The 288358-nt window shown below is 46.6% G+C and overlaps 2 protein-coding genes across 2 annotated transcripts; both read right to left on the reverse strand.

The window, feature by feature from the left end:
* Positions 1-33678: 33678 nt before the first annotated feature.
* LOC137558477 (uncharacterized) lies at positions 33679-34350 on the reverse strand (the record flags this gene model as incomplete). The annotated part of the gene is given in 1 exon segment (XM_068271745.1): positions 33679-34350. A coding segment is annotated over 1 exon segment (672 nt), but the record flags the coding sequence as incomplete, so codon positions are not given.
* Positions 34351-43372: 9022 nt separating this feature from the next.
* On the reverse strand, positions 43373-188297 carry LOC137541261 (mast cell protease 1A-like). Its single transcript, XM_068262517.1, has 6 exons — positions 188213-188297; positions 184642-184798; positions 150650-150791; positions 106489-106752; positions 50689-50875; positions 43373-43566 (listed from the first exon to the last, which is right to left on the reverse strand). The coding sequence occupies exons 1-6, from the start codon at positions 188265-188267 to the stop codon at positions 43373-43375; spliced, it is 999 nt and encodes a 332-aa protein (XP_068118618.1). The 5' UTR covers positions 188268-188297.
* Positions 188298-288358: the final 100061 nt, after the last annotated feature.

Consider the following 288358-nt stretch of genomic DNA (forward strand, 5'->3'; position numbering starts at 1 on the left):
GCAGCAGCAGCAGCACACGTGATGGAACAGGAGGAGGCGCAGGAGGAGAAGGCCACGCTTTTTGAGACACAACAACCCAGGCCTTGCATGAGGACAAGAAGCGTGCGGATATAGCAGCAATGCTTTTTGCCACCATGCAGTCATAAATGTAATAAAGAGAAGAGGTTCCATAAACGGACCGGTAACGCTAACCCAGCAGCAGCAGCAGCACAGAGCACACGTGACGGAACAGGAGGAGGCGCAGGAGGAGAAGGCCACGCTTTGAGACACAACAACCCAGGCCTTGCATGAGGACAAGAAGCGTGCGGATAGCATGCTTTTTACCGCCATGCAGTCATAAATGTAATACAGATGAGAGGTTCAATAAACAGAGACTGGAAATGCTAACCCAGCAGCAGCACACATAATGGAACAGGAGGAGGCGCAGGAGGAGAAGGCCACGCTTTTTGAGACGCAACCCAGGCCTTGCATGAGGACAAAAAGCGTGCGGATATAGCAATGCTTTTTGCCGCCATGCAGTCATAAATGTAATACAGATGAGAGGTTCCATAAACAGGGACCGGAAACGCTAACCCAGCAGCAGCAGCACACGTGATGGAACAGGAGCAGGCGCAGGAGGAGAAGGCCATGCTTTTTGAGACACAACAACCCAGGCCTTGCATGAGGACAAAAAGCGTGCGGATATAGCAGCAATGCTTTTTGCCGCCATGCAGTCATAAATGTAATACAGATGAGAGGTTAAATAAACAGGGACCGGAAACGCTAAACCATCCCAGATGTTCATTGGTCATGTTACTTGGTTGGGGTCCTGGAGTGTTGCGTAGTCGTTTCCAATCCAGGATTGATTCATTTTAATTTGAGTCAGACGGTCTGCATTTTCTGTGGAGAGGCGGATACGCCGATCTGTGACGATGCCTCCGGCAGCACTGAAACAGCGATCCGACATAACGCTGGCTGCCGGGCAAGCCAGCACCTCTATTGCGTACATTGCCAGTTCGTGCCAGGTGTCTAGCTTCGATACCCAATAGTTGAAGGGTGCAGATGGATTGTTAGACACAGCTACGCCATCTGACATGTAGTCCTTGACCATCTTCTCCAGGCGATCGGTGTTGGAGGTGGATCTGCACGCTTGCTGTTCTGTGGGCTGCTGCTGCATGGGTGTCAGAAAATTTTCCCACTCCAAGGACACTGCCGATACCATTCCCTTTTGGGCACTAGCTGCGGCTTGTGTTGTTTGCTGCCCTCCTGGTCGTCCTGGGTTTGCGGAAGTCAGTCTGTCGGCGTACAACTGGCTAGAGGAGGGGGAGGATGTCAATCTCCTCTCTAAAGTCTCCACAAGGGCCTGCTGGTATTCTTCCATTTTGACCTGTCTGACTCTTCAAGCAGTTTTGGAACATTGTGTTTGTACCGTGGATCCAGAAGGGTATATAAACCCAGTAATTGGTGTTGTCCCGAATGCGCACAATGCGTGGGTCGCGTTCAATGCAGTTTAGCATGAATTGAGCCATGTGTGCCAGAGTCCTACCAGAATCCTCATCATCCTCTTGTGAGCGTTGTGATAGTTGTTGTGATGCATCATAGTCGTCACCTTCTTCCTGGTCTGCTTCTGCTGACCATTCGCGCTGAATTGTGGAAGTCCAACGTGCACCGCTCTGGCCCTCGTCAGTGGTGGCAGGAAATTCCTGCTCCAACTCCAGCTGTTCCTCCTCCTTTTCTTCATCATGTGTCAGCTTAGCCAACCTTAAAGCGCGAATGAGATTACTCCCATTATCACACACAACCATGGCCGGTTTCAGGTCCAGCGGTGCCAGCCACAAATCCATCTGTTCCTTTATTCCCCTCCAAATTTCCTCCCCTGTGTGCTGCTTATCCCCAAGGCAGATCAGCTTCAGCAACGCTTGCTGACGCATGCCAACAGCTGTGCTGCACTGCTTCCACGATCCTACTGCTGCTGGTGCTGGGTTAGCGTTTCCGGATGAGGTACAGCTTTGAGATGCGTTGGAGGAGAAGGAGTCAGAGAGGTAGGTGCTGCTGTTATCCAGTGGGAGGGACGGCGGTGCAGGTGTTTGCGGCGTGGGCACTGGGCAACACCCGCGCCGTAGCAGGTGAGGATTCGCTGCCAAGCTCCACAAGGTTCACCCAGTGCGCGGTAAGGGAGATGTATCGACCCTGGCCGAACGCACTCGTCCAGGTGTCAGTGGTGAGGTGAACCTTGCAGGCAACGGCATTCTTCAAGCTTCGGGTTATTTTGCTGACCACGTGCTTATGCAACTCAGGCACTGCAGAGCGCGCAAAGTGGTAGCGGCTGGGAACCACGTAACGTGGGATGGCCACTGACATCATGCCCTTGAAGCTGTTTGTCTCCACCACTCGATATGGCAGCATTTCGCAGGCCAGAAGCTTGGCTATGCTGGCTCTTACTGCCACGGCCCGGGGGTCATTTGCTGGCAATTTCCTCTTGCGCTCAAACATCTCCGAGACAGACAACTGAACCGTAGGGCTGCACAACGAAGGGCTGTTGGTTGTTGTGTTTGATGAACACTGGGAGACCTCAAGAGCACTACTCCGGAAAGTGACAGTGTCAGCGTCATCTGATTTTTTGGAATGTTTTGAACCACGCAATAGCTGGGCTACTGCTGCTGCTGAGGCGGGTCTGGTGGTGAGTCTGGTGAACCCAAGGGAGGCAGTGTTGCTGGTGGTACCCTGTCCTGACGCGTTTGCCCACAGAGTGGGATGTTTGGATAGCATGTGGCGGCTCATGCTGGTGGTGGAGAGGTTGTTAATACTTTTCCCCCTGCTCAGGCGGGTCTTGCACACCTTGCAAATCGCCATGGTAACATCCTCAGTGCAGTCTTCAAAGAAAGCCCAGACTTTGGAGCACCTGCCTTGCTGGCGATTTCTGTTTGCGCCTCTTTTGCCTCTCACTTGAACTTCCACGCTTGTGGTGCCTGAAATTGCGCGCCGCCTACCTTGTGGCACAAGGCGAACTCGTGCAGCAGTGGGTTCTTCAACAGACTCATCTGTGCTGCTGCTACGACGACGATGTTCTCGTTCACAAACAAAATCTGGGTCTATGTCCACATTGTCCATACCCTCCTCTTCCATCTCCTTAAACTCGTCATATGTCATCGTGGGGGGCCGCCGCCGTGGAGTACAGCTCACCGTCAGGGGAAACACCTCTTCCCTTGCCCCTCCCTCTTTCACCGGATTTCTTCCTCATTTCACTTATCCTTACAGTACACGCTGACTGGCAGCAGTACAGTGGCAGTACAGAAATGCTATACAGTGGTGGGTGAGCGGTGTACCACTATTGCCAGCAGCGACACAGAGCACAATGCTATACAGTGGCGGGTGAGCGGTGTACTACTGTTCCCAGCAGACAAAGAGTGGCAGTAAACACAATGCTATATAGTGTGGCTGAGCCGTGTACACAGAGTGGCAGTAAACACAATGCTATATAGTCTGCTATATAGTCACCCCGAACGGGGTGATGTTCTGCAGCACCCGAACAGTGGCGAACACTGTTCGCCCAACACTACTGGGAACGCAGATTTTAGTACCTAAACACACGATACAACATGTTTTCCGGGGTCGGACTCTGAGGCACATACAGATGGTCCCGATCATCATCCTCATCATACAACTCTTCTCCTGAGTCTGACCCACCCACCACCTCTGCCACCCCAACATCCCCAGACACAGTCACAGACCCCTCATCGTCCTCAACATTAACTTGGGATGCTGGCCTGAGCCCGACCTCCTCCTCCACATCAGGCCCCATCATCTCCTCAATGGCAGCCCTCATTAATCGCTCTGGCGCCGGACCGATGGACACAACGTTCTCCTCCGGGGAGGGCTGCTGCTGACCACTGGCTGCTGGGGTGGATGTTATAGCTTGCGTGGGGCGTTGGCTGTTGCTGTTGTTGGGAGTGCTGCTCACAGCGGAGGTCTCTGAGGAACTCATGGTGAGCTCATATAGTGGTTGACGGTGAGTGGAGTATTACTGATCCCAGCAATATACACACTGACTGGCAGAGTACGCAATGCTATATAGTCTGGCTGAGCCGTGTACACAGAGTGGCAGTGAACAATGCTATATAGTCTGGCTGAGCGGTGTACACAGAGTGGCAGTACACACAATGCTATATAGTCTGGCTGAGCCATGTACACAGAGTGGCAGTAAACAATGCTATATAGTCTGGCTGAGCGGTGTACACAGAGTGTCAGTAAACAATGGTATATAGTCTGGCTGAGCGGTGTACACAGAGTGGCAGTAAACACAATGCTATATATAGCGTGGCTGAGCGAGGTGCACAGTGGCAGTACACACAATGCTATATAGTCAGGCTAAGCCGTGTACACAGAGTGTCAGAAAACACAATGCTATATATAGCGTGGCTGAGCGAGGTGCACAGTGGCAGTACACACAATGCTATATAGTCAGGCTGAGCCGTGTACACAGAGTGTCAGTAAACAATGGTATATAGTCTGGCTGAGCGGTGTACACAGAGTGTCAGTAAACAATGGTATATAGTCTGGCTGAGCGGTGTACACAGAGTGTCAGTAAACAATGGTATATAGTCTGGCTGAGCGGTGTACACAGAGTGGCAGTTAACACAATGCTATATATAGCGTGGCTGAGCGAGGTGCACAGTGGCAGTACACACAATGCTATATAGTCAGGCTAAGCCGTGTACACAGAGTGTCAGAAAACACAATGCTATATATAGCGTGGCTGAGCGAGGTGCACAGTGGCAGTACACACAATGCTATATAGCCAGGCTAAGCCGTGTACACAGAGTGTCAGAAAACACAATGCTATATATAGCGTGGCTGAGCGAGGTACACAGTGGCAGTAAACAATGCTATATATATAGTGTGGCTGAGCGAGCAGTGCACTACTGTTCCCAGCAGCGACACACAATGACTGGGGGGGACCCTGGCTAGCGTGGCTGGAGAGCGAACTACCCTGCCTGCCTACCCAAAGCTAAACCCACAGAGAAATGGCGGAGATATGACGTGGTTCGGGTATTTATTTACCCGAACCACGTGACCGTTCGGCCAATCAGAGCGCGTTCGGGCCCGAACCACATGACCCGTTCGGCCAATCACAGCGCTAGCCGAACGTTCGGGGAACGTTCGGCCATGCGCTCTTAGTTCGGCCATGTGGCCGAACGGTTTGGCCGAGCACCGTCAGGTGTTCGGCCGAACTCGAACATCACCCGAACAGGGTGATGTTCTGCAGAACCCGAACAGTGGCGAACACTGTTCGCCCAACACTACTTGTAACGATCGGTGTCAGCACGCAGAGAGAATCTGATTATTGGTGATCTGCAGTATCACCAAGAATACAGATTTATACCTGATTATTGATGATCTGCAGAATTACCGATAATACAGATATATTGCTAACCTCTGGACACCTGAAGCGTGTAAGTGTTTGGTGTAACGGTAGAAATTGGACCACCGGGGTAGCAGGTGGTCCAATAAGTAGAGAGAGACTCTACTGTGGTCAAGGACTGCAGGAGGGGGAGTCCCTGACTGTATTGCAGCAGCGCCCCCTCTGAGGAGCAGGGGACCCCTGCAGGAAGGCTGAGCACCCCAGGAGAGGGTGACAGCCAGACAGGTCGGGCAGGCCGGGTCGGCCACACACAAGCAGATAAAGTACAGAGACAGGAGACTGATTTGGTAACCAGGGACAGGCAGGGTATACTCATAAACAGAATAACCAATAATGCCTGGTCTAGGGTGTGAGATCCGAGGTCCCACACCCAGGAACTGGTCTAAGGAGTAACACAGATGATATACAGAATTCCTAGTCTGGGGTGTGAGGTCCGTGGTCTCTACACCCTGGAACTGGTCTAAGGAATAACACAGATGATATACAGTATTCCTAGTCTGGGGTGTGAGGTCCGTGGTCTCTACACCCTGGAACTGGTCTAAGGAATAACACAGATGATACACAGTATTCCTAGTCTGGGGTGTGAGGTCCGCGGTCTCTACACCCTGGAACTATGCTAGAGAATAACACAGATGATACACAGTAAACTGGCTAAGTGTGGATTCCCAGGTCCACCTGGTTCCACCACACTGAAGGATCTGACTAAGGTCTGAGTGCTAACACATAGGTATTCACAACGCCAGACAACCAGCAACTGAACAGCAAGAGATATATATATCAAAGCACTCCACAGCGCCGCCCAGCTCCCATCAACCAATCACCTGCTGAGCTGGGATCAGCTGACTGCCTCGATCAGCTGACCCTTCTCCTATTGGCATAAAGAGCCTGTCTTGCGGGGCGTGCGCGCGTAGCTCTCCATCTGTGTGCACTACTAGGTCCAGATGAGTCAGACGCATGTTGCTTCAGGGAAACCGCCGCTCTGTGCGCGGATACTGCCTCCTCACTGTCAGAACGTGCGGCGGCTTCTCCGCAATCCATCACAATACTCAGCTGAGTGTCTAGTGGGCAGAAGTGGTCATGGATAGATTTTATTTTTCTCCTTGCAATAAAAAGCCACACATGAGCGCTTCTGCCTGCTAGGCTCGAGCAGCTTGTAGCCTCATGCAGCTTCACTCATCCATTGCTATAGTCATGAAGTTCATATAAACCCTAATAGGTCTCTCAAAAGTGTTGTTGTAGATATATTCTAAAGCCTGGTACACATCATGCAATTTTCACTTCATATCCTACATACAATCAATACAGTGGGATGCGAAAGTTTGGGAAATGTTAATAGTCGTGATTTTCTTGTATAAATCGTTGGTTGTTACGGAAAAAAATGTCAGTTAAATATATCATATAGGAGACACACACAGTGATGTTTGAGAAGTGAAATGAAGTTTATTGCATTTACAGAAAGTGCACAACAATTGTTTAAATAAAATTAGGCAGGTGCATACATTTGGGCACTGTTGTCATTTTATTGATTCCAAAACCTTTAGAACTAATTATTGGAACTCAAATTGGCTTGGTAAGCTCAGTGACCCCTGACCTACATACACAGGTGAATACAATTATAAGAAAGAGTATTTAAGTGGGTCAATTGTAAGTTTCCCTCTTCTTTTAAATTTCTCTGAAGAGTAGCAACATGGGGGTCTCAAAACAACTCTCAAATGACCTGAAGACAAAGATTGTTCACCATCATGGTTTAGGGGAAGGATACAGAAAGCTGTCTCAGAGATTTCAGCTGTCTGTTTCCACAGTTAGGAACATATTGAGGAAATGAAAGACAACAGGTTCAGTTCAAGTTAAGGCTCAAAGTGGCAAACCAAGAAAAATCTTGGATAGACAGAAGTGACGAATGGTGAGAACAGTCAGACTCAACCCACAGACCAGCACCAAAGACCTACAACATCATCTTGCTGCAGATGGAGTCACTGTGCATTGTTCAACCATTCGGCGCACTTTACACAAGGAGATGCTGTATGCAGAGGAAGACTTTTCTCAGCCCATAGAACAAACAGAGCCGCTTGAGGTATGCTAAAGCACATTTGGACAAGCCAGCTTCATTTTGGAATAAGGTGCTGTGGCCTGCTTAAACTAAAAAGGAATTATTTGGGCATAACAGGGAGAGTTATGCATGGAGGAAAAACAACACAGCATTTCAAGAAAAACACCTGCTACCTACAGTAAAGTATGGTGGTGGTTCCATCATGCTGTGGGGATGTGTGGCCAGTGCAGGGACTGGGAACCTTGTCAAAGTCGAGGGAGGCATGGATTCCACTCAGTATCAGCAGATTCTGGAGACCAATGTCCAGGAATCAGTGACAAAGCAGAAGCTGTGCCAAGGCTGGATCTTTCAACAAGACAACAACTGTAAATACTGTTCAGAATACACTAAGGCATTCATGCAGAGGAACAAGTACAAAGTTCTGGAATGGCCATCTCATTCCCCAGACCTGAATATAATTGAAAGTCTGTGGTGTGAGTTAAAGAGAGCTGTCCATGCTCGGAACCCATCAAACCTGAATGAACTAGAGATGTTTTGTAAAGAGGAATGGTCCAAAATACCTTCAACCAGAATACAGACTCTCATTGGAACCTACAGTAAGGGTTTAGAGGCTGTAATTTCTGCAAAAGGAGGATATACTAAATATTGATTTCATTTCTTTTTTGTGGTGCTCAAAGTTATGCACCTGCCTAATTTTATTTAAATAATTATTGCACGCTTTCTGTAAATCCAATAAACTTCATTTCTATTTTCAAATACCACTGTGTGTGTCTCCTATATGATATATTTAACTGACATTTTTTATCATAACAACCAACGATTTATACAGGAAAATCATGACGATTAACAACGTTGCCCAAACTTTCGCATCCCACTGTAAATGAATCAGTACAATTAATAATCTATATAAAATCTGATGTTGTGTGTGTATGTATGTGCTGCCATAACTCGACAACGCCTTGACAGATTTCAATAAAACATGGTATACATATCCCTTACTACCTGGAATGATATCTTCTGGGGGTCTCCCATCCCCCCTGCACACCTGGGAGAAACCACAAGCAACCAATCAGATTTATTTATTGTTATTATTTTTATTATTATTATTATTTTGATGTATAAAGCGCCAACATATTCTGTGGTGCTGTACAAAGTAACAAACAAACGTGGGGTACATAATAATACAGACAATGGAATACAACGATATACAAAATACAGAATTGGTAGGAAATACAGAATTGATAATCACAGTGACAAAGTAACACGATGAAGAAAATGTATAACAATTGTAAGACACAAAAGGGTAATAGAGCCGTGCCTTTGCAAGCTTACAATCTAAAGGAATGGGAGAACAAGAGGTGGTGTAGTATACAATAATCATACCTAAAGGCAGTGTGTTTTTACTTTTTTGGGTATCTAGTAGGAGTGCAACTTGGCCTTAGGTCAAAGGGGAATGGCCTAAAGTAGAACGTATGCTTGACCAAAAAAATGAGTTTTGAGGGAGCGTTTAAAGATATCAAAGTTTGGAGAGTGACAGATGTGTTGTAGAGTGGCATTCCAAAAGAGCTGTGAAGCATGTGTGAAATCTTGTTTAAATGAAGGCGAAAAGATAATTCGAGAGGAGGACAAAATAAGATCATGTGAAGATCTGAGATTGCAGTTGGGTTGGTATCTGGAAACTAGTGAGGAGATGTAGAGGGGAAAGAAAGCTTTATAGGTTAGGTGTGAGGAAACGCGGAAAAGCCGCCGCGTGTGCTAAGGGCAGGACGGCTGAGTCCACATCCGGCACGGCGGCTGGCATGCGGAGACTTGCGCCTGGCACCACGAGGGAATGCGGAAAAGCCGCCGCGGGTACTGACAGCAAGGCGGCTGTTTTCGCGTCCAACGCGGCGGTTTGTACGCGTCGGCGTGCGGTTGGTGTGGCTGGGTCTGTTAGTTCACATGGATGGATGGAGACCTACGCACGTGCGGCCCAGATGTCAGGACCTTTATACCAGCAGGGGAAGTGTTAGCTGATCAGGAGGATCAGCTGATTCCTGCTGGACTCATGATTGGCTGAGTGGCTTGGGCGGGGCGGCAGACTCCAGCAGCTATATAATGAGCTTGCTTGTCAGTTGCTGGTTGTCTGCCATTGCAAACACTTACGTGGAAGCATTCAGACCATAGTCAGATCCTACAGTGTGTTAGAACCGGGAGGACCTGGGAATTCACACTGAGCTAGATTACTCTCGTATGTTATGTTGTAGACTAGTTCCAGGGTGTTGTGACTACGGACCTCACACCCAAGACTAGGGAACTGTGTCAATGCTATGTTATGTTCTACACTAGTTCCGGGGTGTTGTGACTACGGACCTCACACCCAAGACTAGGGAACTGTGTTATCATTTGTGTTATACTCCAGACTAGTTCCAGGGCGTAGAGACCAAGGACCTCACGCCCAAGACTAGGGAACTGTATTATCATTTGTGTTATACTCTAGACTAGTTCCAGGGCGTAGAGACCAAGGACCTCACGCCCAAGACTAGGAGCCTATATCAGTATTGTGTATGCTAGTTCCAGGGTGCTGTTCCTACAAACGTCACACTCAGGACTAGCACAGTGTACCTGTACTACCTTTGCCCGCCACTAGGGTGTAGAGAGCCAGGATCTCTCATCCTTTAGGGCAAGTTGTTCTATTAGCAGCAGGGCTTCCTGCAACCCAAGCCAAGGCCCCTCTCCTAGGGAGCCATTGGCTTACAGGGATTCACCCTCAGCTTGGGGTGAATCCTCTCTGCATTCTGATCTCCAGTTCCACTGGAGAATCTTACTCAAAGTATTACTGTTACACCAAACACTCACATACCATAGGTGTCCAGAGGTTAGACATACCTGGATTATTAGTGATTCTGCAGATCATTCATAATCCGGTGTATATCTGCATTATTGGTGAGTCTGCAGCCCACCAATAATCAGATTCTCTCTGCGTGCAGACACCAATCGTTACAGAATGGCAGACCAAACCCAAATGGACGCACTATGTAGACATGTTGAAGTCCTGACTACCGCGGTAAACCAGCTTTCCGGGATAGCTCTGAACCAGCAGAATCAGATCAGTCAGATATTTGGGGCTATTCAGGAACTTCAAACTGCTATAAACATAGTGCAATCCCCTCTTGTTACAGACTTACGTATTCCTGTGCCCGAGAAGTTTTCTGGTCTCAGATCTGACTTTCGAAACTTTAAAAACCGAGTGTTGTCTTACTTTGAGTTAAGACCTAATTCTTCAGGTACTGTCGCACAAAGAATTACCTTCATTAAGACACTGTTGACAGGGGATTCTCAGACCTGGGCATATGGCCTTCAACCTGGGGATGGGGCCCTGACTTCAGTTGAGGAATTTTTTAAAGCGATGGCCATAATTTATGACGATCCAGACATCGCTTCCACCGCTGAGCGGAAGCTCAAATTGCTCAGACAGGGTCGTAAATCAGTAGAGGTTTACGCCGCTGAGTTTAGGATGTGGTCTGCCTCAGCGAGATGGGGGGATTATGCCTTGTTAGATTGTTTTATAGCAGGATTGTCAAATGAAATTCACGATGTGATGTTTGGATATCCTGAGCCTGAATCTGTGCACCAGGCAATTTCTTTGGCCATATTGATAGATCGCCGTTTGCGATACCAGAGACAGATTCAAGGTAGAGATACTGGAAGGACTATCTTACACGACTCTTCTCGGTCTCCCTCACCCCCAGCCAAACCCATGCAAATTGGGTATACAGGGCTGAGTTTAGGGAGGAAGAGTCACAGGAGGCCAAAGAGAAACGCTTTATCTAGTTCTACGAGGCCAGACAAATGCTATCGCCTGGGATTAGTCAATACCATTGGTGAGCATCTTTCCTCTCTGAACGATGGTCAGTTGTTCATTCCCTGTTCGGTTACGTGGGAGGGTTGCATAGGGTCCGCAAAGGCCATGGTGGACTCGGGTTCAGCAGCAAACCTCATGGATTATGATTTTGCTAAAAGTTTGGGAATACCTTTGTCTGCATCCGACCGGCAGATTTCGGTCACTGCAGTGGATGACTCTCCATTGCAGAGTGCTCAGTCCCTTTCCCAAACTCCCCTACTGTCTTGCCGTTTAGGGGCATTGCATGAAGAAAGGTTACGGTTCCTGGTCCTGCCAATGAAAAGCTCCCCTGTCGTTCTCGGTATGCCCTGGTTACAGCTTCACTCTCCGCTGATCGACTGGGCTTCAGGACAGCTACTGGACTGGTCAGCCCGTTGTCATGAGCGCTGTTTGAGGAGAGTTGATGTGGGTAATACCAAGGTACAGGTCGGAGGAAAGGCAGGACAGTGTACAGAGTCTTCTATCGGATCCGTTTCCTCCCGCTTACCTCGCCGGTATAAATTAGATAGCAAAAGCTCCAAAGCACACGCTTCAGATAGGGGTTTTGGGCCCAAAGTCATTTTACCACTGAAAGAACAGGCTGACAAGACTTCATTCTCTGTGTCCTTGCCTACGCTGGCGGTGCACGGGGGTTCCACTCCCTCCCTCCCCATGGTGGTTAGTCATTGGAGGATACAAAAAGCTATTGATTCTCGGCTTGAGTGTCCGAAGTTCACTCCTTGAGGGGGGTACTGTGAGGAAACGCGGGAAAGCCGCCGCGTGTGCTAACAGCAGGACGGCTGAGTCCGCGTCCAACGCGGCGGTTTGTACGCGCGGCATGCGGTTGGTGTGGCTGGGTCTGTTAGTTCACATGGATGGATGGAGACCTACACGCGCGCAGCCCAGATGTCAGGACCTTTATACCAGCAGGGGAAGTGTCAGCTGATCAGGAGGATCAGCTGATTCCTGCTGGACTCATGATTGGCTGAGTGGCTTGGGCGGGGCGGCAGACTCCAGCCGCTATATAATGAGCTTGCTTGTCAGTTGCTGGTTGTCTGCCATTGCAAACACTTACGTGGAAGCATTCAGACCATAGTCAGATCCTACAGTGTGTTAGAACCGGGAGGACCTGGGAATTCACACTGAGCTAGATTACTCTCGTATGTTATGTTGTAGACTAGTTCCAGGGTGTTGTGACTACGGACCTCACACCCAAGACTAGGGAACTGTGTCAATGCTATGTTATGTTCTACACTAGTTCCGGGGTGTTGTGACTACGGACCTCACACCCAAGACTAGGGAACTGTGTTATCATTTGTGTTATACTCCAGACTAGTTCCAGGGCGTAGAGACCAAGGACCTCACGCCCAAGACTAGGGAACTGTATTATCATTTGTGTTATACTCTAGACTAGTTCCAAGGCGTAGAGACCAAGGACCTCACGCCCAAGACTAGGAGCCTATATCAGTATTGTGTATGCTAGTTCCAGGATGCTGTTCCTACAAACGTCACACTCAGGACTAGCACAGTGTACCTGTACTACCTTTGCCCGCCACTAGGGTGTAGAGAGCCAGGATCTCTCATCCTTTAGGGCAAGTTGTTCTATTAGCAGCAGGGCTTCCTGCAACCCGAGCCAAGGCCCCTCTCCTAGGGAGCCATTGGCTTACAGGGATTCACCCTCAGCTTGGGGTGAATCCGCTCTGCATTCTGATCTCCAGTTCCACTGGAGAATCTTACTCAAAGTATTACTGTTACACCAAACACTCACATACCATGGGTGTCCAGAGGTTAGACATACCTGGATTATTAGTGATTCTGCAGATCATTCATAATCCGGTGTATATCTGCATTATTGGTGAGTCTGCAGCCCACCAATAATCAGATTCTCTCTGCGTGCAGACACCAATCGTTACATTAGGGTAAGGAGTTTGAACTGGATCCTCTGGTTAATTGGTAGCCAATGAAGAGCTTGACAGAGAGGAGCAGCAGATGAAGAGTAAGAAGAAAGGTAAATGAGATTAACTGCCATATATAGTAATAAGCATACATGTGTAAACTAACTTTCCTAAACATGATTGATGTCAGATCTGAGATTAGACTTCAATGAGATTAGACAATTCAGAGGAAAAACCAAATGAATATATGAACATTTTTATTCAAACTGAAAACCATTCATTAAACGATAAAGTGGCAAATCTGGAAAACATAAAGACTTGAAAAAAACAAAACAGTAATTGTATGTTAAAGTATGGTTATGCTCAAACATTTCACTGGAAATCTACTTCTTTTCCCCACAACAACAGGTGGTGCAACACAAGCATGAACTGACTTTCTTCAATAGAAGAAAAAAATAACTGAACATAAACTTTTCAAGCTGTTCAAACCAGTGCACTCACTCTGTATACTGCATTAGAGAATACATTTACATGCTTTTGAGATTAGGGTTAAGAGTTTAAACTGGATCCTCTGGTTAAGTGGTACCCAATGAAGAAGAAAGGTGAATGAGGGAAGCAGACAGATATAATATTTATTTATTGTATTTGTAAATCGCCAATATATTACGCAGCGCTGTATAAATGTGTAAGCTAACTTTCTCCTAAACATGATCAATGTCAGATTTGAGATTAGACTCCAATGAGATTAGAAAAGTATATTAGTATATTATATAAAAAATGTTTATTCAAAATAAAAACCATTCATACAATGATAAAGTGGGCTCTCTGGAAAACTTGAAGACTTGAAAAAAAAAATGTATGTTAAAGAGAAACTCTGACCAAGAATTGAACTTTATCCCAATCAGTAGCATATACCCCCTTTTACATGAGAAATCTATTCCTTATCACAAACGGACCATCAGGGGGTGCTGTATAACTGATATTGTGGTGAAACCCCTCACACAAGAAACAAGAAAAGTACGTACTCTTGGCAGTTTCCTGTCTGTGAACCTTGCTGCTGTGGGAAATAGCTGTTTACAGCTGTTTACATCTGCCAAAAAAACATGCAGCAGCTACATCACCTGCCAACAGTAAAAATGTTCACTGGAGTTCCTCTTTAAAGTGTGGTTAGGCTCAAACATTTCACGGGAATTCTACTTATTATCACCACAACAGGTGGTGCAACACAAGCATGAACTGACTTTCTTCAATGGAAAATAGAAATAACTGAACATAATTTTTTCAAACTGTTCAAACCAGTATACTCACTCTGAATGCTACATTAGAAAACAGATTTACAATTCAATTCTCCAAAAGAGGAAGCACTACACACAATTGTAGAAACAAAAAGTCCACACTCCTATCTGTGCAATACTATATTAGATAAAAGTCATGTAATTATTATTATTGATTTATTAAGCACCAACATATTCTGTGGCGCTGTACAAAGTAAGAAACAAAAATGTGGTACAAAATAATACTGACAATGGTGTACACCAATATACAAAATACTGATTTGGTACAAAATACAGAAACGGTACAAAATTCAGAATTGACAATTACAGTAACAAAATTAATATGAATATGAATAATAATATGAAGGTGTAACTAATTCCAAAACAAAAAAGGCTGAAAAATTCCTGCCCTTGTGAGCTTACAATCTAAAGGAATAGCTGGGACAAGAGGTGGGGTAGCAAACAATAAACATACCTAGAGGCATTGAGGTTTAGGTTATCTAGTAGGAGTACAAATTGGAGGACAAAAGGGGAACTAGCCTAAAGTAAAGTGTATGCTTGATAGAAAAGGTGAGTTTTGAGGTCATGTTTAACCATTTCAGCCACACGAACGTAAGCCTCACTTCCGCGGCTGGTGCTGCTGTAGCCGCAGGGATGTGAGGCTCATGTCCGCGCAGTCTGCGGGGCTGTGCGATTGCGATGGTCCCGGCGACAGGGGGTATTGGTGGCAGGGGAATGAAGTCCCCTGAGCCAATCCATACTTGTCCGGCGAAAATGATCACTGTTTTTGTGCAAAAACAGTGATCATTCTCTAATGGTGGTGCCGCCGCGCTCCCTCTCGCTCGCTCGTTTCCGCCGCTTCTGTTGCCGATCGTTAGATGACTGAATAGGAACAAAGTTCCCATTCATTAATCTCCTCTCTAGGTTCACGTGATCGTTATCAATGAGATACCTGCATCACTTCCGAATTAACACAGGCACGCTTTACTTCCCATTTAGCTTACTTATTATATGCTAGTAGGAACTAATGCTTCGGACATCTTATGACCGTAGAGTAAAATTACACCTACAGACTTTAGGGACTAAAAATGTTTTCATAAGTATGTCAAGAAGGTATATTATTATTAAATTATGAGCTTGTAATTAGTAATGGATGAAAAAATGAAAAAAATGCACCTTTATTTCCAAATAAAATATTATCACTATACATTGTATTAGGGATTTAAATGTTGCAATAACTGGGACAAATGGGCAAATAAAATGTTTGGCTTTTATCTACAGTTTTACATTTTATTTTAAAACTATAATGGCTAAAAACTGAAATAATATTTGTTTTCCATTTTTTTTCTTATTATTCCCATTAAAATGCATTTAGAATATAATAATATTTAGCCCAATGTATCACCCAAAGAAAGCCTAATTGGTGGAGAAAAAAACAAGGTATATATAATTTTGATGGGATAAGTAGTGATAAAGATATTGGGGAATGAAAGGGAGAAGCGCTGAAATGTGAAAATTCCTCTCATCCATTAGGTAAAAAACAACCCGTGGGCTGAAATGATTAAAGATATCAAAGGTTGGAGAGTGATGGATGTGATCTGGCAGGGGATTCCAAAGGAGGGGTGAAACACGCGTGAAATCTTGTTTACTGTATCTGAATGTGAGTCTATGTGCCAATCAGAGCCAGCTTGCATCAGGACTTTAAATGACAAGTTCAGGAAGATATTCAAGACAGGGAGAGCCTCCACCACACCCATTGTTTAACACTCACCGTGCCCGGATTGGTACATAAGCCATGTCTTTTATCTATATATATAATAGAGTAAGTGCCTCAACCTTCAAGCAAGAAGAAGAAGTAGCGCCCTGCCCCCAGGGCCAGTCCAAGCAAGAAGAAGGGGCTCGTCCAAGCAAGAAGAAGGAGTAGTGTCATATCAAACCAAGGGCAAAGAGGGATAATTTGCATATTCAGTAGCAGTGCAGTGTGGGTAACCACAAATGTTCACTTATAGCTGAATTATTGCAGATTTGCTTCTGTATTAAGAAGGAAAATTACACCAAGCTTTGCTTTTTTTAGTAGGAGGGATTTTTGGTCTCTTTTTTTTTTATCCTCCTATACATTCTTAGTAGTTTGAGTCACCCTGAGCTGCTTGGTTAGTCTGTTGTACTGGTCCAAGCCCTATCTCATACAGCCTTATCAATCCCTGCTATGTATTGATGAGGACCAAATGCCTGAAATAGGCTGGCGTATGTGGGTTTGATATGACTGTGTAAAACTTAAAGCTAAGCATATGCATGCTTGACTTACCATGGGTGAACAGGAATAATTTGCATATTTAGTAGCGGGGCATTGTGGTAACCACAAATGTTCACTTATAGCTGAATTATTGCAGATTTTCTTCTGTTTTAAGAAGGCAAATTACACCAAGCTTTGATTATTTTAGTAGTAGCAGTAGGGTATTGTACCGTGTTAGCCATCAGTAAAAGCAAGAAGTTTTAAATCAGGATGATACCATTTATTGGCTAACTAAAAATGAATAAAATAAGCAAGCTTTCAGCCTTGCAGCCTTCGTCTGGCTTATATCCTGTTAGTTTGCAAACTGGTGGTACAGACAGCTTATATACATGCAACATCAAAAAGGAAAACAGATATTTTTTTCAAGCATAAATACATGTCATTAAGATGCCTTAATTCACACAGACCATCGACCTGGGGTTAGAGGTTGTAAGCCAAGATAAGAATCCTTGTTTACTCCCTGCTCACATACCTGGGAGTTGGACTGACACAGAGGTATCGTAAATTCTTAGTTCACAAGTTCAGCTATAATGGCTGAGAAAAGTTCAAATGTCATCAGTCTCATACCAATATAGAAAGTTGTTGTCCTTATTCAAACCGTTCTGCACAGCCTTGAACCAATTTATAAATTTTGTTTCTGCTATTAATCGATCATTTGACGTTTTGAAGCCACCCTTCAGGGCAGTGACACGAAGATCATCCATGCTGTGTCCGTTGGATTGATTATTTTAGTAGAAGGTCTTTTTGGTCCCTTTTATCCCCCTATACATTCGAGTGGACCCTGAGCTGCTTGGTTACTCTGTTGTACTGGTCCAAGCCCTATCTCATACAGCCATATCAATCCTTACCATATACAGATGAGGACCAAAAGTCTGAAACAGGCTGTCACATGTGGGTTTGATATCGCTGTGTAAAATTTAAAGCTATAGGCTTGCTATACACCAGTGGTTCTGGATGCTTGCTTGACTTACTAAGGGTGAAAAGGAATTATTTGCATATTTAGTAGCAGTGCATTGTGGGTAGTCACAAATGTTCACTTATAGCTGAATTATTGCATATTTCCTTCTGTTTTAGGAAGGCAAATTACACCAAGCTTTGCTTTTTTTAATAGGAGGTCTTTTTGGTCCCTTTTATCCCCCTATACATTCCGAATGGTTTGGGTCACCCTGAGCTGCTTGGTTACTCTGTTGTACTGGTCCAAGCCCTATCTCATACAGCCATATCAATCCTTGCCAAAGTACAGATGAGAACCAAAAGTCTGAATCAGGCTGTGTACATGTGGGTTTGATAAATGTGTAACATTTAAAGCTATATGCTTGCTATACACCAGCGGCTCTGGATGCTCGCTTGACTTACCAAGGGGGGAAAGGGGTAATTTGCATATTTAGTAGCAGTGCATTGTGGGTAACCACAAATATTCACTTATAGCTGAATTATTGCAGATTTCCTTCTGTTTTAAAAAGGCAAATTACACCAATACAGTGCGTGGCATTGCAGGAAGTGACGACAGGAGGGGGAGCGCACATGAGGGACCCAGGTGAGGGGGGAGGGGTTCCTGCTGAGCTTAAGCTGGAGGTAGAGCACACATGGGGGACACAGTTGAGGGGGGTTCCAACCCCCCTCCCCGCCGCTGTGCCCAATACCCCCTTCCTGCCCTCTACCCTCTTATGCGGCGTATGCTACGCCGCGGGTCGGCTAGTCTAATATAGTGCACAGATAGCAGTGTAGACCCTATGGTTTTTACAATGGTGTGTAATGCTTCCTCTTTTGGAGAATTGAAATTGGTGATAGAGGCAGCAAACCACTTATCAACTGTTAGCTGTGTGTTTTTGTCTAAAAAATTTACAATTCAGACAACATTTAAAATTTGGTCAGAATATCTACGTCACAAAAGGTTCGCTCCCAACGATTCTCCCAATAAAATTCCCCTGTACAGGTTCATATTTAAGATTTAGATCTTTTATCTTGGATGTAGGGAGACCTGAGGTACATAAATTATTTAATATTGCATGGTCAGTTGGTCAATTACAATCATTTCAGATATTACAAGATAAATTCACTTTGCTCCTCACTTTCTACATATCTAAAGATTCAAGATTTCATATCTCATAACATAACATATCTCATAACAAGATAGCAATTCCCTCTGATGTTCAATGGTACAATTGTCCTCCCCTATAAACTCTGAAAGGGAGGTGGGGGGGGTCTCTTAATGGTATGAATATCTAACTAATCCTTTAGGAGAATATCTACTTGAATATTTAGGTAGGTTCTTTTTAAGTAGGATTTTATTGAGTTTTTAAACAGACATAACCATCACATCAACAAATCCACCCACAACCCACCCCGTCCCTTCCCTCCTACCCACCCCACGGTTCAGTGCACCTCCAACACATCAAGAGGAACCGTCTGCTTGCAGCAAACCACTGCCGCTAGAGTTCCCTCATAGCCCACCTACAAGTCGAGTGTGACCGACCATCACAACCATCTAATCAGAACTCAAGCTGTGGAGCTGTCCAGCACGTCAGGCAAATCACTGTAATCAATCCAACTATACCATATCTTGTCAAATTTAATGGGGCATTTGCAGTTAAGATACGTAAGCTTATACCGCATCATATCTCTATTCAGTCTCTTCGAGGGGAGGTATCTACACCCTACCTATGAAAGATCTCTCTTCTCTTGTAGAAGCTCATAATTTTAACCAGAGTTTTACTGCACTGCAGACTCGCTATACCCACCTTAACCTTGTCAGAGGTAACCTTGTCTAGTGCTGTTATTTGCTCCACTGCCAGCTGTAGGAGGAGGACCCCATACTGATACCCCATCAACTAAGATATATTGTAATTCACTCGAGAGGAGTAGAGAAGTTGGTGATATTCCATGAAGACCTTATTGATAACCATAGGATCAGAACTCTCCACTCCATTACAGTCTTGGATACAAGGTATGCTAGTTTTAGCCTGCTGTTTCCTAGCCAACCATACTAGGAGACTGCCACAGTGCTCACCGTATTCAAAGATTCGGTGTCTTTGTTTGAGAAGATACTTTTTAGTCAGTTCAAAGTAAGCTTCAGAGGAACATGGTCTGAGACGGCCCAAGGAAGGCAATCAACAACGAATGAGACACATGGAGGACCCCCAGGGAGCAGAAAAAGTAATCAATCCTCGACATGGTCCGATACGTGGAAGACTTACACGTGAACCCAGGAGTCTCTGCATGCTTCCACCTTCACACATCTGTCATGTAATCGCGTCCGTCCACTGCTTGTCTATCTTCTGCATACATAGTAAGATTCAGATCCCCAGCTAGAATCACTTTAGTAACCGGGAATTGACCAATGATACCAATAAATAAGCTCCTGTAATAAGGCTGAATCAGCCAGAGGAGGATGCTATACATTCACAATAACATATTCCACTAGTTGGAGTTTAGAATGTAAAACAATGTACCTGCCGCCAGTGGTGCTCAGCAGAGCTCGAATATTCGAGTAGCTCGAATATTCGAGCTCTTTTTCAGCTATTCGAGCTCGGTATTCGAGCTCCGAATAGCTGGAGCTATTCGAATGGGCTATTCGAGTGAACTCGAATAGCCCATTCACTATTCGCGCTATTTGAGCTAACAGCGCTATTCGAGCTCGAATACCGAGCTCGAATAGCGTCATAGCCCAGATTGATGTCCTTAGAGCCAATCAGAGGGCTCCCAGGCCCTCTGACAGCAGCCAATCACTGAGGGGGACCCTGGCCAGCCCCTACCCTATAAATAGCGGCCGCCATGTTCCGTTTCTCTGTCCTTGCCCGACTTTGCACAGAGAGAGATCTGCTCCTTTGTGCGTTGGCTTAGCAAGAGCTTTATTGTGGTCATTTACCTAGCGTTTTTGCTCACATACACCTCCTATATACACCTATATTGTTGTTAGTTAGATAGACATTGTATTTTAGTTAGTAGCTTTTGTGTTACATAGAGAGAGACTCAGACAGCTGCTGCAGGCTTACAGCTTTAGGCCTCAGGGCCTTGCTTGTGTGGGCAGCTGTTCTCTCCTGTCCTCTGTTTATTTCTCATCTATACCAGTATTTCTGCTGTCCTTTAGTACTGATTGATTGTATTTTGTATTGTAGTTATATACTGTAACTGTACTAGGACACTCACTCAGTCACTGTTCATAGGCTACTAGCTCCTGCGTGTGCGTGCACTCACTGTCTGTGTACTGTACACACACTCTATTTCCTTCTGAATAGTTATATACTGTAACTGTACTAGGACACTCACTGACTGTCACTGTTCATAGGCTAGCTCCTGCGTGTGCGTGCACTCACTGTCTGTGTACTGTACACACACTCTATTTCCTTCTGAATAGTTATATACTGTAACTGTACTAGGACACTCACTCACTGACACTGTTCATAGGCTACTAGCTCCTGCGTGTGCGTGCACTCACTGTCTGTGTACTGTAGTGTACACACACTCTATTTCCTTCTGAATAGTTATATACTGTAACTGTACTAGGACACTCACTGTCACTGTTCATAGGCTACTAGCTCCTGCGTGTGCGTGCACTCACTGTCTGTGTACTGTAGTGTACACACACTCTATTTCCTTCTGAATAGTTATATACTGTAACTGTACTAGGACACTCACTGTCACTGTTCATAGGCTACTAGCTCCTGCGTGTGCGTGCACTCACTGTCTGTGTAGTGTACACACACTCTATTTCCTTCTGAATAGTTATATACTGTAACTGTACTAGGACACTCACTCACTGACACTGTTCATAGGCTACTAGCTCCTGCGTGTGCGTGCACTCACTGTCTGTGAACTGTAGTGTACACACACTCTATTTCCTTCTGAATAGTTATATACTGTAACTGTACTAGGACACTCACTGTCACTGTTCATAGGCTACTAGCTCCTGCGTGTGCGTGCACTCACTGTCTGTGTACTGTACACACACTCTATTTCCTTCTGAATAGTTATATACTGTAACTGTACTAGGACACTCACTGTCACTGTTCATAGGCTACTAGCTCCTGCGTGTGCGTGCACTCACTGTCTGTGTAGTGTACACACACTCTATTTCCTTCTGAATAGTTATATACTGTAACTGTACTAGGACACTCACTCACTGACACTGTTCATAGGCTACTAGCTCCTGCGTGTGCGTGCACTCACTGTCTGTGAACTGTAGTGTACACACACTCTATTTCCTTCTGAATAGTTACAGTATATACTGTAACTGTACTAGGACACTCACTGTCACTGTTCATAGGCTACTAGCTCCTGCGTGTGCGTGCACTCACTGTCTGTGTACTGTACACACACTCGATTTCCTTCTGAATAGTTATATACTGTAACTGTACTAGGACACTCACTGTCACTGTTCATAGGCTACTAGCTCCTGCGTGTGCGTGCACTCACTGTCTGTGTACTGTACACACACTCTATTTCCTTCTGAATAGTTATATACTGTAACTGTACTAGGACACTCACTGTCACTGTTCATAGGCTACTAGCTCCTGCATGTGCGTGCACTCACTGTCTGTGTACTGTACACACACTCTATTTCCTTCTGAATAGTTATATACTGTAACTGTACTAGGACACTCACTGTCACTGTTCATAGGCTACTAGCTCCTGCGTGTGCGTGCACTCACTGTCTGTGTAGTGTACACACACTCTATTTCCTTCTGAATAGTTATATACTGTAACTGTACTAGGACACTCACTGTCACTGTTCATAGGCTACTAGCTCCTGCGTGTGCGTGCACTCACTGTCTGTGTACTGTACACACACTCTATTTCCTTCTGAATAGTTATATACTGTAACTGTACTAGGACACTCACTGTCACTGTTCATAGGCTACTAGCTCCTGCGTGTGCGTGCACTCACTGTCTGTGTAGTGTACACACACTCTATTTCCTTCTGAATAGTTATATACTGTAACTGTACTAGGACACTCACTGTCACTGTTCATAGGCTACTAGCTCCTGCGTGTGCGTGCACTCACTGTCTGTGTAGTGTACACACACTCTATTTCCTTCTGAATAGTTATATACTGTAACTGTACTGGTACACTCACTCACTGACACTGTTCATAGGCTACTAGCTCCTGCGTGTGCGTGCACTCACTGTCTGTGAACTGTAGTGTACACACACTCTATTTCCTTCTGAATAGTTATATACTGTAACTGTACTAGGACACTCACTGTCACTGTTCATAGGCTACTAGCTCCTGCGTGTGCGTGCACTCACTGTCTGTGTAGTGTACACACACTCTATTTCCTTCTGAATAGTTATATACTGTAACTGTACTAGGACACTCACTGTCACTGTTCATAGGCTACTAGCTCCTGCGTGTGCGTGCACTCACTGTCTGTGTACTGTACACACACTCTATTTCCTTCTGAATAGTTATATACTGTAACTGTACTAGGACACTCACTGTCACTGTTCATAGGCTACTAGCTCCTGCGTGTGCGTACACTCACTGTCTGTGTAGTGTACACACACTCTATTTCCTTCTGAATAGTTATATACTGTAACTGTACTAGGACACTCACTCACTGACACTGTTCATAGGCTACTAGCTCCTGCGTGTGCGTGCACTCACTGTCTGTGAACTGTAGTGTACACACACTCTATTTCCTTCTGAATAGTTATATACTGTAACTGTACTAGGACACTCACTGTCACTGTTCATAGGCTACTAGCTCCTGCGTGTGCGTGCACTCACTGTCTGTGTACTGTACACACACTCTATTTCCTTCTGAATAGTTATATACTGTAACTGTACTAGGACACTCACTGTCACTGTTCATAGGCTACTAGCTCCTGCGTGTGCGTGCACTCACTGTCTGTGTAGTGTACACACACTCTATTTCCTTCTGAATAGTTATATACTGTAACTGTACTAGGACACTCACTCACTGACACTGTTCATAGGCTACTAGCTCCTGCGTGTGCGTGCACTCACTGTCTGTGAACTGTAGTGTACACACACTCTATTTCCTTCTGAATAGTTACAGTATATACTGTAACTGTACTAGGACACTCACTGTCACTGTTCATAGGCTACTAGCTCCTGCGTGTGCGTGCACTCACTGTCTGTGTACTGTACACACACTCGATTTCCTTCTGAATAGTTATATACTGTAACTGTACTAGGACACTCACTGTCACTGTTCATAGGCTACTAGCTCCTGCGTGTGCGTGCACTCACTGTCTGTGTACTGTACACACACTCTATTTCCTTCTGAATAGTTATATACTGTAACTGTACTAGGACACTCACTGTCACTGTTCATAGGCTACTAGCTCCTGCATGTGCGTGCACTCACTGTCTGTGTACTGTACACACACTCTATTTCCTTCTGAATAGTTATATACTGTAACTGTAATAGGACACTCACTGTCACTGTTCATAGGCTACTAGCTCCTGCATGTGCGTGCACTCACTGTCTGTGTAGTGTACACACACTCTATTTCCTTCTGAATAGTTATATACTGTAACTGTACTAGGACACTCACTGTCACTGTTCATAGGCTACTAGCTCCTGCGTGTGCGTGCACTCACTGTCTGTGTAGTGTACACACACTCTATTTCCTTCTGAATAGTTATATACTGTAACTGTACTAGGACACTCACTGTCACTGTTCATAGGCTACTAGCTCCTGCGTGTGCGTGCACTCACTGTCTGTGTAGTGTACACACACTCTATTTCCTTCTGAATAGTTATATACTGTAACTGTACTAGTACACTCACTCACTGACACTGTTCATAGGCTACTAGCTCCTGCGTGTGCGTGCACTCACTGTCTGTGAACTGTAGTGTACACACACTCTATTTCCTTCTGAATAGTTATATACTGTAACTGTACTAGGACACTCACTGTCACTGTTCATAGGCTACTAGCTCCTGCGTGTGCGTGCACTCACTGTCTGTGTAGTGTACACACACTCTATTTCCTTCTGAATAGTTATATACTGTAACTGTACTAGGACACTCACTGTCACTGTTCATAGGCTACTAGCTCCTGCGTGTGCGTGCACTCACTGTCTGTGTACTGTACACACACTCTATTTCCTTCTGAATAGTTATATACTGTAACTGTACTAGGACACTCACTGTCACTGTTCATAGGCTACTAGCTCCTGCGTGTGCGTGCACTCACTGTCTGTGTAGTGTACACACACTCTATTTCCTTCTGAATAGTTATATACTGTAACTGTACTAGGACACTCACTCACTGACACTGTTCATAGGCTACTAGCTCCTGCGTGTGCGTGCACTCACTGTCTGTGAACTGTAGTGTACACACACTCTATTTCCTTCTGAATAGTTATATACTGTAACTGTACTAGGACACTCACTGTCACTGTTCATAGGCTACTAGCTCCTGCGTGTGCGTGCACTCACTGTCTGTGTAGTGTACACACACTCTATTTCCTTCTGAATAGTTATATACTGTAACTGTACTAGGACACTCACTCACTGACACTGTTCATAGGCTACTAGCTCCTGCGTGTGCGTGCACTCACTGTCTGTGAACTGTAGTGTACACACACTCTATTTCCTTCTGAATAGTTACAGTATATACTGTAACTGTACTAGGACACTCACTGTCACTGTTCATAGGCTACTAGCTCCTGCGTGTGCGTGCACTCACTGTCTGTGTACTGTACACACACTCGATTTCCTTCTGAATAGTTATATACTGTAACTGTACTAGGACACTCACTGTCACTGTTCATAGGCTACTAGCTCCTGCGTGTGCGTGCACTCACTGTCTGTGTACTGTACACACACTCTATTTCCTTCTGAATAGTTATATACTGTAACTGTACTAGGACACTCACTGTCACTGTTCATAGGCTACTAGCTCCTGCATGTGCGTGCACTCACTGTCTGTGTACTGTACACACACTCTATTTCCTTCTGAATAGTTATATACTGTAACTGTACTAGGACACTCACTGTCACTGTTCATAGGCTACTAGCTCCTGCGTGTGCGTGCACTCACTGTCTGTGTAGTGTACACACACTCTATTTCCTTCTGAATAGTTATATACTGTAACTGTACTAGGACACTCACTGTCACTGTTCATAGGCTACTAGCTCCTGCGTGTGCGTGCACTCACTGTCTGTGTAGTGTACACACACTCTATTTCCTTCTGAATAGTTATATACTGTAACTGTACTAGGACACTCACTGTCACTGTTCATAGGCTACTAGCTCCTGCGTGTGCGTGCACTCACTGTCTGTGTACTGTACACACACTCTATTTCCTTCTGAATAGTTATATACTGTAACTGTACTAGGACACTCACTGTCACTGTTCATAGGCTACTAGCTCCTGCGTGTGCGTGCACTCACTGTCTGTGTAGTGTACACACACTCTATTTCCTTCTGAATAGTTATATACTGTAACTGTACTAGGACACTCACTCACTGACACTGTTCATAGGCTACTAGCTCCTGCGTGTGCGTGCACTCACTGTCTGTGAACTGTAGTGTACACACACTCTATTTCCTTCTGAATAGTTATATACTGTAACTGTACTAGGACACTCACTGTCACTGTTCATAGGCTACTAGCTCCTGCGTGTGCGTGCACTCACTGTCTGTGTAGTGTACACACACTCTATTTCCTTCTGAATAGTTATATACTGTAACTGTACTAGGACACTCACTCACTGACACTGTTCATAGGCTACTAGCTCCTGCGTGTGCGTGCACTCACTGTCTGTGAACTGTAGTGTACACACACTCTATTTCCTTCTGAATAGTTACAGTATATACTGTAACTGTACTAGGACACTCACTGTCACTGTTCATAGGCTACTAGCTCCTGCGTGTGCGTGCACTCACTGTCTGTGTACTGTACACACACTCGATTTCCTTCTGAATAGTTATATACTGTAACTGTACTAGGACACTCACTGTCACTGTTCATAGGCTACTAGCTCCTGCGTGTGCGTGCACTCACTGTCTGTGTACTGTACACACACTCTATTTCCTTCTGAATAGTTATATACTGTAACTGTACTAGGACACTCACTGTCACTGTTCATAGGCTACTAGCTCCTGCATGTGCGTGCACTCACTGTCTGTGTACTGTACACACACTCTATTTCCTTCTGAATAGTTATATACTGTAACTGTACTAGGACACTCACTGTCACTGTTCATAGGCTACTAGCTCCTGCGTGTGCGTGCACTCACTGTCTGTGTAGTGTACACACACTCTATTTCCTTCTGAATAGTTATATACTGTAACTGTACTAGGACACTCACTGTCACTGTTCATAGGCTACTAGCTCCTGCGTGTGCGTGCACTCACTGTCTGTGTAGTGTACACACACTCTATTTCCTTCTGAATAGTTATATACTGTAACTGTACTAGGACACTCACTGTCACTGTTCATAGGCTACTAGCTCCTGCGTGTGCGTGCACTCACTGTCTGTGTAGTGTACACACACTCTATTTCCTTCTGAATAGTTATATACTGTAACTGTACTAGTACACTCACTCACTGACACTGTTCATAGGCTACTAGCTCCTGCGTGTGCGTGCACTCACTGTCTGTGAACTGTAGTGTACACACACTCTATTTCCTTCTGAATAGTTATATACTGTAACTGTACTAGGACACTCACTGTCACTGTTCATAGGCTACTAGCTCCTGCGTGTGCGTGCACTCACTGTCTGTGTACTGTACACACACTCTATTTCCTTCTGATTACTGATTGATTATTGTAACTTCTAGTTGTACTTACTGACTCTGTTACTACTTACTTACTGTACTAGACACTCACTCAGTCACCTCGCCCACCAACCCACTCCATTAAAGTACCCCACTTTTCACCCGCCCTTTTAAAAAACTTTTGTGTTTACGCCCAAAACATCGAAGATGTCTGGAAGTGGCAGCCAGCGCGGTCTGGGCAAGGGGAAGGGCAGCAAGGGAATCAGGAGGAGAGGGAGCAGCATTGTGGCAAGCCGCGGGCGCGGCCGCGCCACCATGCACAGTTCCGCAGCAGCAGCAGCAGCGTCAGTGGCTAACATTCCTCCTATAGCCACTGGCCGTGGACGCCTTGGGCGCCGCCCAGCAGGAGCATCTGCAACTCACGCTGCAGAGACACAGCAGCAGCAGCGTGTAGCACCTGCTCCGATTTTCCTCCAGCCGGGTCGGAAACGTCCCATTGAGGAAAAGGATGCAGACACTGTGGTGCAACTGATGACGGAGGATGAGCAGCCCGCCATCAGCTCTGCATCCGAGGCCTCCACCCTCACCACCACCACCACCACCCCTGTTCGCAGCAGCCGCCCAGCAGGGCCTGGGGAGGAGGCCAGTTCACTGTCAGTCGCCGACCTGTCACTCAGCATTCTTTTGACCCCAGGCATGATGAGTCAATTGTCTGCTGTTGTTGGCGATTTGGAGGAGGAGATGCTGATGGGCACTTTGGGGGATGAGGGATTGGACAGCAAGACTGTGGCGACAGTCAAGCAGCCCATCCATGCATCAGGAGAGGAGTTTGGGGGGTCCTCATCCCAGCAGGACATGTTTCAGGAGGGGGAGGATGATGATGACACGGTGACAGACAGAGACTGGGTGCCACCAGCTCCAGGGGATGTCGTCATCAGCAGCTCTGAGGAGGAGGAGGAGGATGCGCTTGTGGGCCTTGCAAGGAGGCGCATCATTGCAAGCATTGGCAGCAGTAGGCAGGTCCCCCAGCCTGCTGGTGTCTCAGGCTCAGCAGCAGCAGCAGCAGCATCTGCCAGTACCACCACCAGCCGCACCCAAGCCCCCCCCCAACCACCACAGGGAGACAGGCAGCAGCGGTTCCATGCCGTAGGGGGTTGTTTTTGTCACCAATCTGGCGCTTTTTCACCATGCCCACAGTGTACAGCAAGTACGCCACTTGCAACCACTGTCAGCGGAAGTTGAGCAGAGGTGCAGACCCCTTAAAGTTCAGCACCAGCTCGCTCATCAACCACCTTGCTGCGAAACATTTCCACCAGCATGAGGAGTTCCAGAGGCTGAAGGCATCTGGTGCTGGCAGTGGCACCACACCCATCACTGCACAGCCTTCAGCAGCAGCAGCAGCAGCAGCAGCAACAGCAGCCACCCGCCCTCCTGCTCCTCCAGCAGCACCAGCAGGAGTGCAGAAACGCACTGCTCCTCCCCCCTCTGCAACTCCTGCCGCCGACACTGAGGCCTGTTCTGGCAGCCAGTCCTCAGTGGCCTCCTCTGCTGTGTCTGCTGATTCCCGTGCCAGCAAAAGGCCACGCCAGAGCCTTTTGAGCGAGTCCTTCCAGGGGGTGGTTAGGGCTCTGCCTCCCAGCAGCCGTCGCGTGCGGCAGCTGAACGGCTTGCTGGCACGGGCCATGTGCTCCCAACTCCTGCCGTACACGCTCGTGCAGGAGGGGAGCGACATTCGTGCGCTGCTTGCTTGCGCAGCCCCAGACTGGCAGCTCCCCAGCAGACACTTCTTCGCCCGCAAGGCCATTCCTGCACTGCACCACTTTGTGATGGCCAATGTGGAGCGAGGGCTGGAGCACGCGGTTGGTGAAAGGGTCCACGTCACCATGGACTCCTGGAGCAGCCGCTTCGGGACAGGCCGCTACCTGTCCTTCACTGTCCACTGGGTCAGCTTGGTGGAAGGGGGTGAGGATGGGAGAGCAGCAGCGGGCACAGCAGCAGCAGCAACACAGTGGGTGGTGCCACCCCGCAGGGTCGGGGGAACTGCAGCAGGTTCCTCCGATCCTCTGCCATCCTCCGGCACACCTGGCCAAACCCCCCGCCTCAGCAGCAGCGTGAAGGCCCGCCACTGCCAAGCGCTGCTGCACTTGGTCAGCCTTGGGAAGACCAAGCTGACGGCAACCCATGTGTTGGCCAAACTCCAGGAGCAGGAGAGGATTTGGCTGACCCCCATAGGCCTCAGAGTCGGAGAGGTGGTGGCCGACAATGGGGCCAATCTGGTTGCCGCAATAGACAGGGGAAACCTGACCCACATCCCCTGTCTTGCCCACGTGCTGAACCTGGTGGTGCAGAAGTTCTTGCGCACCTACCAGGGGATGGGCGAACTGCTGGAAACGGCAAGGAACGTTGTGCGTCACTTCCGGCGCTCGGCTGCAGCCTGTGCGAGCCTGGAAGACGTGCAAAAGGAGCTGGAGCTGCCACGCCATCGGCTGATCCTTGACGTTCCGACTCGCTGGAACTCCACCCTGGCGATGTTGGAGCGTCTGGTTGAACAGAAGCACGCTGTCAACCAGTACCTTGCCCAGGCCACTGTTTCCGCCGCTCAGAGAAGGGACAAGACCAGCAACATCCCGTCCATCGTCCCCGATGATGACTGGAGGCACATGCAGCAGGTGTGCTTAGTGCTGGCTCCCTTTCTGCAGGCCACTAACATGGTGAGCAGGGACCATGCTATGGTCTGCGAGTGGGTGCCCCTGGTTTGTCTGCTGAACAGGGCCCTCGATGCTTTGCTGGAACAGGGAGCGGCAGCCTTGGACCAGCAGGAGCGGCAAGCAGCTGCACAGTCCACCTCTGAGGGGGAGGAGGACTTGGTGGAGGTCCCTGACCTTGCTGCTGATGAGGGGGATCAGCACAGCGCAGTTGAGTTGGTGCGGGGGTGGAGAGAGGATGAGGCGGCAGAGGAGGAGGATGAGGAGGACAGCACTGCCGTCGATGTGCCAGCAGACGTGGCCCGCCTCTTCCCAATGGCAGCGCACATGCTGACGTGCCTGCGCAGGGACCCCAGGGTGATCCAGATGAAGCAGAGGGAGGACATCTGGATCAGCATGATGTTGGACCCGCGCCTCAAGGGGAAGTTGAGCCAGTTCCTGCCGCCTGCAGGAGGAGACCCAGCGCAACAAATAAGGAGCTTGCAGCAGGCCCTTGTTGAGCGCTTGGAGGAAGCCTTCCCCCAGCCTTCCACCCCCACTGTCCAGCCAGCACAGAGGCAGCAGCAGGTGCCTGCATCCAGCAGCAAGCGCCCCACAGACCTGCTGTCTCTCAGCCACGAGCTCTACAGGACTGTAGAGGCTCCGGCAGCAGTGACTAGAGAGGAGGTGCATGCAGCAGCATCCTCCTCCGGTCACAGCCAGCGCCTGACCCGCATGGTGGCTGACTACATGGGGTCCTACAGCGGGCTTGACAGCGATGCCCCTGTTGATCCCATGGAGTATTGGGTCAAGCGCCTGGAGATCTGGAGCGAGCTGGCGCAGTACGCCCTGGAAGTGCTGTCCTGCCCCCCTTCCAGCGTGCTGTCCGAGCGTTGCTTCAGTGCAGCTGGTGGCGTGGTCACCGAGAAACGCTCACGTCTGTCTCACAAGTCTGTGGACAGACTGACGTTTCTCAAGATAAACCAGGCGTGGGTGGAAGGCGAGTTCCTGGCCCCTGTTGTCGGCTAAAGGGGGACATGAACTGGCTGCCGGAACTTAGAACCATCGTTAATGTGCCTTACCACCCTTTACCACCTCCTGGCTCCTGCTCACTAAGCCAGCCTGGTTCACTTTGACTATTACGTCGCCTGCAGCCACACATTTTACAACTACAGTGGGCTGCTGTGTACTGCCCTTCTGCTGTCTGTCTGTGTTTCCCACTGCCAGGGTACACAGATTTACATTCTGCTGCCACTCTGCCACCAGCTATTACATCAAAAAATAGCTATATATCTGTGTAATTGGTTTTCCAAACAAAACCAAAAAACCATAAAAAAAAAAAAGGTTTAATTTTTCTGAGGTGCCCGGGTTGAAAACTGTGTTGTCCCAGTTGTGTATTGGACACGATGTGGGCTGCATGACCGCTGTCTGGGACCTCCTGTTGTGTTTATTTACAGCCCTGGTATCACCCGCTAGGTACCAGGGCTATTATGTCACGCTGCCTGCCTGCTGCCACACTCACACTACTCCTCCATTCCTCCTGCTGCTGCTGCTGTCTGTCTGTGTTTCCCACTGCCAGGGTACACAGAATTACATTCTGCTGCCACTCTGCCACCAGCTATTACGTCAAAAAATAGCTATATCTGTGTAATTGGTTGTAAAACCAAAACTACAAAACCATAAAAAAAAAAAAAGGTTTAATTTTTCAGAGGTGCCCGGGTTGAAAACTGTGTTGTCCCAGTTGTGTATTGGACACGATGTGGGCTGCACGACCGCTGTCTGGGACCTCCTGTTGTGTTTATTTACAGCCCTGGTATCACCCGCTAGGTACCAGGGCTATTATGTCACGCTGCCTGCCTGCTGCCACACTCACACTACTCCTCCATTCCTCCTGCTGCTGCTGCTGTCTGTCTGTGTTTCCCACTGCCAGGGTACACAGAATTACATTCTGCTGCCACTCTGCCACCAGCTATTACGTCAAACAATAGCTGCTCACATTACTCCTCCATTCCTCCTGCTGCTGCTGCTGTCGGTCTGTGTTTCCCACTGCCAGGGTACACAGAATTACATTCTGCTGCCACTCTGCCACCAGCTATTACGTCAAAAAATAGCTATATATCTGTGTAATTTGTTTTACAAACAAAACCAAAAAACCATAAAAAAAATAAAAAGGTTTAATTTTTCAGAGGTGCCCGGGTTGAGAACTGTGTTGTCCCAGTTGTGTATTGGACACGATGTGGGCTGCACGACCGCTGTCTGGCACCTCCTGTTGTGTTTATTTACAGCCCTGGTATCAGCCGCTAGGTACCAGGGCTATTATGTCACGCTGCCTGCCTGCTGCCACACTCACACTACTCCTCCATTCCTCCTGCTGTTGCTGCTGTCTGTCTGTGTTTCCCATTGCCAGGGTACACAGAATTACATTCTGCTGCCACTCTGCCACCAGCTATTACGTCAAACAATAGCTGCTCACATTACTCCTTCATTCCTCCTGCTGCTGCTGCTGTCGGTCTGTGTTTCCCACTGCCAGGGTACACAGAATTACATTCTGCTGCCACTCTGCCACCAGCTATTACGTCATAAAAAGAGCTATATATCTGTGTAATTTGTTTTACAAACAAAACCAAAAAACCATAAAAAAAAAAAAAGGTTTAATTTTTCAGAGGTGCCCGGGTTGAAAACTGTTGTCCCAGTTGTGTATTGGACACGATGTGGGCTGCACGACCGCTGTCTGGGACCTCCTGTTGTGTTTATTTACAGCCCTGGTATCACCCGCTAGGTACCAGGGCTATTATGTCACGCTGCCTGCCTGCTGCCACACTCACACTACTCCTCCATTCCTCCTGCTGCTGCTGCTGTCTGTCTGTGTTTCCCACTGCCAGGGTACACAGAATTACATTCTGCTGCCACTCTGCCACCAGCTATTACGTCAAACAATAGCTGCTCACATTACTCCTCCATTCCTCCTGCTGCTGCTGCTGTCGGTCTGTGTTTCCCACTGCCAGGGTACACAGAATTACATTCTGCTGCCACTCTGCCACCAGCTATTACGTCAAAAAATAGCTATATATCTGTGTAATTTGTTTTACAAACAAAACCAAAAAACCATTAAAAATTTTTTTTTTAATTTTTCTGAGGTGCCCGGGTTGAAAACTGTGTTGTCCCAGTTGTGTATTGGACACGATGTGGGCTGCACGAACGCTGTCTGGGACCTCCTGCCTGCTGTGTTTATTTACAGCCCTGGTATCACCGCTAGGTACCAGGGCTATTATGTCACGCTGCCTGCCTCATTGACTGCCTGCTGCCACACACTCATCCTCCTCCTCCTGCTGCTGAATTTACCTCCTGCTGTCTGTGTGTTTCCACTGCCAGGGAGCACATACAATGGCGCTTCCAACATGCGTGCGCCACCAGCTATTTGTTACGCTCAAAAATAGCTGCATTTCTTTAAAAAAAATTTTTAAAAGAGAAATAAGTGAAGAAGAAGAAGACGATATAGAAAAAGAAGGAGAAGAAGAAGAAGGAGAAGAAGAAGATGAAGAAGAAGGAGAAGAAGAAGATGAAGAAGAAGAAGAAGAAGAAGAAGAAGAAGAAGAAGAAGAAGATAAAGAAGATCAAGAAGATCAAGAAGAAGAAGATGAAGAAGAAGAAGATGGAGAAGATGAAGAAGATGAAGAAGAAGAAGAAGAAGAAGATGAAGAAGATGAAGAAGATGATGAAGAAGAAGAAGAAGATGAAGAAGAAGAAGATGAAGAAGATGAAGAAGAAGAAGAAGATGAAGAAGATGAAGAAGAAGAAGATGAAGAAGATGAAGAAGAAGAAGAAGATGGAGAAGATGAAGAAGAAGAAGAAGATGAAGAAGATGAAGAAGATGAAGAAGAAGAAGATGAAGAAGATGAAGAAGAAGAAGAAGAAGAAGAAGAAGAAGAAGAAGAAGATGAAGAAGAAGAAGATGAAGAAGAAGATGAAGAAGATGAAGAAGAAGAAGATGAAGAAGAAGAAGATGAAGAAGAAGAAGAAGAAGATGATGATGAAGAAGATGAAGAAGATGAAGAAGAAGAAGAAGAAGAAGAAGAAGACAATATAGAAGAAGAAGAAGAAGATATAGAAGAAGATATAGAAGAAGAAGATATAGAAGAAGATATAGAAGAAGAAGAAGAAGATATAGAAGATAAAGAAGAAGAAGAAGAAGAAGAAGAAGAAGTATATACAGTACTGAACAAAATTCTGGACACAACTTCTCTTTCCACCTTTTTTTTTTTAAAGGAACATCCCCACATAATCACTTGCTGTTGTTACTTGGAAAAAAAGATGTTTCTTGCATCATTCACCCTCAAAACAAGTGTTGGAAGCTATTTAAGGCCAATTCGAATAGTCAGCTCGAATAATGAGCTCGAATACCGACTCGAATAGTGAGCTCGAAGTCCGAGGTCGAATCGAATAGTAAAAATTATTCGACTCGAATATTTGACTGACCTCGAATAATTTACTATTCGAATTCGACCAAACTCGAATTTTAAAAAGGGGTATTTGAGCACCACTGCCTGCCGCCAGGGGTCCAGCTTTACAGCCAGCAGCTCAAACGTCAGAGATTTGTTTATGAAAATTCAAACCCCTCAGGAGTATGATGAGGAAGTAGAGTGATAATGTGCGAATACCCTGGTTTTTTTCACCGCAAGCATAGGGCTGCCCTGCAGGTGCGTTTCCTGCAACAGACACATGTGAGGGCGACGCTGCTTAAGGTAGTTAAAAAACCAAGGAGCGTTTGTTCTTATTATTTATTCCCCTTACATTCCAAAAAATAATTGACATAGTTTAGTCATCAGGTGCCATGGCTACAGCACAGAGAAGATATTAGCCAAGTGGGCACTATGACTCGAGGAGCTGACAACCTGTGGACACCCATGGCAGGGCCACAGAAATAGCAAGGCGCACTGAATCAAGAAATCCCGCTCCATTTTTTCTCACTACCACTCCCTGTTACTTCCCCAACCTGAAGCAACTTACAGCTCAGATAAATCAGGAGCCAATCGTTCACGTAACTTGGTGGGCTATATCCAAGATATGTCTCTCAACCGCCTATGCACCAAACCCAGGAGAAATAGAGTGGTGTTAGTTTGTTCCTTGGCAACAAACTGCCCTGAGCCAGCATGCTGTCCAGCAAGGGTGCCTTGGGGGTGGATAATGAACTCCTAAAGAAAAAGAGACCCACTGTAGTAGTTTGTGCCTCATACACAAAATCAGGTGAGAGTCATAGCCCGGGCACAGGCAACAAGTTAGGATAGGCCAGAACCACAGAGTATATCAGGAAACAATAGAGGTAAATGGTAAAAGTCTTACGAAAAAGGCAAGTGGAAACATAAAGCCCAGTGTAGAAATACATTACTATACGGCCACAAAAATCAAATCAGCGTCAAGCCAGGCAGACGCCTCCACAGGATTAATAAAGAAGCTGACAGTTTCCCTATCCTAGACTCGCAGCTTAGCAGGAAAGATGGTGGAATATTTGATATTCTTGCTACAAAGCTGGGCTCTCACTCCATCAAACGATTTCATGAAAGAAAACCTGTACTGAAAAAAAGTTCCCCTGGGAGGTACTCAACTCAGTAGAGGGAAGCCTCTGGACCCTATCGAGGCTTCCCCGTCCTCCTGTGTGCCACGGCGGTCTTGCTGCAGCCCCCGGAACGCACAGGCGACAAATCCGACAGCCTGTGCAATATTTACCTTTTCTGGCTCCAGCAGGGGCGCTGTTGCGGCTGACGGAGATAGGCAAAAATAGCCGATCTCCGTCGGGTACGCACTGCTTAGCAGGTGCAGGAGACTTGCGCCTGCGCAGTAGAGCAGCCCGACGGAGATCGGCTATTTTCGAGTATCTTCGTCAGAAGAGCGGATACTGCGCCTGCGCTGGAGCCCGGGAGGTAAATATTTACATTGCTGCCGCTCCGGGAGGATTTTCACCGCCGCTGTGGGACCGAGGAGGACGGGGGAAGCCTCATTAGGATCCGGAGGCTTCCCTCACCCGAGGTGAGTACCTTCCAGGGTAGTTTTTTTCATTACAGATTTTCTTTAAGCGTTGCGTCTCTGCAGTGTAATCTGGGAAAAAGAGGAGCTTGGAGCCACCGTGATTTATAGGCCCAACCTTCCTTGCCTCCGCTAAGATGGCGTCTGGGATGCAGAAATGTAAAAGTTTTAATATAAATGGACGCAGAGGGGGAAAGGGATATGGTGAGCCCGCTCCACAGTGAAGAAGGTTGACAGGATGGTCTGCAGGAGTACCTGTTTGATGAGGCCCTCAGTGAACTCAGAGGGTGATCTCCCCTCCTCGTCCTCCAGTAAACGGATGATGCAGATATTGCACCCCCTGCTGCAAGTCCTGCACATTCCCAGTCGCGAGGCCACATCTTCCACTGCCGAAATCCACAGCTCATTGTCCACAAGCTGCTTGCGGATGCGGTCTAAGTCCTGCCGGATAAGGCCCACCCGTCCTGGAGATTTTTGCTGTAAGGTGATCTCGGCAGCTCAAAGCCCGAGTGTTCATAGCCCGAGGCTTTCTCCTCCTCATCAGTGGCTGGCATGGTTTGAGCTCCCTTGTGCTTGACTGGAATAGGCCGCGCCACGTGCGAGCAGTGGTGCTATCACGAATGGTCGTGATCACGGGTATGCGTGATTCACGGCCGTTTTTACGCATCACGAAGGCCGTGATCCGCATGCCGTGATCCGCATGGATCACGGCATCGCGTCAAATCCGGATCACGGCATGCGTACAAAAATACAGGTCACGACCCGTAATCACGGCCGTGATGCGGCCGTGATGCGGATTTTTCCCAAAACATGTCACTGGGCCAATCAGAGGCCCCTGACACAGGCTAGAGCAACCAATCACAGGAGGGGAGGCTATGCCCTCCCCTCCTGTATATAACCAGCGGCCATTTTCAGAAACTCAGTCCTTGCATAGAGACTGTGATCTGAGAGTATCTCCAGGCCATTCTGTCACAAAGCAAGGGCATTTTGGTGTAAAAACCCAGCGTTTTTGCTCATTACAGTGATCTCATATTGCTGATATTACTTGTATTTAGTTAGCTAGTGATTACACTGTCAGTTAGTGAGTGTAGTTCAGAGTGTACTGTGCTGCTAGTGTCTGCTGTTGTGCTACTGTGCAGGCAGGCACTGCACACAGGTTTCTGTACTGTACTGCATTAGCTAGCCAGTGATTATACTGTGTCAGTTAGTGAGTGTAGTTTAGAGTGTACTGTGCTGCTGCTAGTGTCACTGTCTGCTGTTGTGCTACTGTGCAGGCGTCAGGCAGGCACTGCACGCAGGTTTCTGTGCTGCTGTATATATTATATATGCTACTGTACTGTATTAGCTAGCCAGTGAATACGGACTGTCAGTTAGTCAGTGTAGTTCAGAGTGTACTGTCTGTGCTGCTAGTGTCTGCTGTTGTGCTACTGTGCAGGCAGGCACTGCACGCAGGTTTCTGTGCTGCTGTAATATACTACTGTACTGTATTAACTAGCCGGGAGCCACTGGCCAGTGATTACTTACTGACTGTCAGTTATATCAAAGAATGTCTGGAAGGGCACAAGGACGATCCAAGAAGAGAGGGAGTGGCAGTTCCACCGCTTCTGGGACTGTTCCATGGGCAGGAAGAGTGCGCTCAGCTGTAGGAGCACAAGGGGATGGATCCAGGCGTCAAACAGCATCATCACAGCATATGCCATTGCCAATGAGAATGGCATCCATTTTCAGCAACCGTGGTGCCAATGTGGAGAGGCACTCAGAGGCAGTGGTGGAGATGATGACGGAGGTTGATGTGCATGAAGAGCCCATTAGTTCACAGACGTCTGTGACCGCCAGCAGCAGCAGCAGCCAATGCCCCCCGCTTTCTGTTGTGTCCACCCCAGCAGTCATTGAAAATCCCTCTGAGGACGACACCATTCCGCCGTTGAGTCCAGCGAGTGAAAATGTCTTGATGGGTGTGTTAGTCGATGATGCCATGATGGTTCCTGTTGTGCACGATGATGCACTACAAGCAGAACATTCTTATGAGGAGGCGGAGGGGAATGTGATTATGTGTGTGGAGGAAGAGGTGTTTGGGTCAGGAGGAGAGGATTTGTCTATTGATGAGGAGGAACATTCACCTTATTTGCCTGATGACGAGTTCTCTGAAGGCAGCTCAGAGGAGGACGAGTCACAGCAGCGTGGGCATCGCCACATGTCAGGCACGGGCAGGTCCAGAAGTGGGCGTGGAAGGCAGGAGCCACAGCCTTCAGCTTCAGCCAGCACCACCATCACAAGCAGCAGCACCACCACGCAACTCTCAGGCAGAGCTGCCGCACCCGCTTCAAGCCAGAAGGGGAATCTTACATCCCCCATCTGGAATTTTTTTGAGGTGTCTCCAAAAGACAAGACGTTTGCAGTGTGCAACACCTGCAATAAAGTACTGAGCCGTGGGAAAAAGAGTACCACCTCATCCCTGCAGACCCACCTGAAGACGAAGCACAGAAATGATTATGTCATTTTTAAGAGGCTGCAGGAACAGAAAGCGGGTGGTGAGAGCACAAGAACCATCGTGCAGCATTTAGGAGGAGCAGCAGCATCATCCCTCCCTCATGGTCATCGGCAAGGGCAATTCATACAAAGAACATCCTCTCTCTCCAGTGCGGCCTCGGCAGCTCATGCCACAGACATTGAGGCTGGTGAGGCCAGCCAGCCCTCATTGTTCTCCTCTCCTCCTTCCTCTGCTCACTCCTCGGCAAGGCTTCGCCAGACCTTAGTAAGTGACAATTTTGGGCGTAACATCAAGCCTCTGCCTCCTAGAAACTTGCGCATCCGGAAGCTGAATGGCCTGCTGGCCCAAGCCATGTGCTCCCAACTCCTGCCATATTCCCTGGTCAATAAAGGGAGTGCTATGCGGGCCTTGCTCCAGTTTGGAATCCCAGAATGGGAAATCCCCAGCCGGCATTATTTTGCCCGAACAGCAATCCCGGCACTGCATGCTTTTGTGGTAAAAAATGTGGCCCGTTCACTCGAACACACTGTGGGTGAGCGGGTTCACATTACTATGGATTCCTGGAGCAGCAGATTTGGAACAGGCCGCTACCTGTCAATTACTGCCCACTGGGTGACATTGATGGAAGTGGGTGAGAACTCTGCAGCAGCAGGCCAGTTAGTGGTGCCACCACGTGCGTTGAAGGGGGATGCAGCAGGCTCCTTGGATCACATTCCTTCTACACCCTGCAAGCAAGCCTGCCTCAGCAGCAGCATGAAGCCTCAGCAGTGCCAAGCACTCCTAAAATTGGTCAGCCTGGGGAAGGAGAAGCTGACAGGGAAATATATTCTGGAAGTCCTCAAGGAGCAGGAGGAGAGTTGGCTGACCCCCAGAGGACTGAAAGTGGGGAACGTGGCGTCGGACAACGGCTCCAACCTACTGGCAGCTGTCCACCTTGGAGACCTGGAGCACATCCCCTGCTTGGCCCACGTCCTCAATTTGGTGGTGCAGCGTTTCCTGCGCACCTACCCGGGGATGGAACAGCTGCTGGAAACGGCACGCAAGGTGGTGAGGCATGTCCGAAAATCTGCAACTGCCACTGCAACCCTGGCCGACCTGCAGCACGACAAGGGCCTGCCATCACACCGCCTCATCATTGATGTACCCACTAGATGGAACTCAACCCTGGCGATGCTGCAGCGGCTGTTTCAGCATAGGGAGGCAGTCGACAAGTACATCTATGATGTAAATTATAAAAGGATCCCCCGGACGCAGACCTCCGCCTCCAACAGGTTGCCTGTGATTTCTGCTGATCAGTGGTCACAAATTCAGCAAGTGTGCCTGGTCTTGGGTCCCTTCCTGCAGGGAACTAAGATGGTGAGCCGAGATCGGGCATCGCTTTGCGAATGGGTGCCCCTGGTCTGCATGCTGGACAGGGCGTTGTGTAATCTGATGGAAGCAGGAGAGGAAGCCGTGAGCCAGCTAGAAGTGGAGCAGCTACAGCAGGAGGAGGAGGAGGACTGTGACCTTCAGGCAGTGGGGGAGGAGTTGGAGGTCCCAAACATAGAGAATGAGGGGGAGCTGCAGAGTGCCGCTTCCATTGTGCGGGGTTGGCGTCTTCAGGAGGACACTGCGCAGGAAGAAGAGGTGACTTCCAATATTATCTTGGAGGGCGACGAGCCACATTTTGCAGACACAGCCCGCCTCTTCCCCATGGCTGCCCACATGTTGCGGTGTCTTCGCAGAGATCCCCGGGTGAGACAGATGCGGGAAAGGGAGGACATTTGGATTTCCTTGATCCTGGACCCACGTCTGAAGGGGAAGCTAGGACAGTTTATGGAGCCATCCGCCACCGCAAGACGCACAAAGGAGTTGCAGGAAGCACTTGTGCGAAGACTGCAAGAAGCGTTCCCGCTGCCTTCCACCACCCCCACTGTTGCTGTTCCGCCATCCCAGCAACAGGCACCTGCATCCACCACCACCAGCAGCAGCATCCACCGCCTTGGAGACCTGCTAAGCCTTACAAAAAGCTTATATGCAGTGGAGCTGCCCAGAGAAGAGGTGCCAGACACAGAATCCTCCTCCAACCAGCAGCAGCAACTTTCCCGCATGGTCTCTGAATACATGGGGTCATTTAGCGGGCTTGACACTGACAGCCCTGTGGAGCCCATGGAGTACTGGGTCAGGAGACTGACGCTCTGGCGAGAGCTTGCCCAGTATGCCCTCGAAGTCCTGGCCTGCCCCCCTTCGAGTGTCCTCTCCGAGAGATGCTTTAGCGCGGCTGGTGGCGTGGTCACGGAGAAGCGCTCTCGGCTGTCCACCGACTCTGTGGACAAACTTACCTTCCTCAAAATGAACCAGACTTGGGTGGAAGGTGAGTTCCTGGCCCCTCCTGTAAGCGACAGGGGGAAATGAAGTGGCTGCCTGCCTGGGAATTTAAATTGTGTCAGACTTATAGTTACCATTACCAACTCTTAATATTGTCTTGGTTCTTTTGAAATTTTTTATACTAATAATGGGATATATGTAGCAAACAACTGAAGAAACTTTAGGAGTTTATATGGAAAAATACAAAATATTTTTATTGAAGACAACAGTTGTGCAAAAATATTTCTAAAAAGTATCTGTCAGGAAACCTTTTCCATAGCAGAGCCAGAGAATGCCAAAAAAGCATCAGTTGTTGTTAACATCAAGATTAGTGCAGTTGTGCAAAATGAGGCGACAACGTCAACTTGCTTCGGGATAGACCCTTCATCAGGCTTCCACAAATAGAGACAAATCTGTATAGTTAACACATGTTCTTAATAAACATCTGGACGAAATGAAGCCAGGTATAACCACTCAACCACTCATCCAATTTTCAAACCCGGGAACCGCACAAGGCAGGAGCTGGAGAGGAATTCCTCTCCAGCTCCTGCCTTGTGCGGTTCCCGGGTTTGAAAATTGGATGAGTGGTTATACCTGGCTTCATTTCGTCCAGATGTTTATTAAGAACATGTGTTAACTATACAGATTTGTCTCTATTTGTGGAAGCCTGATGAAGGGTCTATCCCGAAGCAAGTTGACGTTGTCGCCTCATTTTGCACAACTGCACTAATCTTGATGTTAACAACAACTGATGCTTTTTTGACATTCTCTGCTATGGAAAAGGTTTCCTGACAGATACTTTTTAGAAATATTTTTGCACAACTGTTGTCTTCAATAAAAATATTTTGTATTTTTCTATATAAACTCCTCAAGTTTCTGCAGTTGTTTGCTACATATATCCTATTGTTATCAGTATAAAGTCTATGCAGGTGTTGTGGCACACCTGAAAGGATATTATTACTTTTTTGTTTCCCTGTATACGGAAAATATTCAGATTTTTTGCCCGTGGTTCCTCCTGTCAGGTCCAATGGCCTCACATATGCTGCTAATGAATGCTGAACATTTTCTATTACTCAATTTTTTTGGGCAGAATTACAACCATGCTGTGGTCCCGTCAAAGGTGCCACAGTTCTCCCTTCTTCTGCATTTTCTCCTACTCAATTCTATGTTAGTGCTGGACACCGCCAGGGTCCACCCCACACACAGATTCCTCCTCAATTTTTTTGGGCAGAATTACAACCATGCTGTGGTCCCGTCAAAGGTGCCACAGTTCTCCCTTCTGCCGCATTTTCTCCTACTCAATTCTATGTTAGTGCTGGACACCGCCAGGGTCCACCCCACACACAGATTCCTCCTCAATTTTTTTGGGCAGAATTACAACCATGCTGTGGTCCCGTCAAAGGTGCCACAGTTCTCCCTTCTGCCGCATTTTCTCCTACTCAATTCTATGTTAGTGCTGGACACCGCCAGGGTCCACCCCACACACAGATTCCTCCTCAATTTTTTTGGGCAGAATTACAACCATGCTGTGGTACCGTCAAAGGTGCCACAATTTTCCCTTCTGCCGCATTTTCTCCTAATCAATTCTGTGTTTGTGCTGGACACCGCCAGGGTCCACCCCACACACAGATTCCTCCTCAATTTTTTTGGGCAGAATTACAACCATGCTGTGGTACCGTCAAAGGTGCCACAGTTCTCCCTTCTGCCGCATTTTCTCCTACTCAATTCTATGTTAGTGCTGGACACCGCCAGGGTCCACCCCACACACAGATTCCTACTCAATTTTTTTGGGCAGAATTACAACCATGCTGTGGTCCCTTCAAAGGTGCCACAGTTCTCCCTTCTGCCGCATTTTCACTTACTCAATTCTGCCTAGTGGCATTGGCTACTGGCTGGGTAAGTATTTTTATGCCTACAAACCAGCCTAAATCCCCCCACAAATGTCCCCTTTTGCTGGGAATATATTGATAATTTTTTCTGCAGATTTACTGGTCGACTAATTTTCCAATCATTTTTTCAATCATTTTAATTGATCAGAAAAATGATCGAAATCAGATTGAATCTGCCAAAATTTATCTATCGAATCGATACCTAAATTTTGACAGATCCAATCTGATTTTGATCATTTTTCTGATCAATTTCCTGATAGAAGTTACTCGAAATTGATTGGAAAAATGATTGAAAAAATGATTGGTAAATCAATTAGCCAGTAAATCTGCAAAAAAAGGAGAAACATTGACAGAAATAACCACTCGGTACAACAAAAGTATACTGCAAAGCATTTATGATGCCACAAAAACAGAAATAAAATATAACTATTTACATAAAAAATAACAAAAACAAAAAAAAAATTAGTCACGCCTGCCGCCGGTGCCCCTTAGCTGGGCAATCTCCTCCCGCTGGCTCGCAGTCAGCTCCCGCAGCTCCATCACCTGCTGCTGGAGGATCGTGAAGTCCCTCGCTGGCACCGCCCGTTCATGCCTCCTCTGCCTTCGCCTCAGCCTCCGGACTTCGCGTCTCAATTGGAGGTAAGCGGATAGAGAAACTGTGGAAAGAATGGGGAAAATAGGTTAACCTGATTGATACAATGATTATACATTTTACATGTAAAAAAAATAAATAAATAAATAAATAAAAAAAAACTGTCATGTGTAAAGCTTATACAATAACATTTTGGGCCCTGTTCCACTATAGAAGTGATGCGATATAGACGATTATTTGATCAGTCTACACCGCTCCGCATAACCTGCACGCAATTGAAACTATTCCACTGAAGTGCAATGGATTCCGACACCGGCGGTGTGCCACATCGTACCGCATGTAATGGAAATGGAACTGGACTTCAGTTAACCTAATATATATGAGATATATTAATTATACAGTGCAAGATTTTTACCATATTGCAGGGTTGCGGCGCGCCGCCGCTCACTGTGGTGAGACGGCCCTGGAGAGGAGGAGCGGGAGCTGGGTCTGGCAGCGCGGCGTGGCTGTGGGCCCTGTGCTGGTGGAGGAGCATTTCCAGCTGTAATATAAAAAAATAAATAATGTAATCGGAAGTAAATATGTCATAAAATGGGTGTGTCATAAAATAATTGTACTCAAACTACTATTATTTTGATTTTTTTTTAAAATAAGGTTCCAAAAAACCCTACTTAAAGTGAACCTTAACCACTTCGGGACCACAGTCTTTTCGCCCCTTAAGGACCAGAGCCTTTTTCTCCATTCAGACCACTGCAGCTTTCACGGTTTATTGCTCGGTCATACAACCTACCACCTAAATGAATTTTACCTCCTTTTCTTGTCACTAATACAGCTTTCTTTTGATGCTATTTGATTGCTGCTGCGAGTTTTACTTTTTATTATATTCATCAAAAAAGACATGAATTTTGTCAAAAAAATGACTTTTTTAACTTTCTGTGCTGACATTTTTCAAATAAAGTAAAATTTCCTATACATTTGAGCGCGAAAGTTATTCTGCTACATGTCTTTGATAAAAAAAAAAAACATTCAGTGTATATTTATTGGATTGGGTAAAAGTTATAGCGTTTACAAACTATGGTGCCAAAAGTGAATTTTCCCATTTTCAAGCATCTCTGACTTTTCTGCGCACCTGTCATGTTTCATGAGGGGCTAAAATTCCAGGATAGTACAAATACCCCCCAAATGACCCCATTTTGGAAAGAAGACATCCCAAAGTATTCAGTGAGAGGCATGGTGAGTTCATAGAAGATTTTATTTTTTGTCACAAGTTAGCGGAAAATGACAGTTTGTGACAAAAAAAAAAAAAAAAAAAAAGTTTCCATTTCTTCTAACTTGCGACAAAAAAAAATGAAATCTGCCACGGACTCACTATGCTCCTCTCTGAATACCTTGAAGTGTCTACTTTCCAGAATGGGGTCATTTGTGGGGTGTGTTTACTGTCCTGGCATTTGGGGGGTGCCTAATTGTAAGCACCCCTGTAAAGCCTAAAGATGCTCATTGGACTTTGGGCCCCTTAGCGCAGTTAGGCCGCAAAAAAGTGCCACACATGTGGTATTGCCGTACTCAGGAAAAGTAGTATAATGTGTTTTGGGGTGTATTTTTACACATACACATGCTGGGTGGGAGAAATATCTCCGTAAATGACAATTTTTTTATTTTTTTTACACACAATTGTCTATTTATAGAGATATTTCTCCCACTCAGCATGGGTATGTGGAAAAATACACCCCAAAACACATTATACTACTTCTCCTGAGTACGGCGATACCACATGTGTGGCACTTTTTTGCACCCTAACTGCGCTAAGGGGCCCAAAGTCCAATGAGTACCTTTAGGATTTCACAGGTCATTTTGAGAAATTTCGTTTCAAGACTACTCCTCACGGTTTAGGGCCCCTAAAATGCCAGGACAGTATAGGAACCCCACAAATTACCCCATTTTAGAAAGAAGACACCCCAAGGTATTCCGTTAGATGTATGGTGAGTTCATAGAAGATTTTTTTTTTTTGTCACAAGTTAGCGGAAATTGATTTTAATTGTTTTTTTTCACAAAGTGTCATTTTCCGCTAACTTGTGACAAAAAATAAAATCTTCTATGAACTCGCCATTCTCCTAACGGAATACCTTGGGGTGTCTTCTTTCTAAAATGGAGTCATTTGTGGGGTTCCTATACTGCCCTGGCATTTTAGGGGCCCTAAACCGTGAGGAGTAGTCTTGAAACCAAATGTGGCAAAATGACCTGTGAAATCCTAAAGGTACTCATTGGACTTTGGGCCCCTTAGCGCACTTAGGGTGCAAAAAAGTGCCACACATGTGGTACCGCCGTACTCAGGAGAAGTAGTATAATGTGTTTTGGGGTGTATTTTTACACATACCCATGCTGGGTGGGAGAAATATCTCTGTAAATGACAATTATTTGATTTTTTTTACACACAATTGTCCATTTACAGAGAGATTTCTCCCACCCAGCATGGGTATGTATAAAAATACACCCCAAAACACATTATACTACTTCTTCTGAGTACGGCGATACCACATGTGTGACACTTTTTTGCAACCTAGGTGCGCTAAGGGGCCTAACGTCCTATTCACAGGTCATTTTGAGGCATTTGGATTCTAGACTACTCCTCACGGTTTAGGGCCCCTAAAATGCCAGGGCAGTATAGGAACCCCACAAGTGACCCCATTTTAGAAAGAAGACACCCCAAGGTATTCTGTTAGGAGTATGGTGAGTTCATAGAAGATTTTTTTTTTGTCACAAGTTAGCGGAAAATGACACTTTGTGAAAAAAAAAACAATACATATCAATTTCCGCTAACTTGTGACAAAAAATAAAATCTTCTATGAACTCATCATACACCTAAAAGAATACCTTGGGGTGTCTTCTTTCTAAAATGGGGTCACTTGTGGGGTTCCTATACTGCCCTGGCATTTTAGGGGCCCTAAACCGTGAGGAGTAGTCTTGAACCCAAATGTCTCAAAATGACCTGTGAAATCCTAAAGGTACTCATTGGACTTTGGGCCCCTTAGCACAGTTAGGCTGCAAAAAAGTGTCACACATGTGGTATCGCCGTACTCAGAAGAAGTAGTATAATGTGTTTTGTGGTGTATTTTTACATATAACCATGCTGGGTGGGAGAAATATCTCTGTAAATGACACATTTTTTTATTTGTTTTACACACAATTGTCCATTTACAGAGAGATTTCTCCCACCCAGCATGGGTATGTGTAAAAATACACCACAAAACACATTATACTACTTCTCCTGAGTATGGCGATACCACATGTGTGACACTTTTTTGCAGCCTAGGTGCGCTAAGGGGCCCAACGTCCTATTCACAGGTCATTTTGAGGCATTTGTTTTCTAGACTACTCCTCACGGTTTAGGGCCCCTAAAATGCCAGGGCAGTATAGGAACCCCACAAGTGACCCCATTTTAGAAAGAAGACACCCCAAGGTATTCCGTTAGGGGTATGGTGAGTTCATAGAAGATTTTATTTTTTCTCACAAGTTAGTGAAAAATGACACTTTGTGAAAAAAACAATAACAATCCAATTTCCGCTAACTTTTGACAAAAAATAAAATATTCTATGAACTCATCATACACCTAACAGAATACCTTGGGGTGTCTTCTTTCTAAAATGGGGTCACTTGTGGGGTTCCTATACTGCCCTGGCATTTTACGGGCCCAAAACTGTGAGTAGTCTGGAAACCAAATTTCTCAAAATGACTGTTCAGGGGTATAAGCATCTGCAAATTTTGATGACAGGTGGTCTATGAGGGGGCAAATTTTGTGGAATCGGTCATAAGCAGGGTGGCCTCTTAGATGACAGGATGTATTGGGCCTGATCTGATGGATAGGAGTGCTAGGGGGGTGACAGGAGGTGATTGATGGGTGTCTCAGGGGGCGGTTAGAGGGGAAAATAGATGCAATCAATGCACTGGGGAGGTGATCGGAAGGGGGTCTGAGGGGGATCTGAGGGTTTGGCCGAGTGATCAGGAGCCCACACGGGGCAAATTAGGGCCTGATCTGATGGGTAGGTGTGCTAGGGGGTGACAGGAGGTGATTGATGGGTGTCTCAAGGTGTGATTAGAGGGGGGAAATAGATGCAAGCAATGCACTGGCGAGGTGATCAGGGCTGGGGTCTGAGGGCGTTCTGAGGTGTGGGCGGGTGATTGGGTGCCCGCAAGGGGCAGATTAGGGTCTAATCTGATGGGTAACAGTGACAGGTGGTGATAGGGGGTGATTGATGGGTAATTAGTGGGTGTTTAGAGGAGAGAATAGATGTAAACAATGGATTTGGGAGGTGATCTGATGTCGGATCTGCGGGCGATCTATTGGTGTGGGTGGGTGATCAGATTGCCCGCAAGGGGCAGGTTAGGGGCTGATTGATGGGTGGCAGTGACAGGGGGTGATTGATGGGTGGCAGTGACAGGGGGTGATTGATGGGTGATTGACAGGTAATCAGTGGGTTATTACAGGGGAGAACAGATGTAAATATTGCACGGGCGAATTGATAAGGGGGGGGGGGTCTGAGGGCAATCTGAGCGTGTGGGCAGGTGATTGGGTGCCCGCAAGGGGCAGATTAGGGTCTAATCTGATGGGTAACAGTGACAGGTGGTGATAGGGGGTGATTGATGGGTAATTAGTGGGTGTTTAGAGGAGAGAATAGATGTAAACAATGGATTTGGGAGGTGATCTGATGTCGGATCTGCGGGCGATCTATTGGTGTGGGTGGGTGATCAGATTGCCCGCAAGGGGCAGGTTAGGGGCTGATTGATGGGTGGCAGTGACAGGGGGTGATTGATGGGTGGCAGTGACAGGGGGTGATTGATGGGTGATTGACAGGTAATCAGTGGGTTATTACAGGGGAGAACAGATGTAAATATTGCACGGGCGAATTGATAAGGGGGGGGGGGTCTGAGGGCAATCTGAGCGTGTGGGCAGGTGATTGGGTGCCCGCAAGGGGCAGATTAGGGTCTAATCTGATGGGTAACAGTGACAGGTGGTGATAGGGGGTGATTGATGGGTAATTAGTGGGTGTTTAGAGGAGAGAATAGATGTAAACAATGGATTTGGGAGGTGATCTGATGTCGGATCTGCGGGCGATCTATTGGTGTGGGGGGGTGATCAGATTGCCCGCAAGGGGCAGGTTAGGGGCTGATTGATGGGTGGCAGTGACAGGGGGTGATTGATGGGTGGCAGTGACAGGGGGTGATTGATGGGTGATTGACAGGTAATCAGTGGGTTATTACAGGGGAGAACAGATGTAAATATTGCACGGGCGAATTGATAAGGGGGGGGGGTCTGAGGGCAATCTGAGCGTGTGGGCAGGTGATTGGGTGCCCGCAAGGGGCAGATTAGGGTCTAATCTGATGGGTAACAGTGACAGGTGGTGATAGGGGGTGATTGATGGGTAATTAGTGGGTGTTTAGAGGAGAGAATAGATGTAAACAATGGATTTGGGAGGTGATCTGATGTCGGATCTGCGGGCGATCTATTGGTGTGGGGGGGTGATCAGATTGCCCGCAAGGGGCAGATCAGGGGCTGATTGATGGGTGGCAGTGACAGGGGGTGATTGACGGGTGATTGACAGGTGATTGACAGGTGATTGACAGGTGATTGACAGGTGATCAGGGGGGATAGATGCATACAGTACACGGGGGGGGGGGGGTCTGGGGGGGGGTCTGGGGAGAATCTGAGGGGTGGGGGGGTGATCAGGAGGGAGTAGGGGGCAGATTAGGGACTTAAAAAAAAAATAGCGTGGACAGATAGTGACAGGGAGTGATTGATGGGTGATTAGGGGGGTGACTGGGTGCAAACAGTGGTCTGGGGGGTGGGCAGGGGGGGGTCTGAGGGGTGCTGTGGGCGATCAGGGGGCAGGGGGGGGGAAATCAGTGTGCTTGGGTGCAGACTAGGGTGGCTGCAGCCTGCCCTGGTGGTCCCTCGGACACTGGGACCACCAGGGCAGGAGGCAGCCAGTATAATAGGCTTTGTATACATTACAAAGCCTATTATACACTGTTGCAGCGGCGATCCGGATGCCAGTAACCCGCCGGCGCTTCCGAACGGCCGGCGGGTTACGGCGAACGGGGGGCGGAGCCAGTCCCCGGCGGCTGATCGCGTCACGAATGACGCGATCGCCGCATAGCCACTCCCGCAGCCGCCCCCTCCGATGGGCGTATTGCGGTCGTTTGGGACCGGTCTTTGCCGCCGCCCATCGGCTGGGGGCGGTCGTTAAGTGGTTAAATGTGGCCAAAAAAAAAAAAAAAAAAAAAAAATGAATATTTTTGTAATGGCGTCACAGTAAAAATTCACTTTAAAGGGAAACCAGAGATTAAATAAACTAAAAGATTTACACACACATGGGACTTCCTCCATCGCTTCCACGCCACGCCATCCTCAGTCTCCTGCACCTGGTCCAGTTACTTGGGCACGTCACGGAAAGTCTGACGTAGGACAAGTGCACTCTTGGCGTATCTCTTTGGGAGATACGTAGTGGGCAAATTTGACTTGCACAGACTTACTACGACTGTCCGAAGTAACGGGACCCGGTACAGAAGATGGAGAAGACTGAGGATGGTGGCGTGAGAGCAATCCGTGCCCATGGGGCTGTAGGAAGCCACAGGTGTGTCTCAAATCAATCCACACAGCAAAGATATCAAATGAGTGGCTTTGAGACAACTCTGTGTATGCCCTTGAGTGGCCCAGCAAGAGCATAAGCATCAATAAAACTGAATAACTGGCGAGATCTTAAAATGGCTGTGCACCAGAACCAAATCATCCACAAGGCAAACCTAGGCAGTTGCATAGGGCCTGGAGAAGATCTAGGGTCCTGATGGATGATAGCACCTATCAAATCTTTCTAAAAAAGCCTGGTGATCGATCATCAGTGGTTATCAAAAACTAACAATTAGCAAATACTGCACAAATATCATCACTATGCCCATGCCCACACAGGAGCACAAAAAATAATTTAGGTAACCCATTTTGGGATAAGTCCATAACAATAAAAAAATGTGGGAAAAGTGATGCGCTTTGATAATGAATACCTTACTGATCCTTTTACTGTATATACTACACAACTCTACTATTCACACAGCCCATGACATTTTTATAGGATAAATAGATGCAGCATATTAAGCCCTAGATACACGTACATCAACTAATAGTCAGCTGACTTACATCTTATTTCTTCCGTGACCCGGCGGATGAGGTCCTGGTCCCTCCTTTTCATATCCGACCACAGCATCTGGACCTGCCGGGTGGACATGACCCTGCGGTGTTCGGTCCGCAGGATCTCCCGGACCCTGCGGACTATGTCCCGCTTGGCAGGCCCAGTGCTGAGGTCATAATTTCCAATCCCAAAGTTCTGGAAAAGAAATATTAAAGTATTAAAGGGATTCCGAATTCAACTTAAAATAAAAAATTTCACTTACCTGGGGCTTCTTACAGCCCACCGTAGGCCATGAGGTCCCCCGGCGTCCTCATGGCTTCTCTTTGGGTCCTGATGTCGACTCGTGAAACCGACGACACTCGGGACTACTGTCGTCGGGACGGTTCATTCCTGGTCTGAGGCGTGCGCGGTTTTTATAACTGTAAACCGTGCAGAGTGTCAGGCCGCCAACCACTATGACGTGTCGTGTACTAGTGGCCAGCGTCCTCAGAACAGGAAGTAACCATCCCAACACTAGGCCCGAGTGTCGCCGGTTACCGCAGCCGCCTGCGGGACACGAAGAGGAGCCAGGAGGACGTCGGGGGACCTCCAGGCCTACGGTGGGCTGTACAAAGCCCCAGGTATGACACACATGATACATTACACCAAGTTCAAAATGACAGTTATCGATCATTACCAGTGAACTCCCCGCTGAAACTTGAGTGAATATGCATTGGTTGGTACTGATATCACCCGACTTTCTCTGGTCCCCCATCCTTTGGCCAAATGTCATTTCCACACACTGTCATCATCCCAGTCGCAGCGGCCAGAGTGAGAGGAGAGGCGAGCCGCGAGAAGGACCGGAGTTAAAGGGGCACTATGGCGAAAAATTGTGAAATGTCAAATATGTCCAAACATATACAAATAAGAAGTACAGTTTTTCCAGAGTAAAATGAGACATAAATTACGTTTCTCCTATGTCGCTGTCACTTACAGTAGGTCGTAGAAATCTGACAGAAGCGACAGGTTTTGGACTAGTCCATCTCTTCATGGGGGATTCTCGGGGATTTATTTATTTTCTAAAACACTTAGTGAATGTCAGTTGCTCTGTCCAACTGCCAAAAAAACTGTGTAGCGAACAGGGAAGCTGGCCATCATCATTGTTTAAATCCTTGCTGAGAATCCCCTATGAAGAAGAGATGGACTAGCCCAAAACCTGTCGCTTCTGTCAGATTTCTACTACTTACCGGCTACCGCAAGTGACAGTGACATAGGAGAAAAGTAATTTATGGCTCATTTTACTGTGGAAAAAATGTACTTCCTATTTGTTTATGTTTGCACATATTTTAAATTTCACAATTTTTTGCCCTAGTGCCCTTTAATGACGGTGGTCCGCTGGGCCTGTCCGACGCTGGTACCATTACAATATACAGTGGTGTGAAAAACTATTTGCCCCCTTCCTGATTTCTTATTCTTTTGCATGTTTGTCACACTTAAATGTTTCTGCTCATCAAAAACCGTTAACTATTAGTCAAAGATAACATAATTGAACACAAAATGCAGTTTTAAATGATGGTTTTTATTATTTAGTGAAACAAAAACTCCAAATCTACATGGCCCTGTGTGAAAAAGTTATTGCCCCCCTTGTTAAAAAATAACTTAACTGTGGTTTATCACACCGTTCACAGTTCAATTTCTGTAGTCACCCCCAGGCCTGATTACTGCCACACCTGTTTCACTCAAGAAATCACTTAAATAGGAGCTATCTGACACAGAGAAGTAGACCAAAAGCACCTCAAAAGCTAGACATCATGCCAAGATCCAAAGAAATTCAGGAACAAATGAGAACAAAAGTACTGTAATTGAGATCTATCAGTCTGGTAAAGGTTATAAAGCCATTTCTAAAGCTTTGGGACTCCAGCGAACCACAGTGAAGAGCCATTATCCACAAATGGCAAAAACATGGAACAGTGATGAACCTTCCCAGGAGTGGCCGGCCGACCAATATTACTCCAAGAGTGCAGAGAAAACTCATCCAAGAGGCCACAAAAGACCCCAGGACAACATCTAAAGAACTGCAGGCCTCACTTGCCTCAATTAAGGTCAGTGTTCACGACTCTACCATAAGAAAGAGACTGGGCAAAAACGGCCTGCATGGCAGATATCCAAGGCGCAAACCACTTTTCAGCAAAAAGAACATTAAGGCTCGTCTCAATTTTGCTAAAAAACATCTCAATGATTGCCAAGACTTTTGGGAAAATACCTTATGGACCGATGAGACAAAAGTTGAACTTTTTGGAAGGTGCGTGTCCCGTTACATCTGGCGTAGAAGTAACACAGCATTTCAGCAAAAGAACATCATACCAACAGTAAAATATGGTGGTGGTAGATAGTGTGATGGTCTGGGGTTGTTTTGCTGCTTCAGGACCTGATAGGCTTGCTGTGATAGATGGAGCCATGAATTCTACTGTCTACCAAAAAATCCTGAAGGAGAATGTCCGGCCATCTGTTTGTCAACTCAAGCTGAAGCGATCTTGGGTGCTGCAGCAGGACAATGACCCAAAACACACCAGCAAATCCACCTCTGAATGGCTGAAAAAAAACAAAATGAAGACTTTGGAGTGGCCTAGTCAAAGTCCTGACCTGAATCCTATTGAGATGTTGTGGCATGACCTTAAAAAGGCGGTTCATGCTAGAAAACCCTCAAATAAAGCTGAATTACAACAATTCTGCAAAGATGAGTGGGCCAAAATTCCTCCAGAGCGCTGTAAAAGACTCGTTGCAAGTTATCACAAACGCTTGATTGCAGTTATTGCTGCTAAGGGTGGCCCAACCAGTTATTAGGTTCAGGGGGCAATTTCTTTTTCACACAGCTCCATGTAGATTTGGAGTTTTTTTTCTCACTAAATAATAAAAACCATCATTTAAAACTGCATTTTGTGTTCAATTATGTTATCTTTGACTAATAGTTAACAGTTTTTGATTAAAAGAAACATTTAAGTGTGACAAACATGCAAAAGAATAAGAAATCAGGAAGGGGGCAAATAGTTTTTCACACCACTGTAACTGCATCATATATAACATCATCACTACCACTCTGCAATAATCACCTATTGTTACGGCCCTGCCACTCCCACAGTTAACACTCCAATGAGTTCTGGGTCACCAATGAGCTTGCTGGTTAGTCTGTACCCCACAGTTAACATTAACAGTACCATTACAATAAAAGTGCATCATATATCACTATCATTCAGCAATAAGCACCTATTGCTACGCCCCTGCCACTCCCAAAGTTATCAGTACCATTACAATATAAGTACACCATATATCACTTTCAATAACACTCTGCAATATGCATTGTGTTAATCTTGATTACTTACAATAATCATGAGTCTCTTGATCTCTGGGGGGATCTTGGGAGCCATCCTGTCTGTCTGGGGGTCTCTGGAAGTCCTGGATCACCACCTTGCTGCCTTGGTCAAAGTTCCAGACACTTCTACACCTGCCCACTGCGTATCACGTACGGGAACACGTACGTTTTTACGTGTACGAGCCGAACATATGCATGCGCATGCGCAGTTAGCGAGTGCGGATGCATTGTACGTTCCGTACATACATGCGGATTTTCAGCACAGATACGATTGACACGTACATTTCTACGCATGGCGGCATGGCGATACGCATGAATCAGTATGGGTCACGACTCAACACGACATTACGGATTTTATGCCATACGTAACACGGCGAAAGACGGGTTGATCCGGTTGCGGCAAAAAATACGGGATGCGATCACGGGTTGATCCGGATGCGGCTCCAATAATAACGGCCGCATGCGGATCCGTGATTGAGGGGTATTCGAGCAACACTACGTGCGAGGGATCCTCCGCCAGGCAAGTTGTATTTAGGCTGCTTTCCTGGGTACGCTTAGTCTTGGGGGCATACCAGGAACCTTGGTGTAAACCAAAGTGTTTCTGGATAGGTATGACCCACACCCACACAGCAGCATGGCTACATCAGGATCAGGCATGGAGGAGCTCAGAACTGCACGTCCTTTCACTCTGCCATCTTGCCACGCACCCAAATATTTAGAATTTTGGAGCACAGAATAAACATGTTCTCTTGATATTAAAGATATACAGTTAGCTTCCTCATGTATAGTAAAATATTCTAAATGCATTACACATTAGGAAACCTTTCAAAAAGTACCTTTGCAATGATATTATACACTGGTAAATCGTGTATTACATTTCTCAAACACCCTTCTAATTGTTGTTGTAGGGGATGTTCTCAAATAGGTTCCTTATACCACACTGTATAGTTCTGTCCATTAATTACTTCATACTGGCATGATATTAGTTTTATTATTCAAACTATATTTGGACCAAGTTTTATCCATTCTCCAGTTGGTTTTGTTACACACAGGCTTTAATTGCATTCTTTATCCAAAAAGGTTTCAGATTATGCAAATTCGGTGTGTTGCAGTGTTGCAAGACCGCAGATTATCTCAAATTGGGAACTTCTGATATCCCATCCTTGAAGAAGGCAGCGGGCGGTTCAGCGGTAGTACCCTTGTGGCACTTCCGCCCTTTCTCTGACCTCACGTCCTCTGCATACGAGGGTATGCGTCACGCGTACCCTCGTACGCGTCATCACGTAGAGGACGTGAGGTCAGAGAAAGGGCGGAAGTACCACAAGGGTACTACCGCTGAATCGCCCGCTGCCCGTCCTCAACGCGTCACTCTGCTACTCGGACTCCTCCTCCTCCTCACTCCACTGCCAGTGCCAGGCCAGCCACCAAGTACTATTTAACTTGCCTTAAACTTTTTTTTATGGGGAAGCGGGCAGAGGGGGGAGCGCTAGCGGAGGGGGTGGGGGGAATTTCCGCCCCCCCCCCCCCCCCCCGCGATCGGGGCATGCTCCCCCCTTATGCCTGCGACCCCATAGGGGGGCCGTATTGCGGCATGTTCGGGCGAACAGGGCCCTGTTCGGCCGAACAGGGGCCCTGTTCGGCCCTGTTCGGCGGCCATTCAGTAGTTCGGGGCGAACCCGAACTTAAAAGGCCGAACACCATCAGGTGTTCGGCCGAACTCGAACATCACCCAAACAGGGTGATGTTCTGCAGAACCCGAACAGTGGCGAACACTGTTCGCCCAACACTACTTGGCATTAAGTATGATTATTTAACTTGTTGTCGAAGAGTACTCCTAAGTCTTCCTCCAAGTTTGATGTCGACAACTGTATCCCATTTATTTTGTATGGTGCTGGACCATTGGTACGACCAAAATGCATGACTTTACATTTTTCAACATTGAATTTCATCTGTCATTTATGTGCCCATATAGCCATCCTATCCAGATCCTGTTGCAATATGTCCCTATCTTCCTGAGAGTTGACGATTCTGCACAATATTGGATCATCTGCAAAAATAGCAACATTGCTTACTACTGCATCTACTAGGTCATTAATAAATAAATTGAAGAGCACTGGACCCAGTACAGACCCACTGCTAACAGTCTCCCATTTTGAGTATGATCCATTGACCACAACTCTTTTCTGTCTATTAGCCAGTTCCCTATCCATGTACATAGACTTTGCCACAGGAGGAGGTGAGGCGACGAAGCCCTTGTGGTGCTCATGGTGGCATCTGTGTGTCTCCTTTAAGAAGGGGACCCCCAGATGCCCACCATCCCATAGGAGAAATTAGTATAGGGGTACAGAGTACCCCTTACCAATGTCCACGAAGAGTTAAATAAAATAAAAATGCAACAACAAAAAAAGTCCTTATTAATCTTTATTAACCAGAAATATTTACCTGTACTTATAAAAAAAGTTACAATACCAATATCGTCGGAAATGATCCCACACCAATTTCCTCTAACTTGCGAGCTTCATTAAAGATCTCTGACGCGCAACCACGTCTACACACCGCCACTCCCACCGGCTCTAGCTATAGTTAGTCAAAAGCATGTTTAAATTTTGGCTCCAAGGGTGAGAGTGAGCCAGAATGGTGTCTGATGTCCAGAAGTGGCTCACGCTTACCTCCGTTTGGCTCACTATGACCCCACTCTGCCCCAACTGTGAACATCTACTTAGCATCCTGAATCTGTGTTCGCAGTGGGGTCACAGTAAACCTGAGTGTGGTCAGAGTGAGCCACAGTTATGGGACATAACCAGAGGGGAGCAGCCCCTGCAGTCAAAAGGAGGCCCACAGCTGAATCAACTAATAACCTTCCCTTCCTCTGATACAGGAGACTATTGTAAGAAGCTTTTAGGTTCTTGCAATGCAAATCCCTTATTTACTATAGAGAACCATTGTTTCGGCAAGAACACTATATTCAGATTTTTCCCTTAAAGGAACACTATCAATTAAAACACATTACCACTAGTGCTAAGGACACTTTATTTATTCACCCAGTTCTCTCTCCCTCTCTCCCTGCCTAGAAATCATACTTCATTCCTCACACAGCTCACAAATATACTTCACTGTGTCACAGCATGCAGGAGACATGATGAGGAGGCTGATCTGAGGAGGTAACTAGATGAGCTGTAATATTGCTGTAATATAACTAGCATAGAGATGTGTATACACTATTCCTGACTGACTGACTAAGGGCTCTTTCACACCAGAGCTGATCTCTAGCTTTTTGACGCAAAGTCAATACTTTGAGTTAGCCAAGGTAAAATGAAAATCTACAGACTTTCATTTTACCTTTCACATCCAATGCTACATTTTGATGCATTGCGGTTTGATGCACCCGGGAGCTTTTAATCGTCCAACACAGGCATTTTCCCATCGAGAGAATTATAACTACTGCCGCTAATCAGTGTCGCACCGCAACATCCCGGTGTCCACGCCGCAGATCATAATGCTTGCAGGAAATCGGCTCTTGCAAGCGTTATGTAATGTGAAAGAAGCCTGACTGACTAGCTTGCTTGTGATGTTAAATTCCAGGCTGCATTTACTTCATACCCTGCTATGAGAGGAAGAGACCCTGTTTACAAAGGCATTATCAGGCTTTTTATCGGTCAGAGAACAGAAGAAAAGGAAAACACATTGCTGGAATCTTAAACCCCTTACCACCATCTGAATAAGATTCTTTCAGCTAGGTGATTATTAAACTATACACTGAGGAGTTGATAGAAACTCCCCTGTGCAGGAACATGGTCTAGCCCTTTAAGAGCCAGACACTTTTGTATCTAAAACTGATGGAGGATTTTACAGAAGAGAGGCAGAGCTGTGTAAAGGTGGCCATAAACTTACAGATTTGCAGCAGATTCGACCATCAGATAGATCAGATGCCTGTCAAGTCGGAATCTGACAGGAATCTATCTGAAGTGTGCCACACACTAGGAACAGATTTCCAACAGATTTCAGAATGAAATCTATTGGAAATCGATTTAAATGCATTATTGGACCATTAGATCCAATGCAACTCTATGGGCCACCGATCTGCTGGCAGCAGCAGATCGACCTAGATTTTCCATCCTGTCGATCGGCCAATGGATCGGCAATCAATTTCCAATCGATCGATTGATTTGATTGAATTGATCGGTCGATCGACGGCTGAAATCAACCAGTGTATGGGCCCCTTAAAGAGACACTGAAGCGGAAAAAAAACCTTATGATATTATGATTTGTATGTGTTGTACAGCTAAGAAATAAAACATTAAGATCAGATACATCAGTCTAATTGTTTCCAGTACAGGAAGAGTTAAGAAACTCCAGTTGTTATCTCTATGCAAAAAAGCCATTAAGCTCTACGATTTTCAAAGTAACTTTTATTATCTCAACTGTTAGTGAACAAATTTATTTTTCTATGCCAGAGGAGAGGTCATTAGTTCAAAGACTGCTCTGAAAGAATCATTTTGAATGCGGAGTGTTGTGTAATCTGCACATATTAGAGAATGATGCAATGTTAGAAAAAAACACTATATACCTGAAAATAAAAATATGAGAATATTTTCTTTGCTGCTAATCTTCTAGTAATTATTCATACTACACAACCAATTCATTATATCATATATTTTTTTTCGCTTCAGTGTCTCTTTAAGGAAGGAAATTGCTCCTAGTACTTGTGGTAATGTGTGCCTAACATACAGCATTTAAAAAAATGCTTTAATCGATAGCATTCCTTTAAGACATTCTAGAGAAACATAATTCTGATCATTTTAGTGGTACATCCTGCTTTGGGGAAGGCGATTGAGCTTTATCTGCTCAAATGTACAGACAACCACTGGCAAGTAGTGGTGCTCGGATTCGACCTATTCGGCCGTGGTTGAAAAAAAATCCGAAAATGGCGTGATTAATTTCCGGATTTGAAATGGACTCATGAATTCGATCCAGATTTTTCCCGTGAATGAGGCAATCATGGAAATTCACGGCCGTGATCACGGAAAAGCGTTTTAGCTAATAGCAAAGCCCCCATACAGGCTACCATAACCAAAATTGCATGGATTATAAAGGTGAGATGTGGCTACAACTTAAAAAAAAAATTCAAAAATAACTTTTAGTTTTTGAGAAAATCGATTTTAAAATTTCAAACAAAAAAGTATTCGTGATTAAAAAGCCACCAAAACCCGCCGACTTTAGCAGTTAATAGCAAAGGCCCCCTTACATGGTAGGAACACCAAATTTGCCAGATATGTTAAGAAGAACAGTGGGAACAAGAGGACATTTTTTTTTTCAAAAAGACCTTATAGTTTTTGAGAAAATAGATTTAAAAATTTCATAGGAAAAAAGTATACATTTAAATATGTTAAATGACAGTTCTTAGTGAAACAATTCCCGATGACTTTAGCAGTTAATAGCAAAGGCCCCTTGCATCCTAGCAACACCAAATTTGCAGTATATGTTAAAAAGATAGTGGGAAACAATATTAAAAAAAAAAAAAAAAATTGTGGGGTCCCCCCTCCCGAGCCTCTTTAACCCCTTGTCCCCATGCAGGCTGGGATAGCCAGAATGTGGAGCCCCGGCTGACTGGGGCTTTGCACCCTGGGCTATACCAGCCCACATGGTCCATGCTATGAGGGGCTCCGAGAGAGAGGGGCGGCCTAGCCTTCCCCTCTCCCCCGAAGCCCTTATCCTCAAAAAAAAGTCCCACACCAATATCCTCTATCTTGGGATCTTCACCTTGATTAAAGATCTCCGCCAACCCGCCACCACACACGCCGCAGCTCTCAGCTAAGTATAGCTGAGAGGGCATCCGCCTATGTGGATCCATTGCCGCCGGCTCCCGCTGTCCTCCCTGCCCCCCCACCTGTCACCCTCACCCATGCTAGCACCCAGTGAGGGTGACAGGTGTGGGCAGGTGGAGAGGACAGCAGGAGCCAGTGGCAATGCGTCCGCATTGGAAGCTCTCTCAGCTATACTAAGTATAACTGAGAAAGATCAAGATGGCGCCGGACTCGGACGCCTCGGCCACAGGGCTCTGGCCTTTTTTGCTTTCTTAATGGGCTATCCCTCCTCCACTCACCTCTGGCTTCACCTCTCGCTGAGGTAGGAGGCGGAGGACATGAGCACTGCCGGTCTGGCTCTCTATCAGCCACTGATCATGGCAGAGGACGGTCGGCTAGAGGATCAGCTGCTGGGGGACCCACGCAGGCAGGGAGAGGCAGCACGGAGCAGCATGGAGCTCTGACGATCTGCCGCCACTGCCCCCGGACCATCAGCAACACCACCTGCGCTGACACCACCACGGAACTGAGGGCTCACAGGCCACCGGCTACCCTGCTGGTCGGGTGCGCCCCGCTTCACTCAGCGGACCAGCTGTTCGGGCAGATCAGCGCTCCTGCACTGCACCTGTTCAAGGCCCACGTGCTGGGTGCAGGCATGGAGAGGCAGCTCGGAGCTCCGCTGATCTGCCGCCGCTGCCTCCAGACCACCAGCGCAAGCGTCATCCAGGATGGCTCCCAGTGGGGAAAACCAGCGTCGCATCGGAGGAGTCCACAGCCGTCCCCCTGCCACCGCACACAGAGGCCTGAAGCCGCCGCCATGGAGACCAGCAAGCGTCATCCAGGACGGCCCCCCGAGTTGAGGGTCAGTGTCACATGGAGGAGTCCACAGCCATCCCCCTGCCGCCATGGAGACCAGGACGCTGCAGGCATCATCCAGGATGGCTCCCCGTGTTGAAGGCCAGGGTTGCTCAGATGGGTCCGCAGCCGTCCCCCTGCCACCGCTCACAGCAGCCTGAAAGCCGCCGCCATGGAGGCCAGGGTGCAAGGAAGGAGCGCACAGCTGTTCCCCCACCCCTCACAGCCAGCAGGCGCAGCCGGAGGATCCAGGTCGCTGTACAGAGGAGGGTCACAGCTGGTCCTCCGCTGCTGCTACTAGCCTCTTCCACAAAGGCCGGAGGATCCTTCTGTCCATATGGCAGCCCTGGATCCCCACGGGCCCTGGAGAGCTTGGTTTTCTCTCCACCAGTCCTGGCTCTGTGTGCTTCGGCTGCTGGGGGCACGGGGGTCTTGCGGCCGCCATCCAGGCAGACTTCTGACCCATTTCTCCATCAAGGGGTCCCTTTCCCTGCCACGGCCTCGGGGAGATCCTCGCACATCAGTTGGACTGATTGTTGGACCCAGGGGTGTTTTATTTAATCTTCAGCCCCAAAGGACCCTGCCTCTGTCCCTCTCTTCTTGCCTTGGTTCTTCTCTTTGTCTCTCCTAGCTATCCTTTCTCTCTCTCTTTCTCTATCCACTCTCTTCCTGGACACACTGTGGGGCATCTGGAACTGCTGTGGAGCGAGCGAGCGACATCGGTAGTTGGCAGGCTGCTCCACTCACATAGCACTCCAGATTCTTCACGCGTCCTTTACTACAGTTATAGGGATATGTATATATAGGTATATGCTTACTTGTACTACTGTACCTGATTGTATGTGTTGTTTTGCATGCATGTGTTTGTACCATCTCCGACCCTGTACGAGCCAAAAATAATTCCGGGTACAACCCCCATTGTACTTGGCGAAATAAATATGATTCTGATTCTGAGAAAAGCATCAGGGCCAGCACTTCAATAAAGGCAAAGGGGGCAACTGCCCTCAAGCCCCAGAGGCCAGAGGGGCCCCCAAGCATCTCACCTTTAAAAATTAAATGAGGCTGCAATGGCAGCGGGCCGCTGTGTACAGTGGCGTGGGCTGCAGGGCGCTGAAACTTGGTGCAGCTGGTGGGTGCTTGTAAGCGGCATTCAGGAAGGGCTGCAGGCACATACATTACCTGTTTCCGCTGTGTCACAGCCCGGTTTTCTTCCGCCTTCCTTGTGGTGGGATGCAGCGCGGCTAGCCGCAGCGACGTTCTCCCCGACGTGACGCAGGCATGTGACATCACGACAGTACACCCATGCCTGCAAGGAGGAAGAGGCGCCCTGCTGTTACTGGTTCCCGCAAGTGTACTGTACACACAGGATGAACAGGGATCATGACTGCATGCATCTGGTAAGGCAGATGTCATGTCATGTCAGATCCGATTAAAAAAATGGTTAAAAGGGGAGTCTGTCTGGGGATGGAGTCTGGGCAAACTAGACTTTGTTGAAAGGTGGGGGCTTGCACTGTGTGAGGTTGTTTTGTGTGTGGACCTGCCACAATTGAACCTATTATTGTTTTTATTGATGACAGTACTGTCTTTTTATGGATATCGCCCACGATTGGAAGGAATGGGAATCAAGGGCGATATCAATAAAATGACATGACAGTACTGTCATCAAATAAAGAAATAATAGATAGTGGCAGGTCCACACACCAAAACAACCTCACACATTGCAAACCCCTACCTTTCAACAAAGTCTAATTTGTCCAGACTCCTGTAATGCCAGGGGATACTGCCCAGTACCTGAACAAAGCAGATCAAATGGCAATGGAAAGGGGGGGGGGGGTGGCATGCTTGTGTGAGGTTGTTTTGGTGTGTGGGCCTGCCACAACCTTTTATTGCTTTTATGGATATCCTACGAATGGTGGGCGATATCAATGAAAAGACAGTATTGTTATCAATAAAAGCAATAATAGGTTCAGTTGTGGCAGGCCCACTACTGAAAAACAACCTCACACATGCAAGCTCTACACCTCCACAAATGACTTTTTTTTTTCTGCGGCGGGGGCTGTACCACCTGACAGGGATTCACTGAAGGGGGGCTGAATTTGCTGGGGAGTATGGGTCCCCCAGGCTACCTTTGCCCCAGGGCCCACATGCCGCTTAAAACAGCCCTGTTTAAATTTTGGTTCACAGGCTCCCCATTGGTTCCTTAACAGACCAATGGGGATCAGGAGGATCCCCCATTGGTCGATAAGGAACCAATGGGGAGTCTTGGAGCCAAAGTTTAAAGATGTTTTTCTCTCAGCTATACTTAGTATAGCTGAGAGAGCGTCCAATGCAGACGCATTGCCGCTGGCTCCCAACTGTCCTCACCACCTGCCCACACTTGTCACCCTCACCCATGCTGGCACCCAGTGCACCCATTCAGGCACGTGCACAGGGGGGTGCTCTGGGTGCCCAGGCACCCCCCTTTTTAAAACCTTCAAAAAAATCCCCTCTCGCTGCGCAAAATAAGCCCCGCCCCCAACCGCGATAAGCCCCTGCATTTTCTTTATTTAATTATTGCTGCAATATAACTGTTTTCCTCCTCCTCTTCCTAGAAAGCTGACTATTGTATTATTGGTAGCAAATAAATGCCCAAGCAAGCACTAAAAGCAAACAAATGGCAGTATTCAGAATTTGCGGACGTGTTTAGTCCCAAGTCAACAGATAAACTTCCTCCTCACCGTCCTTTTGATTGTCCCATTGATCTCAGGTCTGGTTGTATGCCCCCTAGAGGTCATCTCTATAATTTATCTGGGCCAGAGAAGAATACATCCGAGAAAACTTAGCTAAAGGCTTTATTCGTCCCTCTCGGTCATCAGCAGGGGCAGGATTCTTTTTTGTGAAAAAGAAGGATGGAGGTCTCCGTCCATGCATTGATTATCGGGGCTTAAATAAGATTACGGTAAAAAATCGTTTCCCTTTGCCTTCAATTGACGATTTGTTTACCCAGGTCACCAATGCTAAGATTTTCTCGAAGCTGGATTTTAGGGGTGCATACAACCTTGTGCGTATCAGGGACGGTGATGAATGGAAGACGGCCTTTAACACACCCGACGGGCATTACGAGTACCTAGTGATGCCCTTCGGATTGTGTAACGCCGCCGTCTTCCAAGAGCTGATTAACGAGGTGTTCAGAGAGGTGTTGGGCAAATTCGTCTTGGTGTACTTAGACGATATACTGATTTTCTCATCCAACCTCTCAGAACACAGGAAACATGTTGGGTTTGTGTTACGGAAGTTGAGACAGAAGACACAAGACCACGGACCTCACACCCAAGATTAGGGACTTTGTGTTATCATTCTGTTATACTTCAGACTAGTTCCAGGGTGTCGAGACCACGGACCTCACACCCAAGACTAGGGATACTGTGTACCATCATATTATACTCCAGACTAGTTCCAGGGTGTAGAGACCACGGACCTCACACCCAAGACTAGGCATTGTTTGATATCTGTTATGACCTACTGCTTTTCTGACTATCCCTCTGCTTTCTGATTCGGTACCTACCCATATCTGATTATCTGTTGCCAACCCAGCTGCCTTTGGATACCGAATCAGCCTTCTGTCTCTGTACCTTGTCTGTCCATGTGTTCCCGACCTGGCTTGCCCGACCTTGAGAGCTATCTCTCTCCTTTAAGAGATAGTCTCCAGACCTGCTAGTGACATTCACCTTTCAGGTGTCACTCACTCACTGGTCCTTCCTACCTTCAGCCTTAGACTCCACCCCTTGGAGGTCTCAGGCTGCTGGAAGGTTTTTGCACTTCTCAGAAGGCAGTATCGCCCATACTGCCAAAGACCACCTGCTCCTCGGGTGGTCTTACTCAAAGTCATTACTGTTGCACCAAACACTCACACTATATAGGTGTCCAGAGGTTAGTTATACTTGGGTTATCGGTGATTCTGCAGATCATCAATAATCGGGTATATATTTGTATTCTTGGTGATACTGCAGATCACCGATAATCAGATTCTCTCTGTGTGCTGACACCAATCATGACAATACTGAAATTGTAATAATCTCCTCTGTGAGGTCTGTTTTGTCTTCAGACACTACTGCAGCCAGACTATGCTGGCTGCTGTCTGCAGAGATTTTCTGACATTCACAATGAATGAATTGTCCATTTGCATTTCATTCGCATTCCATTGTGGTGTGGCTTGTTATTCTGAATCCAAGTGCTATGCTGTTTGCAGGGATATGCATGAACTTATGAGACTCAGGCTAAGTGAATGCAGATTGCTGCCTTGTCCTTTTGCAGGTCTGTCTCTGATTGGTGCGTTCATCCATAAATGTTACTTCCTGAGTCTGCTTCCCCACCCGACATTTTGTTAGTCTTTGGACTGCAAATCCTGGGTCAGACTTTAGTTAGATCCTAGTGCATTGAACCCGGCAGGACCCCGGCTTATTTGCACATAGCTAGAGTTAATGTATTTGACCTTTGATAGCTGTAATCAGTAGTAAACAACATGTCAATTGTATTTATCTGTGTATGACTTCTTGCCTGTTTCTGACTGCTCCTGCTGCCTCGCGATTCTGTACCTCTGCTTATCTGACCTTGTTGCCGACTTCTTGCCCGAAACTTTACTCTGAGCCTGTCTTACGATTCTGTACCTTTATCTGCTCGGTTGTTGCCTACCTGATCTGTCTGACTATCCTCACTCACCAGTGGGCCCTCGCCACTGGAGAGGTTACCGCTGAGCCTCTATCAGCAAGATACTGTTTGCACCAATCACTACACATATTGGTGCCTCTTTGTTATTTTCATTATTGTATTAGTGTGTTCAACTCCTGTTTGTTTGAATACTCTGCCACCAGTGGGCTCCCCCCCACTGGGGCTACCGTCTTGGTGGCGTTCGCCACTTTACTGTGCACTAAACATGTGTATTTAAAGTATACTGACTTGTTATGTCCTGTTAAGATATTGCTCATTGCTAGAGTTGAGCTGAAATTTTCGTAATTTCGCATTACTATAATTACGCATGCGAAATTTGCGATTACGATGCGAAATTAGCGTAGCGAAATTGCCATTAAAATCGTAATTGAAAATACCGTAAGCGTAATTTTCAACGCGAAATTTCGCGTTTCGTATCATGCCGTAATTTCGCATTAAACGCTACCGTAATTTCGCGTTAAACCGTAACGCTCCGTATAATATAAAAAAGCCGCCGACTTTAAGGGTTAATAGCAAAGCCCCCTTAAGTGCTAAGAGCCTCAAATTTGGAGAATATATTAAGGAGATCAGGAGGAATAAGAGGAAAAAATTTTTTTTCAAAAAGACCTTATAGTTTTTGAGAAAATCGATGTTAAAGTTTCAAAGGAAAAATGTAAACATTTAAAAACCCGCCGACTTTAACGGTTAATAGCAAAGCCTGCTTAAAGTTTAGGAACACCAAATTCCCAGGGTATATTAAGGGGATCAGTAGGAATAAGAGGAAAAATTTTTTTTTCAAAAAGACCTTATAGTTTTTGAGAAAATCGATTTTTAAGTTTCAAGGGCGAAAATGTCTTTTAAATGTGGAAAATGTCAGTTTTTTTTGCACAGGTAACAATAGTGTATTATTTTCATAGATTCCCCCAAGTGGGAAGAGTTTTACTTACTTCGTTCTGAGTGTGGGAAATATAAAAAAAAAACGACGTGGGGTCCCCCCTCCCAGACCTCTTTAACCCCTTGTCCCCCATGCAGGCTGGGATAGCCAGAATGCGGAGCACCGGCCGCGTGGGGCTCCGCACCCTGACTATACCAGCCCGCATGGTCCATGGATTGGGGGGTCTCGGAAGGGGAGGGGCAGCCAAGCTTTCCCCTCCCCCTCCGAGCCCTTGTCCAATCCAAGGACAAGGGGCTCTTCTCCACCTCCGATGGGCGGTGGAGGTGGAGGCCGCGATTTCCTGGGGGGGAGGTTCATGGTGGAATCTGGGAGTCCCCTTTAAAAAGGGGTCCCCCAGATGCCCACCCCCCCTCCCAGGAGAAATGAGTATAGAGGTACTTGTACCCCATACCCATTTCCTTTAAGAGTTAAAGTAAATAAACACACAGACACTTAGAAAAAGTATTTTAATTGAACAAAAAACATAACCACGAAAAAAGTCCTTTAATATTCTTAATTAACCATTAATACTTACCTGTCCCTTTAAATAAATGATCCCTCGCAATATCCTCGGAAATGTTCTATCAGTTACAATGTAACAAAGTTATTACAATGTATCAACTTTGTTACATTGTAACTACGCCGCACCCGACGCCACTCGCCGCTCAGCCGCCGCATACGCCTCCGTGCAGGACGCTAAGTCCCCGCAGCTCCCGCTGTCCACCCCGCCCACATCTGTCACCCACATGTCACCCACATGTGGGTGACATGTGGGTGACATGTGGGAGAGGCGGGGAGGGCAGCGGAGCCGGCGGGGACTTAGCGTCCTGCACGGACCCGACAGAGCTCTGAGCTATAGCTCAGAGCTCTCTAAAGCATCTTTGTATTTGGGCTCCAAGGAGACCCATTGGTCCTTAGCAGACCAATGGGGTTCCTTCAAATCAGAAGGAACCCCATTGGTCTGTTAAGGACCAATGGGGCTCCTTGGAGCCCAAATACAAAGATGCTTAGAGAGCTCTGAGCTATAGCTCAGAGCTAGCTCAGAGCTCTGTCGGGTCCTGCAGCGCAGACGCGGTGGCGGCGGCGGCGGTGAGTGACGTCGGGTGCGGCGTAGTTACAATGTAACAAAGTTGATACATTGTAATAACTTTGTTACATTGTAACTGATAGAACATTTCCGAGGATATTGCGAGGGATCATTTATTTAAAGGGACAGGTAAGTATTAATGGTTAATTAAGAATATTAAAGGACTTTTTTCGTGGTTATGTTTTTTGTTCAATTAAAATACTTTTTCTAAGTGTCTGTGTGTTTATTTACTTTAACTCTTAAAGGAAATGGGTATGGGGTACAAGTACCTCTATACTCATTTCTCCTGGGAGGGGGGGGTGGGCATCTGGGGGACCCCTTTTTAAAGGGGACTCCCAGATTCCACCATGAACCTCCCCCCCAGGAAATCGCGGCCTCCACCTCCACCGCCCATCGGAGGTGGAGAAGAGCCCCTTGTCCTTGGATTGGACAAGGGCTCGGAGGGGGAGGGGAAAGCTTGGCTGCCCCTCCCCTTCCGAGACCCCCCAATCCATGGACCATGCGGGCTGGTATAGTCAGGGTGCGGAGCCCCACGCGGCCGGTGCTCCGCATTCTGGCTATCCCAGCCTGCATGGGGGACAAGGGGTTAAAGAGGTCTGGGAGGGGGGACCCCACGTCGTTTTTTTTTTATATTTCCCACACTCAGAACGAAGTAAGTAAAACTCTTCCCACTTGGGGGAATCTATGAAAATAATACACTATTGTTACCTGTGCAAAAAAAACTGACATTTTCCACATTTAAAAGACATTTTCGCCCTTGAAACTTAAAAATCGATTTTCTCAAAAACTATAAGGTCTTTTTGAAAAAAAATGTTTTCCTCTTATTCCCACTGATCCCCTTAATATACCCTGGGAATTTGGTGTTCCTAAACTTTAAGCAGGCTTTGCTATTAACCGTTAAAGTCGGTGGGTTTTTAAATGTTTACATTTTTCCTTTGAAACTTTAACATCGATTTTCTCAAAAACTATAAGGTCTTTTTGAAAAAAAATTTTTTCCTCTTATTCCTCCTGATCTCCTTAATATATTCTCCAAATTTGAGGCTCTTAACATTTAAGGGGGCTTTGCTATTAACCCTTAAAGTCGGCGGCTTTTTTATATTATACGGAGCGTTACGGTTTAACGCGAAATTACGGTAGCGTTTAATGCGAAATTACGGCATGATACGACTGTAATGCGAAAATTACGCGAAAATTACGCTTACGCGAAATTTCGCGAAATCCTTCTTCATTACGATTATGTACTTACGGCCATAATCGTAATTACACTAATTACGCGAAATTTCGCAAAATCGTAATTAGGTCATTACGCTCATCTCTACTCATTGCTGCATTTGCATTGAGCAATTTCTGTCTGGCATTTGTGGATGCTCTGTGAATGAATGTCTGTTCCCTCAAAGTCTGCTACTAGTTTGACAGACATTCATCTGATCTATTGCAGATCTGTTCCTGTTCCTGTCTTGTTAATGTATTGCTCATTGCTGCATTCGCATTGAGCAATTTTTGTCTGTCATCTGTGGACTGTTCAGAGGATTTGTCTCTCTGTGCTCCACAGCTCCACCTGCTGGATGTGTTTGTTCCTCCACAGGTGTGTTCCACCATTACTGGGCTCCTCTGTCTGAACGCTTGTGAAGATCTCCTCAGAGTCAGCGTACATGCTGTGCGCTGACCGGGGAGATCGTTCCCGCAATCGTTACAGAAATCAATTACATTTTTCTGATAGAATTTTCTGGCTTTGTCCCTATTAATAAGATATCGTCCGCATATGCCACAATCTTCATATGTGTTCCTCCTATCTTTACCCTATGAATATCTGTGTCATCTTGGATTTTTTAAAATAAAGATTTCTATGCAGATATTAAAAAGGAGGGGTGAGAGAGAGCACCCCTGCCTAATCCCATTATTCAAGGAGAAATTCCTTGATATATTTTAACACTTTAATTCAGCCCTCAAGCTAATGAGGAATAGTGTGTCATAGAGCCCGGGTTAAACAATACTTACACTAATTAATTATGGGCCTGTAACTCAAGTCACATAAACTCTTCACATTACAAGTACAAAAAGTTAGCTCAGGCCTCACATTCAAAAAAATCAATAACTTTATTGTGAACAGAAATCAAAGGTGAATAGCAAACCATAGATAATTTAAATGCACTAAAAACACAGCGATACCTCAGAGATGACAAGGCCCACCCCCCACACACTAACATGCCATATAACCAACTGCCATTCTCACCACCTGGATGTAAACAGGACCTAATGATTTCTGTATACAGTTGTTGTACATATACTCTAGCATGCTGCAGGCTAATTGTATAGCTGTGCTTTCCCAATGCTCAATAAAGGATGAATTTCACCTCAGATCTGTTAGGTTTGGCAGTTCGCAACAATGACAGAGCACAGGCTCTAATGATATTTTTAACTCCCAATATCTCATGTCAAATAAGCCACTGCAGCGTCCAAGTAGATAAGTATATCCGTGAAGTGGATTTTTGCATGCATATCAGTTGGTGTAATCCAGTGCCCATGCACTCAGCCTTGTTGATAGGGCAAGCTTGCATTAAACCCTTGATATATGGATCCATCTAAAAATGGCGCAGGGAGAAAAATGGCGCACTGTTCCGCCGACAAATGTATCATAAAACGCTATTTACCGTTTTAATGTAAATACATTAAACCGGTAAATAGCAATTTATGAAACATTTATTGTGGAACGGTGCGCCATTAAAAAATGCAGGGGCCAGTTATAGGCAACGGGGTCGGGGGGAGAGAGGCAGCGGGACACTGAGGGGAATAGGTGTAGGATGTGTGCAATATGCATACATTACCTTGTCCCGGCCGGCGATCGCTCCTTCTCTCCACTCCTTGACTTCTTCCGTTAGTTTGTTGTAGTCCTTCAGCCGGCCAATCACCATGCGGGGACTGAAACCACATGGTGATTGGAATGCGCCATTTTTTAACACTTAAGTTATAACGCTAAATAGCGTTATATAATTGAAGTCAATGCGGCACCATTTTTATTCCTCTGTCGATGTGCGCCATTTTTATCTGTCATGTTACATATGGCCATTGATTTTGACATTTGCGGCACATCCTCCCCCACGACTTCCTTGAAAATCTGCTTTGACAATGTTCCTATTACAATTCTCTTGATTGTTTAATTTTGATGTCATTTCCCATAGCTTCTCCTCATTGAGGGTTAATGTCTGAGTTTACCGCCCTTAATGTTAAGTTACCAGACTCCTAGGTTTGGTGTGATGATAGGGTGTGTGTGGTTGATTTAAATAAACGGAGTGTGTTTTCTGGGAAAACAGCTGCATTGATACAGAGGGTGCAGTATTGTGTCCTATACACTGGAGGGTTTTCAGTGCCTCTGCCTGGATGGCCTGTGCCCTGAAATGGCCCTGCTCTTGTCCACCTTCTAATCCACTGCCATACTACATGCAATCTGGAAATATTTTAATCTTTTTGACCATCACTGCACAGTACATAGGTTCAAAGTTCATACAGCATCTATGTAACTTCAACTTGAAGGCCAGGCATAGCGGGTCCAGGGAGAAGCACTAAGAAAACATTAATGTTATGAGCTGTCCACCTCTAATAAGCTACTGTGAAGAAAGCCTTCATATAGAAATTACAAGACGCACTGTCACAGGCCTGTATTAGGGCTGCACCAAGGAGTCTCATGGCTGAGTTCTTCAACAAGCAATTTCTTCTCTTTTTAATTACCGGTAGTACAGAATGGCAATGTGTGAAGTTATCAGGAAATGAATGTTTGGTACAAGAAAGTAAATATATACATTACGTGTTACTGTACTTCTCAGTTTCCTCCCTTAACAGAATGTGGCTGATATGCAAAGATAAAATTTACTTCCTGTCTCTGTGTTACAGAAAACGTTGAGGTCAATGTGAGAAAAAGACATCAGCACAGCAAATAGACATGATAACAAAAGTATGTAAGCTCAGCTTTCAGTACCAATGATGAGTACATTAAGGCTTCTTTCCCACTAAGACGTTGCGTTAGATGCTACGTTAAGGTCGCATAACGTGCACCTAACGCAACGCATAGTGGGGTAGAAGCTGGACGTCAGATCGAGCCGCGTTAAGCGTCTCTTCATGCGTCCTGTGATGCCGTGATGCGTACTCTTGGACACATGCGGCATCACGTGGTCTCGCCGGCCAATCTCCGCACACAGCGGCGCTCCAGGAAGTAAACACTGCACGTCACACCGTGCAGTAAATATTAATTAGCCATGTGCCTGGCCGAGGAGGAGGAGGGGGAAACCTCCTCCTCCAATACTACTGAGCATGTGCAAACAGTTTAACGCGGCTTAGCCGCGTAGAACGCACAGCATTTTGAAATAACGCAGCACTTTGAAATAACGTGAAGCGTTACAACGTAACGCAACGTGGGCTCTGTGAACAGCCCATTGATTTTCATTGCTATGCGGTATGCTGCGTACTGTACTGCTTACTGTGAAAGCAGCCTAAAGTGGAGTGAAACCCAGCATTTCTTCTTTGCTGTAAAAGATAATTTACAGCATACTATATACTACCACCATTTTTTTTTTTTTACTGGAACAGCATTCAAAGGGTTAAACACAGGACTTTAAAGCTCCCAGCCGGGAAAGCTGGTCGCCTCCGAACTGGAGATAATGTTATCTTGTGTTTACATTCCTCACTTGATACAATAAAATAAACACTTCTCTGACACTGCGGACTCTCCTGAACACAGTCAGACACTCAATACAATATGAATACACCAGTTAAGAATAAAATGCAATGTCAGCTCTCAGAGCAAAAAAAATTCTACATTGGGAACTTGCAATGAATAATTATACTTATGCACAAAAGCAAAAATGATAACCGTATGGCATATAAAAAGTAGGAAAACATGTTTTTATTGAATATTATGTCAGTGTTTTATACTGCTTTAGTGTGTGCAAGTTAGCTTTTGGCTCTACCAGATCAGATAAGCTGGAGTAATGCAGTGTTTCTTTCCTATGAGAAATAAGTGTTTTGTAAAGTACCCAGTGATGTCACAACAAATCAGAATCATTAAGAACTTATAAAGGGCTTAAAGGGTGTACATTCAAAGGTGCTGCAAGCTAATTTGGGTACGTGGATAACCAAAAAAATGTAGAATATTGGTAATTTAAACAGTATTTTACAATACGAACCTTAACCCCCTCTGGTGGGCAACTAACCTTAACCCCCTGTGGGCACCTCACCTTAACCCCACAGGTGGGCAACTAACCTTAACCCTGTGGCAACCTAACTTTAACAACCCCCCCCCCCCACCCACACCTGAACTTAACCCCCAGAGAAAAAATTTAACTGTGGCTACTAATAGTGGTGGCTTTGCCCAAATTTGTCTTAGCTGTTCTTCTTAAAGGAATCTAAACCCCACTACTAAAAAAAGTATGCTAAAAAAAGTTGCACTAAATATATTTGCCATTTTGAAACAGAAAATATTTACAATTATTCATTCATTTATTACATGAGGATGTATGCAACAGGCAAATAAGAATTTGGATTCCTGCCAGTGAGTAATTGTGCAAATCATGTGAGCAGGCACGTGCACAGGGGGGTGCTCTGGGTGCCCAGGCACCCCCCTTTTTAAAACCTTCAAAAAAATCCCCTCTCGCTGCGCAAAATAAGCCCCGCCCCAACCGCGATAAGCCACGCCCATCCGCGAGAAGCTCCGCCCCCGCCTGGGACACTTTCAAGTGAAGAGGCCCAGACAGAAATCCTACTGTGGCATACTGACCTCTCCCTCCACCTAGGACCCATACTGACCTCTCCCTCCCCCAGCACCCATAGTGACCTCTCCCTCCACCTAGTACTCAGTGACCTCTCCCTCCACCTAGGACCCATATTGACCTCTCTCTCCCTAGTACCCACAGTGACCTCTCCCTCCACCTAGTACCCAGTGACCACTCCCTCCCCTAGCACCCACAGTGACCTCTCCCTCCACCTAGGACCCAGTGACCTCTCCCTCCACCTAGGACCCAGTGACCTCTCCCTCCACCTAGGACCCATATTTACCTCTCCCTCCCCAGTACCCATAGTGACCTCTCCCTCCACCTAGTACCCAGTGACCTCTCCCTCCACCTAGGACCCATACTGACCTCTCCCTCCCCAGTACCCACAGTGACATATCCCTTCACCTAGCAATCACAGTGACCTCTCCCTCCACCTAGGACCCATACTGACTTCTCCCTTCCCAGTACCCACAGTGACCTCTCCCTTCACCTTTCACCCACAGTGACCTCTCCCTCCACCTAGGACCCACAGTGACCTCTCCCTTACCCAGCACCCACAGTGACCTTTCCCTCCATCTAGCACCCACAGTGACCTCTCCCTTCCCAGCACCCACAGTGACTTATTCCTCCACCTAGCACCCACAGTGACCTGTCCCTCCCCCAGCACCCACAGTGACCTCTCCCTCCACCTAGCACCCACAGTGACCTCTCCCTCCCCCAGCACCCACAGTGACCTCTCCCTCCCCCTAGCACCCACAGTGACCTCTTCCTCCCCAGCACCCACAGTGACCTCTCCCTCCACCTAGCACCCACAGTGACCTCTCCCTCCCCCAGCACCCACAGTGACCTCTCCCTCAACCTAGCACCCACAGTGACCTCTCCCTCCCCCAGCACCCACAGTGACCTCTCCCTCCACCTAGCACCCACAGTGACCTCTTCCTCCCCAGCACCCACAGTGACCTCTCCCTCCACCTAGCACCCACAGTGACCTCTCCCTCCCCCAGCACCCACAGTGACCTCTCCCTCAACCTAGCACCCACAGTGACCTCTCCCTCCCCAGCTCTAGCAGTGATCCTGCCTACCCCAGCACCCGCACTGACCTATCCCTCCCCCAGCTCCCACAGTGATTTTTCCCTCCCCCAGTGGCTACCCTCCTGTCCCCTGCAGCACCCACAGGGATGTCCCATCCCAAAAGCAGCACCTACAGTGACCTCTCCCATTGCCAGCGCCTACAGTGGCCTCTCCCAACATCCAGCATCCACTCCCTCCTCCAGTAACTACACTGACTTCTCCCAGCACCCACAGTGACCTACCCTTCCTCCAGCACCCATACTGATCTCTTCCTTCCACAGCACCCACAGTAGCCTACCCTTCCCCCAGAACCCACACTTACCTCTATCTCCCTTAGCAGCAACTATGCCATTCATAGCAGCACCCATAGTGACCTCACACCCCCTGCACCCACAATGACCTCTACCTCCCGAAACCCACAGTGACCTCCCCCAAAGGACCCACAGTGACCTCCCTTTCCTCCAGCACCCATACTGACCTCTACCTTCCACAGCACCCACAGTTACTTCTCCCCCCAGCATCCACAGTGACCAACCCTTCCCCCAGCAACCACACTGACCTCTACCTCCCCTAGTAGCAACTATGCCATTCATATCAGTACCCACAGTGATCTCCCACCCCTTGCACCCACAACAATCCCACCAATATTCAGCACCCACATTAAACTCAACCAGTAACTCCCACTATAGCAAGCACCCAGTACTTGCACCGAGCACCCAATACTCACATCCGGCCTCAATATGGCACTTAGTACTTGCATCAAACAGCCACATGGCATCCAGTACCTGCACCCCTTCACCCTATAGCTGGCACCCAGTACTCACACCTACATGGCACAGTACTGTCACCCAGCCCTAACATGGCACCCACTACTCACACCTGTACACAGCCTCCACATGGCACCCACTATCTGCACCCACATAACTAGTACTAGCACCCAAAGTACCTGCACTCAGAACCCACATGACACAATGCCCAACCATAGCTAGCACCCAGGCATGGCACCAAGTATTTGCACCTATGTGATACCCAGTACCTGCACCCAACACCCACATGTTTCATCTGCAGTCGTTCCAGTTGCACTAAGCCTCCACTTAGTGCCCAGTACAAACACTAAGCACTCACATATGACATCCAGTACTTGCACCCAGAACTCACAAGGGACTGAGTACCTGCAATCAACACCTACATGATGATTGATACACACCCATACAGCCAGAATCCACATGACACCCTGTGCCAGCACCCAGAACCCACATGGCACCCAGCATCTGCCTTTAGCACCCACATGACAACAAATACCCCACTAGCCAGCACCCATCACCCATATGTCACCATGTACTCACTCCCAGTACCCACTTGGCACTCAGTATTTGCACCTAAGACCCACATACCCCCATAATCAACATGCACATGACACAGTACTCAAACGTCACCAAGGTCCAAAGCCATTATATGCACCTAGTACCCATCCATGGCCAGCACCCAAATAGCACCCAGTACCCATCCTTAGTCTGAACCCATATGAGACTCAGTACTCTCCCATGACACACATCCAGACCATACATGGCACTCCCTACTCACTCATGTCCAACACTCACATGGCTCCCTGTACCAATTAGCACTCACATGGCACCCACTATTGTTTATCACATCTGCTACTCATTCAGCACTCAATACTGCATAGCACCCACTGCAAATAAACACCCAATACAAACTAGACCTTGGTACCCAAAGCAGCTTGATACAGAATTTACTGCTAACTTGCTAACACTTAACACGGTTAGTGAATCAAGCCCCAAATATCTGCACCCAGGCCTAAAATTGCACCCAGTACTCACACCTGCACACAGCTTCCCCGCTATCTGCACCAAGCACCTACTTAACCCGTACCCAAAGTACCTGCATTCAAAACCCATGTGATGCCCAAAGCCAGCACCCAGTATAAGCATGGCGCCAAGTATTCACACCCATGTCACACCCAGTACCTGCACCCAGCACCCACATGACATCCAGTACATGCACCCAGATCTTACATGGCACTAAGTTCTTGCAATCAACACCCTCATGAAACTCGATACCCAACCATAGCCAGGACCCACATGATACTCAGCACTTACACCCAGAATTCACATGGCACTAAGTACTTTCAATCAACACCCGCATGGCACTCGATACCCAACCATAGCCACAACCAACATGATACTCAGTGCTTACACCCAGAACCCATATGGCACCCAGCATCTGCATTCAGCAGCATGACAATCAATACCCCCCTAGCCAGAAACGAGGAGGGGGGGGGGGCATGCAGGGGAAGGCATTGCCAGGCCCCTTTTTTAAATTTGAGCACTCCCTACTTAAGGACCCTCTGCACGGCCCTGCACCCATTGGTGACAGGTGGGGGGGCAGGGAGGACACCAGGAGCCAGCAGCAATGCATCCACATAGGCGGATGCACTCTCAGCTATACTTAGTATAGCTGAGAGCTGTGGCGTGTGTGGCAGCGGGTCAGCGGAGATCTTTAATCAAGGTGAAGATCGCAAGATAGAGGATATTGGTGTGGGACCTTTTCCGAGGATATAGGAGTGGGAAAATTTTTTTAAAGGTACAGAGGTAAGTATTTCTGGTTACTTAAGAATAATAAAATACTTTTTCGTTGTTGCATTTTTATTTCACTTAACCCTTTATGGAAATGAGTAAGGGGTACTTTGTACCCCTATACTCATTTCTCCTGGGAGGGGGGCGGGCATCTGGAGTCCCCTTCTTAAATGAGACTCCCAGATGCCACCATGAACCCCCCCCCCCAGGGAGTCGTTTCCCCCACCTGCTCTTGGTGGGGAAGAGCCCCTTGTCAATGGATTGGACAAGGGCTCCGGGGGAGAGGGGAAGGCTTGGCCACCGCTCTCCCCCGGAGCCCCCCCATACCATGGACCATGCGGGCTGGTATAGCTCAGGGTGCGGATCCCCAGTGGGCCGGGGCTCCGCATTCTGGCTATCCCAGCCTGCATGGGGGACAATGGGTTAAAGAGGCTCGAGAGGGGGGACCCTCTCTTCTTAACATATTTGGCAAATTTGGTGTTCCTACCATGTAAAGGGCCTTTGCTATTTGCTGCTAAAGACGGCGGGTTTTGGCAGCTTTTTAATTATGAATACTTTTTTGTTTGAAATTTTAAAATCGATTTTCTCAAAAACTGAAAGTTCTTTTTTAATTTTTTTTAGTTGTAGCCACATCTCACCTTTATAATCCATGCAATTTTACTGATTGTAGCATGTATGGGGGCTTTGCTCTTAGCTAAAACACTTTTCTGTGATCATGGCCGTGAATTTCCATGATTTCCTCATGCATGGGAAAAATCTGAGTCCATTTTAAATCCGGAAATTAATCACGCCATTTTCTGATTTTTTTTTCAACCACAGCCGAATAGGTCGAATCCGTAATTGGGGGTATCTGAGCACCCCTGAGTATAGGTAGGTAGCTAGTATAATTGCCCCAGTATAGGTAGTTTAGTTGCCCAAGTATAGGGAGCTAGTATAGTTGCCCACAGTGTAGGTAGTATAGTTGCCCAACTATAGGTAGCTAGTATAGTTGCACCAGTATAGATAGTATAGTTGCCCTGGTATAGGTAGTATAATTGCCCCCAGTATAGGTTGTATAGTTGCCCTCAATATAGGTAGTATAGTTGCCCCCAGTATATGTACTATAGTTGACCCTGTATAGGTAGTTAGTATAAACAATAAATGTCAGCGCCAAGGCAAAAGGTGACCACAGCCGAGAAGGACAATGTCCAAAAGTCCACACAAGCAATGAATATATAAAGTCAGCGCAGGTCTATAGTAATACAGCTTTCGTCATTTTCTGGTATACAGGATCTTCAAACAAAAAGGTAAAGAAACAAGGCTTACCAGATTCCAACAACCCACATTATAAGGTTGTAAACGAGTTTGATATATGGTCCGCAGAACTTTCAAATGGTGTTGTTTCACCAGCGATGTTGCACACCACAGATTCCTCCGGAATATAGTAGATATCCTGAGGTCGCAGAGACTCGCCAAAGGGGAGTCCAGTAGGATAGTGACATGAAAGAGATGTATGGCACATCCAAGTGTAAACCGTCTTTACAGTATTACATAACAAGTAAAACAATTTAAAAACAAGGATAAAAGAAAAACTCACATACTGGGCCCGTGCACTGGGAACCCCGAAAAAGTAGCGCGCATAAAATGGTCAATAAAAGACCTCAAATAAAATGGTACCGCCTGGGAAGGCGACAGGCGGCACCATTTTATTTGAGGTCTTCTATTGACCATTTTATGCGCCCATTTTATGCGCAGGCCGCGTATGTGAGTTTTTCTTTTATCCTTGTTTTTAAATAGTTTTACTTGGTATCATGTAATAAAGACGGTTTACACTTAGATGTGCCTTACATCTCTTTCATGTCACTATCCTACTGGACTCCCCTTTGGCGAGTCTCTGCGACCTCAGGATATCTACTATATTCCGGAGGAATCTGTGGTGTGCAACGTCGCCGGTGAAACGACACCATTTGAAAATTTTGTGAACCATCTATCAAACTCGTTTACAACCTTATAATGTGGGTTGTTGGAATCTGGTAAGCCTTGTTTCTTTACCTTTTTGTTCGAAGATCCTGTATACCAGAAAATGACGAAAGCTGTATTACTATAGACCTGCGCTGACTTTATATATTCATTGCTTGTGTGGACTTTTGGACATTGTCCTTCTCGGCTGCGGTCGCCTTTTGCCTTGGCGCTGACACTTGTCAGGGGAAAATCCACTCATTTATATGCTTAACTGTGCTAGAGGTGGGCGTGGTTATGCAGGCTCACATGGGAAAATTATAAATAAATACCAGAGGGGTGAGCAGCAGAATTCTAATTTGTATGCAATTCTATGCAAAGCATGCACGCAGCACTGGAGGTCCCCAGACTCCATAAGAAATATACACATTCAGAGGGGCTGCGGCACAAATGCATAGAATTGCATAAAAATTAGGTTTGTGCTGCTCATCCCTCTGGTATTTATTTATAATTTTCCCCTGTGAGCCTGCATAACCACGCCCACCTCTAGCACAGTTAAGCATATAAATGAGTGGATTGCTCAGAGAGTTCATTTGGTAGCTAGTGAAAGGTAAGGTGTATTTAATTTCCTTTTTTCCCATTTAGTTGACTCTTGGGTTTTTGGATTAGTTCCCACTAGACTGCTTATAAAAACTGGCATTTTGCATGGTAGAGTAGGACTCACCAGATTGGGGACACTTTGGCGCACTTGGTGAGCTTAAAGGATTTCTATCGAAGAATGTATTTTTTGTGGCAGCATTGGTAAGGGATGTAAAAGCATTATAAATAAAGGACTCTACATATACTTTTGTCATGTAATGCTTTTTTAGTCAATAAACCTGTTTTACAGTTTCCTATAGATAGCAGTGGACAGAGGAATAGTCCACTTTTGTAGGTGCCGACGCTGAGGGTAAAAATGTGTTAAAGCTTCCCCCCACTCCGCACACACACACACTCACAAGTAACTCATGTGGCTGCTGTAGAATGTACTCATATGCCTGCCAATGTAACAAGAGCTGAGAGCTTCTCTTCCCTTCTCACCCTCCTGTCATGTGTATGTCTGCTAATATGCCCGTCAATAGGCCTGTAACAGGAGCCGAGAGCGTCTCCCTCTTATCTCGCTCCTGTCATAAATTTCTCTGAACACAGTGTGTCTGCCGCGTCATCTGAGGTATGCGGTTGCTATGCAATGGCAAACTAGGAAAAGGGGGGCAGAAACATTCCATTCTGCAGAGCAATTTGAACATGTTTTAGTACTGATGATGCACTGCAGAATGGGACACTTCTGCCCTCCTTTGCATTAGTTTGCTTTTGCATAACCACAGCACACAATGACGGGGCAGACTCAGTGCGCGCACAGAAAGTACAGGGCAGGAGCGAGAGAAGGGAGAGAGCCTCTCCCTCCTCTTACATACTATTGCTGGGCACAATAGCAATTTCTGCAGCTGCCACCTCAATTAGAACTTGCATTGAGGAGGGGTGGGCTGCATAATAGGAGCGAGAGAGGTTGTCTCTCCTTCCTCAAACCTAACTGCGTGTTGGGAGAGGGGGCGGAGCCAGGAAATACACTGTGCCGCCTAGATTACAGAGATACATCAGCGGCATCCCCTAGGAATGTGGACAGTTCCTCTGCCCCGACGCCGTCAGTTAATCCAGAGTACCCTGACGTGCAGGTACCTGGTATGTAAAAAGCATTATATAACAAAAATATATGCTGAGTCCTTTATTAAAAATGCTTTTACATCCATTACTAATGTTAGCACAAAAATGATTTCTTTAATACTATTCCTTTAAGCGCGTTAACGCGTAACCAAGAGCCCCTGTCACTGTTTTCCTGTTGTGTGCTGCAGCCCCTCTGTATGTATATATATATATATATATATATATATTCTTTTTTTTAAGTCCAAGCTTATAACTCGATAGGGAGATAACGATTGATGTAAGTTCCTTAAAGGACCTCTGTAGCTAAAATCTTAAAATTTAAAATATATGTAAACATATACAATTAAGAAGTACGTTTCTTGCAGAGTAAAATGAGCCATAAATTACTTTTGTCTTATGTTTCTGTCACTTACAGTAGGTAGTAGAAATCTGACAGAACCAAGAGGTTATGGACTAGTCCATCTCCTCATGGGAGGTTCACATGGATTTCTTTATTTTCAAAATGCACTTAGTGAATGGCAGTTGCTCCATCCAACTGCCCAAAAAATTGTAAGGTGAGCAGGGAGGTTGGTCAACATCTTTGTACAAATCTTTTTCAGGGAGTGTCTTTATAAAGAATAAAGGCCATGCTGAGAATCCCCTATGGAGAGATGGACTAGTCCAAAACCTGTCGGTAATGTCAGATTTCTGTTACTTACTGTAAGTGACAGCAACATGGATGAGAAGTAAATTATGGCTCATTTTACTCAGGAAGAAACGTACTTCTTATTTGTATGTGTTTTAAATTTTAAAGAGTTCCTCTTTTAAAAAAAATCAGGAAAATGTCATATTACTACGTTTTTAAACTAAAGTTTGCTTTATACATGAGAGTTTACAGTCTGCAAAACTTAAGCCTGCTTTTATATATTGGAGTTTTTAGATAAGCTAGATCGCCTCAATATTTTTTCCTTTGTCTTCAAGATAGATTGTGCATTATAATCAAGCTTTGCAGTAGGGTAAAATGTATGATGCCTTGTGGTTACATTGTGTAACGATCGGTGGGCGCAGAGAGTATCTGATTACCGGTGATCTGCAGTATCACCGGAAATACAGATATATACCAGATTATAAGTGATCTGCAGTCTCACCGATAATCCGATATACAAACTAACCTCTGTTCACCTGAGTAGAGTGTAGTGTTTGGTGTAACAGTAACACTTAGAGGACAAGGCCTCAATGCAGCAAGGAGTACTGCACAGATTGTCAGACTGACAGTAGGAAGGTATATCTGAAAGTGACCCTCAGGAGGAAGGATCGCTAACAGAGCGAGGAACCGCCTCTAACGGTAAGGTCGGTTCTCGAGGTCGGACAAGCCAGGTCGTACACACACGGACAGATAAAGTACAAGATCAGGAGGCAAAGGCGGAGTCAAAGTACAGGCAGGGTTCAGCAACGAGGTATCAGATATATCGGGGTACAAAATCAGGAGGCAGAAACAGAGTCAAGGAACGAGCCGGGGTTCGGCAACAGAGTATCAGAAATATCGAGGTACAAGATCAGAGTTCAGGAGGATAGTCAAAGCAGGCAAAAGTCATAACATATAATCACAATCAAACTAGTACTTTAGCTATGAACAGAATCTAACTAAGTGTAGGATTACAGCTCCAGCTGGTCCCGGCACACTTAAGGATCTGACTACAGGTCTGAGTGCTCCCACATATGTGATCGCACGCCAGACAAAGAGCAAGTGAACAACCAGCAGTATATATACTCTAGGACCTTTCCAGGACCTCCCTAATTGCTGGTCCAATGAGAGCAGTGGAATTTGTCAGCTGACCCAGCTGGTCAGCCGACACCCTTCTAACTGCTATTTAAACTCTGCCTCTGTGCTCGCGCGCGTGTAAGTCTGAATCCTGGTGGACTATCAGTCCCAGCCACACCAGTACTGTCATGCAATGTATCTAGTGCGGGGGCCGCCTCTGATGCGGATTCCGCCGTTACCAATGCGGATTCCGCCGCACTGCCCATGCGGCATGTGGCGTTTTTTCCGCGTTGTGACGCCATGCTGGACGCGGAAACAGCCGCCTCACCTCGAGAGACGGCGGCTTTTCCGCGTTTCCTCACAGTACCCCCCTCCCGAGGAGTGGACTCCGGACAACTCCTACCAGGTTTCTCGGGATGTAAGGCGTGAAATTCCCTCCTTAATTCGTCCGCATGCATGCGACTCCCCGGTACCCATTGTCTCTCCTCAATGCCGTACCCTTTCCAATGTACGAGATATTGTACCGAGTTTTGTACAACGCGTGAATCTAAAATCTTTTCTACCTCGTACTCAGGTTGGTCATCCACCAACACAGGAGGAGGAGGAGTGGGACCCACATGGACTGCTGGTTTAAGCAGGGATACGTGGAAGGACCTTACCCCACGCATGCTAGCGGGAGGATCAACAGCGTAAGTGACGTTGTTGATCCTTCTGGCTATCGGGAAAGGCCCGACAAACCTGGGACCCAACTTGTCTGAGGGCTGTTTCAGGGCCAAGTGACGTGTGGATACCCAAACCAAGTCTCCTGGTTGGAATCTCCACTCCAAAGACCGTTTCTTGTCAGCTTGACCCTTCTGACTCAGAAACGCCTTTTCCAAACTGTCTCTCACCGTCCGCCAAATGTCTTTAAAAGACCTTTGCCAAGCCTCCAGAGCTGGAAACGGAGTGGAGGCCACTGGTAACGGTGAAAATTTGGGCAATCTTCCAGACACAACCTGGAACGGAGAAAATCCAGTGGAAGAACTTTTCAAATTGTTTTGTGCAAATTCTGCAAAGGGCAGAAATTTGACCCAGTCATTCTGCGCCTCTGCAACGTAGCATCTCAAAAACTGCTCTAACGACTGGTTGACCCTCTGCGTCTGACCGTTGGTCTGTGGGTGGTAGCCCGATGAAAACGACAGCTTCATGCCCATTTGATGACAGAATGCCCTCCAGAATTTAGATACGAATTGGACTCCCCGATCGGACACTATGTTTTCCGGAATGCCGTGTAACCGGAACACGTGTTTGATAAACAAGTCGGCCAATTCCTGGGCCGAGGGGAGTCCTTTCAAGGGCACAAAATGGGCCATCTTGCTGAAGCGGTCGACTACCACCCAAATGACCGACATGCCCTCTGATCTGGGAAGCTCACCCACAAAATCCATGGACAAGTGGGTCCATGGTTCATTCGGGGTGGGTAAAGGCTGCAACCTCCCTACAGGTGCCAGCCGGGAGGGTTTGCTTTTGGCACATACCGCACAATCCTTAACAAATTCTTTGCAGTCGGCTGCCAGAGACGGCCACCAAGCGCACCTGGCCACAAGATCCTGCGTTCTAGATGCCCCAGGATGTCCCGCATTCTTGTGTGAATGGAATATCTGTAGCACCCGGAGACGGAATGGCAGAGGCACAAATAAAACCCCCTCAGGCTTCCCCTCAGGGACATCCTGCTGAAAAGGACTCAAGGTCTCTGTCCAGTCTTCCCAAGTCTCTGTTACGGCCAGCACCAAATTTTGTGGGACAATGGTCTCTGGGGCAGAAGGCTGTGCTGTCTCCAACTCAAAGCATCTGGACAGGGCATCTACCTTAATGTTCTTGCTACCCGGGGTATACGTAATTATGAACCTGAACCTCGAAAAAAACAAAGACCATCGAGCCTGACGGGGACTTAATCTCTTAGCCCCCTCGATGTATTCTAGATGCTTGTGATCCGTGTATACAGTAATTGTATGTTCTGCTCCTTCCAGCCAGTGACGCCACTCCTCAAAGGCAAGTTTAATGGCTAAGAGCTCTCTGTTGCCTATATCGTAGTTTCTCTCTGCCGGAGAGAACCTACGAGAGAAATACGCACAAGGGTGTAGCCTTCCCTGCAAGCCTGACCGCTGAGACAGCACAGCCCCTACCCCAACCTCCGAGGCGTCTACCTCAACAATAAAAGGATAAGAGGTGTCTACATGTCTCAGGATGGGTGCGGAACAAAACAAATCTTTTAAAGTGGAGAAAGCACTTAATGCATCAGGAGACCAGTGGGTGGTATCTGCCCCTTTTTTCGTAAGACAGGTGAGGGGTGCGATAACCGTGGAATACCCCTTTATGAACCTTCTATAATAATTCGCAAAGCCTAAAAACCGCTGTAAAGACTTCAACCCAACCGGCTGAGGCCATTCCAAAACAGCGGAGACTTTGGCGGGGTCCATAGACAGGCCCGTGGTGGAAATTATGTACCCCAGAAAGGCGACAGATGTGACTTCAAAAATACACTTCTCAATCTTAGCATAAAGTGAGTTTTGTCTTAATTTGTTGAGTACAAATTTCACATGTATTCTGTGCTCAGAGAGGTTGTTGGAGAAAACAAGTATATCGTCTAGATAGACCAGCACAAATCTCCCCAACACCTCTCTGAAGACCTCGTTGATGAGTTCCTGGAAAACGGCCGGGGCATTACATAACCCAAAGGGCATCACCAGATACTCGTAATGCCCGTCTGGCGTGTTAAAGGCCGTTTTCCACTCATCGCTCTTTCTAATGCGCACCAGGTTGTACGCGCCCCGTAAATCCAGCTTTGAGAAGATCTTAGCATCGGTGACCTGCGTAAATAAATCGTCTATCAGGGGTAACGGATAGCGATTCTTTACCGTGATCTTATTTAGTCCCCGGTAATCAATACAGGGCCGCAGGCCCCCGTCTTTCTTTTTAACGAAAAAGAAACCTGCTCCAGCAGGCGATCGGGACGGCCGGATGAAGCCTTTGGCTAAATTGTCACGGATATATTCCTTCATAGCCAATTTCTCTGGCCCAGATAAATTGTACAAATGACCCCGAGGGGGCATACAACCTGAACGTATATCAATGGGGCAATCGAAAGAGCGATGTGGGGGTAACTTGTCTGCAGCCTTGGGACAGAATACATCAGAATATTCCACATATTGCTCAGGTACCCCCTGAACATGAACCCTGGTTTGGCCCAATGTCACCTTCCCTAAACATCGCTGAAAGCAGTGTGCTGACCAAGAAATTAGTTGGCCGGTGGCCCAATCAATGTGTGGAGAATGAAGGTGCAACCATGGCATGCCGAGTATAATGGTGGAGGTTGTCATATGCAACACAAAGAACTGTAACTTTTCCCAGTGCAGTACCCCTATGGTGACCCCCACCTCTGGTGTCTGAGACAGTGGGTGATTCCCTTGCAGAGGAGAGTCATCCACTGCCGTAACCTGGATGGGTGGTTGTACTGGTGTGAGCGGAATACACAATCTCTTAGCAAACTCCGAATCCATAAAATTTGCCGCGGAGCCTGAATCGATAAAGGCTTCCGTGAACTCAGTCTTATCTTCCCATGTAACGGTACAGGGAAGAAGCAATCGTTTTTCTTCTAGGGGTAAAAGTCGGACGCCCAGGGTGTTACCCCCCACCACTCCTAAGCGGCAGCGTTTTCCCGGCTTATTGGGGCAGTTCTGTACTATATGCCCCCCTTCACCGCAGTACAAACACAGCTGTTCGGTCATTCTCCGTCTTCGCTCTACCTGGGTTAATTTTGACCGAGCAATCTGCATCGGCTCGGAAGGAGGCACGACAGGAGAAGGTGAAATAGTAGTAGGTGGAGTCACTGGGACTGTGGTGTAAGATACCCCTCTGAGACGGGAACTACCCCTGGTCTGTTTTTGGTAGCGCAGCCTGCGGTCGATTCGGATGGCCGCTGAGATGGCCTCATCGACTGTTCTGGGCTCGGGCTGGCTTAACATCAAATCAGAGACCTCATCGGACAGCCCTGACAAGAAATGATCTAATAGGGCATAGGTGTCCCACCTGGCCGTAACTGACCACCTCCTAAACTCGGCCGCGTAATCTTCGACCGGACCTTCGCCTTGACGCAAAAGCTTGAGCTTCCGCTCAGAAGTCGAGGCAAGGTCCGGATCGTCGTAAATTACCGCCATAGCTTTAAAAAATTCCTCTACAGAGGTAAGAGCTTTGTCTCCAGCGGGCAGGCTATACGCCCAAGACTGGGAGTCGCCGGACAACAAAGTTTTAATAAACGTGACCCTCTGGGTCTCAGTACCCGAAGATTGGGGTCTCAACTCAAAATAGGACAACACCCTACTCCTAAAATTCCGGAAGTCAGATCTGTGGCCGGAAAAGCTTTCAGGTACAGGCATACGTATGTCAGAGCTAGGAGAGGATCGCACATGATCCACTGATGTCTGGAGGGTTTGTACAGACCCTGATAGGGCATCAATAAGAGTTATGTGAGTGCCCAGTACTTGATTGATGTTGTCCACCGAAGCGGCAAGTACACCCAGACAATCAGTGTTTGCGTCCATTTTGTATTTTGGTCTGGCGTTCTGTAACGATCGGTGGGCGCAGAGAGTATCTGATTACCGGTGATCTGCAGTATCACCGGAAATACAGATATATACCAGATTATAAGTGATCTGCAGTCTCACCGATAATCCGATATACAAACTAACCTCTGTTCACCTGAGTAGAGTGTAGTGTTTGGTGTAACAGTAACACTTAGAGGACAAGGCCTCAATGCAGCAAGGAGTACTGCACAGATTCCTTCCGCAGACCTGAGCTCTCCAAGACGGGAGGAGTCAGACTGACAGTAGGAAGGTATATCTGAAAGTGACCCTCAGGAGGAAGGATCGCTAACAGAGCGAGGAACCGCCTCTAACGGTAAGGTCGGTTCTCGAGGTCGGACAAGCCAGGTCGTACACACACGGACAGATAAAGTACAAGATCAGGAGGCAAAGGCGGAGTCAAAGTACAGGCAGGGTTCAGCAACGAGGTATCAGATATATCGGGGTACAAAATCAGGAGGCAGAAACAGAGTCAAGGAACGAGCCGGGGTTCGGCAACAGAGTATCAGAAATATCGAGGTACAAGATCAGAGTTCAGGAGGATAGTCAAAGCAGGCAAAAGTCATAACATATAATCACAATCAAACTAGTACTTTAGCTATCAACAGAATCTAGCTAAGTGTAGGATTACAGCTCCAGCTGGTCCCGGCACACTTAAGGATCTGACTACAGGTCTGAGTGCTCCCACATATGTGATCGCACGCCAGACAAAGAGCAAGTGAACAACCAGCAGTATATATACTCTAGGACCTTTCCAGGACCTCCCTAATTGCTGGTCCAATGAGAGCAGTGGAATTTGTCAGCTGACCCAGCTGGTCAGCCGACACCCTTCTAACTGCTATTTAAACTCTGCCTCTGTGCTCGCGCGCGTGTAAGTCTGAATCCTGGTGGACTATCAGTCCCAGCCACACCAGTACTGTCATGCAATGTATCTAGTGCGGGGGCCGCCTCTGATGCGGATTCCGCCGTTACCAATGCGGATTCCGCCGCACTGCCCATGCGGCATGCGGCGTTTTTTCCGCGTTGTGACGCCATGCTGGACGCGGAAACAGCCGCCTCACCTCGAGAGACGGCGGCTTTTCCGCGTTTCCTCACACATTGCCTGTGTTTTACTGGTCTTAATCATTAACATCTGTGGTTCATTTTGCTCTGAAGTTGTATAGTCAGCTTACACTGAGAAGTATCTTGTGGTTTTTATATGCTTCAGCAAATCGATTTGTTATTGTTTTTGATAAATTTGTATATTTTATAAATTAATTATTTTAAAATAGCTGTCCTGATTTTTCACTCCTTGTACCAATGTATTGAGAAATATCGCTATTGAACTTGGGCATATGATATAGCAAGACTCCTCCCCTTTATTTTTTTGTAGGAGGTCTTAGCTTTTGTTTCTTATACTTCTGGTTACAGTTTATGTGACTTTATCAAAAATATGTATAATTAGCCCGAAAGAGGGGAGAGGTTTCTGTTGTGTTAACAAGTCAGCTGAGAGCTAAGTGCAGCTCACAGGGCTCAGAAGTCCAGGCAGAGACACACAGGAGACTGCAGTATGGCCAGCAGTATGTGTGCCTCTGCCTGTTACTGTGCACAGCAACTGAACAGAGAGCTGCAGAGTTCCCCTGCACAGAGCAGTGATTGAGACAAGCACCAGGTACTCACTCTCTGTTGCACAGTATGCAGCCTTTGTGCATTCCTAGCATTGGTTCGCCCATGGTGCACCAGCACCAGCTTTTTTCTCTGCACAACCCCCCTGAGTAATATGATACTGAGCAGATTTGAGATCCCAGCTGCTCTTGTGCACACAGAGAGGAAAAAGAGAGATCATGGACACAGCAGCACTGCACACCCTAGTGGTTTGAAGGAGGAGTCCCCCATGGCGCATGCCGTGCATACACCCCTGAGATATGCATTTGCAAGTGCCACTATTATGTTCCCCTTTATAACACACTCCACCATTATATTTCCATGTATAAATGCCGCCATGGCACCCCCTTTCATGTGTAACAAGTGCAGGCATCCTGCTATACACTATCCTCACTGTAAATGTTCCCATCCTGCACCATGTAGGCCCACATGCCCAGTGCTTTGCTATTGACTGGACCTACTGGAGTGGGTTCTATTTTTAGATACGACCACCTAAATAGTAAATTTGAATGTGGTAGAGGCCTGGAATGAACTGCAATCCCCCTGTTATCTTCTGTACCCATATCTAGTTGTGTTATACTGTGACCAGGTGAGAGGGAGATGGGGGCCCATTGCTTGCTGTGCATTACTGGCCTCATAAATCCTTCACTTACTGAATGATTACTTTATTGTCATGTAAAAGTAATACAAAAACAAACAAACAAACAAAAAATCACAGGCACAAGGTGGTGAAATGAATGAACTACTTTATTCCTCTGCACAATATGCTAGAAAAAGCAAGACACAACATTGCAGCTGTATTAAAATATAGATGGTCTATAAAATAGACTTATTTTCACCTAATAGGAGCCCTTCATTATTTTTTTATGCATTTTCTTTATTTAATTATTGCTGCAATATAACTGTTTTCCTCCTCCTCTTCCTAGAAAGCTGACTATTGTATTATTGGTAGCAAATAAATGCCCAAGCAAGCACTACAAGCAAACAAATGGCAAATGCTGCTCATTTTCATTTCTTTTTTATTCCTCTTTTAATCCAGTCAAGGTTTTTGATTTCTCTTTTAATCCAGTTGTCGTTTTCCATTTGTCTTTTAATCCAGTCGACAATATCTTTATTGAGGAAAGCGTATACTGGTGGAAACGTCAGAGTTCCGCAACATGGAAGGCCATAAGAAACAACTCCTCTGAGCTGCTCCTGGCAAATCAGAGGTCCTCCAGAATCACCCTTAGGAAAAAAAAAAGAATAATGAAATCGATATTTTTGATTGTACTGATTGTTGGCCATATGTTTGTCTGCAGTAATATGTTTTCTGTTTAAACTGTAATTATTACAGTATAAAGTAAAAGCCTTCCAAAAAGACAATGGCCAAGGCCAACATACACGATTCTTAAACTAAACCAACAGAAATTATTTAATCCAAAAAGCACTGGCCCATTCAAGTGCAAGCACGGGTAATATCAGACAAACAACAAAACAAAGCACACAAACCAGTATAGGCTGCAAACAGATACAGCTATAAAAATGAAGGACCAAGGCAAAAAAACTTCACTAGAAAAATACTTTAATTAGACCTATAGTCAAGCAATTATTATACAAAGGTTAATTACCAAAACCAATTTGGTGTAATGGGTCAAAAATTCACCCCACCCCCAATATGAACAGATAGTACAACCCCACAATAAATACCTACATATGGTGGTAATATGAATACCTCTAAGTAATCTTAGGGGGTTTTTAGGCGAAAAATCCACAAAAGCCTGGGACAAATTTCCCTTGACATTGAAGCACAACTGAAAAAATAAGGGCTATTCAAAAACTATATGTATATATATATATATAAATATATATATATATATATATATATATATATATATATATATATATATATATATATACACACAGTGGGATGCGAAAGTTTGGGCAACCTTGTTAATCGTCATGATTTTCCTGTATAAATTGTTGGTTATTACGATAAAGAATATCAGTTAAATATATCATATAGGAGACACACAGAGTGATATTTGAGAAGTGAAATGAAGTTTATTGGATTTACAGAAAGTGTGCAATAATTATTTGAACAAAATTAGGCAGGTGCATACATTTGGGCACCATAAAAAAGAAATGAAATCAGTAATTAGTAGATCCTCCTTTGGCAGAAATGGCAGCCTCTAAACGCTTCCTGTAGGTTCCGGTAAGAGTCTGGATACTGGTTGAAGATATTTTGGACCATTTCTCTTTACAAAAAATCTAGACAGCTCAGATTTTAACAGATGTTCAATTATATTTAGGTCTGGGGACTGAGATGGCCATTCCAGAACGTTGTACTTGTTCCTCTGAATGATTAGTTCCTCATGAATGATTAGTGGATTTTGAGCAGTGTTTAGGGTCATTGTCTTGTTGAGAGATCCAGCCATGGGGCAGCTTTAGCTTTGCCACTGATTCCTGGACATTGGTCTCCAGAATCTGCTGATGCTGAGTAGAATCCATGCGTCCCTCAACGTTGACAAGATTCCCAGTCCCTACACTGGCCACACAGCCCCACAGCATGATGGAACCACCACTATATTTTACTGTAGGTAGCAGGTGTTTTTCTTGGAATGCTGTGTTGTTTTTCCTCCATGCATAACGCCCCTTGTTATGCCCAAATAACTCAATCTTAGTTTCATCAGTCGACAGCACCTTATTTCAAAATGAAGCTGGCTTGTCCAAGTGTGTTTTAGCATACCTCAAGTGGCTCTGTTTGTGCTGTGGGCGGAGAAAAGGTTTCCTCTGCATCACTCTCGCATACAGCATCTCCTTGTGTAAAGTGCGCGGAATGGCTGAATGATGCGCAGTGACTCCATCTGCAGCAAGATGATGTTGTAGGTCTTTGGTGCTGGTCTGTGGGTTGACTCTGACTGTTCTCACCATTTGTTGCTTCTGTTTATCTGAGATTTTTCTTGGTCTGCCACGTCAAGCCTTAATTTGAACTGAGCCTGTGGTCTTCCATTACCTTAATATGTTGGAAATAGACAGCTGAAATCTCTGAGACAGCTTTCTGTATCCTTGCCCTTAACCATGATGGTGAACAATCTTTGTCTTCAGGTCATTTGAGTGTTGTTTTGAGACCCCCATGTTGCTACTCTTCAGAGAAAATTAAAAGAGGAGGGAAACTTACAATTGACCCCTTTAAATACTCTTTCTCATAATTGGATTAACCTGTGTATGTAGGTCAGCGGTCACTGAGCCTACCAAGCTAATTTGAGTTCCAATAATTAGTTCTAAAGGTTTTGAAATCAATAAAATGACAACAGTGCCCAAATTTATGCCCCTGCCTAATTTTTTTTTAAACAATTATTGCACACTTTCTGTAAATCCAATAAACGTCATTATTCACTTAATCCAGATCATATTAGTCTATGTACACCCCTAACAATATACACGTGAGGTAGTCGAGTGTAAATTACACTGATTATTGGACCCTACTTGTGCAAACATATGGGCACTTAGACCAAAAACACTCACAGAGGTTGTACAACAAAAAATTATATACCGACCAATATGTTCCAAGAAATAATAATAGATGGATACCAGCCACATACATGAACCAATCTGATGTTCAAGCTCCTAGCACTTATGTATCAGAAATATAACACGAGAGAGATGGCCAGAGAGAGATTCCTCTATGCATATAATATATAGTTATAGATTGCAATCCACGATACTCAACAAGTGAACTGAGCTAATGATGACCACAGTTTTTTTTCATATCACAAGGGTACAACATCACAGCGTCCGTTGCCTCCAGTATGCTTATGGGGCGTAGCCTGGGTACACGCTGATTGTGAATGCAATTTCCACGTTATTTTTCATATCACCATTACGCTCAACTCAAATTGATTGTGAAGTGTCCGCTCAAAGCACAGCAGCTTTCACTAATAATCCTCAACTGAATATGTCTGCCAACAGCCACAGTTCTTATTTAAAGCAGCCGCCCATTAGGATAATGCGTGTATAGCCGCAAAAACACCACGCCTCTCCAATATAGTACATGTCCGCCTAATCAACCAAGCATGGGCAATTAGCAGTTGGAAGCAGTCATAAGTGCATGACAAGGCATTACAAACTTTCACAGAAGCACTTATCAGCCTTTGAAGCGTGTTTGCATTACTTGTTACTGCGGATGTTCAATCATCAGATCCTTAGAACTAGTACACTTGGGCCAAACCAAAGACGTTCATCGGCGTGATTGTACAGCGGGCCATCGGCATGTCATCCATCCATCAAAGGTCACATGACTTGCGATAAACGCATTTTGCTCCACCCCCAGAGCTGCATCAGAACTTCATTACATCCTTACGTGAGTTGTGACATCACTTAAATAGCAATGGATGCCAGTCCCATTGTTCTGATCTTTCATCACTTACCCAATATTTATAAACCGGGCTCTCCCCCAGAGGGCACACCCATTGTGGGTGGCATTGGATCTCTGGGGGAGCGCCTTGGTTGTTGGGTGTATTGACGTGTAGCAGCCAGTGTGATGATGCTGTGCAACCAGATCCAGAAAGTGTTGGCCCGACACCCGACCCGGTTGTCGCCAGTAATGGAGCCACCACTGAGACCCGCAGAAGAGTCAGGTGGACCTCACAGCCTACAGTGAGCTGGAGGGAGCCCCAGGTAAGTGAAATTTTTGATTCAAAGTACTGCTCAGGGTCCCTTTAAAGAGGAACTCCAGTGAAAATAATGTAATATAAAAAGTGCTTTTTTACAATAATTATGTATAAATGATTTAGTCAGTGTTTGCCCATTGTAAAATCTTTCCTCTCCCTGATTTACATTCTGAGATGTATCACATAATGACATTTTTACTGCTGGCATCACACTGTGGGAGGGCTTTCACCACAATATTAGCCATACTGAGACCCCTGATGATCTGTTTGAGAAAAGGAAAAGATTTCTCATGGGAAAGGGGGTACCAGCTACTGATTGGGATGAAGTTCAATTCTTGGTTACGGTTGTTCATTAAAGAGGAGCTGTTAGGTATAAGGTCTCAGAGAAAAAAACACATATGTCAGTAGATAAATACTGGCTGTACTTACATAATATATGCATTGCACTGTCCACGTTTTGATTTCTGATTTTTATATAGTATATAACAAGATTTATGTTCCTGACAGTTTCCATCTTTGACTGTCTGTGTCTGAAGCCAATCGTGATGTAATTTCCTCCCTTACCCTGCTTCCTCTCTTCCTCCTAATTTAGTATGCATTAGCCCTCCCAACTCCCAGCCCTCAGACACTCCCACCAAGACTGTGTCAGCGTATCAGTATGAGAGACGGGGAATGATAATCAGGCAGTGCGTTCCTTCACCCTTCTGGCTGAAGATCAATCAGGTGGCTGTTGACAGACTCCACAGCAGATTCAGCAGCCGCTGGCAACCCTCCCTCTCACAGGCTCTGATCCCTGAAATCCACTAACCCCAAGGCACTAGGCAAGTGCCGCTGCCCCACTCCCTTTACCTGCGCTGCTGAGCACAATAGACCGGAGGGGTGTAGAGCTGGGAGATATGATCACGGGTAGGGAGCGCAGCAGCTGTATCTTCCCATCGGGAGGGAGAAGGTGGGGGTCTCTTCCCCTTGGTAAATCCACCCTATTGCACCCTCCTAAATAGTATGCAGAGTTGCACAGCGGTGGTAATTATAATAAAAAAAAATACATTACCACGCGTCCCTCTTCTCCCTCGCCGGTTCTTGCTCCACAATCTCCGCCTGAGGTCTTCTGTCTTCTCTCCACGGAAAACAGCCACCGCAAGCGTCCTCTTCTCCACTCTTCCAGCATCAAGTGACGTCAGTGACAGCAGACATTATGGCCAATGAGAGGGGAACAGAGGCGTGGGTGGGAAACCAGGAGGGACAGAGGAAGCAGCCAATCTTGCTGCAGTAGGGAATTAGGGAGGAATAAGTAATGAAGGGGAGAGAAAACAAACCCTCCTAGCATGCACTGCAACTTCTCTTTTGCGGCCTGTGTATGCTTTAGAAGCTGGGGGACAAGAGGATTACAATTTAGCTGACATAAAAAGTAATATTGATTTTTAACTTTAGCACTGCCTTTTCAGCAGCCTTTCAAACTAGTAAACAGAGGCAAATAGAGATTTCATTTTGGATTTCTTGCCTAAGTTACTCTTTAAGAGTGAGCTGAGGAAACATAAAGAGACAGGAGAGTGAGATACAATTTTATCTCACTGAGACTTCAGTCTGCTGCACCAATCCCATTTGACATGGACATGAGAGAGACACACACACAGATAGGAAAGCACAGGAGAGGTGGGAGGGGGAGAGAGGAGAGATGGCAACTTGGTAAATAAACGTATCTTAAATACACGGAGCTACTTCTCTGTGCTCCGTTATCTACAGGCATCTGCAATCACCGTGTAATGCTGGGAATACACCATACAATTTTCTGTTAGATTATTTTATGTAGAGACTGGTCATTATCTCTGGTAGAGTGGTGCCGAACCTCCGATTTTCGGTTCGCGAACCGGGTTCGCGAACTTTCGCGAAAGGTTCGGTTCGCGTTAAAGTTCGCGAACCGCAATAGACTTCAATGGGGATGCGAACTTTGAAAAAAAAAATTAATTATGCTGGCCACAAAAGTGATGGAAAAGATGTTTCAAGGGGTCTAACACCTGGAGGGGGGGATGGCGGAGTGGGATACATGCCAAAAGTCCCCGGGAAAAATCTGGATTTGACGCAAAGCAGCGTTTTAAGGGCAGAAATCACATTGAATGTTAAATGACAGGCCTAAAGTGCTTTCAAACATCTTGCATGTGTATACATCAATCAGGTAGTGTAATTAAGGTACTGCTTCACACTGACGCACCAAACTCATCGTGTAACGCACCGCAAACAGCTGTTTGTGTAGTGACGGCCGTGCTGGACTGGTGCGCACCATGGCGAGAGTGCAGGTTTTGGTGGCTTTACAGCCCATATGGTCAGTCACCTGGCTGATGTAGCTGAATGACAGAACAGTGACTGTCCAGCTGATCAAATTTGGTCTGACCACAATGAGGCAACGACCTTATTATCGTGGGTGTGCCCCCCGAGACACTCATCTAGGCGCCGGTCATTGCTCCATTGTGATACGCAAGCCCCTTCACCACGGCAAGGTAATGATCACGAAGGGGAATGGGCGCATGTTCATGCCTTTTCTTTTGTTGTTGCAGCTGCCCGCAGTGCAGCCAGAAAAATTAGGCAGTCATGTACACGCACCCGAAAAATTATTACAGCGGCCGCTGCTAGCAGCGGCCTAAAAAATTCAGCAATCCGCCTGGAGTCCCGGACCCTGTTGGTGGTGGCGGAGAAGGTAGTGAAGCGGCCTGCAGGCAGACATGCTGTGTGGAGGGACTGGGAGCGACTTAGTCTTCTTGGGGCAGGCCAGGCAGCCAGTCACACGGCGTGCAGGCAGAGATGCTGTATGTGCGGGGACTGACTTAGTCTTGGGGCGGGCAGCAGCCCTCCGGGATCCATGCCTCATTCATTTTTATAAAGGTGAGGTACTTAACACTTTTGTGACTTAGGCGACTTCTCTTCTCTGTGACAATGCCTCCAGCTGCGCTGAAGGTCCTTTCTGAGAGGACGCTTGCGGCAGGGCAGGAGAGAAGTTGGATGGCAAATTGGGACAGCTCTGGCCACAGGTCAAGCCTGCGCACCCAGTAGTTCAAGGGTTCCTCATCGCTGTTCACAGCAGTGTCTACATCCACACTTAAGGCCAGGTAGTCGGCTACCTGCCGTTCCAGGCGTTGGTGGAGGGTGGATCCGGAAGGGCTACGGCGAGGCGTTGGACTAAAGAACGTCCGCATGTCCGACATCACCATGAGATCGCTGGAGCGTCCTGTCTTTGACTGCGTGGACACGGGAGGAGGATTAGTGGCAGTGGTACCTTGCTGGCGTTGTGCCGTCACATCACCCTTAAAGGCATTGTAAAGCATAGTTGACAGCTGGTTCTGCATGTGCTGCATCCTTTCCACCTTCCGGTGAGTTGGTAACAGGTCCGCCACTTTGTGCCTGTACCGAGGGTCTAGTAGTGTGGCCACCCAGTACAGCTCATTCCCCTTGAGGTTTTTTATACGGGGGTCCCTCAACAGGCAGGACAGCATAAAAGACGACATCTGCACAAAGTCGGATCCAGTACCCTCCATCTCCTCTTGCTCTTCCTCAGTGACGTCAGGTAAGTCAACCTCCTCCCCCCAGCCGCGAACAATACCACGGGAAGGTTGCGCAGCACAAGCCCCCTGCGACGCCTGCTGCGGTTGTTCTCCTGCCGCTGTCCCCTCCTCCTCCTCCTCCTCCCCCAAAGAAACACCTTGCTCATCATCCTCTGAGTCTGACTCATCTTCTGCACATGACCTCTCTTCTTCCTCCTCCTCCCCCCTCTGTGCTGCCGCAGGTGTTGAGGAAACAGCTGGGTCTGATGAAAATTGGTCCCATGCCTGTTCCTGCCGTAACGGTTCCTGGTCACGCTCATTCGCAGCTTCATCCGCCACTCTACGCACAGCACGCTCCAAGAAGTACGCGTAGGGAATTAAGTCGCTGATGGTGCCCTCACTGCGGCTCACCAGGTTGGTCACCTCCTCAAACGGCCGCATGAGCCTGCATGCATTTTTCATCATTGTCCAGTTGTCGGGCCAGAACATCCCCATCTTCCCAGACTGTTTCGTTCTACTCCAGTTGTAGAGGTACTGGGTGACGGCTTTCTTCTGTTCTAGCAGGCGGGAGAACATGAGGAGGGTCGAGTTCCAGCGAGTGGGGCTATCGCAAATGAGGCGTCTCACCGGCATGTTGTTTTTACGCTGAATTTCTGCAAATCGTGCCATGGCTGTGTAAGAGCGCCTCAAATGCCCACAGAACTTCCTGGCCTGCTTCAGGACATCCGCTAAGCCAGGGTACTTTGCCACAAATCTTTGAACCACCAGATTCATGACATGTGCCATGCAGGGTATGTGTGTCAGCTTCCCCATATGCAAAGCGGCAAGCAGATTGCTGCCGTTGTCGCACACCACGTTGCCTATCTCCAGGTGGTGCGGGGTCAGCCACTCATCCACCTGTTTCTTAAGAGCAGCCAGGAGAGCTGCTCCAGTGTGACTCTCCGCTTTGAGACAAGCCATGTCTAAGATGGCGTGACACCGTCGTACCTGGCATGCAGCATAGGCCCTGCGGAGCTGGGGCTGTGTAGCTGGAGAGGAGAACTGCCACTCAGCCAAGGAGGAGGAGGAGGACAGCGAAGAGCATGTAGCAGGAGGAGAGGAGGTGGCAGGAGGCCTGCCTGCAAGCCGTGGAGGTGTCACAATTTGGTCCGCCGCTTTCTGCTTGCCATCGTTCACCACCAGGTTCACCCAATGGGCTGTGTAGGTAATGTAGCGGCCCTGCCCGTGCTTGGCAGACCAGGCATCCGTGGTCAGGTGTACCCTTGACCCAACGCTCTTCGCAAGAGATGACACCACTTGCCTCTCAACTTCACGGTGCAGTTGGGGTATGGCCTTTCTGGAAAAATAAGTGCGGCCTGGCATCTTCCACTGCGGTGTTCCGATGGCCACAAATTTACGGAAGGCCTCAGAGTCCACCAGCCGGTATGGTAACAGCTGGCGAGCTAACAGTTCCGCCACGCCAGCTGTCAGACGCCGGGCAAGGGGGTGACTGGCCAAAAGTGGCTTCTTCCGCTCAAACATTTCCTTCACGGACACCTGACTGCTGCTGTGGGCAGAGGAGCAGGAACCGCTCAAGGGCAGAGGCGGAGTGGAGGAGGGTGCCTGTGAAGGTGCAAGGGAGAGAGCGGCATAAGCAGATGATGCACCTGAAGGAGGAAGAGGAGAAGGAGGGTGACTTTGCTTTTGTGTGCTGCTGCTGCTTTTGCTCAGGTGGCCATCCCATTGCTGTTTGTGCCTTTTCTGCAGGTGCCTTCGTAAGGCACTTGTCCCTACGTGAGTGTTGGCCTTTCCACGGCTCAATTTTTGTTGGCAGAGCGAACAGATGGCTTTGGTCCGATCTGAGGCACACACATTAAAAAATTTCCACACCGCTGAGCCACCCTGGGATGTGGGCACCTCAGCAGCTGATGCTGAAGGGCAAGTTGGCTGGCTGTACATAGGTGGCGAATCTGGCGATACATGGTGCCGGACTCTGCCACCAGCTGTTTCTGACGAAGAGCTGCCCCAGCTTCTTTCAGCAACTTCTATCCTCCTACTACTCTCTGACTCCCCCTCTGAACTGTCCCCCTCTTCATCTCCTCTATTGGGAACATACAGAGGATCCCTATCATCGTCATCATCGTAATCATCCTGCCCAGCTTCGCTTGCCTCAGAAAAATCCAAATGTGTAGGTCCTTCATCCTCCTTACACGTTACATCCATAGTGTTGTCGCGTAACGCAGACATATGAGCTGGTGAAAATTCATCTGGCTGTAACAATGGCTGTGCATCAGTGATTTCACCACCACTAAATAATTCTTGCGAAGTGTCAAATGCAGCGGAAGTGGTGCTAGTAGTAGCGCTGGTGGCTGAGCAAGATGAGGTGTTCTGTGTCGCTAAATACTCAACCACGTCCTGACAATCTTGGGAGGTGATGGGACGTGCCTTCTTCCGAGCACTGTACTGTGGGCCAGGTCCACACGAAATTACATTTACACGACCTCGCGCAGACCTGCCGGGTGGCCTTCCTCTGCCTCTGCCACTACCTCTTCCTCTTCCTCTACCTGTTTTGTCCATATCGGGTATGCACGGAGTGGTATATCACACTGCGTGCACTCACGTAGGTAGGTGGGTTCACTTAACTGCACAGGTATGCGCACTGATGCGGTGGGTTCACTGAACAGTACAGGTATACAGTGGCGGGTTCACTGAACACAACAGGTATGCAGTGGCGTGTTCACTAAACAGGTATACAGTGGCAGGTCCACTGAACAGAACAGGTATACAGTGGCAGGTCCACTGAACAGAACAGGTATACAGTGGCGGGTCCACTGAACAGAACAGGTATACAGTGGCGGGTTCACAGAACAGGTATGCAGTGGCAGGTTCACTGAACACAACAGGTATGCAGTGGCGTGTTCACTAAACAGGTATACAGTGGCAGGTCCACTGAACAGAACAGGTATACAGTGGCGGGTTCACAGAACAGGTATACAGTGGCGGGTCCACTGAACAGAACAGGTATACAGTGGCGGGTTCACAGAACAGGTATGCAGTGGCAGGTTCACTGAACACAACAGGTATGCAGTGGCGTGTTCACTAAACAGGTATACAGTGGCAGGTCCACTGAACAGAACAGGTATACAGTGGCGGGTTCACAGAACAGGTATACAGTGGCGGGTCCACTGAACAGAACAGGTATACAGTGGCGGGTTCACAGAACAGGTATACAGTGGCGGGTCCACTGAACAGAACAGGTATACAGTGGCGGGTTCACAGAACAGGTATACAGTGGCGGGTCCACTGAACAGAACAGGTATACAGTGGCGGGTTCACAGAACAGGTATACAGTGGCAGGATCACTGAACAGGTATGCAGTGGCAGGATCACAGTACAGGTATGCAGTGGGCTGAGGGCTCACTGAACAGAACAGGTATGCTGTGGCAGGATCACTGAACAGCTATGCAGTGGCAGGATCACAGTACAGGTATGCAGTGGGCTGAGGGCTCACTGAACAGAACAGGTATGCTGTGGCAGGATCACTGAACAGGTATGCAGTGGCAGGATCACAGTACAGGTATGCAGTGGGCTGGGGGCTCACTGAACAGAACAGGTATGCTGTGGCAGGATCACTGAACAGGTATGCAGTGGCAGGATCACAGTACAGGTATGCAGTGGGCTGAGGGCTCACTGAACAGAACAGGTATGCTGTGGCAGGATCACTGAACAGGTATGCAGTGGCAGGATCACAGTACAGGTATGCAGTGGGCTGAGGGCTCACTGAACAGAACAGGTATGCTGTGGCAGGATCACTGAACAGCTATGCAGTGGCAGGATCACAGTACAGGTATGCAGTGGGCTGAGGGCTCACTGAACAGAACAGGTATGCTGTGGCAGGATCACTGAACAGGTATGCAGTGGCAGGATCACAGTACAGGTATGCAGTGGGCTGAGGGCTCACTGAACAGAACAGGTATGCTGTGGCAGGATCACTGAACAGGTATGCAGTGGCAGGATCACAGTACAGGTATGCAGTGGGCTGGGGGCTCACTGAACAGAACAGGTATGCTGTGGCAGGATCACTGAACAGCTATGCAGTGGCAGGATCACAGTACAGGTATGCAGTGGGCTGAGGGCTCACTGAACAGAACAGGTATGCTGTGGCAGGATCACTGAACAGCTATGCAGTGGCAGGATCACAGTACAGGTATGCAGTGGGCTGAGGGCTCACTGAACAGAACAGGTATGCTGTGGCAGGATCACTGAACAGGTATGCAGTGGCAGGATCACAGTACAGGTATGCAGTGGGCTGAGGGCTCACTGAACAGAACAGGTATGCTGTGGCAGGATCACTGAACAGGTATGCAGTGGCAGTATCACAGTACAGGTATGCAGTGGGCTGAGGGCTCACTGAACAGAACAGGTATGCTGTGGCAGGATCACTGAACAGCTATGCAGTGGCAGGATCACAGTACAGGTATGCAGTGGGCTGAGGGCTCACTGAACAGAACAGGTATGCTGTGGCAGGATCACTGAACAGGTATGCAGTGGCAGGATCACAGTACAGGTATGCAGTGGGCTGAGGGCTCACTGAACAGAACAGGTATGCTGTGGCAGGATCACTGAACAGGTATGCAGTGGCAGGATCACAGTACAGGTATGCAGTGGGCTGGGGGCTCACTGAACAGAACAGGTATGCTGTGGCAGGATCACTGAACAGCTATGCAGTGGCAGGATCACAGTACAGGTATGCAGTGGGCTGAGGGCTCACTGAACAGAACAGGTATGCTGTGGCAGGATCACTGAACAGCTATGCAGTGGCAGGATCACAGTACAGGTATGCAGTGGGCTGAGGGCTCACTGAACAGAACAGGTATGCTGTGGCAGGATCACTGAACAGGTATGCAGTGGCAGGATCACAGTACAGGTATGCAGTGGGCTGAGGGCTCACTGAACAGAACAGGTATGCTGTGGCAGGATCACTGAACAGGTATGCAGTGGCAGTATCACAGTACAGGTATGCAGTGGGCTGAGGGCTCACTGAACAGAACAGGTATGCTGTGGCAGGATCACTGAACAGGTATGCAGTGGCAGGATCACAGTACAGGTATGCAGTGGGCTGAGGGCTCACTGAACAGAACAGGTATGCTGTGGCAGGATCACTGAACAGCTATGCAGTGGCAGGATCACAGTACAGGTATGCAGTGGGCTGAGGGCTCACTGAACAGAACAGGTATGCTGTGGCAGGATCACTGAACAGGTATGCAGTGGCAGGATCACAGTACAGGTATGCAGTGGGCTGAGGGCTCACTGAACAGAACAGGTATGCTGTGGCAGGATCACTGAACAGGTATGCAGTGGCAGGATCACAGTACAGGTATGCAGTGGGCTGAGGGCTCACTGAACAGAACAGGTATGCTGTGGCAGGATCACTGAACAGCTATGCAGTGGCAGGATCACAGTACAGGTATGCAGTGGGCTGAGGGCTCACTGAACAGAACAGGTATGCTGTGGCAGGATCACTGAACAGGTATGCAGTGGCAGGATCACAGTACAGGTATGCAGTGGGCTGAGGGCTCACTGAACAGAACAGGTATGCTGTGGCAGGATCACTGAACAGCTATGCAGTGGCAGGATCACAGTACAGGTATGCAGTGGGCTGAGGGCTCACTGAACAGAACAGGTATGCTGTGGCAGGATCACTGAACAGCTATGCAGTGGCAGGATCACAGTACAGGTATGCAGTGGGCTGAGGGCTCACTGAACAGAACAGGTATGCTGTGGCAGGATCACTGAACAGGTATGCAGTGGCAGGATCACAGTACAGGTATGCAGTGGGCTGAGGGCTCACTGAACAGAACAGGTATGCTGTGGCAGGATCACTGAACAGCTATGCAGTGGCAGGATCACAGTACAGGTATGCAGTGGGCTGAGGGCTCACTGAACAGAACAGGTATGCTGTGGCAGGATCACTGAACAGCTATGCAGTGGCAGGATCACAGTACAGGTATGCAGTGGGCTGAGGGCTCACTGAACAGAACAGGTATGCAGCCAGGAAGAAGTTAAGCCTAACTAATCTTTCCCTATATGAGAGACTGCAGCAGCTCGCCCTACTCTCACTAATGCAGGCACACGAGTGGCCGTAATGGCCGCCGCTGCCTGCCTTATATAAGGGGGGGTGGGGCTCCAGGGGCTAGTGTAGCCTAATTGGCTACACTGGGCCTGCTGACTGTGATGTAGAGGGTCAAAGTTGACCCTCAGGTGCATTATGGGGCGAACCGAACTTCTTCCGCAAAAGGTTCGCGTGCGGTACCCGCACGCGAACCACCTAAGTTCGCGCGAACCCCGTTCGCCGGCGAACCGTTCGGCCCAACTCTAATCTCTGGTGCATTGTCTTCTGGTTCTCTCCTGCTGAGTAGCACAATGCCTAATTGCTAGGCAGATAGATGGTTATATAGATAATTTCCAACATGTTGGAAATTATCTATCTGGCAGGTAAATCTAACATAAAATCTTATACTGGGAATACACAATCAGATTTTTGTCGGAAATTCTCTATCGAACCATCTATCTGCCAAAAAATCTCATGGTGTATACCCAGCATAACAAAAAATATATGGTGTATTCCCAGCATAACACTGAGCTCTGCAACATTGGACTGCCTGCACTGTTAATTAATAATTCTGATCAGTATATATGTTACGGCCAGAACCCGAAGTTTGGCCACTTCTAGTTCTGGCCGGCCACTTCGGGTTCTGGCCGGCCAATGTGCGAAGTGGCTGCTGCGCTGCGGCCAATGTTAGAAATGGAATGATTCCTCTGACATTAATGTATCTTCTGGCCGCAGCGCAGCGGCCAAACGTATAACAACTTAGTTCATTTAATGCAATTCAGCCGGCGGCAATGTAACAATTCAAGCCGCCGGCTTTTTCTCTGCCTCTCTCTCCTCCTCTGCCTCTCTCTCTCCTTCTCCCCCCCCCCCCCCCCCGCCTCTCTCGCTCTCTCCTATGGACAGCCGGGCGGAGTCGTTCGTCGCGGCAGGGGAATCCTGCCATTTTTGCAGAGCGGGTGCTGGCAGAAGCAATGTCTGCAGCCTCCCCGCTCTGCTTTCCTGGTGCGACGAACGACTCCCGGGGAGACGCGTGTCCCCGCCTGCTGCCCATAAGAGGAGGAGAGAGAGGCAGAGAAAAAGCCGGCGGCTTGAATTGTTACATTGCCGCCGGCTGAATTGCATTAAATGAACTAAGTTGTTATACGTTTGGCCGCTGCGCTGCGGCCAGAAGATACATTAATGTCAGAGGAATCATTCCATTTCTAACATTGGCCGCAGCGCAGCGGCCACTTCGCGCATTGGCCGGCCAGAACCCGAAGTGGCCGGCCAGAACTAGAAGTGGCCAAACTTCGGGTTCTGGCCGTAACATATACGCTGATCAGAATAATTTAATAAAGTGACCCTCCAGACTAAAAATTTACTCAGCAGCAATGAAAAGGCTTGGTGTTTCTTTAACAGGTTCACAGCACCAGAACTTTGTTTTTCATACCGAAGCCTAATTTTTAGCTGCTTAGAAGCTAAGCTCCGCCCCATCAAAGAAAACTTCCTGGGCATTTTTCCCCTAATGCTGTGCAAAGCATGATGGGATTTCTGATGTTCTCATTGCCTAGCAACTGGAGGGGTGATCAGGACACAGGACAGTTGGAACTGTGTCTCATGCTCCCTTTCACCTCCTTTCAACCAAAAAGATGGCTGTCCTCATGAAATCACAATCCTTTGCCTGTTCTTTTAAAACAGGTTGGGTAAGAGATTATATTACCTATCTATTTTTATTAACATAACTAATTTAACTTAATGACAGCATGTTTGTTTAGGCTGAAGTTCCTCTTAATAATGCAGGCAGTGAGTGTCACAGCACGCAGTGTATTCACACCGTTAGCCAACAACTGTAGTGCAGTGAGAGCAGCTCTGCTGACTCACATGTGCTCTGCTCTCTTTTGCATCCATCCCGGGACTCTGATTAGTGAGGAGAGGGGCCTGAAGGAGGGTGGGGGGGGATGAGTGGTGCAGACCTGCAAAGATGGAAGTCAAGCAGCTCTGCTTTCCTTACATGCCAGGCAGTCTGAATCAGGGTGAATGGTGGGCAAAGTTTTGTGGCCATGGTTCCCCAGCTGATGCTGCTTGAGAGCCAGCCGTCCAGCCTCTTTTTTTCTGCTTTGGGCACTGTATTACCGAAAAATGCATTAAAGTCTATGGCGACCAAATCGTCCATTAGCTGCCAGCACCTGCTACCTTTTTCCATGCACGTGTCTAGATTGCCCACTGAGGCTTATCATGATACAGCTTTCAAAATTAATGGTGAGCAGGGGTGCCTCTAGGCATTTTGTCACTCCAGGTGAGAAAACCTGTGGCACCTCCCATGAAAATAATCGTAATGCGGCAGGGTTTCACAAGGAAATAACCGTAATGCGTCAATGTTTCACCAGAAAATAATTGTAATGCGTCAGCATTTCACCAGAAATTACACTTATTGTGGCAGTGTTTCACCAGAAAATACATGTTAGAAAGAAAATACATATAAGAAAGAAGGAACACAGGGGACATAGGGAGGCACAGGGGGAAAGAAGGAGGAACGAGGGTCAGAAAAAGTCAAGTGAGGACAGAAGGAGGCACACAGGTGAAGAGAATGAGACATAAAGGAGGACAGAAGGAGGTACACAGAGGGGCAGTAGGAGGTACAGGAGAACAGAAGAAGGCATGAGGGCCAGAAGGAGGCACAAAAGAGGACTGAAGGAGGCACACAGGGGGACAGAAGGAGGCACAAAGTGGGGCAGAAGGAGGCACAGGGGGGCTCAAGGAGGCACACAGGGGACAGAAGGAGGCACACAGGAGACAGAAGGAGTCACAAAAGGAGGCAGAAAAAAACACAAAGGGGGCAGAGGGAAGCACCGGGAGACAGTAGGAGACACAAAAGGGGAACAGAAGTATGCACAAAGGGGGGCCGAAGGAGGCACAAAAGGAGGACAGAAGATGGCAGAGGAGGATGTAAGGAGGCACAGGGAGACAGAAGGAGGCAGAGGGGACATAAAGAGTCACAGGGAAACAGAAGAAGGCAAAAAGTGGCACAGAAGGAAGCACAGGGGGACAGAGGAGGGCGCAGGGGACAGAGGTGGCACATGGGGACTGAAGAGGCACATGGAGACAGAAGGAGGCACAGGAGGACAGAAGGAGGCAGGGTGGGACTGAAGGCGTAACAGGGGGGCAGAGGTAGCACAAGGGGACAAATGAAGGCAAAGGGACATGAGGAGGCACAGGGGGACAGAAGGAGGCACAAAGGGGCACAGAAAGAGGCAGAAGTGGCACAGGGGGAGAGAAAGAGGCACATGGAGACAGAAGGAGGCACAAAGGAAGACAGAAAGACAAACAGGGGGTCAGACATGGCACCAGGGACTGAAGGAGGCACAAGGAGACAAAAGGAGGCACAAAAGGGACAGAAAGAGGCACAAAGGGGGGGAAGAAGGATGCACAAGGCACAGAGGTGGCAGCTGCCTGCAACTTACGCTAAGTAGATGCAGCAGAAGCAAGTAACAGAACAAACATGGGTCGGGCTTAGTCCCGGGGGTGGGCCTTAGTCCTGGGGGCTGGGCTTAATCCAGCAATATGGCGCCCCCCAAGACTAATGGCACGCCAGGCAATGGCCTGTACTGCCTATGCCTAGAGGCTGCACTGATGGTGAGTTATTATTCTGCTTTGAGGAAATATTTTTGCCTTAATATGCAGCCAAACCAAATAAAACAGACCACTATAATACTGTGCAAATCTAATTTTAGTAATATTCCTAGATAAACAGAAGTATTATATACTTACATTGCAAGAACCTTTTCCTGTTTTGGGATCCAGAGTGCACATCATATTTTTGGTGATCTTGTTAGGATACCACATTTCAGCACATTTGTCTCTACTTATAGCAGGCAGACTGACTTCCATTAGCTTGTCTGAATTGCTCTTTGGGTCATTACTGGTCCGGCCCCACCCTGCTAATTTACAAATGGTCCCAGCTTTCACCTCACTAAATGCTGATGGCAGTTTCTGAGGACTCACACCATTGCTTGACGTTGCTGTGCCATTGAGCTGAAAAAAGACGTTTTGGAGTGTTAAAGAGCTGGCTCAGGCAACAAGTCAAATCAAGAGGGGAGGGAAGGGGGGGGGGGGGAGGAAGGGGGAGGGGAGAGAAGGAAGAGGGGAGATTGTGCATTAACTTTAAAAATAATAAAATCACGCTAGAATTAACCACTTGCCAACTGCCCACTGTATATTGGCGGAGGCAAAGTGACAGCCCCAGGACCACGTAACGCCAATTGGCGTCGGGTCCTGGGAGTCTTCCTGGCCGGGCATCCGCCGGCAATAGGCTCCGCCCACCCGTGACGTCAACCCGCCGGCCGATCGGAAGCGCCGGCGGGTTGTTAACCCCTGGATCGCCGCATCCAAAGCGTATAATACGCTTTGTAATGTATACAAAGCGTATTATACAGGCTGCCTCCTGCCCTGGTGGTCCCAGTGATCGAGGGACCACCAGGGCAGGCTGCAGCCACCCTAGTCTGCACCCAAACACACTGATCTGCCCCCCCTGCCCTCTGATCGCCCACAGCACCCCTCAACCCCCCCCCCCCCTTGCCCACCCCCTCAGACCCCTGTTTGCACCCAATCACTCCCCTAATCACCCATCAATCACTCCCGGTCACTATCTGTCAACGCTATTTTTTAGATTAACCCCTTAACTGCCCCCTGGGGGCTCCTGATCACCCCCCCACACCCTCAGATCCTCTTCAGATCCCCCGCCCTGTGTACTGTATACATCTATCCTCCTCTATAATCACCTGTCAATCACCTGTCATTCACAAATCAATCACCCCCTGTCACCACCTGTCACTGCTACCCATCAGAACAGACCCTAACCTGCCCCTTGCGGGCGTCTGATCACCCACCCACACCCTCAGATCGCCCGCAGACCCGCCATCACATCACCTCCCAAGTGCATTGTTTACATCTGTTCTCTCCTCTAAACACCCACTAATCACCCATCAATCACCCCCTGTCACCACCTGTCACTGCTACCCATTAGATCAGACCCTAATCTGCCCCTTGCAGGCACCCAATCACCCGCCACACCCTCAAATAGCCCCCCAGACCCCCTCTGATCAACTCGCCAGTGCACTGCTTGCATATATTCTCGCTTGTAATCACCTACTGATCATCTATCAATCACCCCGTCACCCCCTGTCACCACCTGTCACTGCTACCCATCAGATTAGATCCTAATCTGCCCCTTGCGGGCACCGACTCACCCTCCACAGCCTCAAATAGCCCCCCAGACCCCCTCTGATCAACTCGCTAGTGCACTGCTTGCATATATTCTCGCTTGTAATCACCAACTGATCACCTATCAATCACCCTGTAACCCCCTGTCACCACCTGTCACTGCTACCCATCAGATTAGACCCTAATCTGCCCCTTGTGGGCACCCAATCACCTGCCCACACCCTCAGATAGCCCCCCAGACCCGCTCTGATCAACTCGCCAGTGCACTGCTTGCATATATTCTCGCTTGTAATCACCAACTGATCACCTATCAATCACCCCGTCACCCCCTGTCACTGCTACCCATCAGATCAGACCCTAATCTGCCCCTTGCGGGCAACCAAACACCCGCCCACACCCTCAGATAGCCCCCCCAGACCCGCTCTGATCAACTCGCCAGTGCATTGCTTGCATATATTCTCCTCTGTAATCACCTACTGATCACCTATCAATCACTCCGTCACCCCCTGTCACCACCTGTCACTGCTACCCATCAGATCTGAGCCTAATCTGCCCCTTGCGGGCACCCAATCACCCGCCCACACCCTGAGATAGCCCCCCAGACCCCCCTGATCTTCTCCCCAGTGCATTATTTACATCTGTTCTCCCCTCTAATCACCCATCAATCACCCCCTGTCACCACCTGTCACTGCTACCCATCATACCCATCAGATCAGACCCTCGTCTGCCCCTTGCGGGCACCCAATGACTGGCCCACACCCTCAGATCGCCCTCAGATACCCCCGATCACCTCCCCAGTGCATTGCTTGCATCTATTTCCCCCTCTATTTACACCCTGAGACACCCATCAATCACCTCCTGTCACCCCCTAGCACACCTACCCATCAAATCAGGTCCTAATTTGTGTGGGCTCCTGATCACTCAGCCAAACCCTCAGATCCCCCTCAGACCCCCTTCTGATCACCTCCCCAGTGCATTGATTGCATCTATTCTCCCCTCTAATCACCCACTGAGACACCCATCAATCACCTCCTGTCACCACCTGTCACCCCCTAGCACTCCTATCCATCAGATCAGGCCCTAATCTGCCCCCCCTGCGGGCTTCTGATCACCCGGCCAAACCCTCACCCGCCCCACCGCAGTGACAGAATTTTATTTTTCTGATCACTGCTGGTACGACTTAATTGTGGCGAGACCAACCGTTATGCCACACAATACGCAACCGCCAATCCAAGACGCTACTATGCCCAGCCTTTATAGTGGAAGCCGCTCCAAGATTCCGAACGTAACATTTTTTGGGGCATTCTCCTTAACATGGGTCTAGTCAAAAATAATGTATTGTGGTCTTATTGGCCTATGCACCCAATACATCACATGCCCATGTTCTCTGCTGCCATGTCCAGGTCACGATTTGAGAACATCCTGTGCTTCCTGCACTTCAGTGCCAATGCAACCTGCCATGTAAGAGGCCACCCTGCTTATGACTGGTTCCACAAAATTCGGCCCCTCATAGACCACCTGTCATCAAATTCTGCAGATGCTTATACCCCTGAACAGTCATTTTGAGGCTTTTGGTTTCCAGACTACTCCTCACAGTTTTGGGCCCCTAAAATGCCAGGGCCGTCTAGGAACCACACAAGTGACCCCATTTTAGAAAGAAGACTCCCCAAGGTATTCCGTTAGGTGTATGATTAGTTCATAGAAGATTTTATTTTTCGTAAAAAGTTATCAGAAATTGATTTTTATTGTTTTTTTTTCACAAAGTGTCATTTTCCGCTAACTTGTGACAAAAAAATAAAATCTTCTATGAACTCACCATACTCCTAACTGAATACCTTGGGGTGTCTTATTTCTAAAATGGCATCATTTGTGGGGTTCCTATACTGTCCGGGCATTTTAGGGGCCCTAAACCGTGAGGAGTAGTCTTCTCTTCAAACCAAATTTCTCAAAATGACCTGTGAAATCATAAAGGTACTCATTGGACTTTGGGCCCCTTAGCGCCGTTAGGGTGCAAAAAAGTGCCACACATGTGGTATCGCCGTACTCAGGAGAAGTAGTATAATGTGTTTTGCGGTGTATTTTTACACATACCTATGCTGGGTGGGAGAAATATCTCTGTAAATGGACAACTGTGTGTAAAAAAAAATAAATTGTAATTTACAGAGATATTTCTCCCACCCAGCATGGGTATATGTAAAAATACACCACAAAACACATTATGCTACTTCTCATGAGTATGGCGATACTACATGTGTGGCACTTTTTTGCACCTTAACTGCGCTAAGGGGCCCAAAGTCCAATGAGTACCTTTAGGATTTCACAGATTATTTTGAGACATTTGGTTTTAACCACTTCCCGACCGCCGTATATACAAATGGCGGCCGGGAAGTGCACCCCGCAAGGACCGCCGTATAGACAAATGGCGGCGGTCCTTGTAGGGGCATGGGCGGAGCGATCGCGTCATCAGTGACGCGATCCTCCGCCGGGAGTCGGAAGCCTGGCATTTTGCCTCTGCTCGCCGGCCACTTAGCAGAGCCGGCGAGCGGAGGAATCCGGAAAAGCAGCCAATCAGGATGTATAAGGCACTTTGTTAGGTAAACAAAGTGCCTTATACGTGCTTCCTCCTCGCCTCGTGGTCTCATTGTTGCAGAGACCACCAGCGAGGAGGAACCACTTGTAAGTTATGCAGATCACTGCATTTTTTTACCCACAGCCCCCCTGATCTCCCACCCCAGGCCTCATACCCCCCCTGATCACCCCAGCAGACCCCTGCCTAGCACCCTTGCACCCCTACAAACCCCCCCCCCCACCTGCCACTAACTAGCGACGCTGCCCCTTAGTTTAGGTCCCTAACTGCCTCCTAGTCACCCCTGATCCCCCCCCTACCTTTAGATCACCCCCAGACCCCATCCCAGACTACCCCCCTGTATACTGTATACATCTGTATACAGCTACCTTACCCCCTGATCCCCCTCTGATCCCCCTCTGATCACCTGTCTATCACCTGTCCATCACCCCTCAGCACCCCCACCCATCAGAGCAGACCCTAACTGCCCCGCGGAGGTAACTGATCACCTGCCCAGGCCCTCGATTGCCCTCATACCCCCCTTCTGATTACATCCCCTGCTCTTTGTTTACATCTGTCCTCCCCAGCAATCACTAACTGATCTTTGATCAGTAACCCCCTGTGTCTGCCTCTCATCAGATCAGGACTCAGTCTGCCCCGTGCAGGCTCCTGATCAACCCCCCACCCCCTCAAATCGCCCTCAGACCCCCCCCCTAATCACCGTCCAAGTGCATTGTATTTGACTGTGCTGCGCTTGTATTCGATTGTGCTGCGCTTGTATTTGATTGTGCTGCGATTGTATTTGATTGTCCCGTGATCTGCTTCGATTGTCCCGTGATTGTTTGATTGCCTGAGACCCCACTTCCCACCACACCCAACCCCCCCCCCACCACACCCAACCCCACCAAACCCCCCCCACCCCCCCCCCCCCCCCACCACCTTCAACCACCACCTTCCGAGTGCATCAGATTTGCTTGTGCTGTGACTGGAGTCGATTGTGCTGTAATTGTATTTGATTGTCCCGTGATCTGCTTCGATTGCCCCGTGATTGTTTGATTGCCTGAGACCCCACTTCCCGCCACACCCAATCCCACCCTCCCCCCATCACCTTCCGAGTGCATCAGATTTGATTGGGCTGTGATTGGATTCGATTGTGCTGTAATTGTATTTGATTGTCACGTGATCGGCTTCGATTGCCCCGTGATTGTTTGATTGCCTGAGACCCCACTTCCCGCCACACCCAATCCCACCCTCCCCCCATCACCTTCCGAGTGCATCAGATTTGATTGTGCTGTGATTGGAATCGATTGTGCTGTAATTGTATTTGATTGTCCCGTGATCGGCTTCGATTGCCCCGTGATTGTTTGATTGCCTGAGACCCCACTTCCTGCCACACCCAATCCCACCCTCCCCCCATCACCTTCCGAGTGCATCAGATTTGATTGTGCTGTGATTGGAGTCGATTGTGCTGTAATTGTATTTGATTGTCCCGTGATCGGCTTCGATTGCCCCGTGATTGTTTGATTGCCTGAGACCCCACTTCCCGCCACACCCAATCCCACCCTCCCCCCATCACCTTCTGAGTGCATCAGATTTGATTGTGCTGTGATTGGAGTCGATTGTGCTGTAATTGTATTTGATTGTCCCGTGATTGTTTGATTGCCTCTGAGACCCCACTTCCCACCAACCCCAATACCTCTCAAATACTCCCTTTTTGCTAGGTAGGTGCTCTTTTTTTCTGGGTAGTCTCGGAGGAAAACCCCATAAATTTAGCAATCCAAAATGGCAAGAAGGGGGCTTTCCGATGACGAGGTATACAGGTACATGGACCAGTCGGATGAGTTCTTTTGGGAAGAATCATCCGTCGAATCTTCCGGGTCCGAATTTGAACCTGTAGAAAGCAGTGGTTCCCTGACCGATAGTGATGACGAGGCTATGGTCCCGGCTAGAGCCAGGCGTACCAGACCCCAAGTCGTTAGACCGCAGGTGGCGCAGGATCCGCCTCAAGGGCAGCAGGGTGGTGCTAGCGCTGTTGATAGTTTTCTTGGTGAGGCAGGCACCAGCAGCGCAGCATCTCCTGGACTTAGTGCCAGTGCTTCCGTAGACCCTGGCGAAGTGGTGAGCGTCAGCATGGAAGTTGAAACTGGTACGGTGGCAAGTGCAGTAGTACCCCCGTCGCAGCCACCAAGAAGAAGACGGGCCCGTAGTACCCATAGACTCCCAGAGGTGCTGGCACAACCAGATTGGCAATCCCCTGATTCCGCCGCACCCGTAGTGCCCCCTTTCACCGCCCAGTCTGGAGTCCAGGTGGCGACAGCTCATCTAGGAACGGCCCTAGAATTTTTGCAGCTGTTCATCACCCAGGTTCTCTTGGACTTAATTGTGGTTGAGACCAACCGTAAAGCCACACAATTCATCACCGAGCACCCGGAGAGCATGTATGCCCAGCCTTTCGGGTGGAAACCAGTCCAAGTTTCCGACATTAAAATCTTTTTGGCCCTTATCCTTCACTTGGGACTAATGAAACAGAATGTATTGCGGTCGTATTGGTCTACGAACCCAGTACATCATGTTCCCTTGTACCCTGCTGCCATGTCCAGGACACGATTTGAGTCCATCCTGCGCTTCCTGCACTTCAACGACGACGAAACCTGTCATGAAAGGGGAGACCCTGCTTATGACCGGCTCCACAAAATTCGGCCCCTCATAGACCACCTGTCCTCAACATTTGCAGATGCTTATATCCCTGAACAGAACATCTGCGTAGACGAGTCCCTCTTACGTTTTACCGGGCGCCTTGGCATCAAACAGTACATCCCAAGCAAGCGCGCCCGGTATGGGGTGAAACTGTATAAGCTCTGTGAAAGGGCCACAGGCTATACATGTCGTTTTAGGGTCTATGAGGGAAAAGACTCAAAATTGGAGCCGGTCGGATGCCCTGACTACCTGGGGAGCAGTGGAAAGGTTGTGTGGGACTTGGTGTCACCCTTGTTCCAGAAGGGGTACCATCTTTTTGTGGACAATTATTACACAAGTGTGGCCCTCTTTCAGCACTTAAAGTTAGAAGGAATCCGATGCTGTGGCACTGCGCGGCCTAGTCGCCAGGGCTTCCCCCAACGGCTCATTACCACCAGACTTGAACGGGGGCAGAGGGCCGCCTTGCGTACTGAAGACCTGCTCGCGGTGAAATGGAGGGACAAGAGGGACGTTTACTTTCTGTCCACCATTCACACAGACACGACAGTCCAAATTCAACGGGCAACTAAGGTCATTGAAAAGCCCCTTGTCGTCCACGAATATAGTGTCAACATGGGAGGGGTGGACTTCAATGACCAGAGGTTAGCGCCCTATTTAATGACCCGGAAAACAAGACGCTGGTATAAGAAAGTGTCTTTTTATCTGATTCAATTGGCAGTTTACAACAGCTTTGTTCTCTACAGTAAGGCTGGGAGAACTGGATCTTTCCTCCAATTTCAGGAACAGATCATTCTGGACATCCTGTATCCAGGAGGTGCCAGGCCCCCCCCCCCAGATGCAACTAGCCGACTGCATGGTAGGCATTACGCCTATCAGATTCCGTGTGCCCCAGGTCAACGCATCCGAAGAAAACGTTGTCGTGTTTGCAGCAGGACTGGAAGAAGGAATGACACCAGTTTTTATTGTCCCCGCTGTCCTGACCAGCCTGGCCTATGCGTAGGGCCGTGTTTTGAGAGGTACCACGAGCAGGTACACTATTAGAACCTAGGAAACTCCAGACACAGGAGTAGGCACACACTCAGTGGTCTTTTGCACATTGTCGCAGGGAGAGGAGAGGTAAGCTTGAAGACCAAACTGGTAAGCATAAAAGTGGGAAGAAGGATCGGTTTCCATGCTTGATATTGCTGATCTGTCCTGGGTTGGCGATATAAGACGGCATGTTTGAATTTCCCTTGAGTGTGGACACCCCCGGTTTATATGTGATTTGGGCCTATGATGATGCTTTAATGCCACACAGAGTCATCTCTATTGGCAGGCATATTGCTGTATCCTACAGGCATAATGCTGTATACTAAAGTTCTGAGGCCCAGTCACATAAGTTGGTGGCTCACCCTGAGTGCAGGGTGGCACGGGGTGTCTCTCTCCTGAGGTTATCACTGCCATTGATGTGGAGGAAGATCTGCCATTGATGTGGAGCAAGGTATGTTTGCCGTTCATTTTTCCTTTCAGCCCAGAGTGCATTACTTGTATACCCAATATAAGGAGTATAGCAGAAACTCCTAATACTGGCCATACATGTAATGATTGCAGAGACCCTAAAATGCCAGGACAGACTCCACAAATGACCCCATTTTGGAAAGAGGACACCCTAAAGTATTATGTGAGGTGCACGGTGAGTTCATAAAAGATTTTAGTTTTTGTCACAAGTTAGCAGAATTTTTTATTTTCAATGACCTCACCATTACCCTCATGGAATACCTTGTTGTGTATTCTTTCCAAAATGGGTTCATTTGTGGGGTTTGTTAACTGTCCTGGCAAGTGGGCGGGGTGCTAAATTGTGAGCACCCCTGTAAAGCCTAAAAGTACTCATTGGACTCTGGGCCCCTTAGAGCAGTTAGGGTGCAAAAAAGTGCCACACATGTGGTATCGCCATACTCGGGAGAAGTAGTACAATGTGTTTTGGGGTGTATTTTTACACATACCCATGCTGGGTGGGAGAAATACCTCTGTAAATGACAATCTTTTGATTTTTTTACACACAATTGTCCATTTACAGAGTTATTTCTCCCACCCAGCATGGGTATGTGTACAAATACACCCCAAAACACATTGTACTACTTCTCCCGAGTACGGCGATACCACATGTGTGGCACTTTTTTGCACCCTAACTGCGCTAAAGGGCCCAAAGTCCAATGAGCACCTTTAGGATTTCACAGGTCATTTTGCGGAATTTGATTTCCAGACTCCTCCTCACGGCTTAGGGCCCCTAAAATGCCAGGGCAGTATAGGAACCCCACAAATGACCCCATTTTAGAAAGAAGACACCCCAAGGTATTCCGTTAGGAGTATGGTGAGTTCATAGAAGATTTTATTTTTTGTCAAAAGTTAGCGGAAAATTGATTTTTATTGTTTTTTTCACAAAGTGTCATTTTCCACTAACTTTTGACAAAAAATAAAATCTTCTATGAACTCACCATACTCCTAACGGAATACCTTGGGGTGTCTTCTTTCTAAAATGGGGTCATTTGTGGGGTTCCTATACTGCCCTGGCATTTTAGGGGCCCTAAACCGTGAGGAGTAGTCTGGAAATCAAATTCCGCAAAATGACCTGTGAAAGCCTAAAGGTGCTCATTGGACTTTGGGCCCTTTAGCGCAGTTAGGGTGCAAAAAAGTGCCACACATGTGGTATCACCGTACTCGGGAGAAGTAGTACAATGTGTTTTGGGGTGAATTTTTACACATACCCATGCTGGGTGGGAGAAATATCTCTGTAAATGGACAATTGTGTGTAAAAAAATCAAAAGATTGTCATTTACAGAGGTATTTCTCCCACCCAGCATGGGTATGTGTAAAAATACACCCCAAAAAACATTGTACTACTTCTCCCGAGTACGGCGATACCACATGTGTGGCACTTTTTTGCACCCTAACTGCGCTAAAGGGCCCAAAGTCCAATGAGCACCTTTAGGCTTTCACAGGTCATTTTGCGGAATTTGATTTCCAGACTACTCCTCACGGTTTAGGGCCCCTAAAATGCCAGGGCAGTATAGGAACCCCACAAATGACCCCATTTTAGAAAGAAGACACCCCAAGGTATTCCGTTAGGAGTATGGTGAGTTCATAGAAGATTTTATTTTTTGTCACAAGTTAGTGGAAAATGACACTTTGTGAAAAAAACAATAAAAATCAATTTTCCGCTAACTTTTGACAAAAAATAAAATCTTCTATGAACTTGCTATGCTACTAACGGAATACCTTGGGGTGTCTTCTTTCTAAAATGGGGTCATTTGTGGGGTTCCTATACTGCCCTGGCATTTTAGGGACCCTAAACCGTGAGGAGTAGTCTGGAAATCAAATTCCGCAAAATGACCTGTGAAATCCTAAAGGTACTCATTGGACTTTGGGCCCCTTAGCGTACTTGGGGTGTAAAAAAGTGCCACACATGTGGTACCGCCGTACTCGGGAGAAGTAGTATAATGTGTTTTGGGGTGTATTTTTACACATACCCATGCTGGGTGGGAGAAACAACTCTGTAAATGGACAATTGCGTGTAAAAAAAATTAAAAAATTGTCATTTACAGAGATATTTCTCCCACCCAGCATGGGTATGTGTAAAAATACACCCAAAAACACATTATACTACTTCTCCTGAGTACGGCAATACCACATGTGTGGCACTTTTTTGCAGCCTAACTGCGCTAAGGGGTCCAAAGTCCAATGAGCACCTTTAGGCTTTACAGGGGTGCTTACAATTTAGCACCCCCCAAAATGTCAGGACAGTAAACACACCCCACAAATGACCCCATTTTGGAAAGTAGACCCTTCAAGGTATTCAGAGAGGGGCATGGTGAGTCCGTGGCAGATTTCATTTTTTTTTTTTGTCGCAAGTTAGAAGAAATGGAAACTTTTTTTTTTTTTTTTTTGGTCACAAAGTGTCATTTTCCGCCTACTTGTGACAAAAATTAATATCTTCTATGAACTCACTATGCCTCTCAGTGAATACTTTGGGATGTCTTCTTTCCAAAATGGGGTCATTTGGGGGGTATTTATACTATCCTGGAATTCTAGCCCCTCATGAAACATGACAGGGGGTCAGAAAAGTCATAGATGCTTGAAAATGGGAAAATTCACTTTTTGCACCATAGTTTGTAAACGCTATAACTTTTACCCAAACCAATAAATATACACTGAATGGGTTTTTTTTCATCAAAAACATGTTTGTCCACATTTTTCGCGCTGCATGTATACAGAAATTTTACTTTATTTGAAAACTGTCAGCACAGAAAGTAAAAAAAAACATTTTTTTGCCAAAATTCATGTCTTTTTTGCTGAATATAATAAAAAGTAAAAATCGCAGGAGCAATAAAATAGCACCAAAAGAAAGCTGTATTAGTGACAAGAAAAGGAGCCAAAATTCATTTAGGTGGTAGGTTGTATGAGCGAGCAATAAACCGTGAAAGCTGCAGTGGTCTGAATGGAAAAAAAGTGGCCGGTCCTTAAGGGGTAGAAAGCCCTAGGTCCTTAAGTGGTTAAGACTACTCCTCACGGTTTAGGACGCCTAAAATGTCAGGGTAGTATAGGAACCCCACAAATGACCACATTATAGAAAGAAGATCCTCTGGATCAACAGGGGTATGTGGGGGACGGGCTGGAGTTGTACTTTGTACTGGTTGAACTCGATGGACGTATGTCTTTTTTCAACCAAAATAACTATGTAACTATGTAACTATGTAACTATGAAGACATCCCAAGGTATTTCGTTAGGAGTATGGTGAGTTCATAGAAGATTTTATTTTTTGTCACGAGTTAGCGGAAATTGATTTTTTTTTTCACAAAGTGTCATTTTCCGCTAACTTGTGACAAAAAATAAAATCTTCTATGAACTCACCATACTCCTAACGGAATACTTTGGGGTGTCTTCTTTCTAAAATGGGGTCGTTTGTGGGGTTCCTATACTGTCCTGGCATTTTAGGGGCCCTAAACCGTGAGGCGTAGTCTTGAAACCAAATGTCTCAAAATGACCTGTGAAATCCTAAAGGTACTCATTGAACTTTTGGCCCCTTAGCGCAGTTAGGGTGCAAAAAAGTGCTACATATGTGATATCGCTGTACTCGGGAGAAGTAGTATAATGTGTTTTGGGGTGTATTTTTTACACATACCTATGCTGGGTGGGAGAAATATCTCTGTAAATGGAGAATTGTGTGTAAAAAAAATCAAAAAAATCTCATTTACAGAGATATTTCTCCCACCCAGCATGGGTATGTGTAAAAATACACCCCAAAACACATTATACTATTTCTCCTGAGTACGGCGATACCACATGTGTGACACTTTTTTGCAGCCTAGGTGCGCTAAGGGGCCCAAAGTCCTATGAGCACCTTTAGGCTTTACAGGGGTGCTTATAATTTAGCACCCCCCAAAATGCCAGGACAGTAAATACAGCCCACAAATGACCCCATTTTGGAAAGTAGACATCCCAAGGTATTCAGAGAGGGGCATGGTGAGTCCGTGACAGATTTCATTTTTTTTTTGTCACAAGTTAGCAGAAATGGAAACTTTTTTTTATTTATTTTTTGTCATTTTCCGCTAACTTGTGACAAAAAATAAAATCTTCTATGAACTCACCATGCCGCTCAGTAAATACTTTTGGGATGTCTTCTTTCCTAAATGGGGTCATTTGGGGGGTATTTATACTATCCTGGAATTCTAGCACCTCATGAAACCTGACAGGTGCTCAGAAAAGTCAGAGATGTTTCAAAATGGGAAAATTCACTTTTTGCACCATAGTTTGTAAATGCTATAACTTTTACCCAAACCAATAAATATAGGCTGAATGGGGTTTTTTTTTATCAAAGACATGTAGCACAATAAATTTGGACAAAAATGTATATAGAAATTTTACTTTATTTGAAAATTGTCAGCACAGAAAGTTAAAAAAAAATCATTTTTTTGACAAAATTCATGTCTTTTTTGATGAATATAATAAAAACTAAAAATCACAGCAGCAATCAAATAGCACCAAAGGAAAGCTGTGTTAGGGACAAGAAAAGGAGGTAAAATTCATTTAGATGGTAGGTTGTATGACCGAGCAATAATTCGTTAAAGCTGCAGTGGTCTGAATGGAAAAAAAGTGTCTAGTCCTTAAGGGGTTTTATGACTGCAGACCTTAAGTGGTTAAACACTTACAAAATAGTGATGTTAGCGCCGCTCATCTGCCATTAGCAAGTCTCCTCTCGATCCTGCAGCCTGGCAAGGGCTGACAGAGTAGATGGAACAACTTGGGAGACATCCAGCCAGCTCAGAGCAGAGCGCGATATGCTGTCTGATGTCATTGTGCGTTTCCCCGCATAACCACGCCTTCTTCTAAGGTGTGGTTATGCGCTGAAACGTGCAGTGATGTCAGTGCTCTGAAAGGGCATCTGTTAAAGGGCCATTGGTGAGTTTGTTGAGCGCAAGTAATTGTCTATTCCCAACAAGTCAAATCACTCTGATTACTCCATTAAAACATCACAATTATGAAAAAAATCACAGAACTTGCTCAGGTCCAAAAGTATACATGTTATTTTGGAACTATAGTGCCTGTGCTGCACTAGCCTGGAACAAGTTTTAATGAAAATATATTTTAGGTATATTCAAACATTGCTGTAATTTTGGAGGTCGATGCAATGTAAAGTATTAGTGTGCTAAAGCCCATCTCCATGTTTGTGCAAATTTGCCTTCTCCTCCTACCCTCCAACAAATGCAAAGCTTATCCCTAGAATCTGCCTTTTATTGTGCAGTGGCGCAGGTTTATATGAGTGTCACATTCTTTCCTTTTGACTCTGATTGGAACAGAGACATGGCTGGAACTAAGGATTTACCAGTATACATAGCCGGCCTTTGATATGAGTAGAGGTGTAGCGAACGGTTCGCCAGCGAACGGTTCCAGGCGAACTTAGGGGGTTCGCGTTAGCCTGCACCAGGCGAACTTTTGCGGAAGTTCGATTTGCCCCATAATGCACTATGAGGGTCAACTTTGACCCTCTGCATCACAGTCAGCAGGCACATTGTAGCCATTCAGGCTACACTAAGCCCTGGAGCCCCACCCCCCCTTATATAAGGCAGCCTCCGGGGGCCATTACACTCACTTGTGTGCCTGCTAGTGAGAGGAAAGGGACAGCTGCTGCAGACTTTTTCTCCTAGGGACAGATTAGTTAGGTTCTAGGCTGCTTTGCTTGCTCCTGACTGATTATTATTGCTTTTAAAGCACCCAGCAACAGCTCTTTTCAGAGCTCAACCTGTACAATTTTTTTTTTTCTGTGTGTCAAACTGACACTTTTGTTGCATGCACAGCCTTGCTAATTGATAGTGTGTGTGCCACTGCCAGCAGCCCAGCACATTCAGTGACTACCTGTGTGTGTGACAGGGAGCTGCACATTGTACTACCCAGTACTGCATATACCCCAGTACCTGTTGTGTATACTTAACCCACCTCATCACTGCATATACCTAGCTTTGTGTTGAGTGAACCCAGAGCCGGATTAAGGCTAAATGGGGTCCCAAGCAATGTAGCATATTTGGGCCCCCTCCATTCTTAACCCCCTCTGCTCCCTCCGCCCACATAATGTCATAAAAGAACTGAGGGTACCTTTGGCACACATAAGGGGAGTGGGGAGTGTGAGGTCAGTGTGGGCGCTGCTGGGGAGGGAGAGGTCAGTGCGGGTTGCGGGGGGAGGGGAGAGGTCAATGTGAGATGCAGGAGGGGAGAGGTCAGTGTGGGTTGCAGGGGGGTAAGGGAGAGGTCAGCGTGGAATGCAGGGGTGGAGAGGTCAGTGTGGGTTGCAGGGGGGTGAGGGAGAGGTCAGTGTGGGTTGCAGGGGGGGGGGGGGGGGTGAGGGAGAGGTCAGTGTGGGTTGCAGGGGGGGGGGGTGAGGGAGAGGTCAGTGTGGGTTGCAGGGGGGTGAGGGAGAGGTCAGTGTGGGTTGCAGGGGGGTGAGGGAGAGGTTAGTGTGGGATGCAGGGGGGGAGAGGTCAGTGTGGGTTACAGGGGGTGAGGGAGAGGTCAGTGTGGGTTGCAGGGGGGGGGTGAGGGAGAGGTTAGTGTGGGATGCAGGGGGGGAGAGGTCAGTGTGGGTTGCAGGGGGGTGAGGGAGAGGTCAGTGTGGGTTGCAGGGGGGAGAGGGAGAGGTCAGCGTGGGCTGCAGGGGGGTGAGGGAGAGGTCAGTGTGGGATGCAGGGGGGGAGAGTTCAGTGTGGGTTGCAGGGGGGTGAGGGAGAGGTCAGTGTGGGTTGCAGGGGGGTGAGGGAGAGGTCAGTGTGGGTTGCAGGGTGGTGAGGGAGAGGTTAGTGTGGGATGCAGGGGGGGAGAGGTCAGTGTGGGTTACAGGGGGGTGAGGGAGAGGTCAGTGTGGGTTGCAGGGGGGGGGGGGTGAGGGAGAGGTTAGTGTGGGATGCAGGGGGGGAGAGGTCAGTGTGGGTTGCAGGGGGGTGAGGGAGAGGTCAGTGTGGGTTGCAGGGGGGAGAGGGAGAGGTCAGCGTGGGCTGCAGGGGGGTGAGGGAGAGGTCAGTGTGGGATGCAGGGGGGGAGAGTTCAGTGTGGGTTGCAGGGGGGTGAGGGAGAGGTCAGTGTGGGTTGCAGGGGGGTGAGGGAGAGGTCAGTGTGGGTTGCAGGGGGGTGAGGGAGAGGTCAGTGTGGGAAGCAGGAAGGGAGAGGTCAGTGTGGGTTGCAGGGGGGGTGAGGGAGAGGTCAGTGTGGGTTGCTGGGGGGGGTGAGTGAGAGGTCAGTGTGGGTTGCAGGGGGGTGAGGGAGAGGTCAGCGTCGGTTGCAGGAGGCAGAGGTCAGTGTGGGTTGCAGGGGGGTGAGGGAGAGGTCAGCGTGGGTTGCAGGGGGGAGAGGTCAGTGTGGGTTGCATGGGGGAGAGGGAGAGGTCAGTGTGTGTTGCAGGGGGAGGGGAGAGGTCAGTGTGGGATGCAGGGGGAAGAGGTCAGTGTAGGTTGCAGGGGGGGTGAGGGAGAGGTCAGTGTGGGTTGCAGGGGGGTGAGGGAGGGGTCAGTGTGGGATGCAGGGGGGGGGGGAGAGGTCAGTGTGGGTTGCAGGGGGGTGAGGGAGAGGTCAGTGTGGGTTGCAGGGCGGTGAGGGAGAGGTCAGTGTGGGTTGCAGGCAGGGGCGAGCCTGGGGTGCCTGGCACCTGGGTGCAAGATTTTCTCTGGCGCCTATGGGAGTGGTTAAATTTACCGCGCCCAACCACATAACCACACCAGTGTCCTGCCTAATCACACCCACACCTTCCACCTCTTTCCGCATGCATGTGATACCCCATTCCTACCCCTCTTCCATGGGCTTGCTCCTGGCTGGCTTTGGCTTCCTGCGAGTCTGCTAGTCTCTGTAGTAACTCAGGCTGAGAGGCTCTGCAAGTGCAACGCAGTCACACACTGCGTATTTATGGCTGCCTGCGGCCACCCTACTCTCGCTGTCGTAGGCTCCTCCCCCCGCCAAGCCCAAGCGTGAGGTGGGCTGCCTGTATCTTTCCCGTTGCGCCGCGCAGCCTGCCAGTGTTGCCAACCTTTCACGTTATTTTTTTACTGACAAATACCTAAAAATTTACTGACAAAAGATTATTTTTACTGACAAAATTTCCCCACTAAATGCACATAAGAGACAGCTTTTCCCCATGTAAATGCACATAACAAGAGACAGCTTTTCCCCATGTAAATGCACATAAGAGACCGCTTTTCACCAGCAAATGCACATAACAAGAAACCGCTTTTCACCAGCAAATGCACATAACAAGAGACCGCTTTTAACCAGCAAATGCACATAACAAGAGACCGCTTTTCACCAGCAAATGCACATAACAAGAGACCGCTTTTCACCAGCAAATGCACATAACAAGAAAACGCTTTTCACCAGCAAATGCACATAAGAAGACAGCTTTTCACCAGCAAATGCACATAAGAAGACAGCTTTTCACCAGCAAATGCACATAAGAAGACAGCTTTTCACCAGCAAATGCACATAAGAGAGATTTTCACCAGTAAATGCACATAATGACAAACAGACAGTGTCCCCAGAATATATAGCCAGGGGGTATATGCGCCCAGGATAGGTAGCCAGGCGGTATATGCGCCCAGGATAGGTAGCCAGGGGGTATATGCGCCCAGGATAGGTAGCCAGGGGGTATATGCGCCCAGGATAGGTAGCCAGGGGGTATATGCGCCCAGGATAGGTAGCCAGGGGGTATATGCGCCCAGGATAGGTAGCCAGGGGGTATATGCGCCCAGGATAGGTAGCCAGGGGGTATATGCGCCCAGGATAGGTAGCCAGGGGGTATATGCGCCCAGGATAGGTAGCCAGGGGGTATATGCGCCCAGGATAGGTAGCCAGGGGGTATATGCGCCCAGGATAGGTAGCCAGGGGGTATATGCGCCCAGGATAGGGAGCAAGGGGGTATGTGCGCCCAGGATAGGTAGCCAGGGGGTATGTGCGCCCAGGATAGGTAGCCAGGGGGTATGTGCGCCCAGGATAGGTAGCCAGGGGGTATGTGCGCCCAGAATAGGTAGCCAGGGGGTATGTGCGCCCAGGATTGGTAGCCAGGGGGTATGTGCGCCCAGGATAGGTAGCCAGGGGGTATGTGCGCCCAGGATAGGTAGCCAGGGGGTATGTGCGCCCAGGATAGGTAGCCAGGGGGTATGTGCGCCCAGGATAGGTAGCCAGGGGGTAGGTGCGCCCAGGATAGGTAGCCAGGGGGTATGTGCGCCCAGGATAGGTAGCCAGGGGGTATGTGCGCCCAGGATAGGTAGCCAGGGGGTATGTGCGCCCAGGATAGGTAGCCAGGGGGTATCTGTGCCCAGGATAGGTAGCCAGGTGGTATCTGTGCCCAGGATAGGTAGCCAGGGGGTATGTGCACCCAGGATAGGTAGCCAGGGGGTATCTGTGCCCAGGATAGGTAGCCAGGTGGTATCTGTGCCCAGGATAGGTAGCCAGGGGGTATGTGCGCCCAGGATAGGTAGCCAGGGGGTATGTGCGCCCAGGATAGGTAGCCAGGGGGTATGTGCGCCCAGGATAGGTAGCCAGGTGGTATCTGTGCCCAGGATAGGTAGCCAGGTGGTATCTGTGCCCAGGATAGGTAGCCAGGGGGTATGTGCGCCCAGGATAGGTAGCCAGGGGGTATCTGTGCCCAGGATAGGTAGCCAGGTGGTATCTGTGCCCAGGATAGGTAGCCAGGGGGTATGTGCGCCCAGGATAGGTAGCCAGGGGGTATGTGTGCCCAGGATAGGTAGCCAGGGGGTATGTGCGCCCAGGATAGGTAGCCAGGGGGTATGTGCGCCCAGGATAGGTAGCCAGGGGGTATGTGCGCCCAGGATAGGTAGCCAGGGGGTATCTGTGCCAGGATAGGGAGCCAGGGGGTATCTGTGCCCAGGATAGGTAGCCAGGGGGTATGTGCGCCCAGGATAGGTAGCCAGGGGGTATCTGTGCCCAGGATAGGTAGCCAGGGGGTCTCTGTGCCCAGGATAGGTAGCCAGGGGGTATGTGCGCCCAGGATAGGTAGCCAGGGGGTATGTGCGCCCAGGATAGGTAGCCAGGGGGTATGTGCGCCCAGGATAGGTAGCCAGGTGGTATCTGTGCCCAGGATAGGTAGCCAGGGGGTATGTGCGCCCAGGATAGGTAGCCAGGGGGTATCTGTGCCCAGGATAGGTAGCCAGGGGGTATATGTGCCCAGGATAGGTAGCCAGGGGGTATGTGCGCCCAGGATAGGTAGCCAGGGGGTATGTGCGCCCAGGATAGGTAGCCAGGGGGTATGTGCGCCCAGGATAGGTAGCCAGGTGGTATCTGTGCCCAGGATAGGTAGCCAGGTGTTATCTGTGCCCAGGATAGGTAGCCAGGGGGTATGTGCGCCCAGGATAGGTCGCCAGGGGGTATCTGTGCCCAGGATAGGTAGCCAGGGGGTATCTATGCCCAGGATAGGTAGCCAGGGGATATGTGCACCCAGGATAGGTAGCCAGGGGGTATCTGTGCCCAGGATAGGTAGCCAGGGGGTATCTGTGCCCAGGATAGGTAGCCAGGGGGTATGTGCGCCCAGGATAGGTAGCCAGGGGGTATGTGCGCCCAGGATAGGTAGCCAGGGGGTATGTGCGCCCAGGATAGGTAGCCAGGTGGTATCTGTGCCCAGGATAGGTAGCCAGGGGGTATGTGCGCCCAGGATAGGTAGCCAGGGGGTATCTGTGCCCAGGATAGGTAGCCAGGGGGTATCTGTGCCCAGGATAGGTAGCCAGGGGGTATGTGCGCCCAGGATAGGTAGCCAGGGGGTATGTGCGCCCAGGATAGGTAGCCAGGGGGTATGTGCGCCCAGGATAGGTAGCCAGGGGGTATGTGCGCCCAGGATAGGTAGCCAGGGGGTATCTGTGCCCAGGATAGGTAGCCAGGTGGTATCTGTGCCCAGGATAGGTAGCCAGGGGGTATGTGCGCCCAGGATAGGTAGCCAGGGGGTATCTTTGCCCAGGATAGGTAGCCAGGGGGTATGTGCGCCCAGGATAGGTAGCCAGGGGGTATGTGCGCCCAGGATAGGTAGCCAGGGGGTATGTGCGCCCAGGATAGGTAGCCAGGGGGTATGTGCGCCCAGGATAGGTAGCCAGGTGGTATCTGTGCCCAGGATAGGTAGCCAGGGGGTATGTGCGCCCAGGATAGGTAGCCAGGGGGTATCTGTGCCCAGGATAGGTAGCCAGGGGGTATCTGTGCCCAGGATAGGTAGCCAGGGGGTATGTGCGCCCAGGATAGGTAGCCAGGGGGTATGTGCGCCCAGGATAGGTAGCCAGGGGGTATGTGCGCCCAGGATAGGTAGCCAGGTGGTATCTGTGCCCAGGATAGGTAGCCAGGGGGTATGTGCGCCCAGGATAGGTAGCCAGGGGGTATCTGTGCCCAGGATAGGTAGCCAGGGGGTATCTGTGCCCAGGATAGGTAGCCAGGGGGTATCTGTGCCCAGGATAGGTAGCCAGGGGATATGTGCGCCCAGGATAGGTAGCCAGGGGGTATCTGTGCCCAGGATAGGTAGCCAGGGGGTATGTGCGCCCAGGATAGGTAGCCAGGGGGTATGTGCGCCCAGGATAGGTAGCCAGGGGGTATGTGCGCCCAGGATAGGTAGCCAGGTGGTATCTGTGCCCAGGATAGGTAGCCAGGGGGTATGTGCGCCCAGGATAGGTAGCCAGGGGGTATCTGTGCCCAGGATAGGTAGCCAGGGGGTATCTGTGCCCAGGATAGGTAGCTAGGGGGTATGTGCGCCCAGGATAGGTAGCCAGGGGGTATGTGCGCCCAGGATAGGTAGCCAGGGGGTATGTGCGCCCAGGATAGGTAACCAGGTGGTATCTGTGCCCAGGATAGGTAGCCAGGTGGTATCTGTGCCCAGGATAGGTAGCCAGGGGGTATGTGCGCCCAGGATAGGTAGCCAGGGGGTATCTGTGCCCAGGATAGGTAGCCAGGGGGTATGTGCGCCCAGGATAGGTAGCCAGGGGGTATGTGCGCCCAGGATAGGTAGCCAGGGGGTATGTGCGCCCAGGATAGGTAGCCAGGGGGTATGTGCGCCCAGGATAGGTAGCCAGGGGGTATGTGCGCCCAGGATAGGTAGCCAGGTGGTATCTGTGCCCAGGATAGGTAGCCAGGGGGTATGTGCGCCCAGGATAGGTAGCCAGGGGGTATGTGCGCCAAGGATAGGTAGCCAGGGGGTATCTGTGCCCAGGATAGGTAGCCAGGGGGTATGTGCGCCCAGGATAGGTAGCCAGGGGGTATGTGCGCCCAGGATAGGTAGCCATGGGGTATGTGCGCCCAGGATAGGTAGCCAGGTGGTATCTGTGCCCAGGATAGGTAGCCAGGGGGTATGTGCGCCCAGGATAGGTAGCCAGGTGGTATCTGTGCCCAGGATAGCTAGTGAGTGACAGGAGCGCGCCCCGCCGCCGCCGCTCCCTCCTCCGCTCCCCCCTCACCTTTCAGCAGCTTCAGTCAGACCTCAATCAGCGGGCGACCCGACCAGGAAAAGGGCGCCGGACGCACCCGCTCTATATGCGGAAGTGATGTCACTTCCGCATATCAGTGCGGCGAGCTAGGTCCTAGCGCCCGCCCGCTTGATCGAGGTCTGACGCGGCGGCTAGAGGGAGGGAGCTTGAAGCGGCGGCGGCCACAAGGGGAGAGCGGGGCCGGGCGAGCGGGGCCGGGCGGCGCCTCTCAGAGGCAGGCGCCTGCGTGCCTTGCACCCGCAGCACCCGCCCAGGCTCGGCCCTGGTTGCAGGGCAGTGAGGGAGAAGTCAGTGTGGATTGCAGGGGGGTGAGGGAGAAGCCAGTGTGAGTTGCAGGAGGGGAAGAGAGGTCAGTGTGGGTTGCAGGGGGGTGAGGGAGAGGTCAGTGTGGGTTGCAGGGGGGAGAAGCCAGTGTGAGTTGCAGGAGGGGAAGAGAGGTCAGTGTTGGTGCTCATGGAGGGAGTTGGAAAGTGTCCTGGGGGCGGAGCTTCCCGCGTGTGGTGGGCGGAGCTTCCGAGGGTTGTGGGCGTGGCTTCCCGCGGCTATGGTGGGGGCTTTATTTCACCAAAACCTCTACTATGGCAGTAGCAGCAGACCTCCCCCATCCCCTTATACTTACTGAAGTCTGAGCAGCAGCAGCAGCAGCATTCCTGTCTTCTCCGTCTTCCTCACATCACGTGGGACTCGTCTCTGTGCTCAGCAGCGCCACCTCCGGCAGCTCTTCCTCCCTGGCCGGAACTAAAGATTAATTGTCGGGCCAGCCAGGGGTGTTCTTCCGCCAGCAGCAGACTGGTGAGAAAATAGTCCCCCCTCACCTGCCTGCTGCTACTTGGCAATGGTCATTGTGTGAGTTTGTGGAGTGGGGGGGAGGAACTGTACTGAAACTTTATAGTTTCAATAAAGTTAAGACTTTACCTGCTGCCAGGATGGGGCCCCAAGCTGGTGCTTGAGGTGCCTGGTTGATGATCCGGTCTGAGTGAACCCAGCTCACTGCATCTAACTACCCAGTACCTGTTGTGTTTACTTAACCCACCTCATCACTGCATATACCTAGCGTTGTGTTGAGTGAACCCAGCTCACTGCATCTAACTACCTGTTGTGTTGAGTGAGAACCCACCTGGCCACCTCGCTGCATCTAACTACCTGTTGTGTTGAGTGAGAACCCACCTCAGTCACTGCATCTTAAGTACCTTTACTGTTGAGTGAACCCAGCTCACTGCATCTAACTACCTGTTGTGTTGAGTGAGAACCCACCTGGCCACCTCACTGCATCTAACTACCTGTTGTGTTGAGTGAGAACCCACCTCACTGCATCTTAAGTACCTTTACTGTTGAGTGAACCCTGCTCACTGCATCTAACTACCCAGTACCTGTTGTGTTTACTTAACCCACCTCATCACTGCATATATCTAGCGTTGTGTTGAGTGAACCCAGCTCACTGCATCTAACTACCTGTTGTGTTGAGTGAGAACTCACCTGGCCACCTCACTGCATCTAACTACCTGTTGTGTTGAGTGAGAACCCACCTCACTGCATCTTAAGTACCTTTACTGTTGAGTGAACCCAGCTCACTGCATCTAACTACCCAGTACCTGTTGTGTATACTTAACCCACCTCATCACTGCATATACCTAGCGTTGTGTTGAGTGAACCCAGCTCACTGCATCTAACTACCTGTTGTGTTGAGTGAGAACCCACCTGGCCACCTCACTGCATCTAACTACCTGTTGTGTTGAGTGAGAACCCACCTCACTGCATCTTAAGTACCTTTACTGTTGAGTGAACCCAGCTCACTGCATCTAACTACCCAGTGCCTGTTGTGTTTACTTAACCCACCTCATCACTGCATATACCTAGCGTTGTGTTGAGTGAACCCAGCTCACTGCATCTAACTACCTGTTGTGTTGAGTGAGAACCCACCTGGCCACCTCACTGCATCTAACTCCCTGTTGTGTTGAGTGAGAACCCACCTCACTGCATCTTAAGTACCTTTACTGTTGAGTGAACCCAGCTCACTGCATCTAACTACCCAGTACCTGTTGTGTTTACTGAACCCACCTCATCACTGCATATACCTAGCGTTGTGTTGAGTGAACCCAGCTCACTGCATCTAACTACCTGTTGTGTTGAGTGAGAACCCACCTGGCCACCTCACTGCATCTAACTACCTGCTGTGTTGAGTGAGAACCCACCTCACTGCATCTTAAGTACCTTTACTGTTGAGTGAACCCAGCTTACTGCATCTAACTACCCAGTACCTGTTGTGTTTACTTAACCCACCTCATCACTGCATATACCTAGCGTTGTGTTGAGTGAACCCAGCTCACTGCATCTAACTACCAGTTGTGTTGAGTGAGAACCCACCTGGCCACCTCACTGCATCTAACTACCTGTTGTGTTGAGTGAGAACCCACCTCACTGCATCTTAAGTACCTTTACTGTTGAGTGAACCCAGCTCACTGCATCTAACTACCCAGTACCTGTTGTGTTTACTTAACCCACCTCATCACTGCATATACCTAGCGTTGTGTTGAGTGAACCCAGCTCACTGCATCTAACTACCTGTTGTGTTGAGTGAGAACCCACCTGGCCACCTCACTGCATCTAACTACTACCTGTTGTGTTGAGTGAGAACCCACCTCAGTCACTGCATCTTAAGTACCTTTACTGTTGAGTGAACCCAGCTCACTGCATCTAACTACCTGTTGTGTTGAGTGAGAACCCACCTGGCCACCTCACTGCATCTAACTACCTGTTGTGTTGAGTGAGAACCCACCTCACTGCATCTTAAGTACCTTTACTGTTGAGTGAACCCAGCTCACTGCATCTAACTACCCAGTACCTGTTGTGTTTACTTAACCCACCTCATCACTGCATATACCTAGCGTTGTGTTGAGTGAACCCAGCTCACTGCATCTAACTACCTGTTATGTTGAGTGAGAACCCACCTGGCCACCTCACTGCATCTAACTACCTGTTGTGTTGAGTGAGAACCCACCTCAGTCACTGCATCTTAAGTACCTTTACTGTTGAGTGAACCCAGCTCACTGCATCTAACTACCTGTTGTGTTGAGTGAGAACCCACCTGGCCACCTCACTGCATCTAACTCCCTGTTGTGTTGAGTGAGAACCCACCTCACTGCATCTTAAGTACCTTTACTGTTGAGTGAACCCAGCTCACTGCATCTAACTACCCAGTACCTGTTGTGTTTACTGAACCCACCTCATCACTGCATATACCTAGCGTTGTGTTGAGTGAACCCAGCTCACTGCATCTAACTACCTGTTGTGTTGAGTGAGAACCCACCTGGCCACCTCACTGCATCTAACTACCTGCTGTGTTGAGTGAGAACCCACCTCACTGCATCTTAAGTACCTTTACTGTTGAGTGAACCCAGCTTACTGCATCTAACTACCCAGTACCTGTTGTGTTTACTTAACCCACCTCATCACTGCATATACCTAGCGTTGTGTTGAGTGAACCCAGTTCACTGCATCTAACTACCAGTTGTGTTGAGTGAGAACCCACCTGGCCACCTCACTGCATCTAACTACCTGTTGTGTTGAGTGAGAACCCACCTCACTGCATCTTAAGTACCTTTACTGTTGAGTGAACCCAGCTCACTGCATTTAACTACCCAGTACCTGTTGTGTTTACTTAACCCACCTCATCACTGCATATACCTAGCGTTGTGTTGAGTGAACCCAGCTCACTGCATCTAACTACCTGTTGTGTTGAGTGAGAACCCACCTGGCCACCTCACTGCATCTAACTACCTGTTGTGTTGAGTGAGAACCCACCTCAGTCACTGCATCTTAAGTACCTTTACTGTTGAGTGAACCCAGCTCACTGCATCTAACTACCTGTTGTGTTGAGTGAGAACCCACCTGGCCACCTCACTGCATCTAACTACCTGTTGTGTTGAGTGAGAACCCACCTCACTGCATCTTAAGTACCTTTACTGTTGAGTGAACCCTGCTCACTGCATCTAACTACCCAGTACCTGTTGTGTTTACTTAACCCACCTCATCACTGCATATACCTAGCATTGTGTTGAGTGAACCCAGCTCACTGCATCTAACTACCTGTTGTGTTGAGTGTGAACCCACCTGGCCACCTCGCTGCATCTAACTACCTGTTGTGTTGAGTGAGAACCCACCTCACTGCATCTTAAGTACCTTTACTGTTGAGTGAACCCAGCTCACTGCATCTAACTACCCAGTACCTGTTGTGTTTACTTAACCCACCTCATCACTGCATATACCTAGCGTTGTGTTGAGTGAACCCAGCTCACTGCATCTAACTACCTGTTGTGTTGAGTGTGAACCCACCTGGCCACCTCGCTGCATCTAACTACCTGTTGTGTTGAGTGAGAACCCACCTCACTGCATCTTAAGTACCTTTACTGTTGAGTGAACCCAGCTCACTGCATCTAACTACCTGTTGTGTTGAGTGAGAACCCACCTGGCCACCTCACTGCATCTAACTACCTGTTGTGTGGAGTGAGAACCCACCTCACTGCATCTTAAGTACCTTTACTGTTGAGTGAACCCAGCTCACTGCATCTAACTACCCAGTACCTGTTGTGTTTACATAACCCACCTCATCACTGCATATACCTAGCGTTGTGTTGAGTGAACCCAGCTCACTGCATCTAACTACCTGTTGTGTTGAGTGTGAACCCACCTGGCCACCTCGCTGCATCTAACTACCTGTTTAGAGATGTAGCGAACGGTTCGCCGGCGAACGGTTCCAGGCGAACTTTGGGGGTTCGCGTTCGCCTGCATCAGGCGAACTTTTGCGGAAGTTCGATTCGCCCCATAGACTTTAATGGCCGCCGACTTTAACGGTTAATAGCAAAGTCCCCTTACATAGTAGAAACACCAAAATTGTTGGGAATGTTAAGTGGAATAGTGGGAACAAGAGGAAAAAAGACCTTATACTTTTTGAGAAAATCAATTTTAAAGTTTCAAAGTAAAATGAGCCGATTCATAAAAAAAAGAACCGAGTCATTAAAAAGAACCGGATGATTCAAGAACTGTTACTATAGCAGAGAATGCGTCCTGAGCAGGACGTGAAGCTGCCGGCTTGCTGCTGTCTCTCCCCACCTGCCTGCACCTGTCACCCTCACCTAGCCTGGCACCCAGCGCACCCATGGGTGCCAGGCTAGGTGAGAGTGACAGGTGAGGAGATGAAGAGAGACAGCAGGAGCCGGCAGCTATGCGTCCAAAAGGACGCATTCTCTGCTATGTGGGGGACGTCGGAGATCTTCAATCAACTTAATTGAAGATTGCAACATAACAGGATACAGTTCGTTGGATCGTTTACCATGGATATTGGCGTGGGAAAACTTTTTTAAAGGTACAGGTAAGTATTTATGGTTAATTTAGAATAATAAAATACTTTTCTCGTGGTTGTGTTTTTATTTTATTTAACCCTTTGTGGAAATGGGTAAAGGGTACTGTACCCCTATACTCATTTCTCCTGGGAGGGGGGTGGGCATCTGGGGTCCCCTTCTTAAAGGGGACTCCCAGATGCCACCATGAACCCCCCCCCCAGGGAGTCATCGCCCCCACCTCCTCCTGGGGCACCGGAGGTGGGGAAGAGCCCCTTGTCCATGGATTGGACAAGGGCTCCGGGGGGGGGGGGGGAGGGGAAGGCTTGGCTGCCCCTCCCCCCCCCGGAGCCCCCCAATACCATGGACCATGCGGGCTGGTATAGCTCAGGGTGCGAAGCCCCAGTCGGCCGGGGCTCCGCATTCTGGCTATTCCAGCCTGCATGGGGGACATTGGGTTACAGAGGCTCGGGAGGGGGGACCCCACGTCATTTTTTTTTTCATTTATTTCCCACACTCAGCACATAAAAAAAAAAAATAATATATATATATATATATATATATATATATATATATACACATACATATATATATACATATATATATATATATATACATATATATACATATATATATATACATATATACATATATATATATATATATATATATATATATATATACACACACATATATATATATATATTTTTTTTAAAGGACTTACGAGGCCACAGGTATGAAAAAAGTTAAATACCATTTCATAATCCAGATCCATTGAGGACGCCATCTGCGCCCCCGTTCATTCCGCCATGGCACCCGCAGTAATAACGTCCTCGGCCGGGTCCCGACCCCTCCAAACGGGTCGGGTTCTCATTCCCCCCTCAATATGGCCGCCACAGATTGCCGCGGCTGCGCAGTCCGCAAAGATGCGATTGCGGCTGCGCAGCTCTAGGTCCTCCTCCCCAAAGCATCCGATGTATGCACGCATATTGATGACGCGGCAGGAGGAGGCCCTAGAGCTGCGCAGGTGCAATCGCGTCTGTGCGGACTGCGCAGCCCCGGCAATCTGTGGCGGCCATATTGATTGGGGAATAAGAACCCGACCTGTTCGGAGGGGTCAGACTCGGGAGTCGGGACCCGACCGGGGCCGGTATTGCTGCGGGAGCCATAGGGGAATGAACGGGAGGGCGCAGATGGCATCCTCCATGGATCTGGATTATGAAAAGGTATTTAACTTTTTTCACATTTGTGGCATCGGAAGTCCTTTAAATATTGTTTCCTGCTATCTTTTTAACATATCCTGCAAATTTGGTGTTGCTAGGATGTAAGGGGCCTTTGCTATTAACTGCTAAAGTCGGCGGGTGATGATAACCAACCAGAATTATAGGGTTGCGAAAGTGCTGAATTCTGCCATCGGCTTCTATTAGGCTCCCTATTTCACTTTCAAAAATCTCAAATCTTTTCAAAGGGCAATTGCTCATCAGCGGCAAATTTTTTAGCATTGTAGGAACTGTTAGGGGGATCATAACTAGTGAGTTTCGGGCCCCTAGGCCAAAGAGGTCATTGCCTAGGGTCACAAAAACCTGTTTATTTGGGCAATTTCAATGGTGGCGAGTCTGACGTACATAAATTGCAGCTATGGCCGTTAGCAACGTCTGAATCTCACGAAATGTCTCATGCAGGGAGAAGACATATTGTTAGACTTGGACTCAAAAGATGGGTTCCATACATCTCTGCAAACCAGAGTTACAGGGGGCCAAAATTGGTAAAATCCCCCATAGGCTTTCATTGGCTCCCTATTTCACTTTCCAAAATCTCACATCTTTTCAAAGGGCAATTGCTCAGCAGTGGCAAATTTTCTAGCATTGTAGGGACCCTTAGGGGGAACATGACTGGTGAGTTTCGGGCCCCTAGGCCGAAGAGGTCATAGCCTAGGGTCACAAAAACCTGTTTATTTGGGCAATTTCAATGGTGGCGAGTCTGACGTACATAAATCGCAGCAATGGCCGTTAGCAACGTCTGAATCTCACGAAATGTCTCATGCAGGTAGAAGACATATTGTTAGACTTGGGCTCCAAAGATGGGTTCCCTACATCTCTGCAAACCAGAGTTACAGGGCTCCAAATTTGGTAAAATCCCCCATAGGCTTTCATTGGGCCTCCTATTTATAGTTCCAAAATCTCACATCTTTTCAAAGGTCAATTGCTCAGCAGTGGCAAATTTACTAGCATTGTAGGAACTGTTAGGGGGATCATAACTGGTGAGTTTCGGGCCCCTAGGCCGAAGAGGTCATAGCCTAGGGTCACAAAAACCTATTTATTTGGGCAATTTCAATGATAGTGATGCTGACGTACATAAATTGCAGCCATGGCCGTTAGCAACGTCTGAATTTCACGAAATGTCTCATGCAGGTAGAAGACATATTGTTAGACTTGGATTCCAAAGATGGGGTCCCTACATCTCTGCAAACCAGAGTTACAGGGGTCCAAAATTGGTAAAATCCCCCATAGGCTTTCATTGCCTCCCTATTTCACTTTCCAAAATCTCACATCTTTTCAAAGGGCAATTGCTCAGCAGTGGCAAATTTTCTAGCATTGTAGGGACCCTTAGGGGGAACATGACTGGTGAATTTCGGGCCCCTAGGCCAAAGAGGTCATAGCCTAGGGTCACAAAAACCTGTTTATTTGGGCAATTTCAATAGTAGTGATGCTGACGTACATAAATCATAGCCATGGCCATTAGCAACGTCTGAATTTCACGAAATGTCTCATGCAGGTAGAAGACATATTGTTAGACTTGGATTCCAAAGATGGGGTCCCTACATCTCTGCAAACCAGAGTTACAGGGGTCCAAAATTGGTAAAATCCCCCATAGGCTTTCATTGCCTCCCTATTTCACTTTCCAAAATCTCACATCTTTTCAAAGGGCAATTGCTCAGCAGTGGCAAATTTTCTAGCATTGTAGGGACCCTTAGGGGGAACATGACTGGTGAGTTTCGGGCCCCTAGGCCAAAGAGGTCATAGCCTAGGGTCACAAAAACCTGTTTATTTGGACAATTTCAATGGTGGCCAGTCTGACGTACATAAATCGCAGCAATGGCCGTTAGCATCGTCTGAATTTCACGAAATGACTCATGCAGGTAGAAGACATATTGTTAGACTTGGATTCCAAAGATGGGGTCCCTACATCTCTGCAAACCAGAGTTACAGGGGCTTAAAATTGGTAAAATCATAACTGGTGAGTTTCGGGCCCCAAGTCTAACAATATGTCTTCTACCTGCATGAGACATTTCGTGAAATTCAGACGTTGCTAACGGCCATGGCTGCAATTTATGTACCTCAGCATCACTACCATTGAAATAGCCCAAATAAACAGGTTTTTGTGACCCTAGGCTATGACCTCTTTGGCCTAGGGGCCCGAAACTCACCAGTCATGTTCCCCCTAAGGGTCCCTACAATGCTAGAAAATTTGCCACTGCTGAGCAATTGCCCTTTGAAAAGATGTGAGATTTTGGAAAGTGAAATAGGGAGGCAATGAAAGCCTATGGGGGATTTTACCAATTTTGGACCCCTGTAACTCTGGTTTGCAGAGATGTAGGGACCCCATCTTTGGAGCCCAAGTCTAACAATATGTCTTCTACCTGCATGAGACATTTCGTGAGATTCAGACGTTGCTAACGGCCATTGCTGCGATTTATGTACGTCAGACTCGCCACCATTGAAATTGCCCAAATAAACAGGTTTTTGTGACCCTAGGCTATGACCTCTTCGGCCTAGGGGCCCGAAACTCACCAGTTATGACCCCCATAACAGTTCCTACAATGCTAGAAAATTTGCCACTGCTGAGCAATTGCCCTTTGAAAAGATTTGAGATTTTTGAAAGGGAAATAGGGAGCCTAATGGAAGCCTTAGCAGAATTCAGCACTTTTGCACCCCTATAATTCTGGTTGGTTATCATCACCCGCCGACTTTAGCAGTTAATAGCAAAGGCCCCTTACATGCTAGCAACACCAAATTTGCAGGATATGTTAAAAAGATAGCAGGAAACAATATTTAACGGACTTCCTAGGCCACAAATGTGAAAAAAGTTTAATACCTTTTCATAATCCAGATCCATGGAGGACGCCATCCGCGCCCTCCCGTTTATTCCCCCATGGCTCCCGCAGTAATACCGGCCCCGGTCGGGTCCCGACTCCCGACCCCTCCGAACAGGTCGGGTTCTCATTCCCTCCTCAATATGGCCGCCATAGATTGCCGCGGCTGCGCAGTCCGCACAGACACGATTACACCTGCGCAGCTCTAGGGCCTCCTCCTGCCGCATCATCAATATGCGTGCATACATCGGACGCATCGGGAGGAGGCCCTAGAGCTGTGCAGCTGCAATCGCATCTATGCGGACTGCGCAGCAGCGGCAATCTGTGGCGGCCATATTGAGGGGGGAATGAGAACCCGACCCGTTTGGAGGGGTCGGGACCCGACCGGGGCCGGTATTACTGCGGGTGCCATGGCGGAATGAACGGGGGGGGCGCAGATGGCGTCCTCCATGGATCTGGATTATGAAATGGTATTTAACTTTTTTCATACTTGTGGCCTCGTATGTCCTAAAAAAAAAAATATATATATATATATATATATATATATACTAGCCGACCCGCGGCGTAGCATACGCCGCATAAGAGGGTAGAGGGCAGGAAGGGGGTATTGGGCACAGCTGCGGGAAGGGGGGTTGGACCCCCCCTCAACTGTGTCCCCCATGCGTGCTCTACCTCCAGCTTAAGCTCAGCAGGACCTCCTTCCCCCCCCCCCCGCTTACCCAGGTCCCTCATGTGTGCTCCCCCTCCTGCTTAAGCACAGTAGCAGCCGCTACTATTAGTAAGGGGCAGCGGGCGGGGATGACTCACCTCTTCCGTGTTCCATCGTGCGTTCCACTGTCGTCACTTCCTGCAATGCCGCACACTGTATTGGTGTAATTTGCCTTTTTAAAACAGAAGGAAATCTGCAATAATTCAGCTATAAGTGAATATTTGTGGTTACCCACAATGCACTGCTACTAAATATGCAAATTACCCCTTTTCCCCCTTGGTAAGTCAAGTAAGCATCCAGACCCGCTGGAGTATAGCAAGCATATAGCTTTAAATGTTACACAGTCATATCAAACCCACATGTAGACAGCCTGTTTCAGACTTTTAGTCCTTATCAGTACATGGCAGGGATTGATATGGCTGTTTGAGATAGGGCTTGGACCAGTACAACAGAGTAACCAAGCAGCTCAGGGTGACCCAAACCACTCGGAATGTATAGGGCAGCCTTTCTCAACCTTTCTACCATGGAGGAACCCTGCAAATAACTTTTGGATCTCAAGGAACCCCTGCAAACAATTTTTTGGTCTCGAGGAACCCCTGCATTTATTTTGCAGGAGGCATGGTCTTTAAAAGTATGTGTGGCTGTTTATTTCCCTCCCCCCATTACATTGCCACTCATTATACCATCTCCTGATGCCCCAATTTAGTGCTTCTTGTTACAGTACTACCTATTATAGTGTGCTCTATCATACTTCCCCAACGATGGGGGGAAATGCCAAGGAACCCCTGCAGAGTCCTCAAGGAACTCTGGGGTTCCAGGGAACCCTGGTTGAGAAAGCCTGGTATAGGGGGATAAAAGGGACCAAAAAGACCTCCTACTAAAAAAAGCAAAGCTTGGTGTAATTTGCCTTCCTAAAACAGAAGGAAATATGCAATAATTCAGCTATAAGTGAACATTTGTGGTTACCCACAATGCACTGCTACTAAATATGCAAATAATTCCTTTTCACCCTTAGTAAGTCAAGCAAGCATCCAGAACCACTGGTGTATAGCAAGCCTATAGCTTTAAATTTTACACAGTCATATCAAACCCACATGTGACAGCTTGTTTCAGACTTTTGGTCCTCATCTGTACATGGCAGGGATTGATATGGCTGTATGAGATAGGGCTTGGACCAGTACAACAGAGTAACCAAGCAGCTCAGGGTGACCCAAACCACTCAAATGTATAGGGGGATAAAAGGGACCAAAAAGACCTTCTACTAAAATAATCAAAGCTTGGTGTAATTTGCTTTCTTAAAACAGAAGAAAATCTGCAATAATTCAACTATAAGTGAACATTTGTGGTTACCACAATGCACCACTACTAAATATGCAAATTATTCCTTTTCACCCATGGTAAATCAAGCATGCCTATAGTTTTACATTTTACACAGTCATATCAAACCCACATGTGCCAGCCTATTTCAGACATTTGGTCCTCATCAGTACATAGCAGGGATTGATAAGGCTGTATGAGATAGGGCTTGGACCAGTACAACAGACTAACCAAGCAGCTCAGGGTGACCCAAACTACTAAGAATGTATAGGAGGATAAAAAAAAGAGACCAAAAAGCCCTCCTACTAAAAAAAGCAAAGCTTGGTGTAATTTTCCTTCTTAAAACAGAAGCAAAATCTGCAATAATTCAGCTGTAAGTGAACATTTGTGGTTACCCACAATGCACTGCTACTGAATATGCAAATTATCCCTCTTTGCCCTTGGTTTGATATGACACTACTTCTTCTTCTTGCTTGGACCAGCCCCTTCTTCTTGTTTGGATCGGCCCTGGGGGCAGGGCACTACTTCTTCTTCTTGCTTGAAGGTTGAGGCACTTATTCTATTATATATGTAACCCCTTGTCCCCCATGCAGGCTGGGATAGCCAGAATGCGGAGCCCCGGCCGACTGGGGCTTTGCACCCTAAGCTATACCAGCCCGCATGGTCCATGGTATGGGGGGCTCCAGGGGGGGAGGGACAGCCAAGCCTTCCCCTTCCCCCCCCCCCCCAGAGCCCTTGTCCAATCCATGGACAAGGGGCTCTTCCCCACCTCCGGTGCCCCAGGAGGAGGTGGGGGCGACGACTCCCTGGGGGGGGGTCATGGTGGCATCTGGGAGTCCCCTTTAAGAAGGGGACCCCAGATGCCCACCCCCTTCCAGGAGAAATGAGTATAGGGGTACTCTATAAAGTACCCCTACCCATTTCCACAAAGGGTTAAATGAAATAAAAACACAACCACGAAAAAAGTCCTTTAATTTTCTTAATTAACCAGAAATACTTACCTGTACCTTTAAAAAAAAATTCCCACGGCAATATCCTCTGTAAATGATCCAACGAACTGTATCCTCTTATGTTGCGATCTTCTATTAAGTTGATTGAAGATCTCCGAAGCCCCCCACCCACATAGCAGAGAATGCGTCCAAAAGTCCTTTTGGACGCATAGCTGCTAGCTCCTGCTGTCTCTCCCCACCTGCCTGCCTGCACCTGTGAACCCCCACCTAGGCTGGCACCCAGTGTGCTGGGTGCCAGCCTAGGTGGGGGTTGACAGGTGCAGGCAGGTGGGGAGAGACAGCAGCGGGAGCCAGCAGCTTCACGTCCTTCTGAGGACGCATTCTCTGCTATACTAACGGCTCATGAATGAGCTGGATCTTTTTAATGAATCGGTTCTTTTTTATGAATCGACTCTTTTTTAACTTTAAAATCGATTTTCTCAAAAACTATAAGGTCTTTTTGAAAAAATGTTTTCCTCTTGTTCCCACTGTTCTTCTTAACATTCCCAGTAATTTTGGTGTTGCTAGCTTTTAAAGGGGCTTTGCAATTAACCATTAAAGTCGGCGGGGGTATATTTTCCCACGGTCAGAAGGAGTTACTTTAAAATTGATTTTCTCAAAAACTATAAGGTATTTTTGAAATTTCCCCCCCCCCTCTTGTAGTCACTGAAAGATCTCAGGTGTTAGACACCTTGAAACATCTTTTCCATCACTTTTCTGGCCAGCAGAAATGTTTCTAGTTTTCAAAGTTCGCCTCCCCATTGAAGTCTATTGCGGTTCGCGAACTTTTATGCGAACCGAACCTTCCGTGAAGGTTCGCGAACGGAGTTCGGGAACCGAAAATCGGAGGTTCGCGACATCTCTATACCTGTTGTATTGAGTGAGAACCCACCTCACTACATCTTAAGTACCTTTACTGTTGAGTGAACCCAGCTCACTGCATCTAACTACCCAGTACCTGTTGTGTTTACTTAACCCACCTCATCACTGCATATACCTAGGGTTGTGTTGAGTGAACCCAGCTCACTGCAGCTAACTACCTGTTGTGTTGAGTGAGAACCCACCTCACTGCATATAGCTAGCATACCCCCGAGATGGACAAAATGGACAAACCAGGTAGAGGAAGAGGTAGAGGCAGACCCAGAGGAAGGCCACCAGGCACCGGCAGGTCTGTGGCTGTGCGAGGTGGTGTTGCTGTGATTTCGTGCGGACCTGCCCCAAAATACAGTGCTCAGAAGAAGGCACGTGCCATCACTTCCCAAAATCGTGAGGAGGTGATTGAGTATTTAACACAGAACATCTCATCTCCCGCAGCCACCAGCACTACAACAAGCACCACATCTGCTGCATTTGACACTTCGCAGGAGTTATTTGGTGGTGGTGGTGAAATCACTGATTCCCAGCCACTACTGCAACAACAACAAGAAGGCGCAGGTACACCACCTCCTACGTCTGAGTTAGGTGGCGATAGTATGGACGTAACGTGTGTGGATGGGGATGATGGTGGACCACCTGAAGTTGGTGCACTTGAGGAGGTGTCTGAGGAAAGCGCAGCTGGCCAGGAGGATTATGATGACGATTATACGGATACCACATATGTTCCCGATAGAGGAGATGACCAGGTGGACAGTTCAGAGGAGGAGTCAGAGAGGAGTAGGAGGAGACGACTCCATGATAGAAGCAGAGGGAGCTCATCCTCAGAAACAGCTGGGGGCAGTGTCCGGCGCCATGTATCACCAGCTATGGCCAGCCAGCCAGCCAACATGCCCTTCAACGTCAGCTGCTGATGCCACCCTAGCGCCATCACCCCAGGGGGGTTCAGCGGTTTGGAAATTTTTTAACGTGTGTGTCTCAGATCGGAGCAAAGCCATCTGTTGTCTCTGCCAGCAAAAATTGAGCCGTGGAAAGGCCAACTCTCACGTAGGGACAAGTGCCTTACGAAGGCACCTGGAGAGAAGGCACAAACAGCTATGGCAAGAACAACTGAGGAAAAGCAGCACCCCTCAAAAGACAAGCCACCCTCCTTCTCCTCTTCCTCCTTCAGGTGCATCGTCTTCATCCATTTTCTCCCTTGCACCTTCACAGCCACCCTCCTCCACACCGCCTCTTCCCTTGAGCGGTTCCTTCTTCTCTGCCCACAGCAGTACCCAGCTGTCCGTGAAGGAAGTATTTGAGCGGAAGAAGCAAATGTCTGCCAGTCACCCTCTTGCCCGGCGTCTGACAGCTGGCGTGGCGGAACTATTAGCTCGCCAGCTATTACCATACAAGCTGGTGGAGTCGGAGGCTTTCCGTAAGTTTGTGGCCATTGGTACACCGCAGTGGAAGATACCAGGCCGCAATTATTTTTCACAAAAAGCCATACTCAAACTGTACCGTGCAGTTGAGAGGCAAGTGGTGTCATCTCTGGCACACAGCGTTGGGTCAAGGGTCCACCTGACCACGGATGCCTGGTCTGCCAAGCACGGGCAGGGCCACTACATTACATACACAGCCCAACCTGGTAAACGATGGCAGCAAGCAGGGAGTACGTGGCTGCACAGAGGACCGACTTGTCACACCTCCACAGCTTGCAGGCAGGCCTCCAGCCACCTCCTCTCCACCTGCTATCACCGCTTCGCTGTCGTCATCCTCCTCCACCTCCTCCTTGGCTGGTGCCGCCATCTCCTCTCCAGCTACACAGCCCCAGCACCCCAGGGGCTATGCTGCATGCCAGGTGCGACGGTGTCATGCAGTGTTAGACATGTCTTGCCTGAAAGCGGAGAGTCACACTGGAGCAGCTCTCCTGGCTGCTCTTAACAAACAGGTGGAGCAATGGCTGACCCCGCACAAGCTTGAGATCGGCAACGTGGTGTGTGACAACGGCAGCAATCTCATTGCTGCATTAAATTTGGGAAAGCTGACACACATACCCTGCATGGCACATGTGCTTAATCTGGTCGTGCAAAGATTTGTGTCCAAGTACCCAGGCTTAGAGGACGTCCTGAAGCAGGCCAGGAAGTTGTGTGGGCATTTCAGGCGCTCTTACAAGGCCATGGCACGCTTTGCGGACATTCAGCGTAGAAACAACTTGCCGGTGAGACGCCTGATTTGCGATAGCCCGACTCGCTGGAATTCCACCCTGCTGATGTTCTCTCGCCTGCTAGACCAGGAGAAAGCCGTCACCCAGTACCTGTATCATTACAGTACAAGGACACAATCTGGGAGGATGGGGATGTTGTGGCCCAACAACTGGACACTGATGCGAAATGCATGCAGGGTCATGGAGCCATTTGATGAGGTGACCAAACTGGTGAGTCGCGATGAGGGCACCATCAGCGACTTGATCCCCTACGTCTACTTCCTGGAGCGTGCCGTGCGTAGAGTGGTGGATACAGCTGTGGAGGAGCGTGAACAAGAAGAGTTAGGGCAGCAGGAGTCGTGGGAGCCATTTACACACGAACCCGATGTTTCCACAACACCGGCGGCAGCACAGAGGGGGGAGGAAGAGAAAGAAAAGGAGTCGTGTGGGGAAGGAGAAGAGTCAGACTCTGATGATGGTGATGATGAGGAAGGTGTTTCTGTGGAGGAGGAAGAGGTGGCGGAAGGAGAACAACCGCGGCAGCCATCACAGGGGGCTTCTGCTGCTCCACGTTCCCGTGGTATTGTTCGTGGCTGGGGGGAGGAAGAGGAGTTGCGTCCCGTCACTGAGGAAGAGCAAGAGGAGATGGAGAGTACGTCTGCATCCAGCTTTGTGCAGATGTCCTCTTTCATGTTGTCCAGCCTGTTGAGGGACCCCCGTATCAAAAAACTCAAGACGAATGACCTGTACTGGGTGGCCACGCTACTAAACCCTCGGTACAGGCACAAAGTGGTGGACCTCTTAGCAACTCAACAAAAGGCGGAAAGGATGCAGCACTTGCAGAACAAGCTGTTGATGATGCTTTACAATGCATTTAAGTGTGATGTGGCTGCACAACGCAATCAAGGTACCACTGGCAGTAACCCTCCTCCTCCCAAGTCCACGCAGGCAAGAACAGGACGCTCCAGCGATCTCAGGGTGATGTCGGACATGCGGACGTTCTTTAGTCCAACTCCTCGCCATAGTCCTTCCGGATCCACCCTCCACCAACGCCTGGAGCGGCAGGTAGCCGACTACCTGGCCTTGAGTGTGGATGTAGACTCTGCGAAAAGCAACGATGAACCCTTGGACTACTGGTTGCGCAGGCTTGACCTGTGGCCAGAGCTGTCCCAATTTGCCATACAACTTCTCTCTTGCCCTGCCGCAAGCGTCCTGTCAGAAAGGACCTTCAGTGCAGCTGGAGGCATAGTTACTGAGAAGAGAAGTCGCCTAAGTCACGACAGTGTTCAGTACCTGACCTTTATCAAAATGAATGAGGAATGGATCACGGAGGGCTACTGCACGACCGAAGACTAAGTCAGTCCCCACACACAGCATCTCTGCCTGCAGGCCGCTTGACTGCCTTCTCCGCCACTACCAACAGGGTCCAGGACTCTAGGCGGATTCCTGAATTTTTAAGGCCGCTGCTAGCAGCGGCCGCTACACTAATTTTTCTGGTGCGTGTACATGTGCCCATCCCCCTTCGTGATCATTACCTTGCCGTGGTGAAGGGGCTTGCGCATCACAATGAAGCAATGACCGCCGGCTATTTGAGTGTCTCGGGTGGGGGTGGCACACAAAAGATAATAAGGTCGTTGATTCATTGTGGTCAGACCAAATTTGATCAGCTGGACAGTCACTGTTCTGTCATTCAGCTACATCAGCCGGGCGAGCATATGGGCTGAAAAGCCACCATCACCTGCACTCTCGTCACGGTGCGCACCAGTCCAGCACGGACGTCACTACACAAACGGCTGTTTGCAGTCACTGCATACCTTTCACTGCATCTGTGACTGCACATTATACCTGGCAGTCAGTGCATAACTTGCACTTGAATGGATACACTTGTAAACAATTTAAAAATACAACCATCTAAACTTTCAAACAATTTAAAAATACAACCATCTATCATTTTCAAAAAATGTAAAAAAAAAAGGGCAAAAAAACGTGCCCTTCGTAAAACATTCTTGGCAAATGCTTTCGACTTGCTTTGTCTTTCGCTAGCTCAAGGGTCCATCTGACCACAGATGCCTGGTCTGCAAAGCACGGTCAGGGCAGCTACAGCATGGGTCTCAGCAGGCTCCCACTTCGGGCCGGAATCCAACCTTCATTCCCCGCGGTGACAATGGCAGACTTGCCCTCCATAACGGATTCCCGTTAAAGGATTGAAAGTTAATTCATTTCAATTAGGGCCGCAAAAAGTCCTCCTGAGTCCTGTATTGTTATTTTTGGTCACTACCTCGGGGCGGTCGTGCATGCCTGCCTGCCTCCCTCCTTGCCTGGATGTGTGGTGGTAGACGTTGATCAGGCTCCAACTCTGGAACGCAATACAAGAGGGAGCTCGTCCTCAGAAACAGCTGGGGCCATTGTCCGGCGCCATGTATCGCCCACTATGGCCAGACAGCCAACATGCCCTTCAACCTCAGCTGCTGATGCCACCGTAGCGCCATCAGCCCAGGGGGGCTCAGCGGTTTGGAAATTTTTTAACGTGTGTGTCTCAGATCGGAGCAAAGCCATCTGCCAGCAAAAATTGAGCTGTGGAAAGGCCAACTGTCACGTAGGGACAAGTGCTTTACGAAGGCACCTGGAGAGAAGGCACAAACAGCTATGGCAAGAACACCTGAGGAAAGGCAGCACTCCTCAAAAGACAAGCCGCGGAGAACAACCGCGGCAGCCGTCACAGGGGGCTTCTGCTACTCCACGTTCCCATGGTATTGTTCGTGGCTGGGGGGAGGAAGAATGGATACACTTTTAAACAATTTAAAAATACAACCATCTAAACTTTCAAACAATTTAAAAATACAACCATCTAAACTTTCAAACAATTTAAAAATACAACCATCTAAACTTTCAAACAATTTAAAAATACAACCATCTATCATTTTCAAAAAATTTAAAAAAAGGGCAAAAAAAATTGCCCTCCGTAAAACATTCTTGCCAAATGCTTTCGACTTGCTTTGTCTTCCGCTGGCTCAAGGGTCCATCTGACCACAGATGCCTGGTCTGCAAAGCACGGTCAGGGCAGCTACAGCATGGGTCTCAGCAGGCTCCCACTTCGGGCTGGAATCCCCGCGGTCACAATGGCAGACTTGCCCTCCATATGATTCTCGTGAAAGAAGATCTTTTGGATTGCCAACCATATACTAATTTCCTGCCATAACTGGTACTCGTTAAAGGATTTAAAGTTAATTCATTTCAAATACACAGCAGGGCCTCGAAAGTCCTCCTCCTGTATTGTTATTTTTGGTCACTACCTCGGGGCGGGCGTGCATGCCTGCCTGCTGCCCTCCATTGGATGTGTAGTGGTAGCCGTTGCTCAGGCTCCACACCGGATTCAAACCCTCATTCCCCGGCCATTACCTGGGGTCACAATGCCAGACTTGCCCGCCTCCATAGGATTCTCATTGTAGCGGTACTGAACAAGTACACAGCAAGTAGAAAATGTAATTTAAAAACAAAACGTAAGCTTTTTAACAATGCCATGGAAAGTTGATAAGGCAGTCACACATTACCTGACATCACTGAGTGAGGAAGAGCAATCTCGCCATGTTGCGCAGTAGTCCAGCATGGCCTCCACTACACAAACAGCTGGTAACTTGCGGTGCGTTACACAGTTAGTTTGGTGTGTCAGTGTGAAGCAGTACTCTAATTACACTACCTGATTGATGTATACACATGCAAGATGTTTTAAAGCACGTTAGGCCTGCAATTTAGCATTCAATGTGATTTCTGCCCTTAAAACGCTGCTTTGCGTCACATCCAGATTTTTCCCCAGGACTTTTGGCATGTATCCCACTCCCCCATGCCCCCCTCCAGGTGTTAGACCCCTTGAAACATCTTTTCCATCACTTTTGTGGCCAGCATAATTTTTTCTATTTTTCAAAGTTCGCCTCCCCATTGAAGTCTATTGCGGTTCGCAAACTTTTCTGCGAACCGAACCTTCCGCGGAAGTTCGCGAACCGAAAATCGGAGGTTCGCGACATCTCTAGATATGAGCGACTGGAGCGGTCGCTCAGGGCGCCAGCTTCCAAGGGGGCACCTATAGCTGGTTGCCTATACTGAGGGCACCTACACCTGATTTCCTATACTGAGGGCACCTATAGCTGGCTACCTTTACTGAGGGCTCCAACACCTGGCTACCTATACTGGAGGCACCTGCGCCTGGCTACCTATTGGAGGGATGGAGACCTTCAACTGACTTCCTATACTGGGGGCACCTATGCTTGGCAACCTATATTGAGGGCACCTACACATGAGATCCTATACTGGGGGCACCTATACCTGGCTACCTACCTATACTGAGTCTGAGGGCGTTTTGGGGGGGGCGCACTGCGGCTTTAACGCGTGGTGCAAATTGTCGGTGCTGTGCTTGCATTCTAAATGGGGGGGGGGGGGAGACGGCTAACTGTCCCACTGATTGTTTTTATTAATATTCCTGAAAGGTTCTAGCCTTCATTTTTAAGTGTATTCAGGATAATGCACTCTTTCCCTCCATTCATGGTCATTAATAGTATTTTTTCTATTATACATACGTGACGTGTCATGGAGATCTGAGCATTTGTGTCACAACGTCAAAAAGGTTGGGAACTACTGTTCTAGGAGATATCTCAGGAGAAAAAGGGAATTGCATATGGGCCTGTGTGTGTGTATACGTGCGTGCGTGTGTGTGTGTATATGCACGTGGGAAGACGATGAGGGGGGGGGGCACAAAAATCAGGTTTCGCTCAGGGCGCTGTGAAACCTGAGGCCGGCCCTGCCAGTATAGTGAAAGACAGAGGTAAAGGGAGTATGTGAGCTGCATTGGAGGTGTGGTAATGTGACACTGAAATGGAGATTTTTGGGGGGGAAAGAAAGCTGAGGGTCTTGGGGTATAAAGTGTGGCAGCACTAATTGAAGCTAAAGGGACCTTAGATGTGATTCTGCTCCATGGACTGTCTGGATAAATGGTAAGGTCATGTGACTTGAAAGATAAAAATATTTTGAGGAGAGCATAAGGGGTATTCGGGTGTGTGTGTGGGGGGGGGGGATTTAGTGACTGTCTGGGATGAGGCTGGAGAGGTGGCAGAAGTAAGCCTCCACAACTGCAGAGCATGCAATGGATAGGGTTGCCAGGTGTCCGGTTTTACACCGGACAGTCCGGTTTTTGTGCGCTGTGTCCAGTGTAAAAAAACATGCTAAACCGGACAATTAAGTTGTCCGGTTTTAGAGCCCCCCCCGCAGCGCAGGAGGAGAACAGCGCAGCAGAGAGAGAGCTGGGAGCAGCGGTGGAGAAGGGGGGCAATCTCCCCCCCCCTTCCCTCACCTTAGGGTGCTCTCTCTCCCCCGCTGTCTCCTCCAATATGATGTGCAGGGCTGGCGAGTGGCTGCAGGCGGAACTTACCTCTGTGTCGCTCCAGCGCCGGAAGTTCAGGTCCCGCAGCCGCTGAGAATCTCATTCATGAGCCGGACAACACTATCAGTCTGAATAGTGTTGTCCGGCTCATGAATGATTCGGATCTTTGATCCAGATCTTTTTTGAGTCGAAACTCAGCGGCTGCGGGACCCGAACTTCCGGCGCCTGCGACACAGAGGTAAGTTCCGCCCGCAGCCACCCGCCAGCCTGCACTGTGCACATCAATATTGGAGGAGACAGCGGGGGAGAGAGACAGCACCCTAAGGTGAGGGAAGAAGGGGGGGGAGATTGCCCCCCTTCCCCCCGCCCCTGGCTACCTATTCTGGGCACATATAGCCCCTGGCTACCTATTCTGGGCACATATAGCCCCTGGCTACCTATTCTGGGCACATATAGCCCCTGGCTACCTATTCTGGGCACATATAGCCCCTGGCTACCTATTCCGGGCACATATACCCCCTGGCTACCTATTCCGGGCACATATACCCCCTGGCTACCTATTCCGGGCACATATACCCCCTGGCTACCTATTCGGGGCACATATACCCCCTGGCTACCTATTCCGGGCACATATAGCCCCTGGCTACCTATTCCGGGCACATATAGCCCCTGGCTACCTATTCTGGGCACATATAGCCCCTGGCTACCTATTCTGGGCACATATAGCCCCTGGCTACCTATTCTGGGCACATATACCCCCTGGCTACCTATTCTGGGCACATATACCCCCTGGCTACATATACTGGGACATATATACCCCTGCCTACATATACTGGGACATTTACACCCCTGCCTACATATACTGGGACATATATACCCCCTGGCTACATATACTGGGCACATATATCCCTGGCTACATATACTGGGAACACTGGCTGTTTGTCATTATGTGCATTTAGTGGTGAAAAGCTGTCTCTTTTGTGCATTTACTGGTGAAAAGCTGTCTCTTATTATGTGCATTTACTGGTGAAAAGCTGTGTCTTATTATGTGCATTTACTGGTGAAAAGCTGTCTCTTGTGCATTTACTGGGGAAAAGCTGTCTCTTATTATGTGCATTTACTGGCGAAAAGGTGTCTCTTATAATGTGCATTTACTGGTGAAAAGCTGTCTCTTATGTGCAGTTACTGGTGAAAAACTGTCTCTTATGTGCACTGGACCAGTACTACTGGTGAGGACAGTTAGTGACATGGCTATGTACTCTGTAATGTGCTGCAGAAGATGTCAGTGCGATATAAATACTATAATTTTTTTTTTTAAAAAGCCCATTGCTTAGCCCCACTCTACATAAAAGTGCGCTTCTGACTCCGCCCCTAACTCCACCCCTAACTCCACCCCCTGTCCGGTTTTCTCCATCAGCCGACCTGGCAACCCTAGCAATGGAGTAAAAGGGGTTAACTCAACTGTTCAGTGGTGTGTCTTTGTCACCATGGCTACCCACACCGTCAGTGTTCCTGTGTAACCTGCCAACATGTTGCAAGGTTGCATGAGAAAAAGGAGTAGATACAGAGATGGATTAAGATGTAATAGGACCCTAGGCAAGGTAGTAGATATGAGGCCCCCATGTGGTCTTTTTGGTAAGCTGAAGTGGAGAGAGGTCAGAGAAGGTGGCTGGTGGGCCCCTTCACACCCACTAGGCCCATGCACCTGCCTAGTTTGCCTGGGGGACAATCCTGCTCTGAAGAAAATATTCAGGCAGAGGAGGTAGTATGGTGGCAGGACAGGTAAAACAACCTTCTGCTTACTGCTGGATATTTTGGGGGACGGGGAAGGTGCCAGCAACCTAATTCTGATGTGGGGGGTTGAGAGCTGTCAGTAGGAAACTCTTTTCTGATGAGGAGTAGCTGGGCTACAGGCAATGTAATATTGATGGGGAGGAGGGTATCTTAAAACTGCCGTAATAAACATGCATCAGTTCACCATTATGATGAGTCCACTCTCTGCACTGAGATTAAACCCTGAGTGCAGACTGTGCAGTTTTCCTGTCAGGGCTGTTAGATGTCAGATGATGCTCCATTCATTGCTATGGAGCACCAGAGGACTTGTGCCAAGAGGAAAAAAGAGAAAAGAGGACCTGCCTTAGTTACTACACTCTGTTTTTCCCCAATGTATGGTAATATTGTGGTTCTGTGTCCCTGCTTGGTGATCTTTATAAAATATATGCAGTTTCATGTCACATGTCATGTCATCATGTAAATGTAGAACCAATCAAAATGTTATCATGGGCTAACTGTCAGAAAAATGAAGCATCGGGTGTATTACCAGGGGATGAAAAACTCCCAGTCACCATATTTTAGAATGTGGAACTCATCTACAGAGGCTTGTCCTGACGCATCACGAGGCAACCAGCCCTGGGAAATTTTGCCCTGAAATATGTGTTACTTTCATTCCCACTTCTAGATTTCTAATCAAATAGGGATACCTTTGCTCACTGTAAACACAGAGATCCCAGGGCAGTGGAAGTTTCAGGAGAAGTATTGATGAGTATTTATGGGGTAAGTGTCTGGCCCTATTTGAGACTAGTTTACTTACCTGTACAAGCTGGACATCGTTATCAAATGTTAGATTATTATAGTGAGGATGAGGAATCCAATTTAACACCTGGAACCTCTGTACATATTGACCTTGATTACTCAGGGAGTGGAGCCCCAATTTGATTATCGTGGAAGAATTACTAAAAAAAAGAAAGAAAAAGTAAGTAATTGAAATTGATGTCTTTAACCAGTTATCAGAGTGGCAACAGTATATCTACGCCCCTTGAGACTTCATCTTGGCATGTGCGTGTATTTTGACTGGCGGGGCTTAGACGCGGAAGACACTACACAGCAACCCACGTGTTGAGCGGCGTGATCCAGGCTAGGAGGAGAGCGGGACCGAGCGCGCAGCGGTCAGGTTCCTTCAGCTGCAGGGATTGCGCATGCCAACCGGCCAACAATACGGGGAAGAGCCCGTGTGGAATAAAACTCTACGCTCTTGATGCATCAGAAACATTGTAAGTGCAATTGTTTTTAAAAAGTTTTTATTAAAGCTACAGTATTACGCTATGTTGAGGCGTTTTTATTGAGGTGCAAGTGTGGAGGAAGGTGGACCTACTGGAAGTGAAGGGGAGACTGCCGGGAGTGGTGGGGGACGACCTGTAACGGTCCCAAAGGCGAATCTTGACCTGGCAATAGGTCTTAACACACGGTGAGTGCTACTCACTCGGGTGTGGTGACGGCTGTCCTGTCTCTGTATTTATTGATGGTTCTCCGAAAGAAGGATTGTAATTGGATGTGATAACAACCATCTGCAGAAATTATATGGACACTGGGGGACTGATGGGGGATGTGCTTAACATTGTTTATGGCTTATGAGTTATCGGTATCAGCTATCATTGTGCATAACTGTGAGCGCCTGCCTCTTGGTTGTTTGCTCCTATATCAGTAATTGACATTCCTGGTGCTTCCAAATTTCCTGCACCTTTTAAGCCTGTCACGGACAAAAGACCTTGTTATTTTTTAGAAAATAGTTTTTAAAAATTCAAAGGAAAGGGTTTTTCTTTTTTGCTATAAAAAATGGTCTTTTAATGTTAGACTGGTAACAAATATTATCCAAGATGCAGAGTTGACAGACTCCAGACTTCTGCTTTTAGGGATCGATATTGGTAAGGCCTTTGACTCTGTGTCTTGGAGCTATTTGTCATTGACTCTCCAGATATTTGCAGGGTCTGATTTACAACTCATGAGCCTGTAGGCACAGGGGTTCTGGTGCCATCAGACACACATGACACACCCCCAACTCACGGCCATAAAAAAATACATAAATAAATAAATTTTCTTTTTACTTGCGAGTTTTTTTTTCTGCTAGTGGGGATAGTTAAGGTAAGGCATGGGGAGGAAGGGTTAAGGTTAGGTGTGGAGGGTTTTGTGGTGGTGGAGATAGTTAAGGTTAGGCATGGGGAAGGAATGGTTAAAGTTAGCCATGGGGGGGGGGGGTGTTGTTATGTGGCAGCGGGGATGGGTTAGGTTAGGCGTGGGGCACAGGTTGGTTAAAGAGAACCCGAGGTGGCATATGATAATCCTAATAGGACCCAGAGGCATCTCATGTGCACAATGACATGCCTCTGGGTCACTGTACCACTGCTGCTAGCCCCCCCTGCGCCGCGCTGCACCCTCTTTAAAGATCACCAGGCTAGCGACAATCTGCTTGTCACTAGCTGGTTTTATTTATGTGAGGCTGTCAGTCAGCCTCGTAGCATCTCCTATTATTATAAAGTGGCAAGTGCGCTCCTCCCTCTTGTCAAGACAAGACAAGACAAATAACATTTATATTGCGCTTTTCTCCTTGCGGACTCAAAGCACCAGAGCAGAGCAGCAGCCACTAGGGCGCGCTCTATTGGCAGTAGCAGTGTAAGGGAGACTTGCCAAAGGTCTCCTACTGAATTAGTGGGTTACACACAGTACACAATACACAATATAATATAATTCTGGAGCACTGTGCGCACTAGACAGGATAATCTTTCAATGATATTAGACAAAACTGCATAAGCGCTCTACAGCATATAAATGACCTGAATATGATCCTCAGATCAATCCATCCAATTACAGTCACTGTTCTTTGATTTAGTCAGCAATAACATCGGGAGAGTGTATATTATTACTTTAAGGTCACGGAGGAGTGTAGACACGTTTGGAGTGGCACATCACTGAAACAAGGTGTGGATAAATACAAATAAGCTAGGTTAAACAGCTCTTCACTATGTTTGATTTTCTTTGCTTTCTCTTAGCATTTCCGCCTGGGTCCTATTAGGATTATCATATACCACCCCGGGTTCTCTTTAAGGTTAGCCATCAGTAGTGGGAGGGTTCAGTGTGAGAATAGGCTTATGTTTCGATATAGTAAAATATCAGTATTTTACTATAATTTTTACAGTTTAATAGTAAAATATCAGCAAATTTACCAATATTCTACTATCGAGATTACTGGGCGCCAACATTTCCAGGCATCCTTTTTTGACATACTATGACCTCCCAAATTGCTAACACTAAGGCCCAGTTCACATTGCGTTTATGAGCCAAAAGGATCCGGTGAGTGGATCTGGTCTCCGCTTCACCGGATCCGGATGGTTCTGTCCGTGGCCCGGTTCACATAGTGAAAATGGATCTGATCAATGATTGATCGGATCTGTTTTCACTCGGCAATACATATGTAATCTTCCATAGCAGCCGGCGGTAGGGGCTTCTTCTTCGCGTCCAGTGAAAAATGGCGCCGGCTAAATAATGGCGCCCCCTTCTGCCCGATATATGTTTAAAACGATATTTATCGTTTTAAAGGTTAAAATAGTGCAGACCTTTTGAACGAAATTTATCGTTTTAAAATATTTTTTTTAATCCTGCCTGAACGATATTTATCGTTTTAACCCCTGCTTTGCTGCCGTTTGGAAAATATCTGCCCGCCGGCTTTAATGTTTAATAGCAAAGCCCCCTTAAAAGCTAAAAACACCAAATTTGCAGGGAATGTTAGGAAGAAAATTGTGAACAAGAGGAAAACATTTTTTTCAAAAAGACCCTATAGTTTTTGAGAAAATCGATTTTGAATATTCTTCTTCTGACCGTGGGAAAATTAAACGCCCGCCGACTTTAGCAGTTAATAGCAAAGCCCCTTTAAATGCCAGAAACACCAAATGTGTAGGGAATGTTAAAAAGAATAGTGGGAACACGACGAAAAAAAAATGTTCAAAAAGACCTTATAGTTTTTGAGAAAATCGATTTTAAATCTTCAAAGAGGAAAATGTATCTATTTAAATCGCATACTGACATTTCCGTGGTGGAAACAATTCCCGCCAACTTTAGCAGTTAATAGCAAAGTCCCCTTAAATCCTAGCAACACCAAATTTGCAGGATATGTTAAAAAGATACTGGGAAACAATATTTAAAAAAAAAATTGAAAAATTTTATTTATTTTTTTTTTAATTTAAATTTTTGGGTTATGTTCAGAGTGTGGGAAATTTTTTTGAAAAAAATGACGTGGGGTCCCCCTCCCGAGCCTCTGTAACCCCTTGTCTTCCATGCAGGCTGGGATAGCCAGAATGCGGAGCCCCGGCCGACTGGGACTTCGCACCCTGAGCTATACCAGCCCGCATGGTCCATGGTATAGGGGGGCTTCAGGGGGGAGGGACGGCCAAGCCTTCCCCTCCCCCCGGAGCCCTTGTCCAATCCATGGACAAGGGGCTATTCCCCACCTCCGGTGCCCCAGGAAGAGGTGGGGGCGACGACTCCCTGGGGGGGGTTCATAGTGGCATCTGGGAGTCCCCTTTAAGAAGGGGACCCCAGATGCCTGCCCCCCCTCCCAGGAGAAATGAGTATAGGGGTGCAAAGTACCCCTTACCCATTTCCAAAAAGGGTTAAATGAAATAAAAACACAACAATGAGAAAAGTCCTTTAATGTTCTAAATTAACCAGAAATACTTACCTGTACCTTTAAGAAAAAATTGCCATGCCAATTAGGTCCCACGACAGTATCCTCCATCTTGCGATCTTCAGAAATACTTACCTGTACCTTTAAGAAAAAATTCCCACGCCATTATCCTCGGAAAAGGTCCCGCGCTATAATCTGTTATGTCCCACGACGACAGTATCCTCTGTCTTGCGATCTTCAGAAATACTTACGTGTACCTTTAAGAAAAAAATCACACGTCAATTAGGTCCCACGACAGTATCCTCTATCTTGCGACCTTCTGTTACATCTTGATTGAAGATCTCCGCCGCCCTGACGCCACACACGCCGCCTCTGCCGCACTGTTCTCAGCTATACTTAGTATAGTTAAGAGCAAAAAGCATCTTTAAATTTTAGCTCCAATGGTCCCCATTGGTTCCTTAACAGACCAATGCGGATCAGGAGGATCCCCATTGGTCGATAAGGAACCAATGGGGAGCCTTGGAGCCAAAATGTAAAGATGCTTTTTGTTCTCAGCTATACAAAGTATAGCTGAGAGTGCATCTATATAGACGCATTAGCGCTGGCTGCCGCTGCCCTCCCTGCCTCTCTCACACCTGTCACCCTCACCCATGCTGGCACCCATGGGTGCATTGGGTGCCAGCATGGGTGAGGGTGACAGGTGGGGGAGGCAGGGAGGGCAGCGGCAGCTAGCACCAATGCGTCTGTATAGACGCACTCTCAGCTATACTTAGTATAGCTGAGAGCAGTGCGGCGGAGGCGGCGTGTGTGGCGTCCGGGCGGCGGAGATCTTCAACCAAGATGTATCAGAAGATCGCAAGATAGAGGATACTGTCGTGGGACCTGATTGGCGTGGGATTTTTTTCTCAAAAGTACAGGTAAGTATTTGTGGTTAATTTAGAACATTAAAGGACTTTTCTCGTGGTTGTGTTTTACCTAATCGGGAACTGCTACTTGTCATTCATAAAACACATCACATGACCAGCCTCAAAGGACTCCATTGGTCGCTGCCCAGATTCAAAAACATATAGGAAAAAGGAAGCAAAAATCGCGGATCAAAAGACCGCAATTACTTACTCAATATGTCATATGGCTGTAATGTGCAGGAAGACACCCCCGTACCCGTCCGCTCCCCTATGTGCAGAGCCGATCCCCCTGCTGCTGTGGTGAGCCGCAAACAGCATCCAAGCGGCCGGAGAAACCACGCCCCCATCAGAACGTCAACATACATGTTGACGAACACCAATGGCGCGGCACCAAAAGACGCGCCCCTCTCCACGTAGTTACCACGTCACATCTCCACGGAGACGTTGGTAAACATAAGGAGGAAAAGAAAAAAATTACAGCCATAGGTTAACATTGGATCCTTTCACATCCATTCCGTTTGTACAGTATATGTTCCGGTTCCGATCCGGAAAAAAATGCTAATGTGAACCGGGCCTAACTCTCACTTGTACACCCCACTCAGTCTCTAGATGGTCAGAGAGATACCCACAATTATGGACTCAATGCAAGCCATCAGATTGCATGCCTATAGACAGCACAGTAGCAGAAGCCATGAACAATCAAATCTGGGGACACTACCAGTAAGATTTCTCGCTGACCATCTGGTACTGATAGTGTCCCCAGATTTGATGGCTCATCATGGTTGTACTGTCTGTAGGCAGCAAGCATGTAGACTATGGGACACTAGCCTGGCTGTCACTGTGTGTGACGCTGGCTATAGAGGACGAGGTAGGGCGTGTGATGTGAGTGGGCAGGTCGTGTGGGGCTGTCAGTGATCACGCTTTCAGCTTTTCAATTGTGAAGGGGGACATTTGGCAAGCCGCCTGTAAGGCACATGTAGGCTTGTGCCTACTACCTACAGTGCATCATGCTAAATCTGGCCCTGCAGCCAGTGTACCAAGTCCAGCACAAGGCACAGAAAGCCTCCATGGGGAATTTGTGGAGATAACAGGATAAACAGGGAGCAATACCTGACGCAGGAAATGACCAAGAAAACTTAAGGTAACCATACATCTTGCAATGATGGGCAGATTTGACCAAGAGACAAATCTCTCTTTAATTGATTCTTATTAGAGAGAGATTTCTTGGCTGCGCATACACTGCAGGCCGATTCCTGATCAATTTCAGCATGAAATCTCTTGGGAATCAGTCGCGCCTGCCTCCGTACTGTATAAATGTACATGTGTACGTTTATACATTACCTGTCCTGTGTCGTAATGCCCATCCGTCTTATGAATCCGCTGCCCTTCCATTAGTCCCATATACACTGCCACCGTGACGTGTGAAGTCACATGCCAGTGTGCTATGCGCCGGCAGCATGTATGGGGCTGATGAAAAAAGTAGAGGATTTGGAAGACGGACGGCCACTGCGACACAGAATAGGTAATGTATATGTACAAGTAGATTTATACACTGGAGAAACAGCTCCAGGGGGTCCGTCGCTTGTCCCGATATTACTCACCATTACCGCCGCGCACCCAATCGCAGCCCTATCTTGCAGCATGTCCGATCGATACATGTGACACATTTCAGCGTGAAAATTGGTCATAACGTCGATCTTTGCATGCACTTGGCGGCACCAATTTTCATCCGATTCGATTATAATAATCGAATTAGATGGTGATCGGACGTCAAGTCACCTGATGTATGGCCACTTAAAAAGTCTGAGTGGCACCCTGGTGATAACAAAAACCCTATCTGTACATAATTACAGTGGGCAGCAGACAGTAGACCACTAGTATAAGAAGAATGCAAAACTGATAGGTGCAGTGTGAGGCTGCAGGAAGACCAGTGCTGCAAGTCAGAGTCAAACATGGCATGCAAGGTCGTGCAAGAATCATCCTCTGCCCCCCCAGCAACTAAGGCCCCGTTCACACTTGCGGTTTAGTAAAAACCGCACCGGATGTCCGGACCGCACCGTATCCGGACCGGACCTGATCCGTACGGTTCCTATCCGGATCCGGTCCGGATCCGGTCCGTTTGCATCCGGTTTCCGTGCGGTGTGAACACGGTTGCGGTCCGGATCCGGTTTCTTAAGGAGATAACATCCTTAAATTACCTGGGGTCTGGGAGGTCAGCAGAAGGGTCTGGGGTCATTGTTGGAGACAGGTGGACGTGTGGAGACCATCCGTGGATACAGAGACTGCAGTTGGGACCATGGATCCAGGCATTTTTTACTCGTAAACCTGGGAATTCTCTCTGTTGTTCGCCTCCTTCAGACATATCAGACATGTTGCTGGCAAAAAGAGCTCCAGCATGAAATCGCTGCTGCCCCACTCTTCCATGTGGTCCCCATCCAAAATGCATAGGAAGTGGGGTAGAACGTCCGGTTTTTGTAGCCAGTGTGTTGTGCGCTCTCCGGCTCTCATTGCTTTGTATTGGCCGGATGGTGCAGTCCGGCTCCGCTCCGGATACGGCTGCCGGAGGAGCCGGACCAAAAAATAGCGCATGTTGGAACGGACGCCGGAGTCCGGATCCGGCCCGGATCCGGTCCGGCTCCGGTCCGGCAGAACGGACGCATGTGAACGGACGCATAGGCTTTCATTGCCATGCCGTGCGTCCGTTCCGTCCGTTCTGAAAGCGGTCCGGCTCCGGCACGGCGATTCCGGACGGCCACCGCTAATGTGAACCGGGCCTAAGCTCAAAGCATAATAAATGTGTAAGAGAACTGTTCGCAAAATGCAGAGAATAGGCTTATATGTTAATACAGGCAGGAGGAAGAGGAGGTACAAAGGTACAAAGAACACCATAACTTACAGTTGAACTGGTACTACTGCCCTGGTATATATCAGGAGGAGGTGGGGCTTAGCGGAAGGGGCAGAGCTTCACGGGTCTGGTAAATGGGCGGGCTTAGATGTGAGCGGCCGTGGAGCTGTGTAAGTTTAGAGGAAGCGGCCTGGAAGAAATCTATTCCCTCCCAGCCAGGGCCGCCCACCCCATTGCCACAGTGAGGGCGTAAGTGAGCTGCATGGACTTGCTGCACATGACCTCCATGGGTAGGAGGGGGGCAGAGCGGAGCTGGTTACATGTGCATGACAGGGAGCAAAGTGCAGCAGTGGCAGTATCTCTGCATTGGGAGGGAGCAGGGGGTCATTCACGGAGGGGAGGTGCCTTTCCCATATAAGGCGCCTGTAGGCATGTGCCTACAGTACTTGATGGTAAATCCGGCCCTGGATATTTGGCATACATGGGGGTTTCCTCTTAGCTCTGTAATGTCTTTATAATAATCCTACTACAATAATTACAATCCCTGGGGCTTCCTCTTCTCCCATTGCTATTGAGCTGGGTACCTGTCAGGGATGCCCTTTGTCTCCACTTCTCTTCGCTTTGGCCATGGAGCCTTTGGCTGAGGCCATTAGAGCTCATCCCAATGTCCGTGGTTATGGTGAAGAGAATCTTAAATTGGCCCTACAGTATATGCTATTTTTATCTCAGCCTGTTACGCCATTACCTAATCTGTTTCAACTTTTAGGTCTATTTGCGGATATGTCTGGATTGAAGGTTAACCATTTCCAGTCTAAATCTGATAAATGCAGAGGCTGTGGAGAGAGTTGCCAGCTTCAAATTTTTGGGAGTCACCATCGCAGAGAACCTGTCCTGGGCTGACAATGCTTTAGCTCTAACTGGCAAAGCACAACAACGCCTTTACTTTCTGAGAAAACTAAGGAGTGCTAACCTCCCACAGAAGCTGCTGGTTAATTTCTACAGATGCACTATAGAAAGCGTTCTGACCAATTGCATGACGGCCTGGTACAACAGCTGCACGAAGGCTACTAGAGAAGCCCTGCAGCGAGTTGTTAAAACAGCAGAAGCCATTATTGGCACTGAACTACCATCACTGGAACTTTTGTATAATACTCTCAGCTTGAGAAGGGCCAAAAACATTATCAAGGACAACACTCACCCTGGAAATGCCTTGTTTGAGCTCCTTCCATCAGGTAAACGTTTTAGATCAATCCGCACACACACAAACAGACTGAAAGACAGCTTTTTCCCATCTGCCATAAACTTGATGAACTCTGAATCCTCTCTGAAATAATTAACACTGTGTACAAATTGTTTAAATATCTGTAATACCTGGCATATGTGTATAATTTCTTCTCTTCCTTGTTACTATCACTATGTTCCCTATATGCACCGTGGGGTTGTCATGAAAAGTAATTTCATTGAAATACACAATGACTATAAAGTGAATTGAATTGAATTTAATCTACAGCCATTCCAGTTAACCTCCCCTCACATACAGTGAAGCTTCTTCAGGCTAACTTTGAATTTAAGTGGCAACGATCGGTGTAACACAGAGAGGGTCTGATTACCGGTGAACTGCAGTATCACCGAGAATGCAGAATATACCCGATTATTGGTGATCTGCAGTATCACCGATAATCAGATATATATTCTAACTTCTGGACACCAGAGTAACAAGTGAGTGTTATGAACAGTAATACTTTGAGTTATAAACAGAAGTAAGTTCCTTCCGTAGGCCTAGACTCTCCCGGGGGAGGAGCTAAGCAAAGAGGGGATGGACCGAGTGTGAGTGACACCAATGAGCGAGTGTCACTAACAGATCTGGGAACTGCCTCTAACAGTAAGGCTAGTTCTCGAGGTCGGGCAAGCCAGGTCGTTAACACACAGACAGATAAGGTACAGATTCAGGAGACAGATACGGAATCCAATGAACAGGCAGGGTTGGCAACGGAGTATCAGAATAGCAGGGTACAGAATCAGGAGGCAAATACAGAGTCCAGGAATGAGCAGAGTTGAGCAACAGGTTATCAGAAATAGCAAGGTACAGAATCAGAGTTCAGAGGGATAGTCAGGCAGGCATAAGGTCATAACAAATAATACAGTATAATTTCCTAACGCTAAGGTGTGAGATCCTTGGCCGTCAACACCTTTGGAAACTATGCTAGAACACAGATACAGACAGGTCTGAGTGCTAGTGTTGGGCGAACATCTAGATGTTCGGGTTCGGGCCGAACAGGCCGAACATGGCCGCGATGTTCGGGTGTTCGACCCGAACTCCGAACATAATGGAAGTCAATGGGGACCCGAACTTTTGTGCTTTGTAAAGCCTCCTTATATGCTACATACCCCAAATTTACAGGGTATGTGCACCTTGGGAGTGGGTACAAGAGGAAAAAAAAATTTAGCAAAAAGAGCTTATAGTTTTTGAGAAAATCGATTTTAAAGTTTCAAAGGGAAAACTGTCTTTTAAATGCGGGAAATGTCTGTTTTCTTTGCACAGGTAACATGCTTTTTGTCGGCATGCAGTCATAAATGTAATACATATAAGAGGTTCCAGGAAAAGGGACCAGTAATGCTAACCCAGCAGCAGCACACGTGATGGAACAGGAGGAGGGTGGCGCAGGAGGAGAAGGCCACGCTTTGAGACACAACAACCCAGGCCTTGCATGAGGACAAGAAGCGTGCGGATAGCATGCTTTGTACCACCATGCAGTCATAAATGTAATAAAGATAAGTGGTTCAATAAACAGGGACCACGCGGCAACGCTAACCCAGCAGCAGCACACGTGATGGAACAGGAGGAGGCGCAGGAGGAGAAGGCCACGCTTTGTGAGACACAACAACCCAGGCCTTGCATGAGGACAAAAAGCGTGCGGATAGCATGCTTTGTACCGCCATGTAGTCATAAATGTAATAAAGATAAGAGGTTCAATAAACAGGGACCACGCGGCAACGCTAACCCAGCAGCAGCAGCAGCAGCAGCACACGTGATGGAACAGGAGGAGGCGCAGGAGGAGAAGGCCACGCTTTGTGAGACACAACAACCCAGGCCTTGCATGAGGACAAAAAGCGTGCGGATAGCATGCTTTGTACCGCCATGTAGTCATAAATGTAATAAAGATAAGAGGTTCAATAAACAGGGACCACGCGGCAACGGTAACCCAGCAGCAGCAGCAGCACACGTGATGGAACAGGAGGAGGCGCAGGAGGAGAAGGCCACGCTTTGTGAGACACAACAACCCAGGCCTTGCATGAGGACAAAAAGCGTGCGGATATAGCAGCAATGCTTTTTGCCGCCATGCAGTCATAAATGTAATACAGATGAGAGGTTCAATAAACAGGGACCGGAAACGCTAAACCATCCCAGATGTTCATCGGTCATGTTACTTGGTTGGGGTCCAGGAGTGTTGCGTAGTCGTTTCCAATCCAGGATTGATTCATTTTAATTTGAGTCAGACGGTCTGCATTTTCTGTGGAGAGGCGGATACGCCGATCTGTGATGATGCCTCCGGCAGCACTGAAACAGCGTTCCGACATAACGCTGGCTGCCGGGCAAGCCAGCACCTCTATTGCGTACATTGCCAGTTCGTGCCAGGTGTCTAGCTTCATGCCCGGTTTCAGGTCCAGCGGTGCCAGCCACAAATCCGTCTGTTCCTTTATTCCCCTCCAAATTTCCTCCCCTGTGTGCTGCTTATCCCCAAGGCAGATCAGCTTCAGCAACGCTTGCTGACGCATGCCAACAGCTGTGCTGCACTGCTTCCACGATCCTACTGCTGCTGGTGCTGGGTTAGCATTTCCGGATGAGGTACAGCTTTGAGATGCGTTGGAGGAGAAGGAGTCAGAGAGGTAGGTGCTGCTGTTGTTATCCAGCTGTTTGCGGCGTGGGCAACACCCGCGCCGTAGCAGGTGAGGAATCGCTGCCAGGCTCCACAAGGTTCACCCAGTGCGCGGTAAGGGAGATGTATCGACCCTGGCTGAACGCACTCGTCCAGGTGTCAGTGGTGAGGTGAACCTTGCAGGCAACGGCATTCTTCAAGCTTCGGGTTATTTAGCTGACCACGTGCTCATGCAACTCAGGCACTGCAGAGCGCGCAAAGTGGTAGCGGCTGGGAACCACGTAACGTGGGATGGCCACTGACATCATGGCCTTGAAGCTGTTTGTCTCCACCACTCGATATGGCAGCATTTCGCAGGCCAGAAGCTTGGCTATGCTGGCTGGCTGTTACTGCCACGGCCCGGGGGTCATTTGCTGGCAATTTCCTCTTGTGCTCAAACATCTCAGAAACAGACAACTCAACCGTAGCGCTGCACACCGAAGGGCTGTTGGTTGTTGTGTTTGATGAACACTGGGAGACCTCAAGAGCACTAGTCCGGAAAGTGACAGTGTCAGCATCGTCTGATGTTTGTGAATGTTGTGAACCACGCAATGGCTGGGCTACTGCTGCTGCTGAGGCGGGTCTGGTGGTGAGTCTGGTGAACCCAAGGGAGGCAGTGTTGCTGGTGGTACCCTGTCCTGCCGCGTTTGCCCACAGAGTGGGATGTTTGGATAGAATGTGGCGGCTCATGCTGGTGGTGGAGAGGTTGTTAATACTTTTCCCCCTGCTCAGGCGGGTCTTGCACACCTTGCAAATCGCCATGGTAACATCCTCAGTGCAGTCTTCAAAGAAAGCCCAGACTTTAACTGGCTGAGGACTCGGACCTCGTGCGTGATGTGCTGGTGCTGCTTAACCCACTGCTGGACGCTTGAGAGGTCATCCAAGTAATTATCTGGTCCTGTTCTTTTGGATCTGTGAGGGTTGTTGTCCTGGACAACATGGGCAGTATTGAGTGGGTTTTCTTGGGTGCTCCCCTGTGGCCTGTACGTGAACCGTCAGGGGAAACACCTCTTCCCTTGCCCCTCCCTCTTTCACCGGATTTCTTCCTCATTTCACTTATCCTTAAAGTACACGCTGACTGGCAGCAGTACAGTGGCAGTACAGAAATGCTATACAGTGGTGGGTGAGCGGTGTACCACTATTGTCAGCAGTGACACAGAGCACAATGCTATACAGTGGCGGGTGAGCGGTGTACTACTGTTCCCAGCAGACACAGAGTGGAAGTAAACACAATGCTATATAGTGTGGCTGAGCCGTGTACACAGAGTGGCATTAAACACAATGCTATATAGTCTGCTATATAGTCACCCCGAACAGGGTGATGTTCTGCAGAACCCAAACAGTGGCAAACACTGTTCGCCCAACACTACTGGGAGGGAACGCAGATTTTAGTACCTAAACACACGATACAACATGTTTTCCGGGGTCGGACTCTGAGGCACATACAGATGGTCCCGATCATCATCCTCATCATACAACTCTTCTCCTGAGTCTGACCCACCCACCACCTCTGCCACCCCAACATCCCCAGACACAGACCCCTCATCGTCCTCAACATTAACTTGGGATGCTGGCCTGAGCCAGACCTCCTCCTCCACATCAGGCCCCATCATCTCCTCAATGGCAGCCCTCATTAATCGCTCTGGCGACGGACTGATGGACACAACGTTCTCCTCCGGGGAGGGCTGCTGCTGACCACTGGCTGCTGGGGTGGATGTTATAGCTTGCGTGGGGCGTTGGCTGTTGCTGTTGTTGGGAGTGCTGCTCACAGCGGAGGTCTCTGGGGAACTCATGTTGAGCTCATATAGTGGTTGACGGTGAGTGGAGTATTACTGATCCCAGCAATATACACACTGACTGGCAGAGTACGCAATGCTATATAGTGTGGCTGAGCGGTGTACACAGAGTGGCAGTAAACACAATGCTATATAGTCTGGCTGAGCGAGCGGTGTACTACTGTTCCCAGCAGAATCAGAGTGGCAGTAAACAATGGTATATAGTCTGGCTGAGCGGTGTACACAGAGTGTCAGTAAACAATGGTATATAGTCTGGCTGAGCGGTGTACACACAATGCTATATAGTCTGCTATATAGTGTCAGTAAACAATGGTATATAGTCTGGCTGAGCGAGCGGTGTACTACTGTTCCCAGCAGAATCAGAGTGGCAGTAAACAATGGTATATAGTCTGGCTGAGCGGTGTACACAGAGTGTCAGTAAACAATGGTATATAGTCTGGCTGAGCGAGCGGTGTACTACTGTTCCCAGCAGAATCAGAGTGGCAGTAAACAATGGTATATAGTCTGGCTGAGCGGTGTACACAGAGTGTCAGTAAACAATGGTATATAGTCTGGCTGAGCGGTGTACACAGAGTGTCAGTAAACAATGGCATATAGTCTGGCTGAGCGGTGTACACACAATGCTATATAGTCTGCTATATAGTGTCAGTAAACAATGGTATATAGTCTGGCTGAGCGAGCGGTGTACTACTGTTCCCAGCAGAATCAGAGTGGCAGTAAACAATGGTATATAGTCTGGCTGAGCGGTGTACACAGAGTGTCAGTAAACAATGGTATATAGTGTGGCTGAGTGGTGTACACAGAGTGTCAGTAAACAATGGTATATAGTCTGGCTGAGCGGTGTACACAGAGTGTCAGTAAACAATGGTATATAGTCTGGCTGAGCGAGCGGTGTACTACTGTTCCCAGCAGAATCAGAGTGGCAGTAAACAATGGTATATAGTCTGGCTGAGCGGTGTACACAGAGTGTCAGTAAACAATGGTATATAGTGTGGCTGAGTGGTGTACACAGAGTGTCAGTAAACAATGGTATATAGTCTGGCTGAGCGGTGTACACAGAGTGGCAGTAAACACAATGCTATATACTCTGGCTGAGCGAGCGGTGTACTACTGTTCCCAGCAGACACAGAACAGTAAACAGAATGCTATATAGTGTGGCTGAGCGAGCGGTGTACCACTATTCCCAGCAGACACAGAACAGTGAACAGAATGCTATATAGTGTGGCTGAGCGAGCGGTGTACCACTATTCCCAGCAGACACAGAACAGTGAACAGAATGCTATATAGTGTGGCTGAGCGAGCGGTGTACTACTGTTCCCAGCAGACACAGAACAGTACACAGAATGCTATATAGTGTGGCTGAACGAGCGGTGTACTACTGTTCCCAGCAGACACAGAACAGTACACAGAATGCTATATAGTGTGGCTGAACGAGCGGTGTACCACTATTCCAAGCAGACACAGAACAGTGAACAGAATGCTATATAGTGTGGCTGAGCGAGCGGTGTACCACTATTCCCAGCAGACACAGAGTGGCAGTAAACAGAATGCTATATAGTGTGGCTGAGCGAGGTACACAGAGTGGCAGTAAACAGAATGCTATATAGTGTGGCTGAGCAAGCGGTGTACTACTATTCCCAGCAGACACAGAGTGGCAGTAAACAGAATGCTATATAGTGTGGCTGAGCGAGGTACACAGAGTGGCAGTAAACAGAATGCTGAGCGAGCGGTGTACTACTATTCCCAGCAGCGACACACAATGACTGGGGGGGACCCTGGCTAGCGTGGCTGGAGCGCGAACTACCCTGCCTGCCTACCCAAAGCTAAACCCACAGACAAATGGCGGAGATATGACGTGGTTCGGGTATTTATTTACCCGAACCACGTGACAGTTCGGCCAATCAGAGCGCGTTCGGGTCCGAACCACGTGACCCGTTCGGCCAATCACAGCGCTAGCCGAACGTTCGGGGAACGTTCGGCCATGCGCTCTTAGTTCGGCCATATGGCCGAACGGTTTGGCCGAGCACCGTCAGGTGTTCGGCCGAACTCGAACATCACCCGAACAGGGTGATGTTCTGCAGAACCCGAACAGTGGCGAACACTGTTCGCCCAACACTACTGAGTGCTACCACGTAGTGATCGCAACGCCAGACACCAGATGAATGACCAGCACCCAGTATATATACACCAGTGCTCTCCAGCACCTCCCCTAAGTGCTGGACTAATAAAAGTTGCTGCAATGGTCAGCTGACCGGCCTGGTCAGACCCTCCTCTGACTGCCATAAAGGCCCTGCCTCTCTGCACGCGCACGCGTCCTCCTAAACCAGTGTGGACTATCAGTCCCAGCCACAACAGTCATGTGTTGTAATGTTGTTGCTGTATGGGATGCGGAATCCGCCGCCACGCTGTCTGAGCGTGCGGCGTTTCCTCCGCATCCCGCCTTACTGAGAGAAGCAGGCCTATGCGTACAAACCGCCGCGTCAGACGCGGCGGTTTCTCCGCGTTCTGCTATGCCAGCCGCGGAAACAGCCGCCTCGTCCTGCGTCCATGCGGCGGCTTTTCCGCGTTTCTTCACACTTGGTATACGTATTACTCCTAAATTCAGTCAGTTATATGAGGCCAATCCCCCCCCCCCCCCCCCCCTATTTTCAGAAAACTCTCTCACCTTAGAGAATGGAATAATTATAACATCTCCTGGCTGGGTAGGAATTTGGCTTGTAAAATGATCATTTTACTTAAGCTTCTTTTTCTTTTCTGTATGCTTCCTATAATCATTCATAAAACACAACTAGCTCCCTTCCAAAGACAAATTCATCAGTATATATGGGATCATAATGGTTAAGTCCTCTATCCTATTTAGACATAAGAATTTTGGTGGGATTGACCTACCAAGCCTCTGGCAATACTACTTTATCTGCACGGCTTGCATAGATTATTGACTGGGACTTGAGGGCTAATCCCCGTTTCACCGACCCTCTCTGATATCCCTTAGATCCCATTCTCTTACCTCGGGTGGGGGCTAAAAATAGGATAGTTGGTGCTATGCTTGCTCTTTGGTTGAAAAATCATACCCAATTTTATTTAGTTAACAGATCGCCTGCTAGAATTTAGTTTTTGGGGAATCCTGAATTTTTGCCACCCCGGATGTCCTCATGCTTACGGAGAAAATGTATTATGCTAGTTTGGATTTATCTGATAAGTTTAACTCGATATGGGATGGAAATGTAATGTATAGCCTGAACACTCTCTGGAAATTGGGCATATTACTATGGCTGCTATTTTTGTATAATCCACATTGGATGTATTGGAACAAGTGTACGTGTTGTTTTCCTTTGTTTTCTTTCAATTTTGTTTATGTTTATGTCTTATCTCCTTTGACATGCAACCAATTTCATTCTGTTTTGTTGCATTCAGTTGTACTGTTTATGATGCTCTGTGATACTGTGGTTATGTTATGTTATTATTATTTTTTTTATTATGCTAATAAACGTCATTATAAATGAAAAAATGGTCTTTTGCAGAGTTTAAAAAACATTTTTCCTTTGCATTTTTAAAATCAATTTTCATATTTTTATTTATGTATTTATTTATTTTGTGTTTGACTAGTTCCCACTTTACCCTTTAACATATGTAGCAGTTTTAGTGACAATAGCATGTATGATGGTTTTGCTATTAACTGCTTAATTCAGCATGTAAGTACGCAAAATTACAAATAGATTATGTGAAATCAATTGCATTTCTAAGTCGTTATTACATCATTACATGTGGCCATAATTGAGAAATTCTACATGAAATTGTATGTAATTGTAATTAGCAGATTACAATCATCACTACCTATCACTCATTCAAATATTCTCATAACTTTAAAGTTCAAGAAGGATTTAGTTTAACCACTTTGCATTCTTGGGTCTTTCCCCCGTAAGACTTCTGACAATTTTGGTGTTTCGTTTGTTAGACCTAATAGCGTTACACTAACACCTACATTTTAAAGAGACACTTAAGCGAAAAAAAATATATGATATAATGAATTGGTTGTGTATTATGAATAATTACTAGAAGATTAGCAGCAAAGAAAATATTCTCATATTTTTATTTTCAAGTATATAGTGTTTTTTCTAACATTGCATCATTCTCTAATATGTGCAGATTACACAACACTCAGCATTCAAAATGATTCTTTCAGAGCAGTCTGCGAACTAATGAACTCTCCTCTGCCAGAGGAAAAGTAAATAGTTAACTAACAGTTGAGATAATAAAAGTCAGAAAACAGCCCTCTCCACGACTTTTGAAAGTCGTAGAGATAATGGCTTTTTTGTATAGAGATAACAACTGGAGTTGCTTAACTCTTCCTGTACTGGAAACAATGAGACTGATGTATCTGATCTTAATGTTTTATTTCTTAGCTGTACTACACATATAAATCATAATATCATAGTTTTTTTTCGCTTCAGTGTCTCTTTAACCACTTGCCGACCGCACGCTTATACCGTGCGTCGGCAAAGTGGCAGCTGCAGGACCAGCGACGCAGTATTGCGTCGCCAGCTGCAGCCTAATTAATCAGGAAGCAGCCGCTCGTACGAGCGGCTGCTTCCTGTCAATTCACGGCGGGGGGCTCCGTGAATAGCCTGCGGGCCGCCGATGGCGGCTCGCAGGCTAAATGTAAACACAAGCGGAAATAATCCGCTTTGTTTACATTTGTACGGCGCTGCTGCGCAGCAGCGCTGTAAGGCAGATCGGCGATCCCCGGCCAATCAGCGGCCGGGGATCGCCGCCATGTGACAGGGGACGTCCTGTCACTGGCTGCACAGGACGGATAGCGCCCTGTGCAGCCCAGATCTCCCGGGGGTGGCAGGTAGGAGAGGGAGGGGGAGGATTTCGCCGCGGAGGGGGGCTTTGAGGTGCCCCCCCCCGCAAAATGCCAGCCAGGAGGAGCGATCAGACCCCCCCTGCACATCATCCCCCTAGTGGGGAAAAAAGGGGGGCGATCTGATCGCTCTGAGTGCCCTTTGATCTGTGCTGGGGGCTGCAGAGCCCACCCAGCACAGATCACCTAAAACAGCGCTGGTCCTTAAGGGGGGGTAAAGGGTGGGTCCTCAAGTGGTTAATGTGAATACATTTTAACATAAGTTTCCCCTCCTCCCATTCAAAAGTTATAGGCAAATTGGTTGGTTACTGGAGACCAGCATTCTTAGAGTATTAATACCACCGAATCATATGTCATTCATCATGACTAAAACCACAATTATATGTAAACATTTTATAAAAAATCAACAAATAACAATACAAAACCAGTATTATTCTAAAAAGGAAAAACATTGAGGGCGTGGCCAAGATGGCACCATGACAAGATGAGAGAGCTCTGCTGGCCCTAAGCCGTTACTCCTGCACTTTTCTGCACTGCTAACTACCTTCCAGCAAGCGATAACAGCACTGTGTATGGTGAATCAGTGGTATGACTGGCGCCAAGGCTTGAGGAGGAAGAGTCATTGACGGGCAGCACACACGTGGTGGGCCCAGTCAACTTAAACATGTTGCAGAGAAATTCTTAAAGTCGGAAATTCCAGAAGTGAACTAGAGGCGGGGCCCGGAGCATCAATGAGTGGCTGCATGGGTACAGGATGTCTGCGGGGGACCATTAGAAGCCCCGGGTAGGGTCAACTCATTTTCCCCCGACCCCCCTACAGTAGTCCTTTAACCATTACACTATTCAGCCACTGTCATTTAACTACCTAATGACCGCATCACGCCAACGGGCGTGAACGCGGCGGCGGCAGCCACAGGACCGCCTAACGCTAATTGCCGTCAAGTCCTGGGGCTCTTATTTGCATCTCATGCTCGGGGGGCGGAGCTCCGTCCCCTCTTCAGTCTCCGAGCGGCTATTGCCACTCGGGAGACAGTAAGACGGCGTGATCGCCGTCTATTTACACCGTGCAGCGCTGCAATCAGCAGCAGCGCTGCACTGGGGACAGGCGTGTGACACGGCTGTCCCCCTGGGGGATAAGAGAGCGATCGGCAGTGATAGGTTGGCTGGGGCGGGAGGGAGGAAGGCTGGCTGGGTAGGCAGCAGAAATATTTTTTTTTTAAATGACAACTTAAATATTTATTTAAAAAAAAATAAACAACTGAGGGGTGATCAGACCCCACCAACAGAGAGCTCTGTTGGTGGGGGGTGTTGGTGGGGGGAAAAGGGGGAGGGGGAATCACTCATGTACTGTGTTGTGCGGCCCTGCAGCTGTGCCTTAAAGAGACTCTGAAGCGAGAATAAATCTTACTTCAGAGCTCATAGCTATCGCGCCGCTAAACGCCCCAACCCCCCCCCCCCCCTGCAACACTTGGTCGCAGACTTGGTCGCTCCTGGAGGCAGGGCTAACGGCTGCAGCCCTGCCTCCAGTCGCGTCTATCAGCGGCGCATCGCCGCCTCTCCCGCCCCTCTCAGTGAAGTAAGACTGAGAGGGGCGGGGGAGAGGCGGAGATACGCGCTGACAGATGCGCGTGGGGCAGGGCTGCGGCGGTTAGCCCTGCCCCAACCAGGAAGCACTCCCCCGCTGCACCGTGGGGATTTGGGGGTGAAGGGACCCCCGTTTAGCAGCCCAATAGCGGCGGTTTAGCAGGGGCACACATGCCCCTGCTATCTATGAGGTCTGAAGCGAGATTTATTCTCGCTTCAGACTCTCTTTAAAGCTGTAGTGGCCACCCGCGTCGTCAACCCGCCGGCCAATCGGAAGCGCCGGCGGGTTTTTAACCCGACGATCGCCGCATAGGAAGCGTATAATACGCTTTGTAATGTTTACAAAGTGTATTATACAGGCTGCCTCCTGCCCTTGTGGTCCCAGTGTCCGAGGGACCACCAGGGCAGGCTGCAGCCACCCTAGTCTGCACCCAAACACACTGATCTGCCCCCCCTGCCCCCTGATCGCCCACAGCACCCCTCAGACCCCCCTGCCCACCCCCCAGACCACTGTTTGCACCCAATCACCCCCCTAATCACCCATCAATCACTCCCTGTCACTATCTGTCAACGCTATTTTTTTGTTTAGTCCCTAAACTGCCCCTTGGGGACTCCTGATCACCCCCACCCCTCAGATTCTCCCCAGATCCCCCCCCCCAGACCCCCCCCTGGGTACTGTATGCATCTATCCCCCCTGATCACCTGTCAATCACCTGTCAATCACCTGTCAATCACCCATCAATCACCCCCTGTCACTGCCACCCATCAATCAGCCCCTAACCTGCCCCTTGCGGGCAATCTGATCACCCACCCACACCATCAGATCGCCTGCAGACCCGACGTTAGATCACCTCCCAAGTGCACTGTTTACATCTGTTCTCTCCTCTAAACACCCACTAATTACCCATCAATCACCCCCTATCACCACCTGTTACTGTTACCCATCAGATTAGACCCTAATCTGCCCCTTGCGGGCACCCAATAATCCGCCCACATGCTCAGATTGCCCTCAGACCCCCCCTTATCAATTCGCCAGTGCATTATTTACATCTGTTCTTCCCTTTAATAACCCACTGATCACCTGTCAATCACCTATCAATCACCCCCTGTCACTGCCACCCATCAATCACCCCCTGTCACTGCCACCCATCAATCAGCCCCTAACCTGCCCCTTGCGGGCAATCTGATCACCCGACACCCACCCACACCATCGGATCGCCTGCAGACCCGACGTCAGATCACCTCCCAAGTGCACTGTTTACATCTGTTCTCTTCTCTAAACACCCACTAATTACTTATCAATCACCCCCTATCACCACCTGTCACTGTTACTCATCAGATTAGACCCTAATCTGCCCCTTGCGGGCACCCAATCACCCGCCCACATGCTCAGATTGCCCTCAGACCCCCCTTATCAATTCGCCAGTGCATTATTTACATCTGTCCTTCCCTGTAATAACCCACTGATCACCTGTTAATCACCTATCAATCACCCATCAATCACGCCCTGTCACTGCCACCCATCAATCACCCCCTGTCACTGCCACCCATCAATCAGCCTCTAACCTGCCCCTTGCGGGCAATCTGATCACCCACCCACACCATCAGATCGCCTGCAGATCCACCATCAGATCACCTCCAAAGTGCATTGTTTACATCTGTTCTCTCCTCTAAACACCCACTAATTACCCATCAATCACCCCCTGTCACCACCTGTCACTGCTACCCATCAGATTAGACCCCTATCTGCCCCTAGGGCACCCAATCACCCGCCCACACCCTCAGAACGCCCTCAGACCCCAGCCCTGATCACCTCGCCAGTGCATTGCTTGCATCTATTCCCCCCACTAATCACACCTTGAGACACCCATCAATCACCTCCTGTCACCACCTGTCACCCCCTAGCACACCTACCCATCAAATCAGGCCCTAATTTGCCCCGTGTGGGCTCATGATCACTCGGCCAAACCCTCAGATCCCCCTCAGACCCCCTTCCGATCACCTCCCCAGTGCATTGATTGCATCTATTTTCCCCTCTAACCACCCCCTGAGACACCCATCAATAACCTCCTGTCACCCCCCTAGCACTCCTATCTATCAGATCAGGCCCAATACAACCTGTCATGTAAGAGGCCACCCTGCTTATGACCGGTTCCACAAAATTTGCCCCCTCATAGACCACCTGTCATCAAAATTTGCAGATGCTTATACCCCTGAACAGTCATTTTGAAACATTTAGTTTCCAGACTACTCACGGTTTTGAGCCCGTAAAATGCCAGGGCAGTATAGGAACTCCACAAGTGACCCTTTTTTAGAAAAAAAGACACCCCGAGGTATTCTGTTAGGTGTATGAAGAGTTCATAGAAGATTTTATTTTGTGTCAAAAGTTAGCAGAAATTGATTTTTATTGTTTTTTCACAAAGTTTCATTTTTCACTAACTTGTGACAAAAAATAAAATCTTCTATGAACTCACCATACACCTAACAGAATACCTTGGGGTGTCTTCTTTCTAAAATGGGGTCACTTGTGGGGTTCCTATACTGCCCTGGCATTTTAGGGGCCCTAAACCGTGAGGAGTAGTCTAGAAAACAAATGCCTCAAAATGACCTGTGAATAGGACGTTGGGCCCTTTAGCGCACCTAGGTTGCAAAAAAGTGCCACACATGTGGTATCACCGTACTCAGGAGAAGTAGTATAATGTGTTTTGGGGTGTATTTTTACACATACCCATGCTGGGTGGGAGAAATCTCTCTGTAAATGGACAATTGTGTGTAAAAAAATCTAAAATTTGTCATTTACAGAGATATTTCTCCCACCCAGCATGGGTATATGTAAAAAATATACCACAAAACACATTATACTACTTTTTCTGAGCATGGCAGTACCACATGTGTGGCACTTTTTTGCAGCCTAACTGCGCTAAGGGGCCCAAAGTCCAATGAGTACCTTTAGGATTTCACAGGTCATTTTGAGACATTTGGGTTCAAGACTACTCCTCACGGTTTAGGGCCCCTAAAATGCCAGGGCAGTATAGGAACCCCACAAGTGACCCCATTTTAGAAAGAAGACACCCCAAGGTATTCTGTTAGGTGTATTACGAGTTCATAGAAGATTTTATTTTTTGTCACAAGTTAGCGGAAATTGATTTGTATTGTTTTTTTTTTCACAAAGTGTCAATTTCCGCAACTTGTGACAAAAAAAAATCTTCTACAAACTCACCATACTCCTAACAGAATACCTTGGGGTGTCTTCTTTCTAAAATGGGGTCACTTGTGGGGTTCCTATACTGCCCTGGCATTTTAGGGGCCCTAAACCGTGAGGAGTAGTCTAGAATCCAAATGCCTCAAATTGACCTGTGAATAGGACGTTAGGCCCCTTAGCGCACCTAGGTTGCAAAAAAGTGTCACACATGTGGTATCACCGTACTCAGAAGAAGTAGTATAATGTGTTTTGGGGTGTATTTTTACACATACCCATGCTGGGTGGGAGAAATCTCTCTGTAAATGGACAATTGTGTGTAAAAAAAATCAAAACATTGTCCTTTACAGAAATATTTCTCCCACCCAGCATGGGTATGTGTAAAAATACACCACAAAACACATTATACTACTTCTCCTGAGTACAGCGGTACCACATGTGTGGAACCTTTTTGCACCCTAAATGCGCTAAGGGGCCCAAAGTCCAATGAGCACCTTTAGGATTTCACAGGTCATTTTGCGACATTTGGTTTCAAGACTACTCCTCACGGTTTAGGGCCCCTAAAATGCCAGGGCAGTATAGGAACCCCACAAATGACCCCATTTTAGAAAGAAGACACCCCAAGGTATTCCTTTAGGAGTATGGTGAGTTCATAGAAGATTTTATTTTTTGTCACAAGTTAGCGGAAAATGACACTTTGTGAAAAAAAAAACAATTAAAATCAATTTCCGCTTACTTGTGACAAAAAATAAAATCTTCTATGAACTCACCATACTCCTAATGGAATACCTTGGGGTATCTTCTTTCTAAAATGGGGTCATTTGTGGGGTTCCTATACTGCCCTGGCATTTTAGGGGCCCTACACCGTGAGGAGTAGTCTTGAAACCAAATGTCGCAAAATGACCTGTGAAATCCTAAAGGTACTCATTGGACTTTGGGCCCCATAGCGCAGTTAGGGTGCAAAAAAGTGCCACACATGTGGTATCGCCGTACTCAGGAGAAGTAGTTTAATGTGTTTTGGGGTGTATTTTTACACATACCCATGCTGAGTGGGAGAAATATCTCTGTAAATGGACAATTGTGTGTAAAAAAAAAATCAAAAAATTGTCATTTACAGAGAGATTTCTCCCACCCAGCATGGGTATGTGTAAAAATACACCCCAAAACACATTATACTACTTCTCCTGAGTACGGCAATACCACATGTGTGGCACTTTTTTGCAGCCTAACTGCGCTAAGGGGCCCAAAGTCCAATAAGCACCTTTAGACTTAACAGGGGTGCTTACAATTTAGCACCCCCCAAAATTCCAGGACAGTAAACACACCCCACAAATGACCACATTTTGGAAAGTAGACACTTCAAGGTATTCAGAGAGGAGCATAGTGAGTCCGTGGCAGATTTCATTTTTTTTGTCGCAAGTTAGAAGAAATGGAATTTTTTTTAAATTTTTTTTTGTCACAAAGTGTCATTTTCCGCTAACTTGTGACAAAAAAATAAAATCTTCTGTGAACTCATCATGCCTCTCAGTGAATACTTTGGGATGTCTTCTTTCAAAAATGGGGTCATTTGGTTGGTATTTATAACATCCTGGAATTTTAGCACCTCATGAAACATGACAGGTGGTCAGAAAAGTCAGAGATGCTTCCAAATGGGAAAATTCACTTTTGGCATCATAGTTTGTAAACGCTATAACTTTTACCCAAACCAATAAATATAGGCTGAATGGTTTTTTTTTTTAATCAAAAACATGTTTGTCCACATTTTTCGTGCTGCATGTATACAGAAATGTTACTTTATTTGAAAAATGTCAGCACAGACAGTAAAAAAAATCATTTTTTTGACAAAATTCATGTCTTTTTTGATGAATATAATAAAAAGTAAAAATTGCAGCAGCAATCAAATATTACCAAAAGAAAGCTGTATTAGTGACAAGAAAAGGAGGTAAAATTCATTTAGATGGTAGGTTGTATGACCGAGCAATAAACCGTTAAAGCTGCAGTGGTCTGAATGGAAAAAAAGGCTCTGGTCCTTAAGGGGTTTTATGACTGCAGTCCATAAGTGGTTAAATGGTTTCATACTACATGGAGCTGTTTTAGTTTTTTGTATCCACTGGATCAGTGAAATTTTGCCAACCCCCTTATGCTTTAGAATCCTACCTTCGAGCGTATTGGAGGCCTTCTGGGTGAGCAGTAGGGGGCGTGTCCTTGCATGAAGGTTATTGCGGTGGAGGTCAATTGTTTCTCACTGGAGTGGTGGAGGTGTTTTATATGAAGCAGGTTGCGCTATGAGCCCTCCTCTTTTTTGCTTTCACATGCATTCTGTGTTGGTCTGAATCTGGAGAATTGATATCTGTCCCTGGAGTGTTAACATCATGTGTGGTCCCATTCTCAAAATTAAAGACAGTGGAACGGTTACGGATGGTGACCATTGTATTATATCATCTCACTTTCTAGACATTTGCTGCAGTACACTGTACTGCTTACCGAGTTATGAGTTCTGTGTGTATTCTATATATTTCATGAAAACAGACAGCATGGAGTCCCCCCTCCTAAACCTCTTTTACCTCCTAAGCGGTATGCCCGACACTGTGTCGGGCATACTGCTCACTCGCCTCAGGTGTCCGCGCCTCAGTTGCGAGGCGGCTGCGGCAATCGCTGGAGCCATGCTGGGCAATGTATTAAGTGGCTGGACCAGGGGATCGGGGCAATTGGGGGGGGGGGGGGGGGGTCAGGTACCTATACTAGCTAGTCTAGTGCTAGCTAAAGCTTTTGCAGCCATGCAATCTTTTACATTAATACTGGGGACTCGAACGCTGCAAAACCTCCTGAGCGGCGTAACGCTCAGGAGGTTAAAGGATACCCGAGGTGTCATGTGACATGATAAGATCGACATGTGTATGTACAGTGCCTAGCACACAAATAACTATGCTGTGATCCTTTTTTTCTTTCTCTGCATGCATGAAAGAATTAAACATCAGGTATGTAAGTGGCAGTGCCTGGCTGAGTCAGGACTGGGTCAGACTACTGTGTGATCCTCACTGATAAGAAACTACAACTATAAAACACTTTCCTAGCATAAAATAGTTTCTGAGAGCAGGAAAGAAATAAAAAGGGTCAATAGTTCATGGATTTTAGCTCTGGCATACTTCAATGAATGTGTCATTGAGCAAAAACAATAAAACAGTAAAAACTTAAAAAGGAGATTTAAATATAAAATAAAACTGTGGAATATCTTTAGGAGAAGGAGGAGAGATACAATTGGTTATTTCATTTGTTTATTTTTTCCTCGGGTGTCCTTTAAAGGAAATCTGAAGTGAAAATAAATTTATGCTATAACTAGCTGATGGCCTGGCATGTATTTGCTGGTGTTGGTTCCTTCCTGTTTTTCTAAACCTAACACAAAATTACTCAATTACTCAATGACCACGTTTGTGAGCTTTGCAGACTTTGGCATCAATAATTTGAATTGAAATTAAAAAAATCTGTCTGTGGCTCCACCCTCTTTTCTAAATTGGAACCCCAGTTACCCAATGATCAACTGTACCAGGTTTAAAGCTTGTGCTAGAATGACAGCAATTAAATATTCCCCTTGAAAATCAATAGGTGAATTTTGATTGGCTTGTGTAGGCTCCACCAATTTTTCTGATTATTAATCCCAGTCACCCAGTGACTAACTGTGCAAAGTTTGAGAACCCTGCCATTAACAGTGTAAGAATGGGTGCAATTTACATTTTCCCGGTGAAATTTGTATTTTACTCTGCCCACTTTTTGGAGATGGGGATAAAAAGTATCCGATATGTTATTTCAGGTAATGTACTATGTGTGTGCCAAACTTCATTCAAATCCGTTCAGCCATTGTTGCATGATTGAGTAACAAACATCCAAACTTTTGCATTTATAATATTAGTGAGATGATTTGTATGCAGTGCTGCTTATCCAGATTCTGGATATCCGGGCAACCCGGATATCCAACCTTTTTTCAGCTATCCGACCGGATTCGGATTCCGGATACCTTGGCCCAAATCCGGATAGCTATCTGCGGATATTTGGGCGCATAATGCGGATATCCACGGATATTGCGGATATCCGGATCTGAAATACTGTAACTAAGGAGATGACGTCCTGGAGCCAATCAGAGGGCTCCCAGCAGAAGCCCTAGCAACCAATCACAGCGGGGAACCCTGGCCAGCCCCACCTGACCTCATTGAGCCAATCAGAGGGCTCCCAGCCTAAACCTTGGCACCCAATCACAGAAACGAACACTGGCCAGCCCCCCTGTATAATAAGGAGGGCTGCCATGATGAGACATATCGTCCTAGCTTGCTGAATGCTCACTGAGAGACATGCTTCAGTGCTGCTGGCCTAGCAAGGGCTGTACACAGTTATAAACCTAAAGCTGTTCAGTGATTAACCCCTTCACTATCACTACACTATTGTTAAATCGTTAATTAGCTTGATGTTATTGTGTGACAGTCAGAGTGTGTGCTGCAGGCAGCTGCTATGTGTCTGTGTGTGTGCTGTGCACAGACCAGGCCAGCTGCTGCCTGCTGGCCAGCTATTAGCCTTAGCTAGCTACAGTACAGGTTAGTTAGGTTAAGGATTAGTGGATAGGATTACTGTGTTATTGTGTAGTTAGTACTGTAGTACTGCAGTCAGTGCTAGTAGTTGTTAGAGTAGTAGTATTACTGTGTTAGCTTTCTACAGAACTGCTGTGCTGTGAGCAGTGCCAGTGTGACAGTTAGTGTGCACTAGTGTCTTCTCCTCTGCTGTCTGACTTTCACTCGGCACTTGGCACGTGTCACGTGGCACTTGGCACGTGTCACTTGGCACTTGGCACGTGTCACTTGGCACTTGGCACGTTTCACATGGCACTTGCCATGTGTCACGTGGCACTTGGCAAGTGCCACGTGACATGTGCCAAGTGCCACATGACATGTGGCAAGTGCCACGTGCCACGTGGCAAGTGACACGTGACACGAGGCAAGTGCCACGTGACACGTGCCAAGTGCCACGTGCCACGTGCCAAGTGCCATGTGCCAAGTGCAACGTGACACGTCCGGCATGCTCCTGACACACTTTACACCTGCTTCTGCTGCATTGCCCTGCTACTGCTGCCTGTTCTGCTCACACCGCCAGGGTGCCACAGGCCACTGCTGCTGTGCTAATACCACCTATATTTAACCCAAAACACAATTGCTGCAGAATTTTTTGGAGGTGTCTTGGATGTCCCAGTTGTGCGGTTGGACTTTGGACACAATGTGCGCTGTATGACCGCTGTCTAGAACCTAGGCCTGATGTTAATTGACAGACATTTTTTGGGGGAGGGGGGGGATTTAAAGTCCCCACATCATCAATTAGTGTTCCCCTTTAAAAAATAATGATGCTACATGCCTCATTTACCCTAAAAAAAGTTTTTAAAGCAATTTAAAGAGACTCCGTAACAAAAATTGCATCCTGTTTTTTATCATCCTACAACTTCCAAAAGCTATTCTAATGTGTTCTGGCTTACTGCAGCACATTCTACTATCACCATCTCTGTAATTAAATCAACTTATCTCTCTCTTGTCAGACTTGTCAGCCTGTGTCTGGAAGGCTGCCAAGTTCTTCAGTGTTGTGGTTCTGTGATGCATCTCCCCCCTCCAGGCCCCTCTCTGCACACTGCCTGTGTATTATTTAGATTAGAGCAGCTTCTCTCTTCTCTATTATCTTTTACAAGCTGGATAAATCCTCCTCTGAGCTGGCTGGGCTTTCACATACTGAGGAATTACATACAGGCAGAGCTGTCTGCACTCTGCAGGAAGAAACAGCCTGACACTTGAGTGGAAGATAGCTGCAGGGGGAAAGAAACACACAATGATCTCTTGAGATTCAAAAGGAAGGGTGTATACAGCCTGCTTGTGTATGGATGTATTTTCTATGTGTGGACATACTGTACATCAACCTACTTCTTGTTTTGGTGGCCATTTTGTTTGTTTATAAATAAACTTTTTAAAACTGTTTTTAACCACTTTTAATGCGGCGAGGAGCGGCGAAATTGTGACAGAGGGTAATAGGAGATGTCCCCTAACGCACTGGTATGTTTACTTTTGTGCGATTTTAACAATACAGATTCTCTTTAAAGGCCACTTCTGGTTTTTCTATTCGGATATTCAAATCCGCCCAGATTTCCCGGATACTGAGGTCGGATATCCGGTCGGTATCCGAGCAGCACTATTTGTATGTGTAGTACAGCTAAAGCTAAGTACACACAGACCAACCTGCAGCCTGATTATCCTGACTTTAGTCTGTTGGACAATAATCAAGCATGTGTACGCATGCAAACAACTTGATGAGCAACTGATAACAGATGGTTCGCCCGAGCCAACTGTTGGATCTATGTTGGTCTGATGTCATGCAGTTGTTGCGTGTATACAAGTTGTTTGAAAGACTTGTACTTATTTTGAATGTGTAGTCCATCAGTCCTCTTGTGTGCGCAGTATGTTAATTGAGTTGGTTGTTTAGCCCTCTAGGCGTGTGGACATACAGGTTGTTTAGCCGTCTAGGCGTGTGGACATACAGGTTGTTTAGCCGTCTAGGCGTGTGGACATACAGGTCGGGTGGTTCGTTAGGTTGTGTGGTTTGTCGTGTTGATCGTGGGGTTGTGTAAATGTTGGACATGTATATGAGCCTTTAGAAAGAAAAGATTAGCAGCACAGATGAGTCTTATATTGTTTCCATTACAGTTTTCCATTACAGTAAGAGTTAAGAAACTTCAGTTGTTTGTCTATGCAAAAGATCTTCTCTGAGCTCTGCACCCAGCTTGGTTGCAGAGAGCTCTGTCTTTTGAAGCTCTTTCATTGTTTCTTGTTTGTTTACAGTTTTACTGCAGAGGAAAGTTGAAAAGGTCATTAGCTCTGCTCGTAGACTGCAAATATTAGAGAATGATGCAATGTTATAAAATAAAGCTGTATAACTGAAAATAAAAATGAGACTATTTTCTTTGCTACTAATGTTCAATCAATTATCCATGCTACACATAGAATTAATTATATCATAAGTTTTGTTTCACTTCAGTGTCACTTTTACCCCTTGTCATCCATGCAGGCTGGTATAGCCAGATTTCCGAGCTCGGCAGCGTGGGGCTATGCAGCCTGAGCTATACCATCCTGCGTGGTCCACGGTTAAGGGGGAGCTCTGGAAGAGAGGGGTTGCAAACTGGCATTGGATTAATAAAAGATATGTATTTATGGTTAATTTAGATCAATAAAGGACTTTTTTGTGATTTTTTATTTCTTACCCTTTTTTTAACTATTTGTAAATATGAGTAAGTACATCAGTACTGTTATACATATTTTACCTGTGAAGGTAGAGGACATAGGCATGTCCCCTTGTTAAAGAGCAATTTCCAATTCTCATCTTTTTACTGCAGAACTGCTGAATTCTGATGCAAAAAAATTCGGAACTGTTCCGATTCTGAAAGTTCATCCCTACCAGCTACCAGTCCTGATCTTGGTATACCAGCAGTATCAGAGCTACAGTGTCCAGCTACTTTAAAAATAATATTAATAAAGTTAATCCACATTTATATCACACGCCTGAAGAGTTTAACCACTTCGCCGCCTGGGTACAGTATATCTACGCTCCTTAAACTTCAGTTCCCCGCCCGGAGTGTAGATATAAACCCCCCCCCAGCCGCTGCCGCCGCTGTCCGCACCCCCGCTAGCATATGCACGCGCTCCTGCAATCGTGCACGCCACCGCCCGCTCATTAGATCAATGAACGGGAAAAACCATTCCAGTTCGTTGAACTCTGCCCCAGAGAAGCAGCGCAATCATTGTGAAAAAAAAAGTTTCCCAGCCTCCCTGAACATCCTGTAAGTGTACTTCCGATGCTTACAGGATGCATTCACAAAACGTTTCTGTGGCCATCTTGTGGCCAAAAAGTAAAACTACACCCAAAAACATTTTTCATATACAAATACATTAGTTTACATTATAAATTAACTCATTAACTCCCACACTCCCAATTGTTACCAATTTTTTTTTTTTTGTAATAAAAAAAATACAATAAAAAAAATTAAAAAAACATAAATAGTTACCTTAGGAACTGAACTCTTTAAATATTTATATCAAGAGGGTATAACACTGTTACTTTATATATTATGGGCTTGTAATTAGGGATGGACGCAAAACTGAAAAAAATGCACCTTTATTTCCAAATAAATTATTGGCACCAAACATTGTGATAGGGACATAATTTAAATGGTGTAATAACCGGGACATATGGGCATATAAGTTACATGGATTTTAATTACAGTAGCATGCATTATTTAAAAACTATAATGGCCGAAAACTGAAAAATAATGATTTTTTTCCCCAAATGTTTTCCTATTCTCCCATTAAAAGACATTTAGAATAAAATAATCCTTGGCATAATGTCCCACCTAAAGAAAGCCTAATTGGTGGCAAAAAAAACAAGATATAGTTAATTTAATTGTGATAAGTAATGATAAAGTTATAGGCGAATGAAAGTAAGGAGAGCTGAAAGGAGAAAATTGCTCAGATGCTGAAGGGGTAAAACCCCTCAGTGGTGAAGTGGTTACCTTCTAACGACCGCGTCATGCCAATTGGCATGAAAGCGGCAGCAGCCCCAGAACCACCTAACACCAATTGGCGTCAAGTCCTGGGGCGGGGATTTGCAGGAGATTGCGCGCGCTGACTCACGCTCATCTCCACTTGAATGTCAGAGCTCTGCTCTTGGAGACTGTTAGACGCTGAAACTGCCGACTATTCACACTGTACAGAATCAGAATCTTTATTTTCGCCAAGCACGACTGGGCCGTGCCTGGAATTGGTCTTGGCGCGTACAGGGTACTGATACAGGATATAGATACAGATACAGGACAAGTCAAATAGTCATACAGCGCTGCGATCTACGGCAGCGTTGTACTGGGGACAGCTGCGTGACACGGCTGTCCCCCTAGGAGACACAGGAGTGATTGGCTGACATAGGCGGCTGATACCTGACAGCCGATCGCGGTGTTTGACTGGAGGAGGGGAGTTAGGGCTGGAGACAAAAAAAAAAAAAAAGTTATATTTATAGAAAATATATATATATATATATATATATATATATATATATATATATATATATATAATAAACAAACAATCCAGGAGCGATCAGAGCCCACCAACAGAAAGCTCTGTTGGAGGGCAGAAAAGGGGGGGAATCACTTTTGTGCTGAGTTGTACGGCCCTGCAGCTGTAAAAGCTGCAGTGCCTATATTGTAAAAAATAGCTTGGTCACTAGGGGGGTGTAAGCCCACGGTCCTCAAGAGGTTAATAAAAGCCCGAATGTTGTTTCTTGCCCTAATAATTTATTTTCCCTCGGTATAGCCACTTACAAAGTGCAGTGAAATCCAATTTTAGCAATGGAAGGGTGGGGAGGGTGAGGATGCACAGAGGGTGGATAGATGCCCTACAGTATTAGGTAGGTAGCCTCCCAGTTTAGATAGCCAGAGGTACCTCCCCCATATTAGGTAGCCTGTGGTTTCCTCCGTAATAGGTAGCATCCCCAAGCACAGGAAGCCAAAAGTGACCCCCAGTATAAGGAGCAAGAGTTATTCCACCTTCCCCCCTCGTTTTAGGCAGCACCCCAGTATGAGTAGACAGAGAGGCACCCAGTATTACATAGCCTCTCCCAGTATGGATAGCTAGATGGGCCCCCAGTATTAGGTACCACCCAGTAGTTAGGCACCAGCATGACCCCAGTATTAGGTTGCCCTCAGTATAGGTAGTTTCACAACTCACTCACAAGTATATGAGGTTCCCTAGTATAGGTTTCCACCAGTGTATTTAGCTTGATGCGACCACCCCCACCTACCCCATGCAGTGTAGTGAGCAGAGCAGCAGAGAGAAATAACTCACCTCTCCAGGTTCCACCGACACTAACAATCTACCTCCAATCACAGACTCAGTCTATATTTCTGGCATTGTCTCTCAGTCTCTTTGCATTACCAGCGAGAAGGCACTGGAGTCATGGAGACTGGATGCCTAGAAGAAAGTACATTGCTGTTGAGTCCAGGAAAGGTGAGTTACTTCTCTCCTCTGATTCATTCACTAGTCTGCACCACAGGGGATCTGTGTGGGGGGGGGCACACAACTTCTTACCTACGCCACTGTGCCTTGGTGACCCCTTTCCACTTGTGGGGAGTTACACTAGCCATACTAATTATTACCCAAACATATTCCTTCTAACAGAAAACCTGTGACTGGCATGGCCTCAACAGAAAATAAATGAATAAATAAATACATTTTAGACCGGTTATTTAACTACTTGCCAACTGTTCCACGTCAATTGGCGTGAATGCGGCGGCTGCTCCAGGACCCCTCCACCGATTGGCGTGAATGGCCTGGAATGGGGATTGATGGGAGCACGCGCATCCCTGCTCTGATGACGGAGCTCCACTCTGCCTTCAGCCTCCCAGCGGCGATTGCCCCTCGGAGACTGTTAGACCACAAAACCGGCGTCTAATAACTATGTACAGCGCTGCGATCTAAGGCAGTGCTGTACTGGGGACAGCTGTGCAACACGGCTGTCCTCCTGGGAGGCAAAATTTTGATCCACTGTCTTAGGCTGAAACCTATGACAGCCGATCACGCTGATTGGCTTGCGGGGAACGGAGGGAAAGGGGTTTAAAAAAATAAATAAAATAATAGTAAAATTAATTTAAAAAATAAATAGATAAATATAAAAAAAAAAAAAACACTGGGGGAGCGATCAGACCCCACCAGCAGAAATCTCTGTTGATGGGGAGAAAAGGGGGGGGGGGGGGATCACTTGGGTGCTGAGTTGGACAGCCCAGCAGTGAGGACTTAAAGCTGCAGTGGCCTATTTCTGTATAATGGACTGGTCACTAGGGGGGTTTAACACCACGTTCCTCAAGCAGTTAAGTTGCAACTGAAACTTAAATAATTCTGTGCAGTTTTATAAATCAGCCCTCAAAGTGTAGTAAAAACCTCAGCCAACCAAATACTCACATAGTACAATGAGCGGCAGTCAGCACCCAGCTTGAATCAATCAAGGCACCGTCACACGTTGCTGCTTGTCCATTACCTATTTCAGTATATATATAAGCCATGTATGGCCTTGAATGAGGTTTGGCCTCCTTTCCTCCGATGATTTCCGTGCACACATCTGAAAAGAATTTACATAGAAGGAAATATAAAAAGCCTGTAATGTGGAACAATAGAAAGAAAGATGTAACGCTAAAGTATAGCTGAGATAATTGGGAGAAAAGAACCAAACAAAGAATTTTTCTGTGAAAATCAGATTACCATGGTAATTTTAGACCAATCACAAGACTCAGAAACTACAGAGTATCCCTGAGGCTTGTGATTGGCCTAAAATTGAATCCTCTTACTGCTGTAAAATTCTGCATTCTCTGATTGGTCCAGGACATCAGAATCAACTTGGAAGTATTTAGCCAATCAGAGAATTCCAGAAATTACCAAAAAGAAACCTCGGAAATTGGAAATAAGCATTGGCCGAAATCGGAAACAGGCATTTCCATCCATCCCTTGTTCCAGAGTAGTTCTGAAGACTCACACATCCCTACTGGGCATATGCAAGTCTGGTCCAAGCATGTCCAGTAGCAACTCAGGGACATAAGTTGTTCTGAGAAGCTGTTAAATCCAGCAGGTTGAATAGCTACAATGGAGGACAGTGCTGGAATGATGTGACAGATGGAGGAACAGGAAGGCTCTATGCTATCCAGAACCTTTCCTTTAGTAACCAAACTATCAACCCTGAAGTGAATTCTCTAACTTCATATTCTCTTTCAAATTCTCCATACTGGAATACTGCATAAAGTTTATCTATTTTATTTAAGTATTTATATAGCGCCGACATATACACAGCACTGTACAGAGTATATTGTCTTGTCACTAACTGTCCCTCAGAGGGGCTCACAATCTAGTCCCTAACATAGTCATATGTCTATGCATGTATCGTATAAAGTATGTATCATAGTCTAGCCAATTTTAGGGGGAAGCCAATTAACTTATCTGTATGTTTTTGAGATATGGGTGAAAACTGGAGTGCCCAGGGGAAACCTACGCAAACATGGGGAGAACATACAAACTCCTTGCACATGTTGACCTGGCTGGGATTTGAATCGGGGATCCAGCACTACAAGGCGAGGGCGCTAACCTCTATGCCAACATGCTGCCCAAAGTGATTTGCTGCAAGCCTACATACTACACAGCTAAGCCCTATAAGAAGAAACAGAGAGCACTGACCTAGTGATAAATAGACACAATGAGCCTGGACCAATTCAGTTTTTATCCAGGTTTTCTCCTAGGTGTTATTTCATGTCTTATCAATAAAATGCCTTTTAAGCCACCAGCAAGCCTGAATATATCTGAATAATTTTGACAGCACTTTTTCACCCACTTCAGTTGCGTAGTGCTGAAAAGTTATTTTAAACAGGCAAGGTAAAAATGATCTCTTAAGAAAAAAAATCTAGGGGAAAAAGTTAATTAAATTAGGGTCTTAGGGTCATAAGTTCCAGGTGAATCTCAATTTCTGCTGAGGAAAACAGAATATGTATGGTTAGCAACTTTTTTAGAATATGGCACCAGTGACAATCCATGGACCCAACCTACATGGGCGTCTGCAGAAAATTTTACAGGGGGTGGGGGCATAATGGGTTGGGGGTGGGGGGAGTATAGTGCGCCACACCAAGATTTGGGGGGCATGTTGAAATGGGTGTGGTCATGGACCAGAATGTGGGTGTGGTCACGGGTGGAGCCAAATTTACATGAACTTAGCAATGGTGGGCCATTAGACTAGGACTATAGTTGGAATTAGATTGAGAGTGCCTCTGACACGGGTGCCCCCCAGTTTAGGTAGTGACAGGTGCCCCCTAGTTTAGGTAGTGATAGGTGCCCCCCAGTGTATGTAATGACAGGGCCCCCCAGTTTAAGCAGTGACAGGTACCCCCTAGCTTAGGTAGTGACAGGAGTCCCCTAGTTTAGGTAATGAAAGGAGTCCCCCAGTTTAGGTAGTGACAGGTGCCCCCTAGTTAAGGTAGTGACAGGGCTCCCCAGCTTAAGTAATGATAGGTGCCCCGTAGTTTAGGTAGTGACAGGTCCCCTCCAGTGTATGTAGTGAAATGTGCCCCCAGTTTAGGTAGTGACAGTTGCCCCCCAGTGTATGTAGTGACAGGGAGCCCCAGTTTAGGTAGTGACAGGTGCCCCTGAGTGTATGTAGTGACAGGGATCCCCAATTTATTTAGTGACAGGAAACCCCAGTTTATGTAGTGATATGGACCCCCAGTTTATGTAGTGACAGGGACCCCCAGTTTATGTAGTGATAGGGACCCCCAGTTTAGGTAGTGACAGGGACCCCCAGTTTAGGTAGTGACAGGGACCTTCAGTTTACGTAGTAATATGTGCCCCCCAGTTTAAGTAGCGACAGGAGCCCACAGTGTAGGTACGGAAAGGGTCTCCTCACTCACTGTAGTGACAGCAGCCCAGCGTCAGACCTCAAAATCAGCCGGCGACCAGTGAGAGCAGGCACACAGTATTCCGTGGACACCGCGATGCATATGTGACAAAAGGCTTGCAGATGTGAGCTACTTATCACCTTGCCATCGCGCGAGGATTACCGGCAAATCCTATTGCCCATTTCTTTTGTGCAATGGCTGATTGTTAGGAAACAATACTCAGGCGGAAGCCTGAGCGATGCTCCCTTTTACTGAGCAATGGGCAGCGATGTTTACGTTGTGGTGCTGTCCTTCAGCACCATGGCCTCGCTCCCCACACGCCGAACATTCGCTGCCATCTTCTTTAATAAGAAGACCCACCAGAGCTCCCTGTCGGGTCGCCGCACATCTTGGAAGCCCCCCACATAGCTCTATCGGGCAGCCCTGTAAATATACATACTGCCGCTAATCACCCAACGCCTCTCACCACAAGTTCCGTAGCACAATTACAGTGTATCTGTCACTGTAATTACTATGCGCAAAGGAGCCCAGGCAAAGCATCTTTGAATCTGAAGCTGGGGACCCCCTTTGGTCCGCTGTGTGAGCTATTTTATTGGCTCAGACAGTGGACCAATGGGGAGCCCGGCTTCAGATTCAAAGATGCTTTGCCCGGGCTCCTATGCGCACAGTAATTACAGTGACAGATACACTGTAATTATGCGACGACGTGCGGTAGATGGTTTAGACCTGCTCTTTGCAGGTCTAAGCTAACGCTCATGTCTGCCTGGAAGCATCGTTTCTTGGAGACATGAAATGGGTAATTGGATATCGTGTAAAGAACTTGCTGGAGAATTATATCACCCAAGTGAGTTCTTTTCCACCTGGCGGAGTCTTAAGTTTAATAGGATTAGGCGATTCCTTCATCGCCTAAATGAAGAACTAAGAAAGTTCAGCAATAGGATATGGCCCCCAGTGTTTAAATCAGCTCACCTGAATTTCGCCCCTCAGTTTGTAACTCACTTTCAAAATAAGCCTTATCATATCCTTATTATAAAAAGTAGTACTGATGGCTAACACAGTACAACACTCTACTGCTTGGATAAAAAGTAGGCATATATACTTACATGTATGGATGAATAAGGTGAACGTTGCAGCAAATAGTGGCAAGAAAACCCTCATGGTGACTGCAGAGTGTTGTCACTTGTGTGGTCAATGCACAATACAGTGAGAAGTTACAGCAGCTTTTATATTGTTGAAGCAGACTCATAGCTGAAAGCTGTATAAGTCTGATTGGTGGAGTGTTGGTCTGGTCACTGTAATTATGTAATAGGAACACCCTGAGCTCTGCCCCTTAACTTTCATCACACAATTCTCAATCATCCTCTTGTGTAACACCTTTTCTAGTTACTGATCATGAAAATGTCCACAGTGACAGAATGCTGGAAGACAACTTACTATTTATTATTTATAAATTGATAACATCTTCCATGGCACTGTACAGAGTACTAAACTGTCAATAGTGAGGACCATAAATGCAAACATATGTCCTGCATAGTATAATTGTAAATCCAGCAACTCAAGTGCAAAAATACATGGTTTATGCATGGTGTAAAAACATCCAGCTGTACAGGTACATGTTAATTTGATAAAGTATGGTAAGTACCGCAACGGTTAGAAAGGAAATCCCTGGCCCTGGCCTTGCGAGCTTACAATCTAGAGGGTATTGGGGTATAGAGGATATATTCAATTAACTTGTACTCATGAGTTTTCTCCTAGGAAATATTTTCAAACTAGTCAATAAAATGTCTTTTAAGAAACCAGCAAGCAGGAAAATACTCAAAAACTATTTGAATTGCAGAGTGCTGAAAAGTTATTTTAAACAGAAGATAAAAATGTATCTCCTAAGAGAAAAGTCATGAGAAAAAGTGAATTGCATATGGGCCCAATGTGAGAAGACACAGGGAGCATTGAATCAGGAAGTGAGCCTCAATAGTTGATACAGATGTGAAAATACCTCTGAAGAGGGACTATGACAGATCCTACCCCTGTCTGAAGAGGTGTGTTTGAAGGCTACAAAGCTTGCAGCATGGCAGAGTTCCAAGAATAGAGTGAGAGGTTGAAGGTGGGATAGTATATGGGAATTTGTTTAGGAAATGTATGGAGAAATTTGAACTGTACCTTCTGGGTAATAGAGATGGCTTGAACCTGTGACTTTAGGTTTGCGAACCTTGAACGCGAACTTCTGCAAAAGTTTGCGAACCTGCGAACTTCGCGAACCACAATAGACTTCAATGGAGAGGCGAACTTTGAAAACTACAAACATTTATGCTGGCCACAAAAGTGATGGAAAAGATGTTTCAAGGGGTCTAAAATCTGAGTTTTTGCATGGGGAAGTGGGATACATGCCAAAAGTCCCTGGGAAAAATCTGGATTAGACGCACAGCAGCATTTAAAGGGCAGAAAACACATTGCAATGCTAAATTGCAGGCAAAAAGTGCTTAAAAACATCTTGCATGTGTATACATCAATCAGTGTACTGCTTCACACTGACGCACCAAACTCACTGTGTAACGCACCGCAAACAGCTGTTTGTGTAGTGACGGCCGTGCTGGACTGGTGCGCACCATGGGAAGAGTGCAGGCGATCGCGGTTTTCAAGCCCATATGGTCACCAGGCTGTGGTACCTCAATGATAGAACAACAGTGACTGTCCAGTTGATCAAATTTGGTCTGTGCACAATGAAGCAATTGTTAGCCTGATGAAAGAGGGTTGAGCCCTCTGAAACGCATTGCTTAGCTACAATAAAAGTTTTTACTTTTGATTCATATGGCAGCCACCATCTATTTCCTACTTGCATACACTTGCACTGGCAAATTGCTTAAACCCAAATTTCTTAACCCACCCACGACTGTCTGACAGTGCAGCCGCCTATAGCGACATCACAGCACTCAGGCTAGGTGGAAAATATACCAAAGCAGCGGCCTGCTACTATAGCTCTGAAGGAGGCTATCGTCTGCACGCCTTGTGGAGGAGGACTTCTGCCAAGACTTGGTCTCAATCTTTCCAGGTTAGTTTCCACAACCCCAGCACCCACCGTCTTATTGGATGATGTAAGTAAGGCCGGATTTTTGAAGAAAACGGCAAAAGTGATGTGAAGACATTCTTCAAAAATCCGGCCGTATTTACATCATCCAATAAGACGGTGGGTGCTGGGGTTGTGGAAACTAACCCGGAAAGGTTGAGTGAAAAGGAGGTCGAGTTGTTTTGGACTAAAACCACTTTGCAACAACACCAGGATGACAAAATTACAGCAAGAGATTTTAGGCGGTATGTGGAGCCTTCAGAGTACTGCGATGATGATTTTGCAAAGATGTGGAAAGAAGCATATATTGAGCATGCCACAGGACTACAGAATATAGTTTTAGAAAGAACCAAACAGGAGCACGCAAAAACTTTGCAAGAGATTGAAACAATTAAAACACATTATCAGGACCTAGTGGCTCGAGAGCATTACATGAAGACCCTGAGAAAAATGGATCACAAGCTTAATTGGTATCCAGGACACTATAAAAGGGTGCACATTTTGCATGTTTTCTGGACCCTAGAATCTAAAATTTTGCTGCTCTGGACACTTAGTATCCTGTACTTACGTGTTTTCTTTAGGAACATTCAACTTACAATATTGGCTCCTATGCTGGGGATATCCCTACCCTTCTTTTCCTCCCCTTCTCCCCCTTTTCCCTTCCCCTATTTTCCCCTAGTCCCTCCCTGATCCTAAACCTTTCCTCCCACTTTTCCCTCCCTCCCAACCCCAGTAAAAAACCCGCCCCTTCCCCCCCTGTACTGTTTTACAATGTTTATTATATTTTATGTTGTTGAATAAGTCCTAACAGCTATATTACTGACCTCCTTACCTCAATCTGAGTTACCCAGGATTATGCGCATATTACAGCAGATGTTAAGTTGTATACCTCTTCCACTAGTTTTTGTAGCACAGACCCCCAGGTCCCTTTTTAACACTTTTTATGGGTTTTGAAATTAATTATATCATATTGTAAATTATATTTGCCAGTCTGTATTCCTAGTTGGCAATCCTTCATATATTACTGCACTGTCACTTTCATTTCCCCTTGTAAAAAGTCCAGGCCGCTATACATTTTTCCTGTTACTAGATGGAAGCCTTGAGCTCCATCTATGATACGATAGCCTTATGCAGACTTGCAAAGGACTTCTAGTAAGTTTGTCCTATTTAGGCCACCGTATCCAGGAAGTGCTACTCTCCATGCGTCTCATGCTGGATTAAACTGTAACCCAGTGTGTTATTGGCCGCCTTGGTGGAGAGGAGGCGGTGCCTTTAGCAGCAATTGGCTGCACGCTGATCTGTTTAGGATTTAAACTAACAGCAGACAGCCGCCCTCCACAGCCTCCGTAGAAGCGCATCTGCTTAAAACAGCCGTAAGGCTCTCATCCACCAGCACCCATCGCACAGCTTTGCCAGCAAACCGGTATGTTAGTTCTCAATATGCATGAAATTTGAACCCACAATGTTGTGTAGCGGGTAGGAAAAGGGGGGGTATCTCTTTATATATATTATTACCTGGTCAGCAGCTTCAAAGGAGGTGCTGCTGACACAGGTTTGTAGGTAAGGGCATTTTGCCCTTAGTCAGGATGGCCGCTTCCGTATGTTAGGCAGGGCTGATGGCTATGCGGAGAGGAGTGAGTGCATGCGTACATATTGATGCATGCACTCCTCCCGGTTGCCCGGACAACCAGGACGCATTGGGTAAGGCTCTAATGCGTAGAGCCGGCCGCGTGCATTACGCGTGTGAGGAGGGAAGGTTGCTAAGCAACCAGGCGCGCGTGAGAGAGCCGTTGGAAGTGATAACAGCTCTCTAAGGGGACGGAGGTGGCGCAGTTTGGAGCGGACAGGGGAAGAGGAAAGACGCAGCAAGCCTGGCTGAGGAGATGAGGCCCAGAGATTGCATCAGCTGTCGTTTTGGAAAAAGAGGGATGCGCGGTGATGATTCGTCAATCCTCCACAGACAGCCATCAGTCCATTAAGATTGACAAGGAGCAAGAAGGCCAGGAAAGAGATTTCAGGCAGATGAAGCAGATCCAGTCAAATGTTTAGTCAGTAAATCTTGATGCAGAGGTGCTGTGAAAGAAATCTTTAAAGCTGACACGTATGAAATATTATTAATAGTGTAATAAATCAGCTTGTGACAAGGAAGATATTTGAACATGTGAATTACAGTGAACTAGCTCTGGTAATATCCCTCACTGATGAAATATAGTGTTGAGGAGACCAGGAATTGAGACTGATAATTCCCAATGATTATATTTATTCGTCTATTCATATCTTCCTAAGATTGCCTGATTGATTGCTGAAATGGGGAAACAGTTTTTGTTATATAAAAGTCAGAGACTGTATATTACCCAGAAATTGTGTTGAGACTATGAAGCAGTGATTTATTTTTAAAGACAGCAAAGTGGCTGAATGAAATAATTTTTGCCCTGTCCACCATAGGCCTGTAATATCCTCTTAGAATTAGCTGTCTTTTACAAAAATAAATGTATAGAGCCATTTTATGATTTTTTGGGTGTTGTGCACGATACCGTGTGAAGATATACTTGAAAGATACTCACCTGTGAGAAGCATTGATCCGCTGGATTCCTGCAAGAAAAAGAGAGATCGTTAATATGTTGACTTACCAGCATTAGTTGAAGAATTTTGGAATAAGTACCTGTTAATAGACTGTTTTTCTTTAAGCAGCAGATTGTTCCTGAAAAAGAACCGAAGTGATACATTTTTTTTAACCAAAGAGAGAATATATATATATTTTTTTCTTCTAACATTCATACCGAGTAGAACAAATATTGGAGCATTCGTGTTGTAATGGTCTAATCAAAATAACCTCACTAATTTACTAAAGTTAATAACCCACTAATTATTTTATTTATTTACTTTTATTGTTTTATTTATTTATTAACCAACCTATTCACTAATTTATTAACCAACCCTTTATTCACTTATCCTTCTGAGCTATTGGAATATCCCGATTGGTTACTAAACCCTGGGGAAAAGGTGAAGTACTTCATCCACTATTAAAAGTGTAGTAATTTTTATTTGCTGATCAGCAAAGGTAGAGGTTAATGGCTATATGATTGTATTATAGCAAAGTAGTGAACTAAAATTTACATTTTATACAGTTATTATCCAGGGGTTTCTATTCTCCAAAGAGGGCCCATTTTAATTACTAACAATTAATGTGAATGGGAAAGTATAGTAAGAATGTACCGCGTGGAAGAGTTAGGTGTTGATGTGATTAATTGATTTCTTCTAGTTTCCGAAAGTGCCTTATAGGAAGAAGACCAGAAGATATTGATAAGATTGTGATATTTGAGAGTTGTACTATTGTAATTTTCATTGGTTACATGGAGTAGAAAGTGTATTTTTATTTTTTTTTATTTTCAATAAACTTTTTGAATTTTACAACCTGCATTGGTGTTTGTGGAGTTCTCCTTCAGTTGGCAGTTGAAACAGTCTACAGTTGCACCATGTGTTATGAATAAACAAGCAGTTTACAGCAGTGCCGGCAATTCTCATGTTTTTCTCCGCCTGCATATGATGTCTATCTGAGACTGAGCACGCTGGTCTATCTGCATCGCACCGGATACCTGGTCTGCACCCCTGCAACCCTCCCTGCACCCTTTGCTGCAGTTCCAGCACCTTTCTATCCTACCTTCCTACTGCACACAATGAAGCAACGACCTTATTATCAGTGCTGCGTAATATGTTGGCACTTTATAAATACAATAAATAATAATGATAAATAATAATAATTCTTGGGTGTGCCCCCCCCCCCCCCCCCGACACGCTCATATAGCCGGCGGTCATTGCTTCATGTAACGATCATGAAGGGGAATTAGGCAGGCATGAACACGCACCAGAAAAATTATTAGCAGCTAGCAGCGGCCTTAAAAATTCAGGAATCCACCGGGAATCCTGGACTCTGTCGGTGGTGGCTGAGAAGGCAGTGAAGCGGCCTGCAGGCAGAGATGCCCTGTGGGGGCCGACTTAGTCTTGGGGCAGGCAGTCACACGGCGTGCAGGCAGAGATGCTGTGTGTGGGGACTGATTTAGTCTTTGGGCAGGCCTGACCGTACTTTGCAGACCACGTGGTCAGATGGACCCTTGAACCAACGCTGTGTGCCAGAGATGACACCACTTGCCTTGTTTCAACATAACAGTACAGTTTGGGTATCGCCTTTTTTAACCTCCTTAGCAGTATGCCCGACACTGTGTCGGGCATACCGCTCTGTGGCCCCAAGAGTCCCCCATAAATAAATAAATTTGCTAAATGGCTATAAATCCTTTAGCTAGCACTAGGATAGCTAGTAAGAGTCTCCGGCACCCTCTGATCGCTGCCGATCCCCCACGATCCCCCAGTTTATACATTACCCCCCTGGATCCAGTGATTGCGCAGTCTCCCGCCACAGCTCTGGCCTCTCTATGGGGAGGATCAGGTTTGCGCATGACGTCAGGACGTCGGCGACGTCATTACGTCATCTGCGATCCTCCCCAGAGTGAAGACCGGAGCTGTCCGGGGAGGCTGCGCCGATCGCTGGATCCTGGCTGGGTAATGTATAAACGGGGGAGCGGCGGCTATCAGAGGGTGCCGGAGACTTCTTCTAGCTAGCCTAGTGCTAGCTAGAGGATTTATAGCCATTTAGCACATTTATATTAAAATCGGGCAAAAAAAGTAACAAAACCTCCTGAGCGGCGTAATGCTCAGGAGGTTAAGAAATAATTGCGGCCTGGTAACTAGAGATGTGGCTCTCCAAATCCCTGGGGCTCTTACTACTTCCGGGTCGCACTGACCCCGAGTAGTACGCCTGCGCTGCCTGGCGGAGCGCGTCCTCGATCGCACTCCTGTTGCCGGGCACTTTCTGCGCATGTGCGTGACGTCATGAACGACGTCACGCTCATGCGCAGAGAATGACCGGCAACAGGAGCGCGATCTAGGACGCGCTCCGCCGGGCAGCGCAGGCGTACTATTCCGGGTCAGTGCGACCCGGAAGTAGTAAGAGCTCCAGAGATGTTCGCCACATCTCTACTGGTAACTTCCACTGCGGTGCGTTGCTTTGCTTTTGTGTGCTGCTTTTCCTCAAGTGGTCATCCCATTGCAGTTTGTGCTTTGTCATCATGTGCCTTTGCAAGGAAGTTGTCCCTACGCAGATCTTGGTCTTTCCACGGCTCAATTTTTGGTGGCAGTGAGTACAGATGGAATTGCTCTCATCTGAGGCAGACACACAAAAAAATTTCCAGACCGCTGAGCCCTGGGGTGATGGCACTTTGGTGGTGGCGGCCAACTGAGTGTTAAGTGGGGTGCCAGAATCAGAGCAGGAGGAGGAAGATATGTCACGGTTCCGTGCGGAAGCTGGGGAAGATGAGGTGTTCTGTCTTAAATAGTCAACTACGTTCTGACAATCTTGAGGCTTGATGGCACATGCCTTCTGAACACTGTACTTTGGTCCAGGGCCGCAAAAAATCACGACAGCACGACCTCGAACAGACCTGCCGGGTGGCCTGCTTCTGCCTGTTTTGCCCATATTGGGGAGGCTGAAGTGAAAGGTATGCACTGAATTGACTAATACAATGTGCAGTTACACAGGTGCACTGAACAGGTATGCAGTGAGCCAGTGACATGGGCGTAACAATAGGGGATGCAGCCCATGAGCCCGCGGGGGGGCCCGGCCCCCCCCCCCGGGGCCCGCTCGTGGCTGTTTTGGGGGGCTTGAGGGGTCGCACCATGAGGGGAAAGCTATGGCCACACTCGGGGGGGGGGGGGAGGGGGGAAGGTTCCCCCCCCCCTTCCTCACCTCGGGCTTTCCCCTCTGTGCTCCCCTCCAGCTTCTAGCTATACAAGTGCAGCGAGCGGAGCGGCGGGCAGCGGCAGGCAAACATACATTCCGTGCGTTCCCGCGTGGACACTTCTCGCTCTAGTGACTGACGCGACTTCCTGTATAAAACACGAAGTCGCGTCAGTCACTAGAGCGAGAAGCGTCCGGATACAAGGAAGGCATGTTTGCCTACCGCTGCCCGCCACTCCGCTCGCTGCACTTGTATAGCTAGAAGCTGGAGGGGAGCACAGAGGGGAAAGCCCGAGGTGAGGGAGGGGGGGGGGACCTTCCCCTCTCCCCGCCAAGTGTGGCCATAGCTTTCACCTCATGGTGCGACCCCTCCAGCCCCCCAAAACAGCCACGAGCGGGCAGGGGGGCCCGCTCACAATTTCTGCAGGGGGGCCCGGGGGCTCTTAGTTACGCCCCTGGCCAGTGAGTAGTATTATAAATCAGCACCTATCACACACAGGTACCGTCAACAGCTATGCAGTGACTGCTATATAATATAACACTGCATGCTGCTGTCACGCACTGAACAGGTATGCAGTGAGTCAGTGAGTAGTATTACAAATGAGCAGCTGTCACACACACAGGTACGGTCAACAGCTATGCAGTGACTACTATATAATATAACAATGTGTGCTGCTGTCATGCACTGAACAGGTATGCAGTGAGCCAGTGAGTAGTATTACAAATGAGCAACTGTCACACACACAGGTACCATCAACAGCTATGCAGTGACTGCTATATAATATAACACTGCGTGCTGCTGTCACGCACTGAACAGGTATGCAGTGAGCAAGTGAGTAGTATTACAGATGAGCAGCTGTCACACATGTGCAGTGAAAAGGTAGTCACTGAATGTGCTGGAACTTGCAGTATAGGAATTAGCAAGGAACAGCTGCGACTGACTGACAGACAGGGCTGTATATGCAAGTGTCAGTGGACCACACACACACAAAAAAAAAAATCACAAGAACAAGATTAGCTCTCAAAAGAGCTGTTGTGGGGTGCTTTTTAGCAATAAGTATCAGCATGGAGCAAGCTAACAAGCCTACCTTTAGCCTAACTAAGCTTTCCCTAATGTCTCTGCAGCAAGCTCTCCCTTCTCTAATTACTGCAGCTACACTGAATAAGGAAAATGGCCGACGCAGCTGCCTTATGTAAAGGGGGGGGGGGGGGGGGCTCCAGGAGGGAGTGTAGCCTGATTGGCTACCATGTGTCTGCTGACTTTGATGTGGAGGGTCAAAGTTGATCCTAATGATGTAGTATAGGGGCGGGTCGAACTTGCCATAAAGTTCACCGTGAACGCGAACCACCGAAGTTCGCGTGAACAAGTTTGCGGTCAAACTGTTCGGGGCCATCTCTACTGGGTAATTAGCAGCCAATTGAGGGATTGACAAAGATGGGCAGCATCAGAGGATCAGGAGGGAAGTGGATGAGATGAACAACAGACCACTTTGTTTGATGGAAGGCCATAGAAAAAGATGTTACAGCAGATCAAAATTCTCCATACTGGAAAAATTCATGAAGTTATCCTGTAATATGCGGGTGTGTAGTGTGATCAAAGAACACCCTGGAGGGGAAAAAAACTGACAACGGGAGCCCAAATGAAGCTGTTTGTCACAGCAGGGATTCAATGGTGAAGATGTTAATTGAGTCACTCACAAAGGAAGGTTGCAGATGGACAACCAACCACTGTAGGCAGGTGGAGATGCACAAACTGACTCCATTTAGGTGTCCATTATCTTGTAAAAAACTGTGCATGGTTAAAGGGGATGGTGAAAACACTCCTGAACAAATAGAACATCCCTCCAGAAGGAGGGTGGGTACCACAAAGGGGAAACAAGGCATCCAAGGTATGATAAAATTGCATTAAATACAAATAATAATGAAAAAAAGTGTGAAGTGGCTTACCTCAATGAAGACAAATTTGTATAATAAACCACAAACTATAATTTGCACTGGCAACACGTTTTGTGTGTCTGTGCCCACTTCCTCAGGTCGAATACAGTGCCAAAGTAGTAATAAGCCTAAGAAGCAATTTTATCATACCTCAAGCGCTTCTTTTTCCCTTTTGTGTTATCTTGTAGTAGATTGCTGTAAGGCTACATACTACACATCTGAGTTCCACTATAGGGAACAGAGAGAGAGGACTGTCCTGGTGGTAAATAGGGATGGTCAATAAGATGCAAATCATTTTAAAGACGATGATTGCTAGAGGAACAGAGGCACCAGCAGTATAAAATAATCTAAAAACTGTAAAATTGCTTGGGAGGCAGTGGTGGACTTACCTCCAAGAAGCAGTCACAATAGCTGTCAGTTCGAATAATTAAATACATGTATTGTATACTCTTCAAATAGATGCAATGCGTTTCGCAGGCATAGCCCGCTTCATCGGGCAATAAAATTAGGGGTACAGACTGTGGAAGGAGACAAAAACATGCTCCATGAGCCTCAACATCTCAAATATATAATAATATACACATATATAGAGAAAAAAAAATATATATATAAAGCAACAATCAAGTGATATTGGTGAACTTGATATTAATAATAGGACTTTCAGCCATACAAATTGGATATTATTATTTATTTATTGTATTTATAAAGCACCAACATATTACGCAGTGCTGGACATTAGTTTAGGTTACAGACAATGTTTAGGGGTGACATACAGCAAAATGACATTACCTGAATACAAGAAAGACCAGATCAAGCAGCACAGCATGAGTACAAGGTAATGCTTAGTCACTGGAGGGGAGCATGGAGATTAGGGGGGGGGGGGGGGCAGATGAAGGATTGTACAGGGTTTGGAGCACTTTTTCTTTTTTAAAACAAAATGGAAGATGGGGGGGATTCGTTGGTCAGATCACTTTTACTTATTTCAGCAAAATATGGGGTCCCTGAACACAGAACAAGCTGAAAAGGCTCCATGTTATGTGACAGATATCACAATTCTGTCGCAGCACTGCATTTATCATGTGGTAGAGGTAGGTCTAATTATGTGAGGTAGAAGACATGCAAACACGCACCTTATTTCACTTCAGAATTCAAGTGTGAGGCATTTCACTACTAAATACCACACATTTTTAGTAGAAAATTACCACATGAATTACCTCATGAAATTACATGAGGTAAAACTTTACTTAAACTACCAGAATTCAAAAGTTGATTTTCTTAATGAGGTAAACCCAATTTCATGAGGTAATTATTTACTAAATGCTACCAGAATTGAGCCCTATATGTTTCTATGAGATTGATAGAGGCCCTGGTATTTATGATACAAAGAAGGGGCCAGATGTTATATCACAGTATTTTTAATAGACGGCATAGGAAGTTTAAATCAAAATACTAGTTCAAGATAAAAATGAAATAGAATAACATGAGCCGTGTATCAATAAAAAAAAGTAAAAGTGTGTAAACTAATAAAAGGTATGATAAAAGGAGCGACTAAGTAAAAATATTAGAAGTTATGGATTAGTGAATTTTTTCAAGTTGTTTGCTCAATCCCTCAGGGTTGAGTGTTTTCAGTATTTGTATCGAATACATCTCGGATTTTCTAAGGCGATAATGGGCGTCAGGTAGGTGAGAGTGCACTGAGTCAATCAAGGTGATACGAAAAAAGTCGGGATTATTGTTGTGATGAGTGCAAAAGTGACGTGACACGCTGTGCAGGGGAAATTTATTGATGATATTCCTTTTATGCTGGCCAATTCTACTGCCGTGCCATTTGTGTAGTCCGCTCCACATACTGGAGCCGGCAGGGACAGGAGATGAGGTAGATCACATATCTTGATTCGCAGGAAAGATGTTCTTTAATTGGATATTGGATATGGGTAATGTAGGAAACAGGGGTGTACCTAGAAATCCCCGGGCCCCCCTGCAAAAAAAAAAAAAGCCACCCCCCACCACCACCCCCCTAGGGCCGGCTCAGGGACTTTTGTGGGGCAGGAGGGGTCACAACATAAGAGGAGAGCGTGGCCGCAGATCGGTGGGGAGGAGGGACATCCCCCCCTCCCTCACCTTGGGCTCTCCTCTCAGCGCTCCCCCTCCTGCAATCTTTGGTGGCAGCGGGCGGCGGCAGGCAGGCTGAAGCCACTGAACACATACCTCCTTAGCGCCGGAGGTCTTCCGATCTCTAAGAGCTTCATGCTACCTCCTGTTTACACAGGAAGTTAATTAAAGCACTTAGTGATTGGAGACCTGTGGCGAGAAGGAGGTATGTGCTCAGCCTGCCTGCCGCCGCCCGCTGCCACCAATGATTGCAGGAGGGGGAGCGCTGAGAGGAGAGCCCAAGGTGAGGGAGGGGGGGAATGTCCCCCCTCCCCACCGATCTGCGGCCACGCTCTCCTCTTATGTTGCGACCCCTCCTGCCCCACAAAAGTCCCTGAGCGGGCCCCCCCGCGGTGGTAGGGGTCGCATCCCCTATTGTTACGCCAGTGGTAGGAAGCAAAGGAATGTTCAGGTTGTGTAAATTTACAGGCTGTTCATTTAGGTTTATTGAAAAGGGAAGCAGCCTGGAATGTGTGGTAGAGCGATGGTATGAGTGTTGTGTTGATATGAGAGTCTACTTGGGGCTAAGATATTACGGAGATTGGGTGCTCTTCTGTAGGTGATGGCTGGTGTGTGGGGCAGTAGAGGACGGAGAAATGGGTCTTGCATGAGAATATCCCACCTGTTTTTGATGATGTTGCGTATTTGTAAGTGTTGGGCATTGTAATGGGTTATAAATCTCGGTGGTTCTTCTGTTTTGGGAGAGGTGGTAGTTTGGTCTGCTGGTTTTGTATTTGGCTTCTTTTATCAATTTTGGGGGGTATTTGCGGGCTAGGAATTTCTGAGTAAGGACATCTGATTGTGTTTTGCATTGTTGTAAATCTGTGCAGTTTCTGAAAATTCTTCTATACTGGCTGTATGATGTATTTGTGGTCCAGGGGTGATGGTGAAAACTGTGGAAATGTATATAGTTGTTTGCATCAACTGGTTTGAAGTATAATTTAGTTTTAATTTGCTCTATGTCTATGTATAAGGTCAAATATAGGAATTCAATGGATGATGTGTGGTGATGATGTGTCAACTGGAGGCCAGCTGTATTGGAATTTAGGTATTCAACAAACTCTGGAATGAGTGTGACGTCACCTCTCCAAATGAAGATGAGATCATCAATGTATTGTTTATAGAATATGATATTGTGTAAAAAAGAATTGTTATGTGACATTCTGAGGTGTTCAAAGTATCTCATGGTAAGGTTGGCATTGGATGGGGCGAAGGAACTCCCCTTCGCTGTTCTGCTGGTCTGGTGGTAGATTTTCTTCATGAATGTGAAGATGTTATTGTTGAGGATGAATTCGGGACATTGGATAAAAAAAACTTGCTAAGTGTATGGCATAGACGTGTCGGATGATAGAAAATGTTGTAGGGAAGTGAGGCCAATGGAAGGGGGGATATTGGTATACAGAGAGGTGACGTCACGTGTCAACCAGACATAGTTGAATTCCCAGGTGATGTTCTGAAGTAATGATATGAGGTGCTGGGAATCTTTGAGAAAGGAATCTAGAAACTGTACATGTGTTTGTAGGTGTTAGTCAAGGAATTTGGATAAATTGCTGGTGAGTGAGTTGATGCCAGAGATAATGGGTTTGTGTACGTTTTTATGTATATTTTTGGTAGGTAGTAAAAGAAGGGAGTCTTGAGTTGAGAATTAATGATAAAGTTTCTCTCATTTTTTGTGAGAATATTATTTAAAAATGCGTTGTCGATAAAAAGCTTTTAGAGTGGTGTTAAAGGGAACCTTAACTCCCGTGGAAAAATAAATTCACTTACCTGGGGGCTTTCCCAAGCCTCCTGCAGCCGTCCTGTGCCCGCGCCGGTCCTTCGGTGCCCTCCGGTCTCCCTCCGCCGCTAAGTTTCGTTTTCGGACGACTGCCAGTCGTCCTCGGGCCACTTCCGCATTCCTCGTCGTAAACTGCAGTAAAGCGCGTCCGCATGACGCGTTTGGCGTCATGCACATGACGCGTTTGGCGTCATGCGGACGCGCTTTACTGCAGTTTACGACGAGGAATGCGGAAGAGGCCCGAGGACGACTAGCAGTCGTCCGAAAACTAAACTTAGCGGCGGAGGGAGACCGGAGGGCACCGAAGGACCGGCGCGGACACAGGACGGCTGCAGGAAGCTTGGGAAAGCCCCCAGGTAAGTGAATTTATTTTTCCACGGCAGTTAAGGTTCCCTTTAAGTGTAATGGTGGGGTCTGTGCTGAGCGTTTCATAGTATTTTGGGTCATCTAGTAATCGGGCTGCCTTTTCGAGGTAGTCTTTGTGGTTGAGAATGACGATTCTCCCTCCCTTATTTGCTGGTTTTATAACCAGATTGTGGTTATTCTGAAGAGATTTAAGAGCTCGGTGTTCATGTTGGTTGAGGTTGGGTTTGTATGTGGGCAAGTCATCATGTAACTTCTGCAAGTCATTGAAGACCAAGGAGTAGAAAGTATGTATGTAGTTGCCTTTGGAGGCAACCGGATTGAAACGTGATCTCCCATTTTAAAGAAGGGCTATGCAAACTCATTATGCAAATGTATTCAGCTTGAAAATTGACCAATAAAATTCAATTTTGGCAGGATTTGATTGGTCCATTTTGAAGCAGCATAAATTGGCATACAACATTTGAATAAACCTGCATCATCTTGGTATGTTTTGCATTTTAATGACCATCCTTAGTGGTAAATAATTACAAACAATTCTCCATGAAAAATTTCTCTGACAGGGATAATTTGTCGACACAGTCGATCATTTGATAATGTCTCACTTTTGCTTCTTCTGTAGGCTTATGACAAATCAACCAGAACAGTACCAATCAAGCATCTGATCAATCAGCCATGTGCTTCTCCATTCATTCTACTTGCATAATAATTTATATCCTATGTGGTAATGTATAGAGCATGCATTTCCAACTCCAGTCCTCAAGGGCAGAGGTCCTCGCAAATTTTTGGCAAATTAATTGATGATACTGAATCAGGAAACGTGTGGCTCATCCTCCATTGGCAAGGTGATCTCCTCCATGGGTTTTAACTATCATCGGTATGCAGATGACAACCAGATCTACCTTCACACCCCTGACCTATCCACCACTACCATGGACAAGGTCTCCTCCTGCCATTCAGCCATCTCCACCTGGATGTCCGCAAGGTTCCTGAAACTAAACCTGGGCAAAATGGAATTTATGATTTTCCCACCCTGCCATCGATGACCCCCCCAAATGTGCATGTCACTGTTAACCACACTACCATTCACCCTAACTCTTCAGCCCGCTTCACCCTAACTCTTAAAGAGACACTGAAGCGAGAATAAATCTCGCTTCAGTGCTTATATATAGCAGGGGCATGTGTGCCCCTGCTAAAACGCCGCTATCCCGCGGCTAAACGGGGGTCCCTTCACCCCCAAACCCCCCCCCCGCAAAATCAACGACCAAATTGGTCGTAGATTTTGCTGCTCTTGAGGCAGGGCTAACGGCTGCAGCCCTGCCTCTCAGCGCGTCTATCAGACGCGCATCGCCGCCTCTCCCCCGCCCCTCTCAGCAAAGAAAGACTGAGAGGGGCAGGGGAAAGGCGGAGAATAGATACGCGCTGACAGACGCGCGTGAGGCAGGGCTGCGGCGGCTAGCCCTGCCTCTACACGGAAGAGGGGATGTGCTGCACGGAGGGGGATTTGGGGGTGAAGGGACCCCCGTTAAGCCGCGGGATAGCGGCGTTTTAACAGGGGCACACATGCCCCTGCTATATATAAGAGCTGAAGCGAGATTTATTCTCGCTTCAGACTCTCTTTAAGCCTGCTGTCTGGGTGTCACCCTGGACCCTTCACCCCATATCCAAAACCTCCCAAAGTCCTGCAACTTCTACTTCAACAACATCTGCAAAATCCGCCCTTTCCTGACCTCTGCCACCACAATTCCTCATCTAAGCCCTCATAATTTTCCAGCCTCAACTACTGCAATACCTTTTTGTCTGGTCTCCCTATGACCCAAATTGCTCCGCTGCAGTCCATCATGAATGCGGCAGCCAGAATCATCCACTCCAATCACTCCACCATATCGGTTCCCTTCTGTGAATCTCTCCACTGGCTTCCTATCCAGTCCAGAATTAGATTCAAGATAATGTGTCTGGCCTGCAAATCTGTCCACAAAACCTGCCCAACCTACATTAACAATCTTACTCAGAGGTACACACCTAGCTGCTCATTCCGCTTCTCCAATGAACTTAGCCTGACCGCCCCCGCATCACCCAGTCCCATGCATGCCTCCAGCACTTCTCAAGAGTCCTCCAACACTATGGAACTTCCTACCTCTCCCCATTAGGGTCATACCATCCTTCAACATCTTTAAGAAGGCCCTCAAAAAGCACCTTTGCACTCTGGCCTACACCCCCCCTCCCCCCACTGGTGCTCTAAACCCACAGCTGAACGCTGAACTCTGGTCCCCTACCTTTTGTGTGCCTACCTCTCCCTCTAGATTGTAAGCCTTCAGCAGGGTCCTTCTCCTTATGTCTCCTACCTGATCAAGCACCTCCATCAACATACACCCATCTTATGGATCTGAGTGAACTCAACACTTGCCTAATCTTCATGCACCCATCCAGTGATGAAGCATTTCCTGTACTCATACTGTGCTGCGTGATATGGTTTGCATGCATTCCTTTATCGTCTTATTGCTGTATGTCACCCCTAAATATTGTCTGTAACCTTAACTAATGTCCAGCGCTGGGTAACCTGTTGGCACTTTATAAATACAATAAATAAATAAATACATAAGTAGAATATTTCTCCATTTCTCTGTTCATCTTAAACACTGGCATGGCTATGGCCTTTAAGGACTGGAGTTGGACATTCCTGGTAGAGAGACTTATCATTTTGACTTATTTACAAAGAGAAGCCTACATAGAAAGATGGTTTTACTATTTTAAACAAGATCAACATATTTAAAAGGAGGGATCTGTGACTTTATTAACTTCAACAAAGTGCTTTGCGCTGTAGCTCTGCCTCCATTTGCGTCAATCTCCGCCTCTCCCCTCCCCTCTCAGTGAAAGAAGATTGAGAGGGGCCAGTGGCGGCAGAGATCCACGTAGATTGACGTGAATAGAGGCAGAGCTACTGTGCAAAGCTCTGCCTCTTCCAGGAAGGAGCCCCGAAATCTGTCCCGGGGATTTTGGGGGATATTAATTGAGCGTTCAGCTGTGGGCATGCGGCGTTTAAGCTATGGCATTAATGCTGAACAGGACTGTCAAAACAGGTATTTTTGGAGGCTTTAGACTCTCTTTAAGTATGCATGCAAGCCACAATTTATTTGCAACTCACTGGCTATTCTCCATTAGTTATTGTACATATGAGCAACACTGCTTAATGAGACGTCCTGCATAAGTATTCCCCCCTTATGCAGGCTTGTATTCTCCAGAGAATCAGAAATCAGCAGCATGGGGCTCCTTCCCCTGAGCAATACCAGCTCACATAGGCCATAACTTTTAAGGGGAACTCTGCAAAGCCCATCTCTCTATTTAGAATAAAATGTTAATTGTAATTCATTATTTGATATAAACACCCCCAAAACTAATCTTTTTTTTTATACTTCTTCTCATCTATAGCCTTCTTTCTTCTTCTTTATACTTTCTTCCCCTCACTTGTATACCTCCATCATCATCATCCAGTATTAAACTGGGTGGATGGAGACGCCACAAGAAGGAAGTAGCTTTTAAATGCTATTGAAAATAAGGCAATGGTATTACCTTAGATGAGGAGTGGCTTATAGGAATGGTTGGAAATGCCCATTTCCGATTCCACGGAAATTCCAATTTCCACTAATGTCAATTTTTTATTTTTTGTTTTTCCGTAGATTCAGTAGTCGGCCAAGGAAACTTGGTGCAGCAAATTAAAGATACAGCAAGCTTATTACCCTTTGAAATCGGAAGGTCTATCTAGCAGTGTCATCAGCTATGAAATGTCAAAAACCAGTGGGACCCAGGTACACCCATATATTGTCCGGAGAAGTCTGGCCATAAGGGTCTTCATGGAAGAGTTGCAGCTAAAAAGCCATACTTGTGACGTGAAAACAAGGCCAAGTGACTCAAGCATGCACGAAAACAGTGGAACCGGGGTGCAGAAAAATGGCAGCAGATGATCTGGACTAATGAGTTAAAATGTGAAATATTTGGCTATAGCAGAAGGCAGTTTGTGAGTGGAAGGGCTGGACAGAGGTATGAAAAATGAGTGTCTGCAGGCAACAGTGAAGCATGGTGGAGGTTTCTTGAACGTGTGGGGCTGCATTACTGCAAATGGAGTTGGAGATTTGGTCAGGATTAATGGTGTTCTCAATGCAGAGAAATACCGGCAGATACTTATCCATCATGCAATACCATCAGGAAGACATATGATTGACCCCAAATGTATTCTGCTGCAGGACAATAACCCCAAACGTACAGCCAAAGTCATTAAGAACCATCTTCAGCTTAATAGAGAAGAAGAAGTCCTGGAAGTGATGGTATGGCCCCCACAGAGCCCTGATCTCAACATCGAGTGTGTCTGAGTCTGAGATTACAGGAAGAGAAAAAAGGATGTGAGGAAACCTACATCCACAAAAGATCTGTGGTTAATTCTCCAATATCTTTGGAACAACCTATCAGCTGAGTTCCTTCAAAAACCGCTTGCAAATCTACCTAGAAGAATTGATGCTGTTTTGAAGGCAAAGGGTGGTGTAACGATTGGTGTCAGCACACAGAGAGAATCTGATTATTAGCGATCTGCAGTATCGCCAACAATGCAGATATATACCCGATTATTGGCGATCTGCAGAATCACCGATAATACGGATATATTGCTAACCTCTGGACACCCAGCAAAAGAAACACAATAAAGACAGTAATATCACAGAAGTGTGGAAATATCCACCTCACAGCAATTCCTCAGAGGTGTGGCTACCTCTGAATGGGAACCCCGTGAGTGAGATCCTCTAACCAGGCAGAGTGAGGAATCTCGACCCCGAGCAGTAACCATCTGCTTGGGGCAGGCGTCTCGGAGAGGCAAGCCTCAAAGATAACCCTCCAGTTGGAGACGTTCCACTGAAGGGAGAAAGGTCAGACAGGCAAGGGTTCGGCAACAGAGATGGCGACAGCAGTACAGGAGCGTAAGGCAGAAGAGTAATCGGTAATCAGGCAGAGGTCGGCAACAAGAATCAGATAGGCAGAGGTACAATAGCGTAGAGAGAGAGAATAGTCGGGGATAGCCGGAGTCAAAACAAAGATACAATATCAAATACAATCCTAACTAAGGTGTGAAGTCCTTAGTATCAACACCAGGGCACTGAGCTAAGGTCTGAGCGCTAACACAGATATGCATTCACGACAGCAGACAATGAGCAAATGACATCTATGGGCTTAAATGCTGAAGCCCAGTTCCACCAGCCCGCCCAGGGGGCTGGAGCTGAAGTAAGCATGTGATTGGCTGGCTAAGGTCAGCTGATCGCCAGATCAGCTGACCTGTCTCCTCAGGAAATAAAGATCCTGCCGCCTCGCACGCGTGCGCATGACCCTCTGCCTCTGTGACACTGAGAGGCCGGGTCCATGGTCCGCGCACGCCCGCACACGGAAGTCCGCCGGTCGAGCAGCGGGACCCGCCGCCAGCCTGTCTGCCGCGGCGGCGCGCGCCCTGCTCTGTGCCGGTGGCTCCGTGAGCCGATCGGAAGCCGCTGGCTGGGATGCGGAGGCCGCCGCCACGCTGCCCTGCGCGGCGGCGGCCCCCCTATTGCTTACAGTACCCCCCCTTTGAGGAGTGGACTCCGGACACTTCCTACATGGTTTCTCAGGATGTAATTGATGAAATTTCTTTCTCAACCTCTCAGCATGCATGCGATCCTCTGGAACCCAGGACCTTTCCTCCACACCGTACCCTTTCCAATGGACCAGATACTGCACTGAATTCTGCACCAGGCGAGAATCCAAGATCTTTTCCACTTCATATTCCGTCTGACCCTCTATTACCACGGGAGGGGGGGGGGGAGAGGAATCCACATACACTGCCGGCTTCAGTAGCGAGACGTGGAATGATCTCCCACATCTCATGCTGACTGGAAGATCAATAACATAAGAGACATCATTGATCCTCTTGACCACCGGATAAGGTCCTATGAACCTGGGACCTAATTTGGTGGACGGTTGTCTGAGTGCCAAATGTCTGGTTGACACCCATACCTTGTCTCCTGGAGTAAAGTGCCATTCGACAGAGCGTTTCTTGTCGGCCTGTCTTTTTTGTCTCTGAAAGGCCACTCCCAAATTCTTCTTCACTTGTCCCCAAAGTTCCCTTAAAGTCCTCTGCCAATCCTCCAGGGCCGGGAAGGGAGAGGAACATACCGGAAATGTGGAAAACTTAGGGGACCTTCTTGATACAACCTGAAAAGGGGACAACCCTGTTGACGCACTCTTCAGGTTGTTGTGTGCAAACTCCGCGAAGGGTAAAAACCTAACCCAATTGGTTTGTGCATCCGCTACATAGCATCTCAGGAACTGCTCCAGAGCTTGATTAACCCTCTCGGTCTGCCCATTGATTTGTGGGTGATACCCTGATGAAAAAGACAGGTTCATCCCCAACGTATGGCAAAAAGCCCTCCAAAATTTCGATACAAATTGGACTATCTGAAACCAGGTTGTCCGGGATATTATGTAACCGGAAGATATGTTGTATGAAGAGGTCGGCAAATTCCTGGGCTGAGGGAAATCCTTTAAGTGGAACAAAGTGTGCCATCTTACTGAATCTGTCTACGATTACCCAAATGACTGTCATGCCCTCGGACCTGGGGAGCTCGCCAATGAAGTCCATGGAAAGATGGGTCCATGGTTCATTTGGCACTGGCAGAGATTGTAGGGTGCCCACCGGAGCCAGGTGGGAAGGCTTACTCCTGGCGCAGACAACACACTCCCTCACAAATTCCTTACAATCTGAGGCCAGTGAAGGCCACCACACACACCTAGTGAGCAGATCCAGAGTGCGAGCGACCCCAGGGTGACCTGCATTCTTATGGGTATGGAATAACTGCATGATCTGTAATCGTAAAGGAAGTGGCACGAAGAGAACCCCTTCCGGTTTCCCTTCCGGGGTATCTAACTGGAAGTAGCTAGTGTAGCTGGCCAATCATCCCAGGTGTCCACGGCAGCTAAGACCACCTTGGAGGGTAAGATACCCTCTGGCGATGTCGACTGAGTAGTCTCAGGCTCGAAACATCTCGAAAGAGCATCTGCCTTGCCGTTTTCAGAACCTGGAGTGTACGTGATCACGAATCTGAAGCGAGAAAAGAACAAGGACCAACGGGCCTGCCTGGGGGTAAGTCTCTTTGCCCCCTCAATGTACTCCAGGTTCTTATGGTCTGTATACACAACAATAGTATGCTCTGCCCCCTCCAGCCAATGACACCACTCCTGAAAGGCCAACTTGATGGCAAGGAGCTCCCTGTTACCCACATCGTAGTTTCTTTCAGCAGGGGAAAATCTACGTGAGAAGTAGGCACAGGGATGGGTCTTGCCCTGCAAACCAGAACGTTGAGACAGGACAGCCCCCACCCCAACTTCCGAGGCATCCACCTCCACTATGAAGGGAAGGGTGACATCGACATGTCTTAATATAGGTGCAGAGCAAAACAATTTCTTTAGGATGTCGAAGGCTGACTGAGCCTCCGGGGCCCAATGGTACGGGTCAGCCCCTTTTTTGGTAAGACCAGTCAGAGGTGCTACTACCGAAGAGAATCCCTTGATAAATCTCCGGTAGTAGTTAGCAAAACCAAGGAACCTTTGAAGTGCCTTCAAACCTACCGGTTGCGGCCACTCTAAGACAGCCGTAACCTTTTCTGGATCCATAGAGAGACCCGAAGTAGAAATAATATACCCCAAAAAAGGAATCTGAGTGACCTCAAAGAGGCACTTCTCTAGTTTTGCATACAGTGAATTCTGTCTCAACTCCTTCAAGACATACTTAACATGTTTACGATGCTCTCCAAGGTTTGGAGAGAAGATCAGTATATCGTCAAGGTAAACCAAGACAAACCTGCCCAACACCTCCCTGAATACCTCATTTATTAACTCCTGGAAGACTGTCGGGGCATTACATAACCCGAAGGGCATAACGAGGTACTCGTAATGCCCGTCGGGCATATTGAAGGCCGTCTTCCACTCGTCGCCATCCCTGGTGCTCGCCAAGTTCTATGCCCCACGTAAGTCTAATTTTGAGAAAATACTGGCGTTGGTGATCTGGGCAAAGAGATCGTCAATTAAAGGCAACGGATAGCGATTCTTCTTAGACCTCGGTAGTCAATGCAAGGTCTAAGACCACCATCTTTCTTCTGGACGAAGAAAAAACCTGCCCCGGCCGGTGACCGGGAAGGATGGATGAATCCTTTTGCCAGGTTGTCCTTAATGTATTCCCGCATTGCCAGCTTTTCTGGTCCTGACAAATTATAGAGATGACCTCTGGGGGGCAAACAAACAGACCTTAAATCAATAGGGCAGCCAAAACTCCGATGTGGTGGGAGTTTATCGGCTGACCTGGGACAGAGCACATCTGCAAACTCAGCGTACTGCACTGGTACCCCTTTAACCTCTATCTTGGCAGCACAACAGGCAATTTTCCCCAAACAATGATTGCGGCAGTAAGGTGACCAACTGAGTAGCTGACCTGATGGCCAGTCTATCTGTGGGGAGTGAAGCTGCAACCAGGGCATACCGAGGATTATGGTGGAGGTTGCCATGCGCAAAACAAGAAACTGTAAACTCTCTTTGTGTAAAAACCCTATCGTGCATGATAACATGGGTGTCTGAGAGAGAGGTTGTCTGCACTGTAAAGGAGAATCATTCACTGCGGTAATGACTACTTGTCTGTCTAAACGTTGTAAAGGAACACCCAGCCCTTTTACAAACTCGTAGTCTATAAAATTAGCCGCAGACCCAGAATCAATGAAAGCTTCAGTGCAAACAGTCAAATTTCCCCAAGAAATGGAACACGGGAGGAGTAACCGATTATTCTGATTGAGAGGTAAACTCTGTGCGTCTAGGGTATTACCTCTAACTACACCTAGACAGCAGCGTTTCCCGATTTCTTGGGGCAATTTTGAGCAATATGGCCTTCCTCTGCGCAATATAGACAAAGTCTTTCAGCCCTTCTGCACTCTTTCTCGGCCCGAGTCAACCGAGAATGTCCGATTTGCATCGGCTCATCAGTGGGAGGGGTTGGTGACGAGGATGTAAAAGAGAGTTCTCACTGCATTCTTGCCCCTCGACTGACGCTGATAGCGTAACCTGTGGTCCGCCCGAATTGCCAAGGAAATGGCGTCGTCGACGGACTTTGGTTTAGGGTGCCCTAACAGTAGTTCAGAGACTGCGTCTGATAGGCCTGACAGAAAACAGTCTAATAGGGCGTAAGACCCCCACCTGGACGACACAGCCCACTTTCGGAACTTGGCCCCATAAACCTCGACCCTGCTTGAGAGTCTTGAGTTTCCTCTAGGCAGTGATCGAAGCATCTGGATCATCATAAAGTATGGCCATTGCTTTAAAAAATTCCTCCACTGACGTCAGAGCCGTATCCTCGGGTGAAAGACCATATGCCCAGGTTTGTGAGTCCCCGGACAATAAGGTCTTAATAAAGGTTACCCTTTGTTGCTCAGAACCTGACTGAGTAGGCCGTAACTCAAAATAAGATAAAACCCGGTTGCAGAAGTTCTGGAAGTCAGATCTTTGCCCTTAAAACTTTTCGGGCACTGGCATACGGAGATCTGTGACCGGAGGGGATTGCACTGTGGCCACAGTCGTCTGCAAGACCCGTACAGACCCAGTCAATTGGTTGATCTGAGTCTGTTGCGAATTAACCACCTCAATGAGCTTATTGAGTAAGGTGGTTAGAGTCTCGATCTGACTGCGTAGTGCTTCCATACTAGTGGTCTGCTGTTCTGTAACGATTGGTGTCAGCACACAGAGAGAATCTGATTATTAGCGATCTGCAGTATCGCCAAGAATGCAGATATATACCCAATTATTGGCGATCTGCAGAATCACCGATAATACGGATATATTGCTAACCTCTGGACACCCAGCAAAAGAAACACAATAAAGACAGTAATATCACAGAAGTGTGGAAATATCCACCTCACAGCAATTCCTCAGAGGTGTGGTTACCTCTGAAAGGGAACCCCGTGAGTGAGATCCTCTAACCAGGCAGAGTGAGGAATCTCGACCCCGAGCAGTAACCGTCTGCTTGGGGCAGGCGTCTCGGAGAGGCAAGCCTCAGAGATAACCCTCCAGTGGGAGACGTTCCACTGAAGGGAGAAAGGTCAGACAGGCAAGGGTTCGGCAACAGAGATGGCGACAGCAGTACAGGAGCGTAAGGCAGAAGAGTAATCGGTAATCAGGCAGAGGTCGGCAACAAGAATCAGATAGGCAGAGGTACAATAGCGTAGAGAGAGAGAGTAGTCGGGGATAGCCGGAGTCAAAACAAAGATACAATATCAAATACAATCCTAACTAAGGTGTGAAGTCCTTAGTATCAACACCAGGGCACTGAGCTAAGGTCTGAGCGCTAATACAGATATGTATTCACGACAGCAGACAATGAGCAAATGACATCTATGGGCTTAAATGCTGAAGCCCAGTTCCACCAGCCCGCCCAGGGGGCTGGAGCTGAAGTCAGCATGTGATTGGCTTGCTAAGGTCAGCTGATCGCCGGATCAGCTGACCTGTCTCCTCAGGAAATAAAGATCCTGCCGCCTCGAGCGCGTGCGCATGACCCTCTGCCTCTGTGACACTGAGAGGCCGGGTCCATGGTCCGCGCACGCCCACACACGGAAGTCCGCCGGTCGAGCAGTGGGACTCGCCGCCATCCTGTCTGCCGCGGCGGTGCCTGCCCTGCTCTGTGCCAGTGGCTCCGTGAGCCGATCGGAAACCGCCGGCTGGGATGCGGAGGCCGCCGCCACGCTGCCCTGCGTGCCGGCGGCTCCGCTATTGCTTACAGGTGGTCATAACAAATATAGATTTGATTTAGATTTATCTTTAGTTTATTTACTGCATTTTGTTAAGCAGCAGAGGAAGAACGAGAAGGAAGGTGAATGAGACGAGCAGCCATATATAATTTGCAAAAATAATTTGCATAAATGTGTAAACTAACTTTTGCCTAAACATGATCAATGTCAGATCTGTGATTAGACCCCAATGTGATTAGAAAATTCAGAGGAAAAACCAAATGAGTTTATGAAAATGTTTATTCAAACTGAAAACCATTCATTAAACGATAAAGTTTCAAATCTGGAAAACAGAAAGACTTGAAAAAAAAAAAGAGTAATTATATTTTAAAGTATGGTTAGGCTCAAACATTTCACTGGAATTCTGCTTCTTTTCCTCACAACTGGTGGTGCAACACAAGCATGAACTGACTTTCTTCAACGGAAGAAAGAAATAACTGAACATAAACTTTCCAAACTGCTTATACCAGTAGACTCACCCATATGTCTACTGGGAAGAAGTGGTTGTGGATGGATTAAAGACAGATTAAAGGCAGATTAAAATCACAGTGAAAAAAGTAACATGATTTTGTTTTCCACCTTGCACTGGAAAAAAAAAAGATGCATGCATGATTACTTCTGCCTACTAGGCATGCATGGCTTTTACACTAGTGAAGCTTTATTCATGGATGGCTGTAGTCATGATGTTTCTATGAACCCTTATCTGTCTGTTAAAGGTGTTGTTATCTATAGATTCTAAAGTCTGGTACAACTCATACATACCATATCCTACATACAACCAATAAATTAATCAGTTCAATTAATAATATATATATAATATACCGGTAGATCAGTGTAGTTTACAAATATAGCCAACCCTCTAATGAATTAATCATATGAAGAAGAACAAAAGTTTGCTTTCTTAAAACAGAAAGAATTTGCGATAATTCAGGCTGGAGTGAGCTTGAGATGTCTCCCAGTGCATCACTGCTGAATATATGCAAATTAACCATTGTACCCTTAGAAGCTAAACACACCTCCAGAACCGCGGGAATGCAATGATGTGTCAGCTTGTTAATTTGTACAGAGCCCTAATAATCCAACATGCATACAGACTGTTTTGGATTATTTGATCCTCATCAGTGCATGGCATGGATTAATTTGGCTCTATGGAGTAGGGCTTGTAACACGGAGAGGTACAGACTAACCAGCAAGCTCATGGTGAACCAGAAATCATTGGAGCGTAATGATGTGTCAGTTTGTTAATTTGTACATGATATCCATGCCATGCACTGATGAGGATCAAACAATCCGAAACAGTCTGTATGCATGTTGGATTATTATGGCTCTGTACAAATTAACAAGCTGACACATCATTGCATTCCAGCGGTTCTGAAGGTGTGTTTAGCTTCTAAGGGTACAATGGTTAATTTGCATTTATTCAGCAGTGATGCCTGGGAGACATCTCAAGCTCACTCCAACCTGAATTATAGCAAATTCTTTCTGTTTTAAGCTTGCTGGTTAGTCTGTACCTCTCATATGAAGAACCAACAAAACAGGGTGAGGGTTTAATGGCACAATAATGTCAAATTGAATATACTGTAAATGTAGCTTTTCATTCCAATCTTAATAATTGGTAACATATGACAAATAAAAAAATAGCCCTTGTTACACGTTTGTCACAATCGGTTGCCTAACCCACATTTTACGGTCTATAGCTTGGCCACTTCTTTGGAGGCTTAATATTGCAGGTATGCAGCATGTGAAAAAGGACAGACAAAACCATCTGCAGCATCAAATTATACTTTCAAAAAAAAAAAACCATCTGCAGCATCAAAAACAGAGACATATAGTTAGTCAAGTATATGCTTGTTAGCAAACAGATCAAACCATAGTGACAAAGTCCAAAACATTGGTTTCACTCACAAATTAATACAGCCACATTATAGGCTGTCAAAGGGGCTGCCCTGGGAAAATCTGATCACCACCTAATCCACCTAATCTCCACCTACAGGAGGCAGGTAGAGACCACAAAGCCAGCCATCAGAACTGCCAAGAGGTGGACGGAGGAGACTAAGCTAGAACTCCAGGCATTGCCTTGATTGTACGGACTGGTGGTTTACCCTGGCGGCACCTACTATAGAGGAATGGACAGAGAATGCTATTTCCTACATTAGTTTCAGTAAGGAGACATGCATCCCAACCAGGACCATCAACGTCTTTCCCAACAACAAGCCCCGGTTTAGCGGCAAGCTGCATCGGCTCTGGAGGATCAAAGAAAAGGCCCCTGGATGAGTACAGGGCTGCTAGGAACTCCCTAAACTGTGAACTGAGGTGTACTAAGAGGGCCTACTCTGAGAAGCTGAGACTCAGCTTCCAGTCTAACAACCCACGGGAGGTATGGAAGAGCCTCAGGGCAGCCATTAACTTCAAAGCTCCCCCCCAGCACGCGGTCCAAAGCACCCAACTTGCTGAGGAGCTTTAAACATTCTACTGTAGATTTAATCTTCAATCCAAGCAACCCACCCGAGAGCCCACAAAATCGACTACTGAAAACCATTGATTAAACGATAAAGTGGCAAATCTGGAAAAAAGAAAGATTTGAAAAAGATAGTAATTGTATTTAAAGTGTGGTTACGCTCAAACATTTCACTGGAATTCTGCTTCTTATTACCACAACAGGTGGTGCAACACAAGCATGAACTGACTTTCTTCAGTGGAAGAAAGAAAAACTGAACATAAACTTTTCAAACTGTTCAAAACTGTACACTCACTCTGTATACTACATTAGAAAATACATTTACATGCTTTGTAGGCTAGGGTTAGGAGTTTAAACTGGATCCTCTTGTTAACCCCTTGCCGTTCCAATTATTGCGGCAAGGGGGCAGCGCAGCACTTTTTTTTAATTGTTATTTTTTTTAAATCATGTAGCTAGCTTAGTGCTGGCTACATGATAGCCGCTGAGCAGCGGCATCCCTCCACTCACTCCGATCGCCTCCGGCAATCAGAGCAAGCAGAAAATCCCGTTCAGAACGGGATTTCCTGCAAGGCTTCCCCCGTCGCCATGGACGTCGGGACGTCATAGGGAATCTTGATCCACCCCTCAACGCTGCCTGGCACTGATTGGCCAGGCTGCGCAGGGGTCTGGGGGGGGGGCTTGGCGCGGCGGGTAGCGGTGAATCGGTGGGTAGTGGCGGCGATCGCGTACCACACACAGCTAGCAAAGTGCTAGCTGCATGCAGGAAAAAAAAGTTGTGAAAATCGGCCCAGCAGGGCCAGAGCAACCCTCCTGTGCGAGTTACCCCAAGCTCAGCTCGGGATAACTGACAAGGAGGTTAATTGGTAGCCAATGAAGAGTAAGAAGAAAGGTGAATGTGACAAGCAACCATATATAATAATTTGTATAAATGTGTAAACTAACTTTCACCTAAACATGGTTGATGTTAGATCTGAGATTAGACCCCAATAGAGGTGTCGCGAACATCAGATTTTGGGTTCGTGGACACCGAACTTAAACTTCCGTAAAAGTTTGAGTTTGCATGAAGCGGGCAAACCACCATAGACTTTAATGGGCTTGTGAATTTTAAAACCTACAGGGACTTTTTCTGGCCGCAAAAGTGATGGAAAATGTGTTTCAAATGGTCTAACACCTGGACCGTTACATGCCAAAGAGGGATCCATGCCAAAAGTCCCATCAAAAATTACGGAGTTGATGCAATCAGGTTTTAAAGGGCAGAAATCACAGTACATTCCTACAACTGTGGAAGAAAAGGCTGCTTTTAAATGTTCAGAGTGGTAATGTAAGGGTTATACCTCACACTGACAGACCAAACACTACGTTTACCGAGATTGAGCAATAACAGTTCTGTGAGGCCCTTAGGTGTGTGTGGTGCTGCATGTGCACTCTGAACTGACCAGCATTGCTACACGTTTTACCAGACAGACAGACTCAGTGTACAGCCTAATTTTTTTTTTTGGCCTATTTGTGAACTCCACCATGTTAACTAGTTACTGTAACGATTGGTGTCAGCAAATACAAAGTTCTGATTATTTGGTGATCTGCAGTATCACCAAACAATGCAGATTCTATATCTGATTATATGGTGATCTGCAGAATCACCAATAATACAAATATAGCAACACAAGGGATACCGTGACCTTAGTCACACTTTATTGTACGGAATATAGTGATTGGTGCAAAATATAAAGTACTGACAGATTTGGCAATAACTCACCAGAGGAGCTGGTGGGTACTAACAGTACAGTGCCCCTCACCAGAGTCAAGGGCCCTCTGGTGAGAGTAGAGGAGTCAGACAGATCGGGTTCAGCAACAGACAGACAGATACAGTACAGGATCGGAAGGCAGAGAGGAAACGGTTAACAGGCAGTGTCGGCAACAAGATCAGATGGGCTAAAGTACAGAGTCACTGAGCAGAGGGGTGTAACGATATTCAGGCAGGGTTAGCAACAAGATCAGATGAGCTAAAGTACAGAGTCACTGAGAGTAAGAATAGTCAGAACGAAGCAGAGTCATACACAGATAATAAACAGTAAATGCACAAATCCTAACACTGTGTGAAATCCCCGGTTTCCTCCCGGATCAAAGCACACCGGATCTAGCCAAGGTCTGAGTGCTAACACAAAGTGATCGCAACAGCAGACAAGTTGCCACTGAATCCGCCGTGCTTAAGAAGCGGAGGAGACCCCTGAGGCACGTCCACCGCACTTCAACCAATCAGAAGCGGCGAGCGTGCCCTATGACGTCAGCCGACCAGCCGGTCAGCTGACGCGCCTCCTCCTGGCATAAAGATCCTGACGGTGAGCGCGCGCATGCACTAATGCAACCCTGTGAGCAGCAGAGACACCCGTCCTCGGCGTGCTAGACGCCCGAGGTGCGGGAAGACTGGGAGGCAGAGAATCAGAAGCAGCTGCGGTGGTAACGCCATTCACCGCCGCTGCCATGTCACTATTCATTACAGTTACACTACCATGCAGCCACGCGATATTGAGCGGTAATAGGTCCATAAGGCCTTAAGATGTGCGGGTGCTGCATGCACGCTCAACTGAATGGACAAGCGTGGGCATTTAACCACTTCACCACTGAGGGGTTTTACCCCCTGAGCACCAGAGCAATTTGCACCTTTCAGCGCTCCTTCCATTCATTCGTCTATAACTTTATCATTACTTATCGCAATGAAATGATCTATATCTTGTTTTTTCTGCCACCAATTAGGCTTTCTTTAGGTGGGACATTATGCCAAGAATTATTTTATTCTAAATGTGTTTTAATGGGAAAATAGGAAAAATGTGGGAAAAAATTAATTTTTCAGTTTTCGGCCATTATAGTTTTTAAATAATGCATGCTACTGTAATTAAAACCCATGAAATGTATTTGCCCTTTTGTCCCGGTTATAAAACCGTTTAAATTATGTCCCTATCACAATGTTTGGCGCCAATATTTTATTTGGAAATAAAGGTGCATTTTTTTCAGTTTTGCGTCCATCCCTAATTACAAGCCCATAGTTTATAAAGTAACAGTGTTGTACCCTCCTGACATAAATATTTAAAAAGTTCAGTCCCTAAGGTAACTATTTATGTATTTTTTTTAATTGTCAATTTTTTAATTTTTTTTTAATTACAAAAAAAAATAAAAATGGGGAGTGTGGGAGGTAATGAGTTAATTTTTTGTGTTTAAGTAATATATTTGTATGTGAAAAATGCTTCAGGGTGTAGTTTTAATCAAGATGGCCACAGTAACTTTTTGTTTAATACAACCTCCAAGCGTCCTTCCGGACGCTTGGAGGAAGTACTAGGAGGCTGGGTAAGTGTTTTTTTTTTTCACAATGATCGCGCTGCTCATCGGAGAGCAGCGGATCATTGCGGGGCTTAGATCAACGAACGGGAATGGATTTTCCCATTCATTGATCTCTGGGTGAGCGGCGGGCGGCGTGTTTATGAGCGGGAGTGCGCGCTAGAGCGAACGATAGCGTGGGCAGCATCGGGAGCGCGGAAAGTACGGATTTCTCCGTCCCTGGGGGTTAAGGGATAAAAAAAGGGACAGAGAAATCCGTACGGGCGGGGGTAAAGTGGTTAATTTAGGAAAAAATGTTATTTACAAAAACCAAAAATATATTTGTTATTTAGAAAAAATTGTCATTTACAAAAATGTTGTATTAATTTAGTGCATGCTGCTCAACTGAATGGACCATCGTGGCATGTAGCAGAGGCCTAGATGGGAAGTGAATTATGGAGCTGTATGATGGTAGCAAGCAGACTGGCTCAGTGTAAAACCTATTTTTTTTAACCACCCTGGCGTTCTATTAAGATCGCCAGGGCGGCTGCGGGAGGTTTTTTCTTTTATAAAAAAAAATCTATTACATGCAGCCAACTGAAAGTTGGCTGCAGGAAAGCCCACTAGAGGGCGCTCCTGACGCGCACTTCTGATCGCCCCTCCTTGTTTTGCTTTCCTCGTCGCCATGGCGACGAGCGGAGTGACGTCATGGACGTCAGCCGACGTCCTAACGTCAGCTGCCTCCGATCCAGCCCTTAGCGCTGGCTGGAACTGATTGGTCCGGCTGCGCAGGGCTCGGGCGGCTGGGGGGACCCTCTTTCGCCACTGCTCGCGGCGTATCGCCGCAGAGCGGCGGCGATCAGGTAGCACACGCGGCTGACAAAGTGCCGGCTGCGTGTGCACCTTTTTATTTGACGGAAATCGGCCCAGCAGGGCCTGAGCGGCACCCTCCGGCGTCCATACCGCTAAGGAGGTTAAGCCTAGTGAACTCCTCCATGCTAACTAGTTAAATGACCATACAGCCACTCGAGATTGAGCGGTAACAGGTCTGTAAGGCCCTTAGGTGTGCGGGTGCTGCATGCGTACTCAACTAAATTTAAGAAAATAATTTTATTTATACAAAAATATATTTATTATTTATAAAAAATGTCAATGTAATTTCCCCAAAAATGTATTAATTTACTGCATGCTCAACTGAACAGTCCAGCGTGGCATGTAGCAGAGGCCTGGATGGGAAGTTAATAATGGAACTTTATAATGGTAGCAAGCAGACTGGCTCAGTGTACACCCTATACTTTTTTTTAAAGCCTATTGTGAACTCCTCCATGCTAACCATGCTCGCCATCTCCCATTCATCTTCCTCACTGATGTCATGGAAGGTCTCCTCCTCCCCCCAGCCATGTACAATACCAGGGGTATCCATAAGGTGACCACAAGCCCCCTGGGATGCCTGCTGCAGTTGTTCTTTCACCTCCTCCTCAAAGCCACCTTCCTCCTCTGACTCTACTTCCTCCGCTGACTCCTCCCTCTGTGTTGCCGCAGGTACAGCAGGTGTCGACGACAAGTCTGGTTCTGGTGGTGGTGATGGTACCCCCAGGTGCCGATACATGCTGTCTGACAGTGCCACTAGCTTTTTTTGATGAGCTCTCCCTACTAGTTACAGCTCGGCTCCTCCTCCTCTCTGTCTCCCCATCTGAACTGTCCCCCTGTTCTTCATCTCTACTTGTGGGCACCCTCGTGACATCCATGCAGGGGTGCTCGGATACCGCTTTTTTAAATCCGAATTGATTCGGATCCGGATACCCAGATATCCGGATCCGAATCGGATATCCGAATCCGAATGTTTTGGTATCCGAGTAAACTCGGATATTCGAACCCTATATCCGGCCGGATTCGGATATCTGGATAGAAAACCGGAAGTGACCTGAAAATGGCTTAAAATGCTCCCAAAAGCTCTGCAAATGGCAAAAACCCCTTTCAAAGGTCTCTCTCTCTCTCTCTCGACCTGGATGCCTTCGAAAGGGATTTTTGCCATTGAAGGTGATTTTGGCTTCTGCTCGGATATCTGAACTAACTATCCGCCCGGATTTTGGATTTCAGATGGGAAATCCGAGTTTACTCGGATAGTCTATTCGGATTTTAAAAAATATCCGAATCGCTATTCAAAGTTCGGATAGTGGAAAAAGTTCGGATTATCTGGGTAGTTCGGATATCCGAAATCTTGCTGAGCACCACTGCATCCATGGACACATTGGGCTCGATTCACAAAGTGGTGCTTACCCAGTTAGAGACTTTAGGCGTGATAACCATTGCACCACCCTGGTGAAAAGCCAGTTTAGGCGTGATAAGTTTAGGCATGATAAGTTTAGGCGTGATAAGTTTAGGCGTGATAAGTTTAGATAAGTTTAGATCGCGCGCAAAATCCCGCACGCAAAGCAGCACCATTAAACTCTTTGCGAAGTGCACCAGACTTTGCTAGCGCAAAACTTTTGATCAGCTGTGCACTGCAGTGCTAACCCAGTTGGTGCTATAGTTATCACACCTAAACTTATGAATCTTGTGAATCAAGCTCATCATCTTCATCATCGACTGCTTAACTTGTATCAGTCACCTCCAAAAAGGCACCAACAATGGGTACTTCATCATCACGCTCAGACCTTACGTCTAGGTGTGTACTGACGTCTGACTGAGACAAATTGGGTGGTGTAACATCCTTATTACCTTCATCATTACCTTCATCTTCTGCCAATAATGGTTGTACATCACTAAATCCATCACAGGAATGTGTGATTAACTCCTCTGACATATCAAGTAGACCAGCTGTGGTGCTAGTGGTGGTTTTGGCTGCCGGGCGAATGAGTTGTTGTGGGGTTCCCTAATCAGAGCAGGAGGAGGATGGTGCGTCAAGGTTCCTCAGGGAAGGTGTAGGAGATGGGATGTGCTGTGTAAGCCAGTCAACTACGTCCTCTGAATTTTCAATGTTGATAGTACGTGGCCTCTGAACACTGAGCATTCTTCCAGGGCTGCAGGAAAACACAGCAGCACATTTTCGAGGACCCCTCCAGGTTGGCCTGCCTCTACCTACCTACCTCTACCTTTTTATTTATTTGGTGTACCGTGCCTTCTGCAAAAAGTGAAAAATAATGCACTGGAGTGGTACTGTGCCTGCAACCTAATGTGGCAACAACAAACCCCTCAAGCACAGTATTAGCTCTTTATTGGTCCTGTGCTGATAATATTCATTTCTATAGTAGATTTGAATAGTAGTGATCATTAACACAGTTTCCAATCCCCTGCTTGCACCTCTGATATTGAGGTTGTCCTTGATTGGTTTTGGTGTGCCATATCAATTGTTATCTATAGCATGCTTGGGGGGGCCCAATGCTAAACTTGAACTGGGGCCCCCGCCTTCGTAGCTACGCCACTACAATAGCATTAGTGTACACAGCTCTGGGTGTCAGTGGGCTGTGTAATGTCACACACAGAGAAATGCAATAGTTCTATCACAATACAGTGAAAACAAGACACTGGAGTAGTACTGTGCTTGTGTCTAATGTGGTACACAATTATAGCAGTACTAGTGGGCACAGCTCTGAGTGAGTGCCAGCGGGTTCTGTGGAGTATCAGACAAAGAGATATGCAATTGTTCAAACACAATACAGTGAAAAATGAAGCACTAGAGTAGTACTGTGCATGAGTCTAATATGGCACACAATTATAGCAGTATTACTTGGCAGTGCTGCTCATTAGGATTCCAGATATCCGAACTTTTTTACGCTATCCGATTCGGATTCCGGATTTTTTAAAAAATCCGGCTAGCCATCTGCGGATATTTGGCCGCATAACCAAGATATCCACGGATATTGCGGGTATCTGGATCCGAAATACTATAACTAAGGAGATGACGTCCTGGAGCCAATCAGAGGGTTTCCAGCAGAAGCCCTTAGCTTGATGTCATTTGTGTGACAATCAGAGTGTGTGCTGCAGGCAGCTGCTATGTGTCTGTGTGTGTGCTGTGCACAGACCAGGCCAGCTGCTACCTGCTGGCCAGCTATTAGCCTTAGGCATAGGTTAGGTTAGGGATTAGGGGATAGGATTACTGTGTTATTGTGTAGTTAGTACTGTAGTACTGCAGTTAGTGTGCTAGTAGTTGTTAGAGTATCAGTACTACTGTGCTAGCTTTCTACAGAACTACTGTGCTGTGAGCAGTGCCAGTGTGACAGTTAGTGTGCACTAGTGTCTTCTCCTCTGCTGTCTGACTGTCACTTGGCACTTGGCACGTGTCACGTGGCACTTTCCACATGTCACGTGGCACTTGCCAAGTGTCACGTGGCAGTTTTTTTTTTTTGGGGGGGGATATTAAGTCCCCACATCATCAATTAGTGTTCCCCTTTACAAAATAATGATGCTACATGCCTCATATACCCTAAAAAACGTTTTTAAAGCAATTTAAAGGCCACTTCTGTTTTTTCTATCCGGATATCCGAATTTGCCCGGATATCCCGGATACTAGAGTCGGATATCCGATTCGGATTCGGATTGGAAAATTTTGAAATTGGATATCCGACCAGGATCAGATATCTGGGTATCCGGATCCGGGTCAATCCGGATTTTGAAAAGGGGTATCCGAGCAGCACTGGTACTTGGCAGTGGGCACATCATAAGTGAGTGCCAGTGGGCTCTGTGGAGTATCAGACCTAGAGATATGCAATAGTTCAAACACAATTGTCAGGGTTCTTGCGAACCAGTTGGGGTTCTGTTAAACCTGTCACTGGTATCAAGGGGCGAGCAGCCCCAGCACGTGGAGTCTAAACGAGCACGGGTATTCACCAGTGCACCCCGCAAGGGATGATGGGCCATCAGCCCTAGTGGGTGGTGGACTACTTTGCTGCTGGTGGTCGCAGTCACGACCCCTAGGACTACCGCACCAATGACGGAAAGAACAGAGGGTACTTGACGGGATAACAGGAGAGTTCCTGGAGGGAACTGACAGGCTGAGGGAAACACAGGGAAGCTTCAGGTGAATGGGAGAGCTTCCAGAGGGAACTGACTGGCTGAGGGAATCCCCAGGGAAGCTGCAGGTGACTGACAGAATTCCCGGGGAGGGAACTCACAGGCTGAGGGAATCCCCAGGAAAGCTGCAGGTAACAGGAGAGCTCTCAGAGGGAGCTGGCAGGGAACAGGGAAGGATGGATGACAGACAGGAGTCTAGCAGGGAGTGCAGGGATCCTGGTTAGGGTGCAGGCTGATTAGCAGACAGGCAGGCAGGTTAACAGGCAGTCAGGTTAGCAGGTAGATTAACAGGCAGGCAGGTTAGCAACAGGTAAACAGGCAGGCAGGTTTAGCAACAGGTATTAGCCAAAGGGGACGACTTGGAGACGGAGACCCTGTTAGGGAAAGAGAATAGCCAAAAAAGGGGAACGGCGACGGAGTGCCGTGGCTGTGACCAGGGGTGCAACAGCAATGAGTGAGTGAGAGTGCTGGACTTATATAGCCAGCCTCTCAATTAGTGTCAGGTGCAGTGCCACCTATGGCCACTGCATAAGAGGGCAGCAGAGACGCAGGCGCTCACACACCCAGTAACAGAGGGAGAGATACCAGCTCCAAGGAGGAAGTCGGGCTGGCGTCTCTCCACCATGCAGGACGGAGATGAGAGGAGTGGGACCCGGCAGTTGGAGTTACACTCTGCCGCCATTGCAGGAGAGCCAGCACAGGAACGAGGAGAGGTAAGCACAAGCAATCGTGACAACAATACAGTGAAAAATGAGGCACTAGAGTAGTAGTGTGCTTGTTTCTAATGTGGCACACAATTATAGCAGTAGTAGTGGGCACAGCTGTGAGTGGGTACCAGTGGGCTCTGTGGTAGTGATGAGCATAATGACCTAATTACGATTACACAAAATTTCGTGTAATTTACAAAATTACGATTATGGACGTAATCAAAAATTCGTGAACGCTTGTGTGGAATTTCGTAATTACGATCATTTTCATAGTTATGATCAATTCTGTAATGGAAACAAATTGGAATTTTGTGTTTAACATGGAAATTTGCCTGTTCTCGAAATTGTGTTGCAGTCCAGAGCCTACTGATACATTTAAAGTGACAGCACGTGCAGGGACCTTTGCATTATTAGATATTGCAAGGCCCAAAACCAATTGTCTCAGTGTGCATGACCACTAAGTGCACCTTGACGAAGAGCACCTGTCTTAGAAGTGGCTGCAAGTAGAGCCTCCTGATACATTTAAAGCGACAGCACGTGCAGAGACCTTTGCATTATCAGGTATTACAAGGCCAAAAACCAAATGTCTCAGCATGACCGCTAAGTGCACCTTGACAAAGAGCACCTGTCTTAGAAGTGGCTGCAGGTTGAGCTTCCTGATACATTTAAAGCGACAGCATGTGCAGGTGCCTTTGCATTATCAGATACTGCAGGGCCCAAACACAAGTGTCCTAGCATGTATGACCACTAAAAGCACCTTGACAAAGAGCAGCTGCCTTAGAAGTGGCTGCAGGTAGAGCCTCCTGATACATTTAAAGTGACAGCACGTGCACCTTTGCATTATCAGTAATTGCAATCAATGAGTGACTTTTCTTAGTTTAGTAATTACTTAAATTTACATAATTACTATTAAAAATTACATTACGTCCATTTTCGTAATTAAAATTACTTTGTTTCTATAGAAAGCACGAAATTACACATTAAACGCGAAGTTGCACCGAAATGCAACATTACACGATGGAAATTACGCTTATATAATTCCAAATTACTGTTTATATGGCAATTACAAAATTATGAATTTGCCTTGTAGTGGTAAGATTCGCTTTTGTATTACGGAAATGCAAAGTTATGCAAATTTCGGCTCAACACTACTTTGTGGAGAGTCACAGACAGAGATATGCAATAGTTTAAACACAATACAGTGAAAAATAAGGCAGTAGAGTAGTTCTGTGCTTGTTTCTAATGTGGCACACAATTATAGCAGTAGTAGTGGGCACATGTCTGGGTGGATGTCTGTGGGCTGTGGAGTGTCACACACGCACGCACGCACGCACGCACGCACGCACGCACGCACACACACACACACACACACACACACACACAGCAGATGGATGTAGTAGCCCTCAGAAGAGCTTTTTTGGGTGCTTTAACAGCAAGTCAGTCTGTGAAGAACAACAAAAAGTGGCCTAGCTAACACTTTCTCTATGTGCAGCAATGTTTTTCCCTTCCTCTCACTATACCAGCCAAAGAATGAATTCAACATGGCCGGTGCAACTGCATTTTTAAAGGGGGGGGCAGGGGGTCCAGTAGGGGGTGTTAGCTGATTGGCTGCCATGTGTCTGCTGACTGTAAGGTAAGGGGTCAAAATTTAGCCCAATGATGATGTATAGTGGGTGGGTGGAACATGCCATGTACTCGCCACTCACGCGTAAATAGCTGATATCTGCCGAGTACTGTCCGCCAGCAAATTGTTCGGGCCATATTAGAAAAGTCTGAGGAAAAAACAAATTAGTACAGTATATGAAATGATGTTTATTCAAACTGAAAACCATTAATTAATCGATAAAGTGGCAAATCTGGAAAACAGAAAGACATGAAAAAAAAAAAAGTGTTTTTTAAAGTGTGGTTAGGCTCAAACATTTCACTGGAATTCTGCTTCTTTTCCCCACAACAGGTGGTGCAACACAATCATGAACTGACTTTCTTCAAGGAAGAAAGAAATAACTGAACATAAACTTTACAAACTGCTTACACCAGTATACTCACCCATACGTCTAGTGGGCAGAGGTGGTTGTGGATGGATTAAAGGGAACCTAAACTGAAAAGGATATGGATTTTTCCTATTAAAATAATACCATTTGCCCGACTCTCCTGCTAATCTTGTGTTTCTAATACATTTAGCTACAGCCCCTCAACAAGCATGCAGATCAGGTGCTCTGACTGAAGTCAGACTGGATTCGCTGCATGCCTGTTTCAGGTGTGAGATCCAGATACTACTGCAGCAAATTGATCAGCAGGAGAGTCAGGCAACTGGTATTGTTTAAAAGGAAACATTCATATCCCTCTCAGTTTAGGTTCCCTTTAAATATACAGATTAAAATCACAGTGAAAAAAGTAACATTATTTTGTTTTCCTCCTTGCACTGGAAAAAAAAAACACACACGAGCACTTCTGCCTACTAGGCATGCACGACTTTTAGCCTAGTGAAGCTTCACTCATGCATGGCTGTAGTCATGATGTTCATATGAACCTTAATCTGTCTCTTAAAGGTGTTGTTGTGTATAGATTCTATAGATTCTAAAGTCTGTTACAACATATACACCCTATATCCTACATACAATCAATAAATTAATCAGTTCAATGTATAATATATATAAATTAGATCTGTGTAGTTTGCAAGTATAGCCACCCCTCTAATGAATTAATCATATGAAGAACCAAAGAAACGGGGCAAGAGTTTAATGGCACAATAATGTCAAATTGAATATAAATGTAGCTTTTAATTCCAATCTTAATAATTGGTAACATACGACAAATAAAAAATAGTCCTTGTTACACATTTGTCATAATCAGTTGCCTAACCCACATTTCGTGGTCTATAGCATGGCCACTTCTTTGGAGGCTTAATATTGCAGGTATGCAGTATGTGAAAAAGGACAGATAAAACCATCTGCAGCATCAAATACAGAGACATACAGTTAGTCAAGTATATGCTTGTTAGCAAACAGATCTAACCATAGTGATAAAAACAACCGTTTCACTCACAAGTTAATACAGCCACATCATAAGCTGTCAAAGGGGCTGCCATGGGAAACTCCGATCACCACCTAATCCACCTGATCTCCACCTACAGGAGGCAGCTAGACACCACTAAGCCAGCCATCAGAACTGTCAAGAGGTGGATGGAGGAGGCTAAGCTAGAACTCCAGGCATTGCCTTGATTGTACGGACTGGTGGTTTGCCCTGGCGGCACCTACTATAGAGGAATGGACAGAAAATGTTATTTCCTACATTCGTTTCTGTGAGGAGACATGCATCCCAACCAGGACCATCAAAGTCTTTTCCAACAACAAGCCCTGGTTTAGCGACAAGCTGCATCGGCTCTGGAGGATCAAAGAAAAGGGGCACAAATTGGGCACCTCGGAGGAGTACAGGGCTGCTAGGAACTCCGTGAACCATGAACTGAGGTGTGCTAAGAGGGCCTACTCTGTCTCTGAGAAGCTGAGACTCAGCTTCCAGTCCAACAACCCACGGGAGGTATGGAAGGGTCTCAGGCCACCCACAAACTTCAAAGCTCCCCCAGCACATGGCCCAAAGCACCCAACTGGCTGAGGAGCTTAATACATTCTACTGTAGATTTGATCTTCAATCCAAGCAACCCACCCACCTGGGAGCCCACAAAATTGACTACCCCTCCTTTGCCAGTCTCCATAAAAGGACATGCTGCCTCCGAACCATTAGCAGTTCAGCAAGAAGAAGTTCTATGTCTCCTCCGCAAGTGCAATCCAAGGAATGTCTCAGGCCCGGACGGTGTGTCACCAAACTGCCTGAGATCCTGTGCGCAGCAGCTAGCCCTCATCCTCGCCTCCATCTACTACAGGTCCTTAACTGAGGGCAGAGTCCCATCCTGTCTTAAGCGTTCCACGATCATTCAAGCCCCCAAAAAGCTGGGCAACACAGATCTCAATAACTTTAGACCTGTACTACTACTCCAATCATCATGAAGACCTTTGAGCAGCTGGTCCTAGGCCATCTGAAGCACACAACTGACACCCTCCTTTACACACACTAATTTGCGTACAGGACTAACAGGTCCATGGATGATGCCATTAATGTCAGCCTAGCGTACATCACGGAACACCTTGACAGCCTGAATACCTATGTCAGAATCTTGTTCCTGGATTTCAGCTCGTCCTTCAACACCATCTGCCCGGACATCCTCCTCAACAACCTTGGGTATCTTGGTGTGGACTCCACTCTGGGCATATGGGTTAAAGACTTCCTAAACAATAGGACACAGAGGTTCAAGCTCAGTAGCTGCTTTTCCCATGAAAGTACCACTGATACATGTGCCCCGCAAGGGTGTGTGCTATTCCCACTCCTGTTCTCCCTGTATGCCAATAGCTGCAGCTCATCTGGGAACTTCGTCAAATTCATCAAGTTTGCTGAAGACACTACTATCATTGACAGCAACGGGAAGGGGGCCTACTACAGTGGGATCAAGAGAATCTGTGGCTGGTGCAAGGATAATAAGCTTGTGCTCAATACGACCAAAACTGTTGAACTGATCATTGACTTCCGGAGAGATCATTCCACACACTTCCTGGTTCTCATCGGTGGGTCCAAGGTTTCCAGGGTATCAGATCTTCAGTTCCTCAGTACAACCATTACAAACAACCTAAGATAAGAGCAGAACACTACCAAAATTCAAAAGAGGGCTCAGCAGAGCTTTTTTGTCCAGAGACAACTGAAAAAATTTGGTATGCTACTTAAGTTGCTGACCAGCTTTTATACCGTGACAATATTATAATTATAATTATTGTTTGGTGTGCAAGTGCAACTGCCAGGGACACCTATAAACTCCAAAGGGTGATCAATGCGGCTGGAAAAGATAATTGGCTCAGCCCTGCCACCCTCTGGATCTCCTCCACATTGCGAGGATGAGGTCAAGGGCTACTACGATCTGTTAGTATTGTTGCCAAAGCCATGTGAACCACAAAAAAAATATGGGAACATGAATGTACTTGGCGCTTTTAATAACCAGTCAGCTCAGGTAACATCACTTGGTTCAGTAACCATTATATATATATATATATATATATATATATATATATATAGTTACATAGTTATTTTGGTTGAAAAAAGACATACGTCCATCGAGTTCAACCAGTACAAAGTACAACTCCAGCCCGTCCCCCACATACCCCTGTTGATCCAGAGGAAGGCGAAAAAAAACCCACAAGGCACGGTCCAATTAGCCCCAAATAGGAAAAATTCCTTCCTGACTCCAGATGGCAATCAGATAAAATCCCTGGATCAACATCATTAGGCATAACCTAGTAATTGTAGCCATGGATGTCTTTCAACGCAAGGAAAGCATCTAAGCCCCCTTTAAATGCAGGTATAGAGTTTGCCATAACGACTTCCTGTGGCAATGCATTCCACATCTTAATCACTCTTGTGTAAAGAACCCTTTCCTAAATAAATGGCTAAAACGTTTTTCCTCCATGCGCAGCTCATGTCCTCTAGTCCAGTGATTTCCAACCTTTTCCGGCCCGGGGAACACTTTCTGACCATATTTTTCTCCGGGGAACGGCGGGGGGCACGTGGGTGTTTGCGCGACCTAGTGGACAGTGCCATGTGTAGCAGGCTATGGGGGGGCTGGGGTGCGGCTGCATAGCTAGCATAGTTGCCCCAGTATAGGGAGTTTAGTTGCCCCAGTATGGTTAGTATAGTTACCCCAGTATAGTGCCCCAGTATAGCTAGTATAGTGCCCCAGTATAGCTAGTATAGTCCCAGTATGGATAGGTAGTGCCCCACTATAGGTAGGTAGTGCCCCAGTATAGCCAGTAAAGTGCCCAGTATAGCTAGTATAGTGCCCAGATAGCTAGTATGGTACCCAGTATAGCTAGTATAGTGCCCAGCATACCTAGCATAGTGCCCAGCATAGCTAGCATAGGTAGGTAGTGCCCAGTATAGCTAGTATAGTTGCCCCCAGTGTAGCTAGTTTAGTTGCCCCCAGTATAGCTAGTTTAGTTGCCCCCAGTAAAGCTAGTTTAGTTGCCCCCAGTAAAGCTAGTTTAGTTGCCCCCAGTAAAGCTAGTTTAGTTGCCCCCAGTACAGCTAGTTTAGTTGCCCCCAGTATCGCTAGTACAGTTCCCCCCAGTATAGATGCCCAGGAGGGGGGGAAGCAGCGCTAGAAGGAGGGGCAGTGGAGGCAGCGGTGGGGAGGGGGGAAATATCCCCCCCTCCCTCACCTGGGACCCCTCCTTCTGCCTCTCTCCCCCTCCATTTAGCAGTGGCAAGTGCAGGGAGACATGCGCAGACTTACCACTTCTGCGTTCCAAGCGCCGGCAGCGTCATGTCGTCAGATCTCCGCCTTCAATGCCGCCCACTGCTCTTCCGCTAATCAGGAAGCACAGTGGGCGGCATTGAAGGCGGAGATCTGACGACATGACGCTGCCGGCGCTTGGAACGCAGAAGTGGTAAGTCTGCGCATGTCTCCCCGCCGCCGAGCCGCCCTGCACTTGCCACCGCTAAATGGAGGGGGAGAGAGGCAGAAGGAGGGGTCCCAGGTGAGGGAGGGGGGGGATATTTCCCCCCTCCCCACCGCTGCCTCCACTGCCCCTCCTTCTAGCGCTGCTTCCCCCCTCCAGCGTACTGGACGGCACACCTGGCACCATGCCGCGGCACACTAGTGTGCCGCGGCACAGCGGTTGGGAATCACTGCTCTAGTCCTTTGAGAAGGCATAGGGACAAAAAGCTCATCCGCCAAGCTATTATATTGCCCTCTAATGTATTTATACATGTTAATTAGATCTCCTCTAAGGCGTCTTTTCTCTAGACTAAATAAACCCAGTTTATCTAACCTTTCTTGGTAAGCGAGACCTTCCATCCCACGTATCAATTTTGTAGCTCGTCTCTGCACCTGCTCTAAAACTGCAATATCTTTTTTGTAATGTGGTGCCCAGAACTGAATTCCATATTCCAGATGTGGCCTTACTAGAGAGTTAAACAGGGGCAATATTATGCTAGCATCTCGAGTTTTTATTTCCCTTTTAATGCATCCCAAAATTTTGTTCGCTTTAGCTGCAGCGGCTTGGCATTGAGTACGATTATTTAACTTGTTGTCGATAAATACTCCTAAGTCCTTCTCCAAGTTTAATGTTCCCAACTGTATCCCATTTATTTTGTATGGTGCTAGACCATTGGTATGACCAAAATGCATGACTTAACATTTGTCAACATTGAATTTCATCTGCCATGTATGTGCCCATATAGCCATCCTATCCAGATCCTGTTGCAATATGACACTATCTTCCTGAGAGTTGATGATTCTGCACAATTTTGTATCATCTGCAAAAATAGCAACATTGCTCACTACTGCATCTACTAGGTCATTAATAAATACATTGAAGAGCACTGGACCCAGTACAGACCCCTGTGGGACCCCACTGCTAACAGTCTCCCATTTTGAGTACGATCCATTGACCACAACTCTTTGTTTTCTGTCCATTAGCCAGCTCCCTATCCATGCACACAAACTCTTCCCCAGTCCTTGCATCCTCAACTTTTGCACCAGACTTCTGTGGGGAACAGTGTCGAAGGCCTTTGCAAAGTCCAAGTATATCACATCTACAGCATTCCCAATATCCATATTAGCATTCACTACCTCATAAAAACTGAGCATGTTAGTCAAACAGGACCTGTCTTTAGTAAACCCATGTTGATGCTGAGAAATAAGATTATTTTCTACTATGAAGTCATGTATAGTATCTCTTAGTAACCCCTCAAATAGTTTGCATACAACTGATGTTAAGCTTACAGGTCTATAATTTCCTGGATCAGATTTTTTGCCCTTCTTAAATAATGGGAAAACGTGGGCTGTATGCCAATCCACTGGGACTCTGCTAGTTGCAAGAGAGTCACAAAAGATAAGATAAAGGGGCTTAGCTATAACTGAACTTAATTCTCTTAGGACCCGAGGATGCATGCCATCCGGGCCAGGTGCCTTGTCTATTTTTAATTTATTTAGTCTTGCCTTTACTTCTTCCTGCGTTAAGTATTTAATATTACAGTTAGAAGATTGAGACTCTTCTGCCTCTGTAATTTGCAACAGTGCTGTTTCCTTTGTGAAGACAGAAGCAAAGAAAGCATTTAATAACTCTGCCTTACCTTGGTCATCCACCATTGAGTTCCCACCCTCATCCTTTAGGATTCCTATATAGTCAACCTTTCTTTTTTTAGAGTTGATGTACTTGTAAAACTTTTTGGGTTAGATTTGATATCCCTAGCGATTTGATTTTCAGCTTCGATCTTTGCCAGCCTAATCTCTTTTTTACAATTTTTATTGCACTCCTTATAATTGCTTAGTGCAGCCTCAGTCCCCTCCTGTTTTAGGACCTTATAGGCATTCTTTTTCCTCTTCATTTTATCCCTAACCTTTCTATTCATCCATAGAGGCCTTTTTTTATTCCTAGACATTTTGTTTCCATATGGGATATACATACTACAATATTGATTGAGAATACGTTTAAAAGCTTGCCATTTCCCTTCAGTGTCCTTCCCTTGTAGTACATTATCCCAGTTCACCAAACTTAGTGCCTGCCTAATTTGATTGAACTTTGCTTTTCTAAAATTCATAGTTTTAGTGGTCCCGCTGCCCCGTGGCCTATCACTCACCAGATCAAACGTTATCATGTTGTGATCACTATTTCCCAAATGTTTTTGAACCTGCACATTTGATACATTATCTGGTCTATTAGAAATGATCAGATCCAGTAACGCATTCCCCCTAGTTGGTTCCGTTATTACCATTTGAGTCAAGTAATTGTCCTGTAGTGCTGCCAGAAATCTGCTGCTTTTACCAGAATGGGTAGCCTCAATACCCCAGTCAATGTCTGGAAAGTTGAAGTCGCCCATAATTATGACCTCATTTTTACTTGCAGCTTTTTCAATCTGCTGTAGTAATCGCAGTTCTGCAGCTTCATTAATAAGAGGTGGTCTGTAGCATACCCCAATAAGCAATTGGCAACTTTTATTTCCACCATGAATATTTACCCAAACGGACTCCACATCTTCGCAATCTTCCTCCATCTCATCGTTGAGGACAGCTGTAAAAGAATTCTTAACAAAGAGACAAACCCCTCCACCTTTTTTCCCTGTTCTATCCCTCCTAAACACATTGTATCCTTTTAAATTAGCTATCCAGTCATGGCTTTCATCCATCCATGTCTCGGTTATTCCCACAATGTCACAGCCTTTGTCATTCAGAATGAACTCTAGTTCGTCTATTTTATTTGCAAGGCTCCGAGCATTGGTTACCATGCACTTTATATTTTTACCAACACATTTACCAATTTTGTTTACACGAAATGGGCTACTTGAAGTTTTACCAACCTCCTTAATCTTTACACTGTCCCCACCCCCCTCTCCACCCCCCATAATGTTAGGCTCCCACTGTCTTTTTACCTTATCTTGTCTACATATTGAGACTTTATCCTCCCGCCTCCCCCCAGATCCTAGTTTAAAATCTCCTCCAACCGTTTAGCCATCTTCTCCCCCAATGCAGCTGCACCCTCCCCATTAAGGTGCAGCCCATCCCTGCTGTAGAACCTGTAGCCGACTGCAAAGTCTGCCCAGTTCTCCAGGAACCCAAACCCTTCCTTCCTACACCAATTTCTCAGCCACTTATTTAACTCCCTAAGCTCCCTCTGTCTCTCAGATGTAGCACGTGGCACTGGCAGTATTTCAGAGAACACCACCTTGGAGGTCCTTGCTTTAAGTTTATCTCCAAGTACCTGAAAATCATTTTTGAGGACCTTCCATCTCCCACTAACTTTGTCATTGGTGCCAATGTGTACCATGACAGCTGGGTCTTCCCCAGCCCCACCCAATAATCTGTCAATTCTTTCCGCTACATGCCGAACCCGAGCACCCGGGAGGCAACAGACTGTACGGCATTCACGGTTTCTTCGACAGATTACCCTATCTGTGCGCCTAATAATTGAATCCCCTACCACCAGTACCTGTCTAGCCTTAACTGCACTCCTATTCCCTTTCTCGTTACAGCAGTCTGCCCCTTGGTTGCTAAGGAGCACATCCTGCTGCAGCATTGCTACTCCTGAATCATCCTCCCCAATATTACGCAAACAAGCATACTTATTAGTAAGGGACAACTCGGGACTAGCCTCCCTGCCACTTTTCCCCCTACCCCTTCTAACTGTGACCCAACTAGCGGCTACCTCTGCTTCTTGCTCTGGCTTTACTCCACCCACCTCATCTTCACCGATTCCATCCAGTGTCTGGATCGTGAGATCCAAGCTCATCTCCATGTTGTGTATGCGTCTCAGTGTTGCGAGATGCTTATTTAGCTCTGCGACATCCGCCTCTAACTGAGCAACACGCACACACCCAGGGCAACAGTAAACACCCTCAATCCGCTGATCAAGGCATGCATACATGTCACAGGATGTACACTGTATATATACACAGTGCTGCCCATAATTATTCATACCCATGGCGATTTTTGACTTAAGGTTACTTTTATTCAGCCAGCAAGTAATTTTTTGACGGGAAATGAAATATTTCTCCCAAAAGATAGTAAGACAATGTACAAGAGGCATTATTGTGAGAAAAAAAAATGTCTCAGTTTTTATTTAAATTTGAGCAAAAGTGTCCAGTCCAAAATTATTAATTCCCTTCACAAACTGTCACAGTCTGTGGGAAAATCCATAGTTCTATATCATTCCAAATAGTCCAAGCTTTGGTGAGTATGTTGGTCTATTTGGGGGTGGATTATGATGTGGTTGGCAGTCATAATGTGGTTTAAAGTGTTTAGGAGGTCTCGGTTTTGGAAAATATGAGTATTATTTATAATTGTATAATAGTTTTTATAATCATATATATATATTTCCTATAAATGGATACATTTCTTTGGAATAATGGTTTAGAGAAATAATAAGATATCGTTAACAGCCACTAGATGGAGTTAGAGGAGATTTATAGACTCAGAGAAGTACTGTTCGATCTACGTGCAATAACAAATTGGTGCTATTGCAACTTTGGGACATGTGCAATATTTGATTACACCACTAGATGGTGATCTACGGCTGATGAACTGCGTACAGTACATAGATATATAATACAAGCTGCCGTAAATATAGAAATGTATGATTGTTATTATACCAAAAGTTTTTAATGGTACTATTGTAGATGTTAGAATGAGATATGTCTAGAAGGAATTGTGATTATACGAATGTAATTTTATTGCAATCATTTTTATACTTTGTAACCATTTATGTATATTTATATGTCTTAAGAAGTCCACCCAGCACTGGCTTCCAATATTGACGTGTAATGACCCAGTATGCAGCCATTTGCATGCATATTCTACCAGAAGCCCGCGCTGCTGAACACTAGGCGTGGAGCGCGGAAGTAGAAGATAGTGATGCTCAAATACCCCTTTTCAAAATTCGAGTTAGGTCGAATTCGAATAGTAAATTATTCGAGGTCAGTCGAATATTCGAGTCGAATAATTTTTACTATTCGATTCGACCTCGGACTTCGAGCTCACTATTCGAGTCGGTATTCGAGCTCACTATTCGAGCTGACTATTCGAATTGGCCTTAAATAGCTTCCAACACTTGTTTTGAGGGTGAATGATGCAAGAAACATCTTTTTTTCCAAGTAACAACAGCAAGTGATTATGTGGGGATGTTCCTTTAAAAAAAAATGTGGAAAGATAAGTTGTGTCCTTAATTTTGTTCAGTAGTGTTACTGTATATACTTGTTCTTCTTCTTCTTTATCTTTCTTCTTCTTCTTCTAGATCTTCTTCTTCTATATCTTCTTCTTCTTCTTCTATATTGTCTTCTTCTTCTTCTTCTTCTTCATCATCTTCTTCTTCTTCTTCATCATCTTCTTCTTCTTCATCATCTTCTTCTTCTTCTTCATCATCTTCTTCTTCATCTTCATCTTCTTCATCTTCTTCTTCTTCTTCATCTTCATCTTCTTCATCTTCTTCTTCTTCATCTTCTTCTTCTTCTTCATCTTCTTCTTCTTCTTCTTCATCTTCTTCTTCATCTTCTTCTTCTTCTTCTTCATCTTCTTCATCATCTTCTTCATCTTCTTCATCATCTTCTTCATCTTCTTCTTCTTCTTCATCTTCTTCTTCTTCATCTTCTTCTTCTTCATCTTCTTCATCTTCTTCATCTTCTTCTTCTTTTTCATCTTCTTCTTCATCATCTTCTTCATCTTCTTCTTCATCTTCTTCTTCATCTTCATCTTCTCCTTCTCCTTCTTTTTCAATATCGTCTTCTTCTTCTTCACGTATTTCTCTTTTCAATTTTTTTTTAAAGAAATGCAGCTATTTTTGAGCGTAACAAATAGCTGGTGGGCGCACGCATGTTGGAAGCGCCATTGTATGTGCTCCCTGGCAGTGGAAACACAAAGACAGCAGGAGGTAAATTCAGCAGCAGGAGGAGGAGGATGAGTGTGTGGCAGCAGGCAGTCAATGAGGCAGGCAGCTCGCCGTGACATAATAGCCCTGGTACCTAGCGGTGATACCAGGGCTGTAAATAAACACAACAGGAGGTCCCAGACAGCGGTCGTGCAGCCCACATTGTGTCCAATACACAACTGGGACAACACAGTTTTCAACCCGGGCACCTCAGAAAAATTAAACCTTTTTTTTTTTTTTAATGGTTTGTTTGGTTTTGGTTTTGCAACCAATATAGCTATTGTTTGACGTAATAGCTGGTGGCAGAGTGGCAGCAGAAGAAGGTAATTCTGTGTACCCTGGCAGTGGGAAACACAGACAGACAGCAGCAGCAGGAGGAGGAATGGAGGAGTAGGCGAGCAGCTATTGTTTGACGTAATAGCTGGTGGCAGAGTGGCAGCAGAAGGTAAATCACCTGTGTACCCTGGCAGTGGGAAACACAGACAGACAGCAGCAGCAGCAGCAGCAGGAGGAGGTATGGAGGAGCAGTGTGAGTGTGGCAGCAGGTAGGCAGCGTGACATAATAGCCCTGGTACCTAGCGGTGATACCAGGGCTGTTAATAAACACAACAGGAGGTCCCAGACAGCGGTCGTGCAGCCCACATTGTGTCCAATACACAACTGGGACAACACAGTTTTCAACCCGGGCACCTCAGAAAAATTAAACCTTTTTTTTTTTTAATGGTTTGTTTGGTTTTGGTTTTGCAACCAATATAGCTATTGTTTGACGTAATAGCTGGTGGCAGAGTGGCAGCAGAAGAAGGTAATTCTGTGTACCCTGGCAGTGGGAAACACAGACAGACAGCAGCAGCAGCAGCAGCAGGAGGAGGTATGGAGGAGCAGTGTGAGTGTGGCAGCAGGTAGGCAGCATGACATAATAGCCCTGGTACCTAGCGGTGATACCAGGGCTGTAAATAAACACAACAGGAGGTCCCAGACAGCGGTCGTGCAGCCCACATTGTGTCCAATACACAACTGGGACAACACAGTTTTCAACCCGGGCACCTCAGAAAAATTAAACCTTTTTTTTTTTTTAATGGTTTGTTTGGTTTTGGTTTTGCAACCAATATAGCTATTGTTTGACGTAATAGCTGGTGGCAGAGTGGCAGCAGAAGAAGGTAATTCTGTGTACCCTGGCAGTGGGAAACACAGACAGACAGCAGCAGCAGGAGGAGGAATGGAGGAGTAGGCGAGCAGCTATTGTTTGACGTAATAGCTGGTGGCAGAGTGGCAGCAGAAGGTAAATCATCTGTGTACCCTGGCAGTGGGAAACACAGACAGACAGCAGCAGCAGCAGGAGGAGGTATGGAGGAGCAGTGTGAGTGTGGCAGCAGGTAGGCAGCGTGACATAATAGCCCTGGTACCTAGCGGTGATACCAGGGCTGTAAATAAACACAACAGGAGGTCCCAGACAGCGGTCGTGCAGCCCACATTGTGTCCAATACACAACTGGGACAACACAGTTTTCAACCCGGGCACCTCAGAAAAATTAAACCTTTTTTTTTTTTTAATGGTTTGTTTGGTTTTGGTTTTGCAACCAATATAGCTATTGTTTGACGTAATAGCTGGTGGCAGAGTGGCAGCAGAAGAAGGTAATTCTGTGTACCCTGGCAGTGGGAAACACAGACAGACAGCAGCAGCAGGACGCGGAATGGAGGAGTAGGCGAGCAGCTATTGTTTGACGTAATAGCTGGTGGCAGAGTGGCAGCAGAAGGTAAATCATTTGTGTACCCTGGCAGTGGGAAACACAGACAGACAGCAGCAGCAGCAGCAGGAGGAGGTATGGAGGAGCAGTGTGAGTGTGGCAGCAGGTAGGCAGCGTGACATAATAGCCCTGGTACCTAGCGGTGATACCAGGGCTGTAAATAAACACAACAGGAGGTCCCAGACAGCGGTCGTGCAGCCCACATTGTGTCCAATACACAACTGGGACAACACAGTTTTTAACCCGGGCACCTCAGAAAAATTAAACCTTTTTTTTTTTTATGGTTTTTTGGTTTTTGGTTTTACAACCAATATAGCTATTGTTTGACGTAATAGCTGGTGGCAGAGTGGCAGCAGAAGAAGGTAATTCTGTGTCCCCTGGCAGTGGGAAACACAGACAGACAGCAGAAGGGCAGTACACAGCAGCCCACTGTAGGTGTAAAATGTGTGGCTGCAGGCGACGTAATAGTCAAAGTGAACCAGGCTGGCTTAGTGAGCAGGAGCCAGGAGGTGGTAAAGGGTGGTAAGGCACATTAACGATGGTTCCGGCAGCCAGTTCATGTCCCCCTCTCGCCGACAACAGGGGCCAGGAACTCGCCTTCCACCCACGCCTGGTTCATCTTGAGAAACGTCAGTCTGTCCACAGACTTGTGAGACAGACGTGAGCGTTTCTCGGTGACCACGCCACCAGCTGCACTGAAGCAGCGCTCGGACAGCACGCTGGAAGGGGGGCAGGACAGCACTTCCAGGGCGTACTGCGCCAGCTCGCTCCAGATCTCCATGCGCTTGACCCAATACTCCATGGGATCAACAGGGGCATCGCTGTCAAGCCCGCTGTACGACCCCATGTAGTCAGCCACCATGCGGGTCAGGCGCTGGCTGTGACCGGAGGAGGATGCTGCTGCATGCATCTCCTCTCTAGTCACTGCTGCCGGAGCCTCTACAGTCCTGTAGAGCTCGTGGCTGAGAGACAGCAGGTCTGTGGGGCGCTTGCTGCTGCTGGATGCAGGCACCTGCTGCTGCCTCTGTGCTGGCTGCTGGACAGTGGGGGTGGAAGGCTGGGGGAAGGCTTCCTCCAAGCGCTCAACAAGGGCCTGCTGCAAGCTCCTTATTTGTTGCGCTGGGTCTCCTCCTGCAGGCGGCAGGAACTGGCTCAACTTCCCCTTGAGGCGTGGGTCCAACATCATGCTGATCCAGATGTCCTCCCTCTGCTTCATCTGGATCACCCTGGGGTCCCTGCGCAGGCACGTCAGCATGTGCGCTGCCATTGGGAAGAGGCGGGCCACGTCTGCTGGCACATCGACGTCAGTGCTGTCCTCATCCTCCTCCTCTGCCGCCTCATCCTCTCTCCACCCCCGCACCAACTCAGCTGCGCTGTGCTGATCCCCCTCATCAGCAGCCAGGTCAGGGACCTCCACCAAGTCCTCCTCCTCCTCCCCCTCAGAGGTGGACTGCGCAGCTGGTTGCCGCTCCTGCTGGTCCAAGGCTGCCGCTCCCTGTTCCAGCAAAGCATCGAGGGCCCTGTTCAGCAGAGAAACCAGGGGCACCCACTCGCAGACCATAGCATGGTCCCTGCTCACCATGTTTGTGGCCTGCAGGAAGGGAGCCAGCACAAAGCACACCTGCTGCATGTGCCTCCAGTCATCATCGGGGACGATGGACGGGATGTTGCTGGTCTTGTCCCTTCTCTGAGCGACGGAAACAGTGGCCAGGGCAAGGTACTGTTTGACAGCGCGCTTCTGTTCAACTAGACGCTCCAACATCGCCAGGGTGGAGTTCCAGCGAGTCGGAACGTCAAGGATCAGCCGATGGCGTGGCAGATCCAGCTCCTTTTGCACGTCTTCCAGGCTCGCACAGGCTGCAGCCGAGCGCCGGAAGTGACGCACAACATTCCTTGCCGTTTCCAGCAGTTCGCCCATCCCCTGGTAGGTGCGCAGGAACTTCTGCACCACCAGGTTCAGCACGTGGGCAAGACAGGGGATGTGGGTCAGGTTTCCCCTGTCTATTGCGGCAACCAGATTGGCCCCATTGTCGGCCACCACCTCTCCGACTCTGAGGCCTCTGGGGGTCAGCCAAATCCTCTCCTGCTCCTGGAGCTTGGCCAACACATGGGTTGCTGTCAGCTTGGTCTTCCCAAGGCTGACCAAGTGCAGCAGCGCTTGGCAGTGGCGGGCCTTCACGCTGCTGCTGAGGCGGGGGGTTTGGCCAGGTGTGCCGGAGGATGGCAGAGGATCGGAGGAACCTGCTGCAGTTCCCCTGACCCTGCGGGGTGGCACCACCCACTGTGTTGCTGCTGCTGCTGTGCCCGCTGCTGCTCTCCCATCCTCACCCCCTTCCACCAAGCTGACCCAGTGGACAGTGAAGGACAGGTAGCGGCCTGTCCCGAAGCGGCTGCTCCAGGAGTCCATGGTGATGTGGACCCTTTCACCAACCGCGTGCTCCAGCCCTCGCTCCACATTGGCCATCACAAAGCGGTGCAGTGCAGGAATGGCCTTGCGGGCAAAGAAGTGTCTGCTGGGGAGCTGCCAGTCTGGGGCTGCGCAAGCAAGCAGCGCACGAATGTCGCTCCCCTCCTGCACGAGCGTGTACGGCAGGAGTTGGGAGCACATGGCCCGTGCCAGCAAGCCGTTCAGCTGCCGCACGCGACGGCTGCTGGGAGGCAGAGCCCTAACCACCCCCTGGAAGGACTCGCTCAAAAAGCTCTGGCGTGGCCTTTTGCTGACACGGGAATCAGCAGACACAGCAGAGGAGGCCACTGAGGACTGGCTGCCAGAACAGGCCTCAGTGTCGGCGGCAGGAGTTGCAGAGGGGGGAGGAGCAGTGCGTTTCCGCACTCCTGCTGGTGCTGCTGGAGGAGCAGGAGGGCGGGTGGCTGCTGTTGCTGCTGCTGCTGCTGAAGGCTGTGCAGTGATGGGTGTGGTGCCACTGCCAGCACCAGATGCCTTCAGCCTCTGGAACTCCTCATGCTGGTGGAAATGTTTAGCCGCAAGGTGGTTGATGAGCGAGCTGGTGCAGAACTTTAAGGGGTCTGCACCTCTGCTCAACTTCCGCTGACAGTGGTTGCAAGTGGCGTACTTGCTGTACACAGTGGGCATGGTGAAATATCGCCAGATTGGTGACTTAAACATCCCCCTACGGCATGGAAGCGCTGCTGCCTGTCTCCCTGTGGTGGTTGGGGGGGGGGGCTTGGGTGCGGCTGGTGGTGGTACTGGCAGATGCTGCTGCTGCTGCTGCTGAGCCTGAGACACCAGCAGGCTGTGGGACCTGCCTACTGCTGCTGCCAATGCTTGCAATGATGCGCCTCCTTGCAAGGCCCACAAGAGCATCCTCCTCCTCCTCCTCAGAGCTGCTGAGGACGACATCCCCTGGAGGTGGTGGCACCCAGTCTCTGTCTGTCACCGGGTCATCATCATCCTCCCCCTCCTGAAACATGTCCTGCTGGGATGAGGACCCCCCAAACTCCTCTCCTGATGCATGGATGGGCTGCTTGACTGTCGCCACAGTCTTGCTGTCCAATCCCTCATCCCCCAAAGTGCCCATCAGCATCTCCTCCTCAAAATCGCCAACAACAGCAGACAATTGACTCATGATGCCTGGGGTCAAAAGACTGCTGAATGACAGGTCGCCAACTGACGGTGAACTGGCCTCCTCCCCAGGCCCTGCTGGGCGGCTGCTGCGAACAGGGGTGGTGGTGGTGGTGGTGGTGGTGGTGAGGGTGGAGGCCTCGGATGCAGAGCTGATGGCGGGCTGCTCATCCTCCGTCATGAGTTGCACCACAGTGTCTGCATCCTTTTCCTCAATGGGACGTTTCCGACCCGGCTGGAGGAAAATGGGAGCAGGTGCTACACGCTGCTGCTGCTGTGTCTCTGCAGCGTGAGTTGCAGATGCTCCTGCTGGGCGGCGCCCAAGGCGTCCACGGCCAGTGGCTATGGGAGGAATGTTAGCCACTGACGCTGCTGCTGCTGCTGCGGAACTGTGCATGGTGGCGCGCCCGCGGCCGCGGCTTGCCACAATGCTGCTCCCTCTCCTCCTGATTCCCTTGCTGCCCTTGCCCTTGCCCAAACCGCGCTGGCTGCCACTTCCAGACATCTTCAATGTTTTGGGCGTATAGACAAAAGTTTTTTAAAAGGGCGGGTGAAAAGTGGGGTACTTTAATGGAGTGGGTTGGTTGGTGAGGTGACTGAGTGAGTGTCCCCTAGTACAGTAAGTAAGTAGTAACAGTCAGGAAGTACAACTAGCAGTTACAATAATCAGTAGTAATCACAAGTAAATTTAGTGTGTGTACACTCAGACAGTGAGTGCACGCACGCAGGAGCTAGTAGCCTATGAACACAGTGACTGAGTGTCCTAGACTCCTAGTACAGTAAGAGTAAGTAGTAACAGTAAGTAGAACTAACTAATTACAATAATCAATCAGCGATCAGAAGGAAATAGAGTGTGGGTGGTGTGTGTACACTCAGACAGTGAGTGCACGCACGCAGGAGCTAGTAGCCTATGGACAGTGACTGAGTGTCCTAGACTCCTAGTACAGTAAGAGTAAGTAGTAACAGTAAGTACAACTAACTAATTACGATAATCAATCAGCGATCAGAAGGAAATGGAGTGTGGGTGTGTGTACACTCAGACAGTGAGTGCACGCACGCAGGAGCTAGTAGCCTATGAACACAGTGACTGAGTGTCCTAGACTCCTAGTACAGTAAGAGTAAGTAGTAACAGTAAGTAGAACTAACTAATTACAATAATCAATCAGCGATCAGAAGGAAATAGAGTGTGGGTGGTGTGTGTACACTCAGACAGTGAGTGCACGCACGCAGGAGCTAGTAGCCTATGAACACAGTGACTGAGTGTCCTAGACTCCTAGTACAGTAAGAGTAAGTAGTAACAGTAAGTAGAACTAACTAATTACAATAATCAATCAGCGATCAGAAGGAAATAGAGTGTGGGTGGTGTGTGTACACTCAGACAGTGAGTGCACGCACGCAGGAGCTAGTAGCCTATGGACAGTGACTGAGTGTCCTAGACTCCTAGTACAGTAAGAGTAAGTAGTAACAGTAAGTAGAACTAACTAATTACAATAATCAATCAGCGATCAGAAGGAAATGGAGTGTGGGTGTGTGTACACTCAGACAGTGAGTGCACGCACGCAGGAGCTAGTAGCCTATGAACACAGTGACTGAGTGTCCTAGACTCCCAGTACAGTAAGAGTAAGTAGTAACAGTAAGTAGAACTAACTAATTACAATAATCAATCAGCGATCAGAAGGAAATAGAGTGTGGGTGGTGTGTGTACACTCAGACAGTGAGTGCACGCACGCAGGAGCTAGTAGCCTATGGACAGTGACTGAGTGTCCTAGACTCCTAGTACAGTAAGAGTAAGTAGTAACAGTAAGTACAACTAACTAATTACGATAATCAATCAGCGATCAGAAGGAAATGGAGTGTGGGTGTGTGTACACTCAGACAGTGAGTGCACGCACGCAGGAGCTAGTAGCCTATGAACACAGTGACTGAGTGTCCTAGACTCCTAGTACAGTAAGAGTAAGTAGTAACAGTAAGTAAGTAGAACTAACTAATTACGATAATCAATCAGCGATCAGAAGGAAATAGAGTGTGTGTTGTGTGTGTACACTCAGACAGTGAGTGCACGCACGCAGGAGCTAGTAGCCTATGGACAGTGACTGAGTGTCCTAGACTCCTAGTACAGTAAGAGTAAGTAGTAACAGTAAGTACAACTAACTAATTACGATAATCAATCAGCGATCAGAAGGAAATAGAGTGTGTGTTGTGTGTGTACACTCAGACAGTGAGTGCAGTGCGCACACGCAGGAGCTAGTAGCCTATATGAACAGTGACAGTGAGTGTCCCTACGGGTACAGTAAGAGTAAGTAGTAAGTAAGTACAACTAACAATAATCTATCAGTAATCAGAAGGAAATAGAGTGTGTGTACACACAGACAGTGAGTGAGTGCACACACGCAGGAGCTAGCTAGTAGCCTATAAACAGTGACAGTCAGTGAGTGTCCTACTCCTAGTACAGTATAACTACAATACTATTAGTAAAGGACAGCAGAAATACTGGTATAGATGAGAGAAATAAACAGAGGACAGCTGCCCACAGAGGCAAGGCCCCCCTGAGGCCTAAACCTGTAAGCTTGCAGCAGCTGCCTGTCTCTAATGTAACACACAAGCTACTAACTAAAATACAATGTCTAACTAACTAACAACAATATAGGTGTGTATAGGAGGTGTATGTGAGCAAAAACACTAGGTAAATGACCACAATAGAGCTCTTGCTAAGCCAAAGCACAAAGGAGCAACTCTCTCTCTGTACAAGTCTCAGGCAAGCACGGAGAAACGTAACATGGCGGCCGCTATTTATAGGGTAGGGGCTGGCCAGGGTCCCCCTCTGTGATTGGCTGCCGTCAGAGGGCCTGGGAGCCCTCTGATTGGCTCTAAGGACATCAATCTGGGCTATGACGCTATTCGAGCTCGGTACCGAGCTCGAATAGCGCCGGGTTGCTCGAATAGCTCGAATAGTGAATGGGCTATTCGAGTGTACTCGGATAGCCAATTCGAATAGCTCCAGCTATTCGGAGCTCGAATACCGAGCTCGAATAGCTGAAAAAGAGCTCGAATATTCGAGCTGCTCGAATATTCGAGCTCTGCTGAGCACCACTGGTAGAAGTAGTTGGAACGCATAGCGCTGACGTCACTGGAAGTGACGCGATGTATATCGGAAGTACTAAAAGTGTCCAGTCCAAAATTATTAATTCCCTTCACAAACTGTCACAGTCTGTGGGAAAATCCATAGTTCTATATCATTCCAAATAGTCCAAGCTTTGGTGAGTATGTTGGTCTATTTGGGGGTGGATTATGATGTGGTTGGCAGTCATAATGTGGTTTAAAGTGTTTAGAAGGTCTCGGTTTTGGAAAATATGAGTATCTATATATATAATAGAGTAAGTGCCTCAACCTTCAAGCAAGAAGAAGAAGTAGCGCCCTGCCCCCAGGGCCGGTCCAAGCAAGAAGAAGGGGCTGGTCCAAGCAAGAAGAAGAAGTAGTGTCATATCAAACCAAGGGCAAAGAGGGATAATTTGCATATTCAGTAGCAGTGCATTGTGGGTAACCACAAATGTTCACTTATAGCTGAATTATTGCAGATTTGCTTCTGTTTTAAGAAGGAAAATTACACCAAGCTTTGCTTTTTTTTAGTAGGAGGGCTTTTTGGTCTCTTTTTTTATCCTCCTATACATTCTTAGTAGTTTGGGTCACCCTGAGCTACTTGGTTAGTCTGTTGTACTGGTCCAAGCCCTATCTCATACAGCCTCATCAATTCCTGTTATGGACTGAAGAGGACCAAATGCCTGAAATAGGCTGGTGCATGTGGGTTTGATATGACTGTGTAAAACTTAAAGCTAAGCATAGTCATGCTTGACTTATCACAGGTAAAAAAGGAATAATTTGCATATTTAGTAGCGGTGCATTGTGGTAACCACAAATGTTCACTTATAGCTGAATTATTGCAGATTTTCTTCTGTTTTAAGAAGGCAAATTACACCAAGCTTTGATTATTTTAGTAGTAGCAGTAGGGTATTGTACCGTGTTAGCCATCAGTAAAAGCAAGACGTTTTAAATCAGGATGATACCATTTATTGGCTAACTAAAAATGAATAAAATAAGCAAGCTTTCGGCCTTGCAGCTTTCGTCTGGCTTATATCCTGTTAGTTTGCAAACTGGTGGTACAGACAGCTTATATACATGCAACATCAAAAAGGAAAACAGATATTGTTTTCAAGCATAAATACATGTCATTAAGATGCCTTAATTCACACAGACCATCGACCTGGGGTTAGAGGTTGTAAGCCAAGATAAGAATCCTTGTTTACTCCCTGCTCACATACCTGGGAGTTGGACTGACACAGAGGTATCGTAAATTCTTAGTTCACAAGTTCAGCTATAATGGCTGAGAAAAGTTCAAATGTCATCAGTCTCATACCAATATAGAAAGTTGTTGTCCTTATTCAAACCATTCTGCACAGCCTTGAACCAATTTATAAATTTTGTTTCTGCTATTAATCAATCATTTGACGTTTTGAAGCCACCCTTCAGGGCAGTGACACGAAGATCATCCATGCTGTGTCCGTTGGATTGATTATTTTAGTAGAAGGTCTTTTTGGTCCCTTTTATCCCCCTATACATTCGAGTGGACCCTGAGCTGCTTGGTTACTCTGTTGTACTGGTCCAAGCCCTATCTCATACAGCCATATCAATCCTTGCCATGTACAGATGAGGACCAAAAGTCTGAAACAGGCTGTCACATGTGGGTTTGATATCGCTGTGTAAAATTTAAAGCTATAGGCTTGCTATACACCAGTGGTTCTGGATGCTTGCTTGACTTACTAAGGGTGAAAAGGAATTATTTGCATATTTAGTAGCAGTTCATTGTGGGTAGTCACAAATGTTCACTTATAGCTGAATTATTGCATATTTCCTTCTGTTTTAGGAAGGCAAATTACACCAAGCTTTGCTTTTTTTTAGTAGGAGGTCTTTTTGGTCCCTTTTATCCCCCTATACATTCCGAATGGTTTGGGTCACCCTGAGCTGCTTGGTTACTCTGTTGTACTGGTCCAAGCCCTATCTCATACAGCCATATCAATCCTTGCCAAAGTACAGATGAGGACCAAAAGTCTGAAACAGGCTGTGTACATGTGGGTTTGATAAATGTGTAACATTTAAAGCTATATGCTTGCTATACACCAGCGGCTCTGGATGCTTGCTTGACTTACCAAGGGGGAAAAGGGGTAATTTGCATATTTAGTAGCAGTGCATTGTGGGTAACCACAAATATTCACTTATAGCTGAATTATTGCAGATTTCCTTCTGTTTTAAAAAGGCAAATTAACCAATACAGTGTGCGGCATTGCAGGAAGTGACGACAGTGGAACGCACGATGGAACACGGAAGAGGTGAGTCATCCCCGCCCACTGCCCCTTACTAATAGTGGCGGCTGCTACTGTGCTTAAGCAGGAGGGGGAGCGCACATGAGGGACCCAGGTGAGGGGGGGGGGGGGGGGGGGTTTCCTGCTGAGCTTAAGCTGGAGGGGTTCCTGCTGAAGTTAAGCTGGAGGGGGAGTGCACATGGGGGACCCAGGTGAGGGGGGGGGGTTCCTGCTGAGCTTAAGCTGGAGGTAGAGCACACATGGGGGACACAGTTGAGGGGGGGTTCAACCCCCCTCCCTGCCGCTGTGCCCAATAACCCCTTCCTGCCCTCTACCCTCTTATGCGGCGTATGCTACGCCGCGGGTCGGCTAGTTATTTATAATTGTATAATAGTTTTTATAAGCATATATATATATTTCCTATAAATGGATACATTTCTTTGGAATAATGGTTTAGAGAAATAATAAGATATCGTTAACAACCACTAGATGGAGTTAGAGGAGATTTATAGATTCAGAGAAGTACTGTTCGATCTACGTGCAATAACAAATTGGTGCTATTGCAACTTTGGGACATGTGCAATATTTGATTACACCACTAGATGGTGATCTACGGCTGATGAACTGCGTGCAGTACATAGATATTAGTGTTGGGCGAACATTTAGAGGTTCGGGTTCGGGGTGGTTCGGCCGAACATGCCCCCGATATTCGGCATGTTCGGGCCTAACCCCGAACCCAACCCGAACATGTCCCTTTGGGGCCCCCTATAGGGTCCCAGCATAAAGGGAGAGCATGCCCCGAGCGCGGGGGGGGGGGGTGTCGGAAATGCCCCCCACCCCTCCCCGCTAAGCTCTCCCTTCTGCTGGACCCTATAAAATTAAATCTAAGTCCCCCGAAGGTACCTTGCAGGCTGGCAGGAGGAGGGCAGGAAGCGGGCAGCCAGAGAGCATAGGCGCTAGTACCATCTGATACTTCCACCCTCTCTCTGACGCACTTCCTGTTTACATTTGTAAGTCACGTCAAGAGAGAGCAGAGGTACAGCGATGACGCGTACGAGGGTACGTGTCATCATGTAGATGACGCGTACCCTTGTACGCGTCATCGCGTACAAGGGCAAATCTGGAAAAAGTGGCAAATCTGGAAAACAGAAAGACATGAAAAAAAATTGTGTTTTTTAAAGTGTGGTTAGGCTCAAACATTTCACTGGAATTCTGCTTCTTTTCACTACAACAGGTGGTGCAACACAAGCATGAACTGACTTTCTTCAATGGAAGAAAGAAATAACTGAACGTTAACGTTCCAAGTAAGTAAAGCTTCACTCTATTTCTCTATTTCAATATTTTTTATTGGGTTTTTCAAGAAAAAGATTAACAAATAATCGTAGAAGTCCATAGTACAATCTTATAAATTTAAGCTTACAGTCTTTCAATATAATGGACCAGGACTAAGCATACATAAGGATTTTTGATATTCATTTGTGAATATTTAGTGTTTTACATCATATCTTAGTAGTATTCTTGAATGAAAAGAGTTATACAACCATTTCACTAGGAGCGATTCCTTTTGGAGCCTGGGGCCTAAGAGACACCCTACTAAGGCCCAGAAGTCGCATCCTATATACAGTACAGACCAAAAGTTTGGACACACCTTCTCATTCAAAGAGTTTTCTTTATTTTCATGACTATGAACATTGTATATTCACACTGAAGGCATCCAAACTAGGAATTAACACATGTGGAAGTATAGTACATAACCAAAATGTGTGAAACAACTGAAAATATGTCATGTCCTGTCTAGGTTCTTCAAAGAAGCCACCTTTTGCTTTGATTACTGCTTTGCACACTTTTGGCATTCTTTTGATGAGCTTCAAAAGGTAGTCACCTGAAATGGTCTTCCAATAGTCTTGAAGGATTTCCCAGAGATGCTTAGCACTTGTTGGACCTTTTGCCTTCACTCTGCGGTCCAGCGCACCCCCAAACCATCTTGATTGGATTCAGGTCTGGTGACTGTGGAGGCCAGGTCATCTGGCGCAGCACCCCATCACTCTCCTTCCTGGTCAAATAGCCCTTACACAGCCTGGAGGTGTGTTTGGGGTCATTGTCCTGTTGAAAAATAAATGATGGTCCAACTAAATACAAACCAGATGGAATAGCATGCCGCTGCAAGATGCTGTGGTAGCCATGCTGGTTCAGTATGCCTTCAATTTTGAAAAAATCCCCAACAGTGTCATCAGCAAAGCACCCCCACACCATCACACCTCTTCCTCCATGCTTCACGGTGGGAACCAGGCATGTAGAGACCATCCGTTCACCTTTTCTGCGCCACACAAAGACATGGTGGTTGGAACCAAAAATCTCAAATTTGGACTCATCAGACTTCCACTGGTCTGATGTCCATTCATTGTGTTCTTTAGCCCAAACAAGTCTCTTCTGCTTGTTGCCTGTCTTTAGCCTGTCTTTAGCAGTGGTTTCCTAGCAGATATTCTACCATGAAGGCCTGATTCACACAGTCTTCTCTTAACAGTTGTTCTAGAGATGTGTCTGCTGCTAGAATTCTGTGTGGCATTGACCTGGTCTCTAATCTGAGCTGCTGTTAACCTGCAATTTCTGAGGCTGGTGACTCGGATTAACTTATCCTCCGCAGCAGAGGTCTATTCAGTAGGACTATCAGCTGTGTATCCACCTGACTTCTCCGCAACGCAACTGATAGTCCCAATCCCATTTATAAGGCAAGAAATCCCACTTATTAAACCTGACAGTGCACACCTGTGAAGTGAAAACCATTTCAGGTGACTACCTCTTGAAGCTCATCAAGAGAATGCCAAGAGTGTGCAAAGCAGTAATCAAAGCAAAAGGTGGCTACTTTAACCACTTAAGGACCACAGTCTTTTCGCCCCTTAAGGACCAGAGCCTTTTTTTCCATTCAGAAAAGCTTTCACGGTTTATGGCTCGGTCATACAACCTACCACCTAAATGAATTTTACCTCCTTTTCTTTTCACTGATACAGCTTTCTTTTGGTGCTATTTGATTGCTGCTGCGAGTTTTAGTTTTTATTATATTCATCAAAAAAGACATGAATTTTGTCAAAAAAATGATTTTTTTATACTTTCTGTGCTGACATTTTTCAAATAAAGTAAAATTTCTGTATACATTTTTGTCCAAATTTATTGTGCTACATGTCTTTGATTAAAAAAAAAAATTCAGTGTATATTTATTGGTTTGGGTAAAAGTTATAGCGTTTACAAACTATGGTGCCAAAAGTGAATTTTCCCATTTTGTAGCATCTCTGACTTTTCTGAGCACCTGTCATGTGACAAAAACTAAAATCTTCTATGAACTCACCATACTCCTAACGGAATACCTTTGGGTGTCTTCTTTCTAAAATGGGGTCATTTGTGGGGTTCCTATACTGCCCTGGCATTTTAGGGGCCCTAAACCGTGAGGAGTAGGCTTGAAACCAAATGTCGCAAAATGACCTGTGAAATCCTAAAGGTACTCATTGGACTTTGGGCCCCTTAGCGCACTTAGGGTGCAAAAAAGTGCCACACATGTGGTACCGACGTACTCAGGAGAAGTAGTATAATGTGTTTTGGGGTGTATTTTTACATATACCCATGCTGGGTGGGAGAAATATCTCTGTAAATGACAATTTTTTTATTTTTTTTACACACAATTGTCCATTTACAGAGAGATTTCTCCCACCCAGCATGGGTATGTGTAAAAATACACCCCAAAACACATTATACTACTTCTTTTGAGTACGGCGATACCACGTGTGACACTTTTTTGCAGCCTAGGTGCGCTAAGGGGCCTAACGTCCTATTCACAGGTCATTTTGAGGCATTTGGTTTCTAGACTACTCCTCACGGTTTAGGGCCCCTAAAATGCCAGGGCAGTATAGGAACCCCACAAGTGACCCCATTTTAGAAAGAAGACACCCCAAGGTATTCTGTTAGGAGTATGGTGTGTTCATAGAAGATTTTTATTTTTTGTCACAAGTTAGCGGAAATTGACACTTTGTGAAAAAAAACCAATAAAAATCAATTTCCGCTAACTTGTGACAAAAAATAAAATCTTCTATGAACTCGTCATACATCTAACGGAATACCTTGGGGTGTCCTCTTTCTAAAATGGGGTCACTTGTGGGGTTCCTATACTGCCCTGGCATTTTAGGGGCCCAAAACTGTGAGTAGTCTGGAAACCAAATGTCTCAAAATGACTGTTCAGGGGTATAAGCATCTGCAAATTTTGATGACAGGTGGTCTATGAGGGGGCGAATTTTGTGGAACCGGTCATAAGCAGGGTGGCCTCTTAGATGATAGGTTGTATTGGGTCTGATCTGATGGATAGGAGTGCTAGGGGGGTGACAGGAGGTGATTGATGGGTGTCTCAGGGGGTGGTTAGAGGGGAAAATAGATGCAATCAATGCACTGGGGAGGTGATCGGAAGGGGGTCTGAGGGGGATCTGAGGGTTTGGCAGAGTGATCAGGAGCCCACACGGGCAAATTAGGGCCTAATCTGATGGGTAGGTGTGCTAGGGGGTGACAGGTGGTGACAGGAGGTGATTGATGGGTGTCTCAAGGTGTGATTAGAGGGGGGAATAGATGCAAGCAATGCACTGGCGAGGTGATCAGGACTGGGGTCTGAGGGCGTTCTGAGGGTGTGGGCGGGTGATTGGGTGCCCTAGGGGCAGATGGGGGTCTAATCTGATGGGTAGCAGTGACAGGTGGTGAGAGGGGGTGATTGATGGGTGATTGATGGGTGATCAGTGGGTGATTAGATGGCAGAACAGATGTAAACAATGCACTTTGGAGGGGATCTGAGGGTAGGTCTGCAGGCAATCTGATAGTGTGGGAGGGTGATCAGATGCCCATAAGAGGCAGGTTGGGGTCTGATCTGATGGGAGGCAGTGACAGGTGGTGATGGGGTGATTGACGGAGTGATTGATGGGTGATTGACGGGTGATTGACAGGTGATTACAAGGGAGAATAGATGTATACAGTACACAGGGGGGGGAGGTCTGGGGGGTCTGAGGTCGTTCTGAGGGTGTGGGCGGGTGATTGGGTGCCCGAAGGGCAGATAGGGGTCTGATCTGGTTGGTAGCAGTGACAGCTGGTGACAGGGGGTGATTGATGGGTGATCAGTGGGTGATTAGATGGCAGAACAGATGTAAACAATGCACTTTAGAGGTGATCTGAGGGTAGGTCTGCGGGCGATCTGATTGTGTGGGAGGGTGATCAGATGCCCGTAAGAGGCAGGTTAGGGTCTGATCTGATGGGAGGCAGTGACAGGTGGTAACGGGGTGATTTCCGGGTGATTGCCGGGTGATTGACAGGTGATTACAGGGGAGAATAGATGTATACAGTACACAGGGGGGAGGTCTGGGGGGGTCTAGGTGCTTACCTGCGTGGCTGCAGCCTGCCCTGGTGGTTCCTCGATCACTGGGACCACCAGGGCAGGAGGCAGCCTGTATAATATGCTTTGTATACATTACGAAGCGTATTATACGTTCGTATTGTGGTGATCGTGCAGCTAGTAACCCACCGGCGCTTCCGAACGGCCGGCGGGTTACAGCATGAGGGGGGCGGAGCCTGTCACCGGCGGCTGATCGCGTCATGAATGACGCGATCGCTGCACAGCCACGCCTGCTGTCGCCGCCGCCGATGGGCGTATTGCGGTCTTTTGGGCCCAGCCTTTGCCGCCGCCCATCGGCTTAAGGCGGTCAGCAAGTGGTTAAAAAACCTAGAATACGACATATTTTCAGTTGTTTCACACTGTTTGATTATGTACTATACTTCCACATGTGTTAATTCATAGTTTGGATGCCCTGAGTGTGAATCTACAATGTTCATAGTCATGAAAATAAAGAAAAACTCTTTGAATGAGAAGGTGTGTCCAAACTTTTGGTCTATACTGTACAGTATATTAGATTGAGTTCTTTGTGTTTTAAGTATACTACTTGTGATAGTTATTGTATTATTATAAGCCACAGTAGTAATGTTGTTACCCAATTTTTGATAAAGCTTAATAAACTTTAGATGTAAACTCGCAAGCTTTAGATTATAAGCTCGCAAGGGCAGGGCTTTCACCCTTTTGTGTCATGGAATGCTATTAATTTAATTGCTTGCACTCTGTTAGACATTTATACATTTTAGTCATCACGTTAAATTTGCTATTGTAATCACCAGTTCTGTATTTTGTACCAGTGTTCATATTTGATGTATATCATTGTCTGTATCATTATGTATCCCTTGTTTGTTTTCTTACATTGTACAGCGCCACGGAATATGTTGGCACTCTATAAATAAATAATAATAATAATAAACTATCATAACCTTTTCGGGACCGAAATGGATTAATCATATGAAGAACCAAAGTGTAGTATACAATAATCATACCTAGAGGCAGAGTATCTAGTAGGAGTACAACTTGGCCTTAGGTCAAAGTGGGAATGGCCTAAGGTAGAGCATATACTTGACGGAAAAAATGAGTTTTAAGGGACCGTTTAAAGATATCAAAGTTTGGAGAGTGTCAGAATTATTGTGGCATGGTATTCCAAAGGAGGGGTGAAGCATGTGTTAAATCCTGTAGACATGAATGCGAAGAGGTAATTCTAGAGGAGGACAAAAGAAATTCATGTGTAGATCTGAGATTGCGGTTGGGTTGGTATCTGGAAACTTTTGGGGAGATATACAGGGGAGAGAGATTGTGGAGAGCTTTGTAGATTAGGGTAAGGAGTTTGAACTGGATCTTCTAAATAAAATTGGTAGCCAATTAAGAGCTTGACAGAGAGAGGAGTAGCAGAAGAGCAAAAAGAAAGATGAATGAGATGAGCAGCCACATAAACTAACTTCCTCCTAAACATGATTGATTTCAAATCTGATATTAGACCCCAATGAAATGAGAAAATTCAGAGGAAAAAAACAAATGAGTATATACAAATTTTTGCTCAAACTGAAAACCATTCATTAATTGATAAAGTGGCAAATCAGGAAAACAGAAAGACTTGAAAAAATAATAAGTGTATATTGAAATGTGGCTGGGCTCAAACATTTCACTGGAATTCTCCTTTTCACCACAACAGGTGGTGCAACACAGGCATGAACTGACTTTCTTCAATGGAAGAAAGAAAAAACTGAACATAAACTTTTCAAACCAGTATACTCACTCTGAATACTACATTAGAAAACATATTTACATGCTTTGTAGGTTAGGGTTAAGAGTTTAAACTGGATACTCTGCAGTGTCAGACTGGGAGGTGGAAAAACTGAGGAAATCCACCTGCTGGCCAAGCAGCAGTAGCCCTGTGTTATCACTTCCAATAGACACCTGCAGCAAGTCTTCACTGTAAGCAGCAACACCTGATTACTGCTGCTTGGCCAGCAAGTGGATTGCCTCAGTTTTTCCACCTCCCAGTCCGACACTGATCCTCTGGTTAATTGGTAGCCAATGAACAGTGGATAATTTGTATAAATGTGTAAACTAACTTTCTCCTAAACATGATTGATATCAGATCTTAGGTTTAGACTCCAATGAGATTAGAAAAGTCAGAGGAAAAAACAAATTAGTATAGTATATGAAAATGTTTATTCAAACTGAAAACCATTCATAAAATCATAAAGTGGTATCTCTGGAAAACTTGAAGATTGAAAAAAAAAATAGTAATTCTATGTTAAAGTGCGGTTAGGCTCAAATATTTCACTGGAATTCTGCTTCTTATCACCACAACAGGTGGTGCAACACAGGCATGAACTAATCTTCAACAGAAAAATGGAAATAACTGAAAATACATTTTTCAAACTGTTCAAACCAGTATACTCACTCTGAATGCTACATTAGAAATCAGATTTACAATTCAATTCTTTAAAAGAGGAAGCACTACACACAATTGTAGAAACAAAAAGTCCACACTCCTGTCTGTGCAATACTATATTATATATATATATTAATAATTTTCGTTTTCGAGAAAATTGATTTTAAAGTTAAATCAACACTTTAAATCCGGCAAATTAATTGGTAATAAGTGGTTTTAAACAGGGAAATGCACTTTAAGCAATCACAGAGGTGAAGGTGAGTCCCAATGGCAGCTGGCGGGTGGATGTCCGTGGGTAGATGTCATGACACAGCAAGCGTGGGGCTGACTTAACCACTTGAGGACCGTGGGCTTTACCCCCCTTAAGGACCAGACCCTTTTTTCCATTCAGACCACTGCCGCTTTCACGGTTTATTGCTCGCTCATACAACCTACCACCTAAATGAATTTTGGCTCCTTTTCTTATCACTAATAAAGCTTTCTTTTGGTGCTATTTGATTGCTGCTGTGATTTTTACTTTTTATTATATTCATCAAAAAAGACATGAATTTTGTCAAAAAAATTATTTTTTTAACTTTCTGTGCTGACATTTTTCAAATAAAGTAAAATTTCTGTATACATGCAGCACAAAAAATGTGGACAAACATGTTTTTAATTAAAAAAAACCCATTCAGCCTATATTGATTGGTTTGGGTAAAAGTTATAGCGTTTACAAACTATGGTGCAAAAAGTGATTTTTCAATGGAAGAAAGAAAAAACTGAACATAAACTTTTCAAACCAGTATACTCACTCTGAATACTACATTAGAAAACATATTTACATGCTTTGTAGGTTAGGGTTAAGAGTTTAAACTGGATACTCTGCAGTGTCAGACTGGGAGGTGGAAAAACTGAGGAAATCCACCTGCTGGCCAAGCAGCAGTAGCCCTGTGTTATCACTACCAATAGACACCTGCAGCAAGTCTTCACTGTAAGCAGCAACACCTGATTACTGCTGCTTGGCCAGCAAGTGGATTGCCTCAGTTTTTCCACCTCCCAGTCCGACACTGATCCTCTGGTTAACTGGTAAAAAAAAAATAGTAATTCTATGTTAAAGTGCGGTTAGGCTCAAATATTTCACTGGAATTCTGCTTCTTATCACCACAACAGGTGGTGCAACACAGGCATGAACTAATCTTCAACAGAAAAATGAAAATAACTGAAAATACATTTTTCAAACTGTTCAAACCAGTATACTCACTCTGAATGCTACATTAGAAATCAGATTTACAATTCAATTCTTTAAAAGAGGAAGCACTACACACAATTGTAGAAACAAAAAGTCCACACTCCTGTCTGTGCAATACTATATTATATATATGTTATAATTTTCGTTTTCGAGAAAATTGATTTTAAAGTTAAATCAACACTTTAAATCCGGCTATTAATTGGTAATAAGTGGTTTTAAACAGGGAAATGCACTTTAAGCAATCACAGAGGTGAAGGTGAGTCCCAATGGCAGCTGGCGGGTGGATGTCCGTGGGTAGATGTCATGTCACAGCATGACATCTACCCACTTTTCTGCTAACTTGCGACTAAAAAAAAATGAAATCTGCCACGGACTCACTATGCTCCTCTCTGAATACCTTGAAGTGTCTACTTTCCAAAATGGGGTAATTTGTGGGGTGTGTTTACTGTCCTGGCATTTTGGGGGGTGCCTAATTGGAATCACCCCTGTAAAGCCTAAAGGTGCTCATTGGACTTTGGGCCCCTTAGCGCAGTTAGGCTGCAAAAAAGTGCCACACATGTGGTATTAATGTAATACAGATCAGCGATATAGCAATACACTCCACCCAACACGTGCATAGGTGACAACAGTGCGTTCCACTCTCAGTGAAATATAGCCCCTTTGGTATAGCAGCTCACCAGATGGACACCACCTCAGATTCCAGGTGGGTCTAATGCGTGGCCTTCAAGCGACTAACTATAGATCACAGCCTCCACACTTCAATGTAAACAGCCTCCACACTTTGTTTGGTAGTAGAAAAAGGCTACAGGTTTAATTGCACATATCCACATGTAAAACAATATAAAATACACATAGCGTAATCCAATTTTTTAAAAACAGAAATGGCCCGCGCAATATAGCGCACTCACTCAGGTAGATGAATCATAGGCATCTTGGGCATCACAGCCCACCAATAGCGCTCTCCTTGTTTACAGCGGCACCGGCGTCCCGACACTCCGCTTTCCTTCAAAGTATACGTCCGAATTCCCCGCTACCCTAGTGACATCAGCGCTCCTGGGTCCGCCCTACGCGTTTCGTCGAATGGACTCATCAGGGGCTGACGTCACCAAGGGCGCCGACGTCTTTTAAAGCACGGGCTCTTCCCCTCTAGTCACGGGGATAAGACGCGTCCATGCGTCAATCTATCCGCGTTACAACCGCGAGGAAAACGTTCCCTAGTAGGCGTCCCCCCTGGCGTGATCAAATTACGTCTGGGACGCAAGCCTCCCAGCTAATATGGGGACAACCACTTGTGAGCCATCTGGTGGAGAAAAGGCTGAACTGCCAATACATTTTGCTGCTAGCAGTCAGAAGAATCATATTAAATGAAATAAAATATAGTAAAACCGAACGAAAAACGAACAACTAAAACACAGGCTGTAAACCCCAGAGTAGACAAGCGGTATTGGCCGACCGCATACCTCATACAATAAAACTTTAATACATACAGCGTCAAACTCCATTTTTTCCCCTTTTAACGCCCCTGTTTACATAGTTAGGGCTACTAATAGCCCCGACTCACACAGGAGGAGAAATCTGTGTAGCCCCCATATATCCCCACCAGAAGTACCCATGGGCCTCAACCCTATCCCAGCTCCTAATTAATGTAGTGTTCTAGGTGACCCCCAGTGAAGCATGCTGGGGCCACAGATTTCTCAGGGGCCTTAAACCTTAATTGTCATTAGTAATGAAACAGTTTAGATCAAACTCTACGTTAAGTCCTTGGGGTGTGAAAGATTTCAAATTAAATATCCACCTTCCCTCTGCTTGGGAAATGTCCCGCACCACACTAGACCCCCTCCATCTCTTCACATGGGCCTCAACCCCTATAAACCTAAGACCTGCTGGATCTCTATTATGATGTAACCTAAAATGGTTGGATACACTATGTGTGGCCAATCCCTTAATTATATTCGCCACGTGCTCCCCAATTCTCTTATGTAGTGACCTAGTGGTGCGGCCCACATATTCCAGATCACACGGGCATCTCAGCACATAAATCACCCCTTTTGTCCGACATGTAATACATTGCTTAATCCGATGTTGGTGATTGGTGTTTCTGGCCACTAATATGTTACCCTTGCATGGTTGGGCCTCCTTACATCCCCTACAGTCCCGGCAGGGAAAAAAACCTGTCTGCCCAAGAAGATTGGTCATATTGCTCATTGGGGGATTTTGGAAGCTGGGGACCAACTTCGATTTTAAATTCGGTGCCTTTCGGTATATGAACCCCGGTTTCTCTGGGAGTTTTTTGCTCAGTGTGCCATCCAATTGTAGAATGCGCCAATGTCTGGCAATAATGGACTCAACCTCTTTATGTTGGTGGTTATAGTCCAACAATAGATCGAACTCTCTGTTCCTATTGTTAGTTCCACGACTGCTGTTTCCTATAAGGTCAGATTGATTGTACCCAGAGATCTCTTCTACCAGATTTTCAAGGTCTCCTCTTATGTAACCTTTATCCACAAACCTTTGGACCAAAGTTTGGCTTTGTTCTCGAAAGTCATGCACATCCGTGCAATTTCTCCTGATCCTCATTATTTGCCCTTTGGGGATATTGTCCAGCCATCTTCTATGGTGGCAACTATCTTTGGGTATATACCCATTTTTATCAGTGGGTTTGAAATACGTCTTAGTCACCAATTTATTATCCCGTTTGTTGATAACCAGATCCAAGAACTCCGCTTGTTCACAGGCTTGCTGGAACGTTATTTTTATAGGTTCCCAGTGACCATTCATGATTTGACAAAATTCCCCCAATTGATCCCTCGTGCCCCTCCAAATAAAGAACAAATCATCGATAAATCTATACCAACTAACTACCTTTTCTGTCAGTTCAAAGCTCAGAATTTCTCTCTCCCATTTGTCCATGTATATATTAGCCAGGGACGGAGCAAATTTTGCTCCCATGGCACAGCCAGTGAGCTGTAAATAATGCTCCTGTTCATACCAAAAATAATTATGGGAGAGGGCAAAGTTAAGAAGTTCTAAAATAAATTCCGTTTGTTCAGCTTTTAGATCCGTTTCTGTTGTTAAAGCCTGTTTGACAGCCATCACTCCCTCCCGATGCGGGATAACCGTGTATAAAGACGTAACATCCCCTGTAACCAATATATCGTCATGTTGAATGGAAACTTGTTGCATTTTATGTAATAATTCCTTAGTATCTTTAAGAAGATATGGTAATCTCTTTACTACTTCCTGTAGAAAGCAATCCACATATTCTCCCACCCTTTGTGTGAGTGAGCCCACCCCGCTCACAATAGGTCTCCCTGGGGGTTGTGTTTGATTTTTATGTATCTTTGGGATATAATATATAACGGGCAGTCTAGGATTTGTGGGTAACAGATATTTAAATTCATTGGTGGTTATGAAAGTTTCTTTCTCTCCTCGAACTAGGATTTCTTTTAATTCTTTCTTATATTCCCAGGTGGGATTTTTGGTCAGTCTCTTGTATGTTGTGGAATCGGCCAAGAGTCGGCACATCTCAGTTTTATACTGTTGACTATTAAGTATGACCAGCATCCATGCTGTATCCAAGTATCACCAACATCGGATTAAGCAATGTATTACATGTCGGACAAAAGGGGTGATTTATGTGCTGAGATGCCCGTGTGATCTGGAATATGTGGGCCGCACCACTAGGTCACTACATAAGAGAATTGGGGAGCACGTGGCGAATATAATTAAGGGATTGGCCACACATAGTGTATCCAACCATTTTAGGTTACATCATAATAGAGATCCAGCAGGTCTTAGGTTTATAGGGGTTGAGGCCCATGTGAAGAGATGGAGGGGGTCTAGTGTGGTGCGGGACATTTCCCAAGCAGAGGGAAGGTGGATATTTAATTTGAAATCTTTCACACCCCAAGGACTTAACGTAGAGTTTGATCTAAACTGTTTCATTACTAATGACAATTAAGGTTTAAGGCCCCTGAGAAATCTGTGGCCCCAGCATGCTTCACTGGGGGTCACCTAGAACACTACATTAATTAGGAGCTGGGATAGGGTTGAGGCCCATGGGTACTTCTGGTGGGGATATATGGGGGCTACACAGATTTCTCCTCCTGTGTGAGTCGGGGCTATTAGTAGCCCTAACTATGTAAACAGGGGCGTAAAAAGGGGAAAAAATGGAGTTTGACGCTGTATGTATTAAAGTTTTATTGTATGAGGTATGCGGTCGGCATACCGCTTGTCTACTCTGGGGTTTACAGCCTGTGTTTTAGTTGTTCGTTTTTCGTTCGGTTTTACTATATTTTATTTCATTTAATATGATTCTTCTGACTGCTAGCAGCAAAATGTATTGGCAGTTCAGCCTTTTCTCCACCAGATGGCTCACAAGTGGTTGTCCCCGTATTAGCTGGGAGGCTTGCGTCCCAGACGTAATTTGATCACGCCAGGGGGGACGCCTACTAGGGAACGTTTTCCTCGCGGTTGTAACGCGGATAGATTGACGCATGGACGCGTCTTATCCCCGTGACTAGAGGGGAGGAGCCCGTGCTTTAAAAGACGTCGGCGCCCTTGGTGACGTCAGCCCCTGATGAGTCCATTGGACGAAACGCGTAGGGCGGACCCAGGAGCGCTGACGTCACTAGGGTAGCGGGGAATTCGGACGTATACTTTGAAGGAAAGCGGAGTGTCGGGACGCCGGTGCCGCTGTAAACAAGGAGAGCGCTATTGGTGGGCTGTGATGCCCGAGATGCCTATGATTCATCTACCTGAGTGAGTGCGCTATATTGCACGGGCCATTTCTGTTTTTAAAAAATTGGATTACGCTATGTGTATTTTATATTGTTTTACATGTGGATATGTGCAATTAAACCTGTAGCCTTTTTCTACTACCAAACAAAGTGTGGAGGCTGTTTACATTGAAGTGTGGAGGCTGTGATCTATAGTTAGCCGCTTGAAGGCCACGCATTAGACCCACCTGGAATCTGAGGTGGTGTCCATCTGGTGAGCTGCTATACCAAAAGGGCTATATTTCACTGAGAGTGGAACGCACTGTTGTCACCTATGCACGTGTTGGGTGGAGTGTATTGCTATATCGCTGATCTGTATTACATTAATGCACTATAGGCGACTGTGTTTATTTGTTTAGGTCGTCAGAGGAGCGCTGTCACAACAACGTTGGACCTTTGATACAGGACTTGTGGTAGCGAATACTCATTCAGATAATTCTACATTTGGCTGGCGCAGTTCCTGTTTATGATACACATGTGGTATTGCCGTACTCAGGAGAAGTAGTATAAAGTGTTTTGGGTGTATTTTTACACATACCCATGCTGGGTGGGAGAAATATCTCTGTAAATGACAATTTTTTTGATTTTTTTTTTACACACAATTGTCAATTTACAAAGATATTTCTTCCACTCAGCATGGGTATGTGTAAAAATACACCCCGAAACACATTATACTACTTCTCCTGAGTACGGCAATACCACATGTGTGGCACTTTTTTGCACCCTAACTGCGCTAAGGGGCCCAAAGTCCAATGAGCACCTTTAGGATTTCACAGGTCATTTTTGTTTCAAGCCTACTCCTCATGGTTTAGGGCCCCTAAAATGCCAGGGCAGTATAGGAACCCAACTAATAACCTCATTTTAGAAAGAAGACCCCCCAAGGTATTCCGTTAGGAGTATGGTGAGTTCATAGAAGATTTTATTTTTTATCACAAGTTAGCGGAAATTGATTTTAATTGTTTTTTTTCACAAAGTGTCATTTTCCGCTAACTTGTGACAAAAAATAAAATCTTCTATGAACTCACCATACTCCTAACGGAATACCTTTGGGTGTCTTCTTTCTAGAATGGGGTCATTTGTGGGGTTCCTATACTGCCCTGGCATTTTAGGGGCCATAAACCATAAGGAGTAGTCTTGAAACCAAATGTCGCAAAATGACCTGTGAAATCCTGAAGGCACTCATTGGACTTTGGACCCCTTAGCGCACTTAGGGTGCAAAAAAGTGCCACACATGTGGTACCGCCGTACTCAGGAGAAGTAGTATAATGTTTTTTGGGGTGTATTTTTACACATACCTATGCTGGGTGGGAGAAATATCTCTGTAAATGACAATTGTTTGATTTTTTTTTTACACACAATTGTCCATTTACAGAGAGATTTCTCCCACCCAGCATGGGTATGTGTAAAAATACACCCCAAAACACATTATACTACTTTTCCTGAGTATGGCGGTACCACATGTGTGACACTTTTTTGCAGCCTAGGTGCGCTAAGGGGCCCAACGTCCTATTCACAGGTCATTTTGAGGCATTTGTTTTCTAGACTACTACTCACGGTTTAGGGCCCCTAAAATGCCAGGGCAGTATAGGAACCCCACAAGTGACCCCATTTTAGAAATAAGACACCCCAAGGTATTCCGTTACGTGTATGGCGAGTTCATAGAAGATTTTATTTTTTGTCACAAGTTAGTGAAAAATGCCACTTTGTGAAAAAAAAAACAATAAAAATCAATTTCCGCTAACTTTTGACAAAAAATAAAATCTTCTATGAACTCGTCATACACCTAACAGAATACCTTGGGGTGTCTTTTTTCTAAAATGGGGTCACTTGTGGGGTTCCTATTAGTGTTGGGCGAACAGTGTTCGCCACTGTTCGGGTTCTGCAGAACATCACCCTGTTCGGGTGATGTTCGAGTTCGGCCGAACACCTGATGGTGTTCGGCCAAAGTGTTCGGCCATATGGCCGAACTAAGAGCGCATGGCCGAACGTTACCCGAACGTTCGGCTAGCGCTGTGATTGGCCGAACGGGTCACGTGTAGTGTTGGGCGAACATCTAGATGTTCGGGTTCGGGCCGAACATGGCCGCGATGTTCGGGTGTTCGAGCCGAACTCCGAACATAATGGAAGTCAATGGGGACCCGAACTTTCGTGCTTTGTAAAGCCTCCTTATATGCTACATACCCCAAATTTGCAGGGTATGTGCACCTTGGGAGTGGGTACAAGAGGAAAAAAAAAATAGCAAAAAGAGCTTATAGTTTTTGAGAAAATCGATTTTAAAGTTTCAAAGGGAAAACTGTCTTTTAAATGCGGGAAATGTCTGTTTTCTTTGCACAGGTAACATGCTTTTTGTCGGCATGCAGTCATAAATGTAATACATATAAGAGGTTCCAGGAAAAGGGACCGGTAACGCTAACCCAGCAGCAGCACACGTGATGGAACAGGAGGAGGGTGGCGCAGGAGGAGAAGGCCACGCTTTGAGACACAACAACCCAGGCCTTGCATGAGGACAAGAAGCGTGCGGATAGCAATTTGCATTTTGTCGCCATGCAGTCATAAATGTAATACAGATGAGAGGTTCAATAAACAGGGACCGGAAACGCTAACCCATCACAGATGTTCATTGTTCATGTTACTTGGTTGGGGTCCGGGAGTGTTGCGTAGTCGTTTCCAATCCAGGATTGATTCATTTTAATTTGAGTCAGACGGTCTGCATTTTCTGTGGAGAGGCGGATACGCCGATCTGTGACGATGCCTCCGGCAGCACTGAAACAGCGTTCCGACATAACGCTGGCTGCCGGGCAAGCCAGCACCTCTATTGCGTACATTGCCAGTTTGTGCCAGGTGTCTAGCTTCGATACCCAATAGTTGAAGGGTGCAGATGGATTGTTCAACACAGCTATGCCATCTGACATGTAGTCCTTGACCATCTTCTCCAGGCGATCGGTGTTGGAGGTGAATCTGCACGCTTGCTGTTGCTGCTGCTGCATGGGTGTCAGAAAATTTTCCCATGAAAGCCTATGGGGGATTTTACCAATTTTGGAGCCCTGTAACTCTGGTTTGCAGAGATGTAGAGACCCCATCTTTGGAATCCAAGTCTAACAATATGTCTTCTACCTGCATGAGACATTTCGTGAAATTCAGACGTTGCTAACGGCCATGGCTGAGATTTATGTACGTCACCATCACTACCATTGAAATAGCCCAAATAAACAGGTTTTTGTGACCCTAGGCTATGACCTCTTCGGCCTAGGGGCCCGAAACTCACCAGTCATGTTCCCCCTAAGGGTCCCTACAATGCTAGAAAATTTGCCACTGCTGAGCAATTGCCCTTTGAAAAGATGTGAGATTTTGGAAAGTGAAATAGGGAGGCAATGAAAGTCTATGGGGGATTTTACCAATTTTGGACCCCTGTAACTCTGGTTTGCAGAGATGTAGGGACCCCATCTTTGGAATCCAAGTCTAACAATATGTCTTCTACCTGCATGAGACATTTCGTGAAATTCAGACGTTGCTAACGGCCATGGCTGAGATTTATGTACGTCACCATCACTACCATTGAAATAGCCCAAATAAACAGGTTTTGTGACCCTAGGCTATGACCTCTTCGGCCTAGGGGCCCGAAACTCACCAGTCATGTTCCCCCTAAGGGTCCCTACAATGCTAGAAAATTTGCCACTGCTGAGCAATTGCCCTTTGAAAAGATGTGAGATTTTGGAAAGTGAAATAGGGAGGCAATGAAAGTCTATGGGGGATTTTACCAATTTTGGACCCCTGTAACTCTGGTTTGCAGAGATGTAGGGACCCCATCTTTGGAATCCAAGTCTAACAATATGTCTTCTACCTGCATGAGACATTTCGTGAAATTCAGACGTTGCTAACGGCCATGGCTGAGATTTATGTATGTCACCATCACTACCATTGAAATAGCCCAAATAAACAGGTTTTTGTGACCCTAGGCTATAACCTCTTTGGCCTAGGGGCCCGAAACTCACCAGTCATGTTCCCCCTAAGGGTCCCTACAATGCTAGAAAATTTGCCACTGCTGAGCAATTGCCCTTTGAAAAGATGTGAGATTTTGGAAAGTGAAATAGGGAGGCAATGAAAGTCTATGGGGGATTTTACCAATTTTGGACCCCTGTAACTCTGGTTTGCAGAGATGTAGGGACCCCATCTTTGGAATCCAAGTCTAACAATATGTCTTCTACCTGCATGAGACATTTCGTGAAATTCAGACGTTGCTAACGGCCATGGCTGAGATTTATGTACGTCACCATCACTACCATTGAAATAGCCCAAATAAACAGGTTTTTGTGATCCTAGGCTATGACCTCTTCGGCCTAGGGGCCCGAAACTCACCAGTCATGTTCCCCCTAAGGGTCCCTACAATGCTAGAAAATTTGCCACTGCTGAGCAATTGCCCTTTGAAAAGATGTGAGATTTTGGAACTGTAAATAGGAGGCCCAATGAAAGCCTATGGGGGATTTTACCAAATTTGGAGCCCTGTAACTCTGGTTTGCAGAGATGTAGGGAACCCATCTTTGGAGCCCAAGTCTAACAATATGTCTTCTACCTGCATGAGACATTTCGTGAGATTTAGACGTTGCTAACGGCCATTGCTGCGATTTATGTACGTCAGACTCGCCACCATTGAAATTGCCCAAATAAACAGGTTTTTGTGACCCTAGGCTATGACCTCTTCGGCCTAGGACTGCATTGAACGCGACCCACGCATTGTGCGCATTCTGGACAACACCAATTACTGGGCTTATACCCTTCTGGATCCACGGTACAAACACAATGGGCTTGATTCACAAAGCGGTGCTAACTGTTAGCACGCCTGTGAAAACCCCCTTAGCACGTCTAAACAAGCTTTTCGCGCATAAAACTTTACGCGCGCAAAACTTTATGCGCGTAAAACTTTACGCGCGTACTGCACAGAGCGCAGGGCGCTCCGCGCGAAGTGCCCATTAAAGCCTATGGGACTTAGCGCGCGTAAAACTTTGCGCGCATAAAACTTTGCGCGCGCAAAGTTAGCGCGCGATCTGATTGAGAAATCCGGTGCTAACCTACTTAGCACCCTGGTTAGCGCGTCTAAAGACTTTAGACGTGCTAAGTAGGTTAGCACCGCTTTGTGAATCAAGCCCCATGTTCCAAAACTGCTTGAAGAAAGAGCCAGACAGGTCAAAATGGAAGAATACCAGCAGGCCCTTGTGGAGACTTTAGAGAGGAGATTGACATCCTCCCCCTCCTCTAGCCAGTTGTACGCCGGCAGACTGACTTCCGCAAACCCAGGACGACTAGGAGAGCAGCAAACAACACAAGCCGCAGTTAGTGCCCAAAAGGGAATGGTATCGGCAGTGTCCTTGGAGTGGGAAAATTTTCTGACACCCATGCAGCAGCACACAGAACAGCAAGCGTGCAGATCCACCTCCAACACCGATCGCCTGGAGAAGATGGTCAAGGACTACATGTCAGATGGCATAGCTGTGTTGAACAATCCATCTGCACCCTTCAACTATTGGGTATCGAAGCTAGACACCTGGCACAAACTGGCAATGTACGCAATAGAGGTGCTGGCTTGCCCGGCAGCCAGCGTTATGTCGGAACGCTGTTTCAGTGCTGCCGGAGGCATCGTCACAGATCGGCGTATCCGCCTCTCCACAGAAAATGCAGACCGTCTGACTCAAATTAAAATGAATCAATCCTGGATTGGAAACGACTACGCAACACTCCCGGACCCCAACCAAGTAACATGAACAATGAACATCTGTGATGGGTTAGCGTTTCCGGTCCCTGTTTATTGAACCTCTCATCTGTATTACATTTATGACTGCATGGTGCCAAAATGCAAATTGCTATCCGCACGCTTCTTGTCCTCATGCAAGGCCTGGGTTGTTGTGTCTCAAAGCGTGGCCTTCTCCTCCTGCGCCACCCTCCTCCTGTTCCATCACGTGTGCTGCTGCTGGGTTAGCGTTACCGGTCCCTTTTCCTGGAACCTCTTATATGTATTACATTTATGACTGCATGCCGACAAAAAGCATGTTACCTGTGCAAAGAAAACAGACATTTCCCGCATTTAAAAGACAGTTTTCCCTTTGAAACTTTAAAATCGATTTTCTCAAAAACTATAAGCTCTTTTTGCTAAAAAAAAATTTCCTCTTGTACCCACTCCCAAGGTGCACATACCCTGCAAATTTGGGGTATGTAGCATGTAAGGAAGCTTTACAAAGCATGAAAGTTCGGGTCCCCATTGACTTCCATTATGTTCGGAGTTCGGGTCGAACACCCGAACATCGCGGCCATGTTCGGCCTGTTCGGCCCGAACCCGAACATTTAGGTGTTCGCCCAACACTAGTTCCTATACCGCCCTGGCATTTTACGGGCCCAAAACCGTGAGTAGTCTGGAAACCAAATGTCTCAAAATGACTGTTCAGGGGTATAAGCATCTGCAAATTTTGATGACAGGTGGTCTATGAGGGGGCGAATTTTGTGGAACCGGTCATAAGCAGGGTGGCCTTTTAGATGACAGGTTCTATTGGGTCTGATCTGATGGATAGGAGTGCTAGGGGGGTGACAGGAGGTGATTGATGGGTGTCTCAGGGGGTGGTTAGAGGGGAAATTGATGCAATCAATGCACTGGGGAGGTGATCGGAAGGGGGTCTGAGGGGGATCTGAGGGTTTGGCCGAGTGATCAAGAGCCCACATGGGGCAAATTAGGGCCTGATCTGATGGGTAGGTGTGCTAGGGGGTGACAGGAGGTGATTGATGGGTGTCTCAAGGTGTGATTAGAGGGGGGAATAGATGCAAGCAATGCACTGGCGAGGTGATCAGGGCTGGGGTCTGAGGGTGTGGGCGGGTGATCGAGTGCCCTAGGGGCAGATAGGGGTCTAATCTGTTAGGGAGCAGTGACAGGGGGTGATTGATGGGTAATTAGTGGGTGTTTAGGGTAGAGAACAGATGTAAACAATGCACTTGGGAGGTGATCTGACGTCGGATCTGCGGGTGATCTATTGGTGTGGGTGGGTGATCAGATTGCCCGCAAGGGGCAGGTTAGGGGCTGATTGATGGGTGGCAGTGACAGGGGTTGATTGATGGGTGGCAGTGACAGGGGGTGATTGATGGGTGATTGACAGATGATCAGTGGGTTATTACAGGGAAGAACAGATGTAAATATTGCACTGGCGAATTGATAAGGGGGGTCTGAGGGCAATCTGAGCGTGTAGGCGGGTGATTGGGTGCCCACAAGGGGCAGATTAGGGTCTGATCTGATGGGTAACAGTGACAGGTGGTGATAGGGGGTGATTGATGGGTAATTGATGGGTAATTAGTGGGTTTTTAGGGTAGAGAACAGATGTAAACACTGCACTTGGGAGGTGATCTGACGTCAGATATGCGGGCGATCTATTGGTGTGGGTGGGTGATGAGATTGCCCACAAGGGGCAGGTTAGGGGCTGATTGATGGGTGGCAGTGACAAGGGGTGATTGATGGGTGGCAGTGACAGGGGGTGATTAATGGGTGATAGATGGGTGATTGACAGGTGATTGACAGGTGATCAGGGGGATAGATGCATACAGTACACAGGGAGGGGGGGGGGGTCTGGGGAGAATCTGAGGGGTGGGGAGTGATCAGGAGGGAGCAGGGGGCAGTTTGGGGCATAAAAAAAATTGTGTTGACAGATAGTGACAGGAAGTGATTGATGGGTGATTAGGGGGGTGATTGGGTGCAAACAGTGGTCTGGGGGGTGGGCAGGGGGGGGGGGTCTGAGGGGTGCTGTGGGCGATCAGGGGTCAGGGGGGGAAATCAGTGTGCTTGGGTGCAGACTAGGGTGGCTGCAGCCGGCCCTGGTGGTCCCTCGGACACTGGGACCACCAGGGCAGGAGGCAGCCTGTATAATACACTTTGTATACATTACAAAGTGTATTATACACTTTGTATGCGGCGATCCGGGTGCTAGTAACCCGCCGGCGCTTCCGAACGGCCGGCGGGTTACAGCGTGAGGGGGGCGGAGCCAGTCCCCGGCGGAGAACCGCGTCACGAATGACGCGATCGATCCGCCCATGCCCGTACAAGGACCGCCGCCATTTGTACATGCAGCGGTCCTTGCGGGGTCCACTTTCCGGCCGTCATTTGTACATGCGGCGGTCGGGAAGTGGTTAAGTAATCACTCACTGGCTAGCTAGCTGAATACAAGTGAATACAAGTGGCTAGCTAGCTGATACAGTATAAGGGCAATGTAAGGACTGAAAACTCTCTTGCTGATGTACAATATGGCCTGGAGAGGATCCTCTCAGTGCCACAGAATCTAGCAAGGATGGAGCAAGGATGGCCCCCACTTTATATACAGGAGGGGAGGGCAGAGCCTCCCCTCCTATGATTGGTTGCTAGGGCCTGGCTGGGGGCCTCTGATTGGCCTAGGGATGTCAATTCTGCCCATTTCCGCCAATTACGACCTAATCTCGGATTTCCACCGCAATCACGGCTGTAACCGAATTACGAATACTGTATTGTAGAAACAAAGGGCCTGATTCACAAAGCGGTGCTAACAGTTAGCACGCTGGTGAAAAGCCCTTTATCATGCCTAAACTCAGTTTAGGCATGATAAGTTTAGGTGTGATAAGTTTAGGTGTGATAAGTTTAGGCATGATTAGTTTAGGTGTGATAAGTTTAGGCATGATAAGTTTAAGCGCCAACTGCGTTAGCACCGCAGTGCACAGCTGATCAAAAGTTTTACGCTAGCAAAGTCTGGTGCACTTCATATAAAGTTTAATGGCGCTGCTTTGCGTGCGGGACCTTGCAAGCGATCTAAACGTATCTAAATTTATCATGCCTAAACTTATCACACCTAAACTTATCATGCCTAAACTTATCACACCTAAACTTATCACGCCTAAACTTATCACACCTAAACTGGCTTTTCACCAGCGTGGTGCAATGGTTATCATGCCTAAAGTCTCTAACTGGGTTAGCACCGCTTTGTGAATCGAGCCCAAAAAGTCCACACTCCTATCTGTGCAATACTATATTAGATAAAGTAATTTTATTATTATTAATTTATTAAGAACCAACATATTGGGCTCGATTCACAAAGCGGTGATAACCCAGTTAAAGAATTTAGGCGTGATAACCATTTTATCATGGCTAAACTCAGTTTAGGCATGATAAGTTTAGGCATGATAAGTTTAGATAAGTTTAGATTGCGCTCAAAGTCCCGCACGCAAAGCAGCACCATTAAACTCCATGCAAAGTGCACCAGACTTTGCTAGCGCAAAACTTTTGATCAGCTGTGCACTGCGGTGCTAACCCAGTTGGTGCTTAAACTTACCACGCCTAAAAACTTATCACACCTAAACTTATCGTGCCTAAACAGAGTTTAGGCGTGATAAAGGGCTTTTCACTAGCGTGCTAACTGTTAGCACCGCTTTGTGAATCAGGCCTATTCTGTGGCACTGTACAAAGTAAGAAACAAAAATAGGGTACAAAATAATACTGACAATGGTGTACACCAATATACAAAATACAGATTTGGTACAGAATACAGGAGCAGTACAAAATATAGACATGATGATTACATTAACAAAATTAAAATGAATAAATGTGTAACTAATTCCAAAACAAAAAAGGGTGAGAAAGCCCTGCCCTTGTGAGCTTACACTCTAAAGGAATGGGGGGGGGGGGGCGCAAGAGGTGTTATAAACTGTTCTAATCACCTTTTTTCCGGCACCAGCAAACTCATCAGCAAGAGTTGCGCCTCACAGACTGTGAGATAACTTGACTCTCATCACAGCAAGCAGGAGATAGACTTTTCTCAGGCTTCTTCAATATTCACATTATTTATTCAGTAAACAGATATACAGATAGATACAGTTCATCATATCCTAGCCAAGCCACTCTTCATGTTGCGTTACAGCTTCTTGATTACCTTCCTAGTAACTGTAATTAGGTCTTCTTAGATCTATTCTAAGTTACATCTAGACTACCTATGTACAGCATACATTATATCAGATTACATATAGAATGAAAATACTTAGAGGTCCCAGTCAGCATCTAGGTAGCATGAAGTAGGAAGCAGAGCAGAATGCCCTCTGTCCGCCCGTCCCGGGTCTTTAATACCGACTAGGAAAGAGTTAAATGTGACCTCATCTTCGCTCTCCCACAGACCAGACTATTGGCTGAGCCCCCTCGTGGTGTCATAATACCCACCTACTCGATTAATATTTAATGTCACTTTTCCCTTACTTACTGGAATTTGGTATTTAGAAAACATGGCCTATGTTTACTGTTCTTGTGGTGTACATGTTGAGGTCAGTGCAGGTCTGTGGCCTTCTTTCAGGAACATGTTCTCGGTATCCGCGTGTATCATCTGCTACACGCAGACACCGAGATGCTTCTGCCTGCATCACAAGAAACTCTCTTTATTTTAAAGGCATACTCTGCGGACAAGCCTTTTACATAAAACCCAGGCCAAATAACTGAGGCCTACTTAAATTATAACAATCCCCCCTAAAATGGCTTGATCCGCAGATCCCAACTTGTTCTGAACCCAGCCGTACCTGGTTTCTTTTCTTTATGTTTCACTTTTCGATGTTCGTGCCCACACAACTTCTCTGCTCTAGGCAGTTATCCCTGGGAGAGAGGGCAAGACCTCTTGGTCTTCCTGTAACCAGGCTCTCTGGGGATGCCCTACTTCTAAGTCCCTCTATACCACATGCTCAGCATTTGCGTCACTTGCGTATCACTCGCAAACTTGCATGACCACAGAAAAGTGAAACTCGTTTGTCTGTTACACAACGGAGCAGTGCCAGCCAGGTGCCTTCTAAAAGAGTGCCTTTATACAATCAGCTCCATCACCGGTACTACTAAACCTATACCCGTAACCCTGTATGTCCCTTAATTTGGAAATATTGGTTCATGAGATTGTTTATGAGGCACCAATCTCTTGACCAGGTTAATTTGTTTTGCGTAATTTGACACACAACCTCACCTGGATAATGATGCCTAAAGTTGTCATTCCCATCCAGACGACCAGTGGGTGTAGGAAGAACTTGTGAACTGCAGAGGCCCAGTCCGAGTGTCCCTGGAACATCGCCGGAAACCTTTTCCACCAGGTCAGACTGGAACTCACCTGCTTATTTTTGTGTTCTACCTCGTTAAGATCACCTGGATCATGGTGAAATCTTACCTCTAACTTAGTGTACTGTCTGTTTAACCGTTGTAACAAAGTGTGGTCGTCTTGGATCAAACCCTGTTCCCCTTTGTCCCATGTTGTGTTCTCTTTCAGGATGGGAACTTCACGTGAAACTTTGAACTTTAGAGTTCTCTTAACAATTTGAGAAATAACGTCATCAAACTTGGATGACTCGATCCATATGGGATCTCCGCTCCCACAATCTGTTCCCCTTGACAGATCCCCCTTCTCGGAGCAATTAGGCAAATGTACCTTGAATGTGTCCTTAGACACTATGTTAAAAAAAACAAAGCTTTCCTTCAGCCACCGGAACTATCGGTTTGGCTTCAGGGTGGATCTTTTGAATGGTAGCCTCGCATTCTGTGTTATTGAGCCAGCAGGCTTCTTCACTAAATTTGAGAAAAATATATATAATACCTGCGCCTTTACATATCAATTATGCAATTTGGAGTTAATAAAATGTAAATTTATTCAAAATACACCAGTAGTCTTAAAAGTTAATCTCAATAAATCCCACACATAAATTCATACCTATTCAATAAATGCACTAATCAATACTGGCCAGTATCAAAGAACTTGCTGTGCACTGCAGTGCTAAAATATGAAAAAATGACTAAAAAATGCCTAAAAAATGCCTAGAAAATGACTGAAGTCTCTTCCCTTGCTGACATACAGCTTCTTCTGAGAGTAATCAGTTTGGTATTATATAGTTCGCTGACATGCAACTTCTTCTAAAAATGATCAGTTGTTCCAATGGTAGGGTTAAGGAAGATGAAAGATGAAAACATGACTAAAAAATGCCTAGAAAATGACTAAAAAATGCCTAAAAAATGCCTAGAAAATGACTGGAGTCTCTTCCCTTGCTGACATACAGCTTCTTCTGAGAGTAATCAGTTTGGTATTATATAGTTCGCTGACATGCAACTTCTTCTAAAAATGATCAGTTGTTCCAATGGTAGGGTTTAATAGCCCACACACTCACGGTTCCGTTGCTTAGTTTGGATACTTTCTTTAGTGTTCGTCCACTCAAGTCTGTAGCAGTTTTCTAGACTGGGGAGGAGTGGGTCAGGCTGCGTTCCCAGTGACTAACGATCGTTGTTACACAGGTCCCGGCCGGAGACCCGCTGCTTGAGGTTCGTGCAGCACACGGGGAGAGCTCCGATATGCGTGTTTGGAGTTGTGGGTGACGTCACCACTCTGCTTCCAATTGCCGACCGGTTTCAGTAGGCACGCCTACCTTCGTCAGGGCTTACTCTATTGGATACTCCCCCGCTATTTAATAGCCACTGGGACATGCCTCCTCCTTCAACTCCTCACATAGGTACCGCCTTGTTTGCTAAAATGCAAACAATTCTATATCCAAGTTTAACCCTTTCGGCGCTAGACTGTCTAGTGTGAATATCCATTGTGATTCGGCTCGGGACATTTTTTTAATATAATCTCCTCCTCGCCAGTCCTTCTCTACTTTTTGAAGCGCATAAAACTTCAAGGTATTTAGTGTACCCAAAGGGCAATCTTTAAAATGTTTGCTTAGCGGATGTTTACTTTTACCACCTTTAATGTGGCTAACGTGTTCTCCAATTCTTTCCAATAATTTCCTCTTAGTCCTCCCCACATACTGTTTTTTGCATCCACATTCTATAACGTAAATTACACCAGATGTTTCACAGTTCAAATTTCCGCTTATCTTAAACTCCTCCCCAGTAACATTGGATGTAAAACCACTGATTGGTGCTGCTTTTCTCGTGTTCCTGCACGGAAAACAAAAGCCACATCTCTTAAATGTCCCATCCTTTTTCACCACTGTTGGTTGTATTTCAGTCACCGTTGGGGCAATCATATTCTTTAAATTAGAGGCCCTCTTAAAAATCAACTTTGGTCTCTCTGTCAGTATGCCATTTAAAGTTTTGTCCTGCTGCAATATATGCCAATGGGTTTCTATTACCTTCCTAATGTCCCTCGATTGATCACTGTACTGCAGTAAAATCCCCAATGGGGGTGTGGATTCAATTTTACTTTTTTCTTTCAATAAATCGTTTCTATTCAGAGTTCTTACATTTCTTATATCATCCTGCAGCCTTTACTCATCATACTTCTTTTCAGCAAATCTTTGTTTCAATACATCAGCCTGTTCATCAAAAATGGATACATCAGTACAGTTCCTTCTTATTCTAGTGAACTGATTCCTCGGAACATTGCTCAACCATTTAAATAAATGCCAACTGTCTCTCAAAATATAACTATTTGTGTCAACCCTTTTAAAATAAGTCTTTGTTTTCACCTCATTACGTTCAATATAAATCTCTAGATCCAAATAGTTAACCCTCTCCTCACTATATTCACAAACAAAATTCAAATTGAAATCATTTTTCACATTCAACCATTCCACAAACACCTTCAGTTTCTCCTCCCCCCCCTTCCATACAAAAAGCGTGTCATCTATGAACCGCTTCCAAAGGACGAGGTCCGCACCGGGGCCCCCCGGCCCCCCCAAAATAGTCTCCTCCCAGTAGGCCATAAATAAGTTAGCGAACCCCGGCGCGAACCTCGTCCCCATCGCGGTCCCCACCCTCTGCAGGTAATATTTGGAATCATGCATAAAATAATTATGAGTTAGTATAAACAATATAGCTTCTTCTATGAATTCAATTTGTTCTTTTTGCATCGTTGTCATTTTTTCCAGGAAGTGTGACACTGCCATAGTTCCCAACTTATGATCAATAACTGTGTATAATGAACTTATATCCGCTACACACAGAATGTACCCTGGTTTCCATTCGATATCCCCCAAAATCCGTAAAATATGTCCGGTATCTTTGACATATGAGTCAGTCTTAATTACTACTTTCTGCAAGTATTCATCAATATATTCTGATAAATTTGAGGTCAGTGACCCAATCCCTGAGATGATAGGTCTCCCGGGTGGGTCACTGACCCCCTTGTGTATTTTCGGCAAATGATAATATACCGGTAATCGCGGATGTTGTTGGATTAAATAATCAAATTCCTTTTCCATTAATATACCTTGTTCTTTACCTTTTCTTAATAGGGTTTCCATTTCCCCCTGGAATTTCTGACTGGGGTTATTGTTAAGAATCTCATATGTTTTTTTGTCCTGCAGTTGTCTATTCGCTTCTTTCATGTATTCAGTGGTGTCTTGAATAACAACCCCCCCCCCCCTTATCTGCAGGTCTTACCACTATGGATGGATCCTCTCTCAAAGTTTTAATTGCCTTCTTTTCCTCGGCTGTCAAATTAGAGTTCTTTTTTAATTTAATTTTCCTCATATCTCTCAAAACCATATTTTCAAAAGTGATCATAGAGTCACTCATTTCATAAGTGGGGTTAAATTTCGATCTTTCTTTCAAATTGGTGTGCATATAAACGTCTCTATTTAAATTCATTATTGGTTCTTTCTTTAAAAAATATTTTTTTAGGCACAATTGTCGCATGTATTTCTTAATGCCGACAAAAGTGTCAAACTTGTTCAGTTTATTAGTTGGGGCAAAATTCAGTCCCTTCTTTAGCAGTGTTACTTCCGATTTATTCAAACCTCGATTGCTGAGATTAAATATCCCATTTCTTATTTCTTTTGGTCCCATGTTTACTTCATCCTTTTCATTTATTTTTTCTTTTTTACCACGGCCCCTCCCCCTACTGCCTCTAGCTTTGGCTCCTCTGCCCTTCCCCTGTGTAAAAAATGGTTCGTAATTCTATTACTTTGCACCCCACTCTGACTATGATGTGGCGTTTTCATGTTAGATCTTAATTCCATTTTTCTTTTTTCTGGGGCTTTGCCTCTCTGGTCTAGCACTGTTCTATAATCTATAAAGTTTAAGGATCTCCTCGGGGCCTCCTGAGTATTAGTTAGGGGTTGAAATTTATTGTGTGTTGGAATCTGTACAATTACATTGGTTTCCAAAGGTATTGGTGGTTTGTCCAACCCTATAGCCGTTATATCCACTAAATGGTCTTTACTGCCAAAGCTAATTCTACCCTTTGTCTTTTTGCTACTCGTCTTATTCTTCTTTTCCTCCACTGTTCTAACAACCTTCTTTGGTGTCTGTACTCTAACCCCCTCCCCCCTCCCCTCCCCCTGATTGGTCTCCAATTCGTACTGTTCTGAGATGGCTTTCTCCCCATTAATTTCTGGATCTTCCTTGCTTGTGCTCCCTGTTTTCAAATTCTTCTCCCCAATTGGTGTCTGGTCTGGTGTCGCTACATACTCATCTAAGACCACTAACTGTGTTTCACTAGTGTCTTGTATTTCCTGACTGTCCACTTCCTGCTCACCTCCCCTGCACCTAAATGGTTGCAAATCTTCACAATGTACTGAATCTCTTGTGAATTTCTTTAATTTCCTCTGCATAATCTCTTCCTCCATTCTAATTAACCTCCCCTGTATACTCCAATCTAAATTCTTAAAGGTCTCGTTATCTGCAAACGATTCTAATTTCCCATAGAGACTCCTAACTTCCTCACTTCTCGCCATTACCTGCATCTCCCGCACTTCTTTAACAAACTCCAGTACTTGCATAGAAAACGATTTAAACATCCTGTCCCAACTTTCCTGAATTTCTTCTGTGTGTAAATCATAAGCTAAATTTTTATAAATTTCTAAACCAGGTGGACACTTCCCCTGCTCCCTGTATCTATCAAGTGTATAAATTTCCCAAAGATTCTTAGTTTCTTGGGTTAGTAATTTCTCAAGTTTGCGGCAATTGTACTTAATTACATCATCATCATGATTGTTAATTGGTCTTTCATTCCCTGAATGGAAAAACGATTCAATCCTATTCAATCTATCTTCCCTGTATTTCCACAGGTCTGAGCTATAGTCAAAAATATTATTGGAATTGTCCTCCATCATACCAGCTGCTGGCAACAGTATGAGAGCAAAAAATATAAAAATAAAAATGTTATGTCGCCGCGCTGTAATTCAATGTGAAACAGTTCCAATTAATTGGCAGCAAGGTAATTAATTGGGGTTTTACACTCTCATCCCCTTCGAGCCATATATGAGAAAAATATATATAATACCTGCGCCTTTACATATCAATTATGCAATTTGGAGTTAATAAAATGTAAATTTATTCAAAATACACCAGTAGTCTTAAAAGTTAATCTCAATAAATCCCACACATAAATTCATACCTATTCAATAAATGCACTAATCAATACTGGCCAGTATCAAAGAACTTGCTGTGCACTGCAGTGCTAAAATATGAAAAAATGACTAAAAAATGCCTAAAAAATGCCTAGAAAATGACTGAAGTCTCTTCCCTTGCTGACATACAGCTTCTTCTGAGAGTAATCAGTTTGGTATTATATAGTTCGCTGACATGCAACTTCTTCTAAAAATGATCAGTTGTTCCAATGGTAGGGTTAAGGAAGATGAAAGATGAAAAAATGACTAAAAAATGCCTAGAAAATGACTAAAAAATGCCTAAAAAATGCCTAGAAAATGACTGGAGTCTCTTCCCTTGCTGACATACAGCTTCTTCTGAGAGTAATCAGTTTGGTATTATATAGTTCGCTGACATGCAACTTCTTCTAAAAATGATCAGTTGTTCCAATGGTAGGGTTTAATAGCCCACACACTCACGGTTCCGTTGCTTAGTTTGGATACTTTCTTTAGTGTTCGTCCACTCAAGTCTGTAGCAGTTTTCTAGACTGGGGAGGAGTGGGTCAGGCTGCGTTCCCAGTGACTAACGATCGTTGTTACACAGGTCCCGGCCGGAGACCCGCTGCTTGAGGTTCGTGCAGCACACGGGGAGAGCTCCGATATGCGTGTTTGGAGTTGTGGGTGACGTCACCACTCTGCTTCCAATTGCCGACCGGTTTCAGTAGGCACGCCTACCTTCGTCAGGGCTTACTCTATTGGATACTCCCCCGCTATTTAATAGCCACTGGGACATGCCTCCTCCTTCAACTCCTCACATAGGTACCGCCTTGTTTGCTAAAATGCAAACAATTCTATATCCAAGTTTAACCCTTTCGGCGCTAGACTGTCTAGTGTGAATATCCATTGTGATTCGGCTCGGGACATTTTTTTAATATAATCTCCTCCTCGCCAGTCCTTCTCTACTTTTTGAAGCGCATAAAACTTCAAGGTATTTAGTGTACCCAAAGGGCAATCTTTAAAATGTTTGCTTAGCGGATGTTTACTTTTACCACCTTTAATGTGGCTAACGTGTTCTCCAATTCTTTCCAATAATTTCCTCTTAGTCCTCCCCACATACTGTTTTTTGCATCCACATTCTATAACGTAAATTACACCAGATGTTTCACAGTTCAAATTTCCGCTTATCTTAAACTCCTCCCCAGTAACATTGGATGTAAAACCACTGATTGGTGCTGCTTTTCTCGTGTTCCTGCACGGAAAACAAAAGCCACATCTCTTAAATGTCCCATCCTTTTTCACCACTGTTGGTTGTATTTCAGTCACCGTTGGGGCAATCATATTCTTTAAATTAGAGGCCCTCTTAAAAATCAACTTTGGTCTCTCTGTCAGTATGCCATTTAAAGTTTTGTCCTGCTGCAATATATGCCAATGGGTTTCTATTACCTTCCTAATGTCCCTCGATTGATCACTGTACTGCAGTAAAATCCCCAATGGGGGTGTGGATTCAATTTTACTTTTTTCTTTCAATAAATCGTTTCTATTCAGAGTTCTTACATTTCTTATATCATCCTGCAGCCTTTACTCATCATACTTCTTTTCAGCAAATCTTTGTTTCAATACATCAGCCTGTTCATCAAAAATGGATACATCAGTACAGTTCCTTCTTATTCTAGTGAACTGATTCCTCGGAACATTGCTCAACCATTTAAATAAATGCCAACTGTCTCTCAAAATATAACTATTTGTGTCAACCCTTTTAAAATAAGTCTTTGTTTTCACCTCATTACGTTCAATATAAATCTCTAGATCCAAATAGTTAACCCTCTCCTCACTATATTCACAAACAAAATTCAAATTGAAATCATTTTTCACATTCAACCATTCCACAAACACCTTCAGTTTCTCCTCCCCCCCCTTCCATACAAAAAGCGTGTCATCTATGAACCGCTTCCAAAGGACGAGGTCCGCACCGGGGCCCCCCGGCCCCCCCAAAATAGTCTCCTCCCAGTAGGCCATAAATAAGTTAGCGAACCCCGGCGCGAACCTCGTCCCCATCGCGGTCCCCACCCTCTGCAGGTAATATTTGGAATCATGCATAAAATAATTATGAGTTAGTATAAACAATATAGCTTCTTCTATGAATTCAATTTGTTCTTTTTGCATCGTTGTCATTTTTTCCAGGAAGTGTGACACTGCCATAGTTCCCAACTTATGATCAATAACTGTGTATAATGAACTTATATCCGCTACACACAGAATGTACCCTGGTTTCCATTCGATATCCCCCAAAATCCGTAAAATATGTCCGGTATCTTTGACATATGAGTCAGTCTTAATTACTACTTTCTGCAAGTATTCATCAATATATTCTGATAAATTTGAGGTCAGTGACCCAATCCCTGAGATGATAGGTCTCCCGGGTGGGTCACTGACCCCCTTGTGTATTTTCGGCAAATGATAATATACCGGTAATCGCGGATGTTGTTGGATTAAATAATCAAATTCCTTTTCCATTAATATACCTTGTTCTTTACCTTTTCTTAATAGGGTTTCCATTTCCCCCTGGAATTTCTGACTGGGGTTATTGTTAAGAATCTCATATGTTTTTTTGTCCTGCAGTTGTCTATTCGCTTCTTTCATGTATTCAGTGGTGTCTTGAATAACAACCCCCCCCCCCCCCCTTATCTGCAGGTCTTACCACTATGGATGGATCCTCTCTCAAAGTTTTAATTGCCTTCTTTTCCTCGGCTGTCAAATTAGAGTTCTTTTTTAATTTAATTTTCCTCATATCTCTCAAAACCATATTTTCAAAAGTGATCATAGAGTCACTCATTTCATAAGTGGGGTTAAATTTCGATCTTTCTTTCAAATTGGTGTGCATATAAACGTCTCTATTTAAATTCATTATTGGTTCTTTCTTTAAAAAATATTTTTTTAGGCACAATTGTCGCATGTATTTCTTAATGCCGACAAAAGTGTCAAACTTGTTCAGTTTATTAGTTGGGGCAAAATTCAGTCCCTTCTTTAGCAGTGTTACTTCCGATTTATTCAAACCTCGATTGCTGAGATTAAATATCCCATTTCTTATTTCTTTTGGTCCCATGTTTACTTCATCCTTTTCATTTATTTTTTCTTTTTTACCACGGCCCCTCCCCCTACTGCCTCTAGCTTTGGCTCCTCTGCCCTTCCCCTGTGTAAAAAATGGTTCGTAATTCTATTACTTTGCACCCCACTCTGACTATGATGTGGCGTTTTCATGTTAGATCTTAATTCCATTTTTCTTTTTTCTGGGGCTTTGCCTCTCTGGTCTAGCACTGTTCTATAATCTATAAAGTTTAAGGATCTCCTCGGGGCCTCCTGAGTATTAGTTAGGGGTTGAAATTTATTGTGTGTTGGAATCTGTACAATTACATTGGTTTCCAAAGGTATTGGTGGTTTGTCCAACCCTATAGCCGTTATATCCACTAAATGGTCTTTACTGCCAAAGCTAATTCTACCCTTTGTCTTTTTGCTACTCGTCTTATTCTTCTTTTCCTCCACTGTTCTAACAACCTTCTTTGGTGTCTGTACTCTAACCCCCCCCCCCCTCCCCTCCCCCTGATTGGTCTCCAATTCGTACTGTTCTGAGATGGCTTTCTCCCCATTAATTTCTGGATCTTCCTTGCTTGTGCTCCCTGTTTTCAAATTCTTCTCCCCAATTGGTGTCTGGTCTGGTGTCGCTACATACTCATCTAAGACCACTAACTGTGTTTCACTAGTGTCTTGTATTTCCTGACTGTCCACTTCCTGCTCACCTCCCCTGCACCTAAATGGTTGCAAATCTTCACAATGTACTGAATCTCTTGTGAATTTCTTTAATTTCCTCTGCATAATCTCTTCCTCCATTCTAATTAACCTCCCCTGTATACTCCAATCTAAATTCTTAAAGGTCTCGTTATCTGCAAACGATTCTAATTTCCCATAGAGACTCCTAACTTCCTCACTTCTCGCCATTACCTGCATCTCCCGCACTTCTTTAACAAACTCCAGTACTTGCATAGAAAACGATTTAAACATCCTGTCCCAACTTTCCTGAATTTCTTCTGTGTGTAAATCATAAGCTAAATTTTTATAAATTTCTAAACCAGGTGGACACTTCCCCTGCTCCCTGTATCTATCAAGTGTATAAATTTCCCAAAGATTCTTAGTTTCTTGGGTTAGTAATTTCTCAAGTTTGCGGCAATTGTACTTAATTACATCATCATCATGATTGTTAATTGGTCTTTCATTCCCTGAATGGAAAAACGATTCAATCCTATTCAATCTATCTTCCCTGTATTTCCACAGGTCTGAGCTATAGTCAAAAATATTATTGGAATTGTCCTCCATCATACCAGCTGCTGGCAACAGTATGAGAGCAAAAAATATAAAAATAAAAATGTTATGTCGCCGCGCTGTAATTCAATGTGAAACAGTTCCAATTAATTGGCAGCAAGGTAATTAATTGGGGTTTTACACTCTCATCCCCTTCGAGCCATATATGAGAAAAATATATATAATACCTGCGCCTTTACATATCAATTATGCAATTTGGAGTTAATAAAATGTAAATTTATTCAAAATACACCAGTAGTCTTAAAAGTTAATCTCAATAAATCCCACACATAAATTCATACCTATTCAATAAATGCACTAATCAATACTGGCCAGTATCAAAGAACTTGCTGTGCACTGCAGTGCTAAAATATGAAAAAATGCCTAAAAAATGCCTAAAAAATGCCTAGAAAATGACTGAAGTCTCTTCCCTTGCTGACATACAGCTTCTTCTGAGAGTAATCAGTTTGGTATTATATAGTTCGCTGACATGCAACTTCTTCTAAAAATGATCAGTTGTTCCAATGGTAGGGTTAAGGAAGATGAAAGATGAAAAAATGACTAAAAAATGCCTAGAAAATGACTAAAAAATGCCTAAAAAATGCCTAGAAAATGACTGGAGTCTCTTCCCTTGCTGACATACAGCTTCTTCTGAGAGTAATCAGTTTGGTATTATATAGTTCGCTGACATGCAACTTCTTCTAAAAATGATCAGTTGTTCCAATGGTAGGGTTTAATAGCCCACACACTCACGGTTCCGTTGCTTAGTTTGGATACTTTCTTTAGTGTTCGTCCACTCAAGTCTGTAGCAGTTTTCTAGACTGGGGAGGAGTGGGTCAGGCTGCGTTCCCAGTGACTAACGATCGTTGTTACACAGGTCCCGGCCGGAGACCCGCTGCTTGAGGTTCGTGCAGCACACGGGGAGAGCTCCGATATGCGTGTTTGGAGTTGTGGGTGACGTCACCACTCTGCTTCCAATTGCCGACCGGTTTCAGTAGGCACGCCTACCTTCGTCAGGGCTTACTCTATTGGATACTCCCCCGCTATTTAATAGCCACTGGGACATGCCTCCTCCTTCAACTCCTCACATAGGTACCGCCTTGTTTGCTAAAATGCAAACAATTCTATATCCAAGTTTAACCCTTTCGGCGCTAGACTGTCTAGTGTGAATATCCATTGTGATTCGGCTCGGGACATTTTTTTAATATAATCTCCTCCTCGCCAGTCCTTCTCTACTTTTTGAAGCGCATAAAACTTCAAGGTATTTAGTGTACCCAAAGGGCAATCTTTAAAATGTTTGCTTAGCGGATGTTTACTTTTACCACCTTTAATGTGGCTAACGTGTTCTCCAATTCTTTCCAATAATTTCCTCTTAGTCCTCCCCACATACTGTTTTTTGCATCCACATTCTATAACGTAAATTACACCAGATGTTTCACAGTTCAAATTTCCGCTTATCTTAAACTCCTCCCCAGTAACATTGGATGTAAAACCACTGATTGGTGCTGCTTTTCTCGTGTTCCTGCACGGAAAACAAAAGCCACATCTCTTAAATGTCCCATCCTTTTTCACCACTGTTGGTTGTATTTCAGTCACCGTTGGGGCAATCATATTCTTTAAATTAGAGGCCCTCTTAAAAATCAACTTTGGTCTCTCTGTCAGTATGCCATTTAAAGTTTTGTCCTGCTGCAATATATGCCAATGGGTTTCTATTACCTTCCTAATGTCCCTCGATTGATCACTGTACTGCAGTAAAATCCCCAATGGGGGTGTGGATTCAATTTTACTTTTTTCTTTCAATAAATCGTTTCTATTCAGAGTTCTTACATTTCTTATATCATCCTGCAGCCTTTGCTCATCATACTTCTTTTCAGCAAATCTTTGTTTCAATACATCAGCCTGTTCATCAAAAATGGATACATCAGTACAGTTCCTTCTTATTCTAGTGAACTGATTCCTCGGAACATTGCTCAACCATTTAAATAAATGGCAACTGTCTTTCAAAATATAACTATTTGTGTCAACCCTTTTAAAATAAGTCTTTGTTTTCACCTCATTACGTTCAATATAAATCTCTAGATCCAAATAGTTAACCCTCTCCTCACTATATTCACAAACAAAATTCAAATTGAAATCATTTTTCACATTCAACCATTCCACAAACACCTTCAGTTTCTCCTCCCCCCCCTTCCATACAAAAAGCGTGTCATCTATGAACCGCTTCCAAAGGACGAGGTCCGCACCGGGGCCCCCCGGCCCCCCCAAAATAGTCTCCTCCCAGTAGGCCATAAATAAGTTAGCGAACCCCGGCGCGAACCTCGTCCCCATCGCGGTCCCCACCCTCTGCAGGTAATATTTGGAATCATGCATAAAATAATTATGAGTTAGTATAAACAATATAGCTTCTTCTATGAATTCAATTTGTTCTTTTTGCATCGTTGTCATTTTTTCCAGGAAGTGTGACACTGCCATAGTTCCCAACTTATGATCAATAACTGTGTATAATGAACTTATATCCGCTACACACAGAATGTACCCTGGTTTCCATTCGATATCCCCCAAAATCCGTAAAATATGTCCGGTATCTTTGACATATGAGTCAGTCTTAATTACTACTTTCTGCAAGTATTCATCAATATATTCTGATAAATTTGAGGTCAGTGACCCAATCCCTGAGATGATAGGTCTCCCGGGTGGGTCACTGACCCCCTTGTGTATTTTCGGCAAATGATAATATACCGGTAATCGCGGATGTTGTTGGATTAAATAATCAAATTCCTTTTCCATTAATATACCTTGTTCTTTACCTTTTCTTAATAGGGTTTCCATTTCCCCCTGGAATTTCTGACTGGGGTTATTGTTAAGAATCTCATATGTTTTTTTGTCCTGCAGTTGTCTATTCGCTTCTTTCATGTATTCAGTGGTGTCTTGAATAACAACCCCCCCCCTTATCTGCAGGTCTTACCACTATGGATGGATCCTCTCTCAAAGTTTTAATTGCCTTCTTTTCCTCGGCTGTCAAATTACCAGGGTACATTCTGTGTGTAGCGGATATAAGTTCATTATACACAGTTATTGATCATAAGTTGGGAACTATGGCAGTGTCACACTTCCTGGAAAAAATGACAACGATGCAAAAAGAACAAATTGAATTCATAGAAGAAGCTATATTGTTTATACTAACTCATAATTATTTTATGCATGATTCCAAATATTACCTGCAGAGGGTGGGGACCGCGATGGGGACGAGGTTCGCGCCGGGGTTCGCTAACTTATTTATGGCCTACTGGGAGGAGACTATTTTGGGGGGGCCGGGGGGCCCCGGTGCGGACCTCGTCCTTTGGAAGCGGTTCATAGATGACACGCTTTTTGTATGGAAGGGGGGGGAGGAGAAACTGAAGGTGTTTGTGGAATGGTTGAATGTGAAAAATGATTTCAATTTGAATTTTGTTTGTGAATATAGTGAGGAGAGGGTTAACTATTTGGATCTAGAGATTTATATTGAACGTAATGAGGTGAAAACAAAGACTTATTTTAAAAGGGTTGACACAAATAGTTATATTTTGAGAGACAGTTGGCATTTATTTAAATGGTTGAGCAATGTTCCGAGGAATCAGTTCACTAGAATAAGAAGGAACTGTACTGATGTATCCATTTTTGATGAACAGGCTGATGTATTGAAACAAAGATTTGCTGAAAAGAAGTATGATGAGCAAAGGCTGCAGGATGATATAAGAAATGTAAGAACTCTGAATAGAAACGATTTATTGAAAGAAAAAAGTAAAATTGAATCCACACCCCCATTGGGGATTTTACTGCAGTACAGTGATCAATCGAGGGACATTAGGAAGGTAATAGAAACCCATTGGCATATATTGCAGCAGGACAAAACTTTAAATGGCATACTGACAGAGAGACCAAAGTTGATTTTTAAGAGGGCCTCTAATTTAAAGAATATGATTGCCCCAACGGTGACTGAAATACAACCAACAGTGGTGAAAAAGGATGGGACATTTAAGAGATGTGGCTTTTGTTTTCCGTGCAGGAACACGAGAAAAGCAGCACCAATCAGTGGTTTTACATCCAATGTTACTGGGGAGGAGTTTAAGATAAGCGGAAATTTGAACTGTGAAACATCTGGTGTAATTTACGTTATAGAATGTGGATGCAAAAAACAGTATGTGGGGAGGACTAAGAGGAAATTATTGGAAAGAATTGGAGAACACGTTAGCCACATTAAAGGTGGTAAAAGTAAACATCCGCTAAGCAAACATTTTAAAGATTGCCCTTTGGGTACACTAAATACCTTGAAGTTTTATGCGCTTCAAAAAGTAGAGAAGGACTGGCGAGGAGGAGATTATATTAAAAAAATGTCCCGAGCCGAATCACAATGGATTATATTCACACTAGACAGTCTAGCGCCGAAAGGGTTAAACTTGGATATAGAATTGTTTGCATTTTAGCAAACAAGGCGGTACCTATGTGAGGAGTTGAAGGAGGAGGCATGTCCCAGTGGCTATTAAATAGCGGGGGAGTATCCAATAGAGTAAGCCCTGACGAAGGTAGGCGTGCCTACTGAAACCGGTCGGCAATTGGAAGCAGAGTGGTGACGTCACCCACAACTCCAAACACGCATATCGGAGCTCTCCCCGTGTGCTGCACGAACCTCAAGCAGCGGGTCTCCGGCCGGGACCTGTGTAACAACGATCGTTAGTCACTGGGAACGCAGCCTGACCCACTCCTCCCCAGTCTAGAAAACTGCTACAGACTTGAGTGGACGAACACTAAAGAAAGTATCCAAACTAAGCAACGGAACCGTGAGTGTGTGGGCTATTAAACCCTACCATTGGAACAACTGATCATTTTTAGAAGAAGTTGCATGTCAGCGAACTATATAATACCAAACTGATTACTCTCAGAAGAAGCTGTATGTCAGCAAGGGAAGAGACTCCAGTCATTTTCTAGGCATTTTTTAGGCATTTTTTAGTCATTTTCTAGGCATTTTTTAGTCATTTTTTCATCTTTCATCTTCCTTAACCCTACCATTGGAACAACTGATCATTTTTAGAAGAAGTTGCATGTCAGCGAACTATATAATACCAAACTGATTACTCTCAGAAGAAGCTGTATGTCAGCAAGGGAAGAGACTTCAGTCATTTTCTAGGCATTTTTTAGGCATTTTTTAGGCATTTTTTCATATTTTAGCACTGCAGTGCACAGCAAGTTCTTTGATACTGGCCAGTATTGATTAGTGCATTTATTGAATAGGTATGAATTTATGTGTGGGATTTATTGAGATTAACTTTTAAGACTACTGGTGTATTTTGAATAAATTTACATTTTATTAACTCCAAATTGCATAATTGATATGTAAAGGCGCAGGTATTATATATATTTTTCTCATATATGGCTCGAAGGGGATGAGAGTGTAAAACCCCAATTAATTACCTTGCTGCCAATTAATTGGAACTGTTTCACATTGAATTACAGCGCGGCGACATAACATTTTTATTCTTCACTAAATTTGACTTGCCCCGGCAAACACAGGTACCTCTGTGAGAATTGCCCGCATGAGGACAACTCTACTTGTTTCACCTCCCCGTCTAGCACCAAAAAAGGTTGACCTCTCAGGTCATGGTGTAAGACGTGTGTTGAGGTGGGAACTAAGGAAGTTGCGGTACCTAAAGAAATGTTGCACCGTTTCCATTTGTTCACCCAAACATCTCGAAGCTTCCATGCAAAAGATCCTTCTCCAGAAAAATCGATATACCTCCCCGTGTCCACTCTCAGTTGTACAGGATCTTTTAGCATTTCCCTGACAAAATATGTCCCCAACTGTCCTGATTGGACCTCTTCCCCCCTTATGTCCTGAGGCACAATATGTACCTGAGGTCGGGAAGACTGTACTCTCTGCAATCTTTCAATTAAGAGTACCTCTTCACTTACCCACCTATCATTAGGATAAGTGGCTGCATATGGACTGTGTAATATCGTCCCCTGTTGTGACCCGTGTAGTGTGAATGGGGTTCCCTGTGTGCGCTTTCCCTCCCCCGGGTTCGCTCTCCCCACCCTCTTTGTCACCTGGAAATGTGGCTTGATCTCGATTTTTACTTCTTGTTTCGAGAACCACCAACCCTCGGCTTTCCAGCCTTTACGTGTGTATAGTTGTTTCAGAGACACTCTCTGTTGGCAACCCCAGAGTGTAATGTTGTCCCCTGCGTCTCTC

The sequence above is a fragment of the Hyperolius riggenbachi genome, chromosome 1 (genome assembly GCF_040937935.1).
Source record: "Hyperolius riggenbachi isolate aHypRig1 chromosome 1, aHypRig1.pri, whole genome shotgun sequence".
In the NCBI taxonomy this organism is placed as follows: Eukaryota; Metazoa; Chordata; class Amphibia; order Anura; family Hyperoliidae; genus Hyperolius; species Hyperolius riggenbachi.

Bases quoted from the DNA above. Each gene is read 5' to 3' on its own strand.
- LOC137541261 (XM_068262517.1), bottom strand. From the start codon at position 188,267: ATGAGGGTTTTCTTGCCACTATTTGCTGCAACGTTCACCTTATTCATC. The intron at 106,753-150,649 runs GTAAGTAAACTA...GTCTTTTTTCAG, and splicing joins ACGATGTCCAGCTTGTACAG to CTCAATGGCACAGCAACGTC. The intron at 43,567-50,688 runs GTAAGTCAGCTG...TTCTTTCCACAG, and splicing joins GGTCACGGAAGAAATAAGAT to TTTCTCTATCCGCTTACCTC.